Genomic DNA, 288,358 nt, shown 5'->3' on the forward strand with positions numbered 1-288,358 from the left:
GGCTATGATAATGGGAGTAATATGAAGGGTAAAGACAATGGTGTGCAAAGAAGAATGATGGAAATCAATCCTAGGACCTTTTTCATTCTTTGCAGTGCGCATTCACTGAATTTGGTTGTCAATGATGCTGCTAGATGCTGTTTGGAGGCAAGCAGTTTCTTTGACCTGGTGCAATGTGTTTATGTGTTTTTCTCAAGCTCTACATGCCATTGGGAGATTCTGACTCACCATGTGAATTCTCTAACTGTGAAACCACTTAGTCAGACAAGATGGGAGAGTCGCATTGATGCTTCAAAGCCTCTTTGCTATGAACTTGGAAACATTTATGATGCCCTAATTGAAATTTCTGATGTTACTGGATCATTCGGCAATACGGCATGTTCAGATGCAGAAGCTCTTGCAAATGGCCTTTCCAAGTTCAAATTTGTGACTTCACTCATTTTGTGGTATAATATCCTTTTTGAGATTAACTTCACTAGTTAGCAGCTTCAGGAAAAGAACTTAAACATACATTCTGCTAGTCAAAAACTGCAGCAAACTAAAAATATTCTGGAGGAATTCAGGAGCGATGAAGGGTTTGAAAGAACACTGGTAGATTCTCTCAAGTTCGCTGAAGAAATAGACTTTCCAACAGAACTTGAACCAGAGCCAGTTCACATTTGGCAAAAGAAACAGCAGTTTTTGTATGAAGGATGAAACACACCCATTCAGAACCCAAAACAAAGGTTCAAAGTGAATTGATACTGCTATTCACTCTGTTGATGAAAGATTTCAACAGATGCAGCAACTAGAATCAATATTTAGCTTTCTATATGATATCCACAGCTAGCAAAAGAAAACAGAAAAACATTGACTCATGACAATTCAAAAGACATCCATGCTACAGATTTGTGTAATGAGTTTCAGGCTTTTTCAAGATGACTTAAGAAACATTCCACTCCTCAAGAAGTACTGAAGTTTGTTTGTGAAAATAAACTCACAGACAGTTTCCAAACATTTTTATAGCTCTATACATTCTTTTAACTTTGCCAGTTTCCATAGCTAGTGGGGAACGTAGCTTCTCAAAGTTAAAATTGATAAAAACATATCCGCATCCAACAATGGTGCAAGAGAGACTTGTTGGAATTGCCACAATGTCAATAGAGCATGAAATAGCTGGAAAACTGGATCTAACAAAACTAGTGAGTGAACTTTCAAAACTTAAAGCAAGAAAAGTCATGTTTTGTAAATACAGGTTAAAGTTCATTGAAGAGTTTTTTTATTTCTTTCTATATTGATGTGGTGGTAATGTCAGTTAAAGCAGGATACCGTAATGGATGATTTTGGATTTGTAATAATAAAAATTATAATTAACATTTTTAATCCATTTTTATTTGAAATCGGACTGAAATATCATCTAGCTGTCATGTACAAATCTATTCTGAAAATTTCGTGTCTCTATTTTAGCTGATCTCGGAAACATTGTTTGGACAGACGGACGGACAAACTGAATAATTAAGCCTCTGTTTAAAAAGAAAAAAAAACGCTTAAAACATTAAAAGGAAAAAAGGGGCAAAATGTTTCCCAGTTTACCAGAAACCTCAGCCTAGACCTTCCCTTGGGGTTTAGGGATGGGGGGCGCCGATTGCATGGTTCACCTAGGGCACCAGTTGCTGGAAGCTAGTCTAGGGCCACCCCTGGGACATGCCAACTCAACGTGGCACCAAACCCTGCCAGAATAACAGATGCAAAACCTGCAGACATATCTCCACTACTATAATGATCAATAGAGCCCTGAAAATCCATGGATATCATAGAAGACTAGGTCATCCACTCCACCCCCTTGCTCAAAGCAGGACCAACACCAACTAAATCATCCCAGCCAGGGCTTTGTTAAGCCAGGCCTTAAAAACCTCTAAGGAAGGAAATTCCACGACCTCCCTAGGTAACCACCCTCCTAGTGAAATAATGTTTCCTAATAGACCTCTCCCACTGCAACTTGAGATCATTGCTTCTTGTTCTGTCATCTGCCACCATTGAGAACAGCTGAGCTCCATCCTCTTTGGAACCCCCTTTCAGGTGGTTGAAAGCAGCTATCAACCCCCCCCCAGCCCCCCATTCTTCTCTTCTGCAGACTAAATAATCCCAGTTCCCTCAGCCTCTCCTCGTAAATCATATGCTCTAGACCTCTAATCATGTTTGTTGCCCTCCGCTGGACTCTCCAATTTTCCACATCCTTCTTGTAGTGTGGGGCCCAAAACTGGACACAGTACTCCAGATGAGGCCTCACCAATGCAGAATAGAGGGAAATGATCACGTCCCTCAATCTGCTGGCAATGCCCTTACTTATACAGCCCAATATGCCCTTGGCCTTCCTGGCAATAAGGGCACACTGATGAGTCATATCTAGCTTTTCATCCACTGTAATCCCCAGGTCCTTTTCTGCACAACTGCTGCTTAGCCAGTCGGTCCCCAGTCTGTAGCGGTGCATGGGATTCTTCCATCCAAAGTGCAGGACTCTGTACTTGTCCTTCTTGAACCTCATCAGATTTCTTTTGGCCCAATCTTCTAATTTGTCTATGTCACTCTGGAACTATCCCTACCCTCTGGTGTATCTACCTCTCCCGCAAACTTAGTGTCATCTGTGAACTTGTTGAGAGTGCAATTCATCCCATCTTCCAGATCATTGATAAAGATGTTGAACAAAACTGGACCCAGGACCAACCCTTTGGGTACTCCACTTGATACTGGCTGCCAACTAGTCATCGAGCCATTGATCACTACCCGTTGAGTCCGACAATCTAGCCAGGTTTCTATCCACTCTTCTATCCATTCTTCCAATCCCTACGTTTTTAACTTGTTGGCAAGAGTACTGTGGGAGACCATATCAAAAGCTTTGCTAAAGTCAAGATATATAACATCCATCACTTTCCCCATATCAACAGAAGCAGTTATCTCATCATAGAAGGCAATCAGGTTGGTCAGGCATGACTTGCCCTTGGTGAATCCATGTTGACTGTTCCTGATCATCTTCCTTTCCTCCAAGTGCTTCAAAATGGATTCCTTGAGGACCTGTTCCATAATTTTGCCAGGGACTGAAGTGAAGCTGACCGGTATGTAGTTCCCTAGGTTCTCTTTTCTCCCTTTTTAAAATATGGGCACTATATTTTCCTTTTTCAGTAGTCCGGGACCTACGAATTTTCAAAGATAATGGCCAATGGCTCTGCAATCACATTAGCCAACTCCCTCAGCATCCTTGGATGCATTAGATCTGGACCCATGGACTTGTGCATGTCCAGCTTTTCTAAATGGTCCTTAATTTGTTTTTTCACCACTGAGGGCTGCTCACCTCCTCCCCATATTGTTATGCCCAGTGCAGCAGTCTGGGAACTGACCTTGTTTGTGAAGACCAAGGCAAAAAAAGCATTGAGTACATTAGCTTTTTCCACATCCTCTGTTACTAGGTTGCCTCCCCCATTCAGTAAGGGACTGACACTTTCCATGACCTTCTTGTTGCTAACATACCTGTAGAAAAAGACGGTTACTCACCTTTGTAACTGTTGTTCTTCTTCGAGTGATTGCTCATATCCATTCCAGTTAGGTGTGCGTGCGCCACGTGCACGTTCATTGGAAGACTTTTACCATAGCAACACTCAGTGGGTCGGCTGGATGCCCCCTGGAGTGGCGCCATCATGGCCCCGGATATATACCCCAGCCGACCCACCCACCCCTCAGTTCCTTCTTACCGCCCGTGTCGGTCGTTGGAACAGTGGAGCGCGGCTTAGCTGACCTCCACTTCCCTAGCATTCTCATAATTTCTCACTCAGTATTGTGTATATAGTTGTAGATATAATTAGATAAGTGTAGTTAGTTCTTCATAGTTTGGTTAGTTAGTGAGTTTAGTCAGGTTCGGGGCTTAGCCCCTCCCCACACCGGGACCGGAGCACATGCCCGGCTCCCCGGGTTTCAAGTCATGCTCGGCCTGCCACAGGCCGATGCCCACAGGAGATCCACACGACTCCTGTTTGAAGTGCCTCGGTGAGTTGCACTTATCTGCTAAGTGCCCAATTTGCAAAGCGTTTAAGCCACGCACTAAAAAGGAGTGGGATATCAGGCTTAAACAGCTCCTTATGGAGGCGGCTCTTACCCCTCCATCCTCGGCACTGAGTGCGGCTCAATCGGACTCAAGTAGCTCCTCCTCGGCACTGGACCGCACCAGTATGCCCAAGCCCTCTCGGCACCGGACGTCGCTGGCTCCAAAGCCAGGCCTGAGGCACTTGCTCTCGCTGAGAGTAAAGAAGACCAAAGCCCCTGCCGCCCCGGCACCGCCCGATGCACGGCACGAGGGCACGTCTCAACTGCATCGCCCGGCGCCCGCTCCCGCCGCGGCACCCACTAAGCCGGCGCCGTCGACTCCGGTCAGGCAAGGGCCGTCGAGTCCGGCACCCGTGACCTCCCCGGCACCTGACATGGTTGAGCTCACCATACCGTCCACTCCGGAGGTATGCTCAGTGGTGAAGGACCTGATTGCGCTGACAGACCCGGCACTGCCGGTGCGGGTGATTCAATCGATCGGCAAGCCGGCCCTGATTCGCCCATCTTCTATCAGCGCCTCTGACCGGCACCGCTCACAATCACGGTCCCGCAGATGATCCAGGTCCAGGCACCGCTCTCGTTCTTCACGCTGCTCGCAGTCCCGGCACCGTTCCGCCACACGGAACCGGTCAGACTCGCGGCACTGCTCTACATCTGGGTTGCCAGTCTACTATTCTCGGCACCGCTCCAGATCCCAGCACTGCTCCCTAGGAGCCGTTCACAACAACACTATTCCAGATCCCGGTCGACCTCCCGGCACCGATCCAGTTGCAGATCCCGGTCTCGATCTCGGCACCGGGATGCTCCACGGCACCGGTCCCCCATGCGTAGGGGCACCAGATCTGTCGGGACATCCGCCCAGGGCTTTTCTGCTCCTCCGTAGCCATCCAGACATCTGTCGGTGTCATCCCACGCGGACAGTTATTACTCCCAGGACCGCGATGCAGATGTGCCCGAGGGAGTGTTTCAAGAAGCCCATCCCCAAGTACAGGGTGCTCAGCAGTGGCCCTTTTGGACACCTTGGGCATATCACCAGGCCCAAGGTGCTCCCTTAGCCGCCTCACGTGCTGCCTCGTCGGAGCACCGGGCACCAGAGGCCACAGTTAGCCGCCCCCCACCAGCGGGCACAGACGACCAGTTGGGCCAACCGCCTGCGTCACCAACACCGCTTAACCAGGAACCACTACAAGACCAGGAGGTGGTGCAGGACCCCCTTGTTCCCGGCGTCTCGTCTTCCTCCTCGCCGGATGAGGCAGTGGCAGGCACATCATCCTCGGGCCCGCCTCCAATAGACCTCAAGGCTCACCAGGACCTCCTCAGGAGGGTCGCCCTGAATATAAATCTCCAGGTGGAGGAGGTTCCGGAGGTCGAGGATCCGGTAGTCAGCATACTATCAGCCGATATACCCACTAGGGAGGCTTTACCATTCATTAAAACAATACAAGCCAATGCAGACACCTTGTGGCAGTCGCCGGCCTCCATTCCACCAACAGCGAAGGGGGTCGAGCGTAAGTACATGGTACCCTCCCGGGGGTACGAGTATCTATATATACATCCTCCTCCCTCCTCCTTGGTGGTCCAATCCGTTAATGAAAGCGAGCGCCATGGCCAGCAAGCCCCGGCTCCAAAATCCAAGGACGCCAGGAGAATGGACCTTCTGGGCCGGAAGGTGTACTCGGCAGGTGCCTTGCAGCTTCGGGTAGCGAATCAGCAAGCTCTGCTGAGCTGCTACAACTACAACACCTGGGCGGAGATGAGTAAGTTCTGGGAGTTGCTCCCCCAAGACTCCCGCCAGGAATTCGCTGCCTTCCTGGAGGAGGGGAAAAAGGTGGCCAGAACCTCCCTGCAGGCCTCCCTTGATGCGGCAGACTCTGCAGCCAGAACCTTAGCGTCCGGTATCACCATGAGGTGCATTTCCTGGCTGCAGGTTTCCAACCTCCCTCCGGAACTGCAATACACCAGGACTTACCTTTTGATGGTAAAGGCTTGTTTTCTGAGAAAACTGACCCTAGACTCCAAAGTTTAAAAGACAACAGGGTCATCATGCGAAATTTGGGCATGCATACCCCGGTGACCCAGCACCGTCCTTTCCAGCCCCAGCCCTTCCGTCCTTATTCTGTGCCTAGGCAGAGACAGGATTTTGGCAGACGCCGAGGACGCGGTGGACATAGATGCTACTCAGGTCCACAAGCGGGTCAAAGCTGCGGGCCTTCCAAGCCACCGGCAGGTCCAAAGTTGACCTTTTGAAGGTACGCCCGAGGACAGCATACCACTTCCTGGTCATGATCCTTTCCCTCCCTTCTCCAACCGCCTCTCCTATTTTCTCCCAACGTGCTCCCACCTGACTTCGGACATCTGGGTCCTATGCACCGTAAAGCAAGGATACCACCTCCAATTTGTTTCAACCCTGCCTTACCACCCTCCCTCCCAGTCTCTTTTCAGGGACCCCTCTCATGAGCAATTTCTCTTACAAGAGGTCCAGACGCTTCTCACCATTGGGGCGATAGAGGAGGTGCCAAAAGAGGAATGGGGCAAAGGGTTTTACTCCTGTTACTTTCTGATCCCCAAGTCAAAAGGCCTATCCTAGACCTACGGGGCCTCAACAAATTCCTGATAAAGTTGATGTTCCGGATGGTCTCCCTGGGGACCTTTATCCCGTCCTTGGATCCCGGAGACTGGTATGCTGCCCTCGATATGAAGGACGCTTACTTTCACATAGCCATTTTTCCTCCGCACAGGAGATACCTCCGCTTTGTAGCCGACCATTGGCATTTCCAATTTGCGGTTCTCCCCTTCGGCCTCTCCACAGCCCCTCGCGTGTTCACAAAATGTATGGCAGTGGTCGCCGCCCACCTCCGTCGTCAAGGGCTTCACGTGTACCCATACCTGGACGACTGGCTCATCAGGGGGGCCTCCGAGGAGCAAGTCAGGCTACATGTACGCATGGCAAAGGACCTGTTTACACGTCTCGGCCTACTGCTCAATGTGGACAAATCCACTCTGGTCCCCACTCCGAGGCTAGACTTTATAGGAGCTACCGTGGACTCCACTCTAGCCAAGGCCTGTCTGCCTCAGCCAAGATTCCAGACAATGGCCGCGATCATCCGCGGTCTGCAGGCCTTTCCCACGACCTCGTTCCGCACTTGCCTCGGTTTCCTAGGCCACATGGCGGCATGTACGTATGTCACCAAATTCACCAGGCTCCGCCTCCATCCGCTTCAGACATCGCTCAATTCGGTGTACCGCCCAGGCAGGGACTTGATGGACACTTTAGTCACCATCCCTCTGAGTACACTGCGCTCCCTCGACTGGTGGCTGAACCCCTCCATGGTGTGTGCGGGGTTGCCGTTCCATCCACCGCAGCCCACCCTGTCTCTGACGACAGATGCGTCATCCCTCGGCTGGGCAGCCCACCTCGGTCACTTTCGCACCCAAGGACTGTGGTCATTGGAGGAGCTGTCCCTTCATATAAATGTCCGAGAGCTCAGAGCGGTCTGCCTGGCATGCCACGCATTCCACAAGCTCCTGCACAGCCGTTGTGTCTCCATGTTTATGGACAACACAACAGCCATGTACTACATAAACAAGCAGGGAGGGACCCGATCTTCCCCTTTTTGCCATGAAGCCAGGGGCGGCTCTAGAAATTCTGCCGCCCCAAGCAGGGTGTCGCGCTGCACCGCTCGCACTGCCCTTCCCCGGTCCCACGGCCGGGGCAGAAGTGCCTGCGGACCGTCCCGTGGTCCCGCGGCTCTGGCGGAGCATCCGCAGGCATGCCTGCGGGAGCTCCGTCCGAGCCGCGGGACCAGCGCACTCGCCGCAGTCATGCCTGCAGGAGCTCAAGTGGAGCAGCGGGAAGAGGGGACCCTCCGCAGTCATGCCTGCGGCAGGTCCGCTCGTCCCGGGGCTCCGGTGGACCTTCCGCAGGCATGACTGCGGAAGGTCCGCCAGAGCCAAATGCCGCCCTGCCAGGACAATGCCAGGACAAAGCACCTGCTTGGCGCGCTGGGGTCTGGAGCCAGCCCTGCACGAAGCCATCAAACTATGGGAGTTTTGCATAACCCACGCAATAGACCTGGTGGCATCCTTTCTCCCGGGCATTCGGAACACTCTGGCGGATCGACTGAGCAGATCCTTCCTGTGTCACGAGTGGTCCATAAGACCGGACATTATTCATTCAATCTTCCGCAAGTGGGGTTTTCCCCAGGTGGACCTATTCGCGTCTCACACGAACAGGAAGTGCTAAGTGTTCTGCTCGTTCCAGGGTCATTCACCAGGTTTGATCTCGGACACATTCCTCATCCCATGGAAGCACCAGCTACTCTATGCCTTCCCTCCATTTCCACTGGTGCACAAGGTCCTGTTAAAACTCTGCCAGGACAGAGCTTATCTTATACTGATTGCTCCAGCGTGGCCCAGGCAGCACTGGTACACCACGCTGCTCAGCCTCTCCGTAGCCACCCCGATCACCCTCCCACTCTGCCCGGACCTTATAACCTAGGAGCACGGCAGTCTCCGTCACCCGGACCTTCCAGCCCTCCACCTCACGGCTTGGCTCCTGCGTGGCTAGACACTTCGGAGTTGCGCTGTTCTGCCCCTGTGCAGCATATTCTACTCAGTAGTAGGAAACCTTCCACTCGGTCCACGTACTTGGCCAAATGGAAGCGTTTCTCAGCCTGGTGTGCGTCACAGAATCTTACGGCCTCAGAGGTCTCCATTCCAGTCATACTGGACTACCTCTGGCACCTTAAACAGCAGGGCCTTGCCATATCTTCCCTGAGGGTTCACTTGGTGGCCATATCTGCTTTCCATCCCGGAGAGGGTGGTCACTCTGTGTTCTCTCACCCGGTGGTCGCTAGGTTCCGGAAGGGGCTGGAACGCCTCTACCCTCAAGTTCGTCGCCCTGCCCCTGCCTGGGACCTCAACCTAGTACTGAACAAGCTTATGGGTCCGCCCTTTGAGCCGCTGGCAACCTGCTCTCTGCTATATCTATCATGGAAGACAGTTTTTCTGGTGGCCATCACTTCAGCCAGGTGGGTCTCCGAGCTTCGAGCACTCACTGTAGACCCCCCTTACACTGTCTTTCATAAGGACAAAGTTCAGTTGCGGCCACATCCCGCTTTTCTCCCTAAGGTGGTTTCGGCCTTCCATACTAATCAGGACATCTTCCTTCCAGTTTTCTTCCCTAAGCCTCATTCATCCTCACGGGAGCAGCGGTTACACTCCCTAGATGTCCACAGGGCACTTGCATTTTATATTGATCGCACATGGCCCTTCTGTAAATCCCCCCAGCTTTTTGTGGCAGTGGCGGACCGTATGAAAGGCCTCCCCGTCTCCACATAGAGGATCTCCTCTTGGCTAACAGTGTCCATACACACATGCTATGACTTGGCCCATGTCCCAGTGGGACATCTCACTGCCCATTCTACCAGAGCTCAGGCTTCGTCAGCCGCCTTCCTGGCCAACGTACCAGTCCAGGAGATATGCTGTGCAGCAACCTGGTCATCGGTCCACACGTTTGCTTCGCACTATGCTCTCGTCCAACAGTCTAGAGAGGACATGGCCTTTGGTTCGGAGGTTCTGCACTCTGCCACGTCTCACTCCGACCCCACCGCCTAGGTAAGGCTTGGGAATCAGCTAACTGGAATGGATATGAGCAATCACTCGAAGAAGAAAAGATGGTTACTCACCTCTGTAACTGTTGTTCTTCGAGATGTGTTGCTCATATCCATTCCAAACCCACCCTCCTTCCCCACTGTCGGAGTAGCCGGCAAGAAAGAACTGAGGGGTGGGTGGGTTGGCTGGGGTATATATCCGGGGCCATGGTGGCGCCACTCCAGGGGGCGCCCAGCCGACCCACTGAGTGTTGCTAGGGTAAAAGTCTTCCGATGAACGTGCACGTGGTGCACGCACACCTAACTGGAATGGATTTGAGCAACACATCTCGAAGAACAACAGTTACAGAGGTGAGTAACCGTCTTTTCTTCGAGATGTGTTGCTCATATCGATTCCAATAGGTGATTCCCAAGCCTTACGTAGGTGGTGGGGTCGGAGTGAGATGTTGCAGAATGCAAAACTGCTCAGCCAAAGGCTGCATCATCTCTGGACTGTTGGACCAGTGCATAATGTGAGGCAAAGGTGTGGACTGAGGACCAGGTAGCTGCACGACATATCTCCTGGAAGGGTACGTGAGCCAGGAAGGTAGCAGAAGAAGCCTGAGCCCTGGTGGAATGTGCAGTGAGGTGGCTCGATGGAACATGGGCCAAGTCACAGGAGGTGCAGATGCACGATGTCACCCAAGATGAAATCCTCTGGGAGGAGATAGGTAGGCCCTTCGTTCGGTCTGCCAGTACGACGAAGAGTTGAGGCATTACGAAAGGGCTTTGTCCGCTCGATATAAAATGCGAGCGCCCTACATACGTCTAGGGAGGGCAATTGTTGCTCCCTTCACGATGAGTGTGGCTTCAGAAAGAAGACCGGAAGGAAGATATCCTGGTTGATATGAAAGGCCGACACCACCTTAGGGAGGAAGGCCGGATGTGGTCACAACTGCACTTTGTCCTTGTGAAACACAGTATACGGTGGGTCCACCGTGAGAGCCTGAAGCTCGGAGACTCGTCTGGCCAATGCAATGGCTACAAGGAAAACTGTCTTCCAGGACAGGTATAGCAGTGAGCAGGTTGCCAGTGGCTCGAATGGCGCAGTATAAGTCTGGTTAGAACCAGGTTGAAGACCCAGGTTTGGGAGGGGCGGCGAACTTGGGGATATAAGCGCTCCAACCCCTTGAGGAACCTAGAAACCATAGGGTGCGAGAATACGGAGCTGCCACTCTCCCTTTGGTGAAAGGGAGAGATGGCTGCCAAGTGTATCCTCAATGATGACACCGCCAGGCCCTGCTGTTTGAGAGACCAGAGGTAGTCCAAGATGGAATGGATCAGGACCTCGGTGGGAATAACATTGTGTGTTTCGCACCAGCAGGAGAAACGCTTCCACTTGGCCAGATATGTTAACCGAGTGGAAGGTTTCCTACCACCCAGGAGAACCTGTAGTATGGAGGCAGAGCAACGTAACTCGGGTCGGTTTAGCCATGCAGCAGACATGCTGTGAGGTGCAGGGTTTGCAGGTCTGGGTGGTGAAGTCTGCCGTGATCCTGCGTTATGAGGTCTGGGCAAAGAGGCAGGGGAATCAGGTTGGCTATCGACAGATCTAGCAACATGGTGTACCAGTGCTGCCTGGGCCACGCTGGAGCAATCATGATCAGGTGCGCTCTGTCCCTGCAGAGTTTTAGCAGGACCCTGTGAACCAGCAGGAACGGTGGAAAAGCGTACAGCAGATGGCTCATCCACGACATCAGAAAAGCATCCAAGATCGAGCCTGGGGAGAGGCCTTGGAATGAGCAGAACGTCTGGCACTTCCTGTTCTTGTGAGAAGCGAAGAGGTCTATGCAGGGAAAGCCCCACTTCCGGAAAACGGAATGGATAACGTCCGGACGAATCGACCACTCGTGAGACGGGAAGGATCTGCTGAGGCGATCCGCCAGAGTGTTCCAGACCCCTGGGAGAAAGGAAGCTACCAGGTCTATCAATTGGGCCATGCAGAAGTCCCAGAGCTGGATAGCTTCCTGCAAAGAGGGGAGTGCCATGCTCCTCCCTGCTTGTTTATGTAATACATGGCCGTTGTGTTGTCTGTGAACACTGAGACACAACGGCCTTGTAGGTGCTGCTGAAACGCCTGGAACGCAGGGCGGACTGCTCTCAGCTCTCGGACATTGATGTGCAAGGCCAGCTCTTGAGCTGACCAAAGGCCCTGAGTGCGAAACTGACCAAGGTGAGCACCCCAGCCGAGAGATGAGGCGTACGTCGTGAGGGACACAGAGGGGTGAGGTGGATGGAACAGCATCCCTGCACACACCAGGGAGGGCGTCGACCACCAGTTGAGGGAGCCTAGGATGCTCGGGGGATCGAGACGATCATGTCTATGCTGTCTCTGCCCGGGTGGTACACCGAGGTGAGCCACGATTGGAGTGGACGGAGGCGAAGCCTGGCATGTTTGGATACGAACGTGCAGGCAGCCATGTGACCCAGGAGACCTAGGCAAGTGCGAGCCAAAGTTGTCAGGAAAGTCCGTAGACCTTGTTTAATTGTTACCATCGCCTGAAACCAAGGCTGAGGTAAGCAGGCTCTGGTGAGACTGGAGTCCAGGATGGCCCCAATGAATTCTATTCCCTGTGTGGGAACCAGAGTGGATTTTACTATTGATCATCAGGCCTAGACACAGGAATAGGTCCTTGACGATGACCACATGACTGGTAACTTGGGTCTCGGAGGTCCTCAAATGAGCCAATTGTCTAGATACGGAAAAACGTGTATCCGACGGTGGCGGAGGGAGGCGGCGTCTACAGCCATGCACTTTGAATACTCTTAGGGCTGTAGAGAGGCCAAACGGAAGGACCGTAAACTGGAAATGATGACGGTTGGCCACAAACCGGAGGTACCGTCTGTGTGGAGGATAAATGGCGACGTGAAAATATGCGCCCTTCATATCGAGGGTTGCATACCAGTCTCCGGGATCCAAGGATGGGATGACAGTCCCCATGGATACCATGTGGAACTTCAGCTTTATCATGAACTTGTTGAGTTCCTGCAGGTCTAGGATAGGTCTGAGACCTCCCTTCGCCTTGGGGATTAGGAAATAGTGGGAGTAGAACCCCTTGCCCCTTTCGTCCTTTGGTACCTCCTTTATAGCTCCAATGGTGAGGAGCGTCCGCACCTCTTGCAAGAGGAATTGCTTGTGAGAGGGGTCCCTAAAGAGGGACAAGGATGGAGGGTGGGAGGTGGGGGATGAAATAAATTGGAGGCGGTACCCAAGTTGCACCGTGCGTAGGACCCAACGATCTGAGGTTAGATGGGACCACGCAGGGAGGAAAAAGCAGAGGCGGTTGTAAAAGGGAGGGAACGGATCCTGGGTAATAACTGATACGCTGTCCTCGGGCGTTCCTTCAAAAGTTAGGCTTTGGCCCCATTGGTGGTTTAGAGGGACCCTGATTTTGGCCTCCTTGGGGTCCTGACTGACGCCTATGACTGCCTCGGCCACGCCTGCTGGCAAAGTCCTGTCTTTGTCTAGGCGCAGGGTAAGTGCGGTGAGGCTGGGGACGGAAAGGTCGGCGCTGAGTCACCGGCACGTGCATGCCGAGAGAGCGCATAGTGACCCTGCTGTCCTTTAGGCTTTGCAGCCTAGGGTCAGTTTTTTTGGAGAACAGGCCTTTGCCATCGAAGGGCAAGTCCTGTATAGTATGCTGCAGCTCTGGGGGAAGGCTCGACACCTGGAGCCATGAAATGCACCTCATGGCAACACCCGAGGCCAGAGTCCTGGCAGTGGAGTCAGCTGCATCCAACGAGGCCTGGAGGGAAGTTCTCGCCTCTTTCTTCCCTTCTTCCAGGAGGGCAGCAAACTCTTGACGGGAGTCCTGAGGAACCGACTCCATAAATTTGCCCACCATCGCCCAGGTGTTGTAATTGTAGCGGCTAAGCAGGGCTTGCTGGTTTGCTACGCGGAGTTGCAGGGCCCCTGCCGAGTACACCTTACGGCCCAGTAAGTCCATTCGCCTCCTTTGATTTAGGGGCTGGTGCCAGCTGGCCATGGCGTTCCCTCTCATTGATGGACTGGACGACCAGGGAGCAGTGGGGAGGATGTACATATAGGTACTCGAACCCCCTGGAGGGTACCATGTACTTGCGTTCGACTTCCCTGCCCGTGGGCGGGATAGTGGCTGGAGACTGCCAGATGGTATCCGCATTGGCCTGGATCGTCAGAATGAACAGTAGGGCCACTCTAGTGGGGGCGTCAGCCGACAGAATGTCTACAACCAGATCATCTATCTCCGAGACTTCCTCCACTTGGAGGTTCATATTGAGTGCCACCCATCTCAGGAGGTCCTGATGGGCCCTCAAGTCGATTGGAGGAGGGCCCGAGGAGTACGTTCCTGCCACTGCCTCATCTGGGGAGGAGGAAGAAGAAAGGCTGGGGACAAGCGGGTCCTGCATGGGCTCACACTCCTGGATGACCTCCTGTTCCGGTGGGATCTGGGAGTCCGGAGGCTGAACTGGGGCTTCCTCCGTAACGGTGGGAGGGAGACGGCTAACTGTAGCCTCTGGCATCCAGTGCTCTGATGGAACAGAGCGAGATGGGATCACAGGTACGCCTTTGGCCAGGTGGTACGCCCAAGTTGTCCAGGGTCCTGAGCCTGGGGCTCCTGGAAGACTCTGGTGGGCACATCCGAATCACAGTCCTGCGCGTATGAACTGCCCGCGCGGGATGACACTGATGCATGTCTGGATGGCCATGGAGGAGCTGAAAAGCCCTGGGCAGAGTCTCCCTCTCTAGCTGATGTTGCTCGACGCAGCACCGGGGATCGGTACTGGGAGGCATACCGGTACCGGGAGCAAGAACGGGACCTGCGACCGGAGTGGTGCCGGGAGGTCGACCGAGATCTTGAGGCTCGATGTCGGGAGTGGCTATGGGAGTCACGGTGCTTGGAGCGGTGCCGGGAGCTGGATCGGTGCCGAGTGTACCGGGCCGGCAAACAGGACACTGACCGGTGCCACGAGTACGACCGGTACCGAAATGGAGAATGGTGTCGGGACTGTGAGCGGCGTCGGGACCTGGATTGGCAACGGGACCGAGAACATCTGCGGGACCGCGATCATGAATGGTGCCACTCTGCGGTGATGACGGAGGGTGGTCTGATCAAGGCAGGCTTGCCGATCGACTATATAACCCGTACCGGCGGTGCCGGCGGTTGAGGCAGCGCAGACGCTGTCATTGCAATCAACTCTCTCTCCGTGGAAAATGCCTCCGGCATGGAGGGAATAGTGAGCTCAACCATGGCTTGCACCGGGGAGCTTTCAGGCACCGGACTCGATGGCTCTTGCGTGGCCGGAATCGACAGTGCCGATATTGTCGGTGCCACAGCAGGTATCGGTGCCGGGCGGTCCGACTTAGTATAGCGCTCGGGCTGCGGAGCAGGCGGCTCAGACGCAGCAGGAGTCTTGTGCCTCTTCACCCTCGGGGAGAGGGATCGGTGCCGAGTGGACGTCGGTGCAGGCGATTGCCAGTACTGAGAGGCCTTGGCGGTACTGGCACGATCCGGTGCCAAGGGAGCACTTCTTGAAGACTGTCCAGTGCTCGGTGCCGAGGGCGGAGGAGTAAGAGCTGCCTCCATCAGGAGCTGCTTGAGACGAAAGTCCCGCTCCTTTTTTGTTCTCGGCTTAAAGGCCTTACAAATGCGGCACTTATCTGTTAGGTGAGATTCCCCGAGGTACTTAAGACAGGAGTCATGGGGATCTGTTGTCGGCATCGGCTTGTGGCAGGCCGAGCGCGGTTTGAAACCCGGTGAACCGGGCATAGGCCCCAGCACCGGGTGCGGGGAAGGGGATAATCCCCAAACCCCTCTGAACTATATACACTAACTATACTACAAACGAATAAAGTTAACTACAACTATATAAATCTGAACTATATATTCACAAGAATTAACGAGAGAACTACGAGTAGCTAGGGAAGTGGAGGTCAGCTAAGCCGCGCTCCACTGTTCCAACGACCGACACGGGCGGTAAGAAGGAACTGAGGGGCGGATGGGTTGGCAGGGGTATATATCCGGTGCCATAGCGGCACCACTCCAGGGGGCGCCCAGCCGACCCACTGAGTGTTGCTAGGGTAAAAATCTTCCGACGAACGTGCATGCGGCATGCGCACACCTATTGGAATCGATATGAGCAAGCACTCGAAGAAGAACCCTTCTTGTTACATAGAATCATAGAATATCAGGGTTGGAAGGGACCTCAGGAGGTCATCTAGCCCAACCCCCTGCTCAAAGCAGGACCAATCCCCAACTAAATCAACCCAGCCAGGGCTTTATCAAGCCTGACCTTAAAAAACTCTAAGGAAGGAGATTCCACCACCTCCCTAGGTAACCCATTCCAGTGCTTCACCACCATCCTAGTGAAATAGTATTTCCTAATATCCAACCTAAACCTCCCTCACTGCAACTTGACACCATTACTCCTTGTTCTGTAATCTGCTACCACTGAGAACAGTTGAGAACCGTCCTCTTTGGAACCCTCTTTCAGGTAGTTGAAAGCAGCTATCAAATCCCCCCGCCCCCGCTTCTTCTCTTCTGCAGACTAAATAATTCCAGTTCCCTCAGCCTCTCCTCATAAATCATGTGCTTCAGACCTCTAATAATTTTTGTTGCCCTCCGCTGGACTCTCCAATTTTCCACATCCTTCTTGTAGTGTGGGGCCCAAAACTGGACACAGTACTCCAGATGAGGCCTCACCAATGCAGAATAGAGGGGAATGATCACGTCTCTCAATCTGCTGGCAATGCCCCTACTTATACAGTCCAAAATGCTGTTAGCCGTCTTGGCAACAAGGGCACACTGTTGACTCATAGCCAACTTCTCATCCACTGTAACCCCTAGGTCCTTTTCTGCAGAACTGCTGCCTAGCCATTTGGTCCCTAGTCTGTAGCAGTGCATGGGATTCTTCCGTCCTAAGAGCAGGACTCTGCACTTGTCCTTGTTGAACCTCATCAGATTTATTTTGGCTCAATCCTCTATAATTTGTCTAGGTCCCTCTGTATCCTATCCCTACCCTCCAGCATATCGACACTAAACTGAGAGGAGTGGTAATCTTCAAACTTGCTGAGTGCAGTCCACGCCATTCTCCAGATCATTAATGAAGATATTGAACAAAACCGGCACCAGGACCGACCCTTGGGGCACTCTGCTTGATACCAGCTGCCAACTAGACATGGAACCATTGATCACTACCCGTTGAGCCCGATGATATAGCCAGCTTTCTACCCACCTTATAGTCCATTCATCCAGCCCATTCTTCTTTAACTTGCTGACAAGAATACCATGGGAGACTTTGCAAAAACTTTGCTAAAGTCAAGGAATAACACGTCCACTACTTTCCCCTCATCCACAGAGCCAGTTATCTCATCGTCTTACCCTTCATGTCCCTTGCTAGCTGCAAGTGGAATTGTGCCTTGGCCTTCCTGATTACACCCCTGCATGTTCTAGCCATATTTTTATACTCCTCCCTAGTCATCTGTCCAAATTTCCACTTCTTGTAAGCTTCCTTTTTTAGTTTAAGCTCACCGAAGATTTCACTGTTGAGCCAAGCTGGTCACCTGCCATATTTGCTATTCTTTCTGCACTTCGGGATGGTTTGTTCCTGTGCCCTCAATAAGGCTTCTTTAAAATACAGCCAGCTCTCCTGGACTCCTTTCCCCCTCATATTAGCTTCCTAGGGGATCCTGCCCATCAGTTCCCTAAGGGAGTCTAAGTCTGATTTTCTGAAGTCCAGGGTCCACATTTTGCTACTCTCCTTTCTTCCTTTTGTGAGGATCCTGAACTCAACTATCTCATGGTCACTGCTGCCTAGATTGTCACTTACTTCTACTTCCTCTACCAATTCTTCCAAGTTTGTAAGCAGCAGGTCAGAGGAGCATGGTCCCTAGTAAGTTGCTCCAGCACTTGTACCAGGTAGTTGTCCCCAACACTTTCCAAAACCTTGGATTGTTTGTGCACTGCTGTATTGTTCTCCCTGCAGATGTCAAGGTGATTGAAGTCCCCCATTAGAACCAGGGCCTGTGATCTGGAAACGTCAGTTAGTTGTCCGAAGAAAGCCTCAGCTACCACATCCTTCTTATCCAGTGGTCTATAGCACACGCCCACCATGACATCACCCTTGTTGCTCTTGCCTCTAAACTTAACCCAAAGACTCTCAACAGGCTTTTCTCCAGTTTCAAACTGGAGCTCTGAGCAATCATACTGCTCTCTTCCATATAGTGCAACTCCTCCACATTTCCTCCCATACTGTCCTTCCTGAACAGTTTATACCCATCCATTACAGTGCTCCAGTGATGTGAACTGCCCCACCAAGTTTCTGTTATTCCAATCACATCATAGTTCTTTGATTGTGCCAGGACTTCCAATTCTTCCTGCTTGTTTCCCAGGCTTCTTGCGTTCATGTACATCTAAGGGCAGGTCCATACTCACCACGTGGGTCGACACGGTGAGTTTGACTTCACGGAGTTCGAACTATCGCGTCTGATCTAGACACGATAGTTCGAACTCCGGAAGCGCCGCGGTCGACTCCGGTACTCCACCACTGCAAACGGCGGTGGTGGAGTCGACGGGGGAGCCGCGGAGTTCGACCCCGCCACGTCTGGACAGGTGAGTAGTTCGAATTAGGGTACTTCAAATTCAGCTATGCTATTCCCGTAGCTGAATTTGCGTACCCTAATTCGAACCCCCTTTTTAGTGTGGACCAGGCCTAAGAGATAACTAGCTGATTGCTCTACTTTCTTAGTATGAATCAGGAGGCTTCCCGTCTTGTACCCTCCTCCTTGTGTTTCCTCCTGGTATCCCACTCCCACACTTACCTCTGGGTTTAGGTCACCATCCCCCGGTGAACCTAGTTTTAAGCCCTCCTCACTAGGTTAGCCAGCCTGCCTCTGAAGATGCTCTTCCCTCTCTTTGTTATGTGGATGCCTTCTCTTCCTAGCAATCCTTCTCCTGGAACAACATCCCATGGTTGAATCCAAAGCCCTCTCTCTGACACCACCTGCGTAACCATGCATTCACCTGCACAATTTGACGGTCCCTACCTGGGTGTTTTCCTTCAACAGGGAGGATGGATGAGAACACAACTTGCACCTCAAACTCATATATCCTTCTTCCCAGAGCCATGTAGTCTGCAGTGGATGTGGAGAGCCATGGACCATTTTTGTGGATAGTGGATCGGATGCGTATACCACCATGCAGGGCTCTACTCACCAGCAGTGCCTGGCCCATGGCATCCAGCTCAAGCAGCCCAGGGGGCACAGTACGCTCGGGGCCAGCAGCAGCAGCCAGTGGCTGGGGCTGGGCGGTAGGTCGGAGTTGGGGCTGTTCAGCACCCGCTTGCCGCACCGCTTCCTGTCCAGCAGCTCGGGCTCTCAGGCAGCACCAGCATCCCCACTATGGCCCGGCCAGCAGCACTGGCTGCATTCCCAGTCCTGGATCTGGCCCACCGGCTCCTGGACAGTAGGGCTCGCCCCCAGCCACGGGGACTGCTGCTGCGTATATTATTATTATTGCTGTGTGCCGTCACTTGCGAGCCCCTGGGAGCAGCATGTGATGCAACGCCCATTCTCTCAAGTTCCCCCTCTGTGTCACCCCTTCTCCTTGAGTCTCTGCCCCTGCACTGCCCCTTACCCCTAATCCCTACCCTTGCGCTGCCTCTTCCCTGCAAGACCCCCCCCCACTCGCTCCCTTCCCTCCCGAGACAGTTTGCTGCTGCAGGTGAGCTTGCGGATACAGGTAAAAGACGGCTAGCAGATTGCAGGTCAGATTGTGGATTGAGTCTGGTGGATGGAAATCGGATGTGGATCCTCATTTTTGTATCCGTGCAGGCCTCTAATGATCAATATCCCGCACAACACACTTTTCAATTTTCGTGGATCCTACACATGCCTATCACAACCTGTGGTGTACCCAGAGGTGGATTAAAATGTATTGGGGCCCTGGGCACAAAGAACATTTGGGCTCCCCAACCCCACACCATGAGGTCCCACCCCTTGCCCTCCCTTACCCTCCCCCCCAAAGCCCCACCCCCTGCCTTGGCCAGAAGCTGGGCCACTCTGGAGAGTCCTGGACCCCCCATTTTCCCTGGGTGGCACACTCTGGTGGGCAGGGACATGGGCTGGGGGCTGCTCCTGGACACCCCTGGCAGATGGTAGGTCCCCTGGGCACCCACCCAAGGCAGATGGTAGGTCCAGGACTCCCCACAGCTGCTGGGCTCCCTGGGTGGCTCTTACTACAGCCTAGAGTGACTATGCATCCGGTTTTGGCTGGGACAGTCCCCTTTTTAAGCTCTTCCCCAGATATCCTGACTTTTTTTTGGCAAAACTGGGCATTTGTCCCATTTGCTCTTGCCAATGATCATCAGCTGGCAAGAGCAAATGGGACAAATGCCCAGTTTTGCCAAAAGGGGGCTGGTGGGGTGAGCGGGGTTGGGGGTCCGGGGCTGGGGTGAGCAGGTGGGCCTTGGTCAGTCCCGCGTGGGACTAAAGGGGGGCTTGGGCCAGCTCTGCATGGGGGAGGGAAGAAGGGCTCAGGCCAGCTCCACGTGGTGGGGGAGAGGGACTCGGGCCAGCTCCATGGGGCAGGGGGAAAGAGGGGCTCAGACCTGCTCTATGGTGGGGAAGAGGGGCTCGGGCCAGCTCCATGGTGGGGAGGGAAGAGGGGCTCGGGCCAGTGGCTTGCCCAGCTCCATGTAGGGGGACGGTGGGGGAAGATAGTCACTGGGCTCCAGCTTTCAGACTGGCCAAGGGGGCAAGGCCTCATGGGAAGAGGATTTGCAGGGCTGCAGGGCCCTGGGGGGAAAGGAAGAGCAGGGGGTGGAGCCCTGGAGGAAGAGGAGGATCAGGGATGCAGGGCCCCAGGGGGAAAGGAGGCGGAAGGGGTGGAGCCCCCTAATCATAGTATGGGATTGTTATAAGCACCTTGATGCTAAAGTCCTTGTAGATGTATCTTAATATTCAGTAAAGGTGCAAACAAGTTTGTAACAACCTAATAAAACAGTTACAAGAATTTTATGAATATCTGTTTGTACCTCAATATTGAGGTCTCTCCTCTATACCACTAACCTTCACTATTGCTGCTGGTTAAAATTATTTTTAAATTCCAAATGTTTACGTATTTCATGGGTTTTTTTCAACCAATTTCAATTATTAGAATGTTATAGTTATGAACGAGCCGGTGAAAGATTTACTCACTCAGAGAGTCACTATGCTGCCATCTTTGTATATAATGCACAGGCCTGGAAGCTTCTGTTCACATTTTACAAAGGTACACAAAATGTAGCTGTGTTCTTAAATTAATTTCAGATGTATTTTTGTTCTGTTTTTAGCCATGGGGTTCGCAAATATCCTGCACCTCTGGGCCTGGATATTCATGCTATGGAGTGAGTATTCAACAATATCACATACATTTGTATGTCTTTCCATATAAACTATCTCTGTGTGAAGTTCAGCCTTTTCATGTCAGTTATTCCTCATGAGTTTTGTGATGAAGCAGGTGGAACTAGCAATGAACCCAAAACTTCAAGCAAAGCTCACCCAGAGCCATAGATTTTGCCTTGTCTCTTTCCACATGATATCACAAATTGGCTAAAAACTCATAGAAATTCATCACAGATATGACTAGACATAAGAACAGCCATACTGGGTTAGATCAACGGTCCCTCTAGCCCAGTATCCTCTCTTTTGACAGTAGCCAGTGCCAGATGCTTCAGAGGGAGTAAACAGAACAGGGCAATTTACTGAGTGATCCATCTCCTGTCCTTCAATCCCAGCTTCTGGCAGTCAGAGGTTTAGGGACACCCAGAGCACAGGGTTGCGTTCCCTGACCATCTTGGCCAGTAGGCATTGATGGACCTATCCTCCATGAACTTATTGAGTTCTTCATTGAACCCTGTTATACTTTTGGCCTTCACAACATCCCCTGGCAACAAGTTCCACAGGTTGACTGTGCATTGTGTGAAAAAGTACTTCCTTATGTCTGTCTTAAACCCACTGCCTATTCATTTCATTGGGTCGCTTCTGGTTTGTGTATTTTATAAAGGGGTCAATAACACTTCCTCCTTCACCTTCTCCTTCCAATCATGATTTTATAGACCTCTATCATATCACCCTTCTCTGTACTTTTACCAATTCTCATATACCATTTTTGGAATGGGATGACCAGAACTGCACACAGTATGCAAGGTGTGGGCATACCAGGGCTTTATATAGTGGCATTATGTTATTTTCGGTCTTACTATCTATCCCTTTCCTAATGGCTCCTAACCTTCTGTTAGATTTTTTGACTGCTGCTGCACATTGACTAGATGTTTTCAGAGAATTATTTCCAATGACTCCAGGATCTCTTTCTTGAGCGGTAACAGCTAATTTAGCTAATGTTGAACAGCACAATACAGAGCCTTAGGGAACCCCGCTATTCACCTCTCTCCACTATGAAAACTGTTTTTTCCTACCCTTTGTTTCCTATCTTTTAACCAGTTACTGATCCTGAAAGAACTTTCCCTCTTATCGCATGACTGCTGACTTTGCTTAAGAGCTTTTCATGAGAGAACTTGTCAAAGACTTTCTGAATGTCCAAGTACCCTGTATCCACTGGATCACCCTTGTCCACATGTTTGTTGACCCCCTCAAAGAATTTTAATAGATTGATGAGGCATGATTTCCTTTGTAAAAAGCTGTGTCACTCTTCCCCAACATACAATGTTCATCGATGTATCTGATAATTCTGTTCTTTACTATCGTTTCAACCAATTTTCCCAGTACTGAAGCTAGGCTTACCAAGCTGTAATTGCCAGGGCTGTCTTTGGAGCCTTTTTAAAAGATTGGCATCACATTGGCTATCTGCCAGTAATCTTGTACAGAGGCTGATTTAAGCTATAGGTTACATACAACAGTTAGTAGTTCTGCAGTTTCATATTTAACTTCTTTCAGAACTCTTAGATGATACCATCTGGTCCTGGTGACTTATTATTCTTTGATTTATCAATTTGTTCCAAAGCCTCTGTAACCCACAGACCTCCTGTGTGTGGCGTTATGTCCCATCTACTGGCACTGAGACTACTTAGAGATTAATGAGTCCACTCTACAGCCTGAGCTAAGAGCCAGATGGTTTTTAGCTCATGCAGTAGAGGCTTGTGTCTTTAGCTCCAGAGGTCCCAGGTTCAATCCTACCCACCGATAACCAGGGTCTGTCAACATTACACCTTCTCTAGTGACACCTCAATCTTGGAGAGTTCCTCAGATTTGTCACCTAAAAAGAATGGCTCATGTGTGGGAATCTCCCCAACCCTCTGCAGTGAAGACTGATGTAAATAATTCATTTAGCTTTTCTACAATAGCCTGGTCTTCCTTGAGTGCTCCTTTAGCACCTTGATTGTTCACTGATTGTTTGGCAGGCTTCATGCTTCTGATGTACTTAAACATTTTTTGCTGCTAGCTTTTGTCGTATGCTAGCTGTTCTTCAAATTCTCTTTTGGCCTAATTATACTTTTACACTTGACTTGCCAGAGTCTATGCTCTTTTCTATTTTCCTCAGTAGGATTAAACTTCCAATTTTTAAAGGATCTCTTTTTGTCTCTAACTACCTCTTTCACTCTGCTGTATAGCCATCGTGGCATTTTTGGTCCTCTTACTGTTTTTTTATTAGGGGTATACATATAGTTTTTGCCTCTATAATGGCATTTTTAAAAAGTTTGCATGAAGATTGCAGGCATTTCACTACTGTGATGGTTCCTTTTAATTTCATTTTAACTAACCTCCTCATTTTTATGTTGTTCCTCTTTTTGAAGTTAAATGCTAGTGTGGTGGGTTTCTTCGGTATTTTACCCCCCAGAAGGATGTTAATTTAATTTAGTTACTGTTGCTATTAGCAAGCAGTTCAGGTACAGTTACCTTCTGGATCAGATCCTATGCACCACTTAGGACTAAATCAAGAATTGCCTCTCCCCTTGTGGAGTAGTCATTAATGGTGTCTAGACATTTTATTTCTACTTCCTGTCCTGAGGTGATATGTACCCACTCAATATGGGGAGAGTTGAAATCCCCCATTTTTATTTGTTTTTCTGTTTTTGTAGCTTCTCTAATCTCCCTGAGTATTTCACCATCACCAGGTGGTTGGTAGTGTATTCTTACTCCTATTATTCAAGCATGGAATTTCTCTCCATAGAGATTCTGTGATACTGTTTGATTTATTTAAGATTTTTACTCTATTTGACTCTGTGCTTTCTTTCACATATAGTGCCACTCCCCCACCAGCTTGACCTACTCTGCCCTGCCTATATATTTTGTACCCTAGTAAAACTGCATCCTCTTGAGTATCATCATTCCATCATGTTTCTGTGATGCTTATTATATCAACATCCTCATTTAATACCACACACAAATTCACTCATCTTACTATTTAGACTTCTGGCATTTGTATATAAGCACTTGTAAAATTTGTCAATGTTTAGTTGCCTGGCAGTATGTGATGTAATTGAATAGAACTCTTTTTTGTTTGACTCTCTCTTCAGTTCCTGCCTCTCCTAAGGGATGTCTCTGTCCAAACTGTGCGCTCCTCAGTACCTGTCGGCTTTCCCCCACCCCTTAGTTTAAAAACTCCTCTGATCTTTTTAATTTCGCATGCCAGCAATCTGGTTCCATTTTGGTTTAAACAGTGCCCATCCTTCCTGATTAGGCTCCCTCGTTCCCAATAAACCAAAATCCCCCCTCCCTACACTGTCTCAGCCAAGAATTGAGACCCTGCAGTTCTGCCTGTCTAACTGTCCTTGCATGTGGAACTGGAAACATATCAGAGAATGCTATTATGGAAGTCCCAAATTTAAATCTCTTTCCTAGAAGCCCAAATTTGGCCTCTAGGATGTCTCTCCTACCTTTCTCTATTGGAGATATTTGCTGCTAGTGTAACACCAACAGACCCCAGTGGTCAGGATCGAACCAGGGACCTCTGGAGCTTAGTGCTTGAGCCTCTACAGCATGAGCTAAAAATCAACTGGTTGTTAGCTAAGGCTGTAGAGCAAATTCATTCTCTCTCTCTAAGTGGTCTCAGTATCACTAGATGGAACAGAACACCCCACCCTGGAGGTGTGTGGGTTATATATTTCCCCTAGCTGAGGAGGTGAGTTCTGAGCTTCAGAGACTTCCCAGTTGAAATCTTGGATGAGCCCTCACTTGTAATGCTGATAGATCTGGTTGTTGGTGGGTGAGATTAACCTGGGGACATCTAGAGCTTAGTGCATGAGCCTCAACAGCAGGAGTGGGCAAACTACAGCCTGCAGGCCACATCCAGCCCACAAGCCATTTTAAGCCAGCCCGCGAGCTCCCGCTGAGGAGCGGGCTCCGGCGCTCCAGCATGGGCACTCCACCACATGGCTCAGGCCTGCTCTGGTGCTCCAGCTGGGGGGGGCCAGGTTGGGGGCCGCACCCCATGGCTCCTGGAAGCAGCCTCATGGCCCCACTCTGGTGCTCTAGCAGGATCGGGGGCTGCTCCACGCATAGGAGCCAGAGAAGGGACATGCCCCTGCTTCTGGGAGCTGCTTGAGGTAAGCACCGCTCAGAGCCTGCACTCCAAGCGTTTCCCCATGCCCCAACCCCCTGCCCTGAGCCCTCTCCTGCTCACCAAACTGAACCCCAAACTCCTCATCCCCAGCCGCACCCCAGAGCCCGCATCCTCAGCCGGAACCTGCACCCCTGATCTCCCTCCTGCCCTCTGAACCCCTTAGTCCCACCCCAGAGCACCCTACTACACCCCAAACTCCTCATCCCCAGCCCACCCCAGAGCCTGCACCCCCAACCAGAGCTTTCACTCCCTCCCACACCCCAACTCTAATTGTTAGCATTCATGGCCCACCATACAATTTCTATTCCCCGATGTGGCCCTCAGGCCAAAATGGTTGTCCAGCCTTGTTCTATAGCATGAGCTAAAAGCCAACTGGCTGTTAGCTAAGGTTGTAGAGCAGTGTCTGTCTCTCTGCCACTAGATGGGATAGAACGCCACACCCAGGTGGTGTGTGGGTTACACTAGCAGTCCCAGATCGGCTACATGCCATTATAGGCTCATAGACTTTAAGGTCAGAAGGGACCATTATGATCATCTAGTCTGACCTCCTGCACAATGCAGGCCACAGAATCTCCCCCACCCACTTCTATAACAAACCCCTAACCTATGTCTGAGTTACTGAAGTCCTCAGATTGTGGTTTGAAGACCTCAAGCTGCAGAGAATCCTCCAGCATGCTGCAGAGGAAGGCGAAAAACCTCCAGGGCCTCTGCCAATCTGCCCTGGAGGAAAATTCCTTCCCGACCCCAAATATGGCAATCAGTTAAACCCTGCGCATGTGGGCAAGACTCACCAGCCAGCACCCAGGAAGAATTCTCTGTAGTAACTCAGATACCATCTCATCTAACATCCCATCACAGACCACTGGGCATACTTACCTGCTGATAATCAAAGATCAATTGCCAAATTAATTGCCAAAATTAGGCTACCCCATCATACCATCCCCTCCATAAACTTATCAAGCTTAGTCTTAAAGCCAGATATGTCTTTTGCCCCCACTACTCCCCTTGGAAGGCTGTTCCAGAACTTCACTTCTCTAATGATTAGAAACCTTCATCTAATTTCAAATCTAAACTTCCTAGTGTCCACTTTATATCCATTTGTTCTTGTGTCCACATTGGTACTAAGCTTAAATAATTCCTCTCCCTCCCTGATATTAATCCCTCTGATATATTTATAAAGAGCAATCATATCCCCCCTCAGCCTTCTTTTGGTTAGGCTAAACAAGCCAAGCTCTTTGAGTCTCCTTTCATAAGACAGGTTTTCCATTCCTCGGATCATCCTAGCAGCATGTCTCTGAACCTGTTCCAGTTTGAATTCATCCTTCTTAAACATGGGAGACCAGAACTGCACACAGTATTCCAGATGAGGTCTCACCAGTGCCTTGTATAATGGTACTAATACCTCCTTAACTTTGCTGGAAATACCTCACCTGATGCATCCTAAAACTGCATTAGCTTTTTTAATGGCCATATCACATTGGCGGCTCATAGTCATCCTGTGATCAACCAATACTCCGAGGTCCTTCTCCTCCTCTGTTACTTCCAACTGATGTGTCCCCAGTTTATAACTAAAATTCTTGTTATTCATCCCTAAATGCATGACCTTGCACTTTTCACTATTAAATTTCATCCTATTACTATTACTCCAGTTTACAAGGTCATCCAGATCTTCCTGTATGATATCCCGGTCCTTCTCTGTGTTACCAATACCTCCCAGCTTTGTGTCATCCGCAAACTTTATTAGCACATTCCCGCTTTTTGTGCCACGGTCAGTAATAAAAAGGTTAAATAAGATTGGCCCCAAAACTGATCCCTGAGGAACTCCATTAGTAACCTCCTTCCAGCCTGACAGTTCACCTTTCAGTACAACCCATTGTAGTCTCCTCTTTAACCAGTTCCTTATCCACCTTTCCATTTTCATATTGATCCCCATTGTAGGCAGACCCATCATACAATCCCCTCCATAAACTTATCAAATTCAGCCTTGAAGCCAGTTAGGTGTTTTGCCCCCACTGCTCCCGTTGGAAGCTCTCAGAACTCCCATTTGCTGCTCCTGCTTGCTAATTCTAGTCCACTGACTCTGTGCTTTAGCCATAGTATGAGAACATCCTGCTTTGAAAGCCCTCTAGTGGTGGTCCTCATTATAATGCTTCTTAGCACAGGAAATCACCAGTTGGACTGCATTGCCCAGAATTCAGAACGGGATGCTAGGTGCATCTGTGTTTGAAGAGATGGGGAGGAGAAGAAGTTGAAAGCAAGAGACCTCTAGGCCTCTGTGCAAAATAATAAGTCTTGATGTGTGCACCACACACCATAAGTCCAGTGTCCTTGCCAATTTGTCTCTCTGGATATATAAAGAAACCCCCTTTCTGTGACATAAGAATGGCCATAGTGGGTCAGACCAAAGGTCCATTTAGCCTTCTGACAGTGGCCAATGCCAGGTGCTTCCAAGGGAATGAACAGAATAGGTAATCATCAAGTGATCTATCCCCATTTCATCTGCCTGTGCCACTGACCTAGTGGGTGACCTTGGCCAAGGCAATGCCTCAGTTTCCCTCTCCATACAGGGAGATGCTAATACTTCCGTGTGTCACAGGAAGGGGATGGCATCTTGATGAATGAATGTTTGTAAAGTCCTTTGAGATCCTCAGAGAGAAGCTGCTAGAGAAGGAGCAAGTTTATTCTCAGAGCTATGTTGGAACCAGAACAGTCAAAGCTGGATATAAACTGTCTCAAGGCTTTGGGAGTGTATGTGTTGAGGGTTGGTTTGGGTCCTTCTGTTATTAAAATTTAATAAATACTTGAGTTAATGTGGAATTGCATGAATGTGTTGACAGTGACGGAGGGCAGGGAGGCAGAGTGGGAAGACTGTTAAAGAGTTTGATTGATGCTGTGTTTCGTTGAAGGAAATGGTGGGACGTCCATAAGGGACTGTAGGACACAGACAAGTTTGGGGAGAAGGTGGAAAGTTCAAGGGGGTAGAAATAGACACGAGAGTCATCAACACAGTAGGGACAGGAAAGACCATGGGAGCAGAGGGTATCACCCAAGGGTGTGCCTATTTTCTCAGACACCATGGCAGTGCTCTGAGGCCTTGGTGACAGGCATTCATATAGTCACCTTGACCCAGATTTGTAAAGGTATTTAGGTGTCACTGCCCTCAGCATTGCAACACCTAACTTTTTTAGGAGTCTAAATCTCATTTTCCAAAACGATTTAGGCACTGAGGGGTGCCAAAATCCCATTGACAGTTGATGGGTTCCTAAGTCCTTAGATCTCTAGACAATGCTTAAGTTTCTCCTGTAAAAACCTGGGCCCTAGAGAGCAGAGGGGGGAAATGAAGGTGACCAAAGACACACCTCTGGGGAGCAGCAACAGAGAAGCTGAGGGAAGTGGTAAATAATCCATTGAAGATAGTGCCTGATGGAGTGACCCACAAGGGAGGAAACAAGAAAAGGGCAAAATGAGAATGAGAAGGTCTCAGGAAGAAGTATGTGGGGGGAACATGTCCATTGTTGTCAGCTGCTGATTAAAGAACTGCTGTGTACATTTCCTTTTGTTACACATAGAGGGGATTTGACCTAATCCTTTCAAGGCAGACTTAGACTAGCCTTGCTAATGAGAGAAGGAAGAGTGACTGTAGATGATTTGATGGAGGACACTTGTGAAAGAGGCAAAATTGAGAAAACAGTGACAGTAACTCTGCTGGGGGTGGGGGCAAAATGGGACCCAGTTGGGGCCACCACTCCGCACAGCACCCCCTGGACCCAGAACTGTGCAGAAGAGCATCTACTGCCCCCAGAATGGCAGGGGGTTTGTGCCTCCTTTCCCCCTTGCCTGAAATTCCAGAGATTCCAGCTGGTAGGAGCAGCTGCAGAACTAGACAAAGAAGGAACCTTGGGCCAGTAGCTTTGCAGGTGATCTGGGCTCTGTTCCCAGAGTTGTCACTGACTGTCTGAGTGATCACAGATAGATACTGAGGTCAACATTTCAGGGGCTAATAGAATGGGATACTGGGCCTCTCGCTTCTAGGGTGCTGGTTCTAAGTTGGCCCCAGATTGGGTAGTGGGATTGGCTGGCTCAGGGAATGGCATATAAGGACTTTCACCTCGAGGGCAACATTTTCAGTCTGGCCCCAGGTTCAGGGGATTGGCTGGCTCAGAGACAGGACAAAGGGCCTTTTACCTTGGGCACCATTTCAAATCTAGCCTCTTGTGTGTGTAGGGGGCTGACTGGCTCAGAGGGGTAGGAAAATGGGACTTGGGCAAATAACAGCAGCCACATATGCAGGTATTTGATGGAGGAGATCAAACCTTATTAGACCTTCAGCTAGGGTAGCTACTGAGCATCTCCAGAATAACAAACATTCTGGTACTTCCAGGAATGACATGGGCCTGCTGCCATGACCTGTCATGCGCAGTGCATGCAAGGTCACGCTGGCAGGGATGGACTGGTGTGCTCTTCAAAATGGCATCCCCAGTCTGTGATACTAGACAAAACCATACCTGGTTTTACCTCAGTACCGGACAGAGGACAAGCCCCAGAGACAGAACTGTCTGGCTTAAAACCAGACAAATGGCCTGCTTACCTTCAGTACCAAGAGCACAGGCCTGTACCACTTGAACTCCTTTAGCTGTGAGACAGTAACAGGTCCTGTAGCCTCTGACACTAGAGAGAGTCATGAGCATGCATGTTAGGTAAGTCTTATTCTACTCAACTTTGAGACATTGGAAATTTGTGAACAGTCTCATGAATGCGAGGCAGTCATCTGAATACTCAGGAAAAGGAACAATGTTAATGGACTGAGTAGGGCAGAGAGAATGTGATACTTTTAGTCATGGAAATATCCAAGAGTCAGATTGTTTCATTTTCAACCCGCTCTAGCCCCTATTGACATGCCCATGCAGAAGAGTATTTGACAGGTTTCTTAAGACCCAGCTACTGAAATCAATGAATTATAGGAGAATCTCAGCTTCCATTTAAAAAAAAAAAAAGTGGTTGTGAATAAAACATTGGAAAAAAAGTGTGACCTCAGGTTCAGAAAACAGGAGGCAGAGAAATAGAGCACTAAAATTATTTAAAACAAACCAACTAAGGATTTGAAGCCAAATCTCATGATTTTTTGGAAGATAACTCATGATTTCTTCATGTTTGGGGCTGGGATACTGCAGTAATAAAGTCTCCATAATAAAATTGATACTGAATAAGAACAGGGTGTCTCATAAGGTTGGAATGGACAGAATTGGGGCAGGGTTTTATGCCTATCTCCTCCGTCTTTCTGTCTCTACAGGTGTTGCTAATATCTCCATCACAGTGTCACCTGTAGAAATTCCAGATTCCTCTTGCTCAGGCTCCCAAGGGACAGAATTTATCACAGTCTTCATGCAGAATCACTTACCAAGTTATGGCGGTAAAGACTTCAGGTTGTTCATCACTGGCTACACCCCGGGGACGTTAGTCACCATTTCCGTGAACAAAGCAGGTATTAGGTTCAATGTCAGGGCAAATCTGGGAGAGACAACATGGATACAAATCCCAGAATTTGTGGAGCTGGCAGGAAGCAAAATATTTGACCACACGGTCATCATCCGTGCTGACCATGAGATCACCATCCTCGCTCTGAACTATAAAACATATACAGCTGATACCACTGTAGTGTACCCTGTGGAGAAGCTCGGGACAGAGTACTATGTGGTGACTCCAGTGGGGAATCCAGATGGTCTTGATAAGCAATTTGCTGTAGTAGCCTGGAAGGATCCCACCATTGTAGAAGTTTACCTCAAAGGGGCTGTAACTTTCCAAGGAGAAACCTACAGAGCAGGAACAAAACTGGTCATCTCACTTGGAGCTTACCAGGCCGTCCAGCTGCAAAGCCATGACGACTTATCCGGCACCAGGATCGTGTCCCAGAATCCCGTGGCCGTCTATAGCGGACACGTATGTGTTGCAAAGCACACCAAATGTGACTACGTGAGTGAGCAGCTCCTGCCGGTGTCTGTCTGGGGCACCACATTCATTGTACCGCCCTTATCCTTCCAGCCCAATTTTGACCTGGTGTATGTGGCTGCTTCCCAACACACTCACATTGATTATCAGTCTGGGAAGGTGAGAGCCACAAGGAACCTGGTTGCTGGGCAGGTTGTGACATTTGAAATAAAAGTCTCTAAACCCTTGTACATCTCTGCTAGTGCTGGGATCCAAGTCGCCTTCTTCTGCACTGGTGGGAGCAAAGGGAAAATCGTGTACGATCCCTTCTTCCTGATGATCCCAGATGTCTCTGGCTACTGCCAGACCTATAACATCCATGGACAGGACCTGTTTGAGAACTATGCTATGATTGTAGCCAAGACGGCTGAGACTGCTGATGTTACTATTGATGCAGAACCACTACAGTTTACTGGGTGGAGGTCTATTCCAGGCACAGCATATTCTTGGACTACATACAGCTTGGGAAGTGGGTTTAAAAATCACACCATAGAGAACCCCAGCTCCCCATTTGGTGTCCTGAGTGTTGGGATTAAAGACAAGGCTGGCTATGGCTCAACAGCTATTGGTGGTAAGTACAATATATTTGATAGTTTCTCTCACCCTTCCAGCCTGCCTTCCACCATCTTTCCCTGTTCCCTTCCTTCCCAACCCCTCCATTGGGCAACACTCCTCTCAGAGTCAAAGTATAGAACCCAGGATACCTGCCTCTCAGTCATAGAATATTAGGATTGGAAGAGGCCTCAGGAAGCCATCTAGTCTAACCCCCTGCTCAAAGCAGGACCAATCCCCAACTAAATCATCTCAGCCAGGGCTTTGTCAAGCCTAACCTTAAAACCCCTAAGGAAGGAGATTTCACCACCTCCATAGGTAACCCATTTCAGTGCTTCACCACCCTCCTAGTGAAATAGTGTTTCCTAATATCCAACCTAGACCTCCCTCACTGCAACTTGAGACCATTGTTTCTTGATCTGTTATCTGCTACCACTGAGAACAGCCGAGCTCCATCCTCTATGGAACCCCCCTTCAGGTAGTTGAAAGCTGCTATCAAATCCCCCCCTTTCTCTTCTGCAAACTAAATAACCCCAGTTCCCTCAGCCTCTCCTCGTAAATCATGTACCTCAAGCCCCTAATCATTTTCATTGCCCTCCGCTGGATTCTCTCCAAATTGTCCATATTCCTTCTGTAGTGGAGAGACCAAAAATGGACACAATACTCCAGGTGTGGCCTCACCAGTGTCAAATAGAGGGGAATAATCACTTCCCTTGATCTGCTGGCAATGCTCCTACTAATACAGTCAGCTCATGCTCTGAGCACTAGATCACTAAAAAATAGATAGTTACCAAATATACATTTGGTAACTGAAATATGATTTTTGTCCTCTGCTCCAGGAGTATTTTGAACCTGCAGGGGGTGTCTGGTAAACAAATCCCCTGTGAAGCAGGCAGGAACTGGTCCCCCTTTTCTGCCATAGAGATACATCAATAAGAATCACAAATGAGAATCATTAAAAGGATATGGACCAAACCACACAGACAGTAGCCCCAACCAATCACCTAGATTGCCCAAACTGGTTGTACCACCTCATACTGGTATAGCTAAAGAAACTCAGTCTCCCTAGTGATGTATCCTAGTGTGGATACAGTTACGTCAGTATCAAGGTGCTTCTCACAGTTTCTTGTCAGGGAAAGGGAATAAGTGCATAAGCTTGTCTACATTACAGCACCTTGACTAGTATAGTTATGTTGGAAGAGACCACTAGTGGTAAAGCAGCAGAAAGAGATCTGCTTTAGATTTTTCTGAACAACATTACCTATTGTGACAAAGTTCCTCCTCTACCTTAGTGGGTCCTGCGCTTATTGGCAGATTTGCTCACCTCAGTGATCTTCCCCACAGTCTGGGTCAACTCTTCCTGTGTCTGATCAGGAGTTGGGAGGTTTGGGGGGAACCCAGGCCCACCCTCTACTCTGGGTTCCAGCCCAGGGCCCTGTGGATTGCAGCTGTCTATAGTGCCTCCTGTAACAGCTGCATGACAGCTGAAACTCCCTGGGCTGCTTCCCCATGGCCTCCTCCAAATACCTTCTTTATCCTCACCACAGGACCTTCCTCCTGGTGTCTGATAACACTTGTACACCTTAGTCCTCCAGCAGCAGCACACCTTCTCACTCTCAGCTCCTGGTGCCTCTTGTTCCCAGCTCCTCACATGCACTTCCTCTCCTCTGGTTCCCCCTGACTGGAGTGAGCTCCTTTTTAAACCTAGGTGCCCTGATTAGCCTGCCTTGATTGGCTGCAGGTGTTCTAATCAGCCTGTCTGCCTTAATTGGTTCTAGCAGGTTCCTGATTACTCTAGTGCAGCCCCTGCTCTGGCCACTTAGGGAACAGAAAATTGCTTATCCAGTGACCAGTATATTTGCCCTCTACCGGACTCCTGGACCCCACTGGTTTGGGTCTGTTGCACTATACAAACAGAAGCACTCCTCTGTTGGCATAGTTTTAAGTCTACACTAGGTGTTTTGTTAAAATAGGTCAGCTAAGTGGTGTGATTTTTTTTTCACATTTCTAACTGACAGCTATGCTGGCAAAACTTTGTAGTGTAGACGAGGAGTAAGACACCTTCACGTTGAAAGAACTGTGTCCACATTAGGGGTTAGTATTACTAATTTAGCATAACAGCCCTAACCAACAGTTATATCAGTACAAAATCTGTGTGTAGACCAGGGCTTGGATGAAGAGTGGTATTCTGGAATGTCCATTCATCATCAAAACATTCAACGAAGGGGGCAGAATTCATAGAATATCAGGGTTGGAAGGGACCTAGTCATCTATTCCAACCCCCTGCTCAAAGCAGGACCAATCCCCAACTAAATCATCCCAGCCAGGGCTTTTAAGCCTAACCTTAAAAACCCCTAAGGAAGGAGATTTCACCACCTCCCTAGGTAACCAATTTCAGTGCTTCACCACCTTCCTAGTGAAAAAGTTTTTCCTAATATCCAACCTAAACCTCCCCCACTGCAACTTGAGACCATTACTCCTTGTTCTGTCATCTGCTACCACTGAGAACAGTCTAGATCCATCCTCTTTGGAACCCCCTTTCAGGTAGTTGAAAGCAGCTATCAAATCCCCCCTCATTCTTCTCTTCTGCAGACTAAACAATCCCAGTTCCCTCAGCCTTTCCTCATAAGTTATGTGCTCCAGCTCCCTAATCATTTTTGTTGTCCTCCGCTGGTCTCTTTCCAATTTTTCCACATCCTTCTTGTAGTGTGGGGCCCAAAACTGGACACAGTACTCCAGATGAGGCCTCACCAATGCTGAATAGAGGGGAATGATCACATCCCTTGATCTGCTGGCAATTCCCCTACTTATACAGCCCAAAATGCTGTTAGCCTTCTTGGCAACAAGGGCACACTGTTGACTCATATCCAGCTTCTCGTCCACTGTAACCCCTAGGTCCTTTTCTGCAGAACTGCTGCCTAGCCATTCGGTCCCTACTCTGTAACAGTGCATGGGATTCTTCCATCCTAAGTGCAGGACTGTGCACTTGTCCTTGTTGAACCTCATCAGATTTCTTTTGGCCCAATCCTCTATAATTTGTCTAGGTCCCTCTGTATCCTATCCCTACCCTCTGGCGTATGTACCACTCCTCCCAGTTTAGTGTCATCTGCAAAGGGCATACACACAAACGTATGTAGAAAGGGGAATCTGACTCAGCCACACGATGCAGGAATTATTGGGTGGACATCTCTGGCCTGTAGTATGCAGCTATTTCTATACAGGAAAGGGAATAAGCTATACTGGTTTGAAGCAACTTTTTACAGCTATAACAGTGACACACAAAGGGCTGTACTTGTATAAGTATCCGGCCAAAAATAAGCTTTACTAGCATAAGGATTTTATTATAACCTGAGGTTTGAATACAAACCAATAAAGTTATACCGGTATAACCCCCTGAATAGACACTCTTAGGCAAGATCCACACTAGGAGCACCAACAAAACAGGGCTTTTGCCAATATAGCTTGTTACAGACTAGCCCTTGGGCTACTGGACAACAAATGCTTTTTCGGTGCAGTTATGCCAGTACAACCATATTGGCAAACCCCCTAGTGGTGATGCTGCTTATATTGGCAAGAGGAGTTTTTGTTGATTTAGTTAAACCACCTTCCTGAGCAACATAAACTATTCAGGCAAAAGGAATCTTGCCAGTACAAAGTGTGTCTACACTGGGGTTTTTGCTGGCATAGCTGGATCAATTAAGGGTGTGATTTTTGTACACTTAGAGCTGATACACTTATGCCAGCAAAACTCTACACTTTAAACTCTGATCTCCACACTACATTCAGCGATGTCTACACTTAAAACACTACAGTGGCACAGTGTAGATCAACAGCAATGGGAGGGGCTCTCCCACTGTTATCCACCTAGCGCTGTCTACACAGGGACTTAAGTATGTTGCTCAGGGGTGTGGATTTTTCATACCCCTGAGAGACATAGCTGGGTCAATCTAATTTTCCAGTGTAGACCAACCGTAATAGTGTAAATCTGGTCCAAGTGAAATAACCTGTACCAGCAAAAGTGCAGTTTTGTTGGCATAAATTGTATCTACACTAGAGGCTTTTGCTGGCATAACTATATTCATCAAGTGTGACACCTCTTCCTACTCCTGACTAACACAGCTACGCAGGCTGAAATCTGTAGTGGCCTTATAGAGCACCCTTTTTTGGATTAACTAATGTCGCTTGGGAAGGGGTGTAAATGAAACTGAAAGATACCTATTCTGGGATACAGGTGTCCACACTGGCACGTTGTACAATATAGTTACACAGGTATTTTACTGATACAACTGGTAAAACTTTCTCATGTTGACAGGGCCTTAGGCCCTGACAGGCACTCACCAGCAGCGGCGGGAAGCGGAGCAATGTGGCCCCAGCCTGCTCCACTCCACCAGCTCCCAGCCATGGCGCTCCGCTTCCCGCCGCTGGTGAGTGCGGGGAGGTTGGGGAAAGGATGCCCTCCGCACTCACCTGTGGTGGGAAGCGGAGTGATGCAGCCCCAGCCCACTCCGCTTTCCTTTCCCTGACCAGCTTTGTTGCTGGGGGTGGGGGTGGGGGCTTGGGGAAAAAGTCCCCCACTCACCTGCGGCAGGAAGTGGACTGCCGTGGCTGGGAGCTGGCGGAATGGAGCGGGCTGGGGCCAGGCTGCTCCACTTCCACCGCTGCCAGTGAGTGCGAGGGGGGGATCCCTTCCCCAAACCCCCACCCCCAAGCAACACGGCTGGGGCCAGGGTGAGGGAAGTAGACCGGGCTTCTCCCGGCCCCCCACTAATCCCCCAGGCCACTCTGGGACTGCGGGGCCTCCAAAAGTGGCCCCCCCAGCTCCTACCTCCCAGACTCTGGGGGGGAAGCCCCTGACCACCCCCGAGACTCTCTGCACCTTATCCAACCCCTCAGCCTTGGCCCCAGCCCGGCACCCTTAACACGTTGCTCAGAGCGGCGTGTCAGAGCTTTACCGCATTGTATCCAAACCCGCATTATATCGGGGTAGAGGTGTATAAGTATAACTGGTTCCATACATATAACTATTTGTATAAAATCACCCCCCTAAGCAAAATAGTTATACTGGGACAACCACTGTGCGTAGACTAGGGTGAAGTTTGGCTGCCCAGGAAGATCAGTTGAGGTTGGGGAAAAGCATTCTCAGGAGAAATGCAGATGGACCCTGAGACAAAAGGTAAAACACTCCAAGGTGTGGTCTATGCTAGAAAGTCAGGCCAGTTTAACTATGTGAGTCAGGGATGTGAAAAATCCTCACCCCTGAGTCTGATAGGAAAGCTGACCTAAGTCCTCGTGTAGACAGCGCTAGGTCTCATATTCGTCTGGAGGGTGAATATGAGAGACGAGAGGAAGAGATGAGGTACAGCTGGCCTTGTAAAACGTACCAATGACATTCACTCCCAGAGCCAGGTTTAGAAGCCAGGAGCCCTGATTCCCATTCCCATGTCTGTGCTCCTTGTTATCAGTCCTAGGAAGGCTGGCACCAAACGACAAGAGCAGGCCTCATAAAATGTTGGTGTCCTGGTTTGTGATGCTCTTTTGTATTTGTCTCCTCTACCTAGGCATTTCTGGTGCTGCCCCTACTGTTCAACCTCCAGATCTTCCCAGTACCTCTTGCTCAGGCCCCCAAGGGACAGAATTTATCACAGTCTTCATGCAGAATCACTTACCAAGTTATGGCAGTAAAGACTTCAAGTTGTTCATCACTGGCTACATCCCTGGGACGTTCGTCACCATCTCAGTAAATAAAGCAGATTTTTTTACTACTGTCACTGCAAATCCAGAACAGACAGTATCTGTGATGATCCCAGCGTTTGTGGAGCTGGCAGGAAGCAACATATTTAATCACACGGTCATCATCCATGCTGATCATGAGATTTCCATCCTTGCTCTGAACTACAAGGCCTATACGGTTGATACCACTGTAGTGTACCCTGCAGAGAAGCTTGGGAGAGAATACTATGTGGTGACTCCACTGGGGAATCCAGGTGGTCTCAATAAGCAATTTGCTGTAGTAACCTGGAAGGATCCCACCATTGTTGAAGTTTACCTCAAAGGGGCTGTAAATTTCCAAGGAGATACCTACAGAGCAGGAACAAAACTGGACATCTCACTTGGAGCTTACCAGGCTGTCCAGCTGCAAAGCCATGATGACTTATCCGGCACCAGGATCGTGTCCCAGAATCCCGTGGCCGTCTATAGTGGACATGTATGTGTTGCAAAGCACACCAAATGTGACTACGTCAGTGAGCAGCTCCTGCCGGTGTCTGGCTGGGGCACCACATTCATTGTACCTCCTTTATCCTTCCAGCCCAAATTTGACCTCGTGTATGTGGCTGCTTCCCAACACACTCGCATTGATTATCAGTCTGGGAGGGTGAGAAACACTAAGGTCCTGGTTGCTGGGCAGGTTGTGACATTTGAAATCAAATTCCCTAATCCCTTGTACATCTCTGCTAGTGCTGGGATCCAGGTCGTCTTCTTCTGTGCCGGTGGAAGCAAAGAGAAAATAGCATATGATCCCTTCCTCCTGATGATCCCAGATGTCTCTGGCTATTGCCAGACCTATAACATCCATGGACAGGACCAGTATGATAACTACGCAATTATAACAGCTGAAACATCAGAATCTGGTGGCATCACTATTGATAAGGAACCCTTGGGAGTCATTGCATGGAGGCCAGTTCCAGGCACAGGGTTCTCTTGGGCTGAATACAACCTTGGCAAAGGGTTTAAGAGAGAAACTGTGGAGCACCCCACATCTCCTTTTGGACTTCTGAGCATTGGGATTGCATCCAAATCTGGGTATGGCTCAGCAGCTATCGGTGCAAGCAGTGAGTAAAGTAGTTTTAGTTATGTCTTTTCCCACTTCTCACTCTCTCCCCACCTTTATTTAGCCTTGAACTCCAACCCATAATATTACAGAATTTCAGCTTGAAAGATGAAAAAACTTGTTGGGTCAGAGTCTCTGCCCTGTTGAGCTTCAGTTGTGAATAGCAGAACAGGCTGACAGCTTTAAGGGAGCTGATCACACTCCTAGTTCTTCTCCCTGGGTCTAGCCTGGGGGCTGCTCTAAACTGAGCTCACTGACTGTTGTCCCCTATGGGTCATAAGTCAGCTGAGCATTGTCAGAGCCCATCACATCCCAGCTACTCTCCTTTCCTGCTTTGTGCTGCCCCTGACATGCCCCTCTCTGCACGGGGTGTTGCGGGGACAGAGATTTAGGAACTTGTTCTGCTGGCTGTACACCTGCTATTGTCCCACCCATGTCAGTGATTTCCCAGCAGGGGACTCGTCAGAAGTTTCTGTTTCCTTTGTGCCACCCACGAGGGTGGGTCTAGATAATACCTAGTCCTATCTTGAGTGCAGGGGACTGGACTAGAAGACCTCTCAAGGTCCCTTCCTGTCCTACAATTCTATGACTGGTGCAAAGGGCATATGTACAGGACTAGATAGATGTTTGTGTGTTGATAGATTAATATAGAGGGTGTGGTAGGTGATAGATGGATAGACAGATATAAAGGGAGTTGGCAGATTAATGGTGTGACAAATCTCCAAGCCTGTATTGGTTGGTCCGATGCTTCCAGCAGGGCCAGCTCCAGACCCCAGCGCGCCAAGCGCGCGCTTGGGGCGACGTCCCGGAGGGCAGCAGGCGACTCCGCTGGACCTCCTGCAGGCATGCCTGCGGCTCCGCTGGAGCCGCGGGACCAGTGGACCCTCCGCAGGCATGTCTGCGGGAGGTCCACAGGAGCCGCAGGACCGGCGACCGCCAGAGTGCCCCCTGCGGCGTGCCGCCCTGCTTGGGGCGGTGCAAATCCTAGAGCCGCTCCTGGCTTCCAGGTGGATTCAGTGGCCTCAGAAGCTCCCTAAGGCCCTCAATATGACCTCCCTTTCTCAGTACAGTGGCAAATATCACAGCTTATTGAGGTACTTTCATCACAGGCCAGTATGGGAGGTGGAATACCCTCAGCTTCCGTTGCTCCTTGGAGCTCAGTAGGTGCAGTTTGTCCTCCTGCCTGGACCAAAGTCTGCTTCCCCTCTCAAGGGGAGCTCTGTAGAGCATAGGGGGAAGGGGGGAACCTGGGCCCACCCTCTACTCCAGGTTCCAGCCCAGGGACCCTAATGGTAACAGCTGTTGGTGGCTTTCCCTTCAGTACTGACATTGCTTTGATTCCCTGGGCCACTTCCCTGTAGTCCCCTTTTCCTAGCTTACCTCAGGATTCAGCAATGCTTCCTCTCCTTCAGCTTATTTCACCTGGGCTTCTCTCAAGAGAATAGAAAGGAGAGCTCTTAAGCAGTGTGAGTGGGACCTTAATTGGTTCCAGCTGTCTCCATTAGCCTAATGGCCTTAACTGCCCCTTTGCCAGTTAATTGAGGTCAGGTGCTGACATTAGCCTAAAGACCTTAACTGGTTAAATTGGCATCCCTCCAGTGTCTTGATTGGCCTGGAGTAGCCTTTGTTTGGCTATCCAGGGAACAGCTACCTGCTCATTCTGAGGCTGATATACCTGCCTTCCACTATTCTCTTGTATCCTTCTGGTCTGAGTCCGTCACAATGGACAGATACAGAGAGGGTGACAGAAAGATATAGTAAGTGATGTTGGGGGGATAGCTGGACAGATAGCTATAGAGGGGATGCTAGATATTTAGATCGATAGTTGTGGGAGGATAGATAGATGTGTGGGTGGGGAATAGATACATAGATGTAGAGGGAGGAAGTGGGGATAGGTAGTATAGAGGTGAGTGTGGGGGATAGATAGATTGCATCTTCACTCCACAACTACCCCTCTTACCCTCTTCATCTCAGCCCTGTTCCCCTCTTCACTTTTCATACAGCTGATCCCTCCTAAGTAAAACCACTCAAATAAAATAATAAAAATTATGGCCCTGACATGCTGACTGTTATCATGTTATTCACTCTGCTTGTACATTACCCCTCATTCCCCACCCAGTGTCTGTCTTGTCTATTTCAATTGTAAGCCTTTTGGAGCAGGGACCATCTGCTGCTCTGGGTTTGTGCAGTACCTAGCACAGTGGGGTCCCATTCTCAGTTGGGCCTTAGGCAGTACCCTAATAACCAGGATTCTTTTTTTTTTTTTTTAAAAGGGAAGGTAAGAATGAGCGATCATCTTGTCCATTTCACAGACAGGCTGTGGGATTCTGTTAAGACTCAGTTTAATTCATATTTTTTCCACCCTCCCTCAGACCTTCTTTGCTTTTAAATATAACTGATTAGTATGTTGTTTCTTGTCTTTGAATTGTCTTTCTGGCTAGATATTCCGACACCATCCTGCAGTGTGGTCCTCTGCAAGGAAGGAACAGTTTGTAAGATGATAAATGGGCAGCCAGAGTGTTTGCCAGTTTCTGCGGCCACGTGCTGGGCTGGGGGTTACTTGCATTACCACACCTTCGATGGCCGACTGTATGACATCCATGGCGCCTGCACCTACACCGTGGCCAAGACCTGTGGGTGTGACTGCGACCCGCACTCCTTTGACATCACGGCTGAGAATGGGAACAGGGGGAACACCCAGATCTCATACATTGGGTCGCTGACCATCCAGGTGGATGGCGTTACCATCACAGTGGCCAGGGCAGAAGTCGGCTTTGTGAGGGTGAGTGCTGGGCTCCACCCCGCTGCTATGCACAATTGCCCAGTGTGGCGTTAGCAGGTGCTGTGTGGCATGGAGTGACATGGGGAAGGGGTCAGTTGGGGCGCTGTCCCCTCAGAGTTGCACTGACCCCAATTCCTCAGCATAATGCCACAAGGTGCTGCGCTGAGGGGAGAGGAGTGGGTGACTTGGTGTGGGGAGGTGTCTGCTCTGTCACAAGCACATGGGATCTGCTGTACTACGCCAGATGAATTGTAGACCTGAGGACTTTGGGCATTATGTCTCCCTTGGCGCGTCATGCAGGAGCAGGGCCAGCAATTGTGGGCAAATCCCAGCTCCGCTGAGTCCATCCTTCCACAAGTTCCCTGGTAATTTCTAATGTAACAGGGATCCCTCTGAGACCCCACCCGAGGAGCATCCCCACTCCTGGATCCAGGAGGATGTTGCCTCAGCTCTAAGATGTGGGGAAACTGAGGCACATCTAGGCAGGTTGGGGCTCTGCTTTACAGAGCCTGCTCTAACCGAGGTGCCTCAGGGGCCACAGAACATTCTAGACATCTCCTTGAGACCTCTTGTCCTTCAAGTGCTGCTCCTAACGTCGCCAACCGACGTGACCCCCTCCCCCACAGGAGCAGCTCCCTTATGGCTGTACCTGACATGGCTCCCTCCCCCACACGAGCCGCTCCCTAACGGCTCTAACCGATGCAGCCCCCTCCCCCACAGGAGGTGCTCCACAATGGCTGTGACTGACACAGCCCCCTCCCCTGCCAGAGCCGCACGCTAACGGCTCCAACCGACACGGCCCCACCCCAACAGGAGTCGCTCCCTAACGGCTCTAACCTACGCAGCCCCTCCCCCACAGGAGCCGCTTCCTAACGGCTCTAACCAGTGTGGCCCCTCCCCCACAGGAGCTGATCCCTAATGGCTCTAGCTGACACAGGCCCAACATTGCCAGTCTTGTGGTTTTTTTCACAAGTGCCGGGGTTTGGCCGGGGGCTGGGGCTCGTCTGGTGATGGCGCGAGACGCTCCAGCCCCCGGCGAAGTCCAGCCCCGCTGGGAGCCAGTAAAGTCGCTTCTCTCCGCTCACCGCTCTGATTTGGGGGAGCAAAGAGCCCAGAAGCCCAGGGTGGTGCCGCTCCTTTCCTTCCCCTGTCCCATCAGCAATGGGACGGGAGAGCTCCTATGCTCCTCCCCAGCATCCCAGGAGGAGCAGAGGAGAGGCTGGGAGGAAGAGGGGGGAGCTGAATTGTGCAGGCAGGAGTCTGGGACTGATGAGGTGCGGGCGGGGGCTGGGCAGGGCCGGCTCTACCATTTTTGCAGCCCCAAGCAAAAAATAAAAAAGCCGCTTCGGCTGCCGCCCGAACTGCCGAAGCAAAAAAGCTCAGACTCTGCCGCCCCAAGAATGGACGGAATGCCTCCCCTTAGCATGTGCTGCCCCAGGCACGTGCTTCCTCCGCTGGTGCTTGGAGTCCGCCGTGGGGCTGGGGCTGAACTGAGGGGGGACTGGTGGGGGCGGGGGGGGCTGAACTTGGGTGGGTGGGATAGCTCAGTGGCTTGAGCATTGGCCTGCTAAACCCAGGGTTGTGAGCTCAATCCTTAAGGGAGCCACTTAGGGATCTGGGGCAAAATCCGTACTTGGTCCTGCTAGTGAAGGAAGGGGCCTGGACTCAATGACCTTTCAGGGTCCCTTCCAGTTCTATGAGATGGGTATGTCTCTATATATTTAAACTTAGGGGAGCTGTACTGCTGGGGTGGAGAATGGGGAGCTGAACTGGGGGTGTTGGACTGATGGGGATGTGGGGCAGGGGGGCTGGATCAATGGAGGGTGGGCAATGGGGAGGTTACTGAGGTGGCTGAACTGATGGGATAGGGAATGGGTGCAGAGAGAACAGAAGGGAGGAACTGGGGGACAGGATTAATTACTGCACAGGGGACAGGCAAACATGGGGGTGTCAGATCCTGCAACAGAGACCAAAATCCCCTTCCCCTATAAATGTAGGGAAGTGGGCAACATGAATTGTCACAGGCAGGGAGAGTTCTAACATCAAAAGACAGGACAAAAATCACAGTGTAGTCCTTTTTAAAAAAGCTCTTTATTTCTTGGGGCCAATCTCATGAGTTTTAGGGTCTGACGCATGATTTTTGAACTCATAAGAACATAAGAACGGCCGTACCGGGTCAGACCAAAGGTCCATCTAGCTCAGTATCTGTCTACCAACAGTGGCCAATACCAGGTGCCCCAGAGATAGTGAACCTAACAGGCAATGATCAAGTGATCTCTCTCCTGCCATCCATCTCCATCCTCTGACAATGAATGCTAGGGACACCATTCCTTACCCATCCTGGCTAATAGCCATTTATGGACTTAACCACCATGAATTTATCCAGTTCGCTTTTAAATGCTGTTATAGTTCTAGCCTTTGCAACCTCCTCAGGTAAGGAGTTCCACAAGTTGACTGCGCGCTGCGTGAAAAACTTTTATTTGCTTTAAACCTGCTGCCCATTAATTTCATTTGATGACCCCTAGTTCTTGTATTATGAGAATAAGTAAATAACTTTTCCTTATCCACTTTCTCCACAACATTCATGATTTTATATACCTCTATCATATCCCCCCTTAGTCTCCTCTTTTCCAAGCTGAAGAGTTCTAGCCTCTTTAATCTTTCCTCCTATGGGACTCTCTCCAAACCCCTAATCATTTTAGTTGCCCTTTTCTGAACCTTTTCTAGTGCCAGTATATCTTTTTTGAGGTGAGGAGACCACATCTATACACAGTATTTGAGATGTGGGCATACCGTGGATTTATATAAGGGCAATAATATATTCTCAGTCTTATTCTCTATCCCCTTTTTAATGATTCCTAACATCCTGTTTGCTTTTTTGACTGCCTCTGCACACTGCGTGGACATCTTCAGAGAACTATCCACGATGACTCCAAGATCTTTTTCTGACTTGTTGTAGCTAAATTAGCCTCTATCATATTGTATGTATAGTTGGGGTTATTTTTTTCCAATGAGCATTACTTTACATTTATCCACATTAAATTTCATTTGCCATTTTGTTGCCCAGTCATTTAGTTTTGTGAGATCTTTTTGAAGTTCTTCACAGTCTGCTTTGGTCTTAACTATCTTGAGCAGTTTAGTATCATCTGCAAACCTTGCCACCTCACTGTTTACCCCTTTCTCCAGATCATTTATGAATAAATTAAATAGGACTGGTCCTAGGACTGACCCTTGGGGAACACCACTAGTTACCCCTCTCCATTCTGAGAATTTACCATTAATTCCTACCCTTTGTTCTCTGTCTTTTAACCAGTTCTCAATCCATGAAAGGACCTTCCCTTTTATCCCATGACAGCTTAATTTACGTAACAGCCTTTGATGAGGGACCTTGTCAAAGGCTTTCTGGAAATCTAAGTACACTATGTCCACTGGATCCCCCTTGTCCACATGTTTGTTGACCCCTTCAAAGAACTCTAATAGATTAGAAAGACACGATTTCCCTTTACAGAAACCATGTTGACTATTGCTCAACAGTTTATGTTTTTCTATGTGTCTGACAATTTTATTCTTAACTATTGTTTCGACTAATTTACCCAGTACTGACGTTAGACTTACCAATCTGTAATTTCTGGGATCACCTCTAGAGCCCTTTTTAAATATTGGTTTTACATTTGCTAACTTCCAGTTATTGGGTACCGAAGCCGATTTAAAGGACAGGTTACAAACCTTAGTTAATAGTTCTGCAACTTCACATTTGAGTTCTTTCAGAACTCTTGGGTGAATGCCATCTGGTCACGGTGACTTGTTACTGTTAAGTTTATCAATTAATTCCAAAACCTCCTCTAGTGACACTTAATCTGTGACAGTTCCTCAGATCTGTCACCTACAAAAGCCAGCTCAGGTTTGGGAATCTCCCTAACATCCTCAGCCGTGAAGACTGAAGCAAAGAATCCATTTAGTTTCTCCGCAATGACTTTATCGTCTTTAAGCGCTTCTTTTGTATCTCGATTGTCAAGGGGCCCCACTGGTTGTTTAGCAGGCTTCCTGCTTCTGATGTACTTAAAAAACATTTTGTTATTACCTTTGGAGTTTTTGGCTAGCCGTTCTTCAAACTCCTCTTTGGCTTTTCTTATTACACTCTTCCACTTAATTTGGCAATGTTTATGCTCCTTTCTATTTGCCTCACTAGGATTTGACTTCCACTTTTTAAAGGAAGTATTTTTATCTCTCACTGCTTCTTTTACATGGTTGTTAAGCCATGGTGGCTCTTTTTTAGTTCTTTTACTGTGTTTCTTAATGTGTGGTATACATTTAAGTTGGGCCTCTATTATGGTGCCTTTAAAAAGCGCCCATGCAGCTTGCAGGGATTTCACTTTAGTCACTGTACCTTTTAACTTCTGTTTAACTAACCCCTTCATTTTTGCATAGTTCCCCCTTTTGAAATTAAATGCCACAGTGTTGGGCTGTTGAGATGTTCTTCCCACCACAGGGATGTTGAATGCTATTGTATTATGCTCACTATTTCCAAGCGGTCCTGCTATAGTTACCTCTTGGACCAGCTCCTGCACTCCACTCAGGATTAAATCTAAAGTTGCCTCTCCCCTTGTGGGTTCCCGTACCAGCTGCTCCATGAAGCAGTCATTTAAAGTATCGAGAAATTTTATCTTTGCATGTCGTCCTGAAGTGAAATGTTCCCAGTCAATATGGGGATAATTGAAATCCCCCACTATTATTGGGTTCTTAATCTTGATAGCCTCTCTAATTTCCCTTAGCATTTCATCATCACTGTCCTGGTCAGGTGGTCAAGAATAGATCCCTAATGTTATATTTTTATTAGAGCATGAAATTTCTATCCATATAGATTCTATGGAACATGTGGATTTGCTTAAGATTTTTCCTTCCTTTGAATCTACATTTTCTTTCACATATAGTGCCACTCTCCCCCCTGCATGACCTGTTCTGTCCTTCCGGTATATTTTGTACCCTGGAATGATTGTGTCCCATTGATTGCTCTCAGTCCACCAGGTTTCTGTGATGCCTATTATATCAATATCCTCCTTTATCACAGGGCACTCTAGTTCACCCATCTTATTATTTAGACTTCTGGCATTTGTGTACAAGCACTTTAAAAACTTGTCCCTGTTTATTAGCCTGCCTTTATCTGATGTGCCAGATTCTTTTTTATGTGACTGTTTATCATCTGATCCGGCCCTTACATTATACTTCTCATTCCTCTGCTCCTGACTATAACCTGGAGATTCTCTATCATTAGACTCTCCCCTAAGAGAAGTCTGTGTCCGATCCACATGCTCCTCTGCAGCAGTCGGCTTTCCCCCATCACCTAGTTTAAAAACTGCTCTACAACTTTTTTAATGTTTAGTGCCAGCAGTCTGGTTCCACTTTGGTTTAGGTGGAGCCCATCTCTCCTGTATAGGCTCCCCACATCCCAAAAGTTTCCCCAGTTCCTAATGAACGTGAACCCCTCCTCTCTACACCATCGTCTCATCCACGCATTAAGACTCTGAAGCTCTGCCTGCCTACCTGGCCCTGCACGTGGAACTGGGAGCATTTCTGAGAATGCCACCATAGAGGTCCTGGATTTCAGTCTCTTCCCTAGCAGCCTAAATTTGGCTTCCAGGACATCTCTCCTACCCTTCCCTATGTCATTGGTACCTACATGTACCACGACCACCGGCTCCTCCCCAGTACTACACATAAGTCTGTCTAGATGCCTCGAGAGATCCGCAACCTTCGCACCAGGCAGGCAATCTCTTGAGATTGGCAATACCATAGACCCTTCCCCCACAGGGGTGGCTCCCTAACAGCTCTAACCAGAGCCATCCTACACCCCCATGGTTGGCCTCACCAATTCCTAGTCTTAGTCCTTTTGAAATCCCAATGAAATAGTTTTTCTTCTGTATTTTCAAGTTTGTCACAGTCAAAAGGCTTTGAAGAGATGGTCCAATTTCAATGATGTTCTGATGGAAACCATGCAGATTCCAAAACCCATCTGATTTTCTCCCAGCTTGCTGATCTGGCTCTTTGGAATCTTGCCAGGACTGCCCCAGAGCTGGGTCTCCATTTACCTTCAGAGAAAATTTTGCAATTGATTAGATTTATTCTAAATTGGGACAGAACCAATTTTCAAAATATTGAAATCCTCCACCATAAAAAATTACTTTTCTCCATGACATGATGCTATAAACTATTTCTGGCTCCGATTTGGGAGCAGATTCACTGAAAAATTTGAGTGGGGACCATTGCTAAACTGAGCAGAGGTCAGAATGAAATGTAGATGACAGACTAGTGCCATCGATTGTGACCTTTGCCCTTTCTTTCTCACCATGAAGGTGAATAACACCAGGGCCCACTTACCCATCTACCTCAACAACGGGGCCCTTCGGATCTATCAGAGTGGCACCTCCCTCATCCTCCGCACCAACTTCAACCTCAGAGTGTCCTATGACTGGAACAACCACCTGAGGGTCACTGTCCCTAATGACTTCTCCGACAGCCTGTGCGGCCTGTGTGGCAACTATAATGGGGACCATTCTGATGACTTCTGGACCCCAGCCGAGGATCAGGAGCCCAGTGTCATTCTGCAGGAGCAAACCTGGGCAGTGGAAGATGAGGATCAGTTTTGCTGGCATGATTGCACTGGAGGTTGCAGACCCTGTGCCGCCAGCATAGCCAGAAAGTACAAGGAGGAAGCCTCGTGCGGCCTGATAACCAAGGTCTCAGATGGGCCCTTCAGCCAGTGCCACAGCAAGGTGGATCCTACAGTCTACTTGGACAACTGCGTATATGATCTGTGCCACAATGACGGCCACCGGAAGGCCCTGTGTGAGGCCCTGAAGGCCTACGCGGATGCCTGCCAGCTGGAGGGGGTCAGGATTGGGGAATGGAGGCAGCTGGTCAGATGTCGTGAGTACAGATTTGAATGCCAACATTATATAAACGGGTCTGGGGATCAGCACTCCTGCATTCTATTCTATTCTCCTTAGGAGGGAGTGTGGCCTAGTGCTTTGAGCAGTGGTTGGGATATGAGGATTCTTGATTGTACTGTACCTACAGTATCTCTGCCTATCTGTCTATGGTATTTCTAAGGTGGCTCTCACTGTGAATATATAACATCTGCCGATGACACATGGGAGTCTGAGATAAGATGATGCCAATTTTTAAGTCAATCATCCCTTTATGGGCCTGATCCTTTAAGGTGCCAGGCACCTCCTGCAGTGTGATGAGCATCATTGACTCTTCTTGAAGTGAGTGGGATTGGAGAGCTCTCTACAGGGGCGGCTCTAGGTATTTTGCCACCCGAAGCACAGCAGGCAGGCTGCCTTCGGCGGCTTCCCTGCAGGAATTCCCGGTCCCGCGGATTTGGCGGCAGCCTATGGGAGGTCCGCCGAAGCCATGGGACAAGCGGACCCTCCGCAGGCATGCTGCCGAAGGCAACCTGCCTGCTGCCCTCACGGCGACCGGCAGAGCGCCCCCTGTGGCTTGCCGCCCCAGGCACGCGCTTGGCATGCTGGTGCCTGGAGCCGCCCCTGGCTGTCTGTGCACCATTAGATACGTCCCTTTCTCTATATTTTAAATACTGCTTTTTCATGGAGAGAACTTGCTGCTAAATCTGTGGGTCCTTCACTCCCCAGCCATGGAGTGCCCCCTGGAGAACAGCCAGTATCAACTCTGTGGAACAGCCTGCCCAGCCACGTGTATGGACCAGTCAGCCCCCAGCAGCTGCCAAGACCCCTGTGTGGAAAGCTGCCAGTGCAAGGATGGTTTTGTGCTGAGCCAGGGCAAATGCATCCCCAAAGGCAGCTGTGGGTGCCTATTCGAGGGGCGCCCCTTTGCCCCCAATGAGAACTTCTGGGTCGACGAGGCATGTGGAACATGGTGCATGTGCAACGCAGCCACTAGACAAGTTGAATGCGTGGCTGCTAAATGCAAACGTTCAGAGAGGTGTGGGCTAGTGAATGGCATAAGGGGCTGTTACCCCTCTAGCTACGCCACCTGCTCTGTGACAAGGAATCTGCACTATGCCACCTTTGATGGACAGAGATACAACTTCCAAGGCACCTGCCACTACCAGCTAACTGCCCTGTGCAAGAAGGGAGAGGGACTGGTGGACTTTGAAGTCTATTTCCAGGAGAACAGTACTACTCCTGTACAGATCAAGGTTTATGAGACTGACATCAGGGTCAGCAATCAATTCCCTGGCAAAATCATGGTGAGTTTCAGAAACCACATCTAGTCTCTAAAACATTTCTGGATAATTTAATTGGGGATTGGTCCTGCTTTGAGCAGCGGGTTGGACTAGATACCTCCTGAGATCCCTTCCAACCCTGATATTCTATGATTCTATGATCAGAAGTCGGTTGTAGAAAGAGCATAGAAGGATTTTAAAATACAGGTCAAATATTAACTGGATTCTGATGTGAATGGGCACCCAGTGGAGAAGCTTGAGGGTTGGGGTGATGTGGTTACACGTTGTCTGTGTGAGAAGGTGTCAATAGCATCCAGCATATGTGGGAACCTCGGGAGCTGGGGCTCAGGTAGCACACAGAGAAGGGAACTACAATAGCCAATTCCAGAGGAAATGAAAGTCTGGTTGGAGGATCCTTCCTAGTCTGGAGAGCAGGGATTCAGGCAGGCTGTAGAGGAGAGAGCAGGCCAGATGGGACAAAGATTTCAAGAGGTACATTATTATTATAACCATGGGCCAGAGCCCTGTGCTGGGGCGAGAAGTTCCACCACAGGCGAGTGATTGTTCATATCCCATGTGTCTTGCTTTTACAGGTGAACCGTTTCCTCCTTACCCTTCCATTCAACCTCGATGATAAGAAAATCACTGTGTATAGAAAGGGCTTGGCCACAGTGATTCAGACAGACTTTGGCCTCAGCATTACCTATACCAGGTGGTCAGGACGCACCACGGTCACTCTGCCAGTCACCTACGTAGGAGCCGTGTGTGGTCTCTGTGGCAATTTTAACATGGACAGGAAAGACGACATGCTTATGAGGGATGGCATGCTGGCACCAAACCCTATCAGCTTTGGCCAGAGCTGGAAGGTGGGCGACCTCTCGGGATGCTCTGCAGTAACGATACCACCTTGTGCAAGTCTAGAAGCTATTGAAGAACAACAACGAGGTAGCAGAGAGCAGTGTGGGCTCATCCTATACAGGAGTGGTCCTTTCAGAGGATGTCACAGCAAAGTTGACCCCCATGGATACTTCATAGACTGTGTGTACGGCTATTGCGTCCTCAGTGGGAGGGAGAGTAATGTCTGCCAGGCCGTTGCTGGCTATGCTGAGGCATGTCAGGAAGCTGGAGCTATGGTGCAACCCTGGAGAACTACAAAATTCTGCTGTGAGTCCTCCGTGTTCACTACTGATTGTCCCATGGGGATTGTTAATTCTTGTTGGCTGGTAAATCTTGATCTAAACACTAGCTTATCCTGTTCTGCAGAACATTTTTCAAGGATGTTCACTCTCCAAAGGATGGGTATAACACAGGTAGTGGCCATTGGAGCTGTCCCCTTTACATGCGCCATCAGTGTGGTGTACCTTGGACCAGAGAAATACTATCTAGCGATGTAGTGTACTTCATGGCCCACCTAGTCCCGGGCTTCCCTGCTGAGACTGGGACATAATCAGAGCCTGGACTGGGTGGCTTGGAATTGTGACGTTTTTCCATTAGGAACTGGGCTGGGAACCCACCAACTCATCCCACACAAGCCATCAGTTGGGAATGAATTTTAACCACTACTGACCCGGATTCAAAACAAAAAAATGAGTAGTGAAACCATGAATCCAAGACCCAAACTGGAACCTTAAGGGCTTGGAGAGAGATTGTCTGTATCCCATCATCTGGTCTCTCTGAGGCAGCCAATCCTTCAGACCTGGGGCTGGACTGCAGATGGTCCTTCAATTATTTAACTACACCAAGGGAATAGAATATTAGGAGTTGGAACAAAATTGCATCTTCTGGTGATGGTTCATTGCGCACATTGCTATGTGAGCTAACTCTTTGTTCTAATTACAGCTCTGTCCTGTCCCACGAACAGTCACTATGAATTCTGCAGCAAGAGCTGCGATTTGACATGCAGCAACCTCTATGCCCCGGTGCAATGCACGACCCGGTGTAAGGAAGGCTGCGTGTGTGACGAAGGCTTTGTTCTCAGTGGTGACCTCTGTGTCCCCTTTTCCCAGTGCGGATGCCTCCACAGAGGACTTTACTACCAGGCCGGGGAGACCTTCCACCCAAGTGGTTCATGCGAGGAACAGTGTGTGTGTCAGGCTGGCGGGGAGGTTGTGTGTAAGGCATTCTCCTGTGGTGCTGGTGAGCAATGCAGGGTGGTGGACGGCATCCAGAAATGTCACCCATTTGGATCTGCAACCTGTTCTGCCTCTGGCCATCCCCACTACCTCTCTTTCGATGGGGTCCCCTTTGACTTCCAAGGCACCTGCACCTACATCCTGGCCAAGACCTGCACCGATGCCCGTGACCTGACACCTTTCACCATCAGCGTAGAGAAAGAATCCTGGGGCAGCGGGAATGTCTCCATGGCCAAGCTGGTGTCCATCCAGGTGTATGGGATCACACTCACCCTGCTGCAGAACAAACAGGGGCTTATCATGGTAAGGCCTTCTCCAGATCCTGCCCTCTGCCTCATGGGGATAAGGCCAAATGGCTAGTGTTGACATAATTGTCTTTGCCTCCGGGACAGTATGGCATAGTGGTCAGAGTCAATTCAGCTACCCTTGTCTTCAGGACTAGAAGACCTGATGGTAAGGGTCAATACGGATGCCCTCTCTCTCAGGGTTGGCCAGCCCAATGGCCAGAGTCAGAAAGGTGCCCTCACTTGCGGGGCAATAAAGCCTTGTGGCCCGAGTCAATAGGATTGTCCTTACCCAAAGGATGGTAAGGCCTTGTGGCCAGAGCCAATGGGGTTGCCCTTATCCATAGCACAGTAAGGACTAGTGGCCAGAGCCAATGGGCAACCATCTGGAGGGGAAGGTGCCAGGGTGCGGAGACTCAGGCCCACCCTGCTCCACCAGATTCTGACACAGGGCCCTAACAGGGCCACTGAGTCAGTGGGACTCCAACTGAAACATGCCAGCTTCCCACAGGACTACAGCTAGTCCCCGCTGGGACACTTCCTTCAATGTCTCTCGGAGCAGTAGTCAGGGCTTCTTAGCGCATGCAGTTCCCCGTGAATCCGATCCCTCTTGGGTGTTTGTAGGTATCCAGACATCTGTCTGGGTCTTGGCACCTCTGGCTTCCATGGTCAGGGGCTCCAGCTGCTCCCAGACTGGAGCCTGAGAGGTGTGTCCTTCCTCCTCGGCAATGAGCCCAGACTGATCTGCTCCCTTTTATACTAGTGCTGCACTTGTAGCATGCCCTGTAGGGACGTGGGGGCATGGTATCTTTAGCCCACAATGAGGAATTAACCCTTCTCCGTCCAGTGCATGATGAGTGCACCCCATCACACAATGTCATAGAAATGCACTTTGTGCCTTGCACTTTGAGCAGAAGGTTGTGGCATCTATGATGGTCCTTAATTCCTGTGGGTGTTCATTCTACAGGCTTTGGCTGGCCTCCAGGAAAGCTCTGTTTTGTATAGATAAGCCTTACTCTTAATCATAGAAGTGTTGGACTGGAAGAGACCTCAGTAGGCATGCAGCATAGTTATTAAGTAGTCCTGCACTAAGATCGGACTATGTAATAACTAGACCATTCCTGACAAGTGTTTGTCTAACCTGTTCTTAAAAACCTCCAGTGTTGGAGATTTCATTGCCTCCGTAGGCAATATATTCCAATGCTTACCCACCCTGAGAGCTAGGATTTTTCTTAATGTCCAACCTAAACCTCCCTTGCTGCAATTTAAGCCCATTGCTTCTTGTCCTGTCCTCAGACATTAAAGAGAACAATTTTCACCCACCTCCTTGTAACAGCCTTTTATGTACTTGAAAACTATTATCATGTCCCCTCTCAGTCTTCTTTTCTCCAGACTAAACAAACCCATTTTTTTCAATCTTTCCTCATAGATCATGTTTTCTAGACCTTTATTCATTGTTGTTGCTCTCCTCTGGGCTTTATCCAGTTATCCACATCTTTCTTGAAATGTGCCCTCCCCTCCCCCCAAACTGGACACAATATGCCACTTGAGATCTTATCAGTATGGAATAGAGCGTAAGAATTACTTCTCATGTCTTGCTTACAACACTCCTGCTAACACACCCCAGAATGATGGTCGCTTTTTTTGCAACACTGTTAAATGCATATTTAGCACCATAGTCCCCAGATCCCTTCCCACGGTACTCCTTCCTAGGCAGTCATTTCCCATTTGCAGAAAGTGAAAGTCCAGTTGTGCCAGAGGAGCAAAGCTGTTGATCACAGACTTCATCCTGAGCTTTTATCAATCATTAACATACCCTGTACTTCAAGGATCAGCAACACTTGAGTATGATTTTAGATAATGGTAGGGACTTGACCACCCTGGCTTGTTCCAAATACCCACATCTTCTTGAATTAAAGGCATCTCAGAGGAAATGACTATCTGTATAAGATAAAGGCCAACTGGATCCTGAAAGTGCTAACCATCAACATAAATGACTCTGTCACCAAGAATAAATTTGATAACCTTTATGGCCGCTGAGAGTTTCTATTGATGGCATTAACCTTGTCACGGATGTCATGATTGCTGGGCAGTGTCACGGGGTGCTCTACTCACTGTAGGTGGTGCCTCCTTCTGACTGTCCTGGGGATTAGCTCTCTTCCAGATCTAATGCCTTCCCCTTTGGTCTCTCTCTCCCTATTGTCCTCTCTCTCACTCTGGGACCCCTCTCTGGCTCCAGGAGCTGCAACTTCCTCTTTGTGACTCATCCTCTGGCCAGTTCACTATAGGGTTGCCCCTTCCAGGGTATAGGGTCTCCCTGGACCCCCTGTCCAAGCAATGCCACTCTGTCAGTGGCTGGTAGGAGAACCTGGGCCTGCCCACTACTCTGGGTTCTGGACCAGGGACTCTACAACTTGCAGCCATAGTCTAATCAGTCCCCGGCCTTGCTGCTGTCTCCCTGGGCTGCTTTCTCCTCTGCCTCCCACAAGCTTTCTTCTCCAACCTTCTCTCTTCTGGGTATGCTCTTCCCTCAGGGCCAGGCTTCCGGGGTCCAACTCCTTCCCTGCGTTCCCTCCTTCCCTCTCTAATACACAGACGGTGGCTGCAGACTTTCTCACTGCCACCCTTTCTGTTGCCAGCTTCCTGGCTTTATACTAGCCCAGGTCATACCCACTCAGTTGAACTTCTTCCTCCAGTCAGGGATTGCTCCTCCAGCCTAATCCCCTCTCGTGTGGCCTGTCACACTAATTGGTTCCTTACTCAGCTTCCTTCACCCTTTTGAGGCTGGTGTGTTGAGAGCACCCGATCACAGGCAGGCTATGGTGATGTTGGCAAAGGTTATGCTCAAGCCTTGAGGAGCTTTGGAACAAGGGTCTTCATCATGGAAATTGATCCAGTCAATTACGTAGTATCTCCCCTTGTTGGAAGGCAATTGAGCATATTGAAGGTAAGGACTGAAACCTTGAATGGGATTTGATGTTCTGTGGGGGCCAATGTAGGGAGCGGAGGAGAGGTGTGATGTGTTCACAGTGGACAGTGCTTCTGAGGAGATAAACTCCAGCATTCTGCACCAGCTGGAGTAAGAGCTGAAGGCACTTTTCGCAGGTATATCACTTGTTGCAGTCCAGCCAAGCGGCGACAAAGGCATAAATAACTGAAGCCAGGTTATCCTCTGCCAGGATGGGATGAAATTTCACAGCCAGCTGGTACTCCAGGTGAATTCTGCAGTGTTGTGGCTCAGTGTGGGTGTCCTCCTCAGGAGGCTACCCAGCCTCACTGCATTAACTGATATGTCGGCTGCTGTGGGGAACGAAGCGGCCTCCGCGCATACCTGGGGCCCAGGCCTGTGCTCAGGCTGGGTGAGAAACAGTCAGTCAGTTAGCCCAGGCCCTGGATCAAGGTGGGGCAGAAAAGAGTCTGAGGCTCAGGCTTCTGGTCTGAGGAAGGGGAGACTGCCACCCCCCATGTTGGGGTGGCGGGTGGGACACAGGCCCACCTGCTCCACTGTGTCCCGGCCCAGGGCCCTGACAGTGACAAAGCGCTTTGTCACTGGGTCAGCAGGGATCCACACCGCAACACACTGACACCCTCTGTCAGCATTGTGGCTAGACAGGGGTCTGCTACCCCTGGGCAGCTTCCATACTCCCTTTCTTGGTATATCCTGTTGCTGTGAGGAGGGGTCATGGTTGACAGCAGCAAGCAAGCATTCTGGGTAGTCCGGGCCTGTTGTCTGCTTCCTCCGGACCTGAATCAGCTTGCAGCCCTGGTGGCTCAGGCCAGTCTTCTGCTCCCTCAACACCCTCCACTGCTTCCCAGCTCGGGAGGCCACAGGAGGCATCTGATCTCTCTGGTGGTTGCCTCCCTACTAAGCTTTCTGGGCCACCTTTTATACTTCCTGCTCCTCCCACACACTTCCTAGGGGAGGAGCAACTAGGCCCTGGTTCTGCCCACCAGGGCTCAGTGTGGGGGTCCTCCCAATCCTGGTCCTTGGGAGGCCAGCCCGCCTCACTACATGTGCCAAAAAATTAAAAATTCTGAACACAATATTTTATAATCCTGCACAATTCTGCATATTTATTTGTCAAAATAACACTATATAATCATGCCAGATTCAATTATTTTGGAAATGTATTTCAAAATACCTGTCAGCAAGTATGTCTGTAACAATACAGACCCACACAAAAATTCCACCAGGAGTACAGAGTTAAAGAAGCCCCTATGACAATTCAGTATCCTGTTTCTCCGCTCCCTCCCCTCCCCCAGAGCCCAGCCACAGCCCAGATACCCACACCTCTTCCCCCAGACCCCCACTGTGGGGTTCCCCCCAAGCCAGACACCCGCACCTCCTACCCCTCAGAGCCCAGTGATCCAGAGGGAGAAACAGCCTGATGCTGAGTTCCGGACTTGTATGGAGTTTCCTGCACACCTCCTTCCTTAAGGCCATGCTGAGAACTGGGAAGCCTCCAGCTCCTTCCCCCTCCTCCTGGTCTTCTGCTTGTGAGCTGGGCTCTGCTGGGTCCAGTGGTGGCCAGCAGCTCTGCAGCCCATTTCGGGGGAAAGAAGGAAATTCTGTGCACACAACATTAATTTCTGCACAAACTCTACATTGCGCGTGGCACAGAATTTCCCCAGCAATAAACTGGAGATGGTAGAAAGCATTACTCATGGGTGTTACTATGTGAGAGCTTCTGTTAGGCAAGCTGAGCATCCTGCAGCTCAGATGCATCTTCTCTGCCTCTCTTCTTGATTCATACCCCATCTTTATTGATATTCATTATTTGGGAAACCCCTCTACATACCTTATATTTTGCAAACATGGGATGAAATTCCTTTCTATAGGAACTCAGTTGGCCTCTCTGTTGAAGAATCTGTCCCATGATCAATTCCCCTGAGAAGCCTGTAGTTTACCTTGGAACAAATAGAACTTAACACATAGGGAATTGGTCAGACAGCAGAGGGAGGGAACTGGTCAGTGGAGAAGGATTCATGAGAAAAGTGGGGTTTAGGAGAGGGGGAGATGGAAAAGAAGTGGGAAACTATTTTGAGTGCAGGGGTTGTCATGATAAGGAGGTGTGGGCCAAACATGGGTGGAGGAGATAGGGATGGAAAAGAGAGAGGATCAGGAGGGAGGCAGGTGGGTGGATGGGGAGATGAGAGAAGAGACGTAGGCCAGGGTAACAATGTCAAGAGCTTGGAAGATGAGGATAAGTCATTCCAAAGTGAAATCTGGAGTCATGGGTTATTCTGGGTTTACTTCATGGTGTGAGCGAGAGCAGAATCTGAAAACGCGTTGTCCCCACCCCTGCCCAGTGTCCACTCCCACTTCTCACAGGGGAATGCTCTGTCTCGGACAGGTGGATGGGGTATTCCACAACCTCCCGGTGATCACGGCCAACAGGCGGCTCCAAGCATATCAGCATGGTACTAACATCCTGGTGCAAACTGACTTTGGCCTCATTGTGAGTTACGACCTGGTTTACCAGGCCAGAGTCACCGTTCCACAGCGATACCAGGGCCACACATGTGGCCTCTGCGGGAACTACAGTGGATGGCAGGACAGCAAGTTCCTGCTCCCCAGTGGCAGGACAGCCTCTGATGTGGCAGCATTTGGCTCTGCTTGGGAAGTCCAGGTCCCAGGAGCATCATGTGTAAACAGATGTGCTGGGAACAGCTGTCCAGTTTGTGAGGAGAGGAAGAAGGACGTCTTCAAACAGAACCACTACTGCGGGTTGCTCACAGCCCCTGACAGCCCCTTCACTGCCTGCCACGGCACGGTCAGCCCCAGCGTGTATTTCAACAACTGCCTGTATGATCTGTGCCTGGGAAAGGGGGACTCCCAGGTCCTGTGCCAGAGCATCCACAGCTACGTGACGGCCTGCCAAGAGGCCAAGGTCACCATCCTGCCCTGGAGGAGCGCCTCCTTCTGCCGTAAGTCCATGATACTGATGGAGCTCAGGTTGCAAAGGTGCACTGGGTGCGGGACAAAAGGGGAGAGGGAGACAGCATTTATGGGAACAAAATTCCAGACTTCTGGGATTCTTCATAGATTCTTCTTAGTGTGAACCAACAACCTCAGGTGTCCTTGTCCCCTCCTTCCTGTGCTGTTCTCCTCTCCTTTATGTCTCTCTCCTTCTAGCCCGTGGTATGAGATCTGCCCAGCCAATAATTCTTCTCTCCATTTAAGCTGTGAGCTGCCCTGCCAACAGCCACTATGAGGTCTGTGCTGACCTCTGCACTGTCACCTGCGCTGGAAACATCGTAGACTGCCCGGAGACCTGTGCCGAAGGCTGCCAGTGTGACGAGGGCTTCTTCTTTGACGGCCAGGGCTGTGTGACTCAGGAGAGCTGTGGATGCTTCCAACAGGGGAGATACTACAAGGTACAGCTGCAAGTGGTCTGGGTCTGATTTAATTTTTGCTTTATACACATCTTAAATCCTACACTAGTCAGGGAAAGAGTTTGCTATAATGGATCAGAGCACTGGCCCATCCAACCTGGCATCCCAGCTCTGCTAGTACTCAATGCCCAAAGTTCCAAAAAAGGCAAGAAGATTAAATGCACTTTGCTTGTTATGGAGAAACTGAGGCACAGAGAGGGGTACACAGTGAGTCAGGAGCAGATGGCAGAATAGAACCTAGGGGTTGTTCCTGGTTGTCAGACCAGCACTTAACCCATTAGAATAATAGAATCATAGGGCTGGAAGAGACCCCGAGAGATTATCTAGTCCAGTCCCCTGCACTCATGGCAGGACTAAGTATTATCTAGACCATCCCTGACAGGTGTTTGTCTAACCTGTTCTTAAAAATCTCCAATGATGGAGATTCCACAACTTCCCTAGGCAATTTATTCCAATGCTTAACCACCCTGACAGGAAGTTTTTCTTAATATTCAACCTAAAACTCCATTGCTGCAATTGAAGCCCATTGCTTCTTGTCCTATCCTCAGAGGTTAAGAAGAACACATTTTCTCCCTCCTCCTTGTAACAACCATTTATGTATTTGAAAACTTTTATCATGTTGCCTCTCAGGCTTCTCTTCTCCAGACTAAACAAACCCATTTTTTCAATCTTTTCTTATAAATTATGTTTTCTAGACCTTTAATCATTTTTGTTGCCCTTCTCTGGACTTTCTCCAATTTCACCACATCTTTCCTGAAATGTGGCACCCAGAACTGGACAAAATACTCCAACTGAGTCCTCATCAGTGCAGACTAGAGCAGGAGAATTATTTTTTGTGCCTTGCTTACAAAACTCCTGCTAACGCATCCTAGAATGGTGTTAACTTATTTTGCTACAGGATTACACTGTTGACTCATATTTAGCTTGTGGTCCACTATGACCCCCAGATCCTTTTCCACAGTACTCCTTCCTAGGCAGTCATTTCCCATTTTGTATGTGTGCAGTTGATTGTTCCTTCTTAAGTGGAGTACTTTGCATTTATCCTTATTGAATTTCATTCGCTTTACCTTAGACCATTTCTCCAGTTTGTCCAGATCATTTTGAATTATAATCCTATCCTCTGAAGCACTTGCAACTCCTTCCTGGTTGGTATCGTCTGCAAACATTACAGGTGTACTCTCTATGCCATTATCTAAATAATTGATGAAGATATTGAACAGGACTGGACCCAGAACTGATCCCTGCGGGACACCACTCATTATGCCCCTCCAGTATGACTGTGAACCATGGGTAACTACGCTCTTGGAGTGGTTTTCCAACCAGTTATGCACCCAGCTTATCGTAGCTCCATCTAGGTTGTATTTCCCTAGTTTGTCTATTTGAAGGTCATGTGAGACAGTATCAAAAGCCTTACTAAAGTCAAGATATATCACATCTACTGCTTCCCCACTACCCACAAGGCTTGTACCCTATCAAAGAAAGCTATCAGACAACCTTTAGATAGAGAAATAATGTTATGACACAATATGCACATTCACACACCTCAGCACACAGCTTTGGGTTTAGCACTGCCAGAAATATTATAGATAATTGTTTCCAGTTCCATTGCATAATTTCCCCTTTTCCAAACGTCCCCTTAGCCCAGTGAGGTGGTCCTGATGAACAAGTGCCAGCAAAGCTGCTCCTGCATTCCCACCCACGGGGTGACCTGCAAAGCCCACAGCTGCTCCAGAGGAGAAACCTGCCAGATCAGAGACGGCGTTATGGGCTGCATCAGCCAAGGTAAACGACAGTCACTGATTGCAACAGGCCTGAGAGGTTATTGCACAAAAAGTGAGTAAAGTAGTTGTGATTATGTCTCCTCACCCTTTTCACGTTCTCTTCCCCTTTATTTAGCCATGAACCCTGAGCGATAATATTACAGAACTTCAATTTGAAAGACGAAAAGCCTTGTTGGGTCAGAGTGTCTGCTGAGTCCTGCTTCTGGCATGCGCAGTGGAGTAGGGTGGGCAGCTGTGAGGGAGCTTATTAAAACCTGGGGGCTGCTCAAAATGGAGCCTATTGGCTGTAGCCCCATACGGGCCATCAGTCAGCTGGGCACTGTCAGAGCCCATCACATCCCAGCCACTCTCCTTTGCCTGCTCAATGCTGTCCACAACATGCCCCTCTGGGTTGCACCACCTCTGCTGGGCATTGCGGGAAAGGGGACACAGGAGACCACTTTGATGGCTCTACGACAGGAAAGGTCTCACCCAGGCAGGGATTTCCCCAGCAAGGGACTTGTGAGAGATTTGTGAAGGGTGCATGGGAGTAGATATATAGAGCGTACGGGGATAGATAGATCCATCAATCATTCGGTACATTTCACAGACAGGCTATATTAAGAAGTAGGATCCCAATGTGAAAGCTATTTAGTACCCCCCCCCTTATTAATAGTTTTGCAAACGGCCAGTAGGTGGAGGCAGAAACCTCCAAAAGGCCTCACGTACACAGTACCTTGAACTTTGTAACTAATGTTTCTTTTGCTGTCGGAGACAGAAAAAGATTCCGCTTCAAGCCAGTCTTTCTTGAACAGATAACAGTGTTACGGGGCTTGACACCCACCAATGAAGTGTTAACACGGCATGGTCTTTGTCTGAAAGTGTATAAAAAGCTTGTGAAACTTGTGTGCAGTAGAGTCTCCTGTATTCATTACAGAGCTCTCCTTTCTTCTGCAGAATAAAGCATTTTTTCCTTATCCCTGTCAGGCTGTTATTGGCTCTCAGCTAGGCAGACCCGATATTTCGGTAACACGAAGAACACTAAATATCATCCTGGCTTTCACAGCCCCCTCAGCCCTCTTTCTGCTCTAATATATAACTGATTAGTCTGGTGTTTCTTGTCTTTCTATTGTCTTCCCCCACTAGATATTCCAAAGCCATCCTGCAGTGTGGTTCGCTGCAGGGAAGGAACTATTTGCAAGATGATAAATGGGCACCGAGAGTGTGTGCCAGTCTCTCAGGCCACGTGCTGGGCCAGGGGATACTTGCATTACCACACCTTCGATGGACGGGCGTATGATTTCCACGGCACCTGCAACTACACGGTGGCCAAGACCTGCAGGGATGACTCCATCCTGCCCTCCTTCCATGTCACAGCCAAGAACGAGAACAGTGGGAACACACAGGTTGTCTACATTTGGTCAGTGACTGTCCAGGTGGATGGAGTCACCATCACAGCAGCCAGGGCTGAGGTCGGCTTTGTGTGGGTGAGTGCTGGGCGCGCACATCCACCCTGCTCCTATGCCCACCCTGTAGGCTTTCCTAAATAGAGGGAAGGAAACTGCACCCCCGACCTCCGCATAGAATTGCAAACTAGACAACATCTGGCATGGTCAGTACCTCAAAAAAATACCCCAAGGTGTTGCAGTGGGTATTATCATTGATTTAGTAGGTGCTCTGCCACTGTATCTGTGCTGTGCCCCCTGTACCAGCACTTTGATAGGGGGTGCTGTACTATTTAGATGTGCAGGTGTCTCAGTAGCAGGACCTTTCTCCCAAGTTAGTATTAAGCCCAATGCCCAGCAGGACACTGGTGAGACCTCTGTGGTAGGGAGCGGTCTGGGAACCAAGTACAGAGCACTCTCCCCTTGCTGTCGGTGCTGACCCCAATGCCTATCATGGCGCTAGCGGGTGCTGAGTGGCAGGGAGTGGTGTCGGGGGTCAGTCGGGGGTGCTGTCCCATCAGAGTTGCACTGATCCTAATCTGGCACCAGAGGGTGCTGTGCTGAGGGGAGCAGGTTGGGTGGCTCAGTGTGGGGAGCTGTCAGCTCTGTCACAAGCACATAGGATAAAGTGTAGATTGGAGCATTCAGTCATGACATATCCCACAGCATGTCGTGCAGGAGCAGGGCAAATCCCAGCTCCACTGAGTCCATCCCTCCGCAAATCCCCCAGCAGTTTCTAATGTAACAAGGATTCCTCTGGGATCCCCCCTGAGGAGAATCCCCACTCTTGGATCCAGGAGGACACTGCCTGAACTCTAAGATATTGGGAAACTCTGAGGCACATCTCGGCAGCTCAGGGCCTTTGTACTTACAGAGCCATCTCCAACCTGAGGTACCTCAGGAGCCCCAGAACATTGTAGTCAGCTCCTTGAAACCTCTCGCCCCTCAAGTGATGCTGCTAACAGCTCTCACCAACACAACCTCCTCTCCCAGTGGAGCCGCTCCCTAACAGCTCTAACCAATGCAGTCCCTGTCATTTACAGCAGTTCCCAGCAATTCTGATCACCAGCCCTTTCATCTACAATGGGCAATACGGAAATCACGGGTCCACTATTGGAATTGATTGGAAAAAATCCAGTAAATAGCAATGGAACCAACTCATAATTTTCAATGAATCTGGACACAAATCTGAACCAATATTAAATTATAGCTTCATACTAGATAGAGCTGACTGGAGAAAGTTAATTCCATTTTGGAGAGGATTTCAGTTATTTGAAAATTAGCTTCATTCCAATATGGAATGAAACCCCAAAATTACTAAATTTTCTGGGAAGGGGAATGGAGTCCTGAGTCCAGGTCCATCTTTGAAATCTGCTTGGTTTCCATCAAAACATCATTGAAAAGGAACCATCTCCTGAAAACTTTTAGATTTTGAAGAATAGGCAAACACTAGTGAAAAATTATATCTGACAAGAGGTCACTTTGTAAATGAAAGACCTATGCACTCACTTGTGACCTTTGCCCTTTCTTTCTCACCGTGAAGGTGAATAACACCAGGGCCCACTTACCCATCTCCCTGAACAACGGGGCCCTTCGGCTCTATCAGAGTGGCACCTCCCTCGTCCTCCGCACCAACTTCAACCTCAGGGTGTACTATGACTGGAACAACCACCTGAGGGTCACCGTCCCTAATGACTTCTTCGACAGCCTGTGTGGCCTGTGTGGCAACTATAATGGGGACCCTGCCGATGACTTCCGGACCCCAGATGGGGACCAGGCTCCCAGTGTCACCGCCTTGGGGAAAAGCTGGGCAGTGGAAGATGAGGATTATTTTTGCTGGCACGATTGCATTGGAGGTTGCAGGCTCTGTGCTGCCAACATAGCCAGAAAGTACAAGGAGGAGGCCTCATGTGGCCTGATAACCAAGCTCTCAGATGGGCCCTTCAGACAATGCCACACCAAGGTGGATCCTACAGTCTACTTGGACAACTGCGTGTATGATCTCTGCCACAACGAGGGCTACAGGAAGGCCCTGTGTGAGGCCCTGAAGGCCTACGCAGACGCCTGCCAGCTGGAGGGGGTCAGGATTGGGGAATGGAGGCAGCTGGCCAGATGCCGTGAGTACAGATTTGTATGCCAAGGTCTACGGTCTGCTGGTTAGACCGGGGAGCCTGGGGCTCAGCACTCTTGAGTTCTAGCCCCGGTTTTGGGAGTAGGGTTGCCAACTTTCTAATCACACTAAACCAAACACCCTTGCCCCACCCCTGCCCAGCCCCTTCTCTGAGTCCCCGCCCCTACTCACTCCATTCCCCCCTCCCAACGTTACTTGCTCTCCCCCCCAACCCTTGCTCACTCGCTCACCATGGGGCAGGGGGTTGGAGTGCAGGAGTGGGAGGGGGTAAGGGCCCTGGGCTGGGGTAAAGGCACCGGTCTGGGGCCAGAAATTAAGTTTTCAGGGTGTGGGTGGGGGCTCTGGGCTGGGGAGAGGGTTGTAGTGCAGAAGAGTGTGAGGGCTCCAGCTGGGGGTGCGGGCTCTGGGCTGGAGCCTGAGATGAGGGGTTTGGGGTGCACGAGGGGGCTCTGGGCTGGGACTGAGAGGTTCACAGTGCAGGAGGGGGCTCTGGGCTTGAGCAAGGAGTGTGGGAGTGGGATGGGGTGCAGGGTGTGGGCTCTGGGAGGGAGTCTGGGTGCTGGAGGGGGCTCAGGGCTGGGGCAGGGGGTTGGGACATGGGAGGAGATGCGGGGTGCGGGCTCTGGGTGGTGCTTACCTCAGGCAGCTCCTGGGAAGCAGCGATATGTCCCTCCTGCTTGGAGGTGGGCATGGGGCTCTGTGCCTCTGCTCCTGTCTCTAGGCACCGCCCCCACAGCGCTCAATGTCTGTTCCTGGCCAATGGCAACTGTGGAGCCAGCCCTTGGGTTGGGGGCATTGCACGGAGCCCCCGTGGCTGCCCCAGAGCCAGAGGGACATGTTGCTGCTTCCCAGGAGCTGCATGGAGGTGGGTAGAGAGCCTGCCTGCCCTGCTGCACCACCAACCAGAATTTTAATGGCTTGGTCAGTGGTGCTGACCAGAGTGCCAGGGTCCCTTTTTTGACCGGGTCTTCTGGTTGAAAACTGGACACCCAGAAGCCCTATTTAGGAGGGACCGTGATCAAGTGATTTGGGACTGAGCAGTGATTGGGAAATCAGAACTCCTGGATTCTATTCTACATACAGTACTTGTCTGTCCATGGTAATGCTAAGGTGCCCGTGTAGTTTTGTAGTCTAGATTTGCCCTAAGTTATGTGATGTACAGACACAGCAATAATTGAATTGGTTTTACATGTCCACACTCTGCTCCTTGTGTTGGCAGTGCACGTTCTCACCAGGAGCGCTTGCGCTAATTTAACTATCCGTGTGGCGCATTGTGGGATGGCTTCTGAAAGGCAGAAACAGTCAATGTAATCAATGCTCTGTCTACACAGACACTGCATCGACCTAACTACATCGACCTAAGTGCTGTGCCTTTCCCGGAGGTGGAGTTATTAAATCAGTGTAGTGGGCGAGTTACAGAGGTGGGAGCTACATTTTAGTGTAGACTCCGACAGAATTAGGTTGACATAAACTGCCCTACATCAATCTAACTCTGTAGTGTAGACCAGATCTCCATCTGAGCTCTTTGGTTAGACTCCAGGTGAGAGTCCCGACTCCTGCCAGCAGCCAACCCTTATTTGCCCACATCACATTTCCCAGTCCTTTGTTCTCGAGCTGGGGGATTTTTGCTCCATGTCCGTGCTGAGGAAATCCATCCACCTTGGAGTCATTTATTACTAGGTGTCCATGTCCTTGTGACTGCATTTGCCATTATCTTCTGGATTCTCCACTGATATGGGGTCCCTCTCGGCCAGTCCTTTTTAGTGACCCATCCAGCTGAGACAGCTAGGTGACATTCATACCGGTTTCTTAGGCCATGTCTACACTAGCAAGCTTAGAGCGGCACAGCTGTATTGATACACCTATGTTGCTGTAAGATCACTCATGTAGCCGCATTATGCCGATGGGAGAGAGCTCTCCCATCGACATAACAAAACCAGCTCAACGAGCAGCGGTAACTTTGTCGGCACAAGAGCATCACCCGCCCCAACATAGCGTTCTGCACACAAGTGCTTATGTCAGCAAAACTTGTGTCGCTCAGGGGTGTGTTTTTTCACACCCGAGTGACAAAAGTGTTGCTGACATAAGTGTTCATGTGGACATGGCCTTAGCTTGCCCTGGGAGCAAACAATCATTTTGGACACACTGGGTAACGAAGATGGCATATGGGAAAACTGAGGCACACACAGAGGTTATAAAAATAGTACGTACATTCCTCCCTTCATCACAGCCTGTCACTTTGAGTATCTAACCTCCACTGATAACACATGGATGGCTGAGGTAAAATGATGCCAGTTTTTAAGTCACTCTTGCAACTGTGGCCCTGATCCTGTAAGGTGCTAAGCACCTTCTGCAACATGATGAGCACCCTTGGCCAATGTTGAAGTCACTGGGATTCAAGGGCTCTCAGAGCCCCACAAGATACGTCCCTTTCTGTCTATTTTAAATACTGCTTTTACTTGGAGAGAACTTGCTGCTAAATCTGTGGGTCCTTCACTCCCCAGCCATGGAGTGCCCCCTGGAGAACAGCCAGTACCAGCTCTGTGGAACAGCCTGCCCAGCCACGTGTGTGGACCCGTCAGCCCCCAGCAGCTGCCAAGACCCCTGCGTGGAAAGCTGCCAGTGCAAGGATGGGTTTGTGCTGAGCCAGGGCAAATGCATACCCAAGAGCAGCTGTGGGTGCCAGTTTGAAGGGCGCCCCTATGCCCCCAACGAGAGCTTCTGGGTCGACAAGGCATGTGGGACACGGTGCATGTGCAACGCAGCCACTAGACAAGTTGATTGCGTGGCTGCTACATGCAAACACTCAGAGAGGTGCAGGCTAGTGAACGGCATACAGGGCTGTTACCCCTCCAGCTATGCCACCTGCTCTGTGACAAGGAATCTGCACTATGCCACCTTTGATGGACAGAGATACAACTTCCAAGGCACCTGCCGTTACCAACTCACAGCTCTGTGCAAGAAGGTGGATGGACTGGCGGACTTTGAGGTCTACTTCCAGGAAAGCAATACTGGTCCTGTGCAAATCAAGGTCTATGAGACCGACATCAGGGTCAGCAATCAATTCCCTGGGAAAATCATGGTGAGTTTCAGAAATCACATCTAGTCTCCAAAATATTTTTGGACAGTCGCCTGTAAAATCAGAAGTCGGTTGCAGAAAGTGCACGGAAGGATTTTAAAAAAACAGGTCAAATATTAATTGGATTCTGATGTGAATGGGGAACCAGTGGAGAAACTTAAGGGCTGGGGTGATCTGGTTACACTTCGTCGTGTGAGAAGGTGTCAATAGTATCCAGCATATGTTGGAACTTGGAGAGCTGGGGCTCAGAGAGGAGGGAACAGCAATAGCCAGTGTCAGAAAAAAGGAAAGTCTGGTTGGAGGATCCTCTCCAGTCTGGGGAGCTGGACTCGGGCAGGCCATAAAGGAGGGAGCAGATCAGCCTGGAAGAAGATTTCAGCAGCAGTAGATGGGCCAGAGCTCTGTGCTGGAGCCAGAGGTTCCACCACGAGTGAGCGATGTTTCATATCCCATGTGTCTTGCTTTTACAGGTGAACAGTTTCCTGATTACTCTTCCCTTCAACCTCGATGATAAGAAAATCACTGTATATAGAAAGAGCTGGGCCACAGTGATCCAGACAGACTTTGGTCTCACCGTTACCTATTCTGGGTGGTCAGGACGCACCACAGTGACTCTGCCAGTCACCTACGCGGGAGCCGTGTGTGGTCTGTGTGGCAATTTTAACAGTGACAGTGAGGATGACATGCTCATGAGGGATGGCATCCTGGCACCAAACCCCATCAGCTTTGGCCAGAGCTGGAAGCTGGGCGACCTCCCGGGATGCTCTGCAGTAATGATACCACCATGTGCAAGTGTAGAGGCTATTGAAAAAGAACAACGAGGTAGCAGAGGGCAGTGTGGGCTCATCCTATACAAGAGTGGCCCTTTCAGAGGATGTCACAGCAAAGTGGACCCCCATGGATACTTCGTAGACTGCGTGTATGGGTATTGCGTCCTCAGTGGGCGGGAGAGTTACATCTGCCAGGCCATTGCTGGCTATGCTGAGGCATGTCAGGAAGCTGGAGCTATGGTGCGTCCCTGGAGGACAACGAAATTCTGCTGTGAGTCCCCCATGTTCACCGCTGCCTGCCCCTTGGGGATCATTAGTTCTTGTTGACTGGTAGATGTGGATCTAAAACACTGCAGAACATTTTTAACAGACAAAGGTCTCTCTTAGCAGGCTGGGTTCAGCCATCATAGTGGCCTTGACAGCTGCATCCTGGACAAGGGAAACACATCTAGGAATGTAGTTTGCTCTCCATGGCCAGTCCAATCCTTGCCTTCCCTTCTGAGACTGGGACATAATCAGAGCTGAGACTCAGGGTGGCTACTAATTGGGATGTTTGTTCATTAGGAACTGGGCTGGGAACCCACCAGCTCATCCCACACAAGCCATCAGTTGGGAATGAATTTTAACTGGTACTGACCAGGATTCAAAACAAAAAGCTAGTAGTGAAACAATGAAACAATAAACCGAATTAGAAGCCATCATAGGAGAGAGATTTCTCTATCCCATCTCCTGGCCTCTGTGAGGCAACCAATTCAACAGACCTGGGACCCCATTACAGATGGTGCCTTTTATTAATTAACCAAACCAGGGAAATAGAAAAGTAGGAGCTTGAATGAAATTGCATGTTCTGTGATGGTTCATTGCACACATTGCTAACGCACTATGTGAGCTAACTTTTTATTCTAATTACAGCTCCATCCTGTCCCCAGAACAGTCACTACGAATTCTGCAGCACCAGCTGCGATCTGACATGCAGCAACCTCTATGACCCGGTGCAGTGCATGACCCGGTGTAAGGAAGGCTGCGTGTGTGACGAGGGCTTTGTTCTCAGTGGTGACCGCTGCGTCCCCATTTCCCAGTGCGGATGCCTCCACAGGGGAATTTACTACCAGGCTGGGGAGACCTTCCACCCGACTGGGTCATGCGAGGAGCAGTGTGTGTGTCAGGATGGTGGGGAGGTTGTGTGTAAGGCATTCTCCTGCGGCGCTGGTGAGCAATGCGGGGTGGTGGACGGTGTCCAGAAATGCCACCCATTTGGATCTGTGACCTGTTCTGCCACTGGCCATCCCCACTACCTCTCTTTCGATGGGGTCTCCTTTGACTTCCAACGCACCTGCACCTACATCCTGGCCAAGACCTGCACCGATGCCCGTGACCTTACACCATTCACTATCAGCATAGAGAAAGAAGATTGGGGCACCAGGAACATGTCTGTGGCCAAGCTGGTATCCATTCAGGTGTACGGGATCACACTCACCCTGCTGCAAAACAAACAGGGGCTCGTCATGGTAAGTTCTCCACATTCTCATGGACAGAGATTTTATTCTATTCTACACAGGTTTGTTTGCAGTTTGGCCAACTCCCTAATGCTCGCTCGTGGCAAAGGTTGTGCTGCATGTGGTCTGCCTCAGCTTCCCCTCTTGGGCTCCTCAATAGCTCACAAGACAAATTGAATAACAACTGGCCTCCTTAGGGTCTGAATTATTAAATTAGCAAATATGCAAAATAATGTTTTCAAGTTCATCCATTTTTGTCCATATTGTCTGAGGGTACGTCTACACTACGGGACTATTCCGAATTTGCATAAACCGGTTTTGTAAAACAGATTTTATAAAATCGAGTGCGCGCGGCCACACTAAACACATTAAATCGGTGGTGTGCGTCCATGGTCCGAGGCTAGCGTCGATTTCTGGAGCGTTGCACTGTGGGTAGCTATCCCGTAGCTATCCCATAGTTCCCGCAGCCTCCCCCGCCCCTTGGCATTTCCGGGTTGAGATCCCAGTGCCTGATGGGGCAAAAATCATTTTCGCGGGTGGTTCTGGGTACAGCCTCACCCCTCCCTCCCTCCCTGACAGCGGCAGACAACCGTTTCGCGCCTTTTTTGCTTGGTGAACCGTGCAGACGCCATAGCACAGCAAGCATGGACCCTGCTCAGCTCCATACCGCAATCGTGGATGTTTTAAACACCTCGCGCACTCTCGTGCAGTATATGCTGAACCAGGACCTTCGAACCGAGGCGAGTAAGAGGCGGATACGGCAGCGCGGCGATGACAGTGATGAGGACGTGGACACAGAATTATCTCAAACCGCGGGCCCCGGCGCTTTGGAGATCCTGATGGTAATGGGGCAGATTCTATCCATTGAACGCCGATTTTGGGCCCGGGAAACAAGCACTGACTGGTGGGACCGCATTGTGTTGCAGGTGTGGGACGATTCCCAGTGGCTGTGAAACTTTCGCATGCATAAGGGCACTTTCATGGAACTTTGTGACTTGCTTGCCCCTGCCCTGAAACGCCATAATACCAAGATGAGAGCAGCCCTCACAGTAGAGAAGCGAGTGGCGATAGCCCTGTGGAAGCTTGCAACGCCAGACAGCTACCGGTCAGTCGGGAATCAATTTGGAGTTGGAAAATCTACTGTGGGGGCTGCTGTGATGCAAGTAGCCAAAGCAATCACTACGCTGCTGCTACGAAAGGTTGTGACTCTGGGAAACGTGCAGGCCATAGTGGATGGCTTTGCTGCAATGGGATTCCCTAACTGTGGGGGGGGCGATAGATGGAACCCATATCCCTATCTTGGCACCGCAGCACCAGGGCACCCAGTACGTAAACCGGAAGGGGTACTTTTCAATGGTGCTGCAAGCACTGGTGGATCACAAGGGACGTTTCACAAACATCCACGCGGGATGGCCAGGGAGGGTTCATGACGCTCGCGTATTCAGAAGCACTACTCTGTTTAAACGGCTGCAGCAAGGGACTTACTTCCCAGACCAGAAAATAACAGTTGGGGATGTTGAAATGCCTGTCGTTATCCTGGGGGACCCAGCCTACCCCTTGATGCCATGGCTCATGAAGCCATACACAGGCAGCCTGGACAGTGGTCAGGATCTGTTCAATTACAGGCTGAGCAAGTGCAGAATGGTGGTGGAATGTGCATTTGGCCGTTTAAAGGTGTGCTGGCGCACATTACTGACTCGCTCAGACCTCAGCCAAACCAATGTCCCCTATGTTATTGCTGCTTGCTGTATTCTCCACAATCTCTGTGAGAGTAAGGGGGAGACCTTTATGGCGGGGTGGGAGGCTGAGGCAAATCACCTGGCCGCTGATTACGCGCAGCCAGACACCAGGGAGATTAGAAGAGCACAACAGGAAGCGGTGCGCATCAGAGAAGCTTTGAAAACGAGCTTCATCAATGGCCAGGGTACAGTGTGACTGCTGTGTTTGTTGATGAACACCCAACCCCCTTGATTGACTCAGTCCCTGTAAGCAACTCCCCCTCCCCCTTCGAGTACAGCTTACTTATGCAAATAAAGTCACTCTCATTTAAAAAGCATGAATTCTTTATTGATTCATTATAAAAGAGGAGAGAAGTAAGGGTGTGCTTTGGGAGGAGGAAAGGAGGGATGGAGAAGGCCATTAAAAAAAATTCAGAGTAACGGCATCCTTCTGGTTGGGCTGTCCACGGGGGTGGAGTGGGCGGGTGCACGGAGCCTCACCCCATGCGTTCTTACACGTCTGGGTGAGGAGGCTAAGGAACATGGTGAGGGGGGAGGGTGGTTATACAGGGGCTGCAGCGGCACTCTGTGATCCTGCTGCCGTTCCTGAAGCTCCACAAGACGCCGGAGCATGTCAGTTTGATCACGCAGCAGCCCCAGAGTTGCATCCCGCCACCGCTGATCTTCCTGCCGCCACCGCTGATTTCCCTGCCGGTCTTCCTGCTGCCACCTCTCATCTCGGTTGTCCCTCCTGTCCTCACGTTCATCCCTCCTGTCCTCACGTTCACTGGCCTCTTTCCTGTAATTTGAAACCACGTCCTTCCACTCATTCAGATGAGCTCTTTCATTGCATGTAACTTCCATAATATCCGAGAACATCTCATCTCGCGTCTTCTTTTTCCTCCGCCTTATCTGTGCTAGCCTTTGGGATGGAGGAGGGACGCTTGAAAAATTTGCAGCTGCATGAGGGAGATAAATATTTAGAAAGATACATTTTACAGAACAATGGTTATACTCTTTCACAGTGAAAAGCACTATTCACCTTACATAGCACATGTGATTTCCCTACAAGGTCGCATTTTTCATCTTAATAGTGACTGCTTGCATCTCTGGGGTTACAGATCTCAGACACAGGTCCAGGCATCAGGATTCAGCTTGCATGCGGCCATGGTAAGCCACTGTCTCAGTGATTTACCCCTCCCCCCCAACGCATGGCTAATACCACGCTAGCTCCCTGCTAATCAACAACCTTCCCCTCCCCACCCACTGCTTGTCCAGTAGCTTGGGAAGATCGCTCGCCGGTGACCAAACAGAAAAGATCATCGGCATTTCACCCTCCTCCCCCCGCTACGTGCAGGAAAGTGTTTTTTTAAGCTGCTGCATTCTACGAACCCAGTAGAAAAATGGCCACCCCCCTTACTTAAATTCCTGATTTTTAACCAGGTTATCCTGAACGATATCACTTTGCTGAGGATAACAGAACAAGATAAAGAGCGGATGCTTCTTGAATGCCAGCAGTCACCGGGACCATACGCCGCTATGCTTTGCCACGCAATGATACCTGATTACTTGCTACATGCATGGCATGGTAAAGTGTCCTACCATGGTGGGCGGAACAAGGATGCCTTGCCCAGAAACCTTCTGCAAAGGCTTCTGGAGTACCTACAGGAGCGCTTCATCGAGATGTCCCTGGAGGATTTCCTCTCAATCCCCGGACATGTTAACAAACTTTTCTAAGAAACTATACTGTCTGCGAATGCATCCCAAGTCCTCAGGGCAAATCAATCATTAAAAAAGGCTTGCTTAAAAAACACTGTTTGCTATTTGCAAAGGTACACTCACCAGAGCTCCCTTCCAGGGCGTCATTCTCTGGAATAGTTGCTTGTGAGGGCTGGGAGCAGGGTAATTCCGTCAGGGTGATAAAAAGCTCCTGGCTGCTGGGGGTCACGGAGTGCTGTGTGCTCTCTGCGAGGTCTTCCTCTTCTTCTTCCTCTTCATCTTCCCCGTCTGCATAATCCTCAGACATGGCAGAGATTACAACCCCCACCTCGGAATCCACGGTCAGGGGTGGGGTACTTGTGGCGCAGCCCCCTAAAATTGCATGCAGCTCATCATAGAAGCGGCATGTTTTTCGACCTGCCCCGGACCTTCCATTTGCTTCTTTGGTTTTCTGGTAGGCTTGTCTGAGCTCCTTAACTTTCACTCTGCACTGCACGGAGTCCCTGCTGTGGCCTTTAGCCGTCATAGCCTTAGAAATTCTTTCAAATACTTTTTCATTTAGTCTTTTGGAACGCAGTTCTGTTAGCACTGAATCCGCTCCCCATATAGCGATCAGATCCAGTACCTCCCGAGCGGTCCATGCTGGGGCTCTTTTTCGATTCTCAGGAGACTGCATTGTTAACTGTGCTGATGAGCTGTGCGTGGTCACCTGTGATGATGAGCTCTCCACGCTGTCGAAGCAGGAAATGAATTTCAAAAGTTCGCGGGGCTTTTCCTGTCTACCTGGCCAGTGCATCCGAGTTGAGAATGCTGTCCAGAGCGGTCAGTGGTGCACTGTGGGATAGCTCCCGGAGGCCAATACCATCGATTGCAGCCACACTAACCCTATTCCGATATGTTAATACCGATATTAGCGCTACTCCTCTGCCTCCTAGTGTGGACGGTTGTGGCGTTAAATCGGTTTTACGCTCCTAAAACCGATTTAAACGCCTAGTGTAGACCAGGCCTTAGGTCTTTCCTGTCTGTAGTCGTGCTCCCCAAATTTGAAGTTTCCCTGCTGGAGTCTATTCACTCTCATCAGCCTCTTGATTCTCTTCTGTTCTCCCTGAGAACTCTCTCTGCAGGGCCAGCCTCCCATCTTCCTCCTCCCGCTGCTCTTATAGGGGAATCACGTGATTCCTGCTCAGGTGTGCCTCCTTAGTAATCAGGGTTGGCTGGCCTACTGGCCTTAAAGGACAAGCCACCCTCTTACAAATTCTTATACCATGCACATCCATGTAGTATTTGAGCACCTTCCAGCAACACACTAAGTAACTTGACCAACTCTCTCATCCTATCCTCAGAAGGAGATGTGCACGCAGGGGAGGGTTTTGTACTGGGTTTACTTTTAAAAGATATAAATGTGCACACACATTGTCGTGTGTGTGTGTGTGTGTGTGTGTGTGTGTGTGTTAGAGACAACAGATCAGAGAAACGCACCTTGCACTTGGGGAGGAAGTGGTGAGGTTTGTCAGGGTCCTGAGGGAGTTCATTCCCCAGCCTCAAACTGCTCACCAGTAAAGCTCCATCTCCTGCACAGGCAAACTTTATCCTTATTGTTCCAGAAGAACGAAGTTGTCAGCTACGATCTTCATCCTGGAGGTTTAATTGATCTTTTAAAAGGAGACCGGTGGCACCTTTAATACTAACAGATTTATTTGGGCATAAGCTTTTGTGGGTAAAAACCCACTTCTTCAGATGCATGGAGTGAAAATTACGGATGCAGGCATTATTATACTGACACATGAAGAGAAGGGAGTTACCTCACAAATGGAGAACCAGTGTTGGCAGGGCCAATACAGTCTGGGTGGCTGTAGTTCACTCCCAATAACTGATGAGGAGGTGTCAATTCCAGGAGAGGTAAAGTTGCTTTTCTAGTGAGCCAGCCACTCCCAGTCCCTATTCAAGCCCAAATTAATGGTGTTAAATTTGCAAATGAATTTTAGGTCTGAAGTTTCTCTTTGAAGTCTGTTTCTGAAGTTTTTTTGTTCAAATATGGCTACTTTTAAATCTGTTATAGAATGTTCAGAAAGATTGAAGTATTCTCCTACTGGCTTTTTGTATGTTACCATTCCTGATATCCGATTTGTGTCCATTTATTCTTTACGTAGAGAATGTCCGGTTTGGCCAATGTACATGGCAGAGGGGCAGTGCTGGCACATGATGGCATATATCACATTAGTAGATGTGCAGGTGAATAAGTCCCTGATGGTGTGGCTGTTGTGGTTGGGTCCTCTGATGGTGTCGCTAGAGTAGATATGGGGACAGAGTAGGCAGCAAGGTTTGTTACAGGGATTGGTTCCTGGGCTAGTGTTTCTGTGGTGTGGTGTGTAGTTGCTGGTGAGTATTTGCTTCAGGTTGGGGGGCTGTCAGTAAGCGAGGACTGGCCTGCCTCCCAAGGTCTGTGAGAGTGAGGGATCGTTTTCCAGGATAGGCTGTAGATCGTTGATGATGTGCTGGAGAGTTTTTAGCTGGGAGCTGTATGTGATGGCCAGTGGTGTTCTGTTATTTTCCTTGTTGGTCCTGTCCTGTAGTAGGTGACTTCTGGGTACCCGTCTCGCTCTTTCAATCTGTTTCCTCACTTCCCCAGGTGAGTATTGTAGTTTTAAGAATGCTTGATAAAGATGTTGTAGGTATTTGTCTCTGTCTGCAGGATTGGAGAAAATTCAGTTGTATCTTAGGGGTTCGCTGTAGACAGTGGATCATGTGATGTGTCCTTGGATGGAAGCTGGAGGCATGTAGCAATCAGTAGGTTTCTGGTATAGGGTGGTGTTTATGTGACCATCACTTATTTGCACTGCAGTGTCCAGGAAGTGGATCTCTTGTGTGGACTGGTCCAGGCTGAGGTTGATGGGGTGGAAATTGTTGAAATCCAGGTGGAATTCTTCAAGGTCCTCCTTCCCGAGGGTCCATCTGATGAAGATGTCATCAATGCAGCGCAAGTGGAGCAGGGGCATTAGGGGACAAGATCTGAGGAAGCGTTGTTCAAAGTCAGCCATAAAAATGTTGGCATACTGTGGGGCCATGCGGATACCCATACCAGTGCCGATGACTTGAAGGTATAAGTTTTCCCCAAATCTGAAATGGTTGTGGGTGAGGACAGAGTCACAAAGCTCAACCACTTGGGGTATGTCTACACTATGGGATTATTCCGATTTTACAGAAACTGATTTTTGGAAACAGATTGTATGAAGTCGAGTGCACGCGGCCACACTAAGCACAGTAATTCGGCGGTGTACGTCCATGTACCAAGGCTAGCATCGATTTCCAGAGCATTGCACTGTGGGTAGCTATCCCATAGCTCCCGCAGTCTCCATCGCCAATTGCAATTCTGGGTTGAGATACCAGCGCATAATGGGGCAAAAACAGTGTTGCGGGTGATTAAGAGTAAATGTCATCAGACAATCCTCCCTCCGTGAAAGCAATGGCAGACAATCATTTCGCGCCCTTTTCCCTGGTTTGCCTGGGCAGATGCCATAGCATGGCAACTATGGAGCCTGTTCAGCCTTTTTTCACTGTCACCCTATGTCTACTGGATGTTGCTAACAGACACGGTACTGAAGCGCTACACGGCAGCATCTCCTTGCCTTTTGCAAGTTAGCAAAGATGGTTACCAGCTCTACTGTACCATCTGCTGCCTTGCAAGTTGACAATGACGGTCACCAGTCATACTGTACCATCTGCTGCTGTCATAGGTACTCCTGGCTGGACTCAGTGAGGTCGGCCGGGGGCGCATGGACAAAAATGGGAATGACTCCCCAGGTCATTCTCTTCTTTAAGTTTTGTCTAAAGGGAGAGTCAGTCCTGCCTAGAATATCAGGCAAGCCTACTAAAGAACCAGAGAGGCAAATGGCTGCTCTGGGTCGGAGCCCCAAACATCCCGCAGAAATGATGAGCTGCATGCTATTCTAGGGGGTGCCCCTGCAACAACCCCACCCATTGCTTCCCTCTTCCCACACCCCTCCTGGGCTACCGTGGCAGTTATCCCCCCATTTGTGTGATGAAATAATAAAGAAACAACACTGACTTTATTGCCTCTGCAAGCAGAGATTAAAGGGGGGAGGGCAGCCTCTAGCTGCTATCATATTCCAGGCAGGAGTGAATCCCCAAGAGACAAAACTTAAAGAAGAGAATGACCAGGAGCTATTCCCGTTTTTGCCCAGGCACCCCCGGCCGACCTCACCGAGGCCAGCCAGAAGCACTCCCGGGACGATGATGATGGATATCAGTCATACTGCACCGTCTGCCGTCCGCAAGACAAGGGAAGGGAAGGGAAGGGGATGCTGCTGTGTAGCGCTACAGCACTGTGTCTGCCAGCAGCATCCAGTAGACAAACGGTGACATTGAAAAAAGGCGAGAAACTATTTTTTTCCCTTTGGTTTCATAGAGGGAGGGGGCGGGGGGATGACGACATATAACCTGAACCACCCACGACAAAGTTTTTGACCCTTCAGGCTTTGGGAGCTCAGCCAAGAATTCAAATGGTTTTCAGAGAGTGCGGGAACTGTAGGATAGCTACAGTCATCAGTCGCCCCTCCCTCCATGAGCATCCATTTCATTCTTTGGCTTTCTGGTACACTTTTCTCAGCTCCTTAAGTTTCACGCAGCACTGTGTCGAGTCCCTGTTGTGGCCTCTGTCCATCATAGCCTTGGAGATTTTTTTCAAATGTTTTGCCATTTTGTCTATTGGAACAGAGTTCTGATAGAACAGATTCATCTCCCCATATAGAGATCAGATTCAGTACCTCCCATATGGTCCATGCTGGAGCTCTTTTTTGATTTTGGGACTGCATGGTCACCAGTGCTGATCAGTGCTCCATGCCAGGAAAACAGGAAATGAAATTCAAAAGTTCGCAGGGTTTTTCCTGTCTACCTGGCCAGTGCATCCGAGTTCAGATTGCTGTCCAGAACAGTCACAATGGTGCACTGTGGGATAGCTGCTGGAGGCCAATACCATCGAATTGCGGCCACACTAACCCTAATCTGAAATGGCAATACCGATTTCACCGCTACTCCCCTTGTCGGGGAGTACAGATATCGATATTAAGAGCCCTTTATATCGAAATAAAGGGCTTCGTTGTGTGGATGGGTGCAGCATTAATTCAGTTTAACGCTGCTAAATTCGAAATAAACTCGTAGTGTAGACCAGGCGTTGGTGTGCTGTGGCCTCATCAGGGATACTGTTCTTGACAGCTTCTAGTCCATCCTCATGTGGAATATTGGTGTAAAGAGCGTCTATATCCATGGTGGCCAGGATGGTGTTTTCAGGAAGATCACCAGCGCATGATAATTTCCTCAGGAAGTCGGTGGTGTCTCGAAGATAGCTAGGAGTGCTGGTAGCGTAGGCTCTGAGGATAGAGTCCAAATAGCCAGACAATCCTGCTGTAAGAGTGCCAATGCCTGAGATGATGGGGCGTCCAGGGTTTCCAGGTGTATGGATCTTGGGTAGCAGATAGAATACCCCTGGTTGGGGCTCTGGGGGTGTGCCCAAGTAGATTTGTTTCTGAGCTATAGCAGGGAGTTTCTTGGGCAGATGGTGTAGTTTCTTTTGGCACTCTTCAGTGGGATTGGAGGATAGTGGCCAGTAGAATGTGGACAAATACAAGATGAGGTAAATTGGTCGGGGTAGGAGAAGAAGGCACAGGGTGAAGGAATGAGGTGTCACCAGGGAAGTGGGTGTTTAGGAGAGTAGGGGAGATAGACAAGAAGTAGGAGAGTGTTCTGTGGGCAGGAGCTCGCATGAAAATGAGGTGCAAGCCAACCATGGTTGGAAAAAATAGGGATGGTAAAGAGAGAACTGGGAGGGAGATGAGGTGAAGGGGAGAGGAGAGAAGAGACGTAGACTAGGGCGACAATGTGAAGACCTTGGAAGGTGAGGACAAGTCATCCCAAAGTGAAATCTGGAGTTATTCTGATTTATGCCATGTGTCAGTAATCTTATCTGTGTCCCTGCTCCCCCATGCTCACAGGGAATGTTCTCTCTCTTCCAGGTGAATGGGGTGTCCCACAACCTCCCAGTGATCGTGGTTGATGGGCAACTTAGAGCGTATCAGCATGGCACAAACATTCTGGTGCAAACCAACTTCGGCCTCACTGTGAGCTACGACCTGGTTTACCAGGCCAGGGTCACTATCCCAGAGAGCTACAAGGGCCAGACATGCGGCCTTTGCGGGAACTACAAGGGACAGGAAGATGAAGAGTTCCTGCTCCCTGATGGCAGCACAGCCCCTGATGCAGCAGCATTTGGCTCTGCTTGGGAAGTCCAGATCCCAGGAGCATCCTGCACAGACAGATGTGCTGGAAACAGCTGTCCAGTTTGCGAAGAGAAGAAGAAGGAGGTCTTCAAAGGGCGCAACTCCTGTGGACTGCTCACAAACCCCGACGGCCCCTTCGCGTCCTGCCACGGCACAGTTAGCCCCAGCGTGTATGAGAACAACTGCATGTATGATCTGTGCCTGGCCAATGGGGATGCACAGGTTCTGTGCCAGAACATCCACAGCTACGTGACAGCCTGCCAAGAGGCCAGGGTCCCCATCCTGCCCTGGAGGAGCGCCTCCTTCTGTGGTAAGTGTGCTGATAATGTAGGAGCTCGGGAATGCCCTGGGGAAGGGAGAGGGTCTGTGTTACTGGGCATCTTGTTCCGGGCCCCTGGGTTTCTTCTGGAACTCTTCTGGGTGGGAACCAACAATCTCATGTTTCCTTCTAAAGGTGCCCTGTTCCTCTCCTCCCTGTCCTGCTCTCCTCTCCTTCGTGTCTATCCCTCTACACCGTGCTGTGAGATCTTTCCAGCCATCCATTATTTCTCTCTCTATTTAAGCTGTGAGCTGCCCAGTCAACAGCCATTATGAAGTCTGCGCCGACCTCTGCACCACCACCTGCACTGGAGATATCATGGACTGCCCGGAGACCTGTGCTGAAGGCTGCCAGTGTGACGATGGCTTCTTCTTCGATGGCCAGGGCTGTGTGACTCTAGAAAGCTGTGGGTGCTTCGAGCGTGGGAGATATTACAAGGTATCGCCCCCTCCTAGAGATTCTGGGTCTGATCTAATTTTTGCTCTGTCCACATCTTAATCCCTACACTGGTCAAGAATATAAGGTTTGCTATACTGGATCAGAGCATTGGTCCGTCCGGGATGGCTTCCCTCTCTGCTAGTATCTAATGCTGAAAATGCCAAAAAAAGGCCAGAAGATTTAATGCCCTGTGCCTGTTGTGGGGAAACTGAGGCACAGATAGGCACAGTGACTTGCTCAAGCTACCTAGTGAGTGACTAGCAGATGTGAGGTTAAAATCTAGGAATTGTTCCTGGCCTTAATCCCAGTCGTCAGTCCATTAGACAGCCTTTCTCTCTAAAGGCAAGAGGAAATAATATTATGACACAATGGACATTTTTATAGATACATAAATTCTAAGGCCAGAAGACTCCATTGCGATCATCTAGTCTGCCCTCCTGCATAACCCAGGCCAGAGAGCTGCCCCAATATCATTCTGAGAGCACATCTGTTAGAAGACCACATCCACAGCTCTGGGTTTAGCACTGTCAAAAATTATTTTAAATAATTGTTTCCAGTTACATTCTGTTATTTCCTATTTTCCAAACGTTCCATCAGCCCAGAGAGACCGTCCTGACTAATGAGTGCCAGCAAAGCTGCACCTGCGTTCCTGCTCGAGGGGTGACTTGTAAAGCCCACAGCTGCTCCCAAGAAGAAATCTGCCAGATTAGAGATGGCGTTAGGGCCTGCATCAGCAAAGGTACAGGACAGTCATTGTTTGAAACATGCCCTGAAGGGTTATTGTACAGGCAGCGAGTAAGCAGATGTGGTTATGTTTCCTCACCTTTCTCACTCTCTCTTCCCCTTCATTTAGCCTGGAACACTGACCTCAAATAGTATAAAATTTCAACTGGAAAGATGGGAAGACTTGTTGGGTCTCTCCAGCAGACTTGGGAGGGCAACTCTCAGGGAGCTGAGCACACTATGTGATTCTCTCCGTGGGCACAGCCTGGGGGCTGCTATAAACAGAACACCCTGGATACATACAGTCCCATATGGACCATTAGTCATCTGGGCAGTGTCAGAGCCCATCACCTCTCAGCCACTCTCCTTGCCTGCTCCATGCTGGATGTCTGCTTGGGCCTAATATTTGAGGAGCCCAAGCCCGAGAAGGTCAGGTCATTTTCTGACCCAGTCTGACACTTCCCATGAAACTGAATGAGCGCCATGGCCACCTCCCACCCATGGGGTTGGCATGGCGGTGACTATGTACCCTGTTCCTGCCATCCGCCATCCCTGGCTGCTGTGTGTGTGCTCTGGGGCTGCTCCCTCACGCCACAGTATGCATAAGGCAGCCAGGTGGCAGTGCTAGTAGGAGCTGGGCATGCAGCCAACTCCAGGCTGGCCCAACAGGTAGGGGAACCAACTGTCTCATTTGTGAAAACTGGACACTGAGCGCCGGAACCTCCCCTGCTCCCTGCTCCACCTCTTCCCCTAAGGCCCTGCTGCTTGCTCCACCTCTTTCCCTCAAGGCCCTATCCCCTGATCCTCTTTCCCCACCCACTGTCACTCACTGCTCTCTCCACCCCCACCTTCCCCCTGACAGCTGAGCAGGGCTCTAGGGGCGGAGGGGTGACTGGGGCAGGATGTTGGAGAGAGAACAGGGCTCCAGGGGTGAGGGGGTGACTGGGGCAGGGTGTGGGAGGGAAAGCCATGCTCAGGGTAGGATGGGGAGTTGCTGGTACAATGGAACCTTTCTCCGCCGGAGCTGTTGCTGAGTGCTTCTCCAGGCTCCAGCAGCAGCTTCTACTCTCCCCCTCCCCTGGGTGGAAGAGGCAGGTTACTGCAGGTAACTGGACTTTTACTGTCCGGTCAGCAGTGATAACCGGACAGGGCCAGGTTCCCTTTTCGACCAGACTTTCTGGTTGAAAACCGGACACCTAGCAATCCTACCCACAGGCAGAAGGAGAACAGCTGACTTGACCCAATCCCAAGAGGGTCCCGTTGATTTCCTACTCAACCTGACCCGGACATGACACTTGTAGTTGGCTCCCATGAGGTTTGGGTTGCATTTCAGGGCTCTGCCCCATACTCCCTGTCACATGGCCTTCTGTGTTCACCACCTACACTAGAGGCTGTGGGGAGGGTGACATAGGAGCTGGCTCTGCTGGCTCAAAGACTGCTATGGTCTCACCCTGCAGAGAGATTTCCCAGCAGAGGACTTGTGGGAGGTCTGGGAACTGTACAAAGGAAATGTGTATGGGGATTAGATAGATAGATAGATCGATCGATCATTTGGTCCACTTCACAAACAGGCTATGTTAAGAAGAAGGATTCCAACGACATTAAATTTCATCCCAATTTTCACACCACTCTCAGCCCCCTCTCTGCTATCATGTATAACTGATTCGTCTGGTGTCTCTTGTCTTTCTATTGTCTTTCCCCACTAGTTATTCCATCCTGCAGTGTGGTTCGCTGCAGGGAAAGAACTATTTGCAAGATGATAAATGGGCAGCCAGAGTGTGTGCCAGTATCTCAGGCCACGTGCTGGGCTGGGGGTTACTTGCATTACCACACCTTCGATGGACGGGTGTATGATTTCCACGGCACCTGCAACTACACGGTGTCCAAGAGCTGCAGGGATGACTCCGTCCTGCCCTCCTTCCATGTCATGGCCAAGATCGAGAACAGGGGGAATACACAGGTCTTCTACATTGGGTCGGTAACTGTCCAGGTGGATGGAGTCACCGTCACAGCAGCCAGGGCTGAGGTCGGCTTTGTGGGGGTAAGTGCTGGGCGTGGTCAGTACTTAGAGAGGATACCTTGAGAACATTTACCCAAGGTGTTGCAGGGGGTAGAATTGTTTAAGTAGTAGAGGGTGCTCTCCTCCTGAATTGGTGCTGTCCCTGAAGCCACGGCACTGTACTGGGGGGTGCTGTACTATGTTCAGATGTAGGAGTATCCCAGTAGGGCGCACTCTCCCCTTGGAGTCAGTGCTGACCCCAATTTGCATCATGGCAATACCAGGTGCTGTGTGTCATAGAATGGTGCAGGTGGCCAGCAGGGGGCGCTGACCCACTTCCGAAGCACTGTGCTTGGGGCTAATGTCAGCAACTGGTACGTGGGCAGTCAGACCTACTGGCTGGAGCAGTGGCAGTCAAGGCTAGTAGCCAGATCTGGAGTCAGGAACCAGGAGTCAGAGACAAGGGTCAAAACAACCCCCCCCAGGAATTGTGTCACTCGCCAATGGCTCTAACTGACACAGCCCCTTCCCCCTCAGGAGCTGCTCCCTAATGGCTCTATCCAACATGGGCCCCTCCCCCTCAGGAGCCGCTCTCTAACGGCTCTATCCAACGCAGCCCTCCCCCTTGGGAGCCGCTCCCGAATGGCTCTATCCAACGCAGCCCTCCCCCTTGGGAGCCGCTCCCGAATGGCTCTATCCAACGCAGCCCTCCCCCTTGGGAGCCACTCTCTAACGGCTCTATCCAATGCAGCCCTCCCCCTCGGGAGCCTCTCTCGAACGGCTCTAACCAATGCGGCCCTCCCCGGAGCTGCTCCCGAACGGCTCTAGCTGACGCGGGCCCCTCTCCCGCAGGAGCCACTCTCCAATGGCTTTAACTGATGAGGCCCCCTCCCCGGAGCTGCTCCCTAGTGACTATAACCGACACAGCCCTCAACCCCACAGGTGCTGCTCCCTAACAGCTCTAATGGACACACTAGGGTTGCCAGGCGTCTGGTTTTCAATTTGAAAATCTAGTCGAAAATGGACTCTGGCGGCTCTGGTCAGCACAGCTGTTAAAAATCCAGTTGGCCACAGAGGGGCAGGCAGGCACCATGCCCAGCTCAGCACAACTCCCGGAAAGCAGCCGGCATGTGTCTCTGTCTCCTACGCGGAGGGGCAGCAAGGGGGACTCCATGCACTGCCCTCACGTGTAGGTGCCGCCTCGAGCACCGACTCTCCAGCTGCCATTGGCCAGGAACTGTGGCCAATGGAAGCTGTGAAGGCAGGGCCTGTGGGTGGGAACAGTGCACAGAGCCCCCTGGCCTGCAGACGGGGGCAGCACATGGAGCTCCATGACAGGCCTGCACCCCACAACCCTTCCTGCATCACAACCCCTTGCCCCAGCCTGGAGTCCCCTCCCACACCCTGAACTCCTCATTTCTGGCCTCAGCCCAGAGCCCCTACCTTCTCCCACACTCCAACTCCCTGCCCAAGCCCAGAGCCTCCTACCACACTCCAAACCCCTTGGCCCCACACCCCAACTCAGAGCTCCCTCCCGCACCCCAAACCCCTCATCCCTGGCCCCACTCCAGAATCCGTACTGCCAGATGGAGCCCTCACGCTCTCCTGCACGCCTGCTCCAGCCCAGAGCCCCCTCCCACACTCCGAACCCCTGCGCCTCAGCCCGGAGCCCACTCCTGCATCCCAAATCCCTCATCTCCAGTGTTACATTCTATAACTTGGGGGAGCATGCTGTAACCCCCATATTCCTCATTTTCATATAATTGTGATCTTACATATAAAGCATGCCTAGTAGGGTATCAGATGAAAGGTCATGATCTTCTGAAAGTCACTTCTCTATCCATATATGTGTATCATTAATGCGTATGAAGTTATGAGAATTGTGTTGTATGGTGGTCACTAAAACATGCTGTAAGTTGGGCAATCAGCCAGATATTAGCTCCCCAGAGGCAACAGCAAGGAAAATAACCAATGCCTGGGCAGGGTGTCAAACAACCCAGCAACAGCCATTGTCCAGCAAGGGAGCTACAATGCAATGACTCACCTGCATGAGGCCACACTAGGGAAATTGCTCAGCCTTGCTTGGAGAGACTCAGCAATGCTCTCCAGACATGCCTGGCCTTGTGCTCCCCAAGCACATGGACTGAGGGTATAAAACAGACAGAGTGGACACAGACGGGGCCCTTTTCCTGCCCCCACCTTCCCTACAAGCAACTGAGACACAGAAGAATACAAGACTGCAGCAGAGGAGATAGGCCCAGGTTTAAGGAACAAACCTGTATATTAATGACTGCAGTACACAGTGGGGTGAGAAAAACTGCTTCATCTAGATGCTGCCCAGTCTAATAGGGTTGAGAGTTTAGACTGCGTGCTTATATTTTATTTTATTTTGGTAACTAACTCTGACTTTTTGCCTATCACTTAATATCACTTAAAATCTACCATTGTAGTTAATAAATCTGTTTATTTACTCTACCTGAAACAGGGTGTTTGGGTTGAAGCATGTCAGAGACTCCCCTTAGGATAACAAGCCTGGTACATATCAATTTCTTTGTTAAATTGATGAATTCATATAAGCTTGTAGCATCCACCGCACATAACTGGACACTGAAAGATGGAGGTTCCTAAGGTTCTGTCTGGGACCGGAGATATTGGCTAGTGTCATTCGGTTGCACAATCCAAGGAGTTGCTTACATGCCAGAGGCTGTGTGTGAACAGCCCAGGAGTGGGGGTTCTCACAGCAGAGCAGAATAAGCCTGGCTCCCAGAGTCAAGGATTGGAGTGACCTAGCAGATAACCAGTTCGCATAACACCAGGGGAATGCACACCCGGACCCACCCCAGAGCCCACATCCCCAGCCACAGCCTTCACCCCCTCCTGCACCCCAACACCCTCCCCCAGCCCAATGAAAATGAGTCAGTGAGTAAGGATGGGAGAGAGCAAGCGACAGAGGGAGGGAGGATGGAGTGAATGGAGGTGGCGCCTCTGAAGAGGGCGGGGCCTCAGAGCAGGGAGCAGAGCAAGGGTGTTGAGTTTTCTGCAGTTAGAAAGTTGGCAACCCGAGATATGGCCCCCTCCCCTGCACGAGCCACTTCCTAATGGCTCTAGGTGACAGCTCCCTCCCTGTAGCCACTTCCTAATGGCGCTAACTGATGAGGCCCCATCGCCCTCAAAATTCCAACCTTTGAACTGTTTACAGTGTCGTGGTCGCCATGCTGGTCCCAGGGCGTTAGAGAGACAAGGTGGGAGACGTAATGTCTCTTATTGGACCAACTTCTGTTGGTGAAAGGGACAAGTCTTCCAGCTACCCAGAGCCCTTCTTCAGCTCTGGGAAGGGTACTCAGGGCTGGTTTATGCTAGAGAATTAGATTGACCCAGATGTGTCGCTGAGGGGCACATAGGCACCAATTTTTGGTTCCAGGGGGTGCTCCAACTGCTGTACACCTCTTCCCCCAAACCCCTACCTGCTCTGCAACGCTTTCCACCCCCGCTCCTCCCCCTCCCCCCCAGCACCTCCTGCACACCGTGGAACTGATCTCGGTGGGCAAGAGACCCTGGGAAGGAGGGGGAGGAGCTGATACACAGGGCTGCCAGTGGGTGCTCAGCACCCACTATTTGTTTTTCATGTGTGCTCCAGCCCCAGAGCACCCACAGAGTCGGCGCCTGTTCAGGGGTGTGAAAAATCCACACTCCAGCAATGTAGCTAAGCCATCGTAAGGGCTTGTCTACACTTACAGAGCTGCACCAGTGCAGCTGCACAGCTGTAGCTCCTAGTGAAGATGCTACCTAAGCCAACAGGACAGGTTCTCTTGTTGGCGTAGGTACTCCGCCCAGTCTGCACTACAGTGCTAAGTCAATGTAAAGCAGTTGACCTCGACCTAACTATGTAAGTGTCTACACCAGAGGTAGGCAATCTATGGAACGGGTGCCGAAGGTGGCACGCGAGCTGATTTTCAGTGGCACTCACACTGCCTGGGTCCTGGCCACCAGTCTGGGGGGCTTTGCATTTTAATTTAATTTTAAATGAAGCTTCTTAAACATTTTAAAAGCCTTATTTACTTTACATACAATAACAGTTTAGTTACATATTATACACTTGTAGAAAGAGACTTTCTAAAAACGTTAAAATGTATTACTGGCACGTGAAACCTTAAGTTAGAGTGAATAAATGAAGATTTGGCACACCACTTCTGAAAGGTTGCTGACCCCTGGTGTACACTAAAATTTCGCTCCTGCCGAAATAACTGTCCCTGCTACATCGACTTAATAACTCCACCTCCATGAAAGGTGTAGAGTCAATGTCAATGTAGTTAGGTCGATGCCATATCAATGTAGGTACTGCGTTGATTACATGGACTGTTACTGGCTTTGAAAAGCCATCCCACAATGCTCCACACTGACCGTCCTGGTGAAGACGCACATCGCACAGACACAAGGAGCAAAGTGTAGACATGCACAAGCGATGGTGGCTTTATGCTGATGTAAATCAGGTCAACTTAATTTTGTAGTGTAGCCATGCCCTGACAGGTGGTACCTATGTCAATAGGAGATGCCCTCCTGTCAACATAGCGCTACCTGCTCCGGGGGATAGGTCAGTAACTGTGTTGCTCAGGGGTGTGGATTTTCCACAGCTGCAGCTTTCCAAATGTAGAGGAGCCCTCAGAGTGTCATAGCTAAATACAAGGGGGAACAGATTGTTTAGCATAAGTAGTTAAACCCACTGACGTCACAGGACAAAAAGGGTGGGTTATTGGGTTACAGATTGCTGTAATAATTTACAACGCCAGTGTCTTTATTAAAACCAAGATTTTTACTGTGCAGGAAAGTTAAGAATTTAGGATCCCAGTTTTGACTTTTGAAAGTGTGGTTCCATTATTAAACAACTTTCAAAACATTGAAATCCTCCAAAAAGAATTACATTTCTCCACCCAGCTCCATTAATATGAGATTTGAAAGAAATTCTGGTTCGGATTTGTGTCCAGTTTGCACCCCTTGCTAATCTGAGTAGGGGCCACTTTGGAAATGACAGACTAGTGCACTCGATTGTGACCTTTGCCCTTTCTTTCTCACTGTGAAGGTGAATAACACCAGGGCCCACTTACCCATCTCCCTGAACAAAGGGGCCCTTCGGATCTATCAGAGCGGCACCTCCCTCGTCCTCCGCACCGACTTCAACCTCAGTGTGTACTATGACTGGAACAACCACCTGAGGGTCACTGTCCCCAGGATCTTCTCCGACAGCCTGTGTGGCCTGTGCGGCAACTATAACGGGGACCCCTCCGATGACTTCCAGACTCCGGATGGGGACCTTGCTCCCAGTGTCACCGCCCTGGGGAAAAGCTGGGCACTGGAAGATGAGGATCAGTTTTGCTGGCATGATTGCATTGGAGGTTGTAGGCCCTGTGCTTCCAGCATAGCCAGAAAGTACAGGGAGGAGGCTTCGTGCGGACTGATAACCAAGGTCTCAGATGGGCCCTTCAGTCAGTGCCACAGCAAGGTGGATCCTACAGTCTACTTGGACAACTGCGTGTATGATCTGTGCCACAACGACGGCTACAGAAAGGTCCTGTGTGAGGCCCTGAAGGCCTATGCAGATGCCTGCCAGCTGGAGGGGGTCAGGATTGGGGAATGGAGGCAGCTGGCCAGATGCCGTGAGTACAGATTTGTATGCCAAGGTCCTATGGTCTCCTGGTTAGACTGGGGAGCCTGGGGCTCAGCACTCTTGAGTTCTAGCCCTGGTTTTGGGAGAGGGCGTGATCGAGTGGTTTGGGATTGAGCAGTGATTGGGAAATCAGGACTCCTGGGTTCTATTGTACCCACATTATTTATCTGTCTGTGGAATTGCTAAGGTGCCTGTCACTGTGAGTATGTAACGCCCACTGATAACACATGGATGGTTGGGGTAAAATGATGCCAGTTTTTAAGTTACTCTTCCTACCCTGGACCTGATCCCGATCACCTACTGCAGTGTGCTGAGCACCCTCACCTCCTGTTCAGGTCACTGGGATTCGAGGGCTCTCAGAGCCCCACAAGATGCATCCCCCTGTGTCTATTTTAAATACTGCTTTTGCTTGGAAAGAACATGCTGCTAAATCTGTGGGTCCTTCACTCCCCAGCCATGGAGTGCCCCCTGGAGAACAGCCAGTACCAGCTCTGTGGAACAGCCTGCCCAGCCACGTGTGTGGACCAGTCAGCCCCCAGCAGCTGTCAAGACCTCTGTGTGGAAAGCTGCCAGTGCAAGGATGGTTTTGTGCTGAGCCAGGGCAAATGCATACCCAAGGGTGGCTGTGGGTGCCTATTCGAGGGGCGTCCCTATGCCCCCAATGAGAGTTTCTGGGTCGATGAGGCATGTGGGACACGGTGCATATGCAATGCAACCACTAGACAAGTCGAATGCGTGGCTGCCACGTGCAAACACTTGGAGAGGTGCAGGCTAGTGAATAGCGTACGGGGCTGTTACTCCTCCAGCTACGCCACCTGCTCTGTGACAAGGAATCTGCACTATTCCACCTTTGATGGACAGAGTTACAACTTCCAAGGCACCTGCCTCTACCAGCTCACGGCTCTGTGCAAGAAGGCGGAGGGACTGGTGGACTTTGAAGTCTACTTCCAGGAGAACAATACCGCTCCTCTACAGATCAAGGTTTATCAGACCAACCTCAGGGTCAGCAATCAATTCTCTGGGAAAGTCCTGGTGAGTTTCTCAAATTGTCTCTAATCTCTCCAAAACTTTTGGGGAAAGTCACCTGTGTGATCCAGAAAACTTGCAGACAGTGCATGGAAGGATTTTGAAATATAGGGTGAATTGTAAGCACATTCTTCTATAAACATGGAGCCAATGGAGATATTTAAGGATTGGGGTGATGTCGTTACACTTCGGATATGTGAGAAGGTGTCTGAATCATAGAATCTTAGGGCTGGAAAGTACCTTGAGAGGTCATCTAGTCAAGTCCCCTCCACTCATAGCAGGATTAAGCATTATCAAGACCACCCCTGACAGGTATTTGTATAACCTGCTCTTAAAAATATCCAGTAATGGATATTCCACAACCTCCCTGGGCAATTTATTCAAGTGATTAACAACCCTGCGAGCTAGGAAGTTTTTCTTAATGTCCAACCTAAACCTTTAATTTAAGCCCATTGCTTTTTCTCCTATCCTCAGAGGTTAAGGAGAACAGTTTTTCACCCTCCTCCTTGTAACAACCTTTTATGTATTTGAACAACAAGGAGTCTGGTGGCACCTTAATGAGTAGCAGATTTATTTGGGCATAAGCTTTTGTGGATAAAAAACCCACTTGTTCAGATGCATGGAGTGAAAGTTACAGATGCAGGCATTATATAATGACACATGAAGAGAAGGGAGAATCTCACAAGAGGAGAACCAGTGTTGACAGAGCCAATTTGATCATAGAATCATAGAATCTCAGGGTTGGAAGGGACCTCAGGAGGTCATCTAGTCCAACCCCCTGCTCAAAGCAGGACCAAACCCAACTAAATCATCCCAGCCAGGGCTTTGTCAAGCCTGACCTTAAAAACCTCTAAGGAAGGAGATCCCACTACCTCCCTAGGTAACCCATTCCAGTTCTTCACCACCCTACTAGTGAAAAAGTTTTTCCTAATATCCAACCTAAACCTCCCCCTCTGCAACTTGAGACCATTACTCCTTGTTCTGTCATCTTCTACCACTGAGAAGAGTCTAGATCCATCCTCTTTGGAACCCCCTTTCAGGTAGTTGAAAGCAGCTATCAAATCCCCCCTCATTCTTCTCTTATGCAGACTAAACAATCTCAGTTCCCTCAGCCTCTCCTCATAAGTCATGTGCTCCAGCCCCCTAATCATTTTTGTTGCCCTCCGCTGGACTCTCTCCAATTTATCCACATCCTTCTTGTAGTGTGGGGCCCAAAAGTGGACACAGTACTCCAAATGAGGCCTCACCAGTGCTGAGTAGAGGGGAATGATCGCATCCCTTGATCTGCTGGAAATGCCCCTACTTATACAACCCAAAATGCCATTAGCCTTCTTGGCAACAAGATCAGGGTGGATGTAGTCCACTCCCAATAATAGATGAGGAGGTGTCAATTCCAGGAGAGGCAAAACTGCATTTGTAATGAGCCAGCCACTCCTAGTCCCTATTCAAGCCCAAATTAATGGTGTTAAATCTGCAAATGAATTTTAGTTTTAGTTAGTTTTATTTCTCCTGTTTCTCTTTGAAGTCTGTTTCTGAAGTTTTTTTGTTCATCAATAGTTACTTTTAAATCTGTTATAGAATGTCCAGGGAGACTGAAGTGTTCAGCTGAGTTCTAATCAGTGCAGAGTAGAGCAGAAGAATTACTTTGTGTGCCTTGCTTACAACACTCCTGCTAATACATCCCAGAATGATGTTTGCTTTTTCTGCAACAGTGTTACACTGTTCAATCATATTTAGTTTGTGATCCATTATGACCCCCAAATCCCTTTCTGCAGTACTCCTTCCTAGGCAGTCATTTCCCATTTGTATGTGAACAACTCGTTGTTTCCTCAGTGGAGTACTTTGCATTTGTTACTCCTGGGGAAATATCTGTCTTGCATAATTTTGTATTTTCCCACATAAACATTTTGCCTAAGAAGTTCTGCAGTTCTGCCTTTTGCCCATCTGAGGCCGCTGTGGCACCAAAACAAATGTATTTTCTGGGGGAAAATACTAAGTTCTATGCCCAGTGATGCAGAATTCCCCCACGAGCAGCACTTTGCCCATGGAGCCAGTTTAGGACAGAGTGGGGCACACAGGGCTGCTGGGGGAGGTGTGTCTCACACAAAATTACTTGTGGGGGGACAGCCTGAAGCATGGGCTCAGGAGCTAGTTGGGTGACAGTGTTGAGCCTGGGGATTGGGGAGGCTGATGCAGAGACCTATGGGGATGAGAGGTGTAGGGACAGGGGCAGATGTGCCTGACTGAATGGCAGAGGCTTGGGGTCATCCAAGGTTTTCATGGGGGAGGCTTCCCAACACCCTAACAATCCCACCCACTGCCCCCGCCAAAGAAAAACCTCCCACCCACACCCAACACACTCCAGGTTCACTCCTAGGCTCCTTCTCTCTCCCTGAGGTCCTCCGTTACCCCTGACTCCCCAAGCCTTTGCTCTGCTTCTGACAGGTGCAGGAAATTTATTTAAATTACAATACAGAACTGTGTTACACAAAGTTCTGTATGAATATGCCTAGTAAGGAATCTATTTGTCAAAAATAACTTTACCAGAATCTTTTTTTTTTTTGGTCTGTATTTTTACAGACATTCTGACAGATATTTTGAAAAATTACCAAAATAATTGAAACTGGCATGATTATATTGTGTTATTTTGACAAATAAGGTATGCAGAATTTGCAGAATTTTCAAACATTGTGTGCAGAATTTTTAATTTTGGGGGGAAGAATTCCCCCAAGAGTAATTTTCCCTTATTGAATTTCATCCTATTTACTTTAAACCATTTCTTCAGTTTGTCCAGATCATTTTGAATTTTAATGCTATTCTCCAAAGTACTTTCAATCCCTCCCAATTTGGTATCGTCCACAAACTTTATAAGTGTACTCTCTATGCCATTATCTAAATCATTGATGAAGATATTGAATAAAACCAGACCCCAAACTGATCCTTGCAGGATCCCCCTTGATATGCCCTTCCAGTTTGACTGTGATCCACTAATAACTATTCTTTGGGAATGATTTTCCAGCCAGTTATGCACCCACCTCATAGTAGCTCCGTCTAGGTTGTATTTCCCTAGTTTGTATATGAGAAGGTCATGTGAGACAGTATTAAAAGCCTTACTAAATTCAAGGTATACCACATATATTGCTTCCCTCCCATCCACTGTGACAAAGTTCCTTCTCTACCTTGGTGGGTCCTGTGCTTATTGGCGGATTTGCTCACCTCACAGATTCACCCTGTGGGTCAGGAAACAGCCCAGAGACCTTCCCCTCTGGTAGAAGCCACAGTCCAGGTCAATTCCTCCTGTGTTTGATCAGGAGTTGGGAGGTGTGGGGAGAACCCGGGCCTGCCCTCTACTCCGAGTTCCAGCCCAGGGCCCTGTGTATTGCAGCTGTCTAGAGTGCCTCCTGTAACAGCTGCATGACAGCTACAACTCCCTGGGCTACTTCCCCATGGCCTCCTCCCAACACCTTCTTTGTCCTCACCACCAACCTTCCTCCTGATGTCTGATAACGCTTGTACTTCTCAGTCCTCCAGCAGTGTGGCTACTCACTCTCAGCTTCTTGCACGCCTCTTGCTCCCAGTTCCTCGCACGCATTTCCTCTCCTCTGGCTCCCTGGCTCTGACTGGAGTGAGCCCTTTTATAGTATCAGAGGGGCTTTAATTAGAGTCAGGTGCTTAACACTCTCACCTGACTCTTAGCAGGTTAATTGGAGTCAGGTGTTCTCATTAGCATGGAGCAGCCCCTGCTCTGCTCACTCAGGGAACAGAAAACTGCTTATCCAGTGGCCAGTATATCTCCCTTCTACCACTCTGCTGTTCCCAACTGGCCTGGGTCTATCACAACACAAGTAGAGTGTCCACAAGTGTCCACACTTTCACAGTGTGCTCTCATCCCCAATGGGGCACCTCCTTGTGGCCGCAGTTTGGAATTAGCTCTGCCTTTCTGAAGCCCCTTCCTGCAAGTGCTCACTCTATGACACTCTCTCTCTACCCAGACTCGATGGCTCCCTCCTTGTGGCTTGGCCTCCGGAAAGGTCACTGTAGTTTCTCCTTTCTGGGAGATTTGTGTACCAAGTGTCACCAACTGTCCCAGGCAGTCTTCCTATTCACTGCCCATCAATGGTGCCACATCCCCAGTGGCTGGTAGGGGAACATGGGCTCACCCTCGTCTTTGGGTTCCAGCCCAGGGACCCTAAAACCAGCAGCTAAGGTCTATCCTGTCCCATGCCTTGTTTCTGTTTCCTTGGATTGCTTCCTATGTTGCCTCTATCAGTCTCCTTCTCTATCCTTCTCCAGGTACACCCTTCCCTCCTGGCCAACCCTCCCCTCTCCCTAGCCTCAGAGTGTAACTGCAGACACCTTCCCCCTGCAGCCCCCTTCTGCCATCAGCTATCTTGCTTTATACCAGCCCAACCTGTTCCTGTTCAGGTGAGCTTCATCCTTTAATTAGTTCTCATTGGTCCCTGGCTCCTCCTCCAGGTGCATCTTAGGTGGTTAATTGGCCCGTCTAGCCACCTTAACCCTTTCAGGGGCAGTTGTGGGGTGAGCACTCCTTCACAGTGTCAATAGCATGCAGCAGAGGTGGGAACCTGGGGAGTTGGCGCTCAAGTAAGACAAAGAGGGGGGATCTGCAATAGTTAATGCCAGGAGAAATTCAAGTCTGGTTAGAGCTGGGATTCAGGCAAGCTGTAGGGAAGGAAGCAGGCCAGACTTGATGATTATTGGAACAGAGGTGGCTTATTATTGTAATCATGGACCAGAGCTCTGTGCTGGGGTGAGAGGTTCCACCAGAGGTGAGCGATGTTTCATATCCCATGTGTCTTGCTTTAACAGGTGAACAGTTTCCTGATGAATCTTCCCTTCAACCTCATTGATAAGAAAATCTCTGTGTACAGAAATGGCTGGGCCACAGTGATCCAGGCAGACTTTGGCCTCACAGTTACCTTTGCCGGGTGGTCAGGACGCACCACGGTCACTCTGCCAGTCACCTACGCGGGAGCCGTGTGCGGTCTGTGTGGCAACTTCAACAGTGACAGGGAGGACGACATGCTCATGAGGGATGGCACGCTGGCACCAAGCCCCGTCAGCTTTGGCCAGAGCTGGAAGGTGGGCGACATCCCGGGATGCTCTGCAGTAATGATACCACCATGTGCAAGGGTAGAGGCTATTGAAAAACAACAACGAGGTAGCAGAGGGCAGTGTGGGATCATCCTTCACAAGAGTGGCCCCTTCACTGGATGTCACAGCAAAGTGGACCCGCATGGATACTTCGTAGACTGTGTACACGGCTATTGCGTCCTCAGTGGGTGGGAGAATAACGTCTGCCAGGCGGTTGCTGGCTATGCTGAGGCATGTCAGGAAGCTGGAGCTATGGTGCATCCTTGGAGGACTACGAAATTCTGCTGTGAGTCCCCCGTGTTCACCACTGCCTTCCCCATGGGGATCACTCTTCCAAGTTGGCTGGTAGATGTTGGTTTAAATGCTGAGCTCATCAAGTGATGTAGAACATTTCTTAATTAACAAAGGAGCCCAAAGTATGGGTACAGCACAGGCACCTCCCTAGGTAACCCATTCTAGTGCTTTACCACCCTCCTAGTGAAATAGTGTTTCTAATATCCAAACCAGACCTCCCCCACTGCAACTTGAGACCATTGCTCCTTGTTCTGTCATTTGCCACCACTGAGAACAGCTGAGCTCCAACCTTTTTTAAACCCCATTTCAGGCAGTTGAAGACTGCTATCAAATACCACCTCTCTTCTCTTCTGCATACTAAACAAGTCCAGTTCCCTCAGCTTCTCCTCATAAGTCATGTGCCACAGCTCCCTAATCATTTTCGTTCCACTGGACTCTCTCCAATTTGTCCACATCTTTTCTGCTTTGGGAGGATCAAAACTGGACACAATACTTGAGATGTGGCTTCACCGGTGCCGAATCGAGGCGACTAATGACTTCCCTCGATCTGCTGGCAATACTCCTACTAATACAGCCCAATATGCCCTTATCCTTCTTGGCAACAAGGACACACTACTGACTCATATTCAGCTTTTCATCCACTGTAATTCACACATCCTTTTCTGTAGCCAGTCAGTCCCCACCCTGTAGCAGTGCATGGGATTCTTCTGTCCTAAGTGCAGGACTCTGCATTTGTTCTTGTTGAACCTCATCAGTTTTCTTTTGGCCCAATTCTCTATAATTTGTCTAGGTCCCTCTGTATCCTATCCCTACCCTCCAGCGTATCTACCACTCCCCCCAGTTTAGTGTCATCTGTGAACTTGCTGAAGGTGCAATCTATCCCATCATCCAGATCATTAATAAAGATGTTGAATAAAACTGGCTCCAGGACCAACCCCTGGGACACTCCGCTTGATACCGGCAGCCAACTAAACATCAAGCCGTTGATCACTACCTGTTGAGCCTGACAATCTAGCCAGCTTTCTATCCACATTAGAGTCCATTCATCCAATCCATACTTTTTTGAACTCCCTGGCAAGAATACTGTGGGAGATGGTATCAAAAGCTTTGCTAAAGATGTAGTGGTGCCCTTCATGGCCCATCTTGTCCTCGGCTTATCTGCTGAGACTGGACATAATCAGAGCTGGGAGTCAGTGGAGTCTTAGTAATTGAAATGTCTGTCCACTAGGAACTGGTCTGGGAACCCACCAACTCATTTCCCATAACTCATCATCTGGGAATGAGTTTTAGGCACTACTGACCTGGACTCAAATCAAAGAGCTAGTGGTGAAAAGCTCTGCAGAACTATTCCAGGTCCATGGGTCCTCCACTCTTTACACCTTGACCTTGCTCCAAATTGGAAGCCTAGCCTTAGGAAAGAGATTGCCTGTATCCCATTGCCTGTTTTTTTTGGAGCAACCAGATAACCAGACCTGGAACTGGATTACAGATGGTGCCTTTTATTAATTAACCAAACCAAGGAAATAGAAAAGTAGGAGCTTGAATGAAATTGCATGTTCTGTGATGGTTCATTGCACACATTGCTAATGCACTACATGAGCTAACTCTGTGTTCTAATTACAGCTCCGTCCTGTCCCCTGAACAGTCACTATGAATTCTGCAGCACCAGCTGCGATCTGACGTGCAGCAACCTCTATGCCCCGGTGCAATGCATGACCCAGTGTAAGGAAGGCTGCGTGTGTGACGAGGGCTTTGTTCTCAGTGGTGACCACTGCGTCCCCTTTTCCCAGTGTGGATGCCTCCAGAGAGGACTTTACTACCAGGCCGGGGAGACCTTCCATCCGAGTGGTTCATGCAAGGAGCAGTGTGTGTGTCAGGCTGGTGGGGAAGTTGTGTGTAAGGCATTCTCCTGCGGCGCTGGTGAGCAATGCAGGGTGGTGGACGGCATCCAGAAATGCCACCCATTTGGATCTGCGACCTGTTCTGCCTCTGGCCATCCCCACTACCTCTCTTTCGACGGGGTCCTCTTTGACTTCCAAGGCACCTGCACCTACATCCTGGCCAAGACCTGCACTGATGTCTGTGACCTTACCCCATTCACTATCAGCATAGAGAAAGAAGATTGGGGCACCGGCAACATGTCCGTGGCCAAGCTGGTGTCCATTCAGGTGTACGGGATCACACTCACCCTGCTGCAAAACAAACGGGGGCTCATCATGGTAAGTTCTTCACATTCTCATGAACAGAGATTTTATTCTACACAGGTCTGTTTGTAGTTTGGCCAACTCCCTAATGCCCCCTCATGGCAAAACTTGTGCTGCAGGTGGTCTGCCTCAGCCTCCCCTCTTGGGCTCCTCAATAGCTCACAAGACAAATTGAATAACAGCTGGCCTCCTTAGGGTCTGGATTATTAAATTAGCAAACATACAAAATAAAGTTTTCAAGTCCATCCATTTTTCTCCATACCAGGTCACTCCAAGGTCTTTCCTGTCTGTAGTCGTGCTCCCCAAATTTCAAGTTTCCCTGCTGGAGTCTATTCACACTCATCAGCCTCTGGATTCTCTTCTGTTCTCCCTGAGAACTCTCTCTGCAGGGCCAGCCTCCCATCTTCCTCCTCCCGCTGCTCTTATAGGGGAATCAGGTGGTTCCTGCTCAGGTGTGCCTCCTTAGTAATCAGGGTTGGCTGGCCTACTGGCCTTAAAGGATAAGCCACCCTCTTACAAATTCTTATACCATGCACATCCATGTAGTATTTGAGCACCTTCCAGCAACACACTAAGTAACTTGACCAACTCTCTCATCCTATCCCCAGAAGGAGATGTGCACGCAGGGGAGGGTTTTGTATTGGGTTTACTTTTAAAAGATTTAAATGTGCACACACATTGCCTTGTGTGGGTGTGTGAGTGTGTGTTTGTGTTAGAGACAACAGGTCAGAGAAACGCACCTTGCACTTGGGGAGGAAGTGGTGAGGTTTGTCAGGGTCCTTTGTTCCTGAGGGAATTCATTCCCCAGTCTCGAATTGGTCACCAGTAAAGCTCCGTCTCCTGCACAGGCAAACTTTACCCTTATTTTTCCAAAAGAACGAAGTTGTCAGCTACCATCTTCATCCTGGAGGTTTAATTGATCTTTTAAAAGGAGTCTGGTGGCACCTTAAAGACTAACAGATTTATTTGGCCATAAGCTTTTGTGGGTAAAAACCCACTTCTTCAGTTGCATGGAGTGAAAATTACGGATGCAGGCATTATTATACCAACACATGAAGAGAAGGGAGTTACCTCACAAGTGGACAACTAGTGTTGGCACGGCCAATACAGTCCGGTTGCCTGTAGTTCACTCCCAATAACTGATGAGGAGGTGTCAATTCCAGGAGAGGTAAAGTTGCTTTTGTCCCTATTATCCCAGTCCCTATTGAAGCCCAAATTAATGGTGTTAAATTTGCAAATGAATTTTAGTTCTGCAGTTTCTCTTTGAAGTCTGTTTCTGAAGTTTTTTTGTTCAAGTATGGCTACTTTTAAATCTCTTATAGAATATTCAGGAAGATTGAAGTGTTCTCCTACTGGCTTTTGTATGTTATCGTTCCTGATGTCCAATTTGTGTCCATTGATTCTTTACGTAGAGACTGTCTGGTTTGACCAATGTACATGGCAGAGGGGCATTGCTGGCACAGGATGGCATATATCACATTAGTAGATGGGCAGGTGAATGAGTCCCTGATGATGTGGCTGATGTGGTTGGGTCCTCTGATGGTGTCACTAGGGTAGATATGAGGACAGAGTAGGCAACAAGGTTTGTTACAAGGATTGGTTCCAGGGCTAGTGTTTCTGTGGTGTGGTGTGTAGTTGCTAGTGAGTATTTGCTTCAGGTTGGGAGGCTGTCCGTAAGCAAAGACTGGCCTGCCTCCTAAGGTCTGTGAGAGTGAGGGATAATTTTCCAGCATAGGCTGTAGATCGTTGATGTGCTGGAGAGTTTTTAGCTGGGAGCTGTATGTGATGACCAGTGGTGTTCTGTTGTTTTCCTTGTTGGTCCTGTCCTGTAGTAGGTGACTTCTGGGTACCCCTCTCACTCTGTCAATCTGTTTCCTCACTTCCCCAGGTGAGTATTGTAGTTTTAAGAATGCTTGATAGAGATGTTGTAGGTATTTGTCTCTGTCTGCAGGATTGGAGAAAATTCAGTTGTATCTTAGGGCTTGACTGTAGACAATGGATCGTGTGATGTGTCCTGGATGGAAGCTGGAGGCATGTAGCAGTCAGTAGGTTTCCGGTATGGGGTGGTGTTTATGTGACCATCACTTATTTGCACTGTAGTGTCCAGGAAGTGGATCTCTTATGTCGACTGGTCCAGGATGAGGTTGATGGGGTGGAAATCGTTGAAATCCAGGTGGAATTCTTCAAGGTCCTCCTTCCCGTGGGTCTATATGATGAAGATGTCATTGTAGCGCAAATGGAGGAGGGGCACTAGAGGATGAGAGCTGAGGAAGCGTTGTTCTAAGTCAGCCATAAAAATGTTGGCATACTGTGGGGCCATGCGGATACCCATACCAGTACCGCTGACTTGAAGGTATAAGTTTTCCCCAAATCTGAAATGGTTGTGGGTGAGAACAGAGTCACAAAACTCAGCCACTTGGTGTCTCATGGCCTCATCAGGGATACTGTTCTTGACAGCTTCTAGTCCATTCTCATGTGGAATCAGGGCCGCCCAGAGGATTCCGGGGGCCCGGGGTCTTCGGCGGCGGGGGGCCCTTCCGTTCCGGGACCCGCCGCCGAATTACCGCCGAAATGGGACCCGCCGCCGACGTGCAGCCTGGTCTTCGACGGTAATTCGGCGGCGGGGGGTCCCCGCCGCGGGTCTTCGTGGCGGTAATTCGCCAGTGGGGGGGGGAGTCCTTCCGCCCCGGAGCAGAAGGACCCCCCGCCGGCGAAGACCGGGAGCGCCCCTTGCGCCCTCTTGCCCCGCGCCCTCTGGGCGGCCCTGACCCTATCCACCCGCCCCAGAACACCCACAATCCAACCCCCCCATTCCCTGCCCTGATTGTCTCCAGGGCTCCCTGCCCTTTAGCTAACCCCCCCGGCCCCAGCCTCTTACCCCCAGCTCCCTCCTCACGCGCAGCCTCAGCGCCTTGGCTGAACAGCCGCAGCGTGTCTCTGGCGGGGCCTGAGCTCCGTCCCGCTCAGAGCCGCGTGGGGAGGAGGCGGGGCTGGGAGCTCCGGGCCCAGCGGAGGGAGCAGAGCTCAGGACGGAGCTCCCAGCCCCGCCCCCTCCCCCCGCGGCGCGGCGCGGGGAGGGGCTCAGGGGCCCCAGCTGAGACACGCCGCTTGGTGTGCTAAGGCTCCAGGAGGGGGGCGGAGGCGGGAGCCTCCGTTGTTCTCTTGGGGGCCCCTGCGGAGCCCGGGGCAAATTGCCCCCTTTGCCCCCCCCTCTCTGGGCGGCCCTGTGTGGAATATTGCTGTAAAGAGCATCTACATCCATGGTGGCCAGGATGGTCTTTTCAGGAAAATCACCAGTGCATGATAGTTTCCTCTGGAAGTCGGTGGTGTCTCTAAGAGAGCTTGGAGTGCTGGTTGCATAGGGTCTGAGGAGAGAGTCCAAATATCCAGATAATCCTGCTGTAAGAGTGCCAATGCCTGAGATGATGGGGTGTCCAGGGTTTCCAGGTGTATGGATCTTGTGTAGCAGATAGAATACCCCTGGTTGAGGCTCTGGGGTGTGTCTGAGTAGATTAGTTCCTGTGCTATAGCAGGGAGTTTCTTGGGCGGATGGTGTAGTTTCTTTTGGCACTCTTCAGTGGGATTGGAGGATAGTGACCAGTAGAATGTGGACAAATACAAGATGTGGTAAATTGGTCGGGGTAGGAGAAGAAGGCATGGGGTGAAGGAATAAGGTGTCACCAGGGAAGTGGGTGTTTAGGAGAGAAGGGGAGATAGACAAGAAGTAGGAGAGTGTTCTGTGGGCAGGAGCTCGCATGAAAATGAGGTGCAAGCCAACTGTGTTTGGAGAAAATAGGGATGGTAAAGAGAGAAACAGGAGAGAGATGTGGTGAAGGGGAGAGGAGAGAAGAGATGTGGACTAGGGAGACTATGTGAAGACCTTGGAAAGTGAGGACAAGTCATCCCAAAGTGAAATCTGGAGTCATTCTGATTTATGCCATGTGTCAGTGAGAGTGGAATCTTGTCTGTGTCCCTGCTCCCCCATGCTCACAGGGAATGTTCTCTCTCTTCCAGGTGAATGGGGTGTCCCACAACCTCCCAGTGATCGTGGCTGATGGGCGACTTAGAGCGTATGAACATGGCACAAACATTCTGGTGCAAACCAACTTCGGCCTTACTGTGAGCTACGACCTGGTTTACCAGGCCAGGGTCACTATCCCAGAGAGCTACGAGGGCCAGACGTGCGGCCTGTGCGGGAACTACAACAGACAGGAAGATGAGGAGTTCCTGCTCCCTGATGGCAGGATAGCCTCTGATGTAGCAGCATTTGGCTCTGCTTGGGAAGTCCAGATCCCAGGAGCATCCTGCACAGACAGATGTGCTGGAAACAGCTGTCCAGTTTGCGAAGAGAAGAAGAAGGAGGTCTTCAAAGGGCGCAACTCCTGTGGGCTGCTCACAGACCCCAACGGCCCCTTCGCAGCCTGCCACGGCACGGTTAGCCCCAGCGTGTATCAGAACAACTGCCTGTATGATCTGTGCCTGGCCAATGGGGATGCACAGGTTCTGTGCCAGAGCATCCACAGCTACGTGACAGCCTGCCAAGAGGCCGGGGCCTCCATCCAGCCCTGGAGGAACACCTCCTTCTGCCGTAAGTGTGCTGATAGTGTAAGAGCTCTAGGACGCTCTGAGGAAGGGAGGGGTTCAGTGTTACTGGGCATCTTGTTCCACGCCCCTGGGTTTCTTCTGGAACTGTTCTGGGTAGGAACCAATAATCTCATGTTTCCTTCTAAAGGTGCCCTGTTCCTCTCCTCCCTGGCCTGCTCTTCTTTCCTTCATGCCTGTCCCTCTACACCGTGGTGTGAGATCTTTCCAGCCATCCATTATTTCTCTCTCTATTAAAGCTGTGAGCTGCCCAGTCAACAGCCATTATGAGGTCTGCACCGACCTCTGCACCACCACCTGCACTGGAGATATCATGGACTGCCCAGAGACCTGTGCTGAAGGCTGCCAGTGTGATGAGGGCTTCTTCTTCGATGGCCAGGGCTGTGTGACTCTAGAAAGCTGTGGGTGCTTCGAGCGTGGGAGATATTACAAGGTACCGCCCCCTCCTAGAGATTCTGGGTCTGATCTAATTTTTGCCCTGTCCATATCTTAATCCCTACACTGGTCAAGAATATAAGGTTTGCTATACTGGATCAGAGCATTGGTCCATCAAGGCTTCCCTCTCTGTTAGTATCTAATGCTCAAAATGCCAAAAAAGGCCAAAAGATTTTATGACGTGTGCCTGTTGTGTGGAAACTGAGGAACAGGTAGGAGCAGTGACTTTCTCAAGGCTACCTAGTGAGTGAGTAGCCTTAATCCCAGTCGTCAGTCCATTAGACAGCCTTTCTCTCTAAAGGCAAGAGGAAATAATATTATGACACAATGGACATTTTTATAGATACATAGATTCTAAGGCCAGAAGGCTCCATTGTGATCATCTAGTCTGCCCTCCTGCATAACCCAGGCCAGAGAGCTGCCCCAATATCATTCTGAGAGCACATCTGTTGGAAAAACACAGCCACAGCTCTGGGTTTAGCGCTGTCAAAAATTATTTTAAATAATCGTTTCCAGTTACATTATGTTATCTCCTGTTTTCCAAACATTTCATCAGCCCAATGAGACGGTCCTGATGAACGAGTGTCAGCAAAGCTGCACCTGCGTTCCTGCTCAAGGGGTGACTTGTAAAGCCCACAGCTGCTCCCAAGAAGAAATCTGCCAGATTAGAGATGGTGTCAGGGCCTGCATCAGCAAAGGTACAGGACAGTCATTGTTTGATACATGCCCTGAAGGGTTATTGTACAGGCAGCAAGTAAGCAGCTGTGGTTATGTTTCCTCACATTTCTCACGCTCTCTCCTCCTTCATTTAGCCTCAATCTCTGACTTGTAATAGTACAAAATTTCGACTGGAAAGATGGGAAGACTTGTTGGGTCTCTCCAGCAGAGTCGGGTGGGCAACTCTCAGGGAGCTGAGCACATTCCGTGATTCTCTCCCTGGGCGCTGCCTGTGGGCTGCTATAAACAGAACACCCTGGCTACATGCAGTCCCATAGGGACCACCAGTGAGCTGGGCAGTGTCAGAGCCCATCACCTCTCAGCCACTCTCCTTGCCTGCTCCATGCTGGATGTCTGCTTGTGCCTAATATTGGAAGAGCCCAAGCCCAAGAAGGTCAGGTCATTTTCTGACCCAGCCTGACACTTCCCATGAAACTGAATGAGCGCCATGGCCACCTCCCACCCATTGGGTTGACATGGCAGTGGCTATGTACCCTGTTCCTGCCATCCGCCATCCCTGGATGCAGTGTCTGCACTCTGGGGCAGGTCCCTTACTCCACAGTATGCATAAGGTAGCCAGGTGGCAGTGCTAGTAGGAGCTGGGCATGCAGCCACCTCCGTGCTGACCCCACAGGTAGGGTGGCCAACTCTCTCATTTGTGAAAACTGGACACTGAGCGCCGGAACCTCCCCTGCTCCCTGCTCCACCTCTTCCCCCAAGGTTCTGCCCCTTGCTCCACCTCTTTCCCTCAAGGCCCTGTCCCCTGATCCTCTTCCCTCACCCACTGTCGCTCACTGCTCTCTCCACCCCACTTCCCCCTGACAGCTGAGCAGGGCTCTAGGGGTGGAGGGGTGACTGGGGCAGGACATTGGAGAGAGAGCAGGGCTCTGGGGGTGAGGGGGTGACTGGGGCAGGATGGGGAAGGAGAGCCATGCTCAGGGTATGATGGGGAGCTGCTGGTACGCTGGTACCTTTCTCCGCCGGAGCTGTTGCTGAGTGCTTCTCCAGGCTCCAGCAGCAGCTTCTACTCTCCCCCTCCCCTTGGTGGCAGAGGCAGGTTACTGCAGGTAACTGGACTTTTAGTGTCCGGTCAGCAGTGATAACTGGACATGGCCAGGTTCCCTTTTTGACTAGACTTTCTGGTCGAAAACCGGACACCTAGCAACCCTACCCACAGGCAGAAGGAGAACAGCTGACTTGACCCAATCCCAAGAGGGTCCCGTTGATTTCCTACTCAACCTGACCCGGACATGACACTTGTAGTCGACTCCCATGAGTTTTGGGTTGCATTTCAGGGCTCTGCCCCATACTCCCTGTCACATGGCCCTCTGTGTTCACCACCTACACTAGAGGCTGTGGGGAGGGTGACATAGGAGCTGGCTCTGCTGGCTCAAAGACTGCTATGGTCTCACCCTGCAGAGAGATTTTCCAGCAGAGGACTTGTGGGAGGTTTGGGAACTGTACAAGGAAAATATGTATGAGGATGGGATAGATAGATAGATAGATAGATAGATAGATAGATAGATAGATAGATAGATAGATAGATAGATCATTTGGTCCATTTCACAAACAGGCTATATTAAGAAAGATTCCAATGACATTAAATTTCATCCCAATTTTCACACCACCCTCAGCCCCCTCTCTGCTCTCATGTATAACTGATTTGTCTGGTGTTTCTTGTCTTTCTATTGTCTTTCGCCACTAGTTATTCCATCCTGCAGTGTGGTTCGCTGCAGGGAAGGAACTATTTGCAAGATGATAAATGGGCATCCAGAGTGTGTGCCAGTCTCTCAGGCCATGTGCTGGGCTGGGGGTTACTTGCATTACCACACCTTCGATGGACGGGTGTATGATTTCCACGGCACCTGCAACTACACGGTGTCCAAGAGCTGCAGGGATGACTCCGTCCTGCCCTCCTTCCATGTCATGGCCAAGATCGAGAACAGGGGGAACACACAGGTCTTCTACATTGGATCGGTAACTGTCCAGGTGGATGGAGTCACCGTCACAGCAGCCAAGGCTGAGGTTGGCTTTGTGGGGGTAAGTGTTAGGCGTGATCAGTATGTAGCTAGGATACCTTGAAAATATTTACCCACGGTGTTGCAGGGGGTAGAATTGTTTACGTACTATAGGGTGTGACGGGTTACATCACAGAAATCCCCTGGGAGCTGCCACCTGATATGCCAGGACTTCTACCCCTGCTTTCCCTGCCAGCTCAGGACCCCAGCACCCTGTCTTGCTGAGCCAGACATTCCCATCTGCTTCAACACAGACCCAGGGTCTGAATTACTCGCCCCAAAGCTGCAGACTTAACTGAAAGCAGCTCACAGAAATTTTCCTGTCTTTAACACTCAGATGCCCATCTCCCAATGGAGTCTAAACCCAAATAAATCTGTTTTACTCTGTATAAAGCTTATACAGGGTAAACTCATAAATTGTTTGCCCTCTATAACACTGATAGAGAGATATGCACAGTTGTTTGCTCCCCCAGGTATTAATACATACTCTGAGTTTAATTAATAAGTAAAAAGTGATTTTATTAAATACAGAAAGTAGGATTTAAGTGGTTCCAGGTAGTAACAGACAGAACAAAGTAAGTCACCAAGTAAAATCAAATCAAATGCACAAATCTATGTCTAATCAAACTAGATATAGTTAATCTCACCTTCAGAGATGCTTCAGTAAGTTTTTTCTTCAGACTGGACACCTTCCAGGCCTGGGCACAATTCTTTCCCCTGGTACAGCTCTTGTTCCAGCTCAGGTGGTCGCTCGGGGATTCTTCATGATGGCTCCTCTCCCCGCTTTGTTCTGTTCAACCCCTTTATATATCTTTTGCATAAGGTGGGAATCCTTTGTCCCTCTCTGGGTTCCCACCCCCTCCTTCTCAATGGAAAGACACCAGGTTAAAGATGGATTCCAGTTCAGGTGAAATGATCACATGTCACTGCAAGACTTCATTGCCCATTTGCCAGCCCCCACCTACACAGCCATCTGCAGCCAATTGTCCTAGCTAATGGGAGTCATCAAGATTCCAAACCACCATTCATGGCCCACACTTTGCATAATGACAATAGACCCTCAGAGTTATATTCTGTATTCCTAGCTTCAGATACAAGAGTGGTACATGTATACAAATAGGATAACCACACTCAGTATATTATAAGATTTGTAATGATACCTTACAAGAGACCTTTTGCATGAAGCATATTCCAGTTACATTATATTCACTAATTAGCATATTTTTATAAAATCATATAGAGTGCAACGTCACAGTGGGTGCTCTCCTCTTGAATTGGTGCTGTCCCTGAAGCCACGGCACTGTACTGGGGGGTGCTGTACTATGTTCAAATGTAGAGGTATCCCAGTAGGGTGCACTCACCCCTTGGAGTCAGTGCTGACCCCAATTCCCATCATGGCAATACCGGGTGCTGGGTGTCGTAGAATGGTGCAGGTGGCCAGCAGGGGGCGCTGACCCAATTCTGAAGCACTGTGCTTGGGGCTAATGTCAGCAACTGGGACGTGGGCAGTCAGACCTACTGGCTGGAGCAGTGCATCACTCGCCAATGGCTCCAGTGGGGTGAGAAAAACTGCTTCATCTAGATGCAGCACAATCTAATAGGGTTGAGATTTTAGACTGCGTGCTTATATTTTATTTTAATTTGGTAACCATTCTGACTTTTTGCCTATCACTTAATATCACTTAAAATTTACCTTTGTAGTTAATAGATTTGTTTGTTTATTCTACCTGAAGCAGTGGGTTCGTTTGATGCATGTCAGAGACTCCCCTTGGGATAACAAGCCTGGAACATATCAATTTCTTTGTTAAATTGATGAACTCATATAAGCTTGCAGCGTCCAGCGGGCATAACTGGACACTGCAAGACAGAGGTTCCTAGGGTGGTGTCTGGGACCGGAGATATTGGCTAGTGTCATTCAGTTGCACAATCATAGAATCATAGATTTTAAGGTCAGAAGGGACCATTATTGATCATCTAGTCTGACCTCTTGCACAACGCAGGCCATAGAATCTCACCCACCCACTCCTGTATCAAACCTGTCTCTGAGCCATTGAAGCCCTCAAATCATGGTTTAAAGACTTCAAGGTACAGAGAATCTTCCAGGAAGTGATCCATGCCCCACGCTGCAGAGGAAGGCGAAAAAAACCCAGGGCCTCTGCCAATCTGCCCTGGAGGAAAATTCCTTCCCGACCCCAAATATGGCGATCAGCTAAACTCTGAGCATATGGGCAAGACTCACCAGCCAGCACCCAGGAAAGAATTCTCTGTAGTAACTCAGATCCCACCCCATCTAACATCCCATCACAGACCACTGGGCATATTTACTGCTAATAGTCAAAGACCAATTAATTGCCAAAATTAGCCTATCCCATCATACCATCCCCTCCATAAACTTATCAAGCTTAGTCTTGAAGCCCCCACTACTCATTCATGTTGGAAGGCTGTTCCAGAACTTCACTCAGGGCCAGCTCCAGGCACCAGCCGACCAAGCACATGCTTGGGGCGGCACCTTGGGGCGGGGTGGCGCTGGAGGGTTTTTTTTGTTTGTTTGTTTTTGTTTCAGCCGGGCGGCGCTCGGGGGTGTGGCGCTTGGAGGGGGCGGGGGCTTGGGCGGCGTGGCACTCGGGGCGGGGGCTTGGGCGGCGTGGCGCTCGGGGCGGGGGCTTGGGCGGCGTGGCGCTCAGGGGATGCAGGGGCTTGGGCGGCGTGGCACTCAGGAGGTGCGGAGGGCTTGGGCGGCGTGGCACTCGGGGGGGTGGGGGGCTTGGGTGGCACGGCGCTCAGGGGACGCGGGGGGCTTGGGCAGCGTGGCACTCGGGGCGGTGGGGGGCTTGGGCGGCGCAGCGCTCGAGGGGGGGGGGCTTGGGCGGCGTGGCACTTGGGGGTGGGGGCTTGGGCGGCGTGGCACTTGGGGGTGTTACGGCAGGGCGGCACTCTTTTTTTTGATTGGGGCGGCAAAAAAGTTAGAGCCGGCCCATGTGTGTGTGTGTGTGTGTGAGAGAGAGAGAGAGAGAGAGATTACGTCTGCGAGTGTGTCCTGTGTGTGGCTGTATGTAAGAATGTCTGTGTGCATGTTACCAGTCTGAAAGTGTCTGACCTGAACAACAGTGAAAATCACATTGGAATGACTGAGTTACCATATTGTCTCCCCAGGGAATGCTTCCCCATCTGCTAGTGTTGTGGGATCAATGGGTCCATGTCTAGTTGGCAGCCGGTATCAAGTGGAGTGCCCCAAGGGTCGGTGCTGGGGCCGGTTTTATTCAATATCTTCATTAACGATCTGGAGGATGGTGTGGACTGCACCCTTAGCAAGTTTGCAGATGACACTAAACTGGGAGGAGTGGTTGATACGCTGGAGGGTAGGGATAGGATACAGAGGGACCTAGACAAAGGATTGGGCCAAAAGAAATATGATGAGGTTCAACAAGGACAAGTGCAGAGTCCTGCATTTAGGACAGAAGAATCCCATGCACTGCTATAGACTAGGGACCGAATGTCTGGGCAGCAGTTCTGCAGAAAGGGACCTAGGGGTTACAGTGGACGAAAAGCTGAATATGAGTCAACAGTGTGCCCTTGTTGCCAAGAAGGCTAATGACATTTTGGGTTGTATAAGTAGGGGCATTTCCAGCAGATCGAGGGACGTGATAATTCCCCTCTATTCGGCATTGGTGAGGCCTCATCTGGAGTACTGTGTCCAGTTTTGGGCCCCACACTACAAGAAGGATGTGGATAAATTGGAGAGAGTCCAGCGGAGGGCAACAAAAATGATTAGGGGGCTGGAGCACATGACTTATGAGGAGAGGCTGAGGGAACTGGGATTGTTTAGTCTGCAGAAGAGAAGAATGAGGGGGGATTTGATAGCTGCTTTCAACTACCTGAAAGGGGGTTCCAAAGAGGATGGATCTAGACTCTTCTCAGTGGTAGAAGATGACAGAACAAGGAGTAATGGTCTCAAGTTGCAGAGGGGGAGGTTTAGGTTGGACATTAGGAAAAACTTTTTCACTAGTAGGGTGGAGAAGCACTGGAATGGGTTACCTAGGGAGGTGCTGGAATCTCCTTCCTTAGAGGTTTTTAAGGTCAGGCTTGACAAAGCCCTGGCTGGGATGATTTAGTTGGGTTGATCCTGCTTTGAGCAGGGGGTTGGACTAAATGACCTCCTGAGGTCCCTTCCAACCCTGAGATTCTATGATTCTATGACAAGGAAGCTATTTTTTATACAAAACCACCCGATCCAGGCAATTGGGGAAGGCGAAAATGTTTATAATTTTCCAAGTGTTTCTTCAAGGTTCTTCCTTAAATTACTGACTTCTCTCCCCTTTATTCTGTTCACATCACTTCCATTCCAGTGTGTTCTCTTCTGTTCCATTTTGTTCTTATTGCCTCTCGCCGACTCTGTTCTACTTTCCTTTCTTCTCTTCTGTGCTCATATCCTCTGTTCTAGTCTAACTTCTGCTTGTCTCCTCTCTTGGGTCCGTGTGTCCTGCCCCCACCCAGGGTTTTGTGACGGGCTGCCTGTGCTCACCGAGCACTGTGCTGCAGCGCACACAGATACATGATGGGCTGCCTGTGCTCACCGAGCACTGTGCTGCAGCGCACACAGATACATGATGGGCTGCCTGTGCTCACCGAGCACTGTGCTGCAGCGCACACAGATACATGATGGGCTGCCTGTGCTCACCGAGCACTGTGCTGCAGCGCACACAGATACATGATGGGCTGCCTGTGCTCACCGAGCACTGTGCTGCAGCGCACACAGATACACAGCAGAGTCTTCCAGGCAGCTGCTGTCCAGGTACAAGAAGCTGCTTTTGGTCTTGGTGGCCAGGCTGATGGTGAAATTGTCTTGGGTGTCTCCGCCACTAGAGGACAGGGAGGCCACGAACCGCGGATGGCCCCCCTGGGGCTGGCGGTACCAATGCATGCTGGACTCGGTGCCCACGTAGGAGCAGTTGAGCTAGATGGATTCTCCCTCATGGGCAGCAGCCTGGGACCGCTCCTGGGTCACCGTGTATTGGGCCAACGCACCTGGGGGGAGGAGGTTGGTTTTAGTCCAGTTTTCTTGCTCAGCAGTGACAGGAAAATACATGCATCTCTGTATAGACAAAGGAGAAAACAAGCAAACGAAAATCCTCCCTTTCCCTCTTGCTGTCTGTCCATCCATCCACACTACCCACTGCGCTGCCTGCCTGTCCATCTCCCCCTCCTTCCCTCTTCGCTGTCTGTCCATCTGTCCATCCTTCTCTCTGCACTGTCCTACCATCCACCTTCCCTCTACGCTGGCTGCCTGTCCATCCATCTACCCTTCCCCCTGCGCTGTCTCTCCATCTGTCTCTCTCTCTCTCTGCACCATCTGTCCATCCTGTCCTCTGCGCTGTCCATCTGTCTACCCACAGGCGCCCATCCCCGTGGTATCGGAGCGCCTTTCTTTCAGAAAAGCCATTCCCCAACAGCCTGGAAATCTCAATCCGTGGCACCCTGCTCAGAGCAGAGCCTTGAATACCTGGATCCAGGGCCAGCTCCAGGCCCCAGCTGACCAAGCACCTTGGGGTGGGGTGGTTCTCATTTTTTTTTTTTTGGTTTGGCGGGGCGGCGCTGGAGGGTTATTTTTGTTTGTTTGTTTTTGTTTCAGACGGGCGGCGCTCGGGGGGGTGTTTCGGAGCGCGGCACTCGGAGGGGAGAGGGGCTTGGGTGGCGCGGCGCTTGGAGGGGGTGGGGGCTTGGGCGGCATGGGGCTCGGGGGGGGTTGGGGCTTGGGCCGTGCAGCACTTGGAGGGGGGTGTTATGGCGGGGTGGTCTATTTTTTTTTGTTTGGGGCAGCAAAAAAGTTAGAGCCGGCCCTGACTTCACTCCTCTGATGGTTAGAAACCTTCATCTAATTTCAAGTCTAAACTTCCTGATGGCCAGTTTATATCCATTTTTCTTGTGTCCACATTGGTACTGAGCTTAAATAATTCCTCTCCCTCACTGGTGTTTATTCCTCTGATATATTTATAGAGAGCAATATTTTCTCCCCTCAGCCTTCTTTGGGTTAGGCTAAACAAGCCAAGCTCTTTGAGTCTCTTTTCATAAGACAGGTTTTCTATTCCTCGGATCATCCTAGTAGCCCTTCGCTGTACCTGTTCCAGTTTGCATTCATCCTTCTTAAACATGGGAGACCAGAACTGCATATAGTATTCCAGTTGAGGTCTCACCAGTGTCTTGTATAACGGTACTAACACCTCCTTATCTCTACTGGAAATACCTCGCCGGATGTATCTCAAGACCTCGTTAACCTTTTTAGTGGCCATATCACATTGGAAGCTCATAGACATCCTGTGATCAACCAATACTCCGAGTTCCTTCTCCTCCTCTGTTACTTCCAACTGATGCGTCCCCAGCTTATAACAGTAATTCTTGTTATTAATCCCTAAATGCATGATCTTGCACTTTTCACTATTAAATTTCATCCTATTACTGCTTGCATCCGAAGAAGTGGGTATTCACCCACAAAAGCTCATGCTGAAAAACATCTGTTAGTCTATAAGGTGCCACAGGATTCTTTGCTGCTTCTACAGAACCAGACTAACACGGCTCCCCCTCTGATACTTGACATCCTATTACTATTACTCCAGTTTACAAGGTTATCCAGATCTTCCTGTATGATATCCCGGTCCTTGTCTGTGTTACCAATACCTCCCAGCTTTGTGTCATCCACAGACTTTATTAGCACATTCCCACTTTTTGTGCCAAGGTCAGTAATAAAAAGGTTAAATAAGATTGGTCCCAAAACTAATCCCTGAGGAACTCCACTAGTAAACTCCTTCCAGCCTGACAGTTCACCTTTCAGTATGACCCGTTGTAATCTCCCCTTTAATCAGTTCCTTATCCACCTTTCAATTTTCATATTGATCCCCATCTTTTCCAATTTAATTAATAATTCCCCATGTGGAACCGAATCAAATGCCTTATTGAAATTGAGGTAAATTAGATCCACTGCGTTTCCTTTGTCTAAAAAATCTGTTACCTTCTCAAAGAAGAAGATCAGGTTGGTTTGGCATGATCTACCTTTTGTAAAACCCTGTTGTATTTTGTCCCAATTACCATTGACCTCAATGTCCTTAACTACGTTCTCCTTCAAATTTTTTTCCAAGACATTGCATACTACAGATGTCAAACTAGCAGGCATGTAGTTGCCCGGATCACGTTTTTCCTTTCTTAAAGATAGGAACTGTGTTAGCAATTCTCTAGTCATACGGTACAACCACTGAGTTTACAGATTCATTAAAAATTCTTGCTAATGGGCTTGCAATTTCATGTTCCAGTTCCTTTAATATTAAACAATAGTAAAGAATAAAATTGTCAGACACATAGAAAAACATAAACTCTTGAGCAATAGTCAACATGGTTTCTGTAAAGGGAAATTGTGTCTTACTAATCTATTAGAATTCTTTGAAGGGGTCAACAAACATGTGGACAAGGGGGATCCGGTGGACATAGTGTACTTGGATTTCCAGAAAGCCTTTGACAAGGTCCCTCACCAAAGGCTCTTACGTAAATTAAGCTGTCATGGGATAAAAGGGAAGGTCCTTTCATGGATTGAGAACTGGTTAAAGGACAGGGAACAAAGGGTAGGAATTAATGGTAAATTCTCAGAATGGAGAGGGGTAACTAGTGGTGTTCCCCAAGGGTCAGTCCTCGGACCAATCCTATTCAATTTATTCATAAATGATCTGGAGAAAGGGGTAAACAGTGAGGTGGCAAAGTTTGCAGATGATACTAAACTACTCAAGATAGTTAAGACCAAAGCAGATTGTGAAGAACTTCAAAAAGATCTCACAAAACTAAGTGATTGGGCAACAAAATGGCAAATGAAATTTAATGTGGATAAATGTAAAGTAATGCACATTGGAAAAAATAACCCCAACTATACATACAACATGATGGGGGCTAATTTAGCTACAACGAGTCAGGAAAAAGATCTTGGCGTCATCGTGGATAGTTCTCTGAAGGTGTCCACGCAGTGTGCAGAGGCGGTCAAAAAAGCAAACAGGATGTTAGGAATCATTAAAAAGGGGATAGAGAATAAGACTGAGAATATATTATTGCCCTTATATAAATCCATGGTACGCCCACATCTCGAATACTGTGTACAGATGTGGTCTCCTCACCTCAAAAAAGATATTCTAGCACTAGAAAAGGTTCAGAAAAGGGCAACTAAAATGATTAGGGGTTTAGAGAGGGTCCCATATGAGGAAAGATTAAAGAGGCTAGGACTCTTCAGCTTGGAAAAGAGAAGACTAAGGGGGGATATGATAGAGGTATATAAAATCATGAGTGATGTTGAGAAAGTGGATAAGGAAAAGTTATTTACTTATTCCCATAATACAAGAACTAGGGGTCACCAAATGAAATTAATAGGCAGCAGATTTAAAACAAATAAAAGGAAGTTCTTCTTCACGCAGCGCACAGTCAACTTGTGGAACTCCTTACCTGAGGATGTTGTGAAGGCTAGGACTATAACAATGTTTAAAAGGGGACTGGATAAATTCATGGTGGCTAAGTCCATAAATGGCTATTAGCCAGGATGGGTAAGAATGGTGTCCCTAGCCTCTGTTCATCAGAGGATGGAGATGGATGGCAGGAGAGAGATCACTTGATCATTGCCTGTTAGATTCACTCCCTCTGGGGCACCTGGCATTGGCCACTGTCGGTAGACAGATACTGGGCTAGATGGACCTTTGGTCTGACCTGGTACGGCCGTTCTTATGTTCATGGATGAAGATTATCTGGGGCCCCCGATTTAGCCCCATTAAGCTGTTCGAGTTTGGCTTCTGCCTCGGATGTGGTAATATCTACTTCCATATCCTTATTCCCATTTGCCATCCTACCATTATCCCAAAGCTCCTTATTAGCCTCATTAATCCAAGGAGCAGATTACATGCCAGAGATCATGTGTGAACAGCCCGGAGTGAATAGCAGAGCAGGATAAGGCCGGCTCCCAGAGTCAAGGATTGGAGTGACCTAGCAGATCACCAGTCCGTATAACACCAGGGGAATGTCACACCCGGACCCACCCCAGAGCCCGCATCCCCAGCCATAACCTTCACCCCCTCCTGCACCCCAACACTCTGCCCCAGCCCAATGAAAATGAGCAAGTGAGTAAGGATGGGAGAGAGCAATTGACAGAGGGAGGGGAGGATGGAGTGAATGGAGGTGGGACCTCTGAGGGGGGCGGGGCCTCAGAGCAGGGAGCAGAGCAAGGGTGTTGAGTTTTCTGCAATTAGAAAGTTGGCAACCCAAGATGTGGCCCCCTCCCCTGCAGGAGCCACTTCCTAATGGTTCTAGGTGACAGCTCCTTCCCTGTCGCCACTTCCTAATGGCACTAACTGATGCAGCCTTATTGCCATCAAAATTCCAGCCTTTGAACTGTTTACAGTGTCGTGGTCGCCATGCTGGTCCCAGACAAGGTGGGAGACGTAATGTTTCTTATTGGACCAACTTCTGTTGGTGAAAGGGACAAGTCTTCCAGCTACCCAGAGCCCTTCTTCAGCTCTGGGAAGGGTACTCAGGACTGGTTTATGCTAGAGAATTAGATTGACCCAGATGTGTCGCTGAGGGGCACATAGGCACCAATTTTTGGTTCCAGGGGGAGCTCCAACTGCTGTACACCTCTTCCCCCAAACCCCTACCCGCTCTGCAACGCTTTCCACCCCCGCTCTCCCCCTCCTCCCCCCTCCCGCGCCTCCTGCACACCGTGGAACAGCTGATCTCGGTGGGCAGGAGACACTGGGAAGGAGGGGAAGCAGCTGATACACAGGGCTGCCAGTGGGTGCTCAGCACCCACTATTTGTTTTTCATGTGTGCTCCAGCCCCAGCGCACCCATGGGATAGGTCAGTATAACTGTGTTGCTCACGGTTGTGGATTTTCACAGCTGCAGCTGCAGCTTTCCAGAGTGTCCTAGCTAAATACAAGGTGGAACAGATTGTTTAACATAAATAGTTAAACCCATTAACATCATAGGACACAAAGGGAGGGTTATTGGGTTACAGATTGCTGTAATAATCTATAACACCAATGTCTTTATTAAAACCATGTTTTTTACTGTACAGGAAAGTTAAGAATTAGGATCCCAGTCTCGACATTTGAAAGTGTGTTTCCATTATTAAACAACTTTCAAAACATTGAAATCCTCCACAAAGAATTACATTTCTCCACCCAGCTCTCTTTAATATGATGTTTTAAAGTAATTCTGGTTCAGATTTGAGTCCAGATTCACTGAGAGATTTGGGTCCAGGTTGCACCCCTTCCTAATGACAGACTAGTGCACTCAATTGTGACCTTTGTCCTTTCTTTCTCACTGTGAAGGTGAATAACACCAGGGCCCACTTACCCGTCTACCTCAACAACGGGGCCTTTCGGATCTATCAGAGCGGCACCTCCCTCATCCTCCGCACGAATTTCAACCTCAGCGTGTACTATGACTGGAACAACCACCTCAGGGTCACTGTCCCCAGGGTCTTCTCCAACAACCTGTGCGGCCTGTGCGGCAACTATAACGGGGACCTCTCCGATGACTTCCGGATCCCGGATGGGGACCTGGCTCCCAGTGTTGCTGCCCTGGGGAAAAGCTGGGCAGTGGAAGATGAGGATCAGTTTTGCTGGCACGATTGCATTGGAGGTTGCAGGCCCTGTGACCCCAGCATAGCCGGAAAGTACAAGGAGGAGGCCTCATGCGGCCTGATAACCAAGGTCTCAGATGGGCCCTTCAGTCAGTGCCACAGCAAGGTGGATCCTACAGTCTACTTGGACAACTGCGTGTACGATCTGTGCCACAACGAGGGCTACCGGAAGGCCCTGTGTGAGGCCCTGAAGGCCTACGCAGACGCCTGCCAGCTGGAGGGGGTCAGGATTGGGGAATGGAGGCAGCTGGCCAGATGCCGTGAGTACAGCTTTGTATGCCAAGGTCTACGGTCTGCTGGTTAAACCGGGGAGCCTGGGGCTCAGCACTCTTGAGTTCTAGCCCTGGTTTTGGGAGGAGGCGTGATCGAGTGGTTTGGGATTATTGAGTAGTGATTGGGAAATCAGGACTCCTGGGTTCTATTGTACCCACAGTATTTGTCTGTCTGTGGTATTGCTAAGGTGCCTGTCACTTTGAGTATGTAACATCCATTGATAACACATGGATGGTTGGGGTAAAATGATTGCAGTTTTTAAGTTACCCTTTCTACCATGGACCTGATCTTGTAAGGTGCTAAGCACCTCCTGCAGTGTGCAGAGCATCCTCACCTCCTGTTCAGGTCACTGGATTCGAGGCCTCTCAGAGCCCCACAAGATACATCCCCCTGTGTCTATTTTAAATACTGCTTTTGCTTGGAGAGAAATTTCGGCTAAATCTGTGGGTCCTTCACTCCCCAGCCATGGAGTGCCCCCTGGAGAACAGCCAGTACCAGCTCTGTGGAACAGCCTGCCCAGCCACGTGTGTGGACCAGTCAGCCCCCAGCAGCTGCCAAGACCCCTGTGTGGAAAGCTGCCAGTGCAAGGATGGCTTTGTGCTGAGCCAGGGCAAATGCATCCCCAAGAGCAGCTGTGGGTGCCTATTTGAGGGGCGCCCTTATGCCCCCAATGAGAATTTCTGGGTCGATGAGGCATGTGGGACACGGTGCATATGCAATGCAACCACTAGACAAGTCGAATGTGTGGCTGCTATGTGCAAATACTCAGAGAGGTGCGGGCTAGTGAACGGCGTACGGGGCTGTTACCCCTCCAGCTATGCCACTTGCTCTGTGACAAGGAATCTGCACTATTCCACCTTTGATGGACAGAGATACAACTTTCAAGGCACCTGCCTCTACCAGCTCACGGCTCTGTGCAAGAAGGCAGAGGGACTGGTGGACTTTGAAGTCTACTTCCAGGAGAACAGTACCGCTCCTCTACAGATCAAGGTGTATCAGACCAACCTCAGGGTCAGCAATCAATTCCCTGGGAAAGTCCTGGTGAGTTTCTCAAATTGTCTCTAAGCTCTCTAAAATTTTTGTGGAAAGTCACCTGTGTGATCCAGAAAAGTTGGAGACAATGCATGGAAGGATTTTGAAATATAGGGTGAATTGTAAGCACATTCTTCTATAAACTGGGAGCCAATGGAGATATTTAAGGATTGGGGTGATGTGGTTACACTTCGGATATGTGAGAAGGTGTCTGAATCATAGGCCTGGAAAGTACCTCGAGAGGTCATCTAGTCAAGTCCCCTGCACTCATGGCAGGATTAAGTATTATCTAGACCATCCCTGATAGGTGTTTGTCTAACCTCCTCTTAAAAATCTCCATTGATGGATATTCCACAACCTCTCTGGGCAATTTATTCAAGTGATTAATAACCCTGAGAATTAGGAAGTTTTTCTTAATGTCCAACCTAAACCTCGCTTGCTACAATTTAAGCCCATTGCTTTTTCTCCTATCCTTAGAGGTTAAGGAGAACAGTTTTTCACCCTCCTCCTTGTAACAACCTTTTATGTATTTGAACAACAAGGAGTCTGGTGGCACCTTAAAGTGTAGCAGTTTTATTTGGGCATAAGCTTTTGTGGGTAAAAAACCCACTTGTTCAGATGCATGGAGTGAAAGTTACAGATGCAGGCATTATATAATGACACATGAAGAGAAGGGAGACCCTCACAAGAGGAGAACCAGTTTTGGCAGAGCCAATTCGATCAGGGTGGATGTAGTCCACTCCTAATATTAGATGAGCAGGTGTCAATTCCATGAGAGGCAAAGCTGCTTTTGTAATGAACCGGCCACTCCCAGTCCCTATTCAAGCCCAAATTAATGGTGTTAAATTTGCAAATGAATTTTAGTTCTGCTGTTTCTCTTTGAAGTCTGTTTCTGAGGTTTTTTTGTTCAAGAATAGTTACTTTTAAATCGGTTATACAATGTCCAGGGAGATTGAAGTGTTCGGCTGAGTCCTAATCAGTGCAGAGTAGAGCAGAAGAATCACTTCGTGTTCCTTGCTTACAACATTCCTGCTAATACATCCCAGAATGATGTTTACTTTTTCTGCAACACTGTTACACTGTTCAATCATATTTAGTTAGTGATCCATTATGACCCCCAAATCCCTTTCTGCAGTACTCCTTCCTAGGCAGTCATTTCCCATTTGTATGTGAGCAACTCACTGTTGTTTCCTAAGTGGAGTACTTTGCATTAGTTACTTCTGGGGAAATATCTGCCTTGCATAATTTTGTTTCAGAGTAGTAGCCATGTTAGTCTGTATCCACAAAAAGAACAGGAGTATGTGGGGCACCTTAGAGGCTAACAAATTTATTTGAGCAAATGCTTTCGTGGGCTACAGCTCACTTCATCGGATGCATAGGGACAGGCAAGGACAGTGCAACCACTAGGCGAACTAGGTAGTGGCCTAGGATGGCAAGTGGTTGGGGGCGCCCAGGGCTGTCCTTAGGTGTAGGCAGCTGTGTAGGGCACCTAAAATTTGGGGCACCACTGGGTCTTAGTGTCCACCCACCTCTCCCTGTTCTGACCCTTCCTGCAGGCTCTGAGTCTTCCTGGGAAGGGGATCAAGTAGTTAAAAGAGAAAAAGTCTCCAGCCTGCCAGACCTATTAGCACAACACTGAAAGGGGTAAAGAGCCATTCAAGGGGTAATGAAGACATTTCACAGGCATTTGCCAACCCCCAGGTAACATAGAATCTCAGAGTTGGAAGGGACCTCAGGAGGTCATCTAGTCCAACCCCCTGCTCAAAGCAGGAACAAACCCAACTAAATCATCCCAGCCAGGACTTTGTCAAGCCTGACCTTAAAACCCTCTAAGGAAGGAGATTCCGCTACCTCCCTAGGTAACCCATTCCAGTCCTTCACCACCCTCCTAGTGAAAAAGTTTTTCCTAATGTCCAACCTAAACCTCCCCCTCTGCAACTTGAGACCATTACTCCTTGTTCTGTCATCTTCTATCACTGAGAACAGTCTAGATCCATGCTCTTTGGAACCCCCTTTCAGGTAGTTGAAAGCAGCTATCAAATTCCCCCTCATTCTTCTCTTCTGCAGACTAAACAATCCCAGTTCCCTCAGCCTCTCCTCATAAGTCATGTGCTCCAGCCCCCTAATCATTTTTGTTGCCCTCCGCTGGACTCTCTCCAATTTATCCACATCCTTCTTGTAGTGTGGGGCCCAAAACTGGACACAGTACTCCAAATGAGGCCTCACCAGTGCTGAGTAGAGGGGAATGATCACATCCCTCGATCTGCTGGAAATGCCCCTACTTATACAACCCAAAATGCCATTAGCCTTCTTGGCAACAAGGGCACACTGTTGACTCATATTCAGCTTTTCGTCCACCGTAACCCCTAGGTCCTTTTCTGCAGAACTGCTGCCCAGACATTCGGTCCCTAGTCTGTAGCAGTGCATGGGATTCTTCCGTCCTAAGTGCAGGATTCTGCACTTGGCCTTGTTGAACCTCATCATATTTCTTTTGGCCCAATCCTCTAATTTGTCTAGGTCCCTCTGTATCCTATCCCTACCCTCCAGCGTATCAACCACTCCTCCCAGTTTAGTGTCATCTGCAAACTTGCTAAGGGTGCAGTCCACACCATCCTCCAGATCGTTAATGAAGATATTGAATAAAACCGGCCCCAGCACCGACCCTTGGGGCACTCCACTTGATACCGGCTGCCAACTAGACATGGAACCATTGATCACTACCCGTTGAGCATCTACCATTGATCATCTACTGTCAGTTTCTGAATGTACTGACAAAAACAGTTGTGCATGAGTGTAATACTAAGAGGTGAAAACGTTATCTAAAAGTTTACTGAGCAGTTTACAGGACCTTAGTTTAAAATTTACTTTAAAAATATTTCATTAGTGAGTTGGTGAAGATAATAAAATCACATCTCTAAAAAATCCTTGCATAGATTTTTAGATACACAATCATCTTTAGCCTTAAATGCTTGGATCTTCAGACATATGGGTTTTTAAATAAATTCTTCAAAATTTATCTAAAATACAAATTTTAATTACGATAGTAGAAAAAACTTACTTCCAAAGTCTTCCTATCCTTTCTGTCCATCCATTTCTCCCCTCCCCCAACTGAAGGAAGCAACAGCCCTTTGTTTCCAGATAGCTGGACAAAGAGTTTCCCTTTATTTACTTCTGACTATCTGATGAACTAGTTTTAAGCAAAATCAGAACCTTAGTAAGATATAAATCCTTTGTTATGCCTAAAATCTTTGGAAACATATTTTTTAAAGTTGGCAAAATTTCATAAACGTGTATTGTTATGGAGATCACACACAGTAAATTAGTGTTCCCTTTTTCTAACAGCAATGAACATTGTTATGAACACACTAAAATAATGTCTGTTTCAGTGAGTTAAATATGTAGTAATCTGGAATGAGTACATTTAAGAGTACATTTAAAATATAAAATCAGCTTAGAAATACTGATTAAGAAAATATAAAACAGAGAAGAGCTGCATCATGTATTCCATAAAATTTAATGGTGTATTCAGCAAGACAGCTGACTCACCCTTACTACAAAGTTTTTGCAAATTAATGTCTGACTTCCGGGCATATCGAAAAACCTGTGACTGACATTTTTTATTCCCAAGTTTAGTGCTTTTAATTAAGTACCTTCTTCATGTCCATTCTGCATGAGGGAGAGAGTACAGGGGTCTCTGTGGGGAACTGTAACTCTCCGCCACTGTGAGGCAGGCCAGGCGTCTTGTTATTCTTTTTGCCTTGTCCCTCCGCCCCTGCCCTCGCCGGGCTGCAAGCTCAGGCTGCTGTCGGGCATAGAGGCACCAGTTTAATAATACTGCACAGGGCCCCATAAATCCTAAGGATGGCGCTGGGGGCACCAAAAAGCAGTGCCCTGACTCGGCAGGGAGGAGCCGCCTTCCGGAGGCACCAGAGAGCCAGCGTGTCCTGCTTGCGGCAGCGGCGAGCCCCAGCCAGGGAGGAGGTGGTGCGGCGCAGGGGGGCAGGAGCCCTGCAAAGGGCAGCGTTGCTGCTAGCGGGGAGCAGCCGCACCTCCTGTCCATCCTGCCCAGGCTGCGGCCTGGCACCCCATCAGGGGGCTCCTGCAGGCTGCAGCAGATGCATGCAGGCAGAGGTCCCCATGCGCTCCCCCAGCTCCCCCCTCGCCACACTTGGGCTCTGTGGCTCCTGGGTATGTGAGCCGCCGCCGGGGTATGGGGCCCTGAGCCTGTTCTGGGAGGGGCAGTGGTGGCAGCTCACACTCCCGGGAGCTGCAGAGCCTGAACATGGCGACGGGGGAGCTGGGAGGGGTGCACAGGGGCCTCTGCCTGCATGCATCTGCTGCAGGAGCCCCCAGGAGCCCCCGGAAGGCAGCTCCTCCCTGCCAAGCTGCTGCAGTGGCCCTAGCCCACCAAAGCCAGTGAGTGGACTTGGGGCGGGGCCCGCCAGGGTGGGGTGGGGAGGGCTCATGGGGGGGGCTGTGCACCCTCTAGGAGAGTTCAGGGGGCAGGAAGGGTCTGGGGAGCAGCCTCTGGGCACAGTTTATAAAGGCTCATTGGGATTTGCCCTTCAATGAACTGACGGGGTGCGGGGGCGGCAAGGTGGAAGTTTCGCCTAGAGTGCAAAATATCCTTGCACCGGCCCTGGGGACAGGGGCAGATGTGCCTGACTGAATGGCAGAGGCTTGGGGTCATCCAGGGTCTTCATGGGGGACGCTTTCCAATACCCTAACAATCCCATCCCCCCCAAAGAAAAACCTCCCATCCACACTCAACACACTCCAGATTCATTCCTAGCATCCTTCTCTCTCCCTGAGGTCCTCCATTACCCCTGACTGCGAAGCCTTTGCCCTGCTTCTGACAGGTGCAGGAAATCTGTTCTGTTTTGGAATTTAAATGAACTACACAAAGTTCTGTATGAATATGCCTAGTAAGGAATCTATTTGTCAAAAATAAATTTACCAGAATCTTTTTTTTTTTTTGGTCTGTATTGTTACAGACATACTTACTGACAGATATTTAGAAATAAGTTACCAAAATAATTGAAACTGGCATGATTATATTATGTTATTTTGACAAATAAGATATGCAGAATTTTCAAAAATTGTGTGCAGAATTTTTAATTTTAGGGGGCAGAATTGTCCAGGAGTAATTTGTACGTATTAAATTTCATCCTATTTACTTCAAACCATTTCTCCAGTTTGTCCAGATCATTTTGAATTTTAATCCTATTCTCCAAAGCACTTTCAAACTCTTCCAGCTTGGTATTGTCCACAGACTTTATAAGTGTACTCTCTATGCCATGTTCTAAATCACTGATGAAGATATTGAATAGAACCAGACCCCAAACGGATCCTTGTAGGATCCCCCTTGATATGCCCTTCCAGCTTGCCTGTGATCCTCTGATAACTATTCTCTGGGAATGGTTTTCCAACCAGTTATGCACCCACCTTATAGTAGCTCCATCTAGGTTGTATTTCCCTAGTTTGTCTATGAGAAGGTCATGAGAGACAGTATCAAAAGCCTTACTAAATTCAAGATATACCACACCTACCTCTTCCCTCCCATCCACAAGTGTCCACACTTTCACAGTGTGCTCTCATCCCCAATGGGGCACCTCCTTGTGGCTGCAGTTTGGAATTAGCTCTGCCTTTCTGAAGCCCCTTCCTGCGAGTGCTCACTCTATGACACTCTCTCTCTACCCAGACTCGATGGCTCCCTCCTTGTGGCTTGGCCTCCGGAAAGGTCACTGTAGTTTCTCCTTTCTGGGAGATTTGTGTACCAAGTGTCACCAACTATCCCAGGCAGTCTTCCTATTCACTGCCCATCAATGGTGCCACATCCCCAGTGGCTGGTAGGGGAACATGGGCTCACCCTCGTCTTTGGGTTCCAGCCCAAGGACCCTAAAACCAGCAGCTAAGGTCTATCCTGTCCCATGCCTTGTTTCTGTTTCCTTGGCTTGCTTCCTATGTTGCCTCTATCAGTCTCCTTCTCCGCCCTTCTCCGGGTACACCCTTCCCTCCTGGCCAAACCTCCCCTCTCCCTAGCCTCAGAGTGTAACTGCAGACACCTTCCCCCTGCAGCCCCCTTCTGCCATCAGCTACCTTGCTTTATACCAGCCCGACCTGTTCCTGTTCAGGTGAGCTTCATCCTTTAATTAGTTCTCATTGGTCCCTGGTTCCTCCTCCAGGTGCATCTTAGGTGGTTAATTGGCCCCTCTAGCCACCTTAACCTTTTCAGGGGCAGTTGTGGGGTGAGCACTCCCTCACAGTGTCAATAGCATCCAGCAGAGGTGGGATCCTGGAGAGCTGGGGCTCAAGTAGGACAGAGAGGAGGGACCTGCAATAGCTAATGCCAGGGGAAATTCAAGTCTGGTTAGAGCTGGGATTCAGGCAAGCTGTAGGGAAGGAAGCAGGCCAGACTTGATGATTCTTTGAACAGAGGTGGCTTATTATTGTAATCATGGACCAGAGCTCTGTGCTGGGGTGAGAGGTACCAGCAGAGGCGAGCGATGTTTCATATCCCATGTGTCTTGCTTTAACAGGTGAACAGTTTCCTGATGAATCTTCCCTTCAACCTCATTGATAAGAAAATCTCTGTGTATAGAAATGGCTGGGCCACAGTGATCCAGGCAGACTTTGGCCTCACCATTACCTTTGCCGGGTGGTCAGGACGCACCACGGTCACTCTGCCAGTCACCTACACGGGAGCTGTGTGCGGTCTGTGTGGCAACTTCAACAGTGACAGGGAGGACGACATGCTCATGAGGGATGGCACGCTGGCACCAAGCCCCCTCAGCTTTGGCCAGAGCTGGAAGGTGGGCGACCTCCCGGGATGCTCTGCAGTAATGATACCACCATGTGCAAGGGTAGAGGCTATTGAAAAACAACAACGAGGTAGCAGAGGGCAGTGTGGGATCATCCTTCACAAGAGTGGCCCCTTCAAAGGATGTCACAGCAAAGTGGACCCGCATGGATACTTCGTAGACTGTGTACACGGCTATTGCGTCCTCAGTGGGCGGGAGAATAACGTCTGCCAGGCGATTGCTGGCTATGCTGAGGCATGTCAGGAAGATGGAGCTATGGTGCATCCTTGGAGGACAATGAAATTCTGCTGTGAGTCCCCCGTGTTCACCACTGCCTACTTCATGGGGATCACTCTTCCAAGTTGGCTGGTAGATGTTTGTTTAAATGCTGAGCTCATCAAGTGATGTAGAACATTTCTTAATTAACAAAGGATCCCAAAGCATGGATACAGCACAGGCAGTGGCTGTAGAAGCTGCCCCCTCACGGGGCCCTGTCAATGTGCTGCACCCCAGGCCAGAGGGGCACTGTCTACAGATAGAACCATAAAAGATTAGGGTTGGAAAAGACCTCAGGAGGTCATCTAGTCCAACCCCCTGCTCAAAGTAGAACCAAACCCAACTAAATCATCCCAGCCAGGGCTTTGTCAAGCCTGACCTTAAAAACAACTAAGGAAGGAGATTCCACCACCTCCCTAGGTAACCCATTCCAGTTCTTCACCACCCTACTAGTGAAAAAGTTTTTCCTAATGTCCAACCTAAACCTCCCACTCTGCAACTTGAGACCATTACTCCTTGTTCTGTCATCTTCTACCACTGAGAACAGTCTAGATCCATCCTCTTTGGAACCCCCTTTCAGGTAGTTGAAAGCAGCTATCAAATCCCTCCTCATTCTTCTCTTCTGCAGACTAAACAATCCCAGTTCCCTCAGTTAGTGTTTCTAATATCCAAACTAGACCTCCCCCACTGCAACTTGAGACCACAGCTTCTTGTTCTGTCATTTGCCACCACTGAGAACAGCCTAGCTACATCCTCTTTGGAACCCCACTTCAGGTAGTTGAAGGATACTATCAAATCCCCCCTCACTCTTCTCTTCTGCAGACTAAACAAGCCCAGTTCCCTCAGCCTCTCCTCATAAGTCATGTGCCCCAGCTCCCTAATCATTTTCATTCTGCTGGACTCTCTCCAATTTGTCCACATCTTTTCTGTATCGGGGACGGGGTGGGGGGGGGGAGAAACTGGATATTTTACTCCAGATGTGGCTTCACCACTGCCAAATAGAGGGGATTAATCACTTCCCTCGATCTGCTGGCAATACTCCTACTAATGCAGCCTAATATGCCCTTATCCTTCTTGGCAACAAGGGCACACTGCTGACTTGTATCCAGCTACTCATCCACTGTAATTTCCAGGTCCTTTTCTTTAGAACTACTGCTTAACCAGTTGGTCCCCAGCCTGTAGCGGTGCATGGAATTCTTCCTTCCTAAGTGCAGGACTGTGCACTTCTCCTTGTTGAACCTCATCAGATTTCTTTTGGCCCAATCCTCCAAATTGTGTAGGTCACTCTTGACCCTATCCCTACCTTCCAGCATATCTATCTCTCCCCCCAGTTTAGTGTCATCTGCGAACTTGCTGATGGTGCAATCTAGGCCATCATCTAGATCATTAATAAAGATGTTGAACAAAACTGGCCCCAGGACTGACCCCTGGGGTACTTCGCTTGATACCGGCTGCCAACTAGATATTGAGACATTGATCACTACCTGTTGAGCCCGAAAATCTAGCCAGCTTTCTATCCACCTTTTAGTCTATTCATCCAATCCATACTTTTTTGAACTTCCTGGCAAGAATACTGTGGGAGATGGTATCAAAAGCTTTGCTAAAGATGTAGTGGTGCCCTTCATGGCCCATCTTGTCCTTGGCTTATCTGCTGAGACTGGGACATAATTAGAGCTGGGACATGGTCATGTGGCAAATTGCTGGCGCTATTATGATGGGTATCACACTTTCTCTTCTTTGGGGGGGGGTTCAGGGCACCATTTCTTGCCCCTGAATTGGAATATTAATTGCCCCACTAGTGTCCTAGAGGAGGGGAGGGGAGGGGAGAAGGAGGGACCTTGGCCCGTCCTCTACTCCAGGTCCCAGCCCAGGGGCCCTGAGGATAGTGGTGAACCACTTGAACTGACGGTTCCTTCCCCTGGGCTACTTCCCTCTCCTGCCCTTCAGCTTGTGGGGGCTTCCTGTCCTCCCTCTGCACAAGCCAGGTTCCCCTTACCTAGGGTCTTGGACTTCTTAGCCCACCGCAACACTTCTCCAAACTTTCCTCTGTTTCCCTTCAAACTGTTCTCTGCTCCAACACCAATCCCCTCTTCTCCAATTCCTTCAAACTGTTCTCTGCTCCAACACCAATCTTTTCTGCTCCAACTCCTCCAAACTGTTCTCTGCTCCAACACCACTCCTTTCTCTTCCAACTCCTCCAAACTGTTCTCAGCTCCAACACCAATCCTTCCTGCTACAACTCCTCCCCTGTCTCATTGAAGCAGGGGGTTTTATCAGGTGACTGACTGCAGGTGCTCTAATTGGCTTCAGGTGCTCTAATTAATCTATAGCAAACTTTCTTCCCTCTACAGGGAATAAGGCTCCCTTCTAACCCTCTCCTGCTGCCCTCTGGCCATGCTATATCACAGTGGTGACTCATTAATTGAGATGTCTGTTCACTAGGAACTGGTCTGAGAACCCACCAACTCATCTCCCATAAGTCATCATCTGGGAGTGACTTTTAGGCACTATTGACCTGGACTCAAAGCAAAAAGCTAGTGGTGAAAAGCTCTGCGGAACAATTCCAGGTCAATGGCCTCTCCACACCTTACAACTTGACCTTGGTCCAAATTGGAAGCCTAGCCTTAGGAAAGAGATTACCTGTATCCCATTGCCTGTTTTTTTTTGGAGCAACCATATAACCAGACCTGGAACTGGATTACAGATGGTGCCTTTTATTAATTAACCAAACCAAGGAAATAGAAAAATAGGAGGAAATTGCATGTTCTGTGATGGTTCATTGCGCACATTGCTAATGCACTATATGAGCTAACTCTTTGTTCTAATTACAGCTCCTTCCTGTCCCCCGAACAGTCACTATGAATTCTGCAGCAGCAGCTGCGATCTGACATGCAGCCACCTCTATGCCCCGGTGCAATGCACGACCCAGTGTAAGGAAGGCTGCGTGTGTGACGAGGGCTTCGTTCTCAGTGGTGACAGCTGCGTCCCCATTTCCCAGTGCGGATGCCTCCACTGGGGACTTTACTACCAGGCTGGGGAGACCTTCCACCCGAGTGGTTCATGCGAAGAGCAGTGTGTGTGTCAGGCTGGTGGGGAGGTTGTGTGTAAGGCATTCTCCTGCGGCTCTGGTGAGCAATGCAGGGTGGTGGACGGTGTCAAGAAATGCCATCCATTTGGATCTGCGACCTGTTCTGCCTCTGGCCAGTCCCACTACCTCTCTTTCGATGGGGTCCCCTTTGACTTCCAAGGCACCTGCACCTACATCCTGGCCAAGACCTGCACTGATGCCAGCCACCTTACACCATTCACCATCAACGTAGAGAAAGAAGATTGGGGCACCAGGAACATGTCCGTGGCCAAGCTGGTGTCCATTCAGGTGTACGGGATCACACTCACCCTGCTGCAAAACAAACAGGGGCTCATCATGGTAAGTTCTCCACATTCTCATGGATAGAGATTTTATTCTAGTCTACACAGGTTTGTTTGTAGTTAGGCCATTTCCCTAATCATAGAATATCAGGGTTGGAAGGGACCTCAGGAGGTCATCTAGTCCAACCCCCTGCTCAAAGCAGGACCAATCCTCAATTAAATCATCCCAGCCAGGGCTTTGTCAAGCCTGACCTTAAAAACCTCTAATAAAGGAGATTCCACCACCTCCCTAGGTAACCCATTCCAATACTTCACCACTCTGAGTGAAAAAGTTTTTCCTAATATCCAACCTAAACCTCCCCCACAGCAACTTGAGACCATTACTCCTTGTTCTGTCATCTGGTACCACTGAGAACAGTTTAGATCCATCCTCTCTGGAACCCTCTTTCAGGTAGTTGAAAGCAGCTATCAATCCCCCCTCATCCTTCTCTTTTGCAGACTAAAGAATCCCAGTTCCCTCAGCCTCTCCTCATAAGTCATGTGCTCCAGCCCCCTAATCATTTTTGTTGCCCTCTGCTGGACTCGTTCCAATTTTTCCACATCCTTCTTGTAGTGTGGGGCTCAAAACAGGACACAGTCCTCCAGATGAGACCTTACCAATGTCGAATAGAGGGGAGTAATCACATCCCTCGATCTGCTGGCAATGCCCCTACTTACACAGCCCAAAATGCCGTTAGCCTTCTTGGCAACAAGGGCACACTGTTGACTCATATCCAGCTAATGTCTCGTCATGGCAAAGGTTGTGCTCCAGGTGATCTGCCTCATTTTCCCCTCTTGGACTCCTCAAAACTAATAGCTCACAAGACAAACTGGCCTCCTTAGGGTCTGGATTATTAAATTAGCAAACATACAAAATAAAGTTTTCAAGTCCATCCATTTTTCTCCATACCAGGTCACTCCAAGGTCTTTCCTGTCTGTAGTCGTGCTCCCCAAATTTCAAGTTTCCCTGCTGGAGTCTATTCACACTCATCAGCCTCTGGATTCTCTTCTGTTCTCTCTGAGAACTCTCTCTGCAGGGCCAGCCTCCCATCTTCCTCCTCCTGCTGCTCTTATAGGGGAATCAGGTGGTTCCTGCTCAGGTGTGCCTCCTTAGTAATCAGGGTTGGCTGGCCTACTGGCCTTAAAGAACAATCCACCCGCTTACAAATTCTTATACCATGCACATCCATGTAGTATTTGAGCACCTTCCAGCAACACACTAAGTAACTTGACCAACTCTCTCATCCTATCCCCAGGAGGAGATATACACGCAGGGGAGGTTGCCCTTTTACATGGGGTGCTGCCCCCTAGCAGTAACCCCTTTCTCTCTCTGGGTCTTCCTTTCTCTCTCAGGGAACCCCCACCCTCTATCCCTACCTTGCCTCAGTATTGGCTACTGCCAGTCATTGTCTAGCCCCACACTCTGGGACAGACTGCAGTATCAGCCTACTCATCACAGGCAAAGTTGGGTTTGGACCTGCTGCCTTGGCCTACCCCTGGGTTGCCCCCTGCAACCCCCAGTACCTATTGGCCCATCGCTAGGCCGCAGCCTGGGGCTTTCTAGGCTGGAGCTCCCCAGCTCCTCAGCCTTCCCCAGTCCTGCTGCACTCAGGTATCCAGTCTCAAGCGCCTAAGCAGCCAGGCCCATCTCTCTCTATAGCCAGAGAGAGACTGTCTGGGCTCCTGGCTCATAGCCTTTTATAGGGGCCAGCTATGGCCTGATTGGGGTGTGGCCCAGCTGCAGCTACTTCCCCAATCAGCCCAGCTTGAGAGTAGCAGCTCTCAAGCCCTGCCAAGCTGCTTTCAAACCCCTTAAAACCCGGAGCAGGGAATCCACCCTGCTACAGGATAAAAACCCACGTCTTCAGTTGCATGGAGTGAAAATTATGGATGCAGGCATTATTATACCAACACATGAAGAGAAGGGAGTTACCTCACAAGTGGACAACAAGTGTTGGCACGGCCAATACAGTCCGGTTGCCTGTAGTTCACTCCCAATAACTGATGAGGAGGTGTCAATTCCAGGAGAGGTAAAGTTGCTTTTGTCCCTATTATCCCAGTCCCTATTGAAGCCCAAATTAATGGTGTTAAATTTGCAAATGAATTTTAGTTCTGCAGTTTCTCTTTGAAGTCTGTTTCTGAAGTTTTTTCGTTCAAGTATGGCTACTTTTAAATCTCTTATAGAATATTCAGGAAGATTGAAGTGTTCTCCTACTGGCTTTTGTATGTTACCGTTCCTGATGTCCGATTTGTGTCCATTGATTCTTTACGTAGAGACTGTCTGGTTTGGCCAATGTACATGGCAGAGGGGCATTGCTGGCACATGATGGCATATATCACATTAGTAGACGGGCAGGTGAATGAGTCCCTGATGATGTGGCTGATGTGGTTGGGTCCTCTGATGGTGTCGCTAGGGTAGATATGGGGACAGAGTAGGCAACAAGGTTTGTTACAGGGATTGGTTCCTGGGCTAGTGTTTCTGTGGTGTGGTGTGTAGTAGCTAGTGAGTATTTGCTTCGGGTTGGGAGGCTGTCCGTAAGCGAGGACTGGCCTGCTTCCCAAGGTCTGTGAGAGTGAGGGATCATTTTCCAGGATAGGTTGTAGATCGTTGATGATGTGCTGGAGAGTTTTTAGCTGTGGGCTGTATGTGATGACCAGTGCTGTTGTGTTATTTTCTTTGTTGGGCCTGTCCTGTATTAGGTGACTTCTGGGTACCTGTCTCACTCTGTCAATCTGTTTCCTCACTTCCCCAGGTGGGTATTGTAGTTTTAAGAATGCTTGATAGAGATGTTGTGGGTATTTGTCTCTGTCTAAGGGATTTGAGCAAATTCAGTTGTATCTTATGGCTTGGCTGTAGACAATGGATCGTGTGATGTGTCCTGGATGGAAGCTAGAGGCATGTAGCGGTCAGTAGGTTTCCGATATAGGGTGGTGTTAATGTGACCATCACTTATTTGCACTGTAGTGTTCAGGAAGTGGATCTCTTGTGTGGACTGGTCCAGGCTGAGGTTGATGGGGTGGAAATTGTTTAAATCCAGGGGAATTCTTCAAGGTCCTCCTTCCCGTGGGTCTATATGATGAAGATGTCATCAATGTAGTGCAAGTGGAGCAGAGGCACTAGGGGATGAGATCTGAGGAAGCGTTGTTCTAAGTCAGCCATATAAATGTTGGCATACTGTGGGGCCATGCGGGTACCCATACCAGTGCTTCTGACCTGAAGGTATAAGTTTTCCCCAAATCTGAAATGGTTGTGGGTGAGAACAGAGTCACAAAGCTCAGCCACTTGGTATGCCGTGGCCTCATCAGGGATACTGTTCTTGACAGCTTCTTGTCCATCCTCATGTGGAATATTGGTATAAAGAGCGTCTACGTCCATGGTGGCCAGGATGGTGTTTTCAGGAAGATCACCAGTGCATGATAGTTTCTTCAGGAAGTCGGTGGGGGTATCTCGAAGATAGCTAGGAGTGCTGGTCATGTAGGGTTTGAGGAGAGAGTCCAAACAGCCAGACAATCCTGCTGTAAGAGTGCCAATGCCCGAGATGATGGGGTGTCCATGGTTTCCAGGTTTATGGATCTTGGGTAGCAGATAGAATACCCCTGGTTGGGGCTCTGGGCGTATATCCGAGTGGATTTGTTCCTGTGCTATAGCAGGGAGTTTCTTGAGCAGATGGTGTAGTTTCTTTTGGCACTCTTCAGTGGCATCAGATGATAGTGGCCTGTAGAATGTGGGACAAATACAAGATGTGGAAAATTGGTCGAGATAGGAGAAGAAGGCACGAGGTGAAGGAATGAGGCATCACCAGGGAAGTGGGTGTTTAAGAGAGAAGGGGAGATAGACAAGAAGTAGGAGAGTGTTCTGTGGGCAGGAGCTCACATGAAAATGAGGTGCAAGCCAACCGAGTTTGGAGAAAATAGGGTTGGTAAAGAGAGAACCGGGAGAGAGATGAGGTGAAGAGGAGAGGAGAGACATGATGTAGACTAGGACGACAATGTGAAGACCTTGGAAAGTGAGGACAAGTCATCCCAAAGTGAAATCTGGAGTCATTCTGATTTATGCCGTGTGTCAGTGAGAGCAGAGGGATGTTCAAAGGGAATGTTCTCTCTCTTCCAGGTGAACAGCATGTCCCACAACCTCCCAGTGATTGTGGCTGATGGGCGACTTAGAGCGTATCAACATGGCACAAACATTCTGGTGCAAACCAACTTCGGCCTCACTGTGAGCTATGACTTGGTTTACCAGACCAGGGTCACTATCTCAGAGAGCTACGAGGGCCAGACGTGCGGCCTGTGCGGGAACTACAACGGACAGGAAGATGAGGAGTTCCTGCTCCCTGATGGCAGGACAGTCCCTGATGCGGCAGCATTTGGCTCTGCTTGGGAAGTCCAGATCCCAGGAGCATCCTGCACAGACAGATGTGCTGGAAACAGCTGTCCAGTTTGCGAAGAGAAGAAGAAGGAGGTCTTCAAAGGGCGCAACTCCTGTGGGCTGCTCACAGACCCCGACGGCCCCTTTGCGGCCTGCCATGGCACGGTTAGTCCCAGTGTGTATCAGAGCAACTGCCTGTATGATCTGTGCCTGGCCAATGGGGATGCACAGGTTCTGTGCCACAGCATCCACAGCTACGTAACGGCCTGCCAAGAGGCCGGGGCCCCCATCCTGCCGTGGAGGAACACCACCTTCTGCCGTAAGTGCGCTGATAGTGTAGGAGCTCTGGGATGCACTGGGGAAGGGAGAGGGGTCATGTTACTTGGCATCTTGTTCCTGGGTTTCTGGGTTTCTTCTGGAACTCTTCTGGGTGGGAACCAATAATCTCATGTTTCCTTCAAAAGGTGTCTTGTTCCTCTCCTCCCTCTCCTGCTCTCCTCTCCTTCATGTCTGTCGCTCTAGGCTGTGGTGTGAGATCTTTCCAGTCATAATTTATTTCTCTCTCTATTTAAGCTGTGAGCTGCCCAGTCAACAGCCACTATGAGGTCTGCACCGACGTCTGCACCATCACCTGCTCTGGAGACATTATGGACTGCCCGGAGACCTGTGCTGAAGGCTGCCAGTGTGACGATGGCTTCTTCTTCGATGGCCAGGGCTGTGTGACTGGAGAAAGCTGTGGGTGCTTTGAGAGTGGGAGATATTACAAGGTACCACCCCCGCTAGAGCTTCTGAGTCTGATCTAATTTTTGCTCTGTCAAGAGCATTGGTCCATCAAGGCTGGCTTCCCTTTCGACTAGTATCTAATGCTCAAAATGCCAAAAAAGGCCAGAAGATTTTATGATGTGTGCCTGTTGTGAGGAAACTGAGGAACAGGTAGGAGCAGTGACTTGCTCAAGGCCACCTAGTGCGTGAGTAGCCTTAATCCCAGTCCTCAGTCCATTACACAGCCTTTCTCTCTAAAGGCAAGAGGAAATAATATTATGACATAATGGACATTTTTATAGATACATAGATTCTAAGGCCAGAAGGCTCCATTGTGATCATCTAGTCTGCCCTCCTGCATAACCCAGGCCAGAGAGCCGCCCCAATATCATTCTGAGAGCACATCTATTAGAAAACCACATCCACAGTTCTGGGTTTAGCGCTGTCAACAATTATTTTAAATAATTGTTTCCAGTTACATTCTGTTATTTCCTGTTTTCCAAACATTCCATCAGCCCAATGAGACGGTCCTGATGAACGAGTGTCAGCAAAGCTGCACCTGCGTTCCTGCTCGAGGGGTGACTTGTAAAGCCCACAGCTGCTCCCGAGAAGACATCTGCCAGATTAGAGATGGCGTCAGGGCCTGCATCAGCAAAGGTACAGGACAGTCATTGTTTGAAACGTGCCCTGAAGGGTTATTGTACCGGGCAGCGAGTAAGCAGCTGTGGTTATGTCTCCTCACCTTTCTCACTGTCTCTCCCCCTTCATTTAGCCTCGAACTCTGACTTGTAATAGTACAAAATTTCGACTGGAAAGATGGGAAGACTTGTTGGGTCTCTCCAGCAGAGTCGGGTGGGCAACTGTCAGGGAGCTGAGCACACTCTGTGATTCTCTCCGTGGGCGCAGCCTGGGAGCTGCTATAGACAGAACACCCTGGCTACATGCAGTCCCATAGGGACCACCAGTGAGCTGGGCAGTGTCAGAGCCCATCACCTCTCAGCCACTCTCCTTGTCTGCTCCATGCTGGATGTCTGCTTGTGCCTAATATTGGAAGAGCCCAAGCCCAAGAAGGTCAGGTCATTTTCTGACCCAGCCTGACACTTCCCATGAAACTGAATGAGCGCCATGGCCACCTCCCGCCCATTGGGTTGACATGGCGGTGGCTATATACCCTGTTCCTGCCATCTGCCATCCCTGGATGCAGTGTGTGCGCTCCGGGGCAGCTCCCTCACTCCATAGTATGCATAAGGCAGCCAGGTGGCAGTGCTAATAGAAGCTGGGCATGCAGCCACCTCCATGACCCCACAGGTAGGGTGACCAACTCCCTCATTTGTGAAAACTGGACACTGAGCGCCAGAACCTCCCCTGTCTCCCTAATCCAGCTCTTCCCCCAAGGTTCTGCCCCTTGTTCCACCTCTTTCCCTCAAGGCCCTGTCCCCTGATCCTCTTCCCTCACCCACTGTCGCTCACTGCCCTTTCCACCCCGACTCTCCCCCTGACAGCTGAGCAGGGCTCTAGGGGTGGAGGGGTGACTGGGGCAGGACGTTGGAGAGAGAGTAGGACTCTGGGGGTGAAGGGGTGACTGGGGCAGGATGGGGAAGGAGAGCCATGCTCAGGGCAGGATGGGGAGCTACTGGTATGCTGGTACCTTTCTCCGCCGGAGCTGTTGCCGAGTGCTTCTCCAGGCTCCAGCAGCAGCTTCTACTCTCCCCCTCCCCTGGGTGGCAGAGGCAGGTTACTGCAGGTAACTGGACTTTTAGTGTCCGGTCAGCAGTGATGACCGGACATGGCCAGGTTCCCTTTTTGACTAGACTTTCTGGTCGAAAACCGGACACCTAGCAACCCAACCCACAGGCAGAAGGAGAACAGCTGACTTGACCCAATCCCAAGAGGGTCCCGTTGATTTCCTACTCAACCTCACCTGGACATGCCACTTGTAGTCGACTCCCATGAGGTTTGGGTTGCATTTAAGGGCTCTGCTCCATACTCCCTGTCACATGGCCCTCTGTGTTCACCACCTACACTAGAGGCTGTGGGGAGGGTGACATAGGAGCTGGCTCTGCTGGCTCAAAGACTGCTATGGTCTCACCAAATCTCTCACTGAGATTTCCCAGCAGAGGACTTGTGGGAGGTTTGGGAACTGTACAAAGGAAATGTGTATGGGGATTAGATAGATAGATAGATTAGATAGATCATTTGGTCCATTTCACAAACAGGCTATATTAAGAAGAAGGATTCCAACAACATTAAATTTCATCCCAATTTTCACACCACCCTCAGCCCCCTCTCTGCTCTCATGTATAACTGATTTGTCTGGTGTTTCTTGTCTTTCTATTGTCTTTCGCCACTAGTTATTGCATCCTGCAGTGTGGTTCGCTGCAGAGAAGGAACTATTTGCAAGATGATAAATGGGCAGCCAGAGTGTGTGCCAGTCTCTCAGGCCACGTGCTGGGCTGGGGGTTACTTGCATTACCACACCTTCGATGGACGGGTGTATGATTTCCACGGCACCTGCAAATACATTGTGGCCAAGACCTGTAGAGATGACTCCGTCCTGCCCTCCTTCCATGTCATGGCCAAGATCGAGAACAGTGGGAACACACAGGTCTTCTACATTGGGTCGGTAACTGTCCAGGTGGATGGAATCACCGTCACAGCAGCCAGGGCTGAGGTCGGCTTTGTGGGGGTAAGTGCTGGGTGTGATCTGTACTTAGAGAGGATACCTTGGAAACGTTTACCGAAGGTGTTGCAGGCGGTAGAATTGTTTACGTAGTAGAGGGTGCTACGGAATTGGTGCTATCCCTGAAGCCACAGCACTGTACTGGGGGGGCTGTACTATTTTCATATGTCGAGGTATCCCAGTAGGGCGCACTCTCCCCTTGGAGTCAGTGCTGACCCCAATTCCCATCATGGCAATACCAGGAGTTGTGTGTCGTAGAATGGTGCAGGTGGCCAGCAGGGGGCGATGACCCACTTCTGAAGCACTGTGCTTGGGGCTAATGTCAGCAATTGGGACATGGGCTGTCAGACCTACTGGCTGGAGCAGTGGCAGTCAAGGCTAGTAGCCAGATCTGGAGTCAGGTACCAGGTGTCAGGGACAAGGGTCAAAACAACCCTCCAATGGCTCTAGCGGACAAAGCCCTGCCCATGGGCCGCTCCATCTTTTGGCTGCATTTTGGCGCATGCGCAGGGCCGCCGAAGGACATGCACCTTTTTTCTCCGCCGCTCCTCCTGGGCAGCAATCCTGGCTATGCCACTGAATCCAAGGAGTTGCTTACATGCCAGAGGCTGTGTGTGAACAGGTCAGGAGTGTGGGTTCTCACAGCAGAGCAGGATAAGGCCGGCTCCCAGAGTCAAGGACCTAGCAGATCACCAGTCCGTATAACACCAGGGGAATATCACACCCGGACCTACCCCAGAGCCCGCGTCCCAGCCACAGCCTTCACCTCCTCCTGCACCCCAACACCCTGCCCCAGCCCAATGAAAATCAGCAAGTGAGTAAGGATGGGAGAGAGCAATTGACAGAGGGAAGGAGTATAGAGTCGATGGAGGTGGGGCCTCTGAGTGGGGTGGGGCCTCAGAGCAGGGAGCAGAGTAAGGGTGTTGAGTTTTCTGCAATTAGAAAGTTGGCAACCTGAGATATGGCCCCCTCCCCTCCACTTCCTAATAGCTCTAGGTGACAGCTCCTTCCCTGTAGCCACTTCCTAATGGTGCTAACTGATGAGGCCCCATCGCCCTCAAAATTCCAACCTTTGAACTGTTTACAGTGTCGTGGTCGCCATGCTGGTCCCAGGGTGTTAGAGAGACAAGGTGGGAGACGTAATGTCTCTTATTGGACCAACTTCTGTTGGTGAAAGGGACAAGTCTTCCAGCTACCCAGAGCCCTTCTTCAGATCTGGGAAGGGTACTCAGGGCTGGTTTATGCTAGAGAATTAGATTGACCCAGATGTGTCGCTCAGGGGCACATAGGCACCAAATTTTGGTTCCCAGGGAGGACTCCAACCACTGTACATACCTTCCCCCAAACCCCTACCCCCTCTGCAACCCTTTCCAACCCCGCTCCTCTCCCTCCGCCTCCCCCCCAGCACCTCCTGTACACTGCGGAACAGCTGATCTCAGTGGGCAGGAGACCCTGGGAAGGAGGGGGAGGAGCTAATACACAGGGCTGCCAGTGGGTACTCAGAACCCACTATTTGTTTTTCATTTGTGCTCCAGCCCCAGAGCACCCACAGAGTCGGCGCCTGTTCAGGGGTGTGAAAAATCCACACTCCAGCAATGTAGCTAAGCCATCGTAAGGGCTTGTCTACACTTACAGAGCTGCACAGCTGTAGCGCCTAGTGAAGATTCTACCTAGGGCGCAGGACAGGTTGGTGTAGGTACTCCGCCCAGTCTGCACTACAGTGCTAGGTCAATGCAAAGCAGTTGACCTTGAGCTAACTGTGTAAGTGTCTACAGTAAAATTTCGCTCCTGCCAACATTACTGTCCCTGTTTCATCGACTTAATAACTCCACCTCCATGAGAGGTGTAGAGTCAATGTCAACATAGTTAGGTCGATGCCATAGCAATGTAGGGGAGAGGGATAGCTCAGTGGTTTGAGCATTGGCCTCCTAAACCCAGGGTTGTGAGTTCAATCCTTGAGGGGGGCACTTAGGGATCTGGGGCAAAAATCAGTACTTGGTCCTGTTACTGAAGGCAGGGGGCTGGACTCAATGACCTTTCAAGGTCCCTTCCAGTTCTAGGAGATTGGTATATCTCCAATTATTACTGCATTGATTACATGGACTGTTACTGGCTTTGAGAAGTCATCCCACAATGCTCCACATTGCACAGACACAAGGAGCAAAGAGTAGACATGCACAAGCAATGTAATCACTGAGGTGGCTTTATGCTGACGTAAATCAGGTCAACTTAATTTTGTAGTGTAGCCATGCCCTGACAGGTGGTACCTATGTCAATAGGAGATGCCCTCCTCTCAACATAGCGCTACCTGCTCCGGGGGATAGGTCAGTATAACTGCGTTGCTCAGGGGTGTGGATTTTCCACAGCTGCAGCTTTCCAAATGTAAAGGAGCCCTCAGAGTGTCATAGCTAAATACAAGGTGGAAAAGATTGTTTAGCATAAGTAGTTAAACCCACTGACATCACAGGACAAAAAGGGTGGGTTATTGGGTTACAGATTGCTGTAATAATCTATAACGCCAGTGTCTTTATTAAAACCATGATTTTTCCTGTGCAGGAAAGTTAAGAATTTAGGATCCCAGTCTCAACTTTTGAAATGTGGTTCCATTATTAAACAACTTTCAAAACATTGAAATCCTCCAAAAAGAATTACATTTCTCCACCCAGCTCCATTTAATATGATATTTTAAAGTAATTCTGGTTCGAATTGGGGTCCAGTTCACACCCCTTGCTAATCTGAGTAGGGGCCACTTTGGAAATGACAGACTAGTGCACTCAATTGTGACCTTTGTCCTTTCTTTCTCACTGTGAAGGTGAATAACACCAGGGCCCACTTACCCATCTACCTCAACAACGGGGCCCTTCGGATCTATCAGAGCGGCACCTCCCTCATCCTCCGCACGAATTTCAACCTCAGCGTGTACTATGACTGGAACAACCACCTGAGGGTCACCGTCCCCAGGGTCTTCTCCAACAGCCTGTGCGGCCTGTGCGGCAACTATAATGAGGACCTCTCTGATGACTTCCGGATCCCAGATGGGGACCTGGCTTCCAGTGTCACCGCCCTGGGGAAAAGCTGGGCAGTGGAAGATGAGGATCAGTTTTGCTGGCACGATTGCATTGGAGGTTGTAAGCCCTGTGCCACCAGCATAGCCAGAAAGTACAAGGAGGAGGCCTCATGTGGCCTGATAACCAAGGTCTCTGATGGGCCCTTCAGTCAGTGCCACACCAAGGTGGATCCTACAGTCTACTTGGACAACTGCGTATACGATCTGTGCCACAACGATGGCTACAGAAAGGCCCTGTGTGAGGCCCTGAAGGCCTACGCGGATGCCTGCCAGCTGGAGGGGGTCAGGATTGGGGAATGGAGGCAGCTGGCCAGATGCCGTGAGTACAGATTTGTATGCCAAGGTCTACGGTCTGCTGGTTAGACCGGGGAGCCTGGGGCTCAGCACTCTTGAGTTCTAGCCCTGGTTTTGGGAGAGTGCATGATCGAGTGGTTTGGGATTGAGCAGTGATTGGCAAAAAAGGACTCCTGGGTTCTATTATACCCACAGTATTTGGTATTGCTAAGGTGCCTGTCACTTTGAGTATGTAACGCACACTGATAACACATGGATGGTTGGGGTAAAATGATGCCATTTTTTAAGATACTCTTCCTACCCTGGACCTGATCCTGATCACCTCCTGCAGTGTTCTGTGCATCCTCACCTCCTGTTCAGGTCACTGGGATTCGAGAGTTCTCAGAGCCCCACAAGATACATCCCCCTGTGTCTATTTTAAATACTGCTTTTGCTTGGAGAGAACTTGCTGCTAAATCTGTGGGTCCTTCACTCCCCAGCCCTGGAGTGCCCCCTGGAGAACAGCCAGTACCAGCTCTGTGGAACAGCCTGCCCAGCCACGTGTGTGGACAAGTCAGCCCCCAGCAGCTGCCAAGACCCCTGTGTGGAAAGCTGCCAGTGCAAGGATGGCTTTGTGCTGAGCCAGGGCAAATGCATACCCAGGGGTGACTGTGGATGTCTGTTTGAGGGGCGCCCCTATGCCCCCAGTGAGAGTTTCTGGGTCGATGAGGCATGTGGGACACGGTGCATATGCAACGCAGCCACTAGACAAGTCGAATGCGTGGCTGCCACGTGCAAACAATCAGAGAGGTGTGGGCTAGTGAACGGTGTACGGGGCTGTTACCCCTCCAGCTACACCACCTGCTCTGTGACAAGAAATCTGCATTATGCCACCTTTGATGGACAGAGATACAACTTCCAAGGCACCTGCCGCTACCAGCTCACGGCACTGTGCAAGAAGACGGAGGGACTGGTGGACTTTGAAGTCTACTTCCAGGAGAACAAAACCGCTCCTCTACAGATCAAGGTGTATCAGACCAACCTCAGGGTCAGCAATCAATTCCCTGGGAAAGTCCTGGTGAGTTTCTCAAATTGTCTCTAATCTCTCCAAAACTTTTGGGGAAATTCACCTGTGCGATCCAGAAAACTTGCAGACAATGCATGGAAGGATTTTGAAATATAGGGTGAATTGTAAACACATTCTTCTATAAACTGGGAGCTAATGGAGATATTTAAGGATTGGGGTGATGTGGTTACACTTCGGATATGTGAGGTGTCTGAATCATAGAATCTTAGGGCTGGAAAGTACCTTGAGAAGTCATCTAGTCCAGTCCCCTGCACTCATAGCAGGATTAAGCATTATCAAGACCATCCCTGACAGGTATTTGTATAACCTGCTCTTAAAAATATCCAGTAATGGATATTCCACAACCTCCCTGGGCAATTTATTCAAGTGATTAACAGCCCTGAGAGTTAGGAAGTTTTTCTTAATGTCCAAGCTAAACCTCGCTTGCTACAATTTAAGCCCATTGCTTTTTCTCCTATCCTCAGAGATTAAGAAGAACAGTTTTTCACCCTCCTCCTTGTAACAACCATTTATGTATTTGAACAACAAGGAGTCCGGTGGCAGCTTAAAGACTTACAGATTTATTTGGGCATAAGCTTTTGTGGGTAAAAACCCACTTCTTCAGATGCATTGAGTGAACGTTACAGATGCAGGCATTATATAATGACACATGAAGAGAAGGGAGAATCTCACAAGAGGAGAACCAGTGTTGGCAGGGCCAATTCAATCAGGGTGGATGTGGTGCACTCCCAATAATAGATGAGGAGGTGTCAATTCTAGAAGAGGCAAACCTGCTTTTGTAATGAGCCAGCCACTCCCAGTCCCTATTCAAGCGCAAATTAACAGTGTTAAATCTGCAAATGAAGTTTAGTTCTGCTGTTTCTCTTTGAAGTCTGTTTCTGAGGTTTTTTTGTTCAAGAATAGTTACTTTTAAATCTGTTATAGAATGTCCAGGGAGACTGAAGCGTTCAGATGAGTCCCAATCAGCGCAGAATAGAGCAGAAGAATCACTTCATGTGCCTTGCTTACAACACTCCTGCTAATACATCCCAGAATGATGTTTGCTTTTTCTGCAACAGTGTTACACTGTTCGATCATATTTAGCTTGTGATCAATTATGACCCCCAAATCCCTTTCTGCAGTACTCCTTCCTAGGCAGTCATTTCCCATTTGTATGTGAGCAACTCACTGTTGTTTCCTAAGTGGAGTACTTTGTATTTCTTACTCCTGGGGAAATATCTGTCTCACATAATTTTGTATTTTCCCACATAAAAAACATTTTGCCTAAGAAGTTCTACAGTTTTGCCTTTTGCCCACTAGAGGCGGCTGTGGCACAAAAACAAATGTATTTTCTGTGGGAAAATACTAAATTCTATGTCCAGTGATGCAGAATTCCCCCATGAGCAGCACTTTGCCCATGGAGCCAGTTTAGGACAGAGTAGGACACACAGGGCTGCTGGGGGTCACAGACTGGGGTTAAGAATGACTTGTGCGGGGGACAGACTGGAGCATGGGCTCAGGAGCTACTTGGGTGACAGCAGTGAGCCTGGGGATTGGGGAGGGGGGCTGCAGAGACCCGTGTGGATGAGGGGTGTGGGGACAGGGGCAGATGTGCCTGACTGAATGGGAGAGGCTTGGGGTCATCCAAGGTCTTCATGGGGGAGGCTTCCCAAAACCCTAACAATCCCCCCCATCCAAAGAAAAACCTCCCATCCACACCCAACACACTCCAGATTCATTCCTAGGATCCTTCTCTCTCCCTGAGGTCCTCAGTTCGTTACCCCTGACTCCGAAGCCTTTGCCCTGCTTCTGACAGGTGCAGGAAATCTGTTCTGTTTGGAATTTAAATGAACTACACAAAGTTCTGTATGAATATGCCTAGTAAGGAATCTATTTGTCAAAAATAAATTTACCGGAATCTTTTTTTTTTTGGTCTGTATTGTTACTGACAGATATTTTGAAATAAGTTACCAAAATAATTGAAACTGGCATGATTATATTATGTTATTTTGACAAATAAGATATGCAGAATTTTCAAACATTGTGTGCAGAATTTTTAATTTTAGGGGGCAGAATTGTCCAGGAGTAATTTGTACTTATTGAATTTCATCCTATTTACTTCAAACCATTTCTCCAGTTTGTCCAGATCATTTTGAATTTTAATCCTATTCTCCAAAGCACTTTCAAACTCTTCCAGCTTGGTATTGTCCGCAAACTTTATAAGTGTACTCTCTATGCCATTATCTAAATCACTGATGAAGATATTGAATAGAACCAGACCCCAAATGGATCCTTGTAGGATCCCCCTTGATATGCCCTTCCAGCTTGCCTGTGATCCACTGATAACTATTCTCTGGGAACGGTTTTCCAACCAGTTATGCACCTACCTTATAGTAGCTCCATCTAGGTTGTATTTCCCTAGTTTGTCTATGAGAAGGTCATGAGAGACAGTATCAAAAGCCTTACTAAAGTCAAGATATATCACATCTACCTCTTCCTCCCATCCACAAGTGTCCACACTTTCACAGTGTGCTCTCATCCCCAGTGGGGCACCTCCTTGTGTCTGCAGTTTGGAATTAGCTCTGCCTTTCTGGAGCCCCATCCTGCGAGTGCTCACTCTATGACACTCTCTCTCTACCGGAACTTGATGGCTCCCTCCTTGTGGCTTGGCCTCCGGAAAGGTCACTGTAGTTTCTCCTTTCTGGGAGATTTGTGTACCAAGTGTCACCAACTGTCCCAGGTAGTCTTCCTATTCACTGCCCATCAATGGTGCCACATCCCCAGTGGCTGGTAGGGGAACATGGGCTCACCCTCATCTTTGGGTTCCAGCCCAGGGACCCTAAAACCAGCAGCTAAGGTCTATCCTGTCCCATGCCTTGTTTCTGTTTCCTTGGATTACTTCCTATGTTGCCTTTATCAGTCTCCTTCTCTACCCTTCTCCGGGTACACCCTTCCCTCCTGACCAAGCCTCCCCTCTCCCTAGCCTCAGAGAGTAACTGCAGGCACCTCCTCCCTGCAGCCCCCTTCTGCCCTCAGCTACCTTACTTTATACCAGCCCGACCTGTTCCTGTTCAGGTGAGCTTCATCCTTTAATTAGTTCTCATTGCTCCCTGTCTCCTCCTCCAGGTGCATCTTAGGTGGTTAATTGGCCCATCTAGCCACCTTAATCTTTTCAGGGGCAGTTGTGGGGTGAGCACTCCCTCACAGTGTCAATAGCATCCAGCAGAGGTGGGATCCTGGGGAGCTGGGGCTCAAGTAGGACAGAGCAGAGGGACCTGCAATAGCTAATGCCAGGGGAAATTCAAGTCTGGTTAGAGCTGGGATTCAGGCAAGCTGTAGGGAAGGAAGCAGGCCAGAGTTGATGATTATTTGAACAGAGGTGGCTTATTATTGTAATCATGGACCAGAGCTCTGTGCTGGGGTGAGAGGTTCCACCACAGGTGAGCGATGTTTCATATCCCATGTGTCTTGCTTTAACAGGTGAACAGTTTCCTGATGAATCTTCCCTTCAACCTCATTGATAAGAAAATCACTGTGTATAGAAATGGCTGGGCCACAGTGATCCAGACAGACTTTGGCCTCACAATTACCTTTGCCGGGTGGTCAGGACGCACCACGGTCACTCTGCCAGTCACCTACGCGGGAGCTGTGTGCGGTCTGTGTGGCAACTTCAACAGTGACAGGGAGGACGACATGCTCATGAGGGATGGCACGCTGGCACCAAGCCCAGTCAGCTTTGGCCAGAGCTGGAAGGTGGGCGACCTCCCGGGATGCTCTGCAGTAATGATACCACCATGTGCAAGGGTAGAGGCTATTGAAAAACAACAACGAGGTAGCAGAGGGCAGTGTGGGATCATCCTTCACAAGAGTGGCCCCTTCAAAGGATGTCACAGCAATGTAGACCCGCATGGATACTTCGTAGACTGTGTACACGGCTATTGCGTCCTCAGTGGGCGGGAGAGTAACGTCTGCCAGGCCGTTGCTGGCTATGCTGAGGCATGTCAGGAAGCTGGAGCTATGGTGCATCCCTGGAGGACTACGAAATTCTGCTGTGAGTCCCCCATGTTCACCACTGCCTACCCCATGGGGATCACTCTTCCAAGTTGGCTGGTAGATGTTGGTTTAAATGCTGAGCTCATCAAGTGATGTAGAATATTTCTTAATTAACAAAGGAGCCCAAAGCATGGGTACAGCACAGGCAGTGGCTGTAGAAGCTGCCCCCTCACGGTACCCTGTCAATGTGCTGCACCCCAGGCCAGAGGGGCACTGTCTACAGATAGAATCATAGAATCTCAGGGTTGGAAGGGACCTCAGGAGGTCATCTAGTCCAACCCCCTGCTCAATGCAGGACCAATCCCCAGCTAAAACATCCCAGCCAGGGCTTTGTCAAGCTAGGCCTTAAAAACGTCTAAGGATGGAGATTCCACCACCTCCCTAGATAACCCATTCTAGAGGTTTACCATCCTCCTAGTGAAATAGTGTTTCTAATATCCAACGTAAACCTCCCCCACTGCAACTTGAGACCATAGCTTCTTGTTCTGTCATTTGCCACCATTGAGAACAGCCGAGCTCCATCCTCTTTGGAACCCCACTTCAGATAGTTGAAGGCTGCTGTCAGATCCCACCTCTCTTCTCTTTTGCAGACTAAACATGCCCAGTTCCCTCAGCCTTTCCTCATAAGTCATGTGCCCCAGCCCCCTAATCATTTTCATTCTGCTGGACTCTCTCCAATTTGTCCACATCTTTTCTGTATCGGGGGAGGGAGGGGGACCAAAACTGGATGCAATACTCCAGATGTGGCTTCACCAGTGCCGAATGGAGGGGATTAATCACTTCCCTCAATCTGCTGGCAGTGCTCCTACTGGTGCAGCCTAATATGCCCTTATCTTTCTTGACAAGGGCACACTGTTAACTCATATCCAGCTTCTCATCCATTGTAATTCCCATGTCCTTTTCTGTAGAACTGTTGCTTACCGCGTCGGTTCCCAGCCTGTATCGGTGCATGGGATTCTTCCATCCTAAGTGCAAGACTCTGCACTTCTCCTTGTTGAACCTCATCATATTTCTTTTGGCCCAATCCTCCAATTTGTCTAGGTCACTCTCAACCCTATCCCTACCCTCCAGCGTATCTACCTCTCTCCCCAGTTTAGTGTTATCTGCAAACTTATTCTAGCACTAGAAAAGGTTCAGAAAAGAGCAACTAAAATGATTAGGGGTTTAGAGAGGGTCCCATATGAGGAAAGATTAAAGAGGCTAGGACTCTTCAGTTTGGAAAAGAGAAGACTAAGGGGGGACATGATAGAGGTATATAAAATCATGAGTGATGTTGAGAAAGTGGATAAGGAAAAGTTATTTACTTATTCCCATAATACAAGAACTAGGGGTCACCAAATGAAATTAATAGGCAGCAGGTTTAAAACAAATAAAAGGAAGTTCTTCTTCACGCAGCGCACAGTCAACTTGTGGAACTCCTTACCTGAGGAGGTTGTGAAGGCTAGGACTATAACAATGTTTAAAAGGGGACTGGATAAATTCATGGTGGCTAAGTCCATAAATGGCTATTAGCCAGGATGGGTAAGAATGGTGTCCCTAGCCTCTGTTCGTCAGAGGATGGAGATGGATGGCAGGAGAGAGATCACTTGATCATTGCCTGTTAGGTTCACCCCCTCAGGGGCACCTGGCATTGGCCACTGTCGGTAGACAGATACTGGGCTAGATGGACCTTTGGTCTGACCCGGTACGGCCTTTCTTATGTTCTTATGTTCTTAACTTGCTCAAGGTGCAATCAATCCCATCATCCAGATCATCAATAAAGACGTTGAACAAAACTGGCCCCAGGACCAACCCCTGGGACACTCCTCTTGATACCGGCTGCCAACTAAACATCAAGCCGTTGATCACTACCTGTTGAGCCTGACAACCTAGCCAGCTTTCTAACCACCTTATAGTCCATTCATCCAATCCATACTTTTTTGAACTCCCTGGCAAGAATCCTGGGGGTGATGGTATCAAAAACTTTGCTAAAGATGTAGTGGTGCCCTTCATGGCCCATCTTGTCCTTGGCTTATCTGCTGAGACTGGACATAATCAGAGCTGGGAGTCAGTGGAGTCTTAGTAATTGAGATGTCTGTCCATTAGGAATTGGTCTGGGAACCCACCAACTCATCTCCCATAAACCATCATCTGGGAATGAGTTTTAGGCACTACTGACCCGGACTCAAAGCAAAGAGCTAGTGGTGAAAAGCTCTGCAGAACTTTTTCAGGCTCACGAGCCCTCCACTCCCTACACCCTGATCTTGGACCAGATTAGAAGCCGAACCCTTGGAGAGAGATTGTCTGTATCCCATTACCTGGTGTCTCTGGGGCACCCAGTCCCCCAGACTGGGACCTAATTAGAGATGTTGCTCTTTTATTAATCAATCAACCTAAGGAAATAGAAAATTAAGAGCATGAATGAAATTGCATCTTCTGTGATGGTTCATTGTGCACATTGCTAATGCACTATATGAGCTAACTCTTTGTTCTAATTACAGCTCCATCCTGTCCCCCGAACAGTCACTATGAATTCTGCAGCACCAGCTGCGATCTGACATGCAGCAACCTCTATGCCCCGGTGCAATGCATGACCCAGTGTAAGGAAGGCTGCGTGTGTGACGAGGGCTTTGTTCTCAGTGGTGACCACTGTGTCCCCGTTTCCCAGTGCGGATGCCTCCACTGGGGACTTTACTACCAGGCTGCAGAGACCTTCCACCCAAGCGGTTCATGCGAGGAGCAGTGTGTGTGTCAAGCTGGTGGGGAGGTTGTGTGTAAGGCATTCTCCTGCGGTGCTGGTGAGGAATGCAGGATGGTGGACGGTGTCCAGAAATGCCACCCATTTGGATCTGCGACCTGTTCTGCCTCTGGCCATCCCCACTACCTCTCTTTCGATGGGGTCCACTTTGACTTCCAAGGCACCTGCACCTATATCCTGGCCAAGACTTGCACTGATGCCAATCACCTTACACCATTCACTATCAGCATAGAGAAAGAATCCTGGGGCAGTGGGAACATCTCCATGGCCAAGCTGGTGTCCATCCAGGTGTATGGGATCACACTCACTCTGCTGCAGAACAAACAGGGGCTCATCAAGGTAAGTCCTTCTCCAGATCCTCATTGAGATTGTTCTGAGTGTCCCTTTGTGGACAGAGGTTTCTGTATGTGGCCTGCCCTCTTGGACTCCTCAACAGCTCACACCTTGCTATATAGTCCAGTGGGGAGGCGACAAAGCTGTGAATGGTTGAAGCCAGGTTATCCTCTGTCAGAATGGGATGGAGTCTCCTACCCAGCTAGAGATGGTAGAAAGTGCTACTTATGGATGCTGCTATGTCAAAGCTTCTCTTGGGTGAGATGAGCATCCTCCAGCTTGGCTCCATCTTTGCCTCCCTTCTTGGTGATACTCCTATCTATGAGTATTAATTATTTGGTGAACCCCCTCCACATACCTCACATTTTGCAAACATGGGGTAAAATTCCTTCCCATTTTATCTCCATTGGCCTCTGTGTTGCAGAATCTGTCCAATGGCCTAGTGCCCTGTGAAGCCAGCAGTCTAATTTGGGGCAAATTGAACACAATACATAGGAAATTGTTTGAGATAGGAGAGAGAGGGAAGGGGTGAAGGAAGGAGGCGTCACCAGGGAAGTGGGTTTTTAGGTGGTGGTGGTAGGAGATGGAGAAGTAGGAGACTGTTCTGAGTCCTGGAGTTGGCATTAGAAGGAGCAGGCCAAACATGGGTTGAGGAGTTGGGAAGGTAAAGAGAGAGGATGAGGAGGGAGGGAGGTGCCTGGGAGATGAGATCAGAAATGCAGGTCGGGGTGACAATGTCAAGAGCTTGGAACGTGAGGACAAATCATTGCAAAGTGAAATTGGGAGTCATGAGTCATTCTGGATTTAACCCATGGTGTCAGTGAGAGCTGAATCTCAAAACTTGTCCATAGCCCCTACCCACACATGCACTGTCCATCCTACCTGCTCACAGGGAAATGTGCTGTCTTTTCCAGGTGGACGGGTTATCCCACAATCTCCCCGTGATAATGGTCAATGGGCAGCTCCGAGCATATCAGCACGGCACTAATGTCCTGGTGCAAACCAACTTTGGCCTCACTGTGAGCTACGACCTGGTTTACCAGGCCAGAGTCACCATCCCAGGAAGCTACCATGGCCAGACATGTGGCCTGTGCGGGAACTACAATGGACAGCAGGATGAGGAGTTCCTGCTCCCCAGTGGCAGGACAGCCCCTGATGCAGCAGCATTTGGCTCTGCTTGGGAAGTCCAGATCCCAGGAGCATCCTGTACAGACAGATGTGCTGGAAACAGCTGTCCAGTTTGCGAAGAGAAGAAGAAGGAGGTCTTCAAAGGGCGCAACTCCTGTGGGCTGCTCACAGACCCCGATGGCCCCTTCGCGGCCTGCCACGGCACGGTCAGCCCCAGCGTGTATTTCAACAACTGCCTGTATGATCTTTGCCTGGGCATTGGGGATGCACAGGTTCTGTGCCACAGCATCCACAGCTATGTGATGGCTTGCCAAGAGGCTAAGGTCTTCATCCAGCCCTGGAGGAGTGCCTCCTTCTGCCGTAAGTGTGCTGATAGTGTAGGAGCTCTGGCACGCACTGGGGAAGGGAGGGGGTCAGTGTTACTGGGCATCATGTTCCAGGCCTCTGGGCTTCTTCTGGAACTGTTCTGGGTGGGAGCCAACAATCTCATGTTCCCTTACAAGTGTGCCCTGTTCCTCTCCTCCCTCTCCTGCTCTCCTCTCCTTCGTGTCTGTCCCTCTACACCGTGGTGTGAGATCTTTCCAGCCATCCATTATTTCTCTCTCTATTTAAGCTGTGAGCTGCCCAGTCAACAGCCACTATGAGGTCTGCGCTGACCTCTGTACCACCAGCTGCACTGGAAACATCATGGACTGCCCGGAGACCTGTGCTGAAGGCTGCCAGTGTGACGAGGGCTTCTTCTTCGATGGCCAGGGCTGTGTGACTCTGCAGAGCTGTGGGTGTTTCGAACAGGGGAGATACTACAAGGTACAGCCTCAAGCAGTCTGGGTCTGATCTAAATTTTTTTCTCACATATCTTAATCCCTACACTAGTCAGGAACAGGGTTTGCTATAATGGATCAGAGCATTGGCCTATCCAGCCTGGCATCCCCACTTTGTTAATACCGAATGCCCAAGCACCAAGAAAGGCAAGAAGATTTGATTCCTTTTATCCATTGTGGGGAAACTGAGGCATAGAGAAGGGCAGTTACTTGCTCAACACCACCCAGTGAGTCAGTAGCAGATGGGAGGTTAAAACCTAGACATTATCCTGTCCCTCAGCCCAATTCTTAGCTCATTAGAAAGCCTCTCTCTTTAATGTTAAGAGAAATAATATTATGACACAATAGTTTTTCACACACCTCACCACACAGCTCTGAGTTTAGCACTGACAGAAATTATTATAAATAACCATTTCCAGTTACATTGTGTTATTTCCTCCTTCCTAAACATCCCATCAGCCCAGTGAGACTGTCCTGATGAATGAGTGCCAGCAAAGCTGCACCTGTGTTCCTGCCCGAGGGGTGACTTGCAAAGCCCACAACTGCACCAGTGGAGCAACCTGCCAGATCAGAGATGGCATCATGGACTGCATCAGCCAAGGTAAAGGAGAGTCACTGATTAAAACATGCCCTGAAGGGTTCTTTCATAAGCAGTGAGTAAAGTCATTTCAATTATGTCTCCTCAACCTTCTCACTCTCTCTCTCCCCTTTTATTTAGCCTGGAACCCGTGACCCGTAATATTACAGCATTTTGACTTGAAATATGGAAACATTCATTGGGTCAGAGTCTCTGCTATGTCCAGTTTCTGAAGTGCACAGCAGAGCCAAGTGGGCAGCTGTCCGGGAGCTGATCACACTCCTAGATCTCTCTGGCTGTTGCCTAGGAGCTGCTCTAAATTGGAGCCTACTGGTTGTGGGGGCCATTAGTCAGCTGGGCACTGTCAGAGCCCATCACATCCCAGCCACTCTCCTTTGCCTGCTCCATGCTGCCCACAACATGCCCATAGGTGTTGTACCACCTCTGCCAGGCATTGCAGGGAAGGATACATAGGAGCCGGTTTTGCTGTGGTCACACACATGCAGAGATTTCCTCAGCATGGGACTCGCAAGAGGTTTGTGAATGATGCAAAGGAAGTGTGTATGGGGAGAGAAGAAGAGAAATAGAGGAGTGCCTGGTGATATATATAATGATGTGTGTGGGGGGAGAGATAGAAAGATACATAGATGTTACTGATTAGTCTGCTGTTTCTTGTCTTTCTATTGTCTTTCCCCCTAGTTATTCCAAAGCCATCCTGCAGTGTGGTCCGCTGCAGGGAAGGAACTATTTGTAAGATGATAAATGAGCAGCCAAAGTGTGTGCCAATCTCTCGGGGCACGTGCTGGGCTGGGGGATACTTTCATTACCGCACCTTCGATGGATGGGCCTATGATTTCCATGGCAACTGCACCTACACCGTGGCCAAGACCTGCAGGGATGCCGCCGGCCTGCCCTCCTTCCATGTCATGGTCAAGAGCAAGAACAGTGGGAACACACAGGCCTTCTACAGTGGGTCGGTGACTGTCCAGGTGGATGGAGTCACTGTCACCGCAGCCAGGGCTGAAGCCGGCTTTGTGTGGGTGAGTGCTGGGCGCACACGTCCACCCTGCTCCTATGTCCACCCTGTAGGCTTTGCTAAATAGAGGGCAGGAAACTGCAACCCCCACCACGGACGGGGCATTTTGTGGGTAGGACAGAGCAGGCAAAGGAGAGTGGCTGGATGGTGATGGGCTCTGACAGTGCCCAGCTGGCTAATGGCCCCTATGGGACCACAGCCAGTGGGCTCCATTTAAAGCAGCCCTGAGGCTACACCCAACGTAGACAAGGCCCAGTGTGGTCAGTAGTTATGTAGGCTACCTTTGCAATTAAGTAATCCAAGGTGTTGCAGTGGGGAGTCTCGTTGAAGTAGTCGGGTGTGCGCTGCTGCTGTATCAGTGCTGTTCCCTAAGTCCCAACACTGTGCTAGTGAATGGTAGGCTTCCTAAGAGGGGACACCCTCTGCTCAGAGTCAGTGCTGACACCAATGGACAGCAAGCACTGTGGTGAGCTGCAGAGAGCAGGGTGGGTGACCTAAAAGGGAACATTGTCCCGGCAAGTCAGTGCTGACCCCAATGCCTATTTAGCAGGTGCTGTGTGGCAGGGAATGATGTGGGGGGGTCAGTCAAGGGTGCTGTCCCTCAGAGTCACAGCCTGGCACTACAGGGTGCTGTACTGAAGGGTGCAGGGTGCATGACTCGCTGTGGGGAGCTGTCGGCTCTGTCTCAAGCACACGGGATCTGCACGCCAGATAAAGTGTAGACCTGAGCATTTGGTTATTACCTATGCCCAGCGCATCATGCAAGAGCAGGGCCAGTATTCCAGCTCTTGTGGGCAAATCCCAGCTCCGCTGAGTCCATCCTACCACAAATTCCCCAGCAGTTTCTAATGTAACAGGGATCCCTCTGAGACCCCACCTGAGGAGAATCCCCACTCTTGGATCTGGGAGGACATTGCCTGAACTCTAAGATATGGGGAAACTGAGGCACATCTAGGCAGGTCAGGGGCTGTGCCCTACAGAGCCTGCTCCAACCTGAGGTACCTCAGGGACCCTGAAACATTGTAGACATCTCCTTGAGACCTCTTGCCCCTCAAGTGCTCCTCCTAAGGGCTCTCACCCACGCAGCATTGTCCCCACAAGAGCCGCTCCCTAATGGTTCTAACCAATGCAGCCCCTAGAGTAGCTCCCACTCATTCTTCTCCTTGATCCTTTTGTCTTCAACAGGCTACACCACAATCATGCATATAATATTGTACCTGGTTGGGAAAACCCTACGAATAGCAATGGGGCAAAAATCACAATTTCCAGTGAATCTGGATACAAACTTGAACCAAATTTGGATTAAAACATCACATTAGATAGAGCTGGTCTGAGAAAGCTAATTCCATTGGCAGAAAGATTTCAATATTTTGAAAATTAGCTTCATTCCAATATGGAACGAAACTCATAAATTACCACATTTTCTATGAAGACGAATGGAGCCCCAACTCCAGGTCAGTCCGCCCGGTAGGTTGCCAAGGAGCTGGTGGCAGGAAAAAACAGACAGGTTTTGAAATCGGCCTTGTTTCCATCAGAACTCCTTGGAAAAGGAACAATCTTCTAAAGCCCTTTTGATTTTGATGAATAGGCAAATACTAGTGAAAAAGTATATCAGAGTAGAGCTCAGTGTGTAAATGACAGACCTGTGCACTCAATTCTGACCTTTGCCCTTTTTTTCTCACCATGAAGGTGAATAACACCAGGGCCCACTTACCCATCTATCTCAACAACGGGGCCCTTCGGCTCTATCAGAGCGGCACCTCCCTCGTCCTCCGCACCGACTTCAACCTCAGGGTGTACTATGACTGGAACAACCACCTGAGGGTCACCGTCCCTAATGACTTCTCCGACAGCCTGTGCGGCCTGTGCGGCAACTATAACAGGGACCCTTTTGATGACTTCCGGACCCCAGATGGGGACCTGGCTCCCAGTGTTGCTGCCCTGGGGAAAAGCTGGGTGGTGGAAGATGAGGATCAGTTTTGCTGGCATGATTGCATTGGAGGTTGCAGGCCCTGTGCCACCAACATAGCCAGAAAGTACAAGGAGGAGGCCTTGTGCGGCCTGATAACCAAGGTCTCAGATGGGCCCTTCAGTCAATGCCACACCAAGGTAGATCCTACGGTCTACTTGGACAACTGCGTGTACGATCTGTGCCACAACGATGGCTACAGAAAGGCCCTGTGTGAGGTCCTGAAGGCCTACGCGGACGCCTGCCAGCTGGAGGGGGTCAGGATTGGGGAATGGAGGCAGCTGGCCAGATGCCGTGAGTACAGATTTGTATGCCAAGGTCTACGGTCTGCTGGTTAGACCGGGGAGCCTGGGGCTCAGCACTCTTGAGTTCTAGCCCTGGTTTTGGGAGAGGGCGTGATCGAGTGGTTTGGGATTATTGAGTAGTGATTGGGAAATCAGGACTCCTGGGTTCTATTGTAACCACAGTATTTGTCTGTCTGTGGAATTGCTAAGGTGCCTGTCACTTTGAGTATCTAACGTTTACTGATAACACATGAGAGCTGGGGTAAGATTCCAGTTTTTAAGTCACTCATAGAATCATAGATTCTAAGCCAGTAGTTCTCAGCCTATTTGCTATTGTGGACTGTATATACATCTCTCTAGGTGTTATATGGGCTGCATTCACACAATATATATATTACCTGTATGGAGGATGTCACATGGGCTAGAGCGTCCTGTGGACCTCGGGTTGAGAACCACTGCTCTAAGGTCCGAAGGGACTATCATGTTAATCTAGTCCAGTGGTTCTTGAACTTTTGTACTGATGACCCTTTTCACATAGCAAGCCTCTGAGTGCGACTCCCCCTTATAAATTAAAAACACTTTTTCATATATTTAAGACCTTTATAAATGCTGGAGGCAAAGCAGGGTTTGGGGTGGAGGCCAACAGCTCGCGACCCCCCATGTAATAACCTCCCAGTTTGAGAACCCTTGATCTAGTCTGACCTCCTGCACATTTCAGCCCACAGAACCTCGCCCACCCACTCCTGTAACCGACCCCTAACCTCTGGCTGAGTTACTGCCATCCTCAAATCTTGATTTAAAGACTTCAAGTTACAGAATCTGCCATTTATACTTGTTTAAACCAGCAAGTGACCTGTGGCTCAAGATGAAGAAGGCGGCAAATAATCCCTAGGGTCTCTGCCGATCTGACCTAGGGGGAAAATTCCTTCCTGACCTCAAATATGTCAGTCAGCTGGACCCTGATCATGTGGGTGAGACCCACCAGCCAGATACCTGGGAAAGAATTCTCTGTGGTAACACAGAGCCCTCCCCATCTAGTGTCCCATCACTGGCTGTTGGAGACATTGCTGCTACCACTCACAGATCAGCTACATGCCATTGTGGGCAGTCTCATCACACCACCCCTCCATAAACTTATCAAGCTCAGTCTGGAAGCCAGTAAGGTGTTTTTCCCTTATTGCTCCCCTTGGAAGGCTGTCCCAGAACTTCACTCCTGTGATGGGCATCATCTAATTTCAAGGCTAAATTTGTTGATGTCCATTTGTTTTTGTGTCAACATTGGTGCTTAATTTAAGTAACTCCTCTCCCTCCCTGGTGTTTATCTCTCTTATGTATTTATAGAGAGCAATCATATCTCCCTTCAGCCTTCTTTTGGTTAGACTAAACAAGCCAAGCTCTTTGAGTTTTGTCTCATAAGGTAGGTTTTCCTTCATCCTAGTCGTCCTTATCTGCATGTGTTCTATTTTGAATTAATCTTTCTTAAACATGGGAGACCAGAACTGCACACACTATTCCAGATGGGGTCTCACCGGTGCCTTGTATAATGGTACTAACACTTCCCTGTCTCTACTGGCACTCCCTCTCCTAATGCATCCCGGAACTGAATTAGCCTTTTTTCACAGCCTCATGACATTGGTGGCTCTTAGCCATCCTGTGATCAACCAATACACCCTGGTCTTTCTCCTCCTCTGTCACTTCCAACTGGTACATCCCCAGCTTATAACAAAAAATCTTGTTATTAGTCTGTAAATGCATGACCTTGCACTTTGCACTATTTAATTTCATCCCATTTCTATTACTCCAGTTTTCAAGGTCATCCAGATCTTCTTGTATGATATTCTGGTCCTCCTCACTATTGGTAATATCGCCCAACTCTGTGTCATCTGAAAATTTTGTTACCACACTCCTACTTTTTGTGCCAATGTCATTAATAAAAATGTTAAATAAGATTGATCCCAAGACCAGCCTCTGAGGAACTCCACTATTAACCTTCCTCCAGCCTGACAATTCACCTTTCAATATGTCCTATTGTAGTTTCATAGACTTTAAGGTAAGAAGGGACCATTATGATCATCTAATCTGACCTCCTGCACAATGCAGGCCACAGAACCTCACCCACCCACTCCTGTAACAAACGCCTAACCTATGTCTGAGTTATTGAAGTCCTCAAATTGTGGTTTGAAGACCCCAAGCTGCAGAGAATTCTCTAGCAAGTGACCTGTGCCCCATCTTGCAGAGGAAGGCGAAAAACCTCCAGGGCCTCTGTCAATCTGCCCTGGAGGAAAATTCCTTCCTGACCTCAAATATGGCGATCAGTTAAACCCTGAGAATGTGGGCAAGACTCACCAGCCAGCACCCAGGAAAGAATTCTCTGTAGTAACTCAGATTCCACCCCATCTAACATCCCATCACAGACCACTGGGCATACTTACCTGCTGATAATCAAAGATCAGTTGCCAAAGTAATTGCCAAAATTAGGCTATCCCATCATACCATCCCCTCCATAAACTTATCAAGCTTAGTCTTAAAGCCAGATATGTCTTTGCCCCCACTACTCCCCTTGGAAGGCTGTTCCAGAATTTCACTCCTCTAATGGTTAGAAACCGTCGTCTAATTTCAAGTCTAAACTTCCTAGTGTCCACTTTATATCCATTTGTTCTTGTGTCCACATTGGTACTAAGCTTAAATAATTCCTCTCCCTCCCTAATATTTATCCCTCTGATATATTTATAAAGAGCAATCATATCCCCACTCAACCTTCTTTTGGTTAGGCTAAACAAGCCAAGCTTTTTGAGTCTCCTTTCATAAGATAGGTTTTCCATTCCTCGGATCATCCTAGTAGCCCTTCTCTGTACCTGTTCTCCCCTTTAACCAGTTGCTTATCCACCTTACAATTCTCATATTAATCCCCATCTTCTCCAATTTAACTAATAATTTCCCATGTGGAACTGGAGTACTTGTGGCACCTTAGAGACTAACAAATTTATTTGAGCATAAGATTTCGTGGGCTAAAACCCACTTCATCAGATGCATGCTGAGGAAAATACAGTAGGAAGATACACACACAGAACATGAAACAATGGGTGTTACCATACACACTATAACGAGAGTGATCAGTTAAGGTGAGCTATTACCAGCAGGAGAGAAAAAAAACTTTTTGTAGTGGTAATCAAAACTGTATCAAATGCCTTACTGAAATTCAGGTACGTAAGATCTACTGCATTTCCTTTGTCTAAAAAATCAGTTATCTTCTCAAAGAAGGAGATCAGGTTAGTTGGGCATGATCTACATTTTGTAAAACCTTATTGTATTTTATCCCAATTACAATTTACCTCTATTTCCTTAACTGCTTTCTCTTTCAAATACTTGCATACAACTGAGGTCAAACTAACAGGCCTGTAGTTTCCTGGATCACTTTTCTCTTTCTTAAAAATAGGACCAATATTAGAAATTCTTCCCCAAATTTACAGATTCATTAAAAATCTTTGCTATTGGCCTTGAAATTTCATGTGGCAGTTGCCTTAATATTATTGGCTGGAGATTATACAGGCCCCCCGATTTAGTTCCATTAAGCTCTTTGAGTTTGACTGCCACCTTGGATGCGGTAACTTCTATTTCTATATACTAGTTCCCATTAGCTATCCTGCCACTACCCCAAATTTTTTCATTACCCTTACTAAAAACTGAGGCAAAGTATTCGTTTCAGTGTTGGGCCATACCTGGATTATCATTAATCTCCACCCCATCCTCAGTGCTTAGTGGTCCCACATTTCTGTCCAGTTTGGGGCCCCCCACTACAGAAAGGATGTGGGCAAATTGGAGAGAGTCCAGCGGAGGGCAATGAAAATGATCAGGGGCCTGGGGCACATGATTTACGAGGAGAGGCTGAGGGAACTGGGCTTGTTTAGTCTGCAGAAGAGAAGAGTGAGGGGGGATTTGATAGCAGCCTTCAACTACCTGAAGGGGGGTTCCAAAGAGAATGGAACTTGGCTGTTCTCAGTGGTGGCAGATGACAGAACAAGGAGAAATGGTCTCAAGTTGCGGTGCGGGAGGTCTAGGTTGGATATTAGGAAACACTATTTCACTAGGAGGGTGGTGAAGCACTGGAATGGGTTACTTAGGGAGGCAGTGGAATCTCCATCCTTAGAGGTTTTTAAGGCCTAGCTTGACAAAGCCCTGGATGGGATGATTTAGTTGGTGCTGGTCCTGCTTGGAGCAGGGGATTGGACTAGCTGACCTTCTTTCCTTTTGTATTTATATGGCTATAGAAAATTTTACTCCTGGTTTTAATTTCCTTTGCAAGGTCCAAGTTTGCTTGGCTTTTGGCAGTTCTCACTTTATCCCTACACTTTCTTACCTTCAAGAGGTAGCTTTCCTTCCTGATCCATCCCTTCGTCCATTCCTTGTAGGCTTTCCGCTTTCTCTTAAACACCTGTTTGAGATGTTTGGCTCATTCAGCTCATCAGTGAGTATTTGGTGAAGAAATCTGTCAGCTATCCCATCCAGGAAAATCTGGGCCCTACTATTATTGGTAGCATTTCCCTCCAATCTATATCTGGGAAGTTAAAACCTCCCATAATCACACAATTCCCAATAGTATTTGTGACGAGTTCAGTCACAGAAATCTCCTTGGGACTGTTACCTGATGTGCTGAAATTACCTCTGAGCCCGTTTTCCCTGACAGCTTGGGACTTCAGAACCCTGCCTTGTTGAGCTAGACACACTAACCATGCCCCCAAAGCTGCAGACTGTAACTAAAAGCAGCTCAACAGGTTACCTGTCTCCAGCAGCCAGACACCCAGTTCCCAATGGGATCCAAACCCCAAATAAATCTGTTTTACTCTGTATAAAGCTTATACAGGGTAAATTTGTAAATTGTTTGCCCTCTATATCACTGATATGCACAGCATAATGTTTGCTCCCTGTAAGAGTCCGGTGTGGGGGCTCGGCCCTCTCAGGAGCAGCTGGGAGCCAGGCCGCCTCACTACACGAGGCTAGGAAGCAGTTCGGTCCCCAGCGTCCAAGCCCTAGGTCAGGGCGGGCAGCAAATAGTAGGTCACGGGCTCAGGCCTCAGGCAGGGGCTGAGCAAACAAAGTCAGTAAAGCCCTAGCCCCAGGTCAGGGCGGGGCAACAAGTAGCAATTCAAGGGCTCAGGTCCTCAGGCAGGAGCTGAGCCAACCCACAGCAGTTCAGGGGCTCAGGTCCTCAGGCAGGAGCTGAGCAACAACAATAGTTCAGGGGCTCAGGTCCTTAGGCAGGAGCTGAGCAAACGCACAACAGGTAAGTCCATACTTCTATGCCTGAGCGCAGGTGTGAGGGGGAGACTGCCACCCGTGAGTGGGGTGGCAGGGGGGACACAGGCCCACCCACTCCATTGTGTCCCAGCCCGGGGCCCTAACAGCGGCAGTTAGTCTGCTGCTGTGTCGGTGGGGTCCTGACCGCAACACACTGACATTGGCTCAAAGTCTGCTGTAGCCAGACTGGGGTCGGCTACCCGCGGGCTACTTCCCATCTCCCCCTCCATTGGTACCTGCTCATTTCTGGGGTCTTCCGTGGGGTCCCACACCATGGGCTCCTCAGCGTGCTGAGGGCTGGCTAGATTGGGCTGCTCCTCAGGACTCGGGTCAGGGGGACACTCGGGCAGCTCCTCAGGGTACCGGGCTCGGGGAAGGCTCGGCCAGTCCACCTCAGGGTACCGGGCTCGGGGAAGGCTCAGCCAGTCCACCTCAGGGTATCGGGCTCGGGGAAGGCTCAGCCAGTCCACCTCAGGGTACCGGGCTCGGGGAAGGCTCGGTCCAGCAGGAGCTCGGTCAGTATCGTCTGTCTTCTCCGGCCACCGGGCAGCAACTGAGCGCTGGAGCCGCGCCTTTATACTTCCTGTCCCGCCCCTTGACTTCCGGGGGGCAGGGACAGGCGGCAGTGGCTCCGCCCACTGTGGTGGCTGTTCTGGCTCGTCCCTCTCAGGAGCGGCTGGGAGCCAGGCCACCTCACTACACTCCCCCAGGTATTAATCACTTACTATGGGTTTATTAGTAAACAAAAGTGACTTTATTAAGAATAAAAAGTAGGATTTAAGTGGTTTCAAGTAATAACAGCCATAACAAAGTAAGTGAGAAAGCAAAATAAAACAAAACTCGCCACGTCTAAGCCTAATATAGTCTTTGTTAGATCCAGCAGACATCTCAGGTGGTAAGCAGGGGTTTTGTCATGACTGGCCCCCTTTGTCATGCTCCACTCCCTTTTATAGCTTTGGCACAAGGCAGGAATATTTTGTCTCTCTTTGGGTCCCCACCCCTCCTTCTAAATGGAAAAGTACCATATTGAAGATGGATTTCATTATCAGCTGACTTGGTCACATGTCACTGTAAGACCCCTAGTCTCCATTCCCCATGGGCTGACCCACACATACACAGGAAGGCTTTCAAGTAACTAAGGCCATTTACAACTGATTGTTTCTGGAACACCCTTAATGGCCTCCAATTAATATGTTTACATCAGTGATACAAGTTTATATTTTATTCTCCAGACTCCAGATATAGAAATAATACACACAAACAATTAGGATGAAAACACTTAGTAGATTACAAGCTTTCTAATGACACCGTACAAGGAGTATTTAGCATACAGTATATTCCAGTTATGTCATATTCATAAGCATACTTCCATAAAACATATGGAGTGCAACATCACAGTATTTATTTAATTAAACACATTAAAGAGGTCTCTATCCAATATCCACTCTTCCTAATATGGACCTGACCCTGGAAGGTGCTAAGCATGCTGAGCACCCTCAGCTCCTGTTGAGGTCACTGGGATTCGAGGTTTCTCAGAGCACCACAAGATACATCCCCCTCTGTCTATTTTAAGTACTGTTTTTGCTTGGAGAGAATTTGCTGCTAAATCTGTGGGTCCTTCACTCCCCAGCCCTGGAGTGCCCCCTGGAGAACAGCCAGTACCAGCTCTGTGGAACAGCCTGCCCAGCCACGTGTATGGACCAGTCAGCCCCCAGCAGCTGCCAAGAGCCCTGCATGGAAAGCTGCCAGTGCAAGGATGGTCTTGTGCTGAGCCAGGGCAAATGCATCCCCAAGGGCAGCTGTGGGTGCCAGTTTGAAGGGCGCCCCTATGCCTCCAATGAGAGTTTCTGGGTCGATGAGGCATGTGGAACATGGTGCATGTGCAACGCAGCCACTAGACAAGTCGAATGTGTGGCCGCTGCGTGCAAACAATCAGAGAGGTGCGGGCTAGTGAACGGCGTACGGGGCTGTTACCCCTCCAGCTACGCCACCTGCTCTGTGACAAGGAATATGCACTATGCCACCTTTGATGGACAGAGATATGACTTCCAAGGCACCTGCCACTACCAGCTCACGGCTCTGTGCAAGAAGGCGGAGGGACTGGTGGACTTTGAAGTCTACTTCCAGGAGAACAGTACTGCTCCTGTACAGATCAAGGTGTATCAGACCAACCTGAGGGTCAGCAATCAGTTCCCTGGGAAAGTCCTGGTGAGTTTCTCAAATTGTCTCTAGTCTCTCTAAAACATTTCTAGAAAGTCACCTGTGTCATCAGCACAGGTTACAGACAGTGCATAGAAGGATTGTGAAATATAGGATGAATGGTAACTGGATTCTTCTATGAACAGGAAGAGGATGGAGATATTTAAAGTGTTGTAATTTTACTTGAGATGGGTCAGTAGCATCCAGCATATGTGGGAAACTGTGGGGCTGGTGCTCAGGGTGAACAGAGAGGAGGGAACTGCAATAGCCAAAGCCAGAGGTAATGAAAGTCTTGTTGGAGGATCCTGCCCTGTCTGGAGAGCTGGGATTCAGGCAGGTTATAGGAAAGGGAGCAGGGCAGACTGGAGAAAGAGTTTAACACAGGTGGATTTTTATTATAATTATGTGCTGGAGTGAGAGGTTCCACCTCGAGTGAGCGATGTTTCATATACTGAATAATTTGCTCTTACAGATGAATGGTTTCCTGATGAACCTTCCCTTCAACCTCGATGATAAGAAAATCTCTGTGTATAGAAAGGGCTGGGCCACAGTGATCCAGACAGACTTTGGTCTCACTGTTACCTTTGCCGGGTGGTCAGGACGTATCACAGTCACTCTGCCAGTCACCTATGCGGGAGCTGTGTGTGGTCTGTGTGGCAACTTCAACAAGGACAGGGAGGACGACTTGCTCATGAGGGATGGCACCCTGGCACCAAGCCCAGTCATTTTTGGCCAGAGCTGGAAGGTGGGCAACCTCCAGGGATGCTCTGCAGTAACGATACCACCATGCGCAAGTGTAGAGGCTATTGAAAAACAACAACGAGGGAGCAGGGGACAGTGTGGGATCATCCTAGACAAGAGTGGCCCTTTCAGAGGATGTCACAGCAAAGTGGACCCCGATGGATACTTCGTAGACTGCGTGTACAGCTATTGTGTCCTCAGTGGGCAGGAGAATAACATCTGCCAGGCCGTTGCTGGCTATGCTGAGGCATGTCAGGAAGCTGGAGCTATGGTGCATCCCTGGAGGACTACGAAATTCTGTTGTGAGTCGCCAAGTTCACTATTGATTGTCCCATGGGCCTTGTTAATTTTTGTTGGTTGGTAAATGTTGAGTTAAATACTCAGCTTATCCAGTTCTGCAGAATGTTTCTTAAGTGACAAAGAAGCTCTCTCTCCAAACGATGGGTACAGTCATAGGAGCTGGCCCCTCACCGTGCCCTATCAATGTGCTGCACCCCAGGCCAGAGAGGCACTGTCTGGGGATGTAGTAGTTCCCTCCATGGTACGTCCAGTCCCTGGCTTGCCTGCTGAGACTTGACATAATCAGAGCTGGCAGTCAGTGGAGTCTTAGTAACTGAGCTGTCTGTTCACTAGGAACTGGTCTGGGAACCCACCAGCTCGTCTCCCATAAGCCATCATCTGGGAATGAGTTTTAGGCACAACTGACCCGGACTCAAAGCAAAAAGCTAGTGGTGAAAAGCTCTACAGAACAATTCCAGGCCCACGAGCCCTCCACTCCCTATACCCTGATCTTGGACCAGATTAGAAGCCGAACCCTTAGAGAGAGATTGTCGGTATCCCATTACCTGGTGTCTCTGGGGCCTAATTAGAGACCTGGGACCTAATTAGAGATGTTGCCCTTTTATTAATTAACCAAACTAAGGAAATAGAAAATTAGGAGCATGAATGAAATTGCATGTTCTGTGATGGTTCATTGCACACATTGCTAATGCACTATATGAGCTAACTCTTTGTTCTAATTACAGCTCCGTCCTGTCCCCCGAACAGTCACTATGAATTCTGCAGCAGCAGCTGTGATCTGACATGCAGCAGCCTCTATGCCCCGGTGCAATGCACGTCCCAGTGTAAGGAAGGCTGCGTGTGTGATGAGGGCTTTGTTCTCAGTGGTGACCGCTGCGTCCCCATTTCCCTGTGCGGATGCCTCCACAGGGGACTTTACTACCAGGCCGGGGAGACCTTCCACCCGAGCGGTTCATGCGAGGAGCAGTGCGTGTGTCAGGCTGGTGGGGAGGTTGTGTGTAAGGTATTCTCCTGCGGCGCTGGTGAGGAATGTGGGGTGGTGGATGGCATCCAGAAATGCCACCCATTTGGATCTGTGACCTGTTCTGCCTCTGGCCATCCCCACTACCTCTCTTTCGACGGAGTTCCCTTTGACTTCCAAGGCACCTGCACCTACATCCTGGCCAAGACCTGCACCGATGCCCGTGACCTGACACCTTTCACCATCAGTGTAGAGAAAGAATCCTGGAGCACTAGGAATGTGTCCGTGGCCAAGCTGGTGTCCATTCAGGTGTATGACATCACACTCACCCTGCTGCAGAGCAAACAGGGGCTCATCATGGTAAGTCCTTCTGCAGATCCTCATTTAGATCATTCTTGATTCCTTTTGGACAGGAGAGATTCTCCTCTGTACTATACTGGTTTGTCCCCTCATGGCCAGAGGTCATGCTACAGGTGGCCTGCCTCGGTTTACCCTCTTGGACCTCTGAATCACTCTTACAACTTCTAATAATAGCAGCCCTCCTAAGGGTCTGGTTTATTAAATTAATAAACTTTATGAATAAAGTTTTCAGATCCTCCCATTTACCTCTTTATCTGGTCACTCCCTACCTGTCTTCTCACTTCCCGAGTTTCAGATTTCCCTGCTGGAGCGTACTGGTCTGCAGCAGCCTCTGCACTCTCTTCTGTTTTCCCTGAGAACTCTTTGTGCTGGGCCAGCAGCCTGGCCTCCTCCAGCTGCTCTTATAGGGGAATCATGTGATTGGTGATTAGGTGCCTACTTAGTAACAAGGGTTGGCTGGCCTCAGGCCACTAGCCCTTAAGGGGCAAGTCACCCTGTTACAAGGCTCTTATTCCATGCTCATCACTGGAGTATTTGAGCATCTTCCAGTAAGACACTAAGCAATGTGACTCACTTCTGTCTCCTATTTGTTCTCTCCTCCTCTCCCCAGGGGAAGTTGTGTGTTCAGTGGGGTCTTTTGTTGTACATTTTTCTTAATAATGATAAATATACACTTATGTTGCTACATATGCATGTTGGAGAAGGGAGGACAAAGAAATGCATCTTGCACTTGGAGCAGAAGGTGGGGAGATTTGCAATGGTTCTTAGTTCCTGGTGCAGTTCATTCCCCAGTCTTGGACCAGCGCCTAATAATGCTCTTCCATGTGCAGAGACAAAGTCTAACCTTATTGCAGATATTTCCCTTGTCCCTTAGGAATGAAGTTGTCAGTCATGTTTAGCCCTTCTTCCAGATGCAGTGGGCAGCAATGAGGGCCAGGTTCAATATCTAGGGGTTCCTCTTAACAATACAAAACAGAACCGGCTTGAGCCTCTGCCAGGGATAATTAAACACCACCCCTGAGTATCTCTAAGAGGCAATACTTCCCCTTTGACAAATAAAAAGGGAAAAGGAACCCAGCATGAATTTAGGAAAACACCACAAGCACGATTTGACAGCATGTAACCATGAGCAAACACCCATCCCAAAGTACATTGGGCTGTGTCTTTTGACTCAGTTTCTCACCTTCTAGTGTTTAAGTGAGACAACAAATGTTCCTTTATTAACACATCACTCCCCTGTCCCTCCACTGTGCCCCACTCACGGTTACTGTCCTTGGTCAGTGAAGACCCAGAGTTCAGAGGTCTGTTCACATGAGTTCACCTCCCACCCCCAGGGGGAAAGTGTCCCACAATACCTCCACCGCTGCAGCCGCTGTGGCTCACAGTTCCTGCCATTCACTCTGCCACCACTGGCCACTGTGCCATCAACTGCTGCCCCGTTGTTTACTCTGCCACTGCTGTTTCCACCACCCCACTGCCACCACACCCTGCTACTGCTGTCTCTCTGCTGCGATAGCATATTCTGAGGTCCCTCCACTTGACCCAGCTCTCAGTGATTTCGGAGGGTACCGGGGAACCTCACTGCTAGGGCAGGCTGTACAGTCTCTTACACTGCAACACTGTCCCACAAACAGGCACCAACTTTTCCAAGTGCCCCAGGCTCCACCTCCACTCCACCTCTTCCCCAAGGCCTCACCCCTGCCCTGCCTCTTCCCGCCCCATTCCGCTCCCTCCCTTGAGCGTTCTGCATCCTCGCTCCTCCCCCCTCCCTCCCAACCTCCTGCACACCATGAAACAGCTATTCATGGTGGGCGGGAGGCGCGGGAAAAGAGGGGGAGGCACTGTTCTTCTTTGAGATGTTTGTCCCTGTGGGTGCTCCACTCTAGGTGACGGTGCGTCCCGACGCTGTTGATCGGAGATTTTCGGTAGCAGTGCCTGGTTGGGGCACACGCACTCAGTTGGTATCTCCCGTCTAGTTGGAATCTTCCTGAGTGCGTGCGCCCCACACCCTCCTCAGTTCCTTCTCAACCGTCCTCGGCTGAAGACGGGACTCGGGGCAGTGCTGCCTTGTCTTCCCTGGTCTCTATAGGAAACAGTAACAAAGAACATAGGAATAATTATTAATTACTTCCCAGTTGTTTCCCTTCCTTTGGTATAGTTAGTTACTTAGTTTAAAAAAAAAAAGCCCCTCAGGCTTGTCTCCCGTTGAGACACTCTCCTCGGCCATCTCTAATTCATAATGCCAGGAGCTTCAGGATTCAAAAGATGCATCTCCTGTCAGGACTTCATGCCACGGTCAGATGGGCACTCACACTGTGTGAAGTGCCTCAGGGACACCCACATCCCCACAAAGTGCCTCCATTGTGCGAGCCTCAAGTGGAGAGCTCGTCGTGACAGGGATCTGCAGCTCCAAATCATCATGATGGAAAAATCCCTGCAGCCGCTGTCGGAGACGGGAAAGGTTAAATCCGCTCTCACACGCTCCCCAGCCAGATTGGAACTGGTGGGGAGCATTTCTTCACCCTCCCTGGAGCGGAGGCAAGAAGCACAACAGTCTCACAGAAGAGACTCTAACAAGGGTAGGGGGTCTCCCGCGAGATCCCTACCCTCTGTGCTGACAGCACCAAAGGCAGGTGCCTCAGCCTGTTCTAACGCCTCAGCCACGGCTCTGACAGAGCACATAGGCAGGGACCCGACCTCCCATGCCGGGAAGGTCCTTGTGGATCCGGTCCCCTCAGCGCCGCAAACGGCCACGGCGCGGACACCTCGCACTTCCTCGGCACCACAAACGGCCACAGCACTGGCCCCCCCACTCCTCCTCGGCACCAACAATGGCCGCAGTGCCGACAGCGCACTCAGCCACAACAGCGAAAACGGCCGTGGTACCGACAGCGCGCTCTGCCTCAGCAGCGAAAACAGCTGCGGTGCTGACAGCGCGCTCAGCCTCGGCACCGAGAAGAACGTCGGCACCGAGCCAGTCTTCTACCCATGCACCAGCAACAGACCCCCTGCAGGGCACCTCTAAGCAGAATGCAGCAACACTCTCATTCTCACTTTCTCCTACTAATGAGCTAGAGCAGAGAGCAGGCTCAGCTCAGCCCAGGGAGCAGAAGCAACAGTTTCTCACTCAGAGTGACCTTTCAGTGCCACCTGAGCCTCACTCTCCGCTCCTAGATATACAGGACTCATTTCTTGAACCACCACTCTCTCCACCTGAACTGGCTTTCACTGGCGGTGAACTTGATTTACAGCAGCAAGCGGAGATCTCCCTTCCTGCTTCTCCTCCACAGGCGCCTCTACCACCTCAGGTCATGGCTCAAGGTCAACAACCTCAGTTTCCCTACTTTGCCCCTCCGTGGGCGGCACCTGGGTTCTCCTACCCTATGCCTTGGCCTCAATGGTACCCGTGGCAACATCCTCCTACCAATCATCCTCCTTCAGTGCCTCAATCTCCTGCTCCATCCACTTCTAGGGTGCCTGAGCCCCCTCCTGAGACTGGGAGGTACGCACCATATCCTGACTCACCTAACCCTAACTCTCCACTAGCCTGGGAAGAAGCCCTCCTCCCTTCACCTCCACAGGCCATGGAAGACTGCAAATAATTTCAAGAACTTTTAAGGAGGGTGGCACTCAGTCAGGATATCCCCTTAGAAGAGGTTCAGGAGACGCAACACAAACTCCTCAGAATCCTTCAATCGTCTGCGCCCTCAAAAATCGCGCTCCCTATAAACGAAGCACTCATGGAGCCAGCTGATACTCTCTGGCAAACCCCAGCGTCTCTAGTACGAACTTGCAAGAAGACTGAACATAAATACTACGTTCCTGAAAAGGACGCAGACTCCCTATTTTCTCATCCACCACCGAACTCTCTTGTCATGGATGCAGTTGCACAGAGTCGACCCACCCCGCAAGACAAGGACTAGACGCCTTGATGTCCTGGGCCGCAAGGTTTATACGTCCCCTACACTACAATTCAGAATTGCAAACTATTCTGCTCTCTTTTACAGTTATGATTTTAATAATTACAATAAACTTTGCGAATTTGCCTCCTACATTCCAGAGGATAGAAGAGCAGACTTCAAATCAATCCTGACTGAGGGACAACTGATTTCCAGAACGGCCCTACAGGCATCTTTTGACAAAGTGGACACAGCAGCCCTTACCACTGCAACTGCTGTGGTTATGCGCAGATCCTCATGGCTCTCCGCGTCCGGCACTCCTAAAGAACTCTCCCCTTTAATAAGGACAAACTCTTCTCCAAAAAACCTGATGAACTCCTCCACACCATGAAAGATTCGAGAGCTCAACGGGTAGTGATCAATGGTTCCATGTCTAGTTGGCAGCCGGTATCAAGTGGAGTGCCCCAAGGGTCGGTGCTGGGGCCAGTTTTGTTCAATATCTTCATTAACGATCTGGAGGATGGTGTGGACTGCACCCTTAGCAAGTTTGCAGATGACACTAAACTGGGAGGAGTGGTTGATACGCTGGAGGGTAGGGATAGGATACAGAGGGACCTAGACAAATTAGAGGATTGGGCCAAAAGAAATATGATGAGGTTCAACAAGGACAAGTGCAGAATCCTGCACTTAGGACGGAAGAATCCCATGCACTGCTACAGACTAGGGACCGAATGGCTGGGAAGCAGTTCTGCAGAAAAGGACCTAGGGGTTACGGTGGACGAAAAGCTGAATATGACTCAACAGTGTGCCCTTGTTGCCAAGAAGGCTAATGGCATTTTGGGTTGTATAAGTAGGGGCATTTCCAGCAGATCAAGGGATGTGATCATTCCCCTCTACTCAGCACTGGTGAGGCCTCATTTGGAGTACTGTGTCCAGTTTTGGGCCCCACACTACAAGAAGGATGTGGATAAATTGGAGAGAGTCCAGCGGAGGGCAACAAAAATGATTAGGGGGCTGGAGCACATGACTTATGAGGAGAGGCTGAGGGAACTGGGATTGTTTAGTCTGCAGAAGAGAAGAATGAGGGGGGATTTGATAGCTGCTTTCAACTACCTGAAAGGGGGTTCCAAAGAGGATGGATCTAGACTGTTCTCAGTGGTAGAAGATGACAGAACAAGGAGTAATGGTCTCAAGTTGCAGAGGGGGAGGTTTAGGTTGGACATTAGGAAAAACTTTTTCACTAGTAGGGTGGTGAAGAACTGGAATGGGTTACCTAGGGAGGTAGTGGAATCTCCTTCCTTAGAGGTTTTTAAGGTCAGGCTTGACAAAGCCCTGGCTGGGATGATTTAGTTGGGTTTGGTCCTGCTTTGAGCAGGGGGATGGACTAGATGACCTCCTGAGGTCCCTTCCAACCCTGAGATTCTATGATTCTATGACACTGCGCACCCTGGGCATTCAACCATCTCTTCCCAGGAGACAACAATACCAACCCTACCAAAGACCACGCACACATCAGTACTATCGTCCTCAACCCAGACCATACGACACAACGAGGAATCATACTAGACCCCCCAAACGCAGACAAAATCAAAATCAAGCCACCACCTTCCGTCCACCGGGCAATAAACAACAGTTTTGAAACATTGGTCGAGGGCCTGCACAACCACCCCTTGATTCCACCGCTTACTTGCCCATTTGGCTACCGCCTCCAGAATTTCCAACATGCCTGGCAGCGTATTACACAGGACCGCTTTGTCCTCGAAATAATTCAGGCCGGTTACTCCATCCCTTTTATATCCTACCCTCCTACCCTTCCCCCTTCCCCGTTCCCCTTCAGGGACCCTTCTCACGAGCAATTACTTCGCACAGAAGTGGCACATCTTCTGCAACTAGGCACAGCTGAACCTGTGCCGATGCAACACCAAGGGACAGGTTTCTACTCCCATTACTTTCTAACACAGAAAAAGACCGGAGGATGGAGGCCTATACTAGACCTACGCCGACTGAACAAATTCATGAGGATACAAAGATTCAAGATGATCACACTGGTCACAATAATACCTGCATTGGATCAAGGGGATTTGTTCACAGCCTTCGACCTACAGGATGCTTACTTTCATATATCAATTCATCCAGCTCACAGACGCTTCCTACGATTCACAATCGGTCAGGATCATTTTCAATACAGAATTCTTCCTTTCGGACTCTCCATAGCTCCAAGAGTTTTTTCCAAGACTCTAGCCGTGGTTGTGGCTCACCTCCGCAAACATGGGGTCACACTGTTTCCCTACCTGGACGATTGCCTCATCAAGGGTGACTCCTATGGCGAGACACTTCAAGCAACGCGTTTCACCATCTCCCTAGGCCTTCAAATAAACATCCAAAAATCCACCCTGACACCTACGCAACAGATTGAGTTCATCGGAGTTCATCTCGACTCAACCCAGAGCAGGGCCTTGCTCCCATACAACAGATTCCTCGCTATCACGCAGCTCATACGCATGCTCTCTACTCGTCCCAGGTCGTAAGCAAGAATCTGCCTACAGCTCCTTGGTCACAGGGCAGCCACCACCTTCATGGTTCAACACGCCAGGCTACACATGAGATGTCTCCAGGGCTGGCTCAACTCCAGTTTCATACCCAACAGACACACCTTAGGGATGCTGCTAACTCCTCCCAATGTTATAGCTTCCCTACAGTGGTGGACAAGTCCAGAAAACCTCTGCACAGGGGTTTCCTTCCAGCAACGATCCCCAACACTCATGCTCACCACGGACGATTCCCTGATCGGTTGGGGAGCGCATCTAGGGGAACACAGGGCACAAGGCCGATGGTCCGCATCAGAGATGCATCTACACATAAATCTCTTAGAGCTCAGAGCAGTGAGGAGAGCATGCCTTCACTTTCTTCCCCTCATAAAGAACAAATATCTGCAGTTCTTAAAAGACAACATAGCATGTATGTACTACATAAACAGACAAGGGGGAGCCCGATCACATTCCCTCTGCATGGAAGCCATTCGACTATGCAATTGGTGCATACGACATCGAATATAGATCATCGCTTCCTACCTACCAGGCTGCCACAACACTACTGCCGATGCACTCAGCAGGCACTTCTTGACAGAACACGAATGGGAACTACATCCCGCAATACTCCAAAAGCTCTTCTCCCGCTGGGGCACCCCATCAATAGATCTCTTTGCCATGACCCAAAACTGAAAATGCCCCCTGTTTTGCTCCAGGTCGGGACTGCATCCCTAGTGGATGCATTCCTCATCCCATGGAACAACTACCTCCTGTATGCCTTCCCACTAATCCCTCTGTTACACAGGGTTCTTTGGAAGATCGCGGACGAGAAGGCCCAGATCATCCTTATTGCCCTGGCTTGGCCAAGACAGACATGGTATCCCTACCTTCTCCGCATGTCCTCCTGTCACCCATGGGCTCTCCCCAACAGGCCAGACCTCCATTACCAGAACAACGGACGAGTTCTTCACCCCCAGCTCCAAAAGCTCCACCTCACAGCCTGGTTCCTTCATGGTTGCAAACCCATGAACTAGCCTGTTCCGAGCAAGTCCAATATGTCCTCCTGCACAGTCGGAAAGACTCCACTCATAAAACCTACCTGCAGAAGTGGAAGCGTTTCGTTCTCTGGTGCTTACATAATCACTTAGCACCCAATAACGTGACCCTCCCTAACATTCTAGACTACCTCCTGAAACTGAAACAGGACGGACTTTCGCTCAGCTCCATCAAAGTGCACCTGGCGGCGCTTACCACCTTCCATGACCTATTAGATGGGTACTCACTCTTTACCCACCCCACCATTAAACGCTTTCTCACGGGCCTGCAAAACCTCTACCCTGAAATTCACCCAATAGCTGCTTCATGGAATCTTAACCTCGTTCTACACGCTCTCATGAAACCTCCATTCGAGCCCTTGGCTACCTCCTCTCATCTTCATATGTCCATAAAGGTGGCTTTCTTAGTTGCCATAACATCGGCAAGGAGAGTAGGTGAAATGAGTGCCCTGATGGCCCACCCTCCCTACACAATCTTCTCCAAAGATAAAGTCACTTTGAGACCACATCCTAAATTTCTTCCTAAGGTGGTATCGACCTTCCACCTCAGCCAACCTATATATTTACCTACTTTCTATCCCGAACCTCACAAAACTCCGCAAGACGCAACCTTGCATACTCTCGACATCAGGTGAGCAATTGCCTTTTATTTAGACAGGACTAAACCATTTCACAAGTCTCCACGACTCTTTGTTTCCATTGCTGAAAGATCGAAAGGTATGGCTATCTCCAAACAATATCTATCCAAGTGGATCTCTGACTGCATCAGATCCTGTTACCGTGCGAAAAATCTTCAACCTCCCGAAGGCATTAGAATTCATTCCACTCGAGACATGTCAACATCCATTGCCTTCCTACACAGCGTTCCCATTCCTGACATCTGCAAAGCGGCTACATGGTCATCTGAACACACATTTGCAAAACACTACGCTCTCACGCAAGACACCACGGCAGACACAATAGTAGGCCAGTGTCTACAGTACTCACTGCCACATCTCCAAAGTCCCACCAGCCATAGTAGGTACTGCTATACATTCACCTAGAGTGGAGCACCCACAGGGACAGCACTCAAAGAAAAAGAGAAAGTTACTCACCTTGCAGTAACTGAGGTTCTTTGAGATGTGTGTCCCCGTGGGTGCTCCACTCCCTGCCCTCCTCCCCTTTGGAGTACTGGTATGATTCTTCACGGTAGAGAAGGAACTGAGGAGGGTGTGGGGCACATGCACTCAGGAAGATTCCAACTGGACGGGAGATACCAACTGAGTGCGTGTGCCCCAACCAGGCACTGCTACCAAAAATCTCCAATCAACAGCGCCAGGACGCACCGTCACCTAGAGTGGCGCACCCACAGGGACACACATCTCGAAGAACCTCAGTTACTGCAAGGTGAGTAACTTTCTCATCTGGGGGGCCTGCTGACAGGAGGGAGGCACTGGGGGAAGACAGGGAGCTTGGCTGCTAGTGGGTGCTAAGCATCCACCATTTTTTCCCCATGGGTGCTCCAGTCCCTATGCTCCCATACCAGATCTAAGGCTCAGCATCTGGTTACCAGTGATTTCAGCTCTAGCAATCACTGAACAATACAGCAGAGAGTCAAATGCTGTCTAGGACTCCTTAGTCAGAACCACAATCACCATTCTTTCACTGGGATCTGGCCTCTCTACCCCCTGCTTAGCAAGTGAGCTTCAGTTTAGGGGAATCTCCTCAATCAGTCAGGACCGGGTAAGTACCGTTCTGCTCATACAATCAGAATAACAACATTTCATTACCCCTCCACTCAAATTTAAAAATATGATTAAAGCTGATGTTAAAAAAATTATGTAATATGCAGGTTAAGAAAAGAGTATACAAGTGATTTGTAACCCAACACCGGCCAAAATTGAGCACTTTGGCTGAATACCTAGGCCCAGGTGTGTTCATGCAAATACCATCTGTTCCTGGAGTCCTTTCCCCCAGCTCATACACACATTTTTCATCCCCGAAGATTAGCTGAACTTTTAGATACCCTGGGCACAGGCCGTTGAGCACCTTGAAGATAAGGACAGAGGCGAACAGCTGAGATGTGGTGAAGTCAGCTCCCAAACAGGTGCAGGCAAAGAATCATAGACTCATAGAAGTTTAAGATTGGAAGAGACCTCAGGAGAGCATCTAGTACAACTCCTTGCTCAAAGCAGGATCAACACCAACTAAATCATCCCAGCCAGGGCTTTGTCGAGCAGGGTAAGGAGATGGGGGGGAGTAGGAAAGACAAAGGATCAGGAGTGAGGTGAGGGGCAGAGAGAGATGTGGGCCAGAGTGATCATGTGATACTTTGATTAGGGCTTTTACTGCCTAATTTGTTTCAGGCCTGGGACCAGATTCTGATTTTAGTGGCACTGGCATAAATCTGGAGTTATTTTAAAGTGGGATCTGGAGTATACTGGATTTATGCTAGTGTCAGTGAGAACAAAATCTCAAAACTCACTACCCATAACCCAATGCTCACACAGGATGCTCTGTCTCTCCCAGGTGGATGGGGTGTCCCACAACCTGCCTGTGATCGTTGCCGATGGGCAGCTCTGGGCGTATCAACACGGCGTGAATGTCCTGGTGCAAGCTGACTTTGGCCTCACTGTGAGCTACGACCTGGTTTACCAGGCCAGAGTCACAGTCCCGGGTCGCTACCATGGCCGGATGTGTGGCCTGTGCGGGAACTACAAAGGGCAACAAGATGACGAGTTCCTGCTCCCCGATGGCAGGGTGGCCCCCGACACTGCATCCTTCGGGTCTGCCTGGGAAGTTCAGATCCCAGAAGCCTCCTGTACAGACAGATGTGCTGGGAACAGCTGTCCGGTCTGCGAGGATGGGAGGGAAGATGTCTTCAAAGAGCACAACTACTGCAGGCTGTTCACAGACCCTGATGGTCCTTTTGCCACCTGTCATGGCACGGTCAGCCCCAGCGTGTATTTCAACAACTGCCTGTATGATCTGTGCCTGGGCAACAGGGATGCACAGGTTCTGTGCCAGAGCATCCACAGCTACGTGACGGCCTGCCAAGAGGCCGGGGCCCCCATCCAGCCCTGGAGGAACACCACCTTCTGCTGTAAGTGCTGTGATGCTGATGGAGCTCTGAGACGCACTGGGGAGGGTCATAATTTCAAAGCATCTCATTCCAAACTTCTGGGTTTCTTCAGAAACTCTTCTGGATGGAAACCAACCTTAAATAAGTGCCTTGGTCCTCTCCTCCCAGCCCTGCTCTCCTCCCCTTCATGTCTCTGTACCTCTCGTTCATGGTGTGAGTTCTTTCCTGCCCTAAATTAATTTTCTCTCTTATTAAGCTCTGACCTGCCCAGCCAACAGCCACTACGAGGTCTGTACCAACCTCTGCACCACCACCTGCACTGGAGATATCATGGACTGCCCAGAGACCTGTGCTGAAGGCTGCCAGTGTGACGAGGGCTTCTTCTTCGACGGCCAGGGCTGCGTGACTCTGGAGAGCTGTGGATGCTTCAAGCATGGGAGATACTACAAGGTACCACCCCAAGCGATCTGGGTCTGATCTAATTTTTGCTCTATCCACATCTTAATCCCTACACTAGCCAGGAATAGGGTTAGTTAGTGGATCAGAGCTTTGGCCCATCCAACTGGCATCCCTACTCTGCTAGTACCCAATGTCCAAAGCGCCAAGAAAGGCAAGATTATTTAATTCCCTTTGTCTATTGTAGGGAAACTGAGACACAGAGTTGGGCAGTGACTTGCTCATGGCCACATAGTGAGTCAGGGGCAGATGGGAGGTTAAAACCTAGGTGTTATTTCTGGCCCTTGGTCCAGTGCTGAGCCCATGAGACAGCCTTTCTCTTTAACATTAAGAGCAAATAATATGATAACAGAACAGATACTTTCACACACATCACCACACATCTCTGGGTTTAGCACTGCCAGAAATTATTATAAATAATCTTTTCTCCATTATACTGTGTTATTTCCCCTTTTCCAAATGTCCCCTTAGCCCAGGGAGACCGTCCTGACAAATGAATGCCAGCAGAGCTGCACCTGCGTTTCCGCCCGAGGGGTGACCTGCAAAGCCCACAGCTGCACCAGAGAAGAAACTTGCCAGATCAGAGATGGTATCATGGGCTGCATCAGCAAAGGTGAAGGAGAGTCACTGATTGAAATATGCCCCGAGGGGTTACTATGGGTGGAATAACTGAGGTCGGGATGGGAGACCAGTTTAAAACAGATTATTTATTAAGCTTATTTTTCCTCAAGAAATACCCTTCTGCTAACTAACCAGCCTGATCCTCCTTAGCTAATCATAGACAGAGATAGCCAATTTGAAATTCAGCAAGAAGGTTGTTTGTTACAGAGGTTCCCAGGGTGAAACCTGGACTGTGGAACTGCTGAGCCCTCTGTCCGACCTGAGGTATCCTCTCACTGTGATGCTGTTGGCAACCTACAAACCTCTGGCGGGTACTGCACTTACACAGACATCCACAGGCAGGGACACGCCAAACCAAGTTACATGAATGCTTCTCCTAGCCATCCATGAACCAACAATAGGCAGGCTCCAGCCAAATCCCCCCAGCTCCCCAGCCTTGCACCTAGGGTGACCAGATAGGGACAGTCCCGATATTTGGGGCTTTTTCTTATATAGACTCTGATTACCCCCCCCCCCCCACTCTGTCCCGATTATTCACACTTGCTGTCTGGTCACCCTACTTGCATCCCAGAACTGTACCATCTTGCTTGGTCAGAAGCCTGACCAGTGTAAGTTCATTACCCAGTCTGCCCCTCCTTCGATGTGGAGAGGACACACACTAGCCTTTGTAAACTGAGCTGGTGGACTTCAGAGAGAAGCAGCATAAGAACTGAGCTGTGGGGAGGGAAATCTCTGAGATGAATTTTCCTCCCATGGGAGTCACAGGTGCTTAGCACCTCTTAGCATTTGACCATTAGCACCTGCAGCTCTCACTGATTTATGGACTGAATTCCTTCTCCCAATGGAATCACTGGGAATTAGCCAATGACAAGGGTGCTGGAACAATTTTTACAGTGGGGATGCTGAGAGCCATTGAACCAAACTGTAAACGTTACCTGCACTGAAATCCACTTTAAGCCAGGAGGTGCAGCAGCACCCCCAGCACTCCTAGTTCCAGCACCTATGGCTAATGACTTCAGTGCCATAGCAATGTGTTATTGAGGGTGCTCAGCACTTTGCTGGATCAGAGCCATAGGCACTTGTGCATATGCATAACTTTAAGCATGTGTGGAGCCTCATTGATTTCAACTGAACTCACTTGATTAAGTGTTTCGATAGATTGGAACCATAGCTTCCAGCAAACCAAGTCGGGCTTCCCAACTTCTCAGGGTATGTCTACACTATGAAATTAGGTCGAATTTATAGAAGTGGGTTTTTTAGAAATCATAGAATCATAGAATCATAGAATTCAAGATCAGAAGGGACCATTATGATCATCTAGTCTGACCTCCTGCAAGATGCAGGCCACATAAGCCGATCCACCCACTCCCTAGCAAGCGACCCCTGCCCCATGCTTCGGAGGAAGGAGAAAAACCTCCAGGGCCATTGCCAATCTTCCCTGGAGGAAAATTCCTTCCCGACCCCAAATATGGTGGTCAGCTGAACCCCGAGCATGCGGGCAAGACTCTTCAGCCAAACCCTCTGGAAAAGGTTATATCATACCATTGACCCATTGTACTATTTACCAGTGTGGCACTTAATTGACCTATTGACTAAGCCCGTTATCCTATCATACCATCTCCTCCATAAACTTATCTAGCTTAATCTTAAAGTCATGGAGGTCCTTCGCCCCCACTGTTTCTCTCGGTAGGCTGTTCCAGTATTGCACTCCCCTGATGGTTAGAAACCTTCGTCTAATTTCAAGCCTGAATTTCCTGATTGACAATTTATATCCGTTTGTCCTCGTGTCCACATTAGCACTGAGCTGAAATAATTCCTCTCCTTCCCTGGTATTTATCCCTCTGATATATTTAAAGAGTGTAATCATATCTCCTCTTATCCTTCTTTTGGTTAAGGAAAACAAACCGAGCTCCTCAAGTCTCCTTTCATACGAAAGGCCTTCCATTCCTCGGATCATTCTAGTGGCCCTTCTTTGTACCTGTTCTAGTTTGAATTCATCCTTCTTAAACATGGGAGACCAAAACTGCACACAATACTCCAAATGAGGTCTCACCAACACCTTATATAACGGGACTAGCACCTCCTTATCCCTACTAGAAATACCTCGCCTAATGCAACCCAAGACCGCATTAGCTTTTTTAACGGCCACATCACATTGCATACTCATAGTCATCCTACGATCAACCAGGACTCCTAGGTCCTTCTCCTCCTCCGTTACTTCCAACTGGTGCGTCCCCAGCTTATAACTAAAGTTCTTGTTAGACATCCCTAAATGCATAACCTTACACTTCTCACTATTGAATTTCATCCTGTTACTAATACTCCAGTTTACAAGGTCATCTAAATCTCCCTGGAGAATATCCCGATCCTCTTTCGAATTGGCAATACCCCCCAACTTGGTGTCATCTGCAAACTTTATCAGCCCACTCCTACTCTTGGTTCCCAGGTCAGCAATAAATAGATTGAATAATATCGGACCCAAAACCGAGCCTTGAGGAACTCCACTGGTAACCCCCCTCCAACCGGACAGTTCCCCCTTCAATACTACCCTCTGCAGTCTCCCCTTTAACCAGCTCCTTATCCACCTCTGGATTTTCATTTCGATCCCCATCTTTTCCAATTTAACCAATAATTCTTCATGCGGTACCGTATCAAACGCCTTACTGAAATCCAGATATATTAGATCCACCGCATTTCCCTTGTCTAAAAAATCTGTTACTTTCTCAAAGAAGGAGATCAGGTTGGTTTGGCACGATCTACCTTTCGTAAATCCATGCTGTAATCTATCCCAGTTGCCATCGGCCTCATGCTCCGGAACCACTCTCTCTTTTAAGATTTTTTCCATGACTTTGCATACTACAGATGTTAGACTAACAGGCCTATAGTTCCCCGGGTCACTTTTTTTCCCCTTCTTGAATATAGGAACTACATTAGCTAATCTCCAGTCAGTCGGTACAATCCCCGAATTTAGGGATTTATTAAAGATTATCGCTAACGGGCTAGCAATATCCCTCGCCAATTCCCTTAATATTCTAGGATGAAGATTATCCGGGCCCCCCGATTTACTTCCATTTAGCTGTTCAAGTTTGGCTTCTACCTCAGATACCGTAATGTCTACCCCCATATCTTCATTCCCATCGGTCCCTCTATCACTATTCCTTAGCCCTTCATTAGCCTCATTAAAGACCGAGGCAAAGTATTTGTTCAGATATTGTGCCATTCCAAGATTATCCCTAATCTCCACTCCATTTAAAGTTTTAAGCGGTCCCACTTCTTCTTTCTTGGTTTTCTTCCTATTTATATGGCTAAAAAACCGTTTGCTATTGGTTTTAATCCCCTTCGCTAGGTCCATCTCCACTCGTCGCTTTGCCTTTCTCACAGCTTCCCTGCACCCTCTGACCTCAATAAGGTAGGTTTCCTTGCTGATCCCTCCCATTTTCCACTCCTGGTACGCTTTCTGTTTTTTCTTAATGACCCCTCTAAGACGCTTGCTCATCCAGCTCGGTCTAAAACTGCTACCTACGAGCCGTTTCCCCCTTCTCTGGATACATGCCTCTGACAACTCCTGCAACTTCAACCTGAAGTAACCCCAGGCGTCATCTGCCCTTAGATCCCTAAATATGTTAGCCCAGTCCACTTCCCTAACTAGTCGCCTTAATTTAGTAAAGTTAGCCCTTTTGAAATCGTACACCCTAGTCTCAGATGCACTATTGATTATCCTCCCATTTATTTGGAAACGAATTAGCTCATGATCACTCGAGCCAAGGTTGTCCCCTACAACAATTTCCTCAACAAGGTCCTCGTTACTCACCAAAATCAAATCTAAAATGGCATCCCCCCTCGTCGGTTCAGCAACCACTTGATGAAGGAATTCATTAGCTATCACGTCTAGGAAAAGCTGAGCCCTATTATTATTACTAGCATTTGTTTCCCAATCTATATCCGGGAAGTTAAAGTCCCCCATGATCAAGCAGTTCCTATTAGTGTTTACCTCCTTAAAAACATTATAGAGCTCTCTATCCGTCTCCAAGCTAGATCCTGGCGGTCTATAGCACACCCCAATCACTATCCCGGGTGAGGCTCTGGTAGTTTTCTTCCCCAATGTGACCATTGCCCAAACAGACTCTGTATTATCCATTGCATTGCTAGTTATCCCATTACATTTCACCTCATTATTGATATACAGTGCTACTCCCCCACCTTTACCTTTGCATCGGTCTTTCCTAAACAGCACATACCCTTCCATACCTGTACTCCAGTCATGGCTACCGTTCCACCATGTTTCGGTTATTCCTACGATATCCGGTTTCAATTCCCGGACCAGGAGCTCCAGTTCCTCCATTTTGTTACCTAAGCTTCTCGCATTGGTGAACAAACATCCTAATTTTTCCTGTTGGGTTCCTCTCACTCTTTTCACCCAACTCTGTAGGGACACAGTACTTCCAGTATGACTTGTAGATCTAGTATCCGTCCCCCCCCTCTTCCTTACACGTAACCGCCCCCCTCTGGCTATATCTGTTGTTATCTTGTTGTCCTCACTCCCAATGTATAAATTTGGTGTGGAGAGCACCAGGACCTCTCCCAACCGTCTCCCCCCAGTGTCTAGTTTAAAGCTCTTTTAATCAGATGAGCCAGCCTCCCTCCTAGAAGTCTACTTCCTTCCCTACTTAGGTGGAGCCCATCCCTTGAGAACAGTTGTCTGTCCCCAAAAGCCTCCCAGTGCCCATACATCCCAAAGCCCTCCTTGTAACACCACTCCCTCAGCCAACTATTAATCATCACGATCCTCTCACCCCTTTGGCGCCCTTCCCTAGGGACAGGTAGAATCCCACTGAAGATCACCTGAGCCTCAATTTCCTTGAGCGTCTTACCCAACCTGGCATAGTCTCCCTTGATCCTCTCTAGCGAGAATCTAGCCGTGTCATTCGTTCCTACATGAAGGATGATCAAAGGGTTTTTACCCGCTCCTCTTAGGATCCTTTTCAACCTCAGGTCCACATCCCGTATTTTAGCACCCGGTAGACAGCACACCCTTCTGTTCTCCGGATCGGCCCTGGTCACAGGCCTGTCCAACCTTCGCAGTATGGAATCCCCAATCACGTAGACCTGCCTTCGCCTGGGGACAGCACGGTCCTCTAACCTATCCCGTGTTCCCCCTGGTTGCAAGCTCCTTCCATTCCTATCATCCCTTGTGGTTCCCCTTAAGCCATCCTGTATCCTCCCTGGGCCCAAACTTGGTGCTACTTCCATCGACTCCTCCCCTTTTTCTATGGGACTGGCCGCTCGTCTCTTTTTCTTTGGCCTCCCACTGTCAGCTACCACTTGCTGTACCCCTTCCTCATTCTCCAAACCTTCAAACCTGTTCCTTAGCTCAATTTCCCCCTCACTGGCTCTCCTTTTCCTTGGCCTGCTTCTCACGGTCACATGCTTCCACCGCCCATCTTCCTCCTCTGGTGGTCCCCCTTCCTTGGGCTCAGCCCCTGCTCCCCCCTGTGCCCCTGGGCGTTCCCCTTCAGTTACTGCTTGCCATTGCTCCATCAGCCTCTCAAACCCCCTTCTATTCTCTATCAGGGTTTCTAAACTAAAATCGTTTTTATACAGTCGATTGTGTGTGTCCCCACACAAAATGCTCTAAGTGCATTAAGTCGGCGGACTGCATCCACAGTACCGAGACTAGCATCGACTTCCGAAGCGTTGTACTGTGGATAGCTGTGAGTAGCTATCCCACAGTTCCCGCAGTCTCCGCTGCCCATTGGGGTTCTAGGTTGAGATCCCAATGCCTGATCAGGCAAAAACAGTGTCATGGGTGGTTCTGGGTAAATGTCATCAGGCCCCCCTCTCCCTCCCTCCATGAAAGCAATGGCAGACAATCGTTTCGCACCTTTTTTCCTGGGTTACCTGTGCAGTCGCCATACCACGGCAAGCATGGAGCCCACACAGCTCACCATCACCGTAAGTCTCCTAGGTGCTGGCAGACATGGGACTGCATTGCTACACAGCAGCAACTCCTTGCCTTTGGCAGCAGACAGTGTGTTATGATTGGTAGCCATCGTCATCATATTCCTGGGTGCTCTTTAACTGACCTCGGTGAGGTCAGTCAGGGGCGCCTGGGCAGACTCCTTCCACCGAGCACCCAGGAGATGACAATGGCTAGCAGTCATAATGCAGTATCTTTTGCCATGCACCCAGGAACTGATGATGGCTAGCAATCAAACTGCACCGTCTGCTGCCACCCTAAAGAAGTAAAAGATAGATGGAGTGGATCAAAACAAGAAATAGACCTGATTTGGTTTGTATTCATTTGCTTCCTCCTGCCCTCCGTGACATCAACGGCCTGCTGAACCCAGGGTTTTGAGTTTGAACCTTGAGGGGGCCATTCTGTGTGTGACAGTTGTTTGTGTTTCTCCTTGATGCAAAGCCACCCCCTTTGTGGACTGTACTTCCCTGTAAGCCATGTCATCAGTCGCCCTTCCCTCCGTCAGAGCAGACAATCGTTTCGCGCCTTTTTTCAGCCCAGACACTATAGCACTGGGATCATGGAGCCCACTCAGATCACCGCGGCAATTATGAGCGCTGTAAACACCACGCTCAGTATCCTGGAGTATATGCAGAACCAGAACTTGCCAAAGCAAAACCAGGCAAGGAAGCGATGGCAGCACGGTGACGAGAGTGATGAGGACATAAACATGGACATAGACTTCTTCTTCGGGTGCTGTCCCTGTGGGTGCTCCACTCTAGGTGACGGTGTGTCCCAGCACTGTCGATCGGAGTTTTTCGGTAGCAGTGCCTGGTTGGGGCGCACGCACCCAGATGGTATCTCCCGTCTAGTTGGAATCTTCCTGACTGCGTGCTCCCCACACCCTCCTCAGTTCCTTCTCAACCGTCCTCGGGTGAAGACGGGACTCGGGGCAGTGCTGCCTTTCTTCCCTGGTCTCTATAGGAAATAGAAACAAAAAACATAGAAATAATTAGTAATTACTTCCCAGTTGTTTCCCTTCCTTTAGTATAGTTAGTTACTTAGTTTAGGCTTGTCTCCTGGTGAGACACTCTCCTTGGCCATCTCTAATTCATAATGCCAGGAGCTTCAGGATTTAAAAGATGCATCTCCTGTCAGGACTTCATGCCATGGTCAGATGGGCACTCACACTGTGTGAAGTGCCTCAGGGACACCCACGTCCCTGCCAAGTGCCTCCATTGCGCGAGTCTCAAGTCAAGAGCTCGTCGTGACAGGGATCTGTGGCTCAAAATCATCACGATGGAAAAATCCCTGCAGCCGCTGTCGGAGACGGGAAAGGTTAAACCCGCTCCCACACGCTCCCCAGCCAGATCGGAACTGGTGGGGAGCATTGCTTCACCCTCCCTGGAGCGGAGGCAAGAAGCGCAACAGTCTCACAGAAGAGACTCTAACAAGGGTAGGGGGTCTCCCGCGAGATCCCTAGCCTCTGTGCTGACAGCACCAAAGGCAGGTGCCTCAGCCTGTTCTAACGCCTCAGCCACGGCTCTGACAGAGCACAGAGGCAGGGACCCGACCTCCCGCGCCGGGTAGCTATTTGTTGATTCAGTCCCCTCAGCGCCGCAAACGACCGCGGAGCGGACATCTCACTCTTCCTCAGCACTGCGAATGGCCACAGCACCGGCACTGCGTTCCTCCTCGGCACCGACAACAGCCATGGTGCCAGCAGCGCGTTCAGCACCAACAACGAAAACGGCCGGGGTACCCACAGCACGATCAGTTTCGGCGCCAAAAGCTGCCGCAGTCCCGCCAGCACGCTCTTCCTCAGCAGCGAAAACAGCTGTGGTGCTGACAGCGCGCTCAGCCTCGGCACCAAGAACAGTGTCGGCACCCAGCCACTCTTCTACCCGCGCACCAGCAGCAGACCCCCTGCAGGGCACCTCTAAGCTCAATACAACAGTACACTCTCTGTCATTCTCTCCTAGTAAAGAGCTAGAGCAGAGAGCAGGCTCAGCTCAGCCTAGAGACCAGGAACAACAGCTGCTCACTCAAAGTGACCTTTTAGTGCCACCTGAGCCTCTCTCTCCGCTCCTAGATACAGAGGACTCTTTTCTTGAACTGCCACTCTCTCCACCTGAACTGGCTTTCACTGACGGTGACCTTGAGTTACAGCAGCAAGCGGAGTTCTCCCCTCCTGCTTCTCCTCCACAGGCGCCTTTACCACCTCAGGTCATGGCTCAAGCTCAGCATCCTCAGTTTCCCTACTTTGCTCCCCTGTGGGCGGCACCTGGGTTCTCCTACCTTATGCCTTGGCCTCAATGGTACCCGTGGCAACATCCTCCTACCAATCATCCTCCATCTGTGCCTCAATCTCCTACTCCATCCACTTCTAGGGTGCCTGAGCCTCCTCCTGAGACTGGGAGCTACGCACCATATCCTGACTCACCTAACCCTAACTCTCCACTAGCCTCGGATGAAGCCCTCCTCCCTTCACCTCCACAGACCGTGGACGACTGCAAACAATTTCAAGAACTTTTTAGGAGGGTGGCACTCAGTCAGGATATCCCCTTAGAAGAGGTTCAGGAGATGCAACACAAACTCCTCAGAATCCTTCAATCATCTGCGCCCTCAAAAATCGCGCTTCCTATAAACGAAGCACTCATGGAGCCAGCTGACACTCTCTGGCAAACCCCAGCGTCTCTAGTACCAACTTGCAAGAAGACTGAACATAAATACTACGTTCCTGCAAAGGACGCAGACTTCCTATTTTCTCATCCACCACCGAACTCTCTTGTCATGGATGCAGTTGCACAGAGGACCAAACAGTTACAATATCGACCCACCCCGCAAGACAAGGACCTTAGACGCCTTGATGTACTGTGCCTCAAGGTTTATAAATCCTCTATACTACAATTCAGGATTGCAAACTATTCCGCTCTCCTCGCCAGTTATGATTTTGATAATTACAATAAGCTTTTCGAATTTGCCTCCTACATTCCAGAGGACAGAAGAGCCGACTTCAAATCAATCTTGACTGAGGGACAACTGATTTCCAGAACGGCCCTACAGGCATCTTTAGACACGGCGGTCACAGCACCCCGTACCACTGTAACTGCTGTGGTTATGCGCAGACCCTCATGGCTCTCTGCGTCAGGCATTCGTAAAGAACTCCAGACCAAAGTGGAGGATCTCCCCTTTGATAAGGACAAACTCTTTTCCAAAAAAAAATGATTAACTCCTCCACACCATGAAAGATTCGAGAGCGACACTGCGCACCCTGGGCATTCACCCATCTCTTCCCAGGAGACAACGATACCAACCCTACCAAAGACCACGCCCACATCAGTACTATCGCCCTCAACCCAGACCATACGACACAACTAGGAATCGTACTAGACCCCCCAAACGCAGACAAAATCAAAATCAAGCCACCACCTTCTGTCCACCGGGCAAGAAACAACAGTTTTGAAAGGTTGGTCGAGGGTCTGCACGACCATCCCTTGATTCCACCTCTTACTTGCCCGTTTGGCCACCGCCTCCAGAATTTCCAACATGCCTGGCAGCGTATTACACAGGACCGCTGGGTCCTCGAAATAGTTCAGACCGGTTACTCCATCCCTTTTATATCCTACCCTCCTACCTTCCCCCTTCCCCATCCCTCTTCAGGGACCCTTCCCATGAGCAATTACTTCTCACAGAAGTGGCACATCTTCCGCAACTAGGCGCAGTGCAACCTGTGCTGACGCAACACCAAGAGACAGGTTTCTACTCCCATTACTTTCTAACACAGAAAAAGACCGGAGGATGGAGGCCTATACTAGACCTACGCCGACTGAACAAATTCGTGAGGACACAAAGATTCAAGATGGTCACACTGGGCACAATAATACCTGCACTGGATCAAGGGGACTGGTTCACAGCCCTCTACCTACAAGATGCTTACTTCCATATATCAATTCATCCAGCTCACAGACGCTTCCTATGATTCACAATCGGTCAGGATCATTTTAAATACAGAGTTCTTCCTTTCGGACTCTCCACAGCTCCAAGACTTTTTTCCAAGACCCTAGCTGTGGTTGTGGCTCACCTCCGCAAACACGGGGTCACACTGTTCCCCTACCTGGACGATTGCATCATCAAGGGCGACTTCTATGGCGAGACACTTCAAGCAACGCGTTTCACCATCTCCCTCTTTCACAGCCTAGGCCTCCAAATAAACATCCAAAAATCCACCCTGACACCTACGCAACAGATCGAGTTCATCGGAGTTCATCTCGACTCAACCCAGAGCAGGGCCTTGCTCCCATACAACAGATTCCTCACTATCACGCAGCTCATACGCACACTCTCTATTCGTCCCAGGACGCAAGCAAGAATCTGCCTAAAGCTCCTTGGTCACATGGCAGCCACCACCTTCGTGGTTCAACACGCCAGGCTATATATGATATGCCTCCAGGGCTGGCTCAACTCCAGTTTTAAACCCAGCAGACATCCCTTAGGGATGCTGCTAACTCCTCCTCCCAATGTTATAACTTCCCTACAATGGTGGACAAATCCAGAAAATCTCTGCACGGGGGTTTCCTTCCAGCAACGATCCCCAACGCTCATGCTCACCACGGACGCTTCCCTGATTGGTTGGGGAGCGCATCTAGGGGAACACAGGGCACAAGGCCGGTGGTCCGCATCAGAGACGCATCTACACATAAATCTCTTAGAGCTCGGAGCAGTGAGGAGAGCATGCCTTCACTTTCTTCCCCTCATAAAGAACAAATACCTGTGGTTCTTAACAGACAACATAGCATGTATGTACTACATAAACAGACAAGGGGGAGCCCAACCACATTCCCTTTGCATGGAAGCCATTCGACTATGGAATTGGTCTATACGACATCGAATATAGATCATTGCTTCCTACCTACCAGGCAGCCACAACACTACTGCCGACGCACTCAGCAGGCACTTCTCGCCAGAACACGAATGGGAACTGCACCTCGCAATACTCCAACAGCTTTTCTCCCACTGGGGCACCCCGTCAATAGATCTCTTTGCCAAATCCCAAAACCGAAAATGCCCCCTGTTTTTCTCCAGGGCGGGACTTGGGACTGCATCCCTAGGGGATGCATTCCTCATCCCATGGAACAACTACCTCCTGTACGCCTTCCCACCTATCCCTCTGCTACACAGGGTTTTTTGGAAGATCGCGGACGACAAGGCCAGGTCATCCTTATTGCCCCGGCTTGGCCGAAACAGACATGGTATCCCTACCTTCTCCGCATGTCCTCCCGTCACCTATGGGCTCTCCCCAACAGGCCAGACCTCCTTTACCAGGACAACGGACGAGTTCTTCACCCCCAGCTCCAAAAGCTCCACCTCACAGCCTGGTTCCTTCATGGTTCCAAACCCATGAACTAGCCTGTTCCGAGCAAGTCCAGTATGTCCTCTTGCACAGTAGGAAAGACTCCACTCGTTAAACCTACCTGCAGAAGTGGAAGCGTTTCGTTCTCTGGTGCTTACATAATCACTTAGCACCCAATAACGTGACCCTCCCTAACATTCTAGACTACCTCCTGAAACTAAAACAGGACGGACTTTCACTCAGCTCCATCAAAGTGCACCTGGCTGCGCTTACCATCTTCCATGACCTATTGGATGGGTGCTCACTCTTTACACACCCCACCATTAAACGCTTTCTCACCAGCCTGCAAAATCTCTACCCTGAAATTCATCCAACAGTGGCTACATGGAATCTTAACCTCGTTCTTCATGCTCTCATGAAACCTCCATTTGAGCCCTTGGCTACCTCCTCTCCTCTCCATATGTCCATGAAGGTGGCTTTTCTAGTTGTCATAACCTCAGCAAGGAGAGTAGGTGAAATGAGTGCCCTGATGGCCCACCCTCCCTACACAATCTTCTCCAAAGATAAAGTCACTTTGAGACCACATCCTAAATTTCTTCCTAAGTTGGTGTCGACCTTCCACCTCAGCCAACCTATATATTTACCTACTTTCTATCCCAAACCTCACAAAACTCCGCAAGACGCAACCCTGCATACTCTCGACGTCAGGTGAGCAATTGCCTTTTATTTAGACAGGACTAAACCATTTCGCAAGTCTCCATGACTCTTTGTTTCCATTGCCGAAAGATCGAAAGGCACGGCTATCTCTAAACAATGTCTATCCAAGTGGATCTCTGACTGCATCAGATCCTGTTACCGTGCGAAGAATCTTCAACCGCCCGATGACATTAGTACTCATTCCACTAGAGCCATGTCAACATCCATTGCCTTCCTACACAGCGTTCCCATTCCTGACATCTGCAAAGCGGCTACATGGTCATCTGAACACACGTTTGCAAAACACTATGCTCTCACAGAAGACACCACGGCAGACACAATAGTAGGCCATACATTACTATTCTTCTTCGAGTGATTGCTCCTATGCATTCCATGTAGGTGTGCGTGCCGCGCGTGCACGGCTCTCCGGAACTTTTTTACCCCAGCAACTCCGGTGGGCCGGCTGGGCGCCCCCTGGAGTGGCGCCGCTATGGCGCCTGTTATATACCCCTGCAGGCCCGTCCGCTCCTCAGTTCCTTCTTCCTGCCCGTGACGGCCAGTGGGAACTGTGGAGTGCTCCCTTAGTCCTCCACACTCCTAGCGTTTTTCTCCGAATTTGTATATATAGTTAGTCAGTTTATTGATAGTTTAGTTAGTTAGTTAGTGTTTAGGAATTAGGGGGGGTTCGCCCCTCCTTTTTCCTCACCCGGTGTGGGCTCATGCCCCAGACACCGGGATTCAAGCCGTGCTCGGCTTGTCAGCGGCTGATGCCCGTTGGGGACGCTCACGACTCCTGCCTTCGCTGCCTCGGGGAGTCCCATCGCCCGGATAAGTGCCCCATTTGTGCGGCGTTTAAGCCGCGGACTCAGAAGGAGCGGAACTCCAGGTTGAAGCAGCTCCTCATGGAGTCGGCGCTTCGCCCAGCGGCGCCGACCCCAGCGGCACCGAAACCATCCTCGGTCCGCAGCACACCGGCGGCACCGAGTCGGCCCGGCACAGACGCGTCCCGTCCTCCAAAACCGGCACCAGCGTCCCGGCACCGCTTCCCTTCTCCGGTGCGCAGAAAGAAAGCTGCGCCGGCAGCGGCAAAGACTCCGACCCCGGGACCGGTCACCCAGCCACTGCCAACACCTCCGGCACCGGCTGTGATAGTGCACGCGCAGTGCACAGGCCCGGCAACTCCGGCACCGGAAGAGCCGTTGAGCCCGGCGCCCCCTTGCTCCCCGGCACCGTCCGAGGTCGAGCTCGGTCTCCCAACTACGCCCGAGACGTACTCACAGGCGAGGGAGCTCATCTCCATGACAGAGGTGCCGAGCCTCCGGCGGGGAAGCCGGCCTTGATGAGGCGCCCCGGCGCCGACGATCGGCGTGAAGGAGAGTTCAGGTCTCGGTCCCGTTCCCACAGCCGGTCACCGTCCTGCCAAGCCAGGTCCCGACATCGATCAACACCTCGGGACCGTTCACCGTCTCGGCACCGCTCTCAGTCACGGAACCGCTCAGCATCGCGGTACCGATCCCGAAGCCCCAGTCGGCGGTACCAACGGAGGTCCGCCTCTCGGGACCATTCACGGCACCGCGGCGACCGCAGCCCCTCTTGGCACCGCGACCGTAGCTCCTCTCGGCACCGTGACCGCAGCCCTTCCCGGCACCGAAACCGCAGTCGTTCGCCTTCCCGGCACCGATGCGACCGATGGTCCCGCTCGAGCTCCCGATACCACGACGACCGGCACCGACCCACGGCGATGCCAGAGGACAAGCGAGGGCCTTCGACAGGGCACTCATTCATCGCCTCCGCCCCCCAGTGGTCGCGCCAGCCCTCCGTCGCTTCACAGGTCTGCAGCGGCACGGATCTCAGGGCTGTCCCCCAGGGACAGAACTATGGTCCACAGCAGTGGGGATTCTGGGTTCCGTGGGTGCAGTACGAGGCACAGGGCCTGCCCTTGTCCCCTCGACCGCTGGGCTCCGAACCTCGGGTGCCGGAAGCAACCAACCGTCGCCAACGGCTGGGGCCTCTCTACCGGTCCCTGCAGAGCAGCCGGACACTGACGTGGCTGCTCAACCGATGGATGAGCCTCCGCCAGAGCCGGCGGTCCCAGGTCTCTCTTCATCGTCGTTGCCAGACGAGGCTGTGGCGGGGTCGTCTACGGCAGATCGACTTGAGAGCTCATCAGGACCTACTCCGTCGGATCGCGCAGGCGATAGACCTCCCAGTAGCAGAGGTCGTGGAGAATGATGACCCGGTTACCAATGTGATCGGGTCAGAGGTCCCCGTGCGAGTGGCCCTTCCATTCATATGCACGATCCAACGTAACACCGCTACCATCTGGCAAACGCCGGCGTCCATCCCGCCCACCGCCCGCGGCGTAGAGCGCAAGTACTCGGTCCCCCCCACGGGATACGAGTACTTGTATACTCATCCGGCTCCGGACTCCCTAGTCGTGCAGTCGGTAAACGACCGGGAGCGGCACGGTCAACCTGCGGCGGCGCCCAAGTCCAAGGACGCACGGCGCATGGACCTCTTGGGCCGCAAGGTCTATTCGGCAGGGGGCCTGCAACTCCGCATTGCCAATCAGATGGCTCTGCTAGCCCGGTACACTTATGAGATGCTGCTCTCTCTCTCTAAATTTGCCGAACTCGTCCCATCAGCCTCCCGCCAGGAGTTCAACGCCCTCCTCGAGGACGGTAAAAAGTCCGTGCGCTCCTCCATCCAGGCCGCGCTGGACTCGGCTGACTCTGGAGCCCGGACTCTGGCCTCCGGGGTGACCATTCGGTGCATCTCCTGGCTGCAGTCGTCCACCTTGTCCCCGGAGGTGCAGTACATCCTCCAAGACCTGCCTTTCGACACACTCAGTCTGTTTTCTGAGAAGACTGACTCCCGGATACAGACCCTCAAGGACGGTCAGATTGCTATCCGCACCCTTGGAATGCACACGCCAGCGACCCAGAGGCAGTCGTTCCGGAGGCAGCCGTTCCGGCCGTTTAGCCAGGCCAGATCTCGGCCCTATAATACTCGCTGGAACAACCTGACTCGCCGCCGACCATCAGGCAGCAGGCGCAACCAGTCCCAGGCGCCTTCTAAGGCCCCTCAAGGGCCTAAGCAGTCATTTTGATGGGACGCCCGAGGACGGCTCATCAGTCTATCCACCGGATCCTTCCCCGTTATTTTCCGACCGCCTCTCCCGCTTCCTCCCAGCATGGTCCCGCATAACGTCAGACAGCTGGGTCCTGAGTATGGTCCAATCCGGATACCGCCTTCAGTTTGTTTCGCCCCCTCCCTCCCGTCCACCCTCCCTGTCCCTCTTCAGGGACCCCGCTCACGAGCAAGTCCTCTTACAAGAGGACGAGACTCTGCTGAGTTTGGGTGTCATAGAGGAGGTACCGCACGACCGGCGGGGCAGGGGTTTTTATTCCCGATATTTCCTCATCCCCAAGGCGAAGGGAGGTCTTCGTCCGATCCTAGACCTCCGGGAGCTCAACCGGTACCTGCTAAAACTCAAGTTCCGCATGGTAACCCTGGGCACCATCATTCCCTCCTTGGATCCGGGAGACTGGTTTGCCGCCCTTGACATGAAGGACACATATTTCCATGTCTCGATCTATCCTCTGCATCGATGGTATCTCCGCTTCATGGTCAACAACATGCACTACCAGTTTGCGGTGCTTCCCTTCGGCCTCTCCACCGCCCCGAGGGTCTTCACCAAATGCATGGCAGTTGTTGCCGCGGCCCTCCGTCATCATTGTGTACACGTTTATCCGTACCTCGACGACTAGTTGATTCGCGGCCCCTCACAACAGCTGGTAGCAGGCCAAGTGACCGATATCTTGGCCCTATTTCGAGACCTGGGCCTTCTTGTGAACGTCGAAGTCCATCTTAATTCCGTCTCAAAAGGTGGAGTTCATCGGAGCAGTCCTGGATTCTCAATTGGCCAGGGCCTGCCTCCCACACACTCGGCACCAGGCGCTGGTGGCCTGTATCCGGGATCTCCAATCCTTTCCCGCGACGACGGCGCGGTCCTGCCTTCAACTCCTGGGCTACATGGCGTCTTGCACATTCGTGACCGCGTACGCCAGGTTACACCTTCGCCCGTTCCAGACTTGGCTGGCCTCCGTGTACCGCCTGCATCGCGACCCCATCGATATGATCGTCACTGTCCCGAGGCCTACCCTCGATACACTCAGTTGGTGGCTAGCCCTTCAGGTCGTGTGTGCAGGAGTCCCATTTCGCCCGCCGTGCCCCTCCGTCACCTTGGCCACGGACACCTCGGACCTGGGATGGGGTGCACACCTTGGCAACCTTCACACCCAGGGACTCTGGTCGCCTCCAGAGCTCTCCCTGCACATCAACGTCCGGGAGCTCCGAGCGATACGGTTGGCGTGCCAAGCTTTTCAGGCCCACCTCCGCGGGCGCTGTGTCACAGTGCTAACGGACAATACGACGGCGATGTTCTACGTCAACAAGCAGGGCGGGGCCCGCTCCTCCCTGCTTTGCACGGAAGCGCTATGCCTGTGGGACTTTTGTGTAGCCCACTCAATTCACCTGGCAGCGTCCTTTCTTCCGGGCGAACAGAACACGCTGGCCGACCGCCTCAGCAGGTCGTTCCTTACCCACGAGTGGTCCCTTCGCCCAGACTTGGCGCATACCATCTTCCGGAAGTGGGGATTTCCCCAACTAGACCTATTTGCCTCTGAGGAGAACAGGAAGTGCCACCAGTTCTGCTCCTACCAGGGGCGCTCCCGCGGCTCCCTGTCGGACGCGTTCCTCTGCTCCTGGAAGGATCACCTCCTCTATGCCTTCCCTCCGTTCCCGCTCGTTCATCGGGTGCTATTCAAGCTTCGGAGGGACAAGGCCCGCCTCATCCTAGTCGCTCCAGCCTGGCCGAGACAGCACTGGTACACCCTGCTGCTCGAGCTCTCCGTCCGAGAACCCATTCCTCTTCCGTTGTGGCCGGATCTTATCACGCAAGACTTCGTCCGGCTTCGCCACCCGGACCTCCGCTCCCTACATCTTACAGCCTGGTACCTGACTGGTTGACCCACGCGGAGCGTGACTGTTCGCAGGCTGTGCAGCGAGTCCTAACTGAAAGCAGGAAGCCTTCCACGCGCTCCACCTACCTCGCGAAATGGAAGCATTTCGCTATCTGGTGCAACCAGAAAGGCCTTAATCCCTTTCTTGTCCCTATTCCAATTATCCTGGACTACCTCTGGTCCCTTAAGGAGCAAGGCCTCGCAGTTTCCTCCTTGAAGGTGCACCTGGCGGCCGTGTCTGCGTTTCGTCCACCGATAGAAGGCCGCTCCATCTTCTCCACCCAGATGGTCTCTCGCTTCCTCAAGGGCCTGGTACGGTTGTACCCGCCAATACGGCGCCCTACTCCAGTCTGGGATTTGAACCTGGTTCTGGCCAGGCTTATGGGACCGCCGTTTGAGCCTCTGGCGACTTGCTCCCTGCTCTACCTATCGTGGAAGACGGCCTTCCTCGTCGCTATAACATCTGCGAGACGAGTATCCGAACTCAGTGCCTTAACCGTTGGCCCCCCGTATACCGTCTTCCACGCAGACAAGGTGCAGCTTCGACCGCACCCGGCCTTCCTCCCTAAGGTGGTATCGGCCTTCCATATTAACTAGGACATCTTCCTCCCGGTCTTCTTCTCGAAGCCGCATGCCTCACCTTGTGAGCAACAGCTTCACACCCTGGACATCTGCAGGGCCCTCACCTTTTATATTGAGCGCACGAAGCCCTTCCGGCGTTCGACCCAGCTCTTCGTAGCGGTTGCGGAGCGCATGAGGGGCGAGCCGGTCTCCTCTCAAACGATTTCCTCCTGGGTGACGGCATGTATTCAGACATGCTATGAGCTTGCTCGTGTACCCCCTAGCCGCCTGACGGCCCACTCTACAAGAGCGCAAGCCTCGTCTGCCGCCTTCCTGGCCCATGTCCCCATCCAGGACATCTGTAGAGCGGCCACCTGGTCCTCTGTCCACACCTTCGCTTCCCACTACGCGTTGGTGCAGCAATCAAGAGACGATGCAGCCTTCGGCTCCGCAGTCTTACAATCTGCCACGTCTCACTCCGACCCCACCGCCTAGGTAAGGCTTGGGAATCACCTACATGGAATGCATAGGAGCAATCACTCGAAGAAGAAAAGACGGTTACTCACCGTAGTAACTGGTGTTCTTTGAGATGTGTTGCTCCTATCCATTCCAGACCCGCCCTCCTTCCCCACTGTCGGAGTAGCCGGCAAGAAGGAACTGAGGAGCGGACGGGCTGGCAGGGGTATATAACAGGCGCCATAGCGGCGCCACTCCAGGGGGCGCCAGCCGGCCCGCCGGAGTTGCTGGGGTAAAAAAGTTCCGGAGAGCCGTGCACGCGCAGCGCGCACACCTACATGGAATGGATAGGAGCAACACATCTTGAAGAACACCAGTTACTACGGTGAGTAACTGTCTTTTTTCAGTACTCCCTGCCGCATCTCCAAAGTCCCACCAACCATTGTGGGTACTGCTACACATTCACCTAGAGTGGAGCACCCACAGGGACAGCACTCGAAGAAGAAGAGAAAGTTACTCACCTTGCAGTAACTGAGGTTCTTCGAGATGTGTGTCCCTGTGGGTGATCCACTCCTCGCCCTCCTCCCCTCTACTTTGGAGTACTGGTATGACTCTCCACAGTAGAGAAGGAACTGAGGAGGGTGTGGGGTGCACGCACTCAGGAAGATTCCAACTAGATGGGAGATACCATCTGGGTGCGTGCGCCCCAAACAGGCACTGCTACTGAAGATCTCTGATTGACAGCGCCGGGACGCACCGTCACCTAGAGTGAAGCACCCACAGGGACACACATCTCGAAGAACCTCAGTTACTGCAAGGTGAGTAACTTTCCCTTCTCGCAAAGTATGGGCCCCGGCAGTGTGCACATCATGGTGTTAATGGGGCAGGTTCATGCTGTGGAACGCTGCTTCTTCTTCGAGTGATTGCTCATATCTATTCCATGTAGGTGTGCGCGCGCCGCGTGCACGTTCATCGGAAGACTTTTACCCTAGCAACTCAGTGGGTCGGCTGGGCATCCCCTGGAGTGGCGCCACTATGGCCGCGGATATATACCTCAGCCGACCTGCCCACTCCTCAGTTCCTTCTTACCGTCCATGTCGGTCGTTGGAACAGTGGAGTGCAGCTTAGCTGACCTTCACCTCCCTAGCATTCTCATAGCTTCTGTGTATATAGTTCTCAAATTAGTTTAAAGTTATTAGCATAGTTATTTCTTAGTTGTTAGATTAGAGTATCAGTAAGTTTAGTCAGGTTAGGGGCTTCAGCCCTCCCCGCACCGGGACCGGCGCTCATGCCCGGTTCCCCAGGATTCCAGCCGTGCTCGGCTTGCCATCGCCCGATGCCTACAGGGGATCCGCATGACTCCTGTTTAAAGTGCCTCGGGGAGTCGCACTTATTGGAGGAGTTCCTCGTCGGCACCGGGCAGCACCGGTGCGCCCGCTCCGTCTCTGCACCGAACGTCATCGGCGCCTAAGTCAAGCCAGAGGCGCTCGCTCTCTCCTCGAGCGAAGAAATCTAAGACCCCTGCCGTCCCGGCACTGCCCGTGGTACGGCATGAGGGCACGGCTCCGCCACACCGCCTGGTGCCCGCAGCCACTGCGCTGCCTGCTAAGCCATTGCCGTCGACTCCGGTTCACCAAGGCCCGTCGAGTCCGGCTCCTGTCTCCCCAGCACCCGCCATGGTTGAGCTGATTGTGCCATCCACACCGGAGGTCTGCGAGGTAGCAAAGGACCTGATCGTGCTGTCGGATGCGGCACCGCCGCTACGCCCGGCACCGCCGGTGCGGGTCATCCAATCCATTGGAAAGCCAGTGTTGATCCATCCTGCTTCCACCAGCGCTCCTGACCGGCACCGCTCCAGATCGCGGTCCCGTCGACGTTCCAGGTCCTGGCACCGTTCGCGTTCTTCACGCTGCTTGCAGTCCCGGTACCGCTCCTCGGCACAGCGCCGATCAGACTCGCGGCACTGCTCTTGATCCCGGTCGCCGTCGTATTACTCCTGGCACCGGTCGAGGTCCAGGCACCGGTTGGGACACCGATCCACCAGGAGCCGCTCCCGACGCCGTTACTCCAGGTCCAGGTCGTTCTCCCGGCACCGGGCCGGTCATAGGTTCCGGTCTCACTCCCAGCACCGAAGTCCTTCGCGGCACCGCTCCCTGGTGCGGAAGAGCACCAGGTCGGTGGGGACGTTGGCTCAAGGCCTATCTGCTCCGCCATGGCCTTCCAGGCATCCGTCGGCTTCCTCCCACATGGGAAGCTACTAATCCCAAGACCAGGAAGCGGATGTACCGGAGGGCTTGTTTCAGGAAGCGCATCCTGAAATGCAGGGTAACCAGCAGTGGCCCTTTTGGACACCATGGGCGTACCAACAGGCCCAAGGTGCTCCCCTAGCTCCATCGCGGGCCGCCTCTTCGGAGCATCAGGCCCCTGAGGCCACAATTAGTCATCCTCCGCCAGCGGGCACAGACGCCCAGTTACCTCCTCCAGTCACCTCACCGGTGCCTCTGGAGCAGGAGCCTCAGCTCGAGGAGCAGATTCCAGATGCCCTGGCCCCCGGGGTCTCGTCCTCCTTTTCACCAGACGAGGCAGTGGCGGGCGCGTCGTCTTCGAGCCCACCACCAGTTGACCTCGCTGCTCATCAGGACCTCTTCAGGCGAATTGCCCTGAATATTAACCGGCAGGTGGAGGAGGTCCCAGAGGTCGAGGACCCTGTGTGCACCATCCTGGCGGCGGACGCACCCACTAGAGTGGCTCTGCCATTCATTAAGACGATCCAGGCCAAGGCAGATACCCTTTGGCAATCGCCGGCTTCAATTCCACCTACGGCAAAGGGGGTCGAGCGGAAATACATGGTGCCATCCCGTGGGTATGAGTACCTTTACATGCACCCTCCTCCCTCATCTCTGGTTGTCCAGTCGGTTAATGACAAGGAGCGCCATGGACAACCGGCCCTGCTCCAAAGTCCAAGGAGGCCAGAAGGATGGACCTCCTGGGTCGCAAAGTGTACTCGGTGGGTGCCTTACAGCTCCGCGTAGCGAATCAGCATGCTCTGCTGAGTCGCTATGATTACAACACCTGGGCAGAGATGGCAAAGTTCTGGGAGTTGCTTCCCCCAGATTCCCGCCAGGAGTACAAAGCCTTCCTAGAAGAAGGAAAGAGGGTGGCTAGAACCTCGTTGCAGGCCTCCCTAGACGCGGCGGATTCTGCAGCCCGGACCTTGGCAGCCAGCGTCACCATGAGGCGCATCTCCTGGCTACAGGCTTCCAACCTTCCGCCTGAACTCCAGTACACCATACAGGACTTGCCCTTTGAGGGCAAGGACCTATTTTCGGAGAAGACTGACTCTAGGCTTCAGAGCTTAAAGGACAATCGGGTTACTATGCGCAACCTCGGTATGCATACTCCTGTAACCCAGCAACGCACTTACCGCCCTCAACACTTCCGTCCCTACTCTGTCCCTAGGCAGAGACAAGACTTCAACAGATGCTCAGGGTGCAGAGGCCGCAGGCGCTATTCGGGCCCTCTATCGAACCAAAATCGCGGCTCCTCTAAACTGCAGCCGGACCCGAAGCCGTCCTTTTGAAGGCACGCCTGGGGACAGCATACCAATCTCAGTTTGGGATCCTTTTCCCCCGTTCTCCAACCGCCTCTCTTATTTTTTCCCTGTGTGGTCCCTCCTGACCTCAGATGTCTGGGTCCTGCGCATTGTGAAGCACGGATACCACCTCCAGTTTGCTTCGACCCCGCCTTACCGTCCTCCCTCCCAGTCCCTCTTCAGGGACCCCTCTCATGAGCAATTCCTCTTACAAGAGGTACAGACGCTCCTCAGCATCAGAGCAGTAGAGGAGGTACCAAAGAAGGATTGGGGCAGGGGATTTTACTCCCGTTACTTCCTGATTCCGAAGTCAAAAGGAGGTCTCAGGCCGATCCTAGACCTACGCGGCCTCAACAAATTCCTAATAAAGTTAAAGTTCCGGATGGTCTCCCTAGGGACCATTATCCCTTCCTTGGACCCCGGGGACTGGTGTGCTGCCCTCAACATGAAAGACGCTTACTTTCACATAGCCATATTTCCTCCGCACAGACAATCCCTCCGCTTTGTGGCGGGCCATCGCCATTTCCAGTTCGCGGTCCTTCCCTTCGGCCTCTCCACAACACCTCGAGTATTCACGAAGTGCATGGCAGTGGTAGCCGCCCACCTCCATCGCCAAGGGCTCCACATGTTCCCCTACCTGGACAACTGGCTCCTGAAGGGGGCCTCCCGGGAACAAGTCAGGGAGAATGTCCGTGTGGCAAGGGACCTGTTCATGAGCCTCGGCCTGATGCTCAATGTAGACAAATCCACCCTGGTTCCTGCTCAGAGGCTGGACTTTATAGGAGCGACCTTGGATTCCACCCTGGCCAAGGCCTGTCTTCCTCAGCCGAGGTTCCTGGCGCTGGCAACCATCATCCGCAGCCTTCAGGCCTTCCCCATGACCTCGGTCCGCACTTGCCTCACTCTGCTGGGCCACATGGCGGCGTGTACGTACGTCACCAAGTATGCCAGGCTCCGGTTCCGCCCCTTTCAGACGTGGCTTCACTCGGTGTACCGTCCGGCCAGAGACTCAATAGACTCCTTGGTCACCGTGCTGCCGAATGCACTTCACTCCCTCAATTGGTGGCTGAACCCCTCCGTGGTGTGTGCAGGGTTGCCCTTTCACCCGCCCCAGCCCACGCTGTCTCTGACGACAGACGCGTCTTCCCTCGGCTGGGGAGCCCACCTAGGCCACCTGTGCACCCAGGGCCTGTGGTCATCACAGGAGCTCTCCCTCCACATAAACGTGCGGGAACTCAGAGCGGTCCACCTAGCGTGCCAGGCGTTCCTCAGGCTTCTGTCCGGCCGTTGTGTCTCTGTCTTCACGGACAACACAACGGCCATGTACTACATAAACAAACAGGGCAGTGCCTGCTCTTCCCCCCTTTGCCGAGAAGCCATAGAGTTATGGGACTTCTGCATAGCACATACGATCGACCTGGTGGCATCCTTTCTCCCGGGAGTTTGGAACACTCTCACGGATCGGTTGAGCAGATCCTTCCTGTGCCACGAGTGGTCCATAAGACCAGATATTATCCATGCCATTTTCCGCAAGTGGGGCTTTCCCCAGGTGGACCTCTTCGCGACGCGTGTGAACAGGAAGTGCCAAACGTTCTGCTCGTTCCGGGGCCACTCACCAGGGTCGATCTCAGATGCATTTCTCATTCAATGGACACACGAACTGTCTTATGCTTTTCCCCTGTTCCCACTAGTCCACAAGGTTCTGCTGAAGCTCCGTCAGGACAGGGCTCATCTGATCCTGATTGCTCCGGCATGGCCCAGGCAACCCTGGTACACCATGCTGCTCAGCCTCTCTGTGTCCCCGCCGATCACCCTCCCCCTCTGCCCGGACCTTATAACTCAAGAGCACAGCAGTCTCCGCCATCCAGACCTCCCGGCTCTCCACCTCACGGCGTGGCTCCTGCGTGGCTAGACGCCTCAGAGCTTTGCTGCTCCGCCCCTGTGCAACACATCCTGCTCAGCAGCAGGAAACCTTCCACTCGGTCCGCATACATGGCCAAGTGGAAATGTTTCTCGGTCTGGTGTGTGTCACGGGCTCTTGCGCCCACGGAGGTCCCTGTGGCAGTTGTCCTGGACTACCTATGGCACCTTAAACAGCAGGGCCTGGCCATATCTTCCCTGAAGGTCCACTTAGCGGCCATATCTGCTTTCCATCCTGGCGAAGGTGGACACTCGGTGTTTTCTCACCTGGTGGTCGCTAGGTTCCGTAAAGGGCTGGAACGTCTCTCCCTCAGATCCGTCACCCCGGCCCTACCTGGGACCTGAACCTAGTACTCAACAGGCTCATGGGTTCGCCCTTTGAGCCGCTGGCAACCAGTTCTCTCCTGTACCTGTCATGGAAGACAGTTTTTCTGGTGGCCATTACTTCAGCTAGGAGGGTCTCCAAGCTCCGAGCTCTCACTGTAGACCCTCCTTACACTGTCTTTCACAAGGACAAAGTTCAATTGTGGCCACATCCCGCTTTTCTCCCTAAGGTGGTCTCGGCCTTCCACACCGGTCAGGACATCTTCCTACCGGTCTTCTTTCCCAAACCTCATTCATCTCCACGGGAGCAGCGATTACACTCTCTGGATGTCCGCAGGGCGCTTGCATTTTATATTGATCGCACAAGGCCCTTTCGTAAGTCCCCCCAGCTCTTCGTGGCCATAGCGGACCGCATGAAAGGCCTTCCCATCTCCACTCAAAGGATCTCCTCGTGGCTGACAGCATGCATCCGCACGTGCTATGACTTGGCCCATGTCCCAGCGGGCCACCTCACTGCCCATTCTATGAGGGCTCAGGCTTCTTCAGCCGCCTTCCTTGCACATGTACCGGTTCAGGAGATCTGCCGTGCAGCGACCTGGTCATCGGTCCATACGTTTGCTTCGCACTACGCTCTGGTGCAGCAGTCTAGAGACGATGCGGCCTTCGGCTCGGCAGTTTTGCATTCCGCCATGTCTCACTCCGACCCCATCGCTTAGGTAAGGCTTGGGAATCACCTACATGGAATGGATATGAGCAATCACTCGAAGAAGAAAAGACGGTTACTCACCGTTGTAACTGTTTTTCTTCGAGATGTGTTGCTCATATCCATTCCAAACCCACCCTCCTTCCCCACTGTCGGAGTAGCCGGAAAGATGGAACTGAGGAGTGGGCGGGTCAGCTGGGGTATATATCCGCGGCCATAGTGGCGCCACTCCAGGGGGAGACCAGCCGATCCACTGAGTTGCTAGGTTAAAAGTCTTCCGACGAACATGCACGCAGCGCGCGCACACCTACATGGAATGGATATGAGCAACACATCTCGAAGAACAACAGTTACAACGGTGAGTAACCGTCTTTTCTGGGCCTGGGAAACAAGCACAGACTGGTGGGACCGCATAGTGTTGCAGGTCTGGGACAATTCCCAGTGGCTGTGAAACATTCACATGCATAAGGGCACTTTCATGGAACTGTGTGACTTGCTTTCCCCTGCCCTGAAGCACCAGAATACCAAGATGAGAGCAGCCCTCACAGTTGAGAAGCGAGTGGTGATAGCCCTGTGGAAGCTTGCAACGCCAGACAGCTACCGGTCAGTTGGGCATCAATTTGGAGTGGGCAAATCTACTGTGGGGGCTGCTGTGATCCAAGTAGCCCACGCAATAAAAGATCTGCTGATATCAAGGGTAGTGACTCTGGGAAATGTGCAGGTCATAGTCAATGGCTTTGCTGCAATGGGATTCCCTAACTGTGGTGGGGCGATAGACGGAACCCATATCCCTATCTTGGCACCGGAGCACCAAGCCAGTGAGTACATAAACTGAAAGGGATACTTTTCAATGGTGCTGCAAGCACTGGTGGATCACAAGGGACATTTCGCCAATATCAACGTGGGATTGTCGGGAAAGGTACATGACGTTCGCGTCTTCAGGAACTCTGGTCTGTTTCAAAAGCTGCAGGAAGAGACTTTCTTCTCAGGCCAGAAAATAACCATTGGGGATGTTGAAATGCCTATAGTTATCCTTGGGGACCCAGCCTTCCCCTTAATGCCATAGCTCACGAAGCCATACACAGGCAGCCTGGACAGTAGTCAGGAGCTGTTCAGCTACAGGCTGAGCAAGTGCAGAATGGTGGTAGAATGTGCATTTGGACATTTAAAAGCTCGCTGGCGCAGTTTACTGACTCGGATAGACCTCAGCGAAACCAATATTCCCCTTGTTATTACTGCTTGCTGTGCGCTCCACAATATCTGTGAGAGTACGGGGGAAACATTTATGGCAGGGTGGGAGGTTGAGGCAAATCGCCTGGCCGCTGATTACGTGCAGCCAGACACCAGGGCAGTTAGAAGAGTACAGGAGGGCGCGGTGCGCAACAGAGAAGCTTTGAAAACCAGTTTCATGACTGGCCAGGTTACGGTGTGAAAGTTCTGTTTGTTTCTCTGTGATGAATGCCCCTGCCCCCCTTTGGTTCACTCTACTTCCCTGTAAGCTAAACACCCTCCCCTCCCCCCTTCGATCACCGCTTGCAGAGGCACTAAAGTCATTGTTGCTTCACATTCGTGCATTCTTTATTAATTCATCACACAAATAGGGGGATAACTGCCAAGGTCGTCTGGGAGGGGTGGGGACAGAGGGAAGCACAGGGTGGGGTGGGGGAGGAGGGAAGGACAAGGCCACACCACAATTTAAAACTTATTGAAGGCCAGCCTTCTGTTGCTTGGGCAATCCTCTGGGGTGGAGTGGCTGGGTGGCCGGAGGCCCCCCCACCATGTTCTTGGGCATCTGGGTGAGGAGGCTATGGAACTTGGGGAGGAGGGTGGTTGGTTACACAGGTGTTGTAACAGTGGTCTGTGCTCCTGCAGCTCAACCATACACTGGAGCATATCAGTTTGATGCTCCAGCAGTCGGAGCATCAACTCTTGCCTTCTGTCAGCAAGCTGACACCACCTATCCTCTTCAGCCCACCACCTCTCCTCGCATTCCTGTTGTGCTTTCCTGCACTTTGACATCATCTGCCTCCATGCGGTCAGTGTGGGAGGACAGCAGTAGCTCTGAGAACATCTCATCCTGAGTGCGTTTTTTTGGCCTTCTACTCTTCGCTAGCCTCTGCGAAGGAGAAACATTTGCAGCTGGTGGAGGAAAAGGGAGATTGGTGGTAAAAAAGACACATTTTAGAGAACAATAGGATCACTCTTTCCCGTTAAACCTTGCTGTTCACATTACACAGCACATGTGCTTTCGTTACAAGGTAGCATTTTGCCTCTTATATTGAGGGCCTGCCAGTGTGGTGTGAGAGATCACTCACGCAGGGCCGGGCAACAGAATTCGGCTTGCAGGTAGCCATGGTAAGCCACAGTCTTTTGGCTTCTTTAACTTTCATAACATGTGAGAATGGTTTCAAACAGCAGCACCCTCATTTCCCATACCAAGCGGCCATTGGGTTGGCCATTTAAAATGGGTTTGCAATTTAAAAGGAGGGGCTGTGGTTTGCGGGTTAGCGTGCAGCACAAACCCAAATAACCCCACCACCACCACGCTATTCTCTGGGATGATCACTTCACCCCTCCCCCCACCGCATGGCTAACAGTGGGGAACATTTCTGTTCAGCCACAGGCAAACAGCCCAGCAGGAATGGGCACCTCTGAATGTCCCCTTAATAAAAGCACTCTATTTCAACCAGGTGACCATGAATGATATCACTCTCCTGAGGATAACACAGAGCGAGATAAGGAATGGATGTTGTCTGAATGCCAGCAAACACTGGGATTTCCACTCCATCCCCATACAAGTTAACAGACTTTTGCAGTAGCTGTACTGGCCGTGAATGCCAAGGCAGATTAATCATTAAACACGCTTGCCTTTAAACCATGTGTAATATTTACAAAGGTACACTCACCAGAGGTCCCTTCTCCGCCTACAGGGTCCATGAGCACGCCTTGGGTGGGTTCGGGGGTTACTGGCTCCAGATCCAGGGTGAGAAACATCTCTTGGCTGTTGGGAAAACTGGTTTCTCCGCTTCCTTGCTGTGAGCTATCTTCAATCTCTTCGTCATCATCTTCCTCGTCCCCAAACCCCGCTTTCTTGTTGTGTGATTCTCCATTGATGGAGTCAAAGCACAGGGTTGGGGTAGTGGTGGCTGCACCCCCTAGCACGGCATGGTAGAAGCGGCATGTCTGTGGCTCTGCCCCGGACCATCCATTTGGTCCTCTCTGGTTTTGTGGTAGGCTTGCCTTAGCTCTTTAATTTTCGCGCGGCACTGCTGTGCGTTCCTGTTATGGCCTCTGTCCTTCATGCCCTTTGAGACTTTTGATAATGTTTTGGCATTTCGTTTACTGCAACGGAGTTTAGCTAGCACTGATTCGTCTTCCCATATGGCAAGCAGATCCCGTACCTCCCGTTCAGTCCATGCTGGAGCTCTTTTGCGATCCTGGGACTCCATCTTGGTTACCTGTGCTGATGAGATCTGCACTCACCTGCACCTTGCCATGCTGGCCAAACAGGAAATGAGATTCAAAAGTTCGCGGGCCTTTTCCTGTCTACCTGGCCAGTGCATCTGAGTTGAGAGTGCTGTCCAGAGCGGTCACAATGGAGCACTCTGGGATAGCTCCTGGAGGCCAATACTGTCGAATTGCATCCACACTACCCCAAATTCAACCCGGCAAAGCCAATGTCAGTGCTAATCCCCCTGTTGGAGGTGGAGTAAACAAATTGATTTAAAGAGCCCTTTAAGTTGAAAAAAAGGGCTTTGTCGTGTGGGCGGATCCATGCTTAAATCGAGGTAAGGCTGCTAAATTTGACCTAAAATCGTAGTGTAGACCAGGCCTCAGTGTCCTCTGGCTAGATCAGCTGGCTCTGCATGAACTCTGTGCCCATGACAGGACTGGATCTCCCAGCCTAGACTCTGGACTTGAGTTCCCTGCCCTGTTGATATGACTGGATTTTCTCCTTTCAGATCCCTGCAAAACCCTGAAATGCCGGATCAAGGAGACATGCAAAATTGAAGATGGCCAAGAGTCATGTGTTCCTGCCTACACTGGAATCTGTCTGGGCTCAGGGGATGCACAGTACCAAACTTTTGATGGCCTGAAGTTTGACTTGCAGGGCATTTGCAAGTACACCATCGCTAAGTACTGTGGCAGCGACCCTACCCTGGAGCCCTTCACCATTAATGAGAAGAATGACAACAGGGGGAACCAGGAAATCTCCTTTTGGCAGGTGACCAATATCTATGTCTATGGGTACAACATCTCCATCTACAAGAGGGAAATTGGCAAAGTCCGGGTGAGTTTCCCAGCTCGGGGTTCTGCGCCTTTTCTACTTATAACAAATAGTATTTTTTGTCAAGTATCAGCGGGTAGCCGTGTTAGTCTGTATCCACAAAAACAACAAGGAGTGTAGTATCTCTCACACAAATGAAATCCTAGATACATGTGACATGAGCTGAATATATCATATGGGCAATACAAGTACATAAATGCAACTGGTCTTGTGTGTTTAACATGGTTGTGATAGATAGCTAGATAGCCAGCTAGATAGATAGATATTGTGTTTATTCAGGGAAAGTTGCATTGATTTCAGTGATTCTTTCACATGCCACTGGTTAAAGTGACAATGATTTACAGCTGAAATGAGTGGCAAGGTTACAGTTGCAGTAAGAACAAGTGAGGATGAAAGAGCAATAACACCTATCATACCTCCCCCCTCCTCTCTGTCTCTAGCTGAACAGTGTGATCACCAGTCTCCCAGTGACACTGAAAGACGGTAAAATCAAACTGTACCAGAAAGCTCTCAGCACCGTACTGCAGACGGACTTCGGCCTCCAGATCACATATGACAAAAATTGGCATATAGCGATCACCCTCCCCAGCAGCTATTATGGGGCCATGTGTGGCCTATGTGGGAACTTCAACCACAATCCAGACGATGACATGATGTCATCCAAAGGCACCAGCATCTCCTCCATCATGGACTGGGCTGCCAGTTGGAAAGTCCAAGACCGGGACCCCTTTTGCTGGGATTATTGCCAAGAGACTTGCCCAGTGTGTGATGAGAGCAAGAGAGAGCTGTATGGGGATGACAGTCACTGTGGGGTGATCAGTAAAGCACCAGGAGGGCCCTTCAGAGAGTGTCACTCCAGGGTGAGCGCTGATGACTTCTTTGACAGCTGCATCTATGACATGTGTCTGAATGAGGGGGACAAGAGCATTCTGTGTGAGGCGCTGGAGGCCTATGCAAATGCCTGCAGGAGGCATGGGGTCTCTGTCGATGACTGGAGGACGCCATCCAGTTGTGGTGAGTCTGGCAGCTTGGTTTCTTATTGACCGTGGTAGCGGTAGTCAATCTGTTTACCTTGTTGATGAGCATGGGGATGGAAATATGCAAGATCCCTGAGGTACTGGGGTCAGCACTGACTCTTAGGGTAGAGCTCCCCCTAGCAGTCATTCAGCCAAGAGCTAACCCGCCTGGCCCTGTTAGTTAATGAGATCTAAAACAATCACTGATTCAGGTGGCTAGTGTACATGTACACAGCAGCTGGGTGGCATAATTCTCAGCTCAGGTGGACATTCACACACTCGGCTTGGGATTGATATCTAAAAATATCAGTGTGGATGCAATGTCACAGGTGACAATGTAGGTTAACTGCACAAGTCTCCAATGTGTATATATACCCTATAAGTGTGATGTATCTGGCAAGCAGACTGTGATGCGTTGGGTCACAAAGACCCCTTTGGGACTGCCACCTGATGTGCTGAGACTACCTCTGAGCCCGTTTTTCCTGCCTGCTTGGGACATCAGTACCCTGTCTTGTTGAGCTAGACACACTAGCCTGCTGCAAACACAGACCCAGCTCTGAACCACGTCCCCCAAAAGCTGCAGACTTAACTGAAAACAGCTTAAGAAGTGCTCCTGTCCCTAGTACCCAGACACCCTGTTCCCAATGGGATCCAAACCCCAAATAAATCTCTTTTACTCTTTATAAAGCTTATACAGGGTAAACTCATAAATTGTCCACCCTCTATAACACTGATAGAGAGATATGCACAGCTGTTTGCTCCCCCAGGAATGAATTATTTCTCTGGGCAATTAATAAGCAGAAGTGATTTTATTAAGTACAAAAAGTAGGATTTAAGTGGTTTCAAGTAATAACAGATGGAAAAAAGTAAATTACCAAGCAAAATAAAACAAAAACATGCAAGTCTAAGCCTAAGAAAGTAAGAAACTGAATGCAGGTAAATCTCACCCTCAGAGATTTTTCAGTAAGCTTCTTTCACAGACTAGACTCCTTTCTAGTCTTGGCCCAATCCTTTCCCCTGGTACAGTCCTTGTTCCAACTCAGGTGGTAGCTAGGGGATTTCTCATGACTGCAGCCTCTTTTGTTCTCTTCCACCCCCTTATATACCTTTGGCAGAAGATGGGAATCTTTTGTCTTTTTGGGTCCCCACCCCTCCTTCTAAATGGAAAATCACCAGGTTAAAGATGGATTCCAGTACCAGGTGACATGGTCACATGTCCTGTGAGGCCCCAAGCCTTCATTCATCCCAGCTTGACTCACAGGAAGGCTCGCAAGTAAACACAGCCACCTACAATCAATTGTCCTAGTTGATGGCAGCCATCAAGATTCTAAACCACCATTAATGGCCCACACTTTACATAACTACAATAGGACCTCAGAGTTATAGTCTATATTCCTAGTTTCAGATACAAGAATGATACATTCATACAAATAGGATGACCACATTCAGTATATTATAAGATTTGTAATGATACCTTACAAGAGACGTTTTGCATGAAGCATATTCCAGTTACATGATATTTGCATATTTTCATAAGAATCATGTGGAGTGCTACATCACACAGACTATGGTGGAATTCAGTGTTTCTCAGTGTCCACAGAGCATAGGGGGCTGTGGAACGTTTTTGGTGGTCTTCAGGGTGAAGCAGCTATAGACAATTGTGGAGTTAAGAGGGGAGGCAGCTCCATGAGATGTTCTTCTCTGATTGAAATGCATGGGATCTGAAGGTGCTTAAACCTCTCAGAATTTGACTCTTAGCACCTGCAGCCCTTGCTGACTTATGGACTGAAATCCTATTCTCACTGGAGTCAATGGGGATTCGCCAATGAATTCAGTGACACAGAAACAGCTTATTGACGGTGCTCAGCATGTTGCTGGATCAGACATAGAATCATAGAAGATCAGGGTTGGAAGAGACCTCAGGAGGTCATCTAGTCCAATCCCCTGCTCAAAGCAGGACTAACACCAACTATATCATCCCAGCCAGGGCTTTGTCAAACCAGGCCTTAAAAACTTCTAAGGAAGGAGATTCCACCACCTCCCTAGGTAACCCATTCCAGTGCTTTACCACCCTCCTAGGGAAACTGTGTTTCCTAATATCCAACCTAGACCTTCCCCACTGCAACTTGAGACCATTTCTCCTTGTTCTGTCATCTGCCACCACTGAGAACAGCCAAGCTCCATTCTCTTTGGAACTCCCCTTCAGGTAGTTGAAGGCTGCTATCGAATCCCCCCTCACTCTTCTCTTCTGCAGACTAAACAAGCCCAGTTCCCTCAGCCTCGCCTTTTAAATCATGTGCCCCAGCCCCCTGATAATTTTCATTGCCCTCCACTGGACTCTCCAATTTGTTCACATCCTTTCTGTAGTGGGGCCCCCAAAACTGGATGCAATACTCCAGATGTGACCTCACCAGTGCCGAATAGAGGGGACATATGCACTTAAGCACATGAATAACTTTAAGCATGTGAGTAGTCTCATTGATTTCAATGGAACTTCTCACATGGTTAAGTTCTTTACTGGACTGGGTCTGTAACTTGCAGCAAGCCAGGTTCTGTTGACTATCATGGACTTGCCATCCACTCAGCATGCAATGGCTGACTAAGCTGGTTCTGTGTGAAGGTTGTGCTCATGACCAGTCTGGCTCTCCCATGTTATTATTATTGTTATTAATTGATAACCCACAGCTTTGCCACTGATATTTATTGTTTTATGGTAAGTCTAAATATAGGTGGGCAAGTGTTTGTATTGTTGTGATGTTCCCCTGGTGTTATCTTGACTGGTGATCTTCTAGGTCACTCCAATCCTCAACTGTGGGAGCCAGCCTTACCCTGCTCTGCTGTGAGAACCCGCACTCTTGGGCTGTTCATGCACAGCCTCTAGCATGTAAGCTGCTTGGATTGTGCAACCGAATGACACTAGCCAATATCTCCAGTCCCAGACACAACCTAGGAACCTCCATCTTGCAGTGTCCAGTTATGCCCGCTATACGCGGCAAGCTTATATGAGTTTGTCAATCTAACAAAGAAATTGATATGTCCCAGGCTTGTTATCCCAAGGGGAGTCTCTGACATGCTTCAAACCAAACACACTGCTTCAGGTAGAATAAACAAACAAATATATTAACTACAAAAGATAGATTTTACATGATTATAAGTCACAGCACAAGAAGTCGGATTTGGTCAAATGAAATAAAGGCAAAATGCATTCTAAGCTGATCTTAACACTTTCAATGCCCTTACAAACTTAGATGGTTCTCATCACAGGCTGGCTAGTTGCCCTTCAGCCAGGCTCTCCCCTTTCATCAGTGCTTGTGTTGTTTGGTGGTGATGTCTGTAGATGGAGGTGGAAGAGAGGAAAAGCATAGCACGTCTCTCCCTTTTATCACGTTCCTTCTTCCCTCTTGGCTACCCCCCCACACACACACACACCTTGTAGGGTCAGGTGAGCATTACCTCATCATAGTCCCTGACTGACCAAGGGAAGGGGGGTGACTCACTTGAGAGTCCAACAGATCCTTTGTTGCTGTGAGGCTGGGCTGGGTTTGTCCCATGATGAAGTATGAACTGCCCCTCTGTTCCTGGAGAGTTTTCCCTGGGCTTGTTTTAAGCCATGAGGATACATTTTCAGCCTCATAACTATATACATGAAATTACAACAAATAACATTCCTATAACAATAATTATTATAACATTACTATAACAAAAATGCTCAGTGCATTATGAGCCTACCGAAGACACACGGCATGACAAACTTTGCACTGGATACCACACAATCATATTATAAGGATGAACATAAGTGATCTCTCTCCTGCCATCCATCTCCATCCTCTGACGAACAGAGGCTAGGGACACCATTCTTACCCATCCTGGCTAATAGCCATTTATGGACTTAGCCACCATGAATTTATCCAGTCCCCTTTTAAACATTGTTATAGTCCTAGCCTTCACAACCTCCTCAGGTAAGGAGTTCCACAAGTTGACTGTGCGCTGCGTGAAGAAGAACTTCCTTTTATTTGTTTTAAACCTGCTGCCTATTAATTTCATTTGGTGACCCCTAGTTCTTGTATTATGGGAATAAGTAAATAACTTTTCCTTATCCACTTTCTCAACATCACTCATGATTTTATATACCTCTATCATGTCCCCCCTTAGTCTTCTCTTTTCCAAACTGAAGAGTCCTAGCCTCTTTAATCTTTCCTCATATGGGACCCTCTCTAAACCCCTAATCATTTTAGTTGCTCTTTTCTGAACCTTTTCTAGTGCTAGAATATCTTTTTTGAGGTGAGGAGACCACATCTGTACACATGAACATGAGTCTACAGTGTGTTCCCCCAAGATTCAGAGTGTCATAGTTGTGTTGGGAAATTTTGGAAGGTGGTGAAAGAGGAGAGTTTGCTGTGATGATGAGCTATGTGTTTGGGCTGTGTTGTCGTGTTGGTGGTTGTGTTAATTTGTATCGGGGGACTGGGCTGTTGAATTGTGTGCGTGACAAATGAGGGGTGTGTGTCTGGCGGATCATGCTTGAGGATTTTGTTTGGGCATGTGGCCTGCGTTGGTGAATTTATGTTAAGTTGCACGGGTGGTGAATCAATCTTTAAAGAACTGTGGGGCAGTCACCCTTATATTGTGGACTCATTACAACCAATGAAATTGTTGAATACAAACTAGACATAGAGTAAGGGTGATGATTGGCATGGCATAGGTACATGCCTTACTGCTTCACCATATATAGATTATTATTATTATTATTATTACTATTATTATTTTATTTCTACTACTGTAGCACTTAGGAGCCTAGATACTGGACTTGAGTTCCTTCCCATGTTGTTATGACCAAAATTGTTTCTTTCAGATGCCTGCAAAGCTCTGAAATGCCGGACCAAAGAGACATGCCGGACTGAGGATGGCCACACATCATGTATTCCTGACTACATGGGAACCTGCTTGGGCTCAGGGGAAATGCACTACCAAACTTTTGATGGTCTGAAGTTTGACTTCCAGGGCACCTGCACCTACACCCTGGCCAAATACTGTGGGAGCGACACCTCCCTGGAGCCTTTCACCATTGATGAGAAGAACGCCAATAAGGGGAGCCAGGATATCTCCTTTCTGCCAGTGACCAGCGTCTACATCTATGGGTACAACATCTCCATGTACAAGAGGGAAGTTGGCAAAGTCCGGGTGAGTCTCCCAGCTCAGGGCTCTTGCACTGTTCACCTTACAAAGCACAGTACTTTTGTGTAGTGTCTCACAGAAACAGAATCCCAAACAGATGCCGTGAGCTGAATATGTCATGTGGGCAATCCAAGTACATAAACACATCTCATCTGTATGATCTGTATGTTTGAAAACCTTATCATTGATAGAGAGATAGAGAGCAAAAACAAAACTTTGTGGCTAGATCGATAGCTATCTCAGATAGGTAGAATCTCTATAGAGATATGGGGAATTCTGGAAACAGATACTGTAGATAGATAGTGAAGCTAGATAAATACTGTGTTTCTTCAGGGACTTTGGATTGATTTCTGTTGTTCGTCTTGAATAAGGAATGGGTAAAAAGTGATTAAGGATTTGACCATTATTTTACTTGCTGCTGGTTAGACTGACAATGAATAACAGCCAAAATGAATGGTGAGGCTACAGTTGGAGTAATAACAAGTGAGGATGAAAGAAGAATAATGCCCTTTGTGTTCTTCGCCTCCTGTCTGTCTATAGCTAAACGGTGTGATCACCAGTCTCCCGGTGACACTGAAAGACGGTAAAATCAGACTATACCAGAAAGGCCTCAGTACCGTCATGCAGACGGACGTTGGCCTCCGGGTGGGGTACAACAAGAACTGGCATCTGGAAATCACCCTCCCCAGCAGCTATTATGGTGCCATGTGCGGTCTTTGTGGGAACTTCAACCAGAACCCAGAAGACGACATGATGTCCTCCAACGGCATCAAAGTCTCCTCCATCATGGGCTGGGCTTCCAGTTGGAAAGTCCAAGACCGGGACCCCTTTTGCTGGCATTATTGCCAAGAGACTTGCCCAGTGTGTGATGAGAGCAAGAGAGAGCTGTATGGGGATGACAGTCACTGTGGGGTGATCAGTAAAGCAGCGGATGGGCCCTTTAGAGACTGTCACTCCAGGGTGAGCCCCGACGACGTCTTTGACAAATGCATCTACGACGTGTGTCTGAATGAGGGGAAGAAGACCATTCTGTGTGAGGCGCTGGAGGCATACGCAGACACCTGCGGGGACCATGGAGTCACTGTCTATGACTGGAGGACGCCGTCCAGCTGTGATGAATTTGGAGGTTGGCATTCTGTCAAAGCAGGTGGCAATGAGACTAATCCGACAGTTTACCCTGTTGATGGAGGAGATGGTGAGTGACCTGAGCATGGGGATGGGAATACCCAGGTTCCTGGGGCATTGGGGTGAGCACTGAGCCTAGATATTGGACTTGAGGTCCCTGCCATGTTGATATGACCAATAATGTTTCTTTCAGATGCCTGCAAAGCTCTGAAATGCCGGACCAAAGAGACATGCCGGACTGAGGATGGCCACAAATCATGTATTCCTGACTACATGGGAACTTGCTTGGGCTCAGGGGAAATGAACTACCAAACTTTTGATGGTCTGAAGTTTGACTTCCAGGGCACCTGCACCTACACCCTGGCCAAATACTGTGGGAGTGACGCCACCCTGGAGCCTTTCACCATTGATGAGAAGAACACCAATAGGGGGAGCCAGGATATCTCCTTTCTGCGAGTGACCAACATCTACATCTATGGGTACAACATCTCCATGTACAAGAGGGAAGTTGGCAAAGTCCGGGTGAGTCTCCCAGCTCAGGGCTCTGGCACTGTTCATCTTACAAAGCAAAGTTCTTTTCTTTTGTGTAGTGTCTCACAGAAACAGAATCCCAAACAGATGCCGTTAGCTGAATATGTCATGAGGGCATTACAAGTACATAAATACATCTCATCTGTATGATCTGTATGTTTGAAAACCTTATCATCAATAGAGAGCAAAAACAAAACTTTGTGGCTAGATCGATAGCTATCTCAGATAGGTAGAATCTCTATAGAGATATGGGGAATTCTGGAAACAGATACTGTAGATAGATAGTGAAGCTAGATAAATACTGTTTCTTCAGGGACTTTGGATTGATTTCTGTTGCTCTTCTTGAATAAGGAATGGGTAAAAAGTGATTAAGGATTTGACCATTATTTTACTTGCTGCTGGTTAGACTGACAATGAATAACAGCCAAAATGAATGTGAGGCTACAGTTGGAGTAATAATAAGTGAGGATGAAAGAAGAATAATGCCTTTCATGTTCCTCCCCTCCTGTCTGTCCCTAGCTAAACGGTGTGATCACCAGTCTCCCGGTGACGCTGAAAGACGGTAAAATCAGACTATACCAGAAAGGCCTCAGTACCGTCATGCAGACGGACGTTGGCCTCCTGGTGGGGTACAACAAGAACTGGCATCTGGAAATCACCCTCCCCAGCAGCTATTATGGTGCCATGTGCGGTCTTTGTGGGAACTTCAACCAGAACCCAGAAGACGACATGATGTTCTCCAACGGCATCAAAGTCTCCTCCATCGTGGGCTGGGCTTCCAGTTGGAAAGTCCAAGACCGGGACCCCTTTTGCTGGCATTATTGCCAAGAGACTTGCCCAGTGTGTGATGAGAGCAAGAGAGAGCTGTATGGGGATGACAGTCACTGTGGGGTGATCAGTAAAGCAGCGGATGGGCCCTTTAGAGACTGTCACTCCAGGGTGAGCCCCGACGACGTCTTTGACAACTGCATCTACGACGTGTGTCTGAATGAGGGGAAGAAGACCATTCTGTGTGCATCGCTGGAGGCCTATGCAGACTCCTGCGGGGACCATGGAGTCACTGTCTATGACTGGAGGACGCCATCCAGCTGTGATGAATTTGGAGGTTGGCATTCTGTCGAAGCAGGTGGCAATGAGACTAATCCGACAGTTTACCCTGTTGATGGAGGAGATGGTGAGTGACCTGAGCATGGGGATGGGAATTCCCAGGTTCCTGGGGTATTGGGGTTTGCACTGAATTTTAGGGTAGAGCTCCCCCTTTTCTGTAGGATTTCCTATGTTTGGTTAAGTGTACCCTAGTAGGCTTCCCCCAAAGAACTCAGAAGCCTGAATGCATGATAGACACAGGTAGCTTTATCTGCAATTTGGCTTTAAGTGCAAAGTATCTAGGAAGCAAGCAATGGTGTAGTTCAATGTCTATGGGCCATAGGAGTCTGTGGAACATGTCTAATGGTGAAACACCATAAGAACAAACCTGTGGGTGATCCAGGAGTTAGGAAGGGGGATCCAGGAGATGAACTTTTTCTCCCATTGAAATACATGGGAGTCAAAGGTGCTTACAACTTTCAGAATTTAACCCCTAGCATGTGTGGCTCTCACTGACACGCCCACCGACAACAATTCCAGGCCCCAGGGCAGCTGCGCTGCTGGGTGTGCTCTTCCAGCATGGCCAGGGCTTCCACATGCCTGCCTGGCTGCCTTCGTTGCTGCTGGTACCACCCTCCCCAGCCTAGGAGCCCTCCGGCCCACCTCGGTGATTTAAAAGGGCCTGGGGTTCCTGACTGCTACCATGGCAGTGGCAGTGGCCGGGGGCCCCAGGTCCCTTTAAATCTCTCTCCTTCGCCCCGCGCCGTCAGTGGGCCTGCTAACTGATGTATGTACTGAAATGCCGCTCCCTAAGGAGTCAGTTGGAATTAGCAATTACTTCAGTGCCACAGCAATGGGTTATTGAGGGTGTGCTGGATCAGAACCAGGGGCATTTAAGCACATGCATAACTTTAAACATGTGAGTAACCTCATTAATTTCAATGGAACTGCTCACACAGTTGAGTGTTTAGCTGGACTAGGACCAGAGCTTGCAGCAAGCCAAGCTCTGTTGAGTATCCTCAGCATGCCTTGATTGGTTCAGTTGGTTCTGCATGAATGCTGTGCCCATGGCAGATCTTGCTCCCCTGGCCTAGACACTTGACTTGAGTCCCCCACTCTGTTGATGTAACTGGGCTTTCTCCTTTCAGAAACCTGCCAAACCCTGAAATGCCGGACCAAGGAGATGTGCAAGACACAGGATGGCCACGCGACGTGTGTTCCCGACTACATGGGAACTTGCTGGGGCTGGGGGGACCCGCATTATCACACCTTTGATGGCCTGAAGTTTGACTTCCAGGGCACCTGCACCTACATCATCGCCAAGTACTGTGGGACCGACCGCTCCCTGGAGCCCTTTACCATTGATGAGAAGAATGATAACAGGGGCAGCCAGGCCATCTCCTTTCTACGAGTGACCAACATCTATGTCTACGGGTACAACATCTCCATCTACAAGAGGGAAGTTGGCAAAGTCCGGGTAAGTCTCTGTTTTCAGGACTGCACCTTTTGGACTCATAACACACAGTGATTTGGCAGAGTCTCTATCGCTCACAAATGGTATCCTAGAATCAGGGGATGTGAGAAAGACATAGGCAAATGGGAAGAAAGATGTTTTCAGATAATGGGGCACTGGCTTCTGGGAGGGACACCAGGGCCAGAGTGAGGTAAGGTGGATCACCGGCCTGCAGAGGGCGTGCCAACGGCTGGAGAGCTAATTCCAGGAGACGACCAGCAGGAGGCACCACAGGGGTGAGTCCACACCCTTACAGAGATTAACAAATTTATTTGAACATAAGCTTTCATGGGCTAAAACCCACTTCATCGGATACATGAAATGAAAAATACAGTAGGAAGATATATATACACAGAGAACATGAAAAAATGGGTGTTGCCATACCAACTGTAACGAGAGTAATTAATCAAGGTGAGCTATTAGGTTAATTATTATCAGCAGGAGAAAAAAAAACGTTTGTAGTGATAATCAGGATGGCCCATTTCCAATAGTTGACAGGAAGGTGTGAGTAACAGTAGGGGAAAAATTAGCATGCGGACACAGTTTTTACTTTGTATAATGACCCATGCTAATTTTAACCCTAAGGTTATTCACACCGTCTTGTCAACTGTTGGAAATGGGCCATCCTGATTATCACTACAGCTGTTTTTTTCTCCTGCTGATAATAGCTCACCTTATGCTCAAATACATTTGTTAGTCTCTAAGGTGCCACAAGGACTCCTCGTTCTTTTTGCTGATACAGACTAACATGGCTACCACTCTGAAATCTGTCACCAAGAAAGAAAGGAGTGTTCTTTAGGTAGATAATAGAGGTGAAATCATGACTCCATTGAAATCAATGGGAGTAGGTGGCATAGATCACAGGTCTCAGTAGAGGGCTGAATTCTATATTTAGTTATGGTGCATGTGTCGCAGTGTAAATTGAGGACTGTATACTCCCCAATATGCACAGCAGAATGGCCTATCAGAGGTTTGCACAGAGATCAGAGGGAGAATATAGTCTTTATTTAGTAACCACACCTTAAATACTGTATGCAGTTCTGAACACCCCATCTCAAAGAGTTATATGAGAATTGGAAAAGGTACAAAGAAGGGCAACAAAAATGATTAAGAGTATGGAACAGATTCCAGATGAGGAGTGATTAAAAAGACTGGGACTTTTCATCTTGGAAAAGAAGTGACTAAGGGGGCATATGATGGAGAGCTATAAAATCATGAATGGTGTGGAGAAAGTGAATAAGGAAGTATTGTTTATTCCTTCACATAACACAAGTACAAGAGGTCACCCAATGAAATTAATAGGCAGCAGGTTTAAAACAAACAAAAGGAAATACTTCTTCACACAGCGCACAATCAACCTGTGGAACTCATTGCCAGAGGATTATGGCCAAAAGGATAATGGGGCTCAAAAAAGAGATAGATAAGTTCCTGGAGTATAGATCCATCAATGACTATTAGCCAAGATGGTCAGGAATGCAACCCCATGCTCTGGGTATCCCTAGCCTCTGACTACCAAAAGCTGGGAGTGGACAATGAGATGGATCGCTCAATGATTGCTCCTATCTGTTCATTCACTTGCAAGCACCTAGCATTGCTCACTGTTGGAAGACAGGATATCTGGCAAGATGGACCATTGGTCAGACTCAGTATGTCTGTTCTTATGTTCTTAACCAGAGCTGGGCAAAATTTTTCATCCAAAACATTTGTTTGGCAAAAAATGCAGATTCTGTGCACTGAAACCTTTCATGAATTTGGATCAGTTTCAATGATTTATTTTGACTGAGAAAAAAAAATGAAAGGTTTTATTTCAACATTTTTTAAATAAAATGTTCTTCTTCGAGTGCTTGCTCATATCGATTCCAATTAGGTGTGCGCGCGCCGCATGCACGCTCGTTGGAAGATTTTTACCCTAGCAACACTTGGTGGGTCACCTGGGTTGCCCCCTAGAGTGGCGCCGCCATGGCGCCTGTGATGGGTTGGACTCACCCCTGCGGCGCCTCCTGCTGGTGACTCCGGGAATTCGCTCGTTCCAGCGCTGGAGCGCCCTCTGCAGGCCGGTGATCCGCCTGTCCTCTGGCCCCCGTGTCCCTCCCTGGACCCGGTGCCCTCTTACATGGGGTGCTGCCCCCTGGCAGTAACCCCTTTCTCTCTGGGTTTCCCCTCCTCAGGGAACCCCCACCTTCTATCCCCACCTTGCCTTAGTATATGGCTACTGCCAGTCATTGTCTAGCCCCACGTTCTGGGGCAGACTGCAGTATCAGCCAACTCATCACTGGCAAGGAGGGTTTGGACCTGCTGCCTTGGCCTACCCCTGGGCTGCCCTCTGCAACCCTCAGTACCTGCTAGCCCAATGCTAAGCCACAGCCTGGGGCTTTCCAGGCTGGAGCTCCCCAGCTCCTCAGCCTTTCCCCAGCCCTGCTCCACTCAGGTGCCTGGTCTAGTTCCCTGCAGCCAGGCCCTTCTCTCTCTGAAAGCAGAGAGAGACTGACTTGGGCTTCTGGCTCATAGCCTCTTATAGGGGCCAGCTGGGCCTGATTGGGGCATGGCCCAGCTGCAGCCACTTCCCAATCAGTTCAGCTTAAAAGCTGCTTTCTCAAGCCTCGGCCCCTGCCCAGGGCTGTTTTTAACCTCTTCAGGGCCAGAGCAGGGTCCACCCTGCTACAGCGCCAAATATATACCCCTGCCGACCCAACGGCCCTTCAGTTCCTTCTTATGTCGGTTGTTGGAACAGTGGAGCGCAGCTTAGCTGATCTCCACTTCCCTAGCTACTCGTAGTTCTCTCGTTATTTCTTGTGTATATAGTTGAAATTTCTATAGTTGTAGTTAGTTTATTTGTTCTATAACATAGTGTATATAGTTAAGAGAGGTTCGGGGATTAGCCCCTTCCCCGCACCCGGTGCCGGGGCCCATGCCCGGTTCACCGGGTTTCAAACAGTGCTCGGCCTGTCACAAGCCGATGCCAACAGGAGATCCCCATGACTCCTGTCTTAAGTGCCTCGGGGAATCCCACCTCACCGATAAATGCCGGATCCGCAAGTCGTCCTTGAAGCTGAGGACGATAAAGGAGCGGGACTTTCATCTCAAACAGCTCCTGATGGAGGCAGCTCTTACTCCTCCGCCCTCAGCACTGAGCGCTGGACAGTCCGCAGGCAGAAGCACTTCTTCGGCACTGGATCGCACCGGTACTGCTAAGGCCTCTTGGCACTGACTGTCGCCGGCACCGATGTCTGTTCGGCATGGTTCCCTCTCCCCGTGGGTGAAGAGGCATAAGACTCCTGCTGCTTCCGTGCAACCTGCACCGCAGCCAGAGCACCCGACTAAGTCGGACCGCCCGGCACCGGCACCGACACCTGCCACGGCACTGACAATGTCGGCACCATCGATTCCGGTTCTGCAAGGGCCATCAAATCCGGTGCCTGAAAGCTACCCGGCTCGAGCCGTGATTGAGCTCACTATTCCCTCCACGCTGGAGACATTTTTCACGGCGAGGGAGCTGATCGCGATGACAGAGTCTGCACTGCCTCAACCCCCGGCACCACCGGTGCGGGTCATACAATCTATAGGCAAGCCTGCCCTGATGAGACCACCCTCTGTCGGCACCACAGAGCGGCACCGTTCACAATTGGGGTCCCACCAGCATTCTCGGTCCTGTCGCCGATCCCGGTCCCGACGCCGCTCGCAGTCCCGGCACCGCTCCCCTTCTCGTTACCGGTCGCACTCGCGGCACCGATCAGCGTCCCGTTCGCCGGCCCAGTATGCTCAGCACCAATTCAGCTCCCGGCACTGCTCCAGGAACCGTGACTCTGGCAGCTGCTCCAGACATCGAGCTTCGAGATCCCGGTCGACCTCCCGGCACCGCTCCGGTCGCAGGTCCCAAATTCGTTCCCGGTACCAGTATGGCTCTCGGTACCAATCCCTGGTGCCGCGCAGCGCAAGATCAATCAGAGAAGGAGACTCTTCCCAGGGCTTTTTGGCCCCTCCTTGGCCATCTCGACACACATCGGTGTCGTCTCATGCGGACAGTACCGATGCACAGGACCGTGACTCCGATGTGCCCACCAGAGTGTTCCAGGAGACCCAGGCCCAAGATCAAGGCCCCCATCAGTGGTAATTCTGGACGCCTTGGGTGTATCACCAGGCCCAAGGTGTACCTCCAGTCCCATCTCACTCTGTTCCATCAGAGCACCGGGTGCCGGAGGCGACTGTCAGCCGTCCCCCTCCTACCGGTATGGAGGAAGCTCCCGTTCAGCCACCAGACCCCCAGATCCCACTGGAGCAGGAGGTTGTCCAAGAGCAAGAGTCCATGCAGGACCCGCTTGTCCCTGGCCTTTCCTCTTCCTCTTCTCCAGATGAAGGGGTGGCGGAGATATCCTCCTCGGGCCCTCCTCCAATTGACCTGAGGGCTCATCAGGACCTCCTGAGACGTGTGGCACTCAATATGAATTTCCAGGTGTAGGAGGTCCTGGAGATAGAGGACCCGGTGGTGGATATTCTGTCGGCTGATGCCCCCACAAGAGTGGCCTTACCATTTATCTGTACGATCCAGGCCAATGCTGATACCATCTGGCAGTCTCCAGCCTCTATTCCGCCCACTGCCAGGGGAGTTGAGCGCAAGTACATGCTGCCCTCTACGTGCATCCTCCTCCCTGCTCCCTCTTCGTACAGTCTGTCAATGAGGGAACGCCATGGCCAGCAAGCTCTGGCTCCAAAATCGAAGGAGGCTAGGCATATAGACTTACTGGGCCGTAAGGTATACTCGGCAGGGGCCCTCCAGCTCCGGGTGGCAAACCAGCACGCCCTGCTTAGCCGCTACTATAACACCTGGGCGGCGGTGGGCAAGTTCACCGAGTTAGTCCCTCAAGACTCCCGTCAAGAGTTTGCTGCCCTCTTGGAGGAGGGGAAGAAAGTGTCGAGAACTTCCCTCCAGGCCTCGCTGGATGCAGCTGACTCCGCAGCCAGGACTCTGGCCTCGGGAGTTGCCATGAGACATATTTCCTGGCTTCAGGTGTCAGGCCTCCCACCGGAACTACGGCACACCATACAGGACTTGCCCTTCGACGGTCGAGGCCTGTTTTCTGAAAAGACTGACCCTAGGCTGCAAAGCCTAAAGGACAACAGGGTCATTATGCACTCTCTCGGCATGCACACACTGGTAACTCAGCGCAGGCCTTTCCGTCCCCAGCCTCACCGCCCTTACTCTCCGCCTAGACAGAGACCTCAGTCATCTTCGCACTCAAGGCCTTTGGTCAGCTCAGGAGCTGGCCTTGCACATCAATGTCTGAGAGCTGAGAGCAGACCGCCTTGTGTGCCAGGCATTCCAACAACATTTACAAGGCCGTTGTGTCTCAGTGTTCACGGACAACACAACGGCCATGTATTACATAAACAGGGAGGGGCACGGTCCTCCCCTCTTTGTCAGGAAGCCATCCTGCTCTGGGACTTCTGCATAGCCCATTTGATAGACCTGGTAGCGTCCTTTCTCCCAGGAGTTCAGAACACTCTGGCGGATCGCCTCAGCAGATCCTTCCTGTCTCACGAGTGGTCGATTTGTCCGGATGTTATCCATTCTGTTTTCCGGAAGTGTGGCTTTCCCCGCATAGACCTCTTCGCTTCCCACGAGAACAGGAAATGCCAGACGTTCTGCTCCTTCCAAGGCCTCTCCACGGGCTCGATCTCGGACACTTTTCTGATGCCGTGGACAAGCCAACTGCTTTATGCCTTTCCACCCTTCCCGCTGGTTCACAAGGTCCTACTAAAGCTCCGCAGGGACAGAGCCCACTTGATCATGATTGCTCCAGCATGGCCCAGACAGCACTGGTATACCATGTTGCTCAACCTGTCGATAGCCAACACAATTCCCCTGCCTCTTCACCCAGACCTCATAACTCAGGACCACGGCAGACTTCACCACCCAGACCTGTAGTCCCTTCACCTCATAGCATGGCTGCTGCCTGGTTAAGCCAGTCCGAGTTACGTTGCTCTGCCTCGGTACAACAAGTACTCCTGGGTAGTAGGAAACCTTCCACTCAATTAACATATCTGGCCAAGTGGAAGCGTGTCTCTTGCTGGTGCGAAAAGCATAGTGTTACTCTCACCGAGATCTCAATCCATTCCATCTTGGACTACCTCTGGTCTCTCAAACAGCCGGGCCTAGCGGTATCTTCATTGAGGGTGCACTTGGCGGCCATCTCTACCTTCCACCCAGGGGAGAGTGGCCGCTCCGTGTTCTCGCACCCTATGGTTTCTAGGTTCCTCAAGGACTTGGAGCACTTATACCCCCAAGTACACCGCCCCGCCCCAACCTGGGACCTCAATCTGGTTCTAACCAGACTTATGACTACCCCATTTGAGCTGCTAGCAACCTGCTCACTGCTATACCTGTCCTGGAAGACAGTTTTCCTCATAGCCATTACTCACCTTTGTAACTGTTGCTCTTCAAGATGTGTTGCTCATATCCATTCCAAACCCGCCCTCCTTCCCCTCTGTTGGAGTAGCCGGCAAGAAGGAACTGAAGGGCCGTTGGGTCGGCAGGGGTATATATTCGGTGCCATGGCGGCACCACTCTAGGGGGCGACCCAGCCAACCCACCAAGTGTTGCTAGGGTAAAAATCTTCTGACGAACATGCATGCAGCGCATGCACACCTAATTGGAATGGATGTGAGCAACACATCTTTAAGAACAACAGTTACAAAGGTGAGTAACCGTCTTTTTCAGTTTTTTAATTTGAAATGACCTTTTGTTTCAAAGCTTCCTTTAATTTTTTTTTCAAATTTCAAATATTTTAAAAAATGCTTGAAATAGGACTGAAACAGTTTGATCTGAAACAATTTTCTTTCCACTTTTCACCAAAAAAATTGAATTTTTTTTCAGTTTAACACAATTTTTTTCCTAATTTTTTTGTAATTACTAATCTATTATTTGCACATCTCTAGAAAGAACTAATCTTTTTATTTATGTATTTATTATTCATTTCCTTCTTGTTCTGCTCGTTCTACAGTGAGAAAATCTGCTCCATTTGAGGCTCAGATATATTTCTGCCCTTTTTTCCTCTATTTTCTGCATTTTCCTTTTTCTGATTCTCTTTTCCTGACCTGTCTGTGTGAATCTCCTTCATCCTTTTCTTTGTATCTCATTCTCTTAGCAACCCCTAATTATCTACATAAGCTGCTTCTGCCCCAGTCCTTGCCCCAGTTGATCTGTTAAAATGACCAAGGTGTGATGGGATGCTTATCCCACACATAGAATCATTGAACCATAGAGTTAGAAGGGACCTCAAGCGTCATCTAGTCTAACCCCCTGCCATGATGCCATGTTCTGTCTAAATCATCCAAGACAGAGGAAAACTTTTGAAAATTTCCTATGAAGGAGCTTCCACAACCTTTGCTAGGCAGTCTGTTCCATTGTTCTGCTCTTCTTTTGTTTAGGAAGTTTGTCCTGATTTAATTTAAATCTGCTCTGCTGTAGTTTGAACCCATTGCCTCTTGTCCTGCCCTCTATGGCAAGAACAACTTTTCTCCATCTCTTTTATGGCAGCCTTTCAAGTATTTGAAGACCGTTATCTTATCCCCTCTTTTGCAAACTAAACATACCCAGTTCCTTCAGTCTTTGCTCGTATGTAAGCCTGCAAATCATTCATGGAGGTCACAGAAGTCATTGCTTCCGTGACTTTCCATGACCTCCGTGAATTTTGCAGGACTGGTGCAGCTGATCCCAGCAGCTGGGGAAGCCCCAGGTCCAGCCGCACCGGGTGCTGGTCTGGCAGCTCCAGGCAGCTGGTCCCCAGGCCGCCCCTGCCCGGATCAGCAGTGGTGGGGCTGCAGGCTGTCACCACCCGGACCCACGGTGGTGATGGGGCAGCCATGGGCTGCTCCACTCCTGGAGCGGCAGCAGGGCAATGTGCTACCTCCCACACAGACCAGCGGTTGCAGCGGCCCTGGCCATCTTCCACCTGGAGCGGCCCCCTGCCGACCCCCACCTCCAGCGTCAGGGGGCCCTGGGCTGCCACTAGCTGCAGCAGGGCCTGGGCTGCCCCACCCCAGCTGAAACGTCACCCCGCACTGCCTCTCTCCCACCCAGCAGCAGTCTTGAGGAGCACCCCCCTCCCAGCAGGTAAGATTTAGTCACAGGTCAGGGGGCCGTGACTTTTTGTTTATTGCCCGTGACCTATCCATGACTTTTACTAAAAATACCCGTGACTAAAACGTAGCCTTACTCATCTGACTTGCATTCCATCGCTTTGGTCATCTTTGTCACTCACCTTTGGATCCTTTCCAGTTTCTCTACATCCTTTCTCTACAGCAGTGACCAAAATTGGATGCAGGACTCCAGCTGAGGCCTAACCAGTGCCAAGTAGAGTGATACTGTCACCTCCCGTGACTTGCATGCTATGCCTCTGTCAATGCATTTGTACATGCCATGATTCACTGTTGCAAAAAAAAGGCAAACATTCTGGGATGCATTAACAGAAGTGTTGTAAGCAAGACACAAGAAGTAATTCTTAGGCCTTGTCTACACTGGCAAGTTACTGTGCAGTAAAGAAGCTTTCTGCAGTGTACCTCCTGAGGTGTACACACTGCCAAGGCACAATGCACAGAAACACCTCACTTGCAGCATTGTAAAAAAACCACCTCAACGAGAGTCGTAAGCCTTAAAGCGCAGAGGCTTCAGTATTGGCAGTGTAAACACATTACAGCGCAGAAAGCAATCAATTGACCTCCAGAAATGTCCCATAATCCCTCAAGTGGCTGCTCTGCTCATTGTTTTGAACTCGGCTGCCCTGGAGACATGCGCCCCTCCCTTTTCAAAGCTCCGTTTCTGACAGCCCTTGCGTGCTGTGCCGATCTGCTCAGAGACACCAAGCAAACCATTAACATGGAATGCTCGTGCTGTTGAACACAGAAGCCGGAGTGTGTGTGTGTGTGTGTGTGTGTGTGTGAGAGAGAGAGAGAGAGAGAGAGAGAGAGAGAGAGATTGCTGTGCAGAGAGCTGGGGAGGGAGGCGAGGACTGATGTAGGGGTTTCCCCCTCTCCCTGCCTCAGGACTGGTTGCTTCCTGCTGCTGTCTGAACTTACAAGACAACATGCTGACACACTCTCTGTCCCCCAAAACACACTCTCTCATAGGTGCCAACTTTCCCCAGCGCCAATCAGTGCTCGCACCCCCCCGCCCCAACTCCGCCCCTTCCCTGTCCCTATTGGACCCCTTCCCCAAATCTCTGCCCCGGTCCCGCCTCTTCCCCCAGCATGCCGTATTCCCCCTCCTCCCCCTCCCTCCCAGCCGCGTGAAATAGCTGCTTCGCAGCGCAAGCGCTGGGAGCTAGGGGGAAAAAGCGGGCACGCGGCGCACTCAGGGGAGGAGGCGGAGCGGAGGCAGAGGTGACCTGGGCAGGAGGGCAGGGAGCTGCCAGTGGGTGCTGTGCACCCACCAATTTTTTCCCGTGGGTGGTCCAGCCCCAGAGCACCCACAGAGTTGGCGCCTGTGCTGTCTTTTCCCCCTCCATACACACACACACACACACACACACACTCTGTCCCACCCCCCTTCAGTTGAAAAGCAGCTGGCAATGTAGTAGGATGCCCATGGAGCAATGGGATTGGGAAACCTGCATCATGTGATGCTGTGCCTGCCCCATGAGGCATTGCAAACCCTTCCCAAAGCACCCTGCAGCCAGTTGCACAGTGGGATAGCTGCCACAATGCACTGCTCTCTTCGCCGTTGCAAGAGCTGCTAATGTGGATGTGCTCCACCATCACAAGGAACACAGTGTGGACACACAACAGCGGATTAATTCCAGCACTTTAATAAAAGTGATATAACTTCTTGTGCAGAAATTTGCCAGTGTAGACATACCCTTACACTCTACTCTGCACTGATTAGGCCTCAACTGGAGTATTGTGTCCGTTCTCAGCACCACATTTCAGGAAAGATGTGGAAAATTGGAGAAAGTCCAGAGAAGAGTAACAAACATGATTAAAGGTCTAGAAAACAAGTCCTGTGAGGAGAATACTGGGGGGGGGGGAGTGGGGGCAATGGTAACAGTTTTCAAGTACATAAAAGGCTGTTAGAAAGAGGAGGGAGATAAATTGTTCTCGTTAACATCTGAAGATAGGACAAGAATCAATGGGTTTAAACAAGGGTGGTTTAGGTTGGACAATAGGAAAAAACTTCCTAACTGTCCGGGTGATTAAGTACCGGAATAAATTGCCTAGGGAGGTTATGGAATTTCCATCATTAGAGATTTTTAAGAGCAGGTTAGACCAATACCTGTCAGGGATGGTCTAGATAATACTTAGTCCTGCCATTAGTTATGGGATCAGATGACCTTCAAGGTCCCTTCTAGTCCTATGATTCTATAATTCTATGTGAGGGAAGCACTTTTGCCACACAGGGAATAAATAGCAAGTGTTGTCTCTGAAGTGTTATTCATGAGCTTTACAGTTGATGCTCTGATCCGCTTAGTAGGGGCAGTGGAGTTTACGCCACTGGGGGTCATCGTTTCAGGCTCTCTGCAGACTCAGGCAGATGTTGCCAAGCTAGTCACACTTGGGGAACATTTGGAAGGTTTTCCTTGCAGCCATGAAGGCCAAAAAATTTTTTAAACAAACAAACAATTCAATAAATAAATAAATAAAATAAAAATTAAAGCTTAGATTCTGGAGATTCCCAATGTGTCATGTGGGCTATACAAATATATCAGATGGGTTGTATATTAGACACCTCTAGATAATTAGATATTATAGATAGATACTGTGGGTGGGTAAATAATATAGCTAGATAATGTGGACAGAGAGATCAATGGTTAGATTGATGGATGGATGAATGGTTAGATTCTGTAGGTGACTAGTCAATAGATCAAAAGGTAGTGTGGATGGATAGATAGACATAGAGAATTCTGCAGATAGACAGATACTGTAGGTAGATATTGTAGATAGATAAGTACTGTATACAGAATTCTAAAAATGTAGGTCCAGAAAGCACCGCAAGAGGTCATCTAAGTGCATCTCCCAGGCTGAGGCAATATTAAGTATAGCTAGACCATCCTTGACAGGTGTTTGTTGAACCTGTTCTTAACATATTCAAGCCAACTTGCATTGATTTCACTGGTTCTTCCTGAGTAAGGAATGGGTAAAAAGTGATGGCTATTAGTCAGGATGAACAGAGATGATGTCCCTAGCCTCTGTTTGCCAGAAGCTGGGAATGGGCGACAGGGGATGGATCACTTGATGATAACCTGTTCTGTTAATTCCGTCTGGGGCACCTGGCAATGGCCACTATCGGAAGACAGGATACTGGGCTAGATGGACCTGGTCTGACCCAATATGGCCGTTCTTATGTTCTTATGATGAAGGATTTGGCCCCCTTATTGTACATGCTACTGGTTTGAGTGACAATGAGGTACAGTCGAAATGAGTGGTGAGGTGACATATTCAATGAGAACAAGTTAGGATGACAGAGCAATAACACCCCATCCTGTCCTTGTCTCTAGCTAAACGGCGTGATCACCAGTCTCCCAGTGACACTGTCAGAGGGTAAAATCAGAGTGTACCAGAGCGGCTTCCGCGCCATCCTGCAGACGGACTTTGGTCTCCATGTGGCATACAACTGGGACTGGCATCTGGTGATCAACCTCCCCAGCAGCTATTATGGGGCCACGTGTGGCCTATGTGGGAACTTCAACCAGAACCCTGAAGATGACATGACATCAGCCAGCGGCACCAGAGTCTCCTCCATCGTGGGCTGGGCTGCTAGTTGGAAAGTCCAAGACCAGGATCCTTTTTGCTGGGATTCCTGCCAAGAGAACTGCCTGACATGTGATGAGAGCACAAGGAAGCTGTACGGGGGCGACAGTCACTGTGGGTTGATCAGCAAAGCCCCGGGAGGGCCCTTCAGAGAGTGTCACTCCAGAGTGAACTCCAGTGAGTTCTTTGATAGCTGCGTCTATGACGTGTGTCTGAACAGGGGCGCTACGAGAATCTTGTGCCAGGCGCTGGAGGCCTATGCAGCAAGCTGCAGAGACCATGGGGCCACCGTCTATGACTGGAGGATGCCATCTGGCTGCGGTGAGTCTGACAGCTTGGTGTCCTTACTGACATGGGCATGATTGGGCTAGTCAGTAGAGAAACCTGGACGTTTTTCATTCCTCCGGAGTTTTGAGGAAAAATGCCATTCTTGTCAAATTCAAAATTTTAGAAAAAAGTTCAGATTTTGACAAAATTTAATTTCAAGAAGTGTGAGACAAAGTGTGTCAGTAATATTTCAGAATGGAACATTTCAATTTTTCATTTTGAAACAACTGTTGACAACAAATTTAATTATTTTTAGACACAAAACATTTTTAAAAAGTTTTATAAGATTGAAATCAGAAAGTAGTGTTTTGATTTTATCAAAATAAAACACTTCAATTGACTTGCAACAATGTCTGGGACAGGAATTTCATTTCCGTTTCCTTTTGGAACAGAAGAAAATCCAAAATCTTGATATTTCCCATGAAATGGTAAATCTGGTTTCAGCTCAGTTCCAGTAGCCCATCTGTTCACTCTGTCGGTGGAAGGGATGGTGAATGACCTGAGCATAGGGTTGTGAATGGCTGGGTTTCTTGGGCATAGGGATCAACGCTGACTCTGAGCACCACCTATTGAGTTCCCTACTCCGCTCCTTGCAGTACAACGCCCCCTAGTGTCACCCTTGAGAATTGGAGTCAGCAGTGATTCCAAGGAGTGAGCATCCCCTACTGAGCCTTCCACCCCACTCCCTGAAGCACAGTGACCACTAGTGCAACACTGGGGCATTGGAGTCAGCATGGACACAAGTGGAGAGCACTTCCTAATCAGATCCGTCTCCTTTATTTGCAGAATGGCACCCCCTAGCTCCACACTGTGCCATTAAGGTCAGCGCTAACTCAAGGGAGAGTACTCTTACCTAGCACTCCCTGCAGACCTAAGTGTTCTTTATACCCAAGCGCTGACCCTGATTGACTCATGGCCTGTGAGATTTGGCTGCAGACATATATGGCCTTTTGGTTCCTGAATGCAGAAGTTAATTCCAGCGTCCTTTTCCTTTTGGCTGTTTCATGCAGGGTGGATAACGCACTGCGTGTAAGAATTTGTCTGTAGATCTCACTGCATCTAGGCAGGTTGTTTCATTTATTTCCTGTATTTTTAAATCTCCCCTTTCCAACCCTGTCCCAGCCCTGCCCTGCCCTGAGAACAGCCACTATGAGGCCTGTGGGAACGCCTGCCCAGCCAGCTGCTCTGACCGAACTGCCCCCTCCTCCTGCCAGGAGCCCTGTGTGGAGACCTGCCAGTGTAATGACGGTTACGTCCTCAGCACTGACAAATGCATCCCCCTGGCGAGCTGCGGCTGTGACTACAACGGCCGCTACTACAAACCCAATGAGGAGTTCTGGGACGATGAGAACTGCCAGTCTCGGTGCAGGTGTGACCCCAGCGTGGGCACAGTGGTTTGCAGGAAGACCAGTTGCAAGGCCAAAGAAAGATGCTCCGTGGTCAATGGGATCCGTGGCTGCCATGCGATCAGCTACTCCACCTGCATAGGTACTGGAGACCCTCACTACACCACCTTTGATGGGAAAAAGTATGATTTTGTGGGCACCTGCATCTACCAGTTTGCGGCTCTCTGCTCCGAGGACCCCACACTCACCCCGTTCAATGTCAAAGTGGAGAACAACAACGGAGGCAGCAAGGCAATGTCCTTCACCAAAACAGTGACCTTAGAGGTCTACAACATGACCATCAGCTTGAGCCAGGAGCATCCACGCAAGATCCAGGTAGGGATGCAGGATCACTGGGGAACACAGGAAGTCATTTCAGTGATCTCTTGTCTGGGCTCTTTGTTGTCTTCTTAGCTCTGGGAGAGAGTGGGGTCTAGTGGTTGGAGCAGGGGGGTGGGAACCAGGACTCCTGGATTCCATCCTTGGCTCTGTAAGGGAAGTGGGGTCTAGTGGTTGGAGCAGGGCGGGCTGGGAGCCAGGATTCCTAGGTTCTATCACAGCTGTGGGGGCTAGTGGGTTTGAGCAGACGGTGCTAAGAACTAAAGCTCCAGCATTCTACTCCGGGGAAGTGGTTTGTGCTGGGATTCAGACATTTAGGATTATTCCTCTCTCTGCCCCTGACCGTCTTAATAACCTAGGGCAAGTCGCTTCCTACCTTTGTACCTCTATGAGCAGGTCTACATTTAAAACACTGCACCGATGCAGCTGCACCGCTGTAGCGCTTCGTGAAGACGCTACTACACTGATGGGAAAGCTTCTCCTGTCGGCGTAGTTATTCCAGCTCCCCAAGAGGCAGTGGCTATGTTGACATGAGAAGTCCTCCCATTGACATAACATTGTCTACACCCCGCGGGGTTAGGTCAGTGTAACTGCGTTGTTCAGGGGGTGGATTTTTCACACACCGGAGTAACGTAGTTATACCAATGTAAGATTACAGGGTAGACCTGGCCTATTTCCCCAACTCTCAAGAGGGTAATAAGATCTTTTCATGTCACAAGGCAATTGTGAGTAGAGCTATGCAAATAACTGGTTCTTTGATACACTGCCAGTTCTGAAAATATTGACAAAAATTCTGTTCCACCTGAAAGGAAACTTTTTGTTTTGTTTCTGGGCAATAAAAAGCCAAGGAAATGATTGGCTAGGTTCATGCAGTCACCAGCGGTGCTAATGACTCCCTTTAGGCCAGTGGGTGAGCACTCACCTGGGATGTGGAAGACCTGGATTCCATTCCTCCTTCTGTCTGATGTGGAGAAGGAATTTGAATATGCTGTAGAGTTCCCTAGCTACTGGACTATGGGATATTCTGGGGCAGGGCTATGCTTAAAATTTAGATCAATTTAAGCTATATCTTACAGGGGTGTGAAAAATCCCCCCCCCCCCAGCACTGTAGTTAAGCCAATCTAACCCCTGGTGTAGACACAGCTAGGTTGAGAGAAGAATTCTTCCATCAACGTAGCTATCACTGCTCAGGGAGCTGGATTACCTACCTCCATTGGAAAAACCCCTTCCATCAACATAGGACATGTCTGGACCTTGACACATCAGCAGCACATAGCGCCCATAGTGTAGATATGCCCTCAGCCTCTCCTCTTGAAGCTGTTCCACTTTATATAAAATACATGACTAGTCCCTGGCCCAGAGAGCAAGAATAAGAATGATTCTATACCCGGCTGTTAAGCACTCAGCTGGGGCAGGGGGAGACCCACATTCAAATTCCTGCTCCATTGACTAGTTAGTTATACAAAGTAGAACAGCTTCAACAGTAGGTGCTAACTGTGAGACCAAAGTTCAATCCTGCTCCGTATCAGGCAGTGGTAGGAATTGAACCCAGGTCTGCCACATCCCGAGTGAGTGTTCTAATAACTGGGCTAAAGGTTATAAAGGAAACTGCTCCTGCATATGGCCCCTTGTGCATCCGGCCTGAATTTTTTTCCCCACCACAACTGTCCCTCCAATTTTTATCAAATATAGAAATCGTTTCTGGTCAACGAAAACTGAATTTATGAGCAAGTACATTATTTGTGTGAGATTTTCCACCCAGCTCTAGTCTTTAATGCTTCAACTGCGTAGCACTCCTTGGATAGAAGGAGCTTTAGAAAAGGAAAGGGCTATAGTAGGGGGCAATGGGATGAAATATTAATGCACTGGGTTACCCTCCACCCAGTTCAGAAATATACATTCTGGAGCCAGACCATCCATGGCTGCTCCGTGGAAATGGAATTATTTCATCTTGAATGCACTGAGTGAAATCCTTGACAATCTCTACTGTATGTTTTCCAGGTCAATGGTGTCTTTGTGGCCCTGCCCTTCTCCCATCAGCACAAGTTCAAGGCCTACATCAGTGGAGTCCATGGCTTTATCCAGACTGATTTCGACCTGAGAGTGAGCTTTGACTGGTACAGGTACGCCAGGGTCATCATACCCAATACGTACGCCAACGCAGTCTGCGGACTCTGTGGCAATGCCAATCAGGACCCCAGCGACGATCTGACCATGAAGAATGGAACTCAGACATCTGATGAGATTCAGTTCGCCGACAGCTGGAAGGTTGGTGACATCCCAGGGTGCTCGTCTAGCTGCACTGGGGACTGTTCATTCTGCAGCGAGGCTCAGAAACAAACCTACAAGGGAGACCAGTACTGTGGAGTCCTCACCCAACAGAACGAGACATTCAGACAGTGCCACGGGGCCATCGACCCAGCTCCCTTCTTTGATGATTGTGTCTTTGACACCTGCCAGTACAAGGGTCATCGTGACACTCTGTGCAGCGCAATCAGTGCCTATGTGACAGCCTGCCAGGCCAGGGGCATCCAGATAGGGCAGTGGAGATCGGCCTCATTCTGCAGTAAGTGTCGCCTGTGGGACCCTGCTTTAGGGACTGGCTACTTCACATGTGCACCAGCGCCCTCTGCAGGGTGGGGTCAGAATTGTTCACCCACCCAGTTCTGAGTTTTAATTTACAGTGTGCGATATCTTTGTTACAGATTCTAGACCTAGACATTTCCAACATGCAATTCAAATTTTTGTCCCTGAAATATTTTTTTCATTCGGTGTCATGTTACTTAATGTCTAGATTGTAAACTTTCTCTTAGAGCTCATCTTTTCTGTTCCTGGTGTTTTCATGGCTTGTCTACATTTACAGAGCTGCAGCTTCACAGATGCAGCTGTGCCGCTGTAGCACTTAGTGAAGACACAGCCTGTGCCAACAGGAGAGCTTCTCCCATTGGCGTAGTTAATCCACCTCCTTGATAGATGGACAAGCCCTCCTGTCGCCATAGCACTGTCCACACCAGGAGTTTGGTCAGTATAACTGTGTGGGTGTGGATTTTCCACATCCCTGAGTGATGTACTTATACTGACATAAGTCTTTAGTGTAGACCAAGCCTTACACTTTGCCTTTCCAGAGTAAATTGAATTAATACTTTGGCATTTAGAGAAGTAGAAACATTTTATAACATTCATTAAGTCTTGTAAGTCACTGTGAGATAGGTAAGTATTGTTTTCCCCATTTGATTGGCTGGGAAAATTAGGAAAAGAGCTGGCAAATTATTTGGCCAAAGGTGTCCTCCATAAATAGGTGGCAGAGCTAGGAAAAGAACCCAGGAGTTCTGAGCCCTCCTGCTTGCAACATAATGCATGAATGCAGATTCCCACTATTCTAGTCAAGAGGTGACCCCTTATCCAACAGATGGGAATAGAACCCAAGAGTCCTGATGGCCACTCCCCTAATTTAATCACTAGACTATACTTTTCCCAGGGATGAAACTAGGACCAGGAGTCCTGATTCCCAGACCCCTGCTCTAACCATATCCTAAAGGATGTGAAAAGAAAGAGACTTTCAACAACATTGACCAAGATGACCTGTTAGTTCAACCACATTTCTCCGCTCACAGAAATTCAAATTCTCTCTGATCTTTTTCTTCAGGACCCACCTGCCCCCTTAACTCTCACTACGAACTCTGTGGAATCAGCTGCCCTTCCAACTGCAACAACCTGTGGGCTCTAGATCGGTGTGAGAAACCCTGTGCTGAAGGGTGTTTCTGTGATGCTGGATTCACCCTGAGTGGTGACAAGTGCATCCCCGTCGCGCAGTGTGGTTGTGTGCACCAGGCCATGTATTACAAGAAGGGAGAGGAGTTCTACCCCAGCGCCTCCTGCCAGAAACGCTGCCTGTGCAAAGACAATGGGATCGTTGAGTGCCAGGAGGCCTCCTGTGGAGCCAATGAGGAGTGCAGGGTGAAGAACGGAGTCCTGGGCTGCCATGCCAAAGGATATGGAACATGCGTCGCATCCAGCGGACCTCACTACATCTCCTTTGACGGACGGGCCTTTGACTTCCAGGGCTCCTGCACTTACACCTTAGCCAAGGTGTGCAGCAGAGACTCTGGACTGGGAAACTTCTCCGTGGTGGTGGAGAATGAGAGCCCTGGCAGTGGCCACATGGCTGTGACAAGGACGGTGGTGGTGTCCCTGCATGATTACACCATCACCATAGAGAAGGGGAGGAAGTGGACGGTTGTGGTAAGTCCCTGTTTGCGATTAGTCTTACATAGCACTAATGGTGTGTGTGTGTGTGTGTGTGTGTGTGTGTGTGTGTGTGTGTGTGTGTGTGTGTGTAAAACCAGGACACCACTGCTGAGTCCCCACTAGTGACGGGTGAATTTCTCTCTCATTGGCACAGGTGGGTGGTGAGCTCTACACCCTACCACTGACTATGGACGATGGGAAACTTTGGATCAACCAAGAGGGGAACAACATCATTGTCCAATCAGCCTCTGGCCTTGAAGTCTTTTACGACACTGCCTCTAACCTCCTACTGTCCATCCCCAGCACTTATAAGGGACATGTGTGCGGCTTGTGTGGCAACTTTAACGATGACAAGAATGATGATTTCCTGCTGCCCGATGTGAAGAGTACCCAGAGTGTGGATCAATTTGTCGCCTTCTGGAAGGTGCCTATTGAGGATGCCATATGCTCTGATGGCTGTGGTGAGAAGTGCCCCATCTGTGATGCAGCCCAGACAGCGCCGTACCAGACTGAGAGCTCCTGTGGGCTGATCACAGCCAACTTGGGTCCCTTTAGAGACTGTCACTCAATAGTCAGTCCTGTTCAGTACTTCAACCACTGTCTCTATGACATGTGTGCCACCAACGGAAGGGGAGAGACCCTCTGCCAGAGCCTGCAGGCCTATGTGGCCACGTGCCAGGCAGCTGGGGTCAAGATCGAGACCTGGAGAACGGCCTCCTTCTGCCGTAAGTCAATAGGACAATCTACAATCTGTACTTCATTAACCCATAGCTGCTGTGGTTCTTGTGCTATCCAACCTCCACAATGCCTCTCAGACTTCTGGGCTAAGTAGGAGCTTCTGTTTATTTAGGTGGGAGACCTCAGCTTAACTTGGCTTTCTGTCTGTGATGGTTGTAATTTACTTCTGTCCCTCCAGCCCTTGCCTGCCCAGCTAACAGCCACTACGAGCTGTGTACCAGATCCTGCGATTTCACCTGTGCCAGCTTGTTTGCCCCTGCCCAGTGCACCGGGAAGTGCTTTGAAGGCTGCTGGTGTGATCCAGAATACGTGTCCGATGGGGAGGCATGCGTCTCCATGGACAGGTGTGGCTGTGTGCACAATGGACGCTACATCAAGGTGGGTGCTGGGTTATTGGTCCGTCTGTTCTCCCAGATTCTGCCATTCTCCTCTGGCAATGGGATTCCCAATGAGGGTTAGAGTGACTATATAGTGGCATGTCCTGTATCCTACTATGAGGCTATACCTAAAACCTAGAACCAAATCTTGCCCTCAGGGTCACCCATGTGACTTCCACTGCAGTCAATGGCAGCTGTGCATATAAAATGTGGGGCCCACCATTTCTATTACAGGGATCATAGAATCATAGAAGATCAGGGTTGGATGAGACCTCAAGAGGTCATCTAGTCCAACCCCTTGCTCAAAGCAGGACTAACACCAACTAAATCATCCCAGCCAGGGCTTTGTCAAGCCAGGCCTTAAAAACCTCTAAGGATGGAGATTCTACAACCTCCCTAGGTAACCCATTCCAGTGCTTCACCACCCTCCTAGTGAAATAGTTTTTTCCTAATATCCAACGTAGACCTCCCGCACTGCAACTTGAGACCATTGCTTCTTGTTCTGCCATCTGCCACCACTGAGAACAGTGATGGTCTTCTATATTCCAGGACAGGGCTTTGGAATAACCAAAGTAAAGGCTGCTCCCAGAAGATCTTTTCCCAGCTTTACACTGAGCTCAGAGTATCCCATGGGGGTGTCAGGTCTTTGAGAGTTTAATTGGTTCTGTGTAATTGCTCATGCAGGGCAGACTTGAGCAACGATGCTCACAGTTTATGGACCTCACTAAGCAGCCTCGGTGGCTTGATCTAAGGAACTGACCAGTAACCTGGGATGTAACGTGATTCCCAGAAAGTGCTGAGCATGGGCTCAGATCAGACAGGTATCCAGATAGCCAGGTATTGAGATGAAGCTTGTTTGCAGGAGATTGTAAAACAGAGTTGGAAGGAAATACCATGAGGGAATGAAACTGTCCAGCACGTTGGAGACTGGGCAAGTGTAAAGTAGGGAAACGGGTCTTTCCCCTCCAGGGGGTTTAACTCTGATCCAGACCCAGGCTAGGAGGACTGGCTGGCTTAGGGGGACAGGGGATGGGACACAGGGCCTCGCTTTTCTAGGGGTGCCAGCTCTGAGCCAGCCCCAGGTCAGAGGGACTGCCTGCTTAGTGGGTTGGGGAAATGGGACACAGGGCCTTTCTTCTTCTAGGGGCATCTGACTCTGATCCAGCCCAGGGTGGGGGGATTGGTTGGCTTAGGTGGATGGGGAATGAGAGATGGGGCCTGTCCCCTCCAGGGGACCAGTTCTGATCCAGCCTTAGTTCAGGTGGGCAGCGAGTGAAATATGAGGCTCTTCCCCTCCAGTCTGGCTCCTGGGAAACAAGAGCATCGACTGTGTGTAAAGAAAAGTGTTGGTGGGACTAAGCCTAATTTCTGGTTGGCAAATCTGCCTTTCACATGAAAATTAGCACTGCAGCCGCCCCCCTTGTTGTCAGCCCTTGGGCAGGGGATGTTGCTAGGTGTTGGGGCTTGGTGTTATTAGACCTCAGTGTGGAGACCGGTCAATCCCACACCTTGCTTTCTTTATCTCTGCTGTATCCACCTGCTCTTTCTCTCTGTGATCAGCCTTGCTGAGCTATTGCTTCTGGAAGTTCTTTGACATCTTCTCTCCGTTGATCCTCTCACGGCGGGGCTTTCCCATAGCTCTATATATTGCTGCTTCCAGTCCCTCCTGCGGAGGTGTGATTCCTTTTGCATTCACTTAACAAAGTTGTTTGTCTGGGTATTTCCCTGAAGGCCGGGGAGAGCTTTGTCTCCAGCAACTGTTCCAAGAAATGCACCTGCCACGCTTCGGGCGAGGTCATCTGTGAAGAAACAAACTGTTCCGAAGAGGAGAAATGCATGCTCAGGAATGGGGTGCGCAGCTGCGTGAAGCAGGTGGGCCGGTGCACGCTGGCCCGAGGAATATGGTTCAACTCCTTTGATGGTGTCGAGAGGGAAGTCCTCCTTGATGGGCCCTACGAGGTGTCTTCCCTCTGCGAAAGGGGCGACCTCCCCTGGTTCCAGATGGTGGTCAGTGTATTCAGAGAAGGTGGCGTGGCCGTTCCTGATGGCATCTCCGTTTTCTTCGAGGAGGGTCTGATCCATGTCAATAAGAAAAAGGAGATTTGGGTAAGAGGAGGCTGGGTTAGCACACCCTAAACCAAGGGGGAGGGGTGAGTCACTGTTAAGATCCCTGCTTTATTGAAGGGAAGTGATCTGCCCAAAGTCATATGGTGAGTCAGTGACTGAGTTAGGAATAGAGTGCATGATTCCTGTTAGGACCCTGCTCTAACCTCTAGACCCAGGGATAGAACCCAAGAGTCCTGGCTTCCAGCTCACTCCTATTAGACCCTACTTCTCTCTCAGAGCCACAGATCAAGCCAAACTCCCAGCCCCCCAGTCAAACCCACTAGACCCTATTCCCTTTCAAGAGCAAGAACCCAGGAGTCCTGGCTCCCAGCTCACTCCTCCTGTAATCCACTAGACCCCACTCCTCTCCCAGTGGTGGGACTAAAACCCATGCATTCTGAATTTTAGCCTACTCATCTAGCCAGTGAATTAAGCACCACACAGAGATGGGAGACCCTAACCTCCTCCTCTAATGGTGAGTTTGCACTGCCACTAATAGCAAGGCTGTTCCCGACATGCCAGCAGTCTCACCTGCAGTAGCTGTAGGAAGCTGTGGTGAGCAAAAGACCTTCACCAGGATATTTAACCACACGACCACTGGGATGAATGTTAACAGAATGTTGACACTCACCTTTGTAAATCGTGTGAGATCTGTGGATCAGGACGATGATGATTTGAGTAGATCTAGTCCTGGTCTCAGCCAGAAACAAGGATGAAAAATGCATATCTGTGTTATGGGCAGGATTTTTGACAAATCGTTTTTTGGACAAAAGATGCCTGTTCATTGAACCCAAAACTTTTTGTGAAACAAGCTTGGGTTTGACAAAGCTCCTAAGTGGGAAAAAACTCTGAAAAAGGAGTTTCCAGATGCTTAAAATGAAACATTTCAATGGTTTTCCATTTCAGAATAACTTTGTATTTCAAATTTTAAACGAATTATTCTAAAAACAAAGTTAAAAGGAAAAAGTCAAAATAGAAATGACACAACTTTACTGAAACAAAACATTTCGATTGACCCGAAACAAACAAACAAAAATTAAGGTTTTTGATTCGTGAAAATATTGAAGACTTTCCATACTGATTCAGGATGAGGAAAAATTTCAAACTCTCAAAAACTTGTGGCAATACTGGAAAACCATTCCACCCCCCTCCAGCTCTAATCTGTGTATTTACAGACTTTAAAACAAACCTGCTTTGAGTTTGGTTCTAATGACTGAAGAAATATGTTCCGAGGGAGCTTTATATTCTCTGTACCAGTTATTATTATTATTTCTGTTAAAGTAGGGGGGTGAGAAACTGGAAATCAGGACACCCAAGTATGGCAGCATAACGGGGCCCCAACTGTGATCAGGGCCCCATTGTGCTGGGCACTGCCCAGACACAGAAAGAGACAGCCCCTGCCCCCCTGAGATCAGGGCCCCATTGTGCCGGGCACTGCCCAGACACAGCGAGAGACAGTCCCTGCTCCCCTGAGCTCAGCGTCTCTATCACACAGAGCATACAACTAAATAGACACAAAGGGAGATAAAGGATACATGGACCAACACCACACAGGAAGTCAGTAAGAGAGCCATGCACAGAACCCAGGTTTCCTGAGAACCAGTCGAATAGTTGTTCTGGGCTGGGTCTCTCTGCCTCAGTTGAGTGATGGCCCCAATTTACTGCCCTTCACAGTCAATATGATTAGATCTGACCCACATTTCTTCTTACTGAAAATGAAGCATTCGGCTGTAAGCTCGTTGGGGTGGAGACTGTACTTTTGGTCTGTGTTTGACAGCCCTTGGCACAAAGAGGTCCTGAACCACCCCTGGGATTCCAGGTGCTGTTGCAATAGAAACAATGCCACTAATTACGGAAACGTGAGCTAACGAAGACCATGTTAGGGTCAGAAAAAAGGAGAGACGACTCCCTTAGTCACACCATGCAATGAGGAGAAGGAGAATGGGAAAGAGATAGGCTCATCTCCCAGAGTGGAGGGGCAGACCCTGCTCCCAGTTACATCAGTCTCAATCCAGAGTTACTCCCCTGACTGCAATGGATTTACTCAGGTTTTACACTTGTTTGAGAGCAAAATCTGACCCAGCGATTCCAGACGCCATTGCCTTGTCCTGGGGTCCATAGCCTAGCTCTGTCTCACTCCCTCCCATGGCGCCCAGCTTTTCTCTGACCTCCTTGTCTGTTCCTTCCAGGTGAGAGGGCACCAAAAGCAGCTCCCAGTGAATGTATCCGAAACCTTGTCTGTAAGTGAGTCTCAGGGCACCATCATGATTGTCCAGGGCTCTAGAATAAAGATTCTGTTCAGCCTGAGCGGGGAGGTGACGGTGACAGTCAGCGAGAGCCTGGCTAACAAGCTGTGTGCACCTTGCGGGAACTTCAATGGCGACATCTCCGACGACCTGCGGCTGCGCAGCGGGCAGGTTGTGGGGAACATCACGGACGTCTTTGAAGCTTGGAGGGCACGAAAACTCTCAAGAGGGTAAGTGGCTCTTCAGAGGGCTGCTTATAGACAGCCTGGCTATTCACTCTCCACAGGTGTGATCATGTGGTTGGCTTGGTTCATAGATTCCATACATTCCAAGGCCAAGAGGGGCCATTGTGATCATCTAGTCCTGCCACCTGTGTAACACAGGCCAGAGACCTGCCTTGAAAGAATCCCTGTTAGAGCAGATCTTTTAGAAAAGCATCCAGGCTTGATTACAGAATGTTCAGTGCTGGAGGATCCACTAATGATTTTTGGATGAAAAAAGTCAAAAATGTTCAAGGAAAGCTGATGCTCTCCTTGAAAATGATCGTTTAAAGTGAAAACCTTGTTGGTTGTCTGTTGGCACGACAGCTTTGACGGCAAAATTTCAACCAGCCCTACAAAATTGCAGTTCCTCCCGTTGGCCCTGTAGATCCAATGCGGCCCTGAAAGAGTGAGATGGTCCTGTTCTTGTTCCAACCACTCGTGCCTGTGCAACCCCCCTGTATCCAATAGGGTTGAACTGGTTCCCCGACGGTGAAGCCAGCCTTGATGAACCTGTACTGCTGGTGTAACCCACACACCTCCTGGGTGTGGTGCTCTGTCCCATCTAGTGGCACCAGGACCACTTAGAGAGAGATTAATGAGTCTGCTCTACAGCCTTAGCTAAGGGCCATGTGGCTTTTAGCTAATGCAGTAGAAGCTCATGCACTAAACTCCAGAGATCCCAGGTTTGATCCAGCCCACTGAGGACAGGCGTCTGTTGGTGTCATGCTGGCATTGGTGCCCAAGAAGGAAAGACCCCAGATTGACTCTTAGGGTATGTCTACACTGCAATCAGGTGTTACTGCAGCTCATTTACGTGTACCTGAGCTGGCTTGGGTCGACTTAGCTTGCTAAAAATGGCAGTGACTGTAAAAACAGCCTGGACTAACTGCTCGAGCACCTATCTAGGGTCAGAGACAGGCTAGTGGTCAGACAGCTAGCCGGTGCCACCATCCTGATCAAAGCTAGCTCAGATAGCCCTACCCATGCTGCAGTCACCCCTCCCAATTGCAGTGTAGACATACCCTTGAATCCCAGAAGGAACTTTCAGAGCTGGCAACTAGGAACCCCCTGCCCCCACGCAGCACCTGTGATATGGAAACCACTGGCCATGGCTACCTGCAGTTCCACTTTTGTTGGCGTAAAGACAATGGCTCTGATTCTGTTCTGTGCCTCCTTTGCTCTGCTTCTGCTTCAGCCCCTGGCATATATTAGAGAAGCCACGGGCTGCTTTGGTTTATAACAGGGCTGCTTCATAGCCTGGATCAGCCCAGAATTGCTGCAGGGCCGCAGACTGTGAATACTACCCCTCTCGCCCCATCCCTGGCATGACCCATACACTGGGGCTTTTGAGGTGGACAGCACACGTCTGCCCCTGCCAGCCCTACACTGCTCCTTCCCTGGGGCAATTCTTCTTGTGTCACCTTTATGGCCCCAGAGCAAGGTGCGGGGCTGGGGCAGATGCTCTCAGTCATTGTAAGGACTCTGGGGTTCTCGATGACCCTGGATTTCATTCCTGTTTGCTGGAGGGAGCCTCATCAAATATTTTGAGGCAGTTGGATGCAAAGTGCTGTCAATCTCGATCCACTCTGTGACCCAGCAGGAGGGACTAATTTTTGTCTTTCTCTTTCTCTCCTAGTGATCTTTAAAAGCCTCCTGAGCTTCAGTGAACCCCACCCCATTTCCCTTCCCTGGACGTGGACTGGGCTGGCCGGTTACTCAGTAACAGGTCATAGCTTAGCGCACAAACGTGTTCCTTCCCGTAGGGCTCTCCCTGCAGCGTGGATGAGTTCAGTGGTGCCGGGTGCATGACGGAAAATCTCATCTGGACTTGTCAATAGAGACGTTTGCAAAGGTGTGTCTGAAGCAGCCGGCTCTGGCACGCCTCGGGAACTGACTTTCGTGTTCCACTTGGATCTAACTGTGCTACAGTCCTTTCACACCACCCTTTAAGGCCTCTTTATGCTGCCAAAGTGGAATAAAGGAGTCTCAGCATAATGCGACTCAGGCTATTTGTCTCCCTTCTCAGTGGTGTAAAGAGGGCTGGGGAATTGGGAATCTGGGCCTAGGCCTGCTGCTGATACACTGCAGGGACTATGGGCGAAGGTGCCTAACCACAATCTCCCTCTATGTCAGCACTGTGTAATAGGCGATGCCTTTCCTAACCTGCTCTTCCCCCGAGACCCACACGCGGGTCATGCCCACAAATCATCCCCATCCCCTCTGGCTTTCCTCACCGTCACAGAAAGGTCAGCCCACGCCTTCTGATCACTCGCCAGGAGGCTAACTGGGGGCTCCTTTACACCGGCATCATTCTAAGGTCATTCCTGACTTACACAGCGGTGAGGAGAGGAGAATCAGGCCAATTTTCCCCATGAAGGAAGATAAGGGGAAGTCTTAGCTGTTACCCATAGAAGAAGCAGCCAGTTCACAAATTCAGCTCGATCTCTTGTCCAAGGTGGTATCAGCTTGTGGAGCTATTGTGGGCTTTTGTTCATGTTTAGGGTTAATCTCCTGCTATATCTCCTTCAAAGATGCAGCGGTACGCTCTCCAGTCTGCTAAGTCCACCTTGTGCTATGTGGCTGGCCGGAGATAGCTAGTGGAGAACTCTCCCAGTCTTAGGGACCTATCCATGGGCAAATCTCTAGCTACACCACTTCCTCCTCCAGCCACCCCAGCCCTAACGTAAGGGTAAGGGGGGCTGGGCAAGGAGGTGGCATTGTGTGCGTGGGCCACCGAGGGGAGCTGGTATGACAGGGCCGAGCTCCACTGTCGGATGAACTGTATAGTGCGTTTGAGGAATGTTGGCAATAAATACTAGAAACCCAGGGATGTGGAGGAACTAAAGAATGTGATCTTACTCACAATCACAAGCTACACATGAAGAATTGCCAAGCTCGATCTGATCAATGGTCCATCCAGTCTGATATCCCAGTCTCTGCCACCCTGGATGCAATCAATGGTCCATCTAACCTTATATCTAGAACTGATTGGATTTTTTTTCCCTCCTGCAGACAATTGTAATGAAAATGAAGGAAAAAAATACGTTTAATTCTCAGTGGAGAATTTAAACTTTTAATTGGAAAAATCCACTGAAAAACATTATGGTTTTTGGTGGTTTTTGCACAGAAAGTCAGAGTTTTCTGCAGAAAGGGGACACTTTCCATGAAAAATGTCATTTAATTGCAAACCCATTTTTCATGGATTCACCAAGGGCAAGTCATGCCTGACTAACCTAATTGCCTTCTATGATGAGATAACTGGCTCTGTGGATGAGGGGAAAGCAGTGGACGTGTTATTCCTTGACTTTAGCAAAGCTTTTGATATCATCTCCCGTAGTATTCTTGCCAGCAAGTTAAAGAAATATGGGCTGGATGAAGGGACTATAAGTGGATAGAAAGCTGGCTAGATCGTTGGGCTCAACGTGAAGTGATCAATGGCTCCATATCTAATTGGCAGCCGGTATCAAGCATAGTGCCCCAAGGGTCGGTCCTGGGGCCAGTTTTGTTCAATATCATTTGTTAATGATCTGGTGGTTGGCGTGTACTGCACCCTCAGCAAGTTTGCAGATGACACTAACTGGGAGGAGTGGTAGATACGCTGGAGGGTAGGGATAGAATACAGAGGTACCTAGACAAATTAGAGGATTGGGCCAAAAGAAATATGATGAGGTTCAAAAAGGACAAGTGCAGAGTCCTGTATTAGGGCGGAAGAAACCCATTCACTGTTACTGACTAGGGACCAAATGGCTAGGAAGCAGTTCTGCAGAAAAGGACCTAGGGGTTATAGTGGAGGAAAAGCTGGATATGAGTCAACAGTGTGCCCTTGTTGCCAAGGTTAATGTCATTTTGGGTTGTATAAGTAGGGGCATTGCCAGCAGATTGAGGGATGTGATAATTCCCCTCTATTCGGCATTGGTGAGGCCTCATCTGGAGTACTGTGTCCAGTTTTGGGCTCCACACTACAAGAAGGACGTGGAACAATTGGAAAGAGTCTAGCGGAGAGTGACAAAAATGATTAGGGGGCTGGAGCACATGATTTATGAAGAGAGACTGAGGGAACTGGGATTGTTTAGTCTGCAGAAGAGAAGAATGAGGGGGGGATTTGATGGGTGCTTTCAACTACCTGAAAGGGCGTTCCAAAAAGTGTGGATCTAGACTGTTGTCAGTGGTAGCAGATGACAGAACAAGGAGTAATAGTCTCAATTTGCAGTGTGGGAGGTTTAAGTTGGATATTAGGAAAAACTTTTTCACTAGGAGGGTGGTGAAGCACTGGAATGGGTTACCTAGGGAGGTAGTGGAATCTCCTTCCTTAGAGGTTTTTAAGGTCAGGCTTGACAGCCCTGGCTGGGATGATTTAGTTGGGTCCTGCTTAGAGCAGGGGGTTGGACTAGATGACCTCGTGAGGTCCCTTCCAACCCTGATATTCTATGATTCCTCCGGTGGGAGCCGGCTGCACAGGAAGCGTTATACTTAGAAAATGAAAAGCAGCAGGATCTTATTCAGGGGATAAGGCAATATGCAACGTTTATTGTGAGTACAGAAAGAATCAGAGTAAGCAATCAGTTATAGCTACAACATTCACTCACACATTCATTCACACACACACACAAGTTCTGTAAGGTTGTTATTATAGTTACCAGCCTAGAAGTTGCTTGTGCCAAGTCACTGGCCAGGTGCCCTGGACACGAGGATGGAGCCAGGACTTGTCAGATGCGCATCCAATGCCCCTGGAAGTTGGATGCATAACCAGACCCAAAGTCTTTAGGGTCTGTCTTTATAGGGATCCATCCTCGTACAAGTCCATGGGGTTTGCCTTGTCACGCTGTTCTCACGTTTGAAGTGACAGTCAATCACACAGATGGCACAGCAATGGTGGTTCTCTTCAGTTCTTCGGCCCCCCTGTCCTTGGGGCAGTTGGGGGTGGATTCTGGTGTGTCCTCAGGGTTATCCCCTAGCACATTCTTTGGCTAAACAGTCCTGTAGTTTATTATGATTCTAAGGCTGGCGCCTCAACCTTTCATTACTCATGCAAACAGACAACCACAATCACACTCCATTTCACTTAACATGTTTCTTATCACGTCCACATTTTATTACCTATTCCTTCTTTAACATAACCATTCTAAAATCACTGGGGCATGACAGGCTCCAATAGACCTATTCATTCCACTTGTAACATATGAAAGGAAAACAAGCAAGATAAGAATGCAAGAGTTGGGGTTAACAGATCTCATTCCTGAGTTCAGAAAAACAGTTGTAACAGTAACTGGCCTTAATGGTAATCTTATCACTTTAGAACAGGATGTTTTGAGACGTGCTTCTACAATTAACACAGACCTTGTAAACTGACAGGCATATTTCAAATACCACAGGCTCAGCAAGCTGAGAGGCATATTTCTTTCTAATGTCAAGTATCAGAGGGGTAGCCGTGTTAGTCTGGATCTGTAAAAGCAGCAAAGAGTCTCGTGGCACCTTATAGACTAACAGACGTTTTGGAGCATGAGCTTTCGTGGGTGAATACCCACTTTGTCGGATGCATGTCAGTCATGCATCCAACGAAGTGGGTATTCACCCACGAAAGCTCATGCTCCAAAACGTCTGTTAGTCTATAAGGTGCCACAAGACTCTTTGCTTCTTTCTAATGGGCAGTGTAGCAGGGTGCTGGTGCAAAGGCACCTAATTAGCCCCTGCTCAGCCAGCCCCAATCAGGGGAAATAGATTGGGGCTGGGGAGAAGCCTGGTGCCTGGCCTTTAGAACTGGCTGCACCTGTGGGCCTGAGGGTTCAAGGGCTATACAGGCTGGCTGGCAGCCAGAAGAAGGGGAAATGGCCAAGGGAAGGTAAGGCTGAGGGCAGACTCCATGTAGGAGAGGAGATTGTCAGGCCTGCAAGCTCTGTAAATAGTATCACTGGTGGTGGGAACTTGTGTAAATAAAGCCACGGGTGCTGCAGCAAGAGAAACCTCTCTGTGCTTTATTGGGGCAGCAGAGGGCCTCGGGAAGAGGGGTGAGCAGAGGACCCTGTTACAGGCAGGCCAAATCCAGGGTCTGTTCTGGGCCATTCTGTCTCCCATAAAATAAATGACCTTCCCATAACATAAATGTATTAATTAATTATTATTTTAATCCAACATAACTCCATGCTGGGATACCATGCTGGTAAGAAACTAGCCAGCCTTCTTGTCTGAATGTCAATGGAATCTACATGTTCCCGCATTTTCCAATGAAGCACCCCCATCAGAAAATCTGTAGCCAGCTGTAGCTAGGAGCTGAGTTATTCACCATGCAGTGCAGAAGCAACATTATTGATCCTTCCCCATGCTATGCATTATTCTTTCTATTAACCAATAACCATCATAGCACATAGTCACTGTCAGGATTCCCCCACACACACTCTGAACTCTGGGGTACAGATGTGGGGATCCACATGAAAGACCCCCCTAAGCTTTTATTCTACCAGCTTAGGTTAAAAACTTCCCCAAGGCACAAATTCCTTTCCTTGTCCTTGGACGGTATTGCTTGCACCACCAAAAATTCAGGGAAGGGTCACTTGGAATCCCTATCCCCACAGTATTCCCCCAAGCCCCTTCACCCCCTTTCCTGGGAAGGCTTGAGAATAAACTATCAACCAGTTGCTTAGCAATGTGAGCACAGACCAAACCCTCTGTCTTCAGGACACTGACATCAATCAGGTTCTTAAAAGAAGAACTTTATTTATAAAGAAAAAAGGAAAAGAATCACACCTGAAAAATCAGGATAGAAGTTAACTTTTACAGGGTAATAGAAATATTTAAAACACAGAGGATTCCCCTCTGGGCTCAGCTTCACAATTACAAAACAGGAATGAAACTACCTCTGTAGCACAGGAAAATTCACAAGCCAAAACAAAAAATAACCTAACACATTTCCTTGCCCTACTTGCAGTTTCTGTGGTTTTAGTTGACGTATTCCAGGTATGGTTTTGGGGAGATAGTGAACCTGCTGGCTTTGCCCTCCATCCAGAGAGAGAACAACCAACACAACAACAAATAAATCCTTTTCTCCCCCAGATTTGAAAGTATCTTCTTTTCTCATTGGTTCTTCTGGTCAGGTGCCAGCTAGGTTATGTGAACTTCTTAAGCTATTACAGGTAAGGCAATCCAGTACCACTGCCAAGGATACATAAAGGTTGATACCCTTCCACCTATATTCATGACATGCACCCCCAAATCACAGACGGTGCTGGACAGCCTGTTCCATACTGGCTGTGATTTCTTCCTGGAGCTCTAGGAGAAAACAGAGTTAATAAGACACATACACTTCTACACATACAACTGATTATATAAGAACTAACAGTATCTTCCACATTTCAAGGATGATTTTAACCAGTTGATTCTGGGAAACTTTCACACGAGAGTGCATCAGCCACTTTGTTAGAAGCTCCTGAAATGTGTTGTATTTCAAAATCAAAATCTTGGAGAGCTAAACACCACCAAAGAAGTTTCCTGTTATTTTCCTTGATGGCATGAAGCCACTTCAGTGCAGCACGGTCAGTCTGCATATGGAAACGCCGTCCCCAAATGTATGGGTGTAGCTTCTCCAGAGTGTACCCAATGGCATAACATTCCTTTTTGTTGATTGACCAGTGGCTTTCCCTCTCAGACAGTTTTTTTTATGAGAAATACGACAGGATGGAATTCTTGATCTGGTCCTTCCTGCAATAAAACTGCTCCCACACCATGCTCGCACACATCTGTGGTTACTAGGAAAGGTTTGTCAAAGTCTGGGGCCTTTAGCACAGGATCAGACATGACTGTTGCTTTAAGCTGGTTAAAGGCCTTCTGACACTCTTCAGTCCATTGAACTGCATTTGGCTGTTTCTTTTTGGTTAGGTCTGTCAGTGGGGTGGTAATTGGGCTGTAGTGTGGTACAAATCGCCTGTAATATCCGGCCAAGCCTAAGAAGGATTGGACCTGTTTCTTTGACTTTGGGACAGGCCACTTTTGGATAGCACCTGGTGTCCAAGGTAAATCACTCTGTTTAGGCCTATTTGACACTTTTTAGCCTTAACAGTTAGTCCTGCCTCCCTTATGTGCTCAAATACATTTCGTAGCTGCACCAGGTGTTCTGCCCATGAATCAGAAAAGATGGCCACATTGTCAAGGTAAGCGACTGCAGATTCTCCCAATCCCGCTTGGAGACCATCTACAAGTCTTTGGAAGGTGGCGGATGCATTTCACAGCCCGAAAGGGAGCACATTAAATTCATACAGACCTACATGGGTGATGAAGGCTGACCTTTCCTTGGCGGATTCATCTAGTGGTACCTACCAGTACCCTTGGTTAAATCTAAGGTAGAGATGAACTGCGCATGTCCCAGTTTCTCCCATAGCTAATCTGTGCGTGGCATTGGATAGTTGTTTGGGCGAGTTACAGCATTTAGCATATAGTAGTCCACGCAAAAGCCTATTTCCCCATCTGGTTTGGGAACTAGAACCACTGGCGATGCCCATGCACTTTCAGAGGGGTGGATTACACCCATCTGTAGCATGTCCTGGATCTCTCATTCTATAGCAGTTTTGGTTTGAGGAGCCACCCGGTAGGGTTGGGCTCTAATTGGGTGAGCATTACCTCTGTCAATGGAGTGTTATGCCCATTCGGTCCATCCTGGGGTGGCTGAGAACATTGGCGCGAAGCTAGTGCACAGGTCCTTGATCTGCTGTGGCTGTATATGTCCAAGTGTCATGGAGAGGTTCACCTCTTCCACACCACCATCACTTTTTCCTTCATAGTAGACACCTTCAGGCCACTCAGCGTCATCTCCTTCCTGGGCTGTCAACTGAAAAACTTTGAATTCTCTGGAATAAAAGGGCTTTAAAGAATTAACATGGTATACCTTAGGCTTTAGGTTTGTGATGCTATGAGATAGTTAACAACTCCGAGGTGCTCTTGGACCATAAATGGCCTTCCCTCAACACTTCCATCTTATGGGCCTGGAGCGCCTTCAAGACCATGACCTGGTCCCCTACTTTGAAGGAATGCTCTCTGGCATGTTTATTATACCAGGCCTTTTGCTCTTCCTGAGCATCTTTTAGGTTTTCTCTAGCAAGAACTAAAGAGTCTCAGAGGGTGTTTTGTAGGTGTGTAGTGAGCCGGCATGGCTCCCCTCCGCCCCGGAGGAGGAAGAGCCCACTCAGAGGCCAGAGTGGGCGGAGCTAGGGAGCTCTGAGCCTGCCCCTCAAAGGGTCAGGCGGCGACCCGGAACTATAAAGGCCGGCCCTCAGAGCTCAGTAGGAGCCCAGCCGCCGGAGAGAGCAGACGTCCCTCGGGGAGCCCGAGACTGGGAAGCTTCTGCAGCCCGAGGCAGAAGCTGCCCTGTGCCCACTATCCAGGGGAGCTGCCGGAGCTGCCCTGTGCCTGCTACCCGGAGGAGCTGCCAGACATGCCGACCAACCCTGCCCCGAAGAACCCATGCTCCTGGACCCCCCAGAGGCCAATGCCAGGACCCACATAGGGCCCGAGGGGGAGTGTGGAAGTAGCCCGGGGGCAGCCGACCCCAGTCTGGCTGCAGCATTACCGGAGCCTATGTCAGTGTGTTGTGGCCAGGATCCCCATTGACTCAGCAGCGGATCGTCAGCCACTGCTAGGGCCCCAGGCTGGGACGCAGTGGAGTGGGAGGGCCTGCGTCCCCCCTGCCACCCAACTCCTGGGTGGCAGACTCCCCAGCTCCCTGGCCTGAGGAGGCTGGAGCCTATTATTACTGCTCTACCCTGCCTGAGGGCCTGAGACCCCTGACTCAGTGGTTGTTGCCTCACCTGAGCCAGGGTCAGACTAACCACATTTTCAGCCGGCTACCGCAAGGGCTACCGAGGGAGACCCCCAGACCGGACTAATTTGGAAGGGACCTCACGAGGTCATCTAGTCCACCCCCCCTGCTCAAAGCAGGAACAATCCCCAATTAAATCATCCCAGCCAGGGCTTTGTCAAGCCTGACCTTAAAAGCCTCTAAGGAAGGAGATTCCACCACCTCCCTAGGTAACCCATTCCAGTTCTTCACCACCCTACTAGTGAAAAAGTTTTTCCTAATATCCAACCTAAACCTATCCCACTGCAGCTTGAGACCATTACTCCTTGTTCTGTCATCTGGTACCACTGAGAACAGTCTAGATCCTTCCTCTTTGGAACCCCCTTTCAGGTAGTTGAAAGCAGCTATCAAATCCCGCCTCATTCTTCTCTTCTGCACACTAAACAATCCCAGTTCCCTCAGCCTCTCCTCATAAGTCATGTGCTCCAGCCCCCTAATCATTATTTTGCCCTCCGCTGCACTCTTTCCAATTTTTCCACATCCTTCTTGTAGTGTGGAGCCCAAAACTGCACACAGTACTCCAGATGAGACCTCACCAATGCAGAATAGAGGGGAATGATCACATCCCTCAATCCCAAAGTGCTGTTAGCCTTCTTGGCAAGAAGCAGACACTGTTGACTCATATCCAGCTTCTCCTCCACTATAACCCCTAGGTCCTTTTCTGCAGAACTGCTGCCTAGCCATTCGGTCCCTAGTCTGTAGCAGTGCATGGGATTCTTCTGTCCTAAGAGCAGGACTCTGCACTTGTCTTTGTTAAATCTCATCAGATTTCTTTTGGCCCAATCCTCTAGAAGGCAATTAGATTAGTCAGGCATGACTTGCCCTTGGTGAATCCATGCTGGCTGTTCCTGATCACTTTCCCCTCCTTTAAGTGGTTCAGAATTGATTCCTTGAGGACCTGTTCCATGATTTTTCCAGGGACTGAGGTGAGACTGACTGGCCTGTAGTTCCCTGGATCTTCCTTCTTCCCTTTTTTAAACATGGGCACTACATTAGCTTTTTTCCAGTCATCCGGGATCTCCCCCGATCGCCATGATTTTTCAAAGATAATGGCCAATGGCTCTGCAATCACATCCACCAACTCTTTTAGCATCCTCGGATGCAGTGCATCCGGCCCCATGGACTTGTGCTTGTCCAGCTTTTCTAAATAGTCCTGAACCACTTCTTTCTCCACAGAGGGCTGGTCACCTCCTCCCCATGCTGTGCTGCCCAGTGCAGCAGTCTGGGATCTGACCTTGTTTGTGAAGACAGAGGTAAAAAAAAGCATTGAGTACATTAGCTTTTTCCACATCATCTGTCACTAGGTTGCCTCCCCCATTCAATAAGGGGCCCACACTTTCCTTGACCACCTTCTTGTTGCTAACATACCTGAAGAAACCCTTCTTGTTACTCTTAACATCTCTTGCTAGTTGCAACTCTAAGTGTGATTTGGCCTTCCTGATTTCACTCCTGCATGCCTGAGCAATATTTTTATATTCCTCCCTCGTCATTTGTTCGATCTTCCACTTCTTGTAAGCTTCTTTTTTGTATTTAAGATCAGCAACGATTTCACTGTTAAGCCAAGCTGGTCGCCTGCCATATTTACTATTCTTTCTACTCATTGGGATGGTTTGTTCCTGCAATCTCAATAAGGATTCTTTAAAATACAGCCAGCTCTCCTGGACTCCTTTCCCCCTCATGTTATTCTCCCAGGGGATCCTGCCCATCGGTTCCCTGAGTGAGTCAAAGTCTGCTTTTCTGAAGTCCAGGGTCCATATTCTGCTGCTCTCCTTTCTTCCTTGTGTCAGGATCCTGAACTCGACCATCTCATGGTCACTGCCTCCCAGGTTCCCATCCACTTTTGCTTTCCCTATTAATTCTTCCCTGTTTGTGAGCAGCAGGTCAAGAAGAGCTCTGCCCCTAGTTGGTTCCTCCAGCACTTGCACCAAGAAATTGTCCCCTATGCTTTCTAAAATCTTCCTGGATTGTCTGTGCACTGCTGTATTGCTCTCCCAGCAGATATCGGGGTGATTGAAATCCCCTTTGAGAACCATGGGAGGAGGTCGGCAAAAGCCAGGAGTAAACCAAAAACTGCAGTTTTCTTGACACTGAATGTTTCTGAGATTTTTCTCCCAGCAAAAGTTTCCATTTTTTTGACATTTTTGTCCTAATTTTTGTTTCCAAAGATCAAATAGTTTTGAGGCAGCAGGAAAATGCCATTTTCCAGTCAGCTGTACTCTTAATATCCGATCAGGATTGCACATTTTGTGGGCCCCCAAGACAGTGGAGCATATAGTGGCTCCATACAGTCCCAGGCCAGAAGGGGTCAGTGTGATGCACTCCTCTGACCCTCTGTAAAACACGGGCCAGAGACCTTCCCTGAATTAATTCCTGTTTGAGCTAGAGCGGATCAATTAACAAAGCATCCCATCTTGGTTTAAAAAGTGCCAGTGATGGATCCATCAGAATCCACCATGACTTTGGTGAGTTGTTCCAATGGTTAAATACTGTTAAAAATTAATGCCTCATTTTCTGTCTGAATTTGTGTAGCTTCGACTCCCAAACACTGGAGCTTGTGAGACTTCTTTCTGCTAGATTGCAAAGCCCATTATCAAATATTTCTTCCCCGTGTGGGGTACGGGGAAGCTCATCTGAACTGCATCATGGTTGTTGGAGCTGCCAATCCCTGGTCCTACAATCTTGTTCTTTCAGTTTCTGCTCCAATACTTCTCCAACTTGGATCCCTCCCTTCATTTGGCTCCGTGTCCATTTCCACATAACATGTTCATTACCTTTTCTCCAATCAGCATTAAGCCTTTGTCTATGTAACCAGTACAACACACATACGCAAGCGTCAGTTTACACAGGTTTTGCTGTTTATACGATTTCCTTGTCATTTGTGTTTTCATGTCATCCTGACCTCCTTTTTCCCAGTAAAAGGGACTTTTACAATTTCATGTTTGTCATACTTCTCCTGTTACCTTGGACAGAGGCCTTGGGCTAAGTGTTACCGCAGCCATAATTATAAATTATATCTGTAGCCATCATTATAAAGTATTAAACTATGACTAACAAAGCTCTTCATTTTACTATTTAATAATTCTTCAGTGTTAAATTTCAATTTGGTAATTCAATGTGTATGTATTGTTGTAACCGTGCTACTACAGACAAGGCGCTGACAAGTCATAGCAACAAAGCCAGTTCATTACTGGGCAGCCGTTGGAAGCTTCAAACGAAGTTAAAAGTCTATAAAGCTGCCTAACTTGTGAGCTGGGTGTGAGTCCTGGACCTGCTCTGTTAAACTGCTAGATGAGTTCCATTTACAACACCTGTGTGCCATGCACTGCATCGCACCGCCGGGTAAAATTACCAGTAACGAGGTTCTGGAACATAGTCACTCCACAGGGATTAAAACACGCTTATCCCATCGCCAGGGCAGGATTACGGTTATGAGAGGCCTAAGGCTAATGGGAGGGAAGGGCCTAAGTATGAATGACATATTGAAAAAAAATTATGCAGTTATCAAACGTTTCTCACACACATATTTACAAATTATTTATTTATGTAAAATTAACAAGTTTCTTCTACTCTCACAACACTCAATTCTCCAAACAGATACTTCTGAGTGAGAGGTAGCAGAAGGATGCTACGCTGTCCTTCTCTTAGGCCTCCTTCCTCCTAGATAGTGCAGTGCTCCTCTGTCTGAGGACGAACACTGCAACATCCCCCAGCCTGCTCACCTCTTTCAGCCTTGTGCTTCTACCCTCAGCTCTCCCCTGGCACAGTGCAGGGCCAAGCCCTGACGGTGTTTCCCTCAAGCTGTGGCCTCTACACCACACACCCTGTCTCACTCTGACTTGGGAGGCAGCCAGCTTTTATTATGTAAAAGGAAACCACTCAGGTGTAAAACCCACTGGAGTAGAGGAAGTAGTAGTGGGGAAATGACATGGGGTGGCATTGTATTTTAGGCTGTCTTGCTCTGAAAGCTGCCTCCCAGTGTTGCATTGGCTGAGGACAATGAATTACAGTTTTCACATTGAACCCAAAAATAGTTGTGGGATGATACCTAGTTTGTGTAGTTAATCTCCAGTGATTCACCACATCAGGCGATTCTGTCACCAAGTTTTTCCACAGTTAGAATCATAGAATAGAATCAAAGGACTGGAAGGGGCCCCGAGAGGTCATCTAGTCCAGTCCCCTGCACTCATGGCAGGACTAAGCATTATCTGTTCCAGACTGTGTGATCAGCAGCTCTGACATGAGGTTTTGTAAGCATGAGTTCTGTGTGCACCAGCCCCCTACAGTTTGCATTTGTTTGGTTTAAACTTTCTGTAAGAAAAAGGTAACAGCTTAGGGTGACCAGACAGCAAGTGTGAAAAATCGGGAGGGGGTAGGGTGTAATAGGAGCCTATATAAGAAAAAGACCCAAAAGTCGGGACTGTCCCTATAACATCGGGACATCTGGTCACCCTAGCTAGAAGGGACACAGATCTTTAGATAGTTGCCCAGTCATAATATTTAGAATTTCTGTACTATGTTAGCTCTTCAAAAATCATTGTACAAACAATCTAAAGCCTTTCAGCTTTTGAATGACTAGGAGTTGACAAAACAGAGCTATTCCCTGTTGTGTTCTCTGCCCCCCTTAACAAAAAGACTTCACTGAAAATCAGCATCTTAAAAGAACAATTAAGAATCTTTCAAAAGAACAGTCCAACCATGGCTGCTGTAGTGACACCCTAGTTACATCAGGTCTGGTGTTTGTTTAAGGCTGGTGTTCCTGTTTCATGTGCATGTGTAAATCAAGCAGACCTTGCTTTGTTGGTTTTTTTTTTTTCTTTTTTTCCTTTAAGTGCTCAGAGTTTAGGGGAGGAACGTGAATGAAAAAGCGGAGGCGACCAAAATCTATTCTTGTGCAAAAATCTGTTCTCCCTGAAGTCAATAAGGCTACACAGGTGTAACTGTCAGCAGGAACAGCAAAGAATCCTGTGGCACCTTATAGACTAACAGACGTTTTGCAGCATGAGCTTTCGTGGGTGAATACCCACAGGAATTGGCCTGTGTTCTCATTCCCTTCTTGAATCACATTCCAGGCTTAACCAACATCTTCCGCTTGGGAAAGAGGTGAGTTTGAGTTGGGGCAGAAAAATGAGGCCTAACTTCAGGTTTATTTAGTTTAAGTTTTTGGAATGAAACTCAAAAGAAATCAAATGTGAGGTACTTCTATGATGGCTGAACAGCTAGAGAACCAGCAAATGGACAGAACCGGCCTTTAGCCTATCCAGCCAGTGTTTCTATCATAGCCTGCTAAGAAGTGGATTTAAAATCCTTGCAGGAGATGGGAGGGAGAAACCTTCAACATTGTGTGTTGAGCTTCTTCCAGTGCTTTTGCAAGCCCTTAAAAGTACAAAGATGTGTTGGCCTGTGGAACTAGGCTGAGCATAAGGAAAGAACTCGGTTGCTTGTGCGTCCCAGTACAGAAAAACACATCAAAGGAAAACATTGGATTTCTTTGATTTTTAGTACAGTTCAATGCAGTATTGAACACAGTGCATCATAACTCTGAAGCCCCTCGCTGGAAGGTTCTGTAAAAGTTAAAGGACTGGTATCCAGAATGGGACGTTTAGTTTTGTTTTTCCTACAAATGTGTGGGAATTCGTTCCTTATACATGGGAGGGGCAATCGTTCTGGCTGGAGCTGGATAGAGTGTGTGCAGCTTCTGTGCAAGCTTCCCTCCTATTGCCTCCCCCGCCCCCGGCAGGCAGGGCCGTCCTTAGCCATAGGCAGAACAGGCAGTCGCCTAGGGCACCACTAGGTCTGGGGGCACCGCTCTGCCCGGCCTGGCCCGGACAGACGGGAAGCAGTGGAGCATGTAAGAGCAGGGCTGCTAGGTCCTAGAGAGAGCCGAATGCAGCACAGTCTGAGGGAGGGGATTGGCTGCTGGGGTCTCTGGGGAGGGGTCGGGGAAGATCCTGGAGTGTCACAGTTAAATACAAGGTAGAACAGATTGTTTAGCATAAATTAACACTTATTTCAAGGGACCATTCAAGGTTAAGTGGCCTGTTAACACCCCTCCAGTCCTGGGGAGTGGGAAGTTGGAGGGGAGGGGGTGAGCAAGTTACAGATTGTTGTAATAAGCCATAAATCCAGTGTCTCTGTTTGGTCCATGATTTTCAGTGTCTAGCAGAGCTATGAATTTAAGCTCCCAAGATCACCTTCTGAAGGTGTTGTGCAGGTTTCCTTTGAGGGTGGGGACAGAGAGGTCAGATGTGGAGCGATGGCTTTCTGGAGTCTTCGCCCAGGCAGGGCCATCCCTACCCATACACAAAGTACGCAGCTGCATAGGGCACCAGGAGAGTTGGGGCACCCAGTTTCCTGGTGCCCTACACAGCTGCGTGCTGCTCCAGCCCCTGCTCTGCCTCTTCCCCATGGCCCCCGCCCCTGCGCCGCCCCAGCCCTGCCTCTTCCCCCCCCCCACACACTCCACCCCTGCCCCGAGCCCACGCCCTGGCTCCACCCCACCCTGCCCCTTCCTGCCCCTGCTCCGCCCCAGCCCGGCCCCCACTCCACCCCTTCCCCAAAGCCCTTGCCCTGCTCCACCCCATTCCCGCCCCTGCCCCACCCCCACTGCAGCCCTTCCCCTGAGGATTGCCGCAGGGGTCGGGTGCCCTGCACTCACCAGGTGGCAGTAAATGGAGGAGCAACCCGGCCCCAGGCCCTCCACACTGCCGGCTCCCAGCTGCGCCTCCGGTGAGTGCTGGGGAGCAGTTCCCCCCTTCCCCAAAGTCCAGGAGCCAGGGGAGCAGAGCAGAGTGGGCTGGGGCCAAGTCGCTCCACTTCCTCCGTGAGTGCGGAGTCGGGCCTGCCCTGCACTCGCCAGGCGGCAGGAAGTGGAGTGACCCAGCCCCAGTCCACTCTGCTCCGCCAGCTCAGGCTGGGGGGAGGTTCCCCTTTACCCCCAAGCCTGCGCCTGGCCCCCTGTGGAGGCCTGGGGCCAGCTTCTCCCCCTCCCCCTCCTGCACGGAGACCTGGGGCCCCAAACAGCCCCTCCGTGGGGGTCTGTGTAGGGCACCAAAATGGCTAGGGACGGCCCTGTGCCCAGGGGTGCTTGGGTATTTTGTCTTTTATCATTTTTCTGTGTGCGTTCATTGGAGAGCGCGGTGATGGTCTGGTTTCACCCACACAGCTGTTGTTAGGGCATTTAGTGCCCTGGATGAAGTACCCCACATGTTGTGATAGGTGTGTGTAGGATGGGACTTATGTGAGGGGGGGAAGGGGTGAAAGGTGTGTTGTGGAGGGTGTTGATCATTGTAGCAGTGGGGATATATCTGCAGGTTTTACATCTGTTGTCCTGGCAGGGTCTGGTGCTGCTTTGAGCTCGTGTGTCCAGCTCAGTGGGGAGCTTGCTTCTGAGGATGAGCTTGGCGACGCTGGGGGGCTGTTTGAAGGCCAGAAGAAGGGGTTCAGGGAAGATTTCTTTTAGGATGGGGTCTCCATCAAGTGTGGGATGTAATTGTTTGATGATGATACCCTGTATGGGTTCCAGTGTGGGGTGGTAGGTGATAACTAGGGATGTGCAGTGGGAGGTGGTTTTATTTCTGTATTGAAGCAGGTTTTCTTGGTGTATCTGGTGGCCCATTCCAGGATGAAATCTACTAAGCAATTACAGAACTAGGTGGGTGGAGGGAACCTAGCGCTGGGATGGCAGGGGGCTGTGGGTCAGGATCGAGGGGCACTAGCAAAATTGTGGGGGGATTAGCCCAGGGCTGGGATAGCAGGAGGCTCTGCAATGGGATTGAGGGGCATTAGCAATGGGGGTCCCAGTGGCCTGGAAGGAGCAGGACTCTTTGCAGGGTAGGTTAAAATGATAGTGTGATGTGGATTATGCCATCACGTTTTCCTTTGGTCTGAGGGTACAAGTTGACCCTCTTTCAGGGTATAGGAAGGAATTTCTATCTTGGGACAACATGGGCAGCTCACCTCTTGCTCTGAATCGTTCCACACTGGCCCTGTCAGAGGCCTGATACCGAGCTAGATGGGCCCACAGGTCTGTTATGGCACAGCAAGGGGCACATTGGGTAGATGAGCCCATTGATCCACAGTGGCAGGGATGGGGCAGGCGGGCCAGGCTGAGATTCAGCTGTGGAAAAAACCAACCAAACAGTGATAAAAGTTTGTAAACACATTTATTCCGTTATCCCCAAATCAGCAGGTCTGGCTGGAAACGGACAACAAAAAAGCAGCATTTCAACCATTGAGGGTAGAATTTGTAAAGGAGCTGCATGTCCCCACACCTGGTTGTGCTGGGTGCGTAATATTATTTCGGGCAAAAGTGGACACAAGAACAAAGGGATATAAACTGGCCATCAGCAAGTTAGGCTTGAAATTAGACGAAGGTGTCTAACCATCCGAAGAAAGAAGTTCTGGAGCAGCCTCCTAAGGGGAGCAGTGGGGGCAAAAAAACAAACTGGCTTCAAGACTGAGCTTGATAAGTTTATGGAGGGGATGGTGTGATGTGTATGGCCCATGCTCGACTGCTAATAGCAAATATCCCCAATGGCCGACGATGGGACACTACACGGGGAGGGCTCTGAGTGACTACAGAGGATTCTTTCCCTGGTGTCTGGCTGGTGGGTCTTGCCAACATGCTCAGAGTCTAACCCAGGGGTGGGCAAACTTTTTGGCCCAAGGGCCACATCTGGGAATAAAAATTGTATGGCAGGCTATGAATACCTACAAAATTGGGTTTCGGGTGTGGACGGGGGTGAGGGCTCTGGTTGGGGGTGCGGGATCCGGGGTGGGACTAGAAATGAGGAGTTCAGGGTGTGGGAGGGGGCTCCAGGCTGGGGTGGAGGGTGGGGTGCAGGGGATGGTCTCTGGGGAGTGCTGGGGATGAGGAGTTTGGGGTGTAGGAGGGTGCTCCGGGCTGGGCCCGAGGGGTTCAGAGGGTGGATCAGGGCTGGGGGTTAGGGTTCGGGCATGGGGAGAGGCTCAGGGGTGCAGACTCAGGGCGGAGCTTACCTCAGGCAGCTCCCGGAAGCAGCGGCATGTCCCTTCTCTGGCTTCTACACTGAGGTGCAGCCAGGTGGCTGTGCACGCTGTCCCATCTGCAGGCACTGCCCCTGCAGCTCCCATTGGTTGCAGTTCCCGGCCAATGGGAGATGCAAGGGCAGTGCTTGGGGCGGGGGCAGTGTGCAGAGCAGAGCATCCTGGCTACCCCTACACATAGGAGCCAGCGATGGGGCCATGCCACTGCTTCTGGGAGTTGCATGGAGCAGTCCCTGACCCTGCTCCCCGGCTGGAGTGCCAGAGTGGGGCAAGCCCCAGATCCTGCTTCCCAGCGGGAGCTTAAGGGCCAGATTAAAATGGCTGGTGGGTTGGATCTGGCTGGTGGGCCACAGTCTAACTGATCATCATATTTAGAGTCAGGAAGGAATTTGTCCCCCGGTCAGATTGGCAGAGACCCTGGGTTTTTTTGGCCTTCCTCTGCAGCATGGGGCACAGGTCACTTGCTGGTTTGAATTAAATAGAGTAAATGATAGATTCTTTGTAACTGGAAGTTTTTAAAACATCATTTGAGGACATCAGTAACTCAGCCAGAGGTTATAGGTCTGTTGCAGGAGTTGGTGGATGAGATTCTGTGGCTTGTGAGGTGCAGATCAGACTAGATGATCATGATGGTTCCTTCTGGCCTTAAAGTCTGTGAGCCTAATAGAGATGGGCAAATAATTTGATTTTTTTGGTTCATTTACAATTTTGAAAAGTTGGGGGGGGGGGAAACTGTTCCAGGCTGGACCAAAAATTCAACTTTTCATCATTTTTGGCTCATTGAAAAGTTGAACAAAAATTATTTGGGGTTCAAATGAACCATTTCATTTAAATTTTGACCACTTCAAAATGTTTTGGGATTTTTAAAAAATAAAATAAAAGGAAATTTTAAAATTGAAACCTTTTATTTCGAAAACATCAAGACAAAGCCTCCTTTTTTCCCCCTTACATTTTTTCTTAATGTGCAATTTGGCAAAAATCAACCCAAATTTGTGGAACATTTTGGTGTCATCAATTCTGCAGTTTTGTCCAAAAAATTTCAACCAGCTCTAGTGCCTAATTCCTTTGGATGCTTTTGATAATTCAATATTTGTTAAGGTGCGGCTTGATAAAGCCCCGGCTGGGATGATTTAGTTGGGAATTGGTCCTGCTTTGAGCAGGGGGTTGGACTAGATACCTCCTGAGGTCCCTTCCAACCCTGATATTCTGTGATTCTAACCCTATAGCTAGCTCTATACAATGCATGTTTGCGTCTGTGTGTGTGCGCGCGTGCGTGTGTGTGTGTGTGTTTAGGCTGAGATATCCAAAGCTGGGAAAGTGGTGCACCCAGTTCCCTCACACAGCTCTGTACACATCAGCCCAGGGTTTCAGCCACACGCATGGCCCGGTGAGTCCCAGCTGCCTCCAGCACTCTGTGTAGTGGGAATTCCTGGGCCAAACCCACGCTGGCGCCGTCTAATGTGCAGGGACCAACGGAGCTCCCAGGTCAGCTCACACGATGTTAGAAGCGTGGCTAGAAGAGAAAACACGGCCGGGCATGAGCTGGGACGGATGCCCTGGCTGTCTCCTTGTAACAGAGCCCCTGTGTACGTCCTCCTGGGACTCTCTTGGCCGCCTAGACCGCTCTGCTTCTCCCCACGCCCCTGAGCTGGCTCTTCCTACCCAGCTCGCCCGAGGAAGGGGAGGCAAGATTCTGGCACTGCTTCCCCTCCCATCCCCAGGACTCGGCACCAGTTTTGTCCAGTTTGGGAGGCAGACAATCCCAGTTCCCTGAATAGATGGTGCTGGCTGGCCTGGCCCTGCCCTCTCCCCGTTTCTGAACTCCCAGGTGCCATGTTCTTCTGCCCCCAGTAACCCTACACCCAATCCCCGTGACCAGCTGCCCCCTTAGCACTGGTGCCATCTTGCTTCACAGCCACCCCTCCTCCCTCGCCCCCAGTCTCCCGTTTCATGTGGGGAGCTGCTGAGAGTGGCCACTCCCTCCACCACTCAAATCCCGCAGCTCAGCCCCACTGACACATAGATGGGGTAGCTCCACCCCTTGTGGGAGGGGCCTGGCTTGGAATGGGAAGGGAAACTCCACCCACAAGGGAGCAGGGCTCAGTTTGTGGACAGGGCCAGGCCCTGCTAGGTTGTGTGTGTGTGAGGGGCTATAGGGCTGAAGGGGCAGCAGCCCCTATCAGATGACACCCCCCCCCCCCCGCCAAAGCTGAGCCTTTTCACTTCCTGCAGGATGGGGGAGGAGAGTGCTGTTTGTGACATTTGCTGAGAGACCAGGCTCTGATTGGCTGCCCTTCCCCAGTGAGGCAGAAACATGGGGGGAAAAGGCAGCCAGTCAGGTGGGGGGGGCGGCACGTGGTTTTCCCACCGCTCTGGAGAAGGGTGTGAAACCCAGAGTCAACAGGGAACAAGCCATCGGGTTGGCTGCTCTGGGTATGACCGTGCCTCCATTTCCCCCTTAGTATAACTGGGATAATACCCTTCTCACTGCCACATTCTGGTGGTATATGTTTACATTACAGGAGAGTGGGCTGAGCGACTGGCTATAGATCTACCTATATCACACACAAAAGCTACCCTAAAAGAGCAGTAAGGTTGTTAAGTCACTTGGTCAAAACTTAGGAAATGCCACAGTTAAAGTGGCCCTGTAAAAACTTAATTCAGCCCCCTTTTGCATATGCATTATTGTGATACAGTCTTTTATTCTCCACTCGGGCAGAGAGGCATCTGGTGGGTTAGAGCAGGGGAGCTGGGAGCCAAGACTCGTGGGTTCTATCCCTGGCTTTGTGGGAGGAGTGGTGTCTAATGGTTAAAGTAGGGTGGTGGTGGCGGAGGCTAGGAGTCAGGACTCCCAGTTCCCACCTCTGTGGGAGGAATCATGTTTAGCAGGGGGAGCTAGGAATCTTGGCCCTGGGACAGAAGTGGGCTGTAGCAGTTGGAACGAGAGAGGTTGGGGTTCTGTTCCACTTCATTTCTGTGCCTCAGTTTCACACACTGTAAAACTAGGATGATACTACTTACCCTTCTTGTTGCAGCAATCTGAAGATAGATGCATTTACATTATATGCTAGGCTGGTGGCGCCATCTATGGTTAAGATTTCCCAACAAGACCCTATTTTCAGTTGCTTATAACTTTGCCAGACTTCAACTGTTCAGGCTGAAATTTCCCATGCTGGGCCTCTGCCTCAGGTTGTTTTGTTTTTGAAAGGTACCCTGAGGCACAACAACTAATTAAGGAACAATACCTTGTTTTGCCCATGTTAAAAAAAAATCTTTCCACAGTCTCTTTGAGAAGCTCTAGCACCTCCACGTTTTGGAGCAAAGACTTAAACTTAGGGAGACAGCCACCCTGAGGTCAGGGAGGTGCCTTTTGCCACCACTGTGAAAAAAACTTAACTTCAGCAAATTATAAGCATTTTAAAAATCTCAGTTTGCACATGCTCAGTAGAGACTTTGAGTTTTACAACTATTCCATCCTCACTGAGCATGCTCCAGCCTCTCCTCACACCCCCTACATATGATCAGACTGCACATGCACCAACCCCACAGAGCGACTGAGCATGGTCCAGCCCAAGCCTGCTGGAGCTGACCAGCACTTTTCCTTCAACTGTTCCTCCCAGCAGCTAGGTGCGAAATGGAGAACACTGTGTCTCCTGTGCTTTCTGTGGTCCCCCTCCTGGTTTCCAGCATGGAGGAGAAAGACATAGCAAGAGGGGAGCAGAGCTGGGCACAGTAAGAAGGGAGAAGAGATTCAGGGGTGGGGAATGGGTCAGGCTCAGGGGCAACCTTAATTCAGCCCCCTTGTGACTTTGCATTATGATACAACAGGGCTGGCAACCTTTCAGAAGTGGTGTGCCAAGTCTTCATTTATTCACTCTAATTTAAGGTTTCGTGTGCCAGTCATACATTTTAATGTTTTTAGAAGATCTCTTTCTATAAGTCTCTAATATATAACTAAATTATTGTTGTATGTAAAGTAAATAAGGTTTTTAAAATGTTTAAGAAACTTCATTTTAAATTAACTTAAAATGCAGAATCCCCCTGGACCGGTGGCCAGGACCCGGGTAGTGTGAGTGCCACTGAAAATCAGCTCGTGTGCCACCTTCGGCGCACGTGCCATAGGTTGCCTACCCCTGTGATACAACCTTAAATGCAGTGGTCTCCAAACTTTTCAGGGTCATGCCCCCCCCACCATTGTCCGCCCCCACCCTGGGGCCTGGAGCGGGGCCATAGCTGGGGATTGGCAGGGGCAGGGCTGGCAGAGGGGCCCTGGAAGTGGGGCCAGGAGTGGAGCTGGGCGGTGTCCTCTCCCCACCCACACCCTCCAGAGCTGGCCTGGGACCCAGCCGCACCCCCCCCCAAATGTCTCTGCACCACCCAAGGGGGGCGCACACCACAGTTTGGGGATGGATGCTTTAATGATATTTTAATGATATGACCACTGACTATTTCTCCACAGGATCCCCACCACTGTCAGTGAATGGGGAGTTATTCAAGAGTTCTTTACATCATCTTGGGCATTTCCAGGGCACTTGGACTAATCGTATACGAGTGCTTCGCAGTCACAAATGGATTTTTCCGCATCCAATCCCTGTGGGGAAAGGTGGCACTACCATCCCAATTGTACAGATAAGGAACTGAAAGCCAGAGACTTTGGGTACGTACAGACTACCCGCCATATCGGCGGGTAGCGATCGATTTCTCGGGGATCGATATATCACGTCTCATCTAGACGCGATATATCGATCCCCGAATGCGCTCCCCATCGACTCTGGAACTCCACTGGAGTGAGCGGCGGTAGCAGAGTCGATAGGGGAGCCGCGGACATCGATCCCGTGCCGTGAGGACCCGAGGCAAATCGATCTAAGATACTTCGACTTCAGCTACGCTATTCACGTAGCTGAAGTTGTGTATCTTAGATCAATACCCCCCCCCCCCCAGTGTAGACCAGGCCTTAAGGCCAAAATTATCAGAAAGTGTCTACTAATTCTGGATGCCCAATTTGCGATGGTTTCCCAGAGTGCTGAGCATTTCCATAGCTCAGTCTATGGTCAAAGCCCAGCTGCCCTTGATCTCAGTCACGGCTGGGAGTGTGCAGCACCTCTGCAAATCAGACCTAAGGTCTCAAAAAAAACAAGGGGACTGAATTAAGATTACACAGGCAACCTTAATGCTGGCATTTCCTAACTTTTTGAGGGTTTGATTGTGGAAACAAAGTTCTTTTAGTGTAGTTTGAATTTTCCGTAACTTTGTTGTTTGGTTTCTCTACGTACAGTGTATTTCTAATCAAAAGCCTGTGAAATTGTACTCTTGCTAAAAGCAGTCCTTGGAATCTTTCTTTGTTGACACATCTTTTAAACAAGTTGTCTATCCAGGCAAGATTTACTAGTGAGGTTTATCTTGAATAGATTTGTGGTAACAAATAAATTGGATGGGGGGGGGGGATTTCTGATCATTTTTTGCCATTTTTCATCGTAACTGAACTTTTATGAACCAGTGGATATATGTTAAGTGCTGCACAGATAAATTATATGCTCATGCATCTAAAAGTTACGTGCGGTACACATAAGCTTGATGGGCCATGTGTGCAAAAGCATAATGGGTGTATGCTTGTAAAATAGATACACTCTGTGTGCATAAGCATGTGTACAAATAAGCATGATTCATAGATTCTAGGACCATTATCTAGTCTGACCTGTCTAGAACTGGCCAGAGAATCTTACCCAGTAATTTTCCCATCAATCCCATAACTTCTTGTTAGAGCTATAGCATAGCTTTTAAAAGGACTTCCAGTCTTGACCCACAGACTGCAAGTAAAGGACAGTCTGTCCCATCCTTAGGTCAGCTATTCCAACAGCTAATTCTGCTCACTCTTAAAATCTGTGCCTTATTTCTAGCCTAAATTTGTCTTGCTTCAGGTTCTAACCCCTGGATCTCATTCTGCCTTTTTCTACTGGATCAAAGAGCCCTCTCTGGTCAGAAATCTTCTCCTTCTAGAGGAGATCCATACAAACCATGATTAAGTCACCTCTTAGTCTTTGTTGGATAAGTGAGATAGATACAGCTCCTTAAGCCTCTCACTCTAGGGTGGGATTTCCTGCCTGGATTATTCTCATGCAGAACTGGTCAGGGATTTTATGACAAAACAGGTTTTCTTCAGAAAATGCCGACTGGTCAAAACCAAAACTTTTCATGGGAATGAACAGGTAACACTTTTTTTGTTGTTGCTGAGATAGTTTTCTCAGGTCCAGGATGGAATTTCTGGGCAAAACCAGAAAAAGATCTGCCCCAGAATAGCCAAGAGCCTGGTGGGGAGGACAGTCACCTGGGATGCTGGAGAATGACAGTAGCAGAGACTTGAACATGGGTCACCTATTTTGCAGGTAAATGTCTTAACTCCCAGGCTTCTGGGTATTCTAGGGAGAAGCTTTTTCTCCATGAAGCACGTTGAAAGGTCTTGGTTTTGTCTCAATGAGGAATGGGAAATTTTTTGAAATCTTGACAAGTTTTGCTCTTTTCTGAACCTTTTCAATTCGTCAGCATCTCTTTTTTAAGTGTGGACCTCTGAACTGGACCCAATAGCAGGAACGAGCTCATAAATGGCCTACATTGAGATAATACCATCTCCGAATTGACATTCCACTATTGATACTGATGGGTCATGCACATAAACTTGATGGACTGTGTGCACCTGGGAAATATTAGCTCCATTGTATAAGGAATTGGGAAGACTTCATCTGGAATACTGTGTCCAGTTCTGGTTACCCCTGCTCAGGAAAGATCAGTTCAAACTGGAACAGGTGCAGAAGATGGGTACGAGGATGATCAGGGGGAATGGAGCCTATCTTATGAGTGGAGACTGAAAGACCTTGGTTTCTTTAGCTTAAAACACGGGATGAGAGGGGATATGATTGGCCTCTGTAGACGCATCAAGGACTAAACATCAAGGAGGGAGAGGAGCTATTGAAGCTAAAGGACAATGTTGGCACCGGAACAAATGGGGATAAAATGGACATGAACAGATTTAGGCTGGAGATTAGCAGAAGATTTCTAGGGGAGTGATTTCGTTTTGGAAGAAATGAGAGCAAACAACCTAACTAGTATTAGATGAAGCTTAATACATTTATGACCGGAATTATAGGACATGGTGGCCTGTGATAGCAGGGACTGGACACAAACGCCCAGGAGGTTCTGTCCAGTCCTATGTCCCTAGATACGATGGACTATGTGCAAATAAGCTTGAGGGACTATGTAAACATATAAGATTTCTCTGTCAGGGTCTATGCTATTCCATCTGATTTTACCCTACAATGGGAAAGAGGTTTGTTGATGTGCTATTGCTGATGAATAAAATAATCTGTCATCAGGGGCTCTCCTACTAAAATTACATTTTAATTTAAATGAAAAATCACAAAAGAAACACATTTTGTTTTTAAAAATTTCTGGGAATTGTTTCAAAGAAAAAAATCATTTTTTTAATTTCATTTCAAATTGCAAACATTGTGTTTCTTTTTGTTTTTTTACTCCTCCCTTTTTTCCCATTTTTCCAGTAGAAAAGGAAAAGAAAGGGGTGAAATAACCAAACAGGGGGAAAATGGCCTCCAAACAAAATAAACTTTTAAAACATTTTTCAGTCAGGTTAGTTTCAAACATTTTTCCTAAACTACCCAAACAGTTTTGACAAAAGCAAAAATTGTCCATGGAAATTTCTAGTTGGTCAAAAAGACATTTACGATTAAATGGGTTGGCTCTATTCTCCCTTTTACTCCCTTCATAGATCAATTCAAACCTTTTGCCCAGCCTCTGACCCCATGCTTAAGCATTAATAAAAACCTAGGAAATTAAATCACAGAAAACGTTATTGTAAAGCAATTAGAGTTGATGAAACCAGCGCAGTTAAACCATCAGATGTATGCAGAGCTGATGCCGTGATGTATTAGAAAGAGCAGGTCACTTACCAGTCAGAGAAGCATCTTGCCTTTGTGTGTCAGTCACTGTGGACAGAATCAAAAAAGACGGAGAAGCCCCATTGAATCCCCATCTACTACAGCCTGCTAGTCCCAGGACAGGTTTGTCCCTACAGTCTGCTAGTACCCAGGGTTTATACAACCAGCCCAACTCTGTATCCCAACTACAATCAGTCATTGCTAGGCACTGACTGAACAAGCCACATCTGCAGAGCCACTCACCATCCTAAAAAGTCTCTGGCCTTCCAGGCGTCGATGACCTCGGCGATGTTCCCCACGATTTGCCCGCTGGGCAGCTGCAGGTCATCGGAGACGTCGCCATTGAAGTTCCCGCAGGGTGCGCACAGCTTGTTAGCCAGGCTCTCGCCCACCCTCAGCGTCACCTCCCCACTGGGGCTGAACAGAACTTGCATCCCCGAGGCCTGGACCACGGCCACGCCGCCCTGAGACTCGATCACAGACACAGCATCGGAGACGTTCGCCGGGAGCTGCACTGAGCGCCCGTTCACCTGGAAAGCACAGATGGGGAGGCCAGGGGAGAGCAGGGGGATGTGGGGGGTCAGTGAGATGGAGCAGGGACTGAGCTAGAGTCCATGGGCCCCATTACAAGTCAATGGGGTCTAGAATAAGATCTAGTGGATGCAGCTGCTGGGGGACTCCTGGGCTCTATCCTGGGTTCTGGGAGGGGTCTGGTGGTTAGAGCAAGGAGAGCTTGTAGTCAGGACTCCTGGGTTCTATTCCCAACTGCTCAGCTGACTCCCTATTTGACCTTAGGCAAGACATTGGATCAGTTTATACCTGAGTTTCTGGGGATACTAAGGCCTGTCCCATTCAATGGTCAAAGCAGGTTGAAACCATAGTGGGAGATCTCCTTGCAGTCACCGAGAGCAATAGGGAAGGGTACTTTCTACCAGAGCTACAGAGATATAAGGTCCTGTCCTTTTCTTTCAGCAGACATGGGGATCTCTATTTTCTAGAGCTGAGAGGGAAAATTGTTTTCCTATCCCATGAAAATAATTGAGATTTTGACTTTTTTTGCCATCCGAAAATGCGAGGAAAAGTCAAAATGTTGAAAAAAAGCTGATAATCTGCAAATTGTTTTGGATCAGATAAGTGAAATGTTTCATTTCCATAACTTTAGTCTGGTCTACACTACGAGGTTATCTCGAATTTAGCAGCATTAAACCGAATTAACCCTGCACCCGTCCACACAACGAAGCCCTTTATTTCGATATAAAGGGCTCTTAATATCGATATCTGTACTCCTCCCCGACGAGGAGATTAGCGCTCAAATCAGTATTACCATTTTGAATTAGGGTTAGTGTGGCTGCAATTCGACGGTATTGGCCTCCGGGAGCTATCCCACAGTGCACCATTGTGTCCACTCTGGACAGCAATCTGAACTCAGATGCACTGGCCAGGTAGACAGGAAAAGTCCCGCAAACTTTTGAATTTCATTTCCTATTTGCCCAGCGTGGAGAGCTGATCAGCACAGGTGACCATGCAGTTCCAGAATCAAAAACGAGCTCCAGCATGGACCGTACGGGAGTTACTGAATCTGATCTCTGTATGGGGAGATGAATCTGTTCTATCAGCACTCCATTCCAATAGACGAAATGCCAAAACATTTGAAAAAAATCTCCAAGGCCATGATGGACAGAGGCCACAACAGGGACTCAACACAGTGCTGCGTGAAACTTAAGGAGCTGAGACAAGCGTACCAGAAAGCCAAAGAATCAAATGGACACTCATGGAGGGAGGGGCGACTGACGACTGTAGCTACCCACAGTTCCTGCACTCTCTGAAAACCATTTGAATTCTTGGCTGAGCTCCCAAAGCCTGAACGGTCAAAAACATTGTTGCGGGTGGTTTAGGGTATATGTCGTCGTCCCCCGCACCCCTGTGAAAGCAAAGGGAAAAAAATCCTCTCTCGCCTTTTTTCAATGTCACCGGATGTCTACTGGATGCTGCTGGCAGACGCGGTGCTGCAGTGTTACACAGCCGCATCCCCTTCCTTTCCCTTCCCTTGCGGACAGCAGATGGTGCAGTATGACTAATATCCGTCATCGTCGTCCCGTGAGTGCTCCTGGCTGGCCTTGGTGAGGTTGGCCAGGGGTGCCTGGGCAAAGATGGGAATGACTCCAGGTCATTCTCTTCTTTAAGTTTTGTCTAATGGAGATTCACTCCTGCCTGGAATATCATAGCAGCTGGAGGCTGCCCTCCCCTCCCCCCTTTGATCTCTGCTTGCAGAGGCAATAAAGTCAGGGTTGTTTCTTATTCATGCATTCTTTATTACTTCATCACACAAATGGGGGGATAACTGCCATGGTAGCCCAGAACGGGTTAGGGAGGAGGGAAGCAATGGGTGGCATTGTTGCAGGGGCACCCCCTATAATGGCATGCAGCTCATCATTTCTGCGGGATGTTTGGGGCTCTGACCCGGAGCGGCCATTTGCCTCTCTGGTTCTTTAGTAGGCTTGCCTGATATTCTAGGCAGGACTGACTCTCCATTAGACAAAACTTAAAGGAGAGAATGACCTGGTGAGTCATTCCCATTTTTGCCCAGGCGCCCCCGACCGACCTCACCGAGGCCGGCCAGGAGCACCCATGACAGCAACAGATGGTACAGTATGACTGGTAACCGTCATTGTCAACTTGCAAAGCAGCAGACGGTACAGTAGAGCTGGTAACTGTCTTTGCTAACTTGCAAAGGCAAGGAGATGCTGCTGTGTAGCACTGCAGTACCGCGTCTGTTAGCAACATCCAGTAGACATACGGTGACAGTGAAAAAAGGCTGAACGGGCTCCATGGTTGCCATGCCATGGCGTCTGCCCGGGCAATCCAGGGAAAAGGGCGCAAAATGATTGTCTGGCGTTGATTTCACGGAAGGAGGATTGACTGACGACATCGGAATAATCCCATATTGTAGACTTATCCTTTGAAATGATTCATTTTGATTTGGATTTTTAAATTTTTTATGTTTTTTGTTTTTATAAATTAAGTAACATTTCTAAATGAGAAGTTGTTTTGAACTGAAAATCAAAACTTGTCATTTGGAAAAGGTCAAAATGGGACGTTTCAACAATTTCTTTGTGAATTTTTCAACAGTATTTGAATCTCCCAAACAGATTAAGTTTTCACAAATCGATATTTCCTGATGGAAAAAAAAAGTTTTGCTGAAAATTCCCAACAAGTTCTGGTATTTCCCCCCTCCTGCCCCTTACTTTAGTCCTTGGTAGGGGTTATGGGGATTAATTCACTAATATTTATCAAGGCCTTGGAGACACCAAATTAGAGTGAAGGATTTTTCACTTGGGCTCCAAGTGATGTTGGAAGCTTTTGCCCCCTTGGTTCAGCATGTTTCAACCCAACCCCCTCTTACCCAGGTCTCCATGTTATTGTTCACAGTGACAAGAGCTTCTCGGAAAAAAACAAAGATGGCTGCACCAGCTGGTATTGCATCATTGGTGCATTCGCTGATGTCTACCACCACCTTGAACCAGGCAGGAGAGCTCTCGTCACAGAGCGAGGCCACTTTGTACATCCCACTGTAGAGGAGTTTCCCCTTGGCACCATCAAAGGTGGTAAGGTAAGCACCCGGAGAGACCACGCACTGGCCTTCCTGCTTCACGCATCCATGCATCCCATCCCTGAGCACGCAGATCTCTCCAGTGGGGCAGCTGTTTTTCTCACAGATGAGCCCACCTGATGGGTGGCAAGTGCATTTCTCTGAGCAATCACTGGAGATGACATTCTCCCTGGACTGAGGGAAATTCCAAAATAAACAACTTTCTAAAACTTTCTGTTAGGTCAGATATTAGCCTCCAAAGATCAACAGCAACAGTGTTGGAATACCTAGGGAAACTCTCACCAAGAGGAGACAAAAGACCAGATGGGGAAAGACAAAGGATGACAATAATGACCAAATGAACAGAAAGACAAAGGCAATGACCCAAGAAACAAGGAGAAGATACAGGACAGTGGTGAGGATCAAAGAAACACGGAAACTTTAAATGATAATAATGTCAACCAAAGAGGATACCAATCAAAGAAAGAGGAAAAGACAAAGGATGGACTGTGAAGATCAAGGAAACAAGCAATTAAAGGATGATAGTGGCTCCCACAGAAAGACGGAAAAGACAAAGGATGTCAGTGACGACCCAAGTAAGAAGGAAAAGACAAAAGACAATAGACATGACTCAAGAAACAAGGACAATTATTTTGTATTTATTATGGTAGTGCCTATTGGCCAGTCAAGAATGAGGCCTCATTGTGCCAGACACTGTACAAAAATACAGTGAGAGAGCCCACACCCTGAAGAGCTTAACATTTAAATAGACAAGGCAGGCACAGTAAAGGGGAATGTATAAGGGATAAGCATGATGACCAAATAAAGAAGGAAAAGATAACAGAAGAAGGTGATGACCAACCACAGTCAAGAAGGAGGGCAAAAATGATAAATCATGATGATGGGCCACTGAAATGACATCTGAAATGAATGAGAACCATAAACAAAAATCAAAATTCAGGAAATGAAGATGGAAAAAATGAAACCTAGGTCTGTCATACTAATGGAATCCGTTCTCTATTGGTGGAGTCCACTGGAAACTCTTAGAAAACTCATATACTTTTTACCAATTCTGCCCTGTTATTCTAAGGGCTGGTCCACACTAAGAAGCGGGGTCGATCTAGGGTATGCAAATTCAGCTACGTGAATAGCGTAGCTGAATTCGAAGTACCCTAGTTCGAACTACTCACCCGTCCAGACGCCGCGGAATCGAAGTCCGCGGCTCCAAGGTCGACTCCGCCACCGCCTTTTGCAGTGGTGGAGTACCGGAGTCGACTGCGGCGCTTCCGGAGTTCGAACTATCGCATCCAGATTAGACGCGATAGTTCAAACTCTGAGAAGGCGAACTCACCGCGTCGACCCGGCTGGTAAGTGTAGACTAGCCCTAAGGCTCTGAAGGCACCAATTGCACAGAACAGCCAAGACTCACCTTGATGTAGCGTCCATCGTGCATGCAGCCGCACCTGTCCATGGACACGCACCCCTCCCCATCGAACATGTAGCCAGTATTGCACTGGCAGCCTTCAAAGCAATTCTGGGTGCACTGAGCAGGGGCAGACAAGCCAGCACAGGTGAAATCGCAGGACTTGGTGCACAGCTCATAGTGGCTGTTGAGTGGGCAGGCAAGGGCTGGAGAGAGAGAGAAGCAAGAGAGAAAGAGGATGGAGTGAAGGTTTAAAAATAATTTCCACTGGAGACATAGTTACACTGTCTAGCACAGTGCCACCCAGCTCAGAGCTGGGTGCTGCGGTGGGTTGACTCAGTGGTGGGATCACCTCAGCTTTGGCTTAACCGTAGCATTTACTGCAGTGTCCCAGAGCACCAGACATTGGAGTCAGAGCCAGAGGACAGTGTGTCCCCCATTGGGTCACCAACGTTCTTCCAATCCTGACCCAAAGACCCATGGAGATCTGACCCAAGGGTGGTCTGGCTGGACAAAACCAATCAAAAACACAGGTGCGTAAATTGCAATCAGTCATGCTGCAGATGATGTGGCTACAGAGGGTCTGCAAACACCTGAAGATATAATAAACCTGAGCTCTAAGTTGCCATCAGGGAAAAAAAATACTCTGGGGGCTAATGGGCTTTAAATGAAGCCAATGGAAAGACCAGGGCTGTAGGTTGCTCTATAAACTCACGGCAGAAGGAGGCTGTTCTCCAGGCTCTGATCTTGGCTCCAGTTGTCTGGCATGCGGCCGCGTAGGCCTGGAGGCTCTGGCAGAGGGTCTCTCCCGTCCCGTTGGTAGCACACATGTCGTGGAGACAGTGGTTGAAGTACTCGGCAGGGCTGACCAGCGAGTGACAATCTCTGAAGGGACCTGAGGTGGCTCTGATCAGCCCACAGGAGCGCTCAGACTGGTATGGTGCTGTCTGGGCCCCATCACAGATGGGGCATCTCTCACCGCAGCCATCGGAGCACATGGCACCATCAACAGTCACCTTCCAGGAGGCGACAAACTCGCTCAGACTTTGAGTGCTCTTTCCATTGGGCAGCAGGAAGTCATCATTTTTGTCACCATTGAAATTGCCAGCCAGACCGCACATGTGTCCCTTATAGGTGCTGGGGATGGACACTAGGAGGTAGGAGGCAGTGTCATAAAAGACTTGGAGGCCAGAGGCAGACTGGACAATGATGTTGTTCCCTTCCTGGTTGATCCAAAGTTTCCCATCGTCCATAGCCAGTGGGAGAGTGTAGAGCTCCCCGTCCACCTGTGCCAATGAGAGGGAAATTCACCTGTCACTAGTGGGGACTTAGCAGCAGTGTCCTGGTGACACACACACACACACACACACACACGTCAGGATCACAAATGGTGTGAGTCACTCAGTTGGCTTCAATGAGACTAATCTCAAGCAGGGACTTACCTCCACCTTCCACTTCCTCCCCCTCTCCAGGGAGATGGTGTAACCATGCACAGAGACCACCACTGCCCTCGTCTGAGCCACACGGCCACCACCAATGCTCTCATTCTCAACCACCACGGAAAATTCCACCAGCCGGGGGTCACTGCTGCAGACCTTGGCTAAGGTGTAAGCGCAAGAGCCCTGGATGTCGAAGGCCTGTCCATCAAATGAGATGTAGTGAGGGTCACCGGAGACTACACTGATTCCATACTCCATCGGGTGGCAGCCCAGGACTCCGTTCTCCACCTTGCACTCCTCATTGGCTCTGCAGGAGGCCTCCTGGCACTCGACGACCCCATTGTCTTGGCACCGGCACCGCTCCTGGCAGGAGGCGCTGGTGTAGAACTCTTCTCCCTTCTGGTAGTACCTGCCCTGGTGCACACAGCCACACTGCGTGATGGGGACGCACCGGTCTCCGCTGAGGATGAATCCGGCGTCGCAGAAACACCCTTCCACACAGGGCTCCTCGCAGCTGTCTGGAGCCGAGGGCCTGTGGCAGGTGGCAGGACAGCTGCTCCCACAGAACTCGTAGTGAGAGTTCCGGGGACAGGTGAGGCCTGCAGGAGACATTGGATTGAGCATGCAGATCTCTGTTAACACCAAGAAGTCTGGGAAAAGACATGGTGCCTACTGCTCTGGGAGGGCAGTGGGGTCTAGTGGGTTAGAGCAGGGGGACTGGGAGCCAGGACTACTGAGTTGTCTTCCTAGCTCTGGAAGTGGAGCAGAGTCTAATGGTTAGAGCAGGGTGCAGTCAACAACAATAATAATATCAGTTACTAGACAGAACTTGTTAAATGGCTCTAAGGCTGAGAATACATATCCGTAATTAAGGTAAAATGCATTGCAGGGGTGTTGCAATTATCCTACCACCAGGCATTGTAAACCCAGGAAACTGAGAGTTAAAGTTAAACTGAAAAGCAACCCAAAGGAAATGAACAATTAGGACAACCAAAGTGCATTAACTCTTCCTCGTCATGACACCATGATATCACCATATCCCTAGCAAGTTATTGTCGTGTGACTGTGGTTCTCTACTAGATTTATCTGATTTTTGAAGACACAGTCCGTGTTTTCTCTAACGCTGGGCAGACAACAATTTTTCCCTCCCGCAAGAGTTTGAGATTCCGAATTTTGGCCCTTTTTGAAATAGTGCAAAAAGCTGAAATCTTTAGCTGAAATATTGTCACAGTGCAATAATCTGAAACCAGTTGTGATCTGGTCACTTGAAAGATGCTGCTTTGACCATTTCAAAATGTTTCATTTAGATTTTGACCTTTTAAAAAAATAAACATTTTTGGTATAAGTGAACTAAGATTTAAGAACAAAAAGTCATTTGACTCAAGAAAATAAAAGTTTTGATTTCAAAAAATGTTGAAACAAGATGTTTTGAAAATTTCAGCACTGTTTCTTTTCTTTTTCTCAAATAGTTTTGGTTTTGGCAAAGTGACATTTCCCAACAAGTCAACAAGTACCGTAAGGGAAAGTTGAAAAGAACTTTGAAGAGAGAGTTGAAGAGGGCGTGAAACCGTTAAGAGGTAAACGGGTGGGGTCCGCGAGGCCGGTAGCGGCCCCCGGCGCACCGGGACCGGGTCTTCTCAGAGTCGGGTTGCTTGGGAATGCAGCCCAAAGTAGGTGGTAAACTCCATCTAAGGCTAAATACCAGCACAAGACCAAGGGGGGAGGGATAGCTCAGTGGTTTGAGCATTGGCCTGCTAAACCCAGGGTTGTGAGTTCAATCCTTGAGAAGGCCACTTAGGAATCTGGGGCAAAAATTGGTCCTGCTAGTGAAGGCAGGGGGCTGGACTTGATGACCTTTCAAGGTCCCTTCCAGTTCTAGGCGATTGGTATATCTCCAATTATTAACAAACAAACACTTTTTGGGGAAAATTCCAGACTAGTTCTATATTTTCCCCTTCTCTTGATGTTGTGGGGTGAAGGATTGTCAGGCATGAGATTTTGTTTTTATTGGACTTGTATTAGGTTAAAATTGTTCATTCAAAACTTGTTTTGGATGAAATAATGTTGTTGTTGTTGTTGTTTTTCTCAAAACCAAAAGCTTTCACAAAAAGCTTTTAGTTTTTTTAAATTCTCCAATTTTTCATTAAAATTAAAAATGTTTAAAGTGTTGACAATTCAAATAGTCAGATCTTTGATTTCCCTGTTTTGCCAGTGAATGCAGTACAAGGAATAATGTCTAACTTAGTGTCTTTCCCCCCCATTTTTCCTTATTCCACTTTTCAAAACTTGCTCTACTTTGAAAAAATAAGAGGAAAAAATGAAACTCTGACTCGAGAAGTTTTGAAATTTTCAGGGTAATAAAAGGGAGGGGGGGGAGAAAACAAGAAAAGTGGAGAAAAACAACCTGGATATAATTCATTTTATTGCATTGTGACTAAAAACAGAGAACAAAAGGAGATCAAGAAAGAAGGAAAAATGAAAATTTGAAATGTCTAAAATTAGAAATTTTGAAATGTCCAAAATTCTAATAAAAAATCACAAAGAAAATTGGAAAAAATGGAAAATTGTTACATTATGAGCACTGCAAAATGCAAACAAACTTGAATATTTAGGAATATTTTATTAAATGTTCCCACTCCCCCTGTTTTTTTAATGGTTCTGCCTATGACACATGGGTGAGCAGTTCTGATTCCACCCAGCAGAGGGTGTTGGTGCATGTGCTTGCTGGCCAGTTTGTGATTGTATTAAACTTACAGCAACATGTTCAGGGAGTGACACTTACTGCAGAATGAGGCCGATCTCCACTGCCCTATCCGGATGCCCCTGGCCTGGCAGGCTGTCACATAGGCACTGATTGCGCTGCACAGAGTGTCACGATGACCCTTGTAGTGGCAGGTATCAAAGACACAATCATCAAAGAAGGGAGCTGGGTCGATTGCCCCGTGGCACTGTCTGAATGGCCCATTCTGTCGGGTGAGGACCCCACAATACTGGTCTCCCTTGTAGGTTTGTTTCTGAGCCTCACTGCAGACTGAGCAGTCCCCGGTACAGCTAGACGAGCACCCCGGGACGTCACCAACCTTCCAGCTGTCGGCGAACTGAATCTCATCAGATGTCTGAGTTCCATCCTTCATGGTCAGATCGTCGCTGGGGTCCTGATTGGCATTGCCACAGAGGCCACAGACAGCGTTGGCGTACGTATTGGGTATGATGACCCTGGCATAGCTGTACCAGTCGAAGCTCACTCTCAGATCGAAGTCGGTCTTGATGAAACCATGAACGCCACTGATGTAGGCCTTGAACTTGTGCTGGTGGGAGAAGGGCAGGTCCACAAAAACGCCATCCACCTGGAAAAGACATGGCATGGACAGTCAATGGTCTATTCCTGCATGCACAGAGCTTGCAATACTTCCACATATCCTTAGATGGAGCAGCCTGGACCACCTACCTCAAGAACTGAATGTTTCATAAAACTCTGCACAGGGAGCTCCAAGAAGCTTATCTAGGAGCCAGAGGGGGGATACCTGCCTAGAACCAATCACATTTTCTTTTTTTAACTCCACAGGGAAAATTTCAAGTTGTCTGTGAAAAATCAAAATGTGAAATACTTCTATGCCAAAATGCTATGGTGGTGACTCTTGGGACTAGTAGTGTGGCTGCTTCATGCTCCCATCCTCCTGTGTAAAAAACTGGACATGTTGAGTCTTGAGAAAAGAAGACTGAGGGGGAACCTGAGGGGGAACCTTACCTGAAATATGGTAAGGACTGTTATAAAGAGGACAGGGATGGATTGTTCTCCATGTCCACAGAAGCATGGATAAAAAGCAATGGGCTTAATCTGCAGCAGGGAGATTGAGGTTAGATATTAGGAAAAAGAAGGGGTGTTAAACTCTGCAATACGCTTCCAAGGGAGGTCATGGAGCCCCCATCACTGGAGGTGCAACGCTGGCAGATCATGCCAAGGTCCCCAAGCCTCAGTTGAATACTGACACATATGTAGCTGGAATCAGTCTGGTTCACCGGAGTGTTAGTATTGGTGAAAGAGGTGATAGAATTGTAAGAAAGTGTTTAGTATTTAGACTGTTGAATTCTTGTGAGTTGCTGCCTGCGTTAATCTACCTATAGCATCTGTATCCCATATGGTAAGGCAATATTTGAGCATTTGCAGTGTGAGCCTCTGTTACTGTGTAAATCACCAGACATGAGCGTGACATTAACTAGTGTGAAGTGCTGGTCTCCAACAAAAGGTGCTGGCCAACACGGAAGGCCTGTCGATACTACACCGACTTTGGCACCTGCCCTGCTCCCCTCCTCTCCTCCTCCCCCCGCCGAAGGTGAGTCATGCAAATAGATTCTTCCCATCAGCTGAATCTGTAAAGGACGTTGGGGATAAAACCCCCTAAAAAGAAGGACCTGTATCTTTATGCTGCTTGGACTCTGAGGGGCAAGGTTTACTAGGTATAAGCAAGAGATCCCCAGTGCTTAGCCTGGGTTCGCTTAGCCTAGAGGACATAGAACTTGCTTATTACAACAGCTTCTATTACCTTTTGAAAGTTAAGATTGTAATTCGTTTGTGTATCTATGTTTACCTGCTTTAACCTTAGCAATAACTCCCTAGTTTCCTTTATAATAAATCTTTAGATAGTTTATAGGATTGGCTACCTGGGATAAGTGACAGGTCCTTTGGGAGTGGCAGCAGCCTGAATGTGGTTGTGATTTTTGGTGTAAGGGACCATCTATCACAAGGTAGCAGACAGACTGGAGTACCCACAGGGACTGGCTGTGACTCCATGGTTAGGCTGTTGTAGTGTGTGTGGAGTTTACACTTGGTGGGTGAAATCTAAGTACAGAACTCACAACCAGTTTGTGGTCTGTGCCCTTAGCAGTCTGCCTGACGTTGGTACTCATGTTCTTGAGCCACTGAAGGACAGCTTGGCACCAGCTACTGGAGACTGATAGAAACAACAGAGAAGTGGAGAGAGCTGAAACCCAGGAGCTCATTTGGGAAATCCAATAGAAATAATAGGGCTGTCTTCCTCTCGTGAACCCTCAAATAGGGTATAACAACTGAGGGCACCATTTGGGACCTCAGAGTTTGCTGAAAGGACTTGGCTAGCCTCTCCTCTTCTCCAGGGTGTCAGGGCGAAGACAAAGAATTTTGCTGATGGCACAAGGGCTGCAGAACTCAGGAGCTTGGACATTTGGATCAAACACTCGGTAGATTCTCCTCTGAGTGTTAACAGCAGTGTTCGGAGGTTGAACCAAAAAAATACACCCCAAATTCAGTTGGTTTTAAACTGCAACTGAATTGTCCAGGTTTTCTCACAGAAATGAACCCCTGGCATGTTTGATCAGGTTGAACAAAACATTTGGAACATCATTTCAAAATGACACTTTGAAACAAAAGGTTGACTCAGATGGACCTCTCAAGGTCCCACATAGCCCCACATTTCAATGACAGTGGCAGAGAGGATGAGCAACCTGAAACAAAGGGGACCAAATGTGATAATAAAAAAGAAAGGAAGATGAAAAACAAAGTGGATCCAGTTTGCATTTCTAGTGCTCGTCAAACAGTTTTTCAAAAACCAAATAATTCCACCCTAAATGTAATCATTTTCATGAATTTCTTCCCACCGAAAATAGGTCATTTTTCAACCAAATATTTGTATGTGAAAATATTCAGCTAGTTCAAACTCTGGTATGGGAAGATGGAAACCATCTGAGTTGTGTTTTCTGGATATACACTAGACAGCAAGATTTCAGCCCTGCAAGCGATCCCAATAATCCCTCTGCATCCCTACCTGCATCTTGCGTGGATGATCCTGGCTCATGCTGATGGTCACGTTGTAGACCTCTAAGGTCACTGTTTTGGTGAAGGACACGGCCTTGCTGCCTCGGTTGTTGTTCTCCACTTTGACGTTGAAAGGGGTGAGTGTGGTGTCCTCGGAGCAGAGAGCTGCGAACTGGTAGATGCAGGTGCCTTGGAAATCATACTTCTTCCCATCAAAGGTGGTGTAGTGAGGGTCTCCAGTACCTATGCAGGTGGAGTAGGTAGTTGCTTTACAGCGGTGGGCACCGTTCACAATGACGCATCTTTCATTGCTCTTGCAGCTGGTTTCCTGGCAAACTACTGTGCCCAGTCTCGGGTTACACCTGCACCGAGAGCGGCAGTTCTCATCAGCCCAGAACTCCTCGCTGGGTTTGTAGTATCGGCCGTTATAGTCGCATCCACAGCTCCCCATGGGGACGCACTGGCCAGCGCTGAGGACGTAACCATCGTTACACTGGCAGGTCTCCGCGCAGGGCTCCCGGCAGGAGGAGGGGGCAGTTCGGTCAGAGCAGCTGGCTGGGCAGGCATTCCCACAGGCCTCGTAGTGGCTGTTCTCAGGGCAGGGCAGGACTGTCAGGGGGTCAGAGAGAGGGAGATTGCAGTGAACTAAATAACCTACTAGACACAGTGAGTGCTACAGACAGATTCGTACATCTGAGCAGCAGCCAGTGCATTATCCACCTTGCAGGATGCTGTACGAGCCAACAGGGATGGGCCAGGGAATTAATTCCCATATGCAGACAATGAAAGGTCATGCACAATATTCACTGTTCTCTGCGTGTCTGCAGCCAAAGCTCCTGGCACTAGGAGCCAGGCAGATCTCAGCAGCTAAGGAGAAGCAGAGATTGGGTGTAAAAATAACTGTAGGAAGCAGGGCAAGGGGCTCAGAGAGGGACATGGTGCCACAGGAAATAGTGGTGATGGGCTCACTAGGGCGCGCCGTGCTACACAGGTCGGGGTGTGGGTTAAGTAGGGGGCCCTGTGCTGCAGGGGGCGGGGGAGCCATGTTGCAGGGGTTGGTGCAGGGGGTTCAGTCGTGGGTGCCGTGCTGCAGGGGATGAGGCAGGGGGTTCAGTAGGGGGTGCTGTGCTGCAGGACGCAGGGGAGCCGTGCTGCAGGGGGCGGGGCAGGGAGTTCAGTAGGGGGAGCCGTGCACCGGGGGCGGGGGAGCCGTGCTGCAGGGGTTGGTGCAGGGGGTTCAGTCGTGGGTGCTGTGCTGCAGGGGGTGGAGCAGGGGTTCAGTAGGGGCGCTGTGCTGCAGGGGCAGGGAGCTGTGCTGCAGGGGATGCGGCAGGGGGTTCAGTCATGGGTGCTGTGCTGCAGGGGTGGGGCAGGGGTTCAGTAGGGGCGCTGTGCTGCAGGGGGCAGGGGAGCTGTGCTGCAGGGGTTGGTGCAGGGGGTTCAGTCATGGGTGCTGTGCTGCAGGGGGTGGGGCAGGGGGTTCAGTAGGGGGCGCTGTGCTGCAGGGGGCACGGGAGCTGTGCTGCAGGGGTTGGTGCAGGGGGTTCAGTCGTGGGTGCTGTGCTGCAGGGGTTGGTGCAGGGGGTTCAGTAGGGGGCGCTGTGCTGCAGCGGGCGGGGCAGGGAGTTTAGTAGGGGGAGACGTGCAGTAGGGGGCAGGGGAGCCATGCAGCAGGGGGCAGGGCAGGAGGTTCAGCCGTGGGTGCCATGCTGCAGGGGGCAGGGCAGAAGCTCAGCAGAAGGCGCTCTTCCCTCAATGTCAGTGGTGACCGCAATGCCCCGGGATCCTGCACATTCCCTCCCCACACTCACATCCCTCCCCCCCCCCCCCGTCAACAGGGGAAAACGACAGACTAGCCCTATTCCCTCCCATATCAATAAGGAAAACAAGATGCTGCGCTCACCACAGCCGGAGGGCGTCCTCCAGTCGTAGACAGTGACTCCGTGCTCCCGGCAGACGTCCGCGTAGGCCTCCAGCGCCTGGCACAGGATGCTCTTGTCGCCCTCATTCAGACACACGTTGTAGACGCAGCTGTGGAAGAACTCGTCGGGGTTCACTCTGGGGTGACACTCTCTGAAGGGCCCTCCTGGCGCTTTGCTGATCCCCCCACAGTGACTGTCCCCCCCATAGAGCTGCCTCTTGCTCTCCTCACACACCGGACATTTCCCCTGGCAGGAATCCCTGCAGGAGGGGTCTGAGTCTTCCACTCTCCAGCTATCAAGCCAGGCCAGGACGGAAGAGGCTTTGGTGCCATTGGAGAGCGTCTCTTCATCGTCAGTGTCACCGTTGAAGTTCCCACACAGCCCGCAAGTGCTCCCAAAATAGCTGCTGGCGAGAGTCACAATCACAGCCCAGTCGCTGTCATACCGCACCTGGAGCCCAAAATCCGTCTGCAGGACGGGACGTCTCTCGCTCTGGGAGAGCTTGATTTTCCCAGCCTCCAGGGTGACCGGCAGGCGGACGCTCTTGTCATTTAACTAACGAAAGAGAAGGGGGAAGAAACGGAGGCATTATTGCTCTTTCCACGACACCTGCTCTTACTGCCACTGTGAGCTCTCTGGGTAACGATTCACTGCCACAAATATCCAAAAAACCAACCAAGGCACAAGACAAGGGAAATTCACTGCCAAATTAGTGGCTGAGGGTCTGGGCGATGGAGTCTTCTCCAGCTACACTTTGGGGACAGCTTTAAGGGCTGCTGCTGGGAAGGGCTTCGCAGCCTGGAAGAAGGTATGGTCGGGTCTCTGTGGGAATTAGGAGAGCAGGAACCCTGGAGTAAAGCACAGTTTTCAAGAAGCCTTCCACATCCTTAATTTTTTTTTCTGTAGGGAGGGATAGTTCAGTGGTTTGAGCATTGGCCTGCTAAATCCAGGATTGTGAGTTCAATCCTTGAGGGGGCCACTTAGGGATCTGGGGCAAAAATTGGTCCTGCTAGCAAAGGCAGGGGGCTGGACTTGATGACCTTTCAAGGCCCCTTCCAGTTCTAGGAGATTGGTATATCTCCAATTATTATTACCAAAAAACTTTGTGAATGCAGGGTTAAGATTACCCAGCGCTTCCTTGTGCCCTTCCAGAATCTAGACTGTGGCTAAATTTAAATGTCTCAAAACCAAGACATAAAAAGTTAAAGTAATGGTCACTAGTTCTTACATCATGCTTTTTCAGTAGTAGATCTTCAAGTGCATTTCTAAGGGGGCCTGTGTCATAATCCCCATTTTACAGAAGGGAAAACTGGATCACATAGCAGAGAAGTGACTCACTCACCATCACTCAGCAGGCAATGCCAACAATAACACTCAGGTCTTTTGAATGCTTTAGCCACTAGGCCACACTGCTCTGCTCAGCCTGGAACTGGGAGCTGGACCCCACCTGAGGTCAGATTCAACCAGGTAAGCTCAATTTAGGGCAATTCAGTACCATAGTTTGAGCTGCGGGTGTGCACGAAAACATGATACAAGGAGAAGCATAACAGAGAGACCAGCCCTTTGGTTCTGGAATCCCTCTGCACAGATCTGGTTGCCCCATCTCAATAAAGGTATATTGGAATTGGGAAAGGTGCAGAGCAGGGAAACAAAAACGATTAGGGATGTGGAACAGCTTCTACTGGAGGAGAGATTAAAAGACTGGGGCTGTTCAGTTTGGAAAAGAGAAGACTAAGGAGGGTCCCACACTACAAGAAGGATGTGGACAAATTGGAGAGAGTCCTGCGGAGGGCAACAGAAATGATTAGGGGGCTGGAGCACATGACTTATGAGGAGAGGCTGAGGGAACTGGGATTGTTTAGTCTGCAGAAGAGAAGAATGAGGGGGGATTTGATAGCTGCTTTCAACTACCTGAAAGGGGGTTCCAAAGAGGATGGATCTAGACTGTTCTCAGTGGTAGAAGATGACAGAACAAGGAGTAATGGTCTCAAGTTGCAGAGGGGGAGGTTTAGGTTGGACATTAGGAAAAACGTTTTCACTAGTAGGGTGGTGAAGAACTGGAATGGGTTACCTAGGGAGGTAGTGGAATCTCCAAAGAGAGACTGCTGAACTTGAATTAATATGCAAACTAGATACCATTAACTGTGGTCTAAATAAAGACTGGGAATGGTTGGGTCATTACACCAATTGATTCTATTTCCCTATGTTAAGTTCTCCTCACACCTTCTATGGGCCATCTTAATTATCACTTCAAAAAGTTTTTTTTCCTCCTGCTAACGATAGCTCATCTCAATTGATTAGACTCTGCCTGTTGGTATGCATACTTCCACCTTTTCATGTTCTCTGTATGTATAAATATCTCCTGTCTGTGTGTTCCATTCTATAGCTCATGCTACAATAAATTTGTTAGTCTTTAAGGTGCCACAAGTACTCCTGTTTTTTTTCCTTCCTTAGAGGTTTTTAAGGTCAGGCTTGACAAAGCCCTGGCTGGGATGATTTAGTTGGGTTTGGTCCTGCTTTGAGCAGGGGGTTGGACTAGATGACCTCCTGAGGTCCCTTCCAACCCTGAGATTCTATGATTCTATGGTAGAGGTCTATAAAATCCTGACTGGTGCGGAGAAAGTGAGCAAAGAAGTGTTATTTACCCCGTCAGATAACACAAAAACCGAGGGTCACCTGATGAAATTAACAGGCAGCAGGTTTAATGCAAATAAGAGGAAGTACCTCTTCACACAACACACAGTTAATGTGTGGAACTTGTTGCCAGGGGATGTTGTGCAGTTCAAAAGTATAACTGGGTTCAACAAAGAATCTGCTAAAAGTTCATGAAGGATAGGGCCATCAGTGGCTATTAGCCACGAGGGTCAGGGACGCAGCCCTATGCTCCAGTGTCTCTAAAACCTCAAACTTCCAGAAGTATCTGGCACTGGTCACTGTCAGAGAAAGGATACCTGTCTAGGTGGCCCATTAGTCTGACCCAGTATGGCTGTTCTTATGGGCAAACTACAAATTCACACCACTGTCCCTACCCCCAGCCTCAAACAAACATACTAAGTTTCTAGACAATGTGCACATGCATGTGGATTCCAGAGAACTTTGAAACATTAGAAATGTGACATTTCCAAATCAAAATGTTTGGGAACTTTCGTTGCATGAAAATTTTGATATTTCAACTTCATCTCAATTTGCAATGGCAGTAAACATTAAAACATGCAGACTTTCCACGGGGGACTGAAATGCTGATTTTTGCTCAGCTGTCTCCACCTCCACAGTTTTTCACTCCCAAACAGTTTGGGTGGAGGGCTACTTACAGAACAACACTGTATTATAGAATGGGATGAGTAGCTGATTTTTCAGTTTGGTGCCGGCTGCAAAAAAGAAAAAGTGGTTCGTATTGAACCGAATATGAATTTTTGCGGAATTGCTAAGGAGCATTTGGGGCCTGTTCCAGAGGTAGGATTTGAACACGGGTCTTTTGTTTCCCAACTAAGAACCCTAAAGAGTGGGCTAAAAACTGGCCATGCAGCAAATCCTTCAGCCATTTTGTAACTAGCTAAAACCACCTGTGTCAAATTCATGACTAGTTTTCGATTGACTGAAACTGCCTCTTTTGTTCAATAAAGTATTTATCCAAAAAAATATGCCCACTTCTAATTATATGTGAAAAAGTGAACTGAGCCAGACAACTCACCCTGACTTCTCCACTCTCTCCCTTGTAGATGGAGATGTTGTAGCCATAGACATGGATGGTGGTCAACCCAAGGTTGGAACTGTCCTGTTTCCCCATGTTGCTGTTTTTCTCCTTGATGATGAAGGGCTCCAGGGTGGGGTCATGGCCACAGTACTTGGCGATGGTATAGGTGCAGGTGTCTTGGATATCCATGGTCAGACCATCAAAGGTGTAGTACTGGGAGGTCAGGGACCCCTGGCAGGTTCCCATGTAGTCATGGAAGCATATTGCCTGGCCATTCTTAATCCTGCATGTTTCCTTCTCCCGGCAATTCAGTGTTCTGCATGGATCTGAAAAAAACAATCTCCAATGGATTTTGCTGGGGAGTGAGGCCTGACATGGCCCCTGTGTTCAACAGAACCAGCTGGGGTGCCAGGCATGGGATGGCCAACAGAACCCAAGGGCTGATCCAGATGGAACTGAGTAACTGTAGCTCCCTCTAACTCATAGACTTCAAGGCCAAAAGAGATTGTTGGGAGGGATAGCTCAGTGGTTTGCACATTGGCCTGCTAAACCCAGGGTTGTAAATTCAATCCTTGAGGTCGCCGTTTAGGGAACTGGGGTAAAAATGTGTCTGGGGATTGGTCCTGCTTTGAGCAGAGGGTTGGACTAGATACCTCCTGAGGTCCCTTCCAACCCTAATCTTCTATGATCATCTAGTCCAAACTCCTGCACATCACAGGCCACAGAACCTCACCTACCAACTCCTAACCTGTGTCTGAGTTACTGACAGCCTCAAATCTTGATTTAAAGACTTCAAGGGACAGAGAATCTGCCTTTTACTCTAGTTCAAAACAGCAAGTGACCTGTGCCCCATGCTGCAGGGAAAGGTGAAACCCCCCCACAGTCTCTGCCAATCTGACCTAGGGGAAAATTCCTTCCCAACCCCAAATATGGTGATCAGTTAGACCCTGTGTGTGTGGGCAAGATGCACTAGCCAGACGCCTGGAAAATAATTCTGTGTCATAACCTAGAGCCCTCCTCATCTAGTCTCCCATCACCGGCCGTTGGAGACATTTGCTATCAGCAGTCATTGATGGGCCACATGTCATTGTGGGCAGTCTCATCATACCATCCCCTCCATAAAAGTATCAAGCTCAGTCTCAAAACAAGTTAGGCTTTTTGTCCCCACTGCTCCCCTTGGGAAGCTGTTCCAGAACTTCACTCCTCTGGTGGTTAGAAACCTTAATTTAATTTCAAGCCTAAACTTGCATTTGTTCTTCTGCCAGCATTGACCCTTAAATGACTCCTCTCCCACCCTGGTGTTTATCTCTTTGACATATTTATAGAGAACTATCCTTAGGCTGAATCAAGGGAGAGAAGGAGGGTGCTAGGGAGAGGTGGACAGAATCCATGACACCATACTCACCGCTGGCACAAATGGCTGGGGAGCCGTACGCCTTCTGGTTTCCGATCCCAAAGCTCAGGAGGCCAAAGGGGGAGCTGGCGTGCTCCACGTTATGGACCTGGAACCCTTTGCCAAGGCTGTATTCAGCCCAAGAATATTCTGTGCCTGGAACTGGCTTCCACAGGACATTACGCAGTGGTCTCTTATCAACGGTGACCCCAGCGGACTCCAATGTCTTGACGATGATCAGCGCGTAGTTCTCAAACTCGTTGTGCCCGTAGATGTGATAGGACTGGCAATAGCTCGAGATGGCTGGGATGGCCATGAAGAAGGGGTCGTATCTGATGTTTCCTTTGGTGCCACCATCACAGAAAAAGATGACTTGGATCCCAGCGCTAGCGGAGAAGTACAAGGCATTGGAGCTAGGGGTTCTGTACTGCACAGCATTCTCAGCTAGCAGCCTCATGCTGCTCTTGCTCATCCCAACTTGAACTTCCACCTCAGTTGCTTGGGAGGTGGAGACATAGACGATATCACCCTGCATCTCAAAGGACAACGGGGGCACGATGAAGGTGGTCCCCCAGCTGGAAACAGGCAGGAGCTGCTCAGACACGTGGTCACACTGGTTGGATCTTGTCACGCAGGTGTGTCCAACGTAGACAGCCACAGGCTTCTGGGAAATGATTTTGGTGCCAGATATGTCCACTGGGCTCTGAAGCTGGGCAGCCTGATTTGCCTCCAGCTTGATGGTGAGCCTGCTCCCTCCGAGGTGCGTCTTTCCTTGAAAAAGGACAGCCCCTTTCAGGTGCACATCAACTGTGGTGGGGCCCTCCCAGGCCACGATGGCAAACTCTCCAAAGCGATCCGTGCCCATGATCGGTGTGACAATGTAATACTCTGTTCCCAAGCTCTGCACTGGGTAGACGGGGGTGGTGTCGGCCGAGTTGGGTTTGGAGTTGAGTGAGAGGACAGAGACATCATTGTCAGCACGGACAGCGACTGTGTTGTCGAAGATTTTGGCCCCTACCATTTCAGCGTGGGCTGGGATTAACACTGTTGCGGTCTGGCCAGCATTCACCTGGACAGGCACCCTGAACGCCGGCTTTTTCATGGAGATGGTGATCAATGTGGCCGGGGCGTAGCCTGTGATGAGTAGCCGGAAGTCGCTGTTGAGTGTTTGTTGTAAGCCGTTCTGCATGAAGGCTGTGATGAATTCTCTTCCGAGAAGGCGCGGAGGGGAAGGCCCCAGAATTTCCCCAGATACCACACTGAGAGGAAGGTTAGGCATGCCTGGAGACACAAGTGGAAGGAGAAGACAGCTGTTGTTATAGGGGTTGCATTACTGATCATGGACCACAGAACAAAAAGATGAGTGTGTGAATTAGGCATAAGAAAAGCAACCGCAGATGTATACAGACAGACGTGGAGCACCAGGGAACAGCCAATGAGACATCGCTCAGCATGGTGGGTTGTCAGATGACCAGCGGCGTAACCATTGTCAAGATTTTTGTAGTTCTTGTGGCAGGATTTGAAGGTGGAGCATGTGCTGGCTTTGTGAAGCTTTGTGGGGCCCTCCTGCCAACCATACAGGGCAGCGTGGGGGAAAGCCCAAAGGGGCTTGTTTGGAAATTGGTACAGGAGCCCATCACACGCTGTGATGAAAGGGGTTATTGTCATTTGGTGCCAGCGCCATTACAACTCAGCATGCAGTGAATAGAGCCGAGGGAGGCTGAATGGTTTATAAAGACAGTCGTGGCCGTTGCTGTGAATTAAAGCACTAAGACCAATCCACAAGGACCTGCTGGCTCGTGCTGTCTGTTATTGCCAAGCGTTCGGAGAGATCGGTAAACGAGGAACAAGGTCTTCTGGTCAAGGCCCTAGATGAGGCTCAGGCAACCTGGGTTTAATCTCCATCTCTACTTGGATCAGCACTGACTGCAGGGGAAGCGCAACCTCAAATAAGCCCTCCCACCTTGCTCCCCACAGCACAATGCCCTCTACAGAGCACCCCTCACTCCCCGCAGCACAGTGCCCCCTTCGCAATCCCTGGAGCACAGAAACCACTGCTTAGCCTCCCCCCCAACTCCCTGCAGCACCACGCCCCCTACAGAGCTCCCACCCTGCTCCCTGCAGCACAGCGCCCCCTACAGAGCTCCCACCCCGCTCCCTGCAGCACAGCGCCCCCTACGGAGCTCCCACCCTGCTCCCTGCAACACAGCACCCCCTACGGAGCCCCCACCCTGTTCCCTGCAGCACAGCACCCCCTATGGAGCTCCACCCTGCTCCCTGCAGCACAGCGCCCCCTATGGATCTCCCACCCTGCTCCCTGCAGCATGGCGAGCCCTGTCAGGACTCCTGGGTTCTATCTACATGGCCCCAAACTTCTGGGCGTCACCCACAGTTAGGTGATCAGCTTGTCATGCTGCGAACAAACAGACAGAGGCGCCTTTGTGAGCCCTGAATCACTCACCCCAGAGCACGACCATCCTGGCCCACAGGAGCAGCTTGGCCTTTCCGAACCCCATGTCCGAGCGCACTGTTCAGCAGCTGGAAGACACATCTCGAATTAATGGAGAGCACACAGCGCGCTGCACAGAAACAGCCCAGGGCCGAGATTCCCTGCTGCAGCCCCTGAGGCTGGGAAGAAATGTCCACCCGTGGTCTGGTTTTTATCGCAGACTTAGCTGCTCTGGCAGAGGCAATGTTGGCTGATGAGTAGCATGCCGGGCTAGAGGGTGTGAGTCCTAGGTTCTATTCCTGCCACTGGTCAGGTGACTTTGGGTAAGTCATGCCCCACCCCGTGCCTCAGTTTCCCATCTGTACAAGAGGGATAATGATACTGCCCTCCTTTGTGAAACGGTTTGAGATCTACTGGTGAACAGCACTAGATGTTATTCTGTAGCTTAGATACTTATGTGGCCTTCCATTAGCAAAGCACCTCCCAGTGATCATGGTGCTTGCCCTGGGGGTACAGGGAAGTGCAGGTGTCCCCAGTACACAGGGAGGCTGCGTGAGTTGCTGAAGGACACCCAGGAAGTCTGTAGCTTAGTAAGTACTTGATGCCATTGCACCTAAGAGATAGGTTAGTGCCCTAACCACTAGCGCCCCTTTAGGAAGCATCATACCTAGTTCTTCACCTGTGGCACTCAAAGCACTTTACAAAGGCAGCTGTGAGCATTATCTCTATTTTCTACACAGGGAAACTGAGACACAGACAGAGGAAGTGACTTTCCCTAAAGTCAACTAGCAGTGCAGCCAGGACGAGAACCCAGGAGTCCAGAGTCCCAGGCCAGGAGTCTAGCCCACCGCCTTTCTCCAAGCCAGCGGACAAACTGAAGAGCGATTCAAGGGGCAAAAAAACAGTTTTTCCTTAAGGCACAATCAGCCTGTGGAACACACTGCCACATGACCTAATCAAGGCAAAGCACTCGGCAGGACTTGCCAAAGGCTTAGACATGTCTGTTGATAACAAACCCTGCCATCGTCATGCCAGGTAGGACTGGGGGCCTCACAATCTAGGACACAAGCCAACCGCTCATGAGCCGGCACCAGGGGGAAATGTCCTCTCTAGGCAGATCTGTTTGGGAGGGTTCAGGTCCCTTCTCCTGGAGCTGCCTGGCTCAAGATCAGCAGCAGGATCCTGGTCTGGATGGATTAGTTACAATCAGCCTCTCAACAAACAGCAGCAGCTGCTGAACCAGAACAAGACACCGCCGGCGCACTTACCTCCAGCCCCTCTGACTTATCGCAGCAAAGGTGGAGGAGAAGAGGCAGCTGTCCACTTTGTCCCTCTCCCTCTGCCTGTAGCTCTGCTTCTGATTCTTCCCTTTATATAGGGACCAAATGCCAAATCCTTGTGATGATGAGCTAACTGGGAAAGGTTCCCTCGGCTCCACTGGGACTGGACTTTCGCCATCACCTGCTGGATCCAAATAGGAAGCGAGTAGCAGCCTGGCCTCTTGCTTCATGAAGGCTTTGAGTGACTCATGTCTGGCCATCAGGAGGCCAGCTGTAATTAACCAGGGGGAGAGAAGTGGGTTTATTGACTTTCTTCTGATGTTCCAAAAAACCACTCCCACCACATAAGCCATGCCAGTTATTTGATCGTTAATAGCGAGCTGAGAATGAGTTATTTATTGGGTTCGTAGTGTTCTTGTAGCAGGACATTAGAGAGACAAGATGGGCAAGGGAATATCTATTATTGTACCAATGTCTGTCAGTGAAAGAGACACGCTTTTGAGCTTACACAGAGCTCTTCTTCAGGTCTGGGAAAGCTCGTCTCTTTCACCAGCAGAAGTTGGTCCAATAAAAGATATTACCTCACCCACGTTGTCTTTCTCATTTATTGTGTACCAGGACACAGACAGAATTAACTAGCCCAGCGCTGGCTGAACTTGTGAATTTCAGATGCACCTACAGAGCTGCTCAGTTTCTTAGATCCAAAACAAATTAGGAGTTTAGTGGCCAGGGAATTGAGCAACAAGTTTGCTAAGGAGCCAGCCATACATTCAGGAATCTGCAAAGGGGACAAGCGGGATTCCCCTTGCAGCTGCAGGGAAAGCTGGGTGCGGTTTATCCTCAGGATGGCCCAGAGTCAAGACGTCTGGTGGTTGTTTGCCAGGAGGGAGTGGAAACAGATGCTACCCCCAGGGAAAAGCCAAGTCATAGAAACAATAGTAATAGATTTTAAAACAGCAGAAAAATAAATGACAACAAAGTGGAAAAAGTGAAAAGAAAGAAAAAATAGGGAATGGAAAAGAAAAAATGTAGAAGTAGCAAAAAGTGAAATAATTATATGATGCAAGAAAGATAACAGATAATGCCCCCCTTCTTGCAGCCCTGTGGGACTATCAAGAGGAATCATGGCTTTGTGCATATAGACTAGTGCCGAGAGGCTCTGGGTTTAATTCCAGATCTGCCACAGATTTAAATCGCTATGTGACTCAGTTTCCCTGGCTGGCCAGTGGGAATATTAGTCCCCCTGTGTCTGGAAGGCAGTGCGGACCAGTGGATACACACTCGACTAGGACTCCTAGCTTCTACTTCTGGCACTGCTGCTGTGTGGCCTTCCCCTCACTTTCCTCCCACCACCCTTAGTCTCTTTAGATTGTTAAAATCCTGATGACCTGTCTCTTGCTATGCACAACACTTAGCAGAATGGCCCTGTAATCACAGGAGCTAATGTTCCCCTGTAATACAAACAAGGACATATGGCCCCTTTTCTCAACCATCCCATAGAAGTTAATCTCTGTGGTTAGGCGAGTTGTACTGGTTTTAAACAGCCTATACTGTTATGGCAGCACCTACAGACCCCACTGAGATGATGGCCGGGCACTGTCCAGACACACAGCGAGAGAAAGGCCCTGTCCCAGCTAGGGTTGCCAGGTGTCCAGTTTTCGGCCAAAAAGTCCAGTCAAAAAGGGGACCTGGCAGTGTCCAGTCAGATGTACTGACGAGCCACTAAAAGTCCAGTTACCAAGTGCAGGGGCTGCGGGAGTGGCAGCCTGTTGCCCAGCCCGGAAGAGGCGGCTCCTGCGGCAGCACACATGCACCAGCTCAGGCGGCCCCTTTGGGGCGCCCGGTTTGCAGGACCAGGGGCGGCTCTAGGCATTTTGCCGCCCCAAGCATGGCAGGCGGCTGCCTTCGGCGGCTTGCCTGCGGAGGGTCCCCTGGTCCCGCGGGGCTGTGACAGAGGACAGAGTGGGGGGGCCCATGCCGAGCAGGGTATGGGACATTCCCTGGGAGGGAA

The 288,358-nt window shown here is 49.7% G+C and overlaps 2 protein-coding genes across 3 annotated transcripts; one reads left to right on the forward strand and one right to left on the reverse strand.

The window, feature by feature from the left end:
* Window positions 1-41,127: 41,127 nt before the first annotated feature.
* Window positions 41,128-238,551, forward strand: LOC120390529 (IgGFc-binding protein-like). Its single transcript, XM_039513258.1, has 64 exons — window positions 41,128-41,412; window positions 47,763-48,336; window positions 49,065-49,642; window positions 50,212-50,563; window positions 51,458-52,053; window positions 57,389-57,962; window positions 58,219-58,412; window positions 60,071-60,212; window positions 61,337-61,677; window positions 63,179-63,752; window positions 66,271-66,848; window positions 67,316-67,886; window positions 68,528-69,123; window positions 78,578-79,151; window positions 79,405-79,598; window positions 80,196-80,337; window positions 82,028-82,362; window positions 87,398-87,971; window positions 88,437-89,014; window positions 93,839-94,409; window positions 96,041-96,636; window positions 100,636-101,209; window positions 101,463-101,656; window positions 102,215-102,356; window positions 104,081-104,415; window positions 114,739-115,312; window positions 115,789-116,366; window positions 122,897-123,467; window positions 126,265-126,860; window positions 130,953-131,526; window positions 131,781-131,974; window positions 132,485-132,626; window positions 134,321-134,655; window positions 137,462-138,035; window positions 138,490-139,067; window positions 142,536-143,106; window positions 145,589-146,184; window positions 147,093-147,666; window positions 147,920-148,113; window positions 148,587-148,728; window positions 149,404-149,744; window positions 151,430-152,003; window positions 158,919-159,496; window positions 159,960-160,530; window positions 161,254-161,849; window positions 171,840-172,413; window positions 172,649-172,842; window positions 173,320-173,461; window positions 202,017-202,345; window positions 202,783-203,356; window positions 208,211-208,539; window positions 209,074-209,728; window positions 209,852-210,180; window positions 210,709-211,363; window positions 212,424-212,752; window positions 224,275-224,848; window positions 225,977-226,575; window positions 228,580-229,144; window positions 230,225-230,820; window positions 230,981-231,551; window positions 231,743-231,942; window positions 233,673-234,047; window positions 236,237-236,523; window positions 238,193-238,551. Exons 1-64 carry the CDS (start codon window positions 41,128-41,130, stop codon window positions 238,200-238,202), a joined length of 28,104 nt encoding a protein of 9,367 aa, XP_039369192.1. The 3' UTR covers window positions 238,203-238,551.
* Window positions 238,552-256,357: 17,806 nt separating this feature from the next.
* On the reverse strand, window positions 256,358-286,398 carry LOC120390195 (IgGFc-binding protein-like). Of its 2 annotated transcripts, XM_039512613.1 has the most exons (14): window positions 286,336-286,398; window positions 285,080-285,156; window positions 282,631-283,899; window positions 281,223-281,551; window positions 277,513-278,086; window positions 275,620-276,218; window positions 272,601-273,165; window positions 269,822-270,417; window positions 269,095-269,665; window positions 268,386-268,585; window positions 266,771-267,151; window positions 263,611-263,897; window positions 263,380-263,415; window positions 256,358-256,934 (listed from the first exon to the last, which is right to left on the reverse strand). In XM_039512613.1, exons 2-13 carry the CDS (start codon window positions 285,132-285,134, stop codon window positions 263,409-263,411), a joined length of 5,433 nt encoding a protein of 1,810 aa, XP_039368547.1. In that variant the 5' UTR covers window positions 285,135-285,156; window positions 286,336-286,398; the 3' UTR covers window positions 256,358-256,934; window positions 263,380-263,408. The 2 variants fall into 2 exon arrangements, with proteins under 2 accessions (XP_039368547.1, XP_039368546.1); XM_039512612.1 differs by lacking the exon at window positions 263,380-263,415.
* Between the last annotated feature and the right edge of the window lie 1,960 nt (window positions 286,399-288,358).

The sequence above is a fragment of the Mauremys reevesii genome, linkage group 24 (genome assembly GCF_016161935.1).
Source record: "Mauremys reevesii isolate NIE-2019 linkage group 24, ASM1616193v1, whole genome shotgun sequence".
Classification (NCBI taxonomy): domain Eukaryota; kingdom Metazoa; phylum Chordata; order Testudines; family Geoemydidae; genus Mauremys; species Mauremys reevesii.

Bases quoted from the DNA above. Each gene is read 5' to 3' on its own strand.
- LOC120390529 (XM_039513258.1), top strand. From the start codon at position 41,128: ATGATAAATGGGCAGCCAGAGTGTTTGCCAGTTTCTGCGGCCACGTGC. The intron at 48,337-49,064 runs GTGAGTACAGAT...TTCACTCCCCAG, and splicing joins GAGGCAGCTGGTCAGATGTC to CCATGGAGTGCCCCCTGGAG. The intron at 209,729-209,851 runs GTGAGTGACCTG...TGTTTCTTTCAG, and splicing joins CCCTGTTGATGGAGGAGATG to ATGCCTGCAAAGCTCTGAAA.
- LOC120390195 (XM_039512612.1), bottom strand. From the start codon at position 285,134: ATGGGGTTCGGAAAGGCCAAGCTGCTCCTGTGGGCCAGGATGGTCGTG. The intron at 278,087-281,222 runs GTGAGTTGTCTG...CTCTTTCGTTAG, and splicing joins GAGAGAGTGGAGAAGTCAGG to TTAAATGACAAGAGCGTCCG. The intron at 273,166-275,619 runs GTAGGGATGCAG...TGTCTTTTCCAG, and splicing joins ATCATCCACGCAAGATGCAG to GTGGATGGCGTTTTTGTGGA.